At 50.1% G+C, this 271,745-nt stretch overlaps 17 protein-coding genes and 1 pseudogene across 39 annotated transcripts; 12 read left to right on the forward strand and 6 right to left on the reverse strand.

Moving 5' to 3' along the window:
• Positions 1-6,870: 6,870 nt before the first annotated feature.
• RPL7L1 (ribosomal protein L7 like 1) lies at positions 6,871-13,357 on the forward strand. Of its 2 annotated transcripts, XM_081141224.1 has the most exons (7): positions 6,871-7,205; positions 7,819-7,927; positions 8,523-8,686; positions 9,641-9,778; positions 10,470-10,579; positions 10,770-10,984; positions 11,412-13,357. In XM_081141224.1, the coding sequence occupies exons 1-6, from the start codon at positions 7,165-7,167 to the stop codon at positions 10,976-10,978; spliced, it is 771 nt and encodes a 256-aa protein (XP_080997350.1). In that variant the 5' UTR covers positions 6,871-7,164; the 3' UTR covers positions 10,979-10,984; positions 11,412-13,357. The 2 variants fall into 2 exon arrangements, with proteins under 2 accessions (XP_080997350.1, XP_080997351.1); XM_081141225.1 differs by lacking the exon at positions 9,641-9,778 and having other exon boundaries at positions 6,886-7,205.
• A 19,188-nt stretch (positions 13,358-32,545) lies between these two features.
• PTCRA (pre T cell antigen receptor alpha) lies at positions 32,546-37,409 on the forward strand (the record flags this gene model as incomplete). The annotated part of the gene is made up of 5 exons (XM_081140637.1): positions 32,546-32,603; positions 34,423-34,455; positions 34,935-35,255; positions 36,108-36,152; positions 36,786-37,409. 5 exons carry the CDS (start codon positions 32,546-32,548, stop codon positions 37,238-37,240), a joined length of 912 nt encoding a protein of 303 aa, XP_080996763.1. The 3' UTR covers positions 37,241-37,409.
• Positions 37,410-39,377: 1,968 nt separating this feature from the next.
• On the forward strand, positions 39,378-48,595 carry CNPY3 (canopy FGF signaling regulator 3). Of its 5 annotated transcripts, XM_081140281.1 has the most exons (7): positions 39,393-39,628; positions 43,555-43,678; positions 44,160-44,217; positions 44,295-44,417; positions 46,182-46,304; positions 46,770-46,887; positions 47,899-48,595. In XM_081140281.1, the coding sequence occupies exons 1-7, from the start codon at positions 39,484-39,486 to the stop codon at positions 48,114-48,116; spliced, it is 909 nt and encodes a 302-aa protein (XP_080996407.1). In that variant the 5' UTR covers positions 39,393-39,483; the 3' UTR covers positions 48,117-48,595. The 5 variants fall into 5 exon arrangements, with proteins under 5 accessions (XP_080996403.1, XP_080996407.1, XP_080996404.1 ...); XM_081140277.1 differs by lacking the exon at positions 44,160-44,217 and having other exon boundaries at positions 39,378-39,628; positions 44,321-44,417; XM_081140280.1 differs by lacking the exons at positions 39,393-39,628; positions 44,160-44,217 and adding an exon at positions 39,694-39,814 and having other exon boundaries at positions 44,321-44,417.
• A 3,581-nt stretch (positions 48,596-52,176) lies between these two features.
• On the forward strand, positions 52,177-53,950 carry LOC308558519 (peptidyl-prolyl cis-trans isomerase NIMA-interacting 4 pseudogene; annotated as a pseudogene). The gene has a single exon. The product of its transcript is annotated as a peptidyl-prolyl cis-trans isomerase NIMA-interacting 4 pseudogene (transcript).
• LOC308558515 (splicing factor YJU2-like) lies at positions 53,565-55,330 on the reverse strand. The gene has a single exon (XM_081140275.1). The coding sequence runs from the start codon at positions 55,257-55,259 to the stop codon at positions 54,291-54,293; it is 969 nt and encodes a 322-aa protein (XP_080996401.1). The 5' UTR covers positions 55,260-55,330; the 3' UTR covers positions 53,565-54,290.
• A 5,321-nt stretch (positions 55,331-60,651) lies between these two features.
• Positions 60,652-63,577, forward strand: GNMT (glycine N-methyltransferase). The gene is made up of 6 exons (XM_081140276.1): positions 60,652-61,043; positions 61,885-62,012; positions 62,446-62,562; positions 62,773-62,915; positions 63,015-63,136; positions 63,224-63,577. The coding sequence occupies exons 1-6, from the start codon at positions 60,838-60,840 to the stop codon at positions 63,393-63,395; spliced, it is 888 nt and encodes a 295-aa protein (XP_080996402.1). The 5' UTR covers positions 60,652-60,837; the 3' UTR covers positions 63,396-63,577.
• Positions 63,578-63,692: 115 nt separating this feature from the next.
• On the reverse strand, positions 63,693-75,237 carry PEX6 (peroxisomal biogenesis factor 6). 2 transcript variants are annotated; one of them, XM_081141243.1, is made up of 17 exons: positions 74,261-75,237; positions 72,257-72,420; positions 71,680-71,763; positions 68,649-68,751; positions 68,433-68,566; positions 67,698-67,809; positions 67,128-67,336; positions 66,529-66,724; positions 66,277-66,353; positions 66,004-66,136; positions 65,717-65,922; positions 65,566-65,627; positions 65,230-65,338; positions 64,814-64,930; positions 64,611-64,688; positions 64,324-64,463; positions 63,693-64,155 (listed from the first exon to the last, which is right to left on the reverse strand). In XM_081141243.1, exons 1-17 carry the CDS (start codon positions 75,140-75,142, stop codon positions 64,019-64,021), a joined length of 2,943 nt encoding a protein of 980 aa, XP_080997369.1. In that variant the 5' UTR covers positions 75,143-75,237; the 3' UTR covers positions 63,693-64,018. The 2 variants fall into 2 exon arrangements, 1 of the variants encoding a protein (XP_080997369.1); XR_013999086.1 differs by lacking the exon at positions 65,230-65,338.
• A 3,019-nt stretch (positions 75,238-78,256) lies between these two features.
• Positions 78,257-97,465, forward strand: PPP2R5D (protein phosphatase 2 regulatory subunit B'delta). 2 transcript variants are annotated; one of them, XM_081140926.1, is made up of 16 exons: positions 78,257-78,406; positions 83,171-83,248; positions 91,735-91,957; positions 92,196-92,395; positions 92,481-92,591; positions 92,714-92,806; positions 93,211-93,341; positions 93,430-93,489; positions 93,596-93,704; positions 93,911-93,964; positions 94,272-94,442; positions 94,545-94,672; positions 95,345-95,446; positions 95,782-95,854; positions 96,000-96,116; positions 96,268-97,465. In XM_081140926.1, the coding sequence occupies exons 1-16, from the start codon at positions 78,380-78,382 to the stop codon at positions 96,403-96,405; spliced, it is 1,815 nt and encodes a 604-aa protein (XP_080997052.1). In that variant the 5' UTR covers positions 78,257-78,379; the 3' UTR covers positions 96,406-97,465. The 2 variants fall into 2 exon arrangements, with proteins under 2 accessions (XP_080997052.1, XP_080997053.1); XM_081140927.1 differs by lacking the exons at positions 78,257-78,406; positions 83,171-83,248 and adding exons at positions 89,299-89,359; positions 90,298-90,388.
• MEA1 (male-enhanced antigen 1) lies at positions 97,356-99,073 on the reverse strand. 3 transcript variants are annotated; one of them, XM_081140928.1, is made up of 4 exons: positions 98,988-99,073; positions 98,214-98,494; positions 98,023-98,125; positions 97,356-97,727 (listed from the first exon to the last, which is right to left on the reverse strand). In XM_081140928.1, exons 2-4 carry the CDS (start codon positions 98,481-98,483, stop codon positions 97,576-97,578), a joined length of 525 nt encoding a protein of 174 aa, XP_080997054.1. In that variant the 5' UTR covers positions 98,484-98,494; positions 98,988-99,073; the 3' UTR covers positions 97,356-97,575. The 3 variants fall into 3 exon arrangements, with proteins under 3 accessions (XP_080997054.1, XP_080997055.1, XP_080997056.1); XM_081140929.1 differs by having other exon boundaries at positions 98,880-98,993; XM_081140930.1 differs by lacking the exon at positions 98,988-99,073 and adding an exon at positions 98,652-98,674.
• A 135-nt stretch (positions 99,074-99,208) lies between these two features.
• KLHDC3 (kelch domain containing 3) lies at positions 99,209-105,746 on the forward strand. Of its 3 annotated transcripts, XM_081140935.1 has the most exons (12): positions 99,337-99,439; positions 100,501-100,605; positions 101,568-101,780; positions 101,957-102,133; positions 102,270-102,385; positions 102,804-102,875; positions 103,001-103,214; positions 103,295-103,381; positions 103,528-103,636; positions 103,765-103,838; positions 103,962-104,040; positions 105,115-105,746. In XM_081140935.1, exons 3-12 carry the CDS (start codon positions 101,627-101,629, stop codon positions 105,179-105,181), a joined length of 1,149 nt encoding a protein of 382 aa, XP_080997061.1. In that variant the 5' UTR covers positions 99,337-99,439; positions 100,501-100,605; positions 101,568-101,626; the 3' UTR covers positions 105,182-105,746. The 3 variants fall into 3 exon arrangements, with proteins under 3 accessions (XP_080997060.1, XP_080997061.1, XP_080997062.1); XM_081140934.1 differs by lacking the exon at positions 100,501-100,605 and having other exon boundaries at positions 99,209-99,439; XM_081140936.1 differs by lacking the exons at positions 99,337-99,439; positions 100,501-100,605 and adding an exon at positions 99,768-100,060.
• A 306-nt stretch (positions 105,747-106,052) lies between these two features.
• On the forward strand, positions 106,053-110,408 carry RRP36 (ribosomal RNA processing 36). 2 transcript variants are annotated; one of them, XM_081141007.1, is made up of 8 exons: positions 106,267-106,386; positions 106,873-106,893; positions 108,114-108,261; positions 108,391-108,457; positions 108,537-108,641; positions 108,983-109,057; positions 109,156-109,273; positions 109,881-110,408. In XM_081141007.1, exons 2-8 carry the CDS (start codon positions 106,875-106,877, stop codon positions 110,015-110,017), a joined length of 669 nt encoding a protein of 222 aa, XP_080997133.1. In that variant the 5' UTR covers positions 106,267-106,386; positions 106,873-106,874; the 3' UTR covers positions 110,018-110,408. The 2 variants fall into 2 exon arrangements, with proteins under 2 accessions (XP_080997132.1, XP_080997133.1); XM_081141006.1 differs by lacking the exons at positions 106,267-106,386; positions 106,873-106,893 and adding an exon at positions 106,053-106,211.
• Positions 110,409-114,745: 4,337 nt separating this feature from the next.
• Positions 114,746-213,066, reverse strand: CUL7 (cullin 7). 3 transcript variants are annotated; one of them, XM_081139750.1, is made up of 26 exons: positions 213,056-213,066; positions 127,025-127,612; positions 126,438-126,589; positions 125,797-126,297; positions 125,143-125,281; positions 124,846-125,042; positions 124,336-124,567; positions 123,557-123,794; positions 123,371-123,476; positions 122,146-122,373; positions 121,780-121,870; positions 121,507-121,678; positions 121,234-121,339; positions 120,847-120,942; positions 120,524-120,699; positions 120,052-120,185; positions 119,539-119,712; positions 119,177-119,283; positions 118,907-119,089; positions 117,635-117,795; positions 117,245-117,461; positions 116,859-117,135; positions 115,957-116,102; positions 115,662-115,788; positions 115,377-115,582; positions 114,746-115,138 (listed from the first exon to the last, which is right to left on the reverse strand). In XM_081139750.1, the coding sequence occupies exons 2-26, from the start codon at positions 127,602-127,604 to the stop codon at positions 114,815-114,817; spliced, it is 5,070 nt and encodes a 1,689-aa protein (XP_080995876.1). In that variant the 5' UTR covers positions 127,605-127,612; positions 213,056-213,066; the 3' UTR covers positions 114,746-114,814. The 3 variants fall into 3 exon arrangements, with proteins under 3 accessions (XP_080995876.1, XP_080995877.1, XP_080995875.1); XM_081139751.1 differs by lacking the exon at positions 213,056-213,066 and adding an exon at positions 128,433-128,521 and having other exon boundaries at positions 124,336-124,564; XM_081139749.1 differs by lacking the exon at positions 213,056-213,066 and adding an exon at positions 128,433-128,521.
• Positions 128,053-145,803, forward strand: KLC4 (kinesin light chain 4). 4 transcript variants are annotated; one of them, XM_081139755.1, is made up of 16 exons: positions 128,053-128,201; positions 134,772-135,054; positions 136,027-136,257; positions 137,630-137,711; positions 138,558-138,768; positions 139,248-139,335; positions 141,134-141,235; positions 141,454-141,627; positions 141,951-142,050; positions 142,250-142,302; positions 142,518-142,588; positions 142,768-142,876; positions 143,468-143,608; positions 143,890-144,005; positions 144,644-144,707; positions 145,341-145,803. In XM_081139755.1, the coding sequence occupies exons 2-16, from the start codon at positions 134,797-134,799 to the stop codon at positions 145,389-145,391; spliced, it is 1,851 nt and encodes a 616-aa protein (XP_080995881.1). In that variant the 5' UTR covers positions 128,053-128,201; positions 134,772-134,796; the 3' UTR covers positions 145,392-145,803. The 4 variants fall into 4 exon arrangements, with proteins under 4 accessions (XP_080995881.1, XP_080995879.1, XP_080995882.1 ...); XM_081139753.1 differs by lacking the exon at positions 128,053-128,201 and adding an exon at positions 132,841-132,924; XM_081139756.1 differs by lacking the exon at positions 128,053-128,201 and adding an exon at positions 133,079-133,391.
• Positions 129,098-132,700, reverse strand: MRPL2 (mitochondrial ribosomal protein L2). Of its 2 annotated transcripts, XM_081141418.1 has the most exons (8): positions 132,500-132,647; positions 132,300-132,363; positions 131,177-131,345; positions 130,473-130,614; positions 130,245-130,360; positions 130,058-130,168; positions 129,704-129,777; positions 129,098-129,347 (listed from the first exon to the last, which is right to left on the reverse strand). In XM_081141418.1, exons 3-8 carry the CDS (start codon positions 131,304-131,306, stop codon positions 129,135-129,137), a joined length of 786 nt encoding a protein of 261 aa, XP_080997544.1. In that variant the 5' UTR covers positions 131,307-131,345; positions 132,300-132,363; positions 132,500-132,647; the 3' UTR covers positions 129,098-129,134. The 2 variants fall into 2 exon arrangements, with proteins under 2 accessions (XP_080997544.1, XP_080997543.1); XM_081141417.1 differs by lacking the exon at positions 132,300-132,363 and having other exon boundaries at positions 132,500-132,700.
• On the forward strand, positions 146,994-206,491 carry PTK7 (protein tyrosine kinase 7 (inactive)). The gene is made up of 20 exons (XM_081139752.1): positions 146,994-147,251; positions 181,929-182,216; positions 182,681-182,783; positions 183,164-183,354; positions 183,450-183,600; positions 184,577-184,725; positions 184,977-185,243; positions 189,099-189,232; positions 189,379-189,514; positions 189,669-189,788; positions 191,076-191,225; positions 191,344-191,494; positions 191,590-191,717; positions 192,849-193,052; positions 193,876-194,031; positions 194,671-194,903; positions 195,785-195,865; positions 203,721-203,872; positions 204,661-204,839; positions 205,527-206,491. The coding sequence occupies exons 1-20, from the start codon at positions 147,173-147,175 to the stop codon at positions 205,685-205,687; spliced, it is 3,213 nt and encodes a 1,070-aa protein (XP_080995878.1). The 5' UTR covers positions 146,994-147,172; the 3' UTR covers positions 205,688-206,491.
• Positions 211,965-219,397, forward strand: SRF (serum response factor). Its single transcript, XM_081139757.1, has 7 exons — positions 211,965-212,581; positions 214,130-214,396; positions 215,934-216,195; positions 216,761-216,880; positions 217,677-217,868; positions 218,234-218,310; positions 218,531-219,397. The coding sequence occupies exons 1-7, from the start codon at positions 212,051-212,053 to the stop codon at positions 218,624-218,626; spliced, it is 1,545 nt and encodes a 514-aa protein (XP_080995883.1). The 5' UTR covers positions 211,965-212,050; the 3' UTR covers positions 218,627-219,397.
• A 2,162-nt stretch (positions 219,398-221,559) lies between these two features.
• CUL9 (cullin 9) lies at positions 221,560-256,442 on the forward strand. Of its 3 annotated transcripts, none has more exons than XM_081140983.1 (41): positions 221,560-221,627; positions 223,329-223,929; positions 224,447-224,601; positions 224,931-225,443; positions 225,958-226,093; positions 226,243-226,436; positions 226,724-227,129; positions 227,541-227,733; positions 230,574-230,781; positions 231,687-231,883; positions 232,237-232,454; positions 233,278-233,527; positions 233,614-233,719; positions 234,419-234,646; positions 234,939-235,029; positions 235,159-235,330; positions 237,068-237,173; positions 237,443-237,538; positions 237,790-237,965; positions 238,231-238,364; positions 238,720-238,899; positions 239,082-239,191; positions 239,552-239,734; positions 239,880-240,040; positions 240,315-240,543; positions 240,622-240,811; positions 246,092-246,231; positions 246,350-246,479; positions 246,616-246,815; positions 247,251-247,501; positions 248,469-248,814; positions 252,354-252,494; positions 252,641-252,805; positions 253,036-253,199; positions 253,566-253,659; positions 254,185-254,259; positions 254,377-254,487; positions 254,644-254,761; positions 255,167-255,300; positions 255,968-256,041; positions 256,110-256,442. In XM_081140983.1, exons 2-41 carry the CDS (start codon positions 223,335-223,337, stop codon positions 256,300-256,302), a joined length of 7,563 nt encoding a protein of 2,520 aa, XP_080997109.1. In that variant the 5' UTR covers positions 221,560-221,627; positions 223,329-223,334; the 3' UTR covers positions 256,303-256,442. The 3 variants fall into 3 exon arrangements, with proteins under 3 accessions (XP_080997109.1, XP_080997108.1, XP_080997110.1); XM_081140984.1 differs by having other exon boundaries at positions 221,565-221,627; positions 224,482-224,601; XM_081140982.1 differs by having other exon boundaries at positions 240,315-240,811.
• On the reverse strand, positions 228,994-262,641 carry DNPH1 (2'-deoxynucleoside 5'-phosphate N-hydrolase 1). Of its 2 annotated transcripts, XM_081140985.1 has the most exons (6): positions 262,424-262,641; positions 257,536-257,604; positions 257,262-257,372; positions 256,846-257,080; positions 236,668-236,824; positions 228,994-229,068 (listed from the first exon to the last, which is right to left on the reverse strand). In XM_081140985.1, the coding sequence occupies exons 1-4, from the start codon at positions 262,617-262,619 to the stop codon at positions 256,932-256,934; spliced, it is 525 nt and encodes a 174-aa protein (XP_080997111.1). In that variant the 5' UTR covers positions 262,620-262,641; the 3' UTR covers positions 228,994-229,068; positions 236,668-236,824; positions 256,846-256,931. The 2 variants fall into 2 exon arrangements, with proteins under 2 accessions (XP_080997111.1, XP_080997112.1); XM_081140986.1 differs by lacking the exons at positions 228,994-229,068; positions 236,668-236,824 and adding an exon at positions 246,792-246,812.
• Positions 262,642-271,745: the final 9,104 nt, after the last annotated feature.

Consider the following 271,745-nt stretch of genomic DNA (forward strand, 5'->3'; position numbering starts at 1 on the left):
CAGGAAGATGCCCAACCAACTGAGCCACACTGGCCAGGGCTTCCATATATTCTTTAATATGGTTTTTTTGTGTGTGTGTTTTTGTGTTTTATTTCAGAGAGAGGAAGGGAGAGGGAGAGACAGAAACATCAATGATGAGAGTCATTGATCAGCTGCCTCCTGCACACCCCCTACTGGGGATCGAACCCACAACCCGGGCATGTGCCCTGGCTGGGAACTGAACCGTGACCTCCTGGTTCATAGGTCAATGCTCAACCACTGAGCCAAACCGGCTGGGCTCTGTATAGTCTTATATTTATTTTGTTTCTGCGAGGACAAGAAGGCTAAAAGAAAAACGAAAAGGCAGCGGCAGCTAAGGGGTAAGTAAAGAAAACTATTTTATATAAGACTTGTTCCAGCCCTGGCCAGGTTGCTCAGTGGTTAGGGTGTCGTCCCAACACAACAAGGTTGCGTTTTCCATCCCTGGTCAGGGCACATACAAGAATTAACCAATGATGCATAAATGAGTGGAACAACAAATTGATGGCTCCTCCCGCCCCTCTCTCTCTCTCCTTCTTTCTCTCTAAAATCAATAAGAATTTAGCCCTGCCAGTGTGGCTTGGCTGGAGCGTCGTCCCATACACACCAGAAAGTTGCAGTTTCAATCCTGGGAGCTTGTGAGAGGCAACCAATGTTTCTCTCTCTCTCTCTCTCTCAAATCAATTTTAAAAATTAAAAAAAATAAATTTAAAAAAGAAAACTTGTTCCAGAATTAACATGTTTCTCGCTGGAGTCATAGCTTTGACCAAACTGTATTGAGAAATACCTCTATAACCTCATCTGTAAAATCAGCCCCACGAGGCCCTTCTGGGTTCTTGTCCTCATGAGTGTGACTCTACCCAGATTGTTAGGGAAACTACCAGGGGATGAAATGTATTTCTGGGGTGCGAGTATAGGACTTAAATTGGGGGGGAGGCTAGAACTTATATTTACACCCTTACTTTATGGTTTCATTGCTTACCCCCTGCCCTTAAGGCAGTAGCAGTTGTGAATACAAGATTCAGCAACAATCAATATATAAATAGGAAGTTGTCCTCATAAAACTAATAGAAATTAGAATAATTACTGTTTGAATCGTCCCCTAATGTCTTTTGCAGTGTTGCCCTGATGTTGAGCTGCTGTCCTTGCTAAGGATTAATGTGTGACCATCGTGACATTCTGTCCCTCTCTGGCCCTTTGCAGTGGGGGTGCACCCTGAATGAAGAGTTAGAAGGAGGGATCATCTGGCTGCTTAGTTAGGATCAGAGTTTGTTCCCAGAGGCAGGCCCAGAGCAAAGACCAGGCATCTTTTCTGAGGATGGTGGAAGCCCCCAGCCGGGAGTGGGAGGCCTTGCTTCAGGAGGGGCCCTAGTACTCCCTGATGTGGAGAAAGCCAGTGGATTCTTGGGGGGAGAAAGGGAAGGGAAAAGAAACAAAGAAACCCCACCATCTGGGGATCACAGGACTAGCTATGCTGTCCTCTAGGGACTAAGCTCTGAGTCCAGCCTCTGGCTCTGCTCCAGGCCTGTGTGTCTCCAAGACAGGACTCCTGGGGATCCAGCTGAAGGTGGAGAGCATTAACCAGCAAAGCTTTGAGCAGTTTCCAGGCACTGTGCTAGACACTAGGGACGTGTGTAATTCAGGATGATTTCTCTTTCCAAGGAACTCACAACCTAGAGAGAAAAGCAGATAACTACATTATATTTGGAAACTGACTGGAGTTCTGGAGAAAAGAAAGGAGGGCTAAAATTCTTCAGGAGTGCCACTTGGTAGAGAGCTACAAACTATTTCCATGCCCTGGTTCTTAGTACAGATTCCTGAGTTATGTTTGAGAAAAAAATATACTTTCTGCAGGGATGAAGGAAAAGGAATTTTGTAATTATAGTGTTAAGTATGTGGAGAAATCTGGTTCAGCATACACACAAATGGTAGAGGCACATTTGTAGTATAAAGTAGACTCTGTTATATGAACAGCCTGGGTCTGCATTGTTTCTAGGTCAGAGGCCTTATAAGAGACCTTAATCTGTATTCCTCGCATGCATGAGCTGTAGCCCGGCCTTTGGCAACACTTGCAAAGGCAAGAAGAGCCTTCTGGGAAAATATCATTTCTGTGAAGGTCAAGGGAAGCGGTGCAGGGGGTGGGTACAAAGTGCCTTTGGCAGCAGAATCTGGAAACAAGTGCCAGTACTTCTATCTAACACGCAATCAGATACCTTCCTGCGAGTTACTCTCAGCCTCAGCTTCCTCCCGATAAATGAGGAGGACTCGTCCTGACCCTCCATTTCTTGGTGTAAAATGAGGTGGTGTTGAAGAAGTATGGAAGGTAGGAAAAGCTAATACTCCATTACCCGTGAAATAATTCAGGAGAGGGTTGGGTTTTCCGGTTTTGTTTTTGGTCTTACCTACTGCACGCTGTCTCCTTCCTACCCAGCTTCCTGGGTCTCTCCTCGACCCTCAAAAGGCTGCTGCCTGCCCTTCACCTGTTCTCTCCTTTTTCCTTCCCACTTTTGCTCCCTTATGCTTGTTTTTCAAGGTCAAAAGCTGTTGTCCGTGTTGCTTTCTCCAACTCTAGACTCACCTGGCTGCCCTCACACTACAGTAAGTTCTTACTGAAGGTCATTGATAGGTTCTTGGAACTGTGGTGAAACTATACGAAACCAATTTTACCATAAGCTAATTGATATAAACAAGAGTTAAGTTCCTATGGCATCTCATCAACATGATAACAAAACGGTATTATTCCAGGACCTGCTGTAATCCCTCTCCCACGTTTCTTGGTAACCTGTGTCAGCAAGGAAAGCTCAAAACAAAACAAAGTAGGCTGCAAGAAGGATCATAATCCAAGAAAGAGGTGTGGGGCAGAAGGGAAAGGACAGATGGAGCCCCTTTCGGGTGTGCTGGGTGTGGTGCTTTTGCCTTACTGCGCGATTCAGTGAGAGAGAGTAGCGTTCCAAATAATCCCAAAGTGCAGAGTAAACTGACATAACTTACTGTGGGATGTGTTAGCAAAGGGGTCCTGGGGTCAGTTCAGAGAACCACAAGATGTTGGTCCTGAAAGGAGTCTTAAAAAACATACAGTTAACTAGTTTCTAAAACAGGCAAATCACAAGACCTTAATGACCTAGAGAGCTTTTTATTAAACTAATAAAGACGTGATAAAGGGCATACCACAAAACGTAAGTCTTGCTCCCATTCCAGGCCCCACTCACATTTTCCAAAAATAACACCCATCTACACTTTCTTGTATATCCTTCCAAAATTGTTACATACAAGTGCATCTATAGCCAAAAAAACAAAAACAACTAGGACCACTCTCTTAACATCCTATTCTGTATCTTGCTTTTTCAACTACAATACAGTATGGACATTTTCCAAATGTCTGGGGATATTATAGTCAGGATTCTTTGGTCACAAGCAACAGAAACCAATCTGGTTAGTGTGAAGGAGTTTTATAGGAAGGATAAGGGTTGAAGGGAAGTTTGAAAAAACACCAGACTTGAGAAGCACAGGAACAAGGAAATTCCAGGTTTCACTCAGTAGGCTGAAATCCTTAAAAGTTTTACCCCAAACCTACATTTCTTCCATCATCGCTGCTCAGGACTCAGAACCAAAGAAGAGAAGTTTAGGTTCTCATGCCCCTCCGACTGGGCAGGTGAGAGGACTGGGAAGATCTCCCAGAGACCCTTTTAACTTGTGTGTGGAGGGCAAACACGTGGATTTAGGACTTCGTTCCCACAGAACGGACACGATGAGGGAGAGACCAGTCCACAGGAGAAACAGGATACTGTTAGGAAATGGGAATGCATGGCAGCAGGCCAAAAAATGAAAAACACATACCACTGAGATTTTGGGACTTGAAGGTCTACCTCACTGCATATAATTGTATTGTCTTCCATAATTTATGTATTTTTTTTCTTTTATTGATTTTAGAGAGAGAAAGGAAGGAGGGGGAGAGATAGAAACATTGATTTGCTGTTCCACTTATTTATGCACTCACTGGTTGGTTCTTGGATGTGTTATATGTGCCCTGACTGGGGATTGAACCCGCAACCTTGGTGTATCAGGATGATGCTCTAACCAACTGAGCTACCTGGCCAGGGCCTTCCATAATTTATATAATCATTCCCTAATGATGGACCATTGAAGTGATCAAGAAAAAAGTGCCCTAGCTGATTTGGCTCAGTGGTTAGATCGTTGGCCCGTGGATTGAAGGGTCCTGGGTTCGATTCCAGTGAAGGGCACATTCCTCTGTTGCAGGCTGATCCCTGGCCCTGGTCGGGGTGCGTGCAAGAGGCAGCCAGTTGATGTTTCTCTCTCTCCCTTCCACTCTCTCTGTAAAGCAATGGAAAAAATATCCTCGGGCAAGGATTAAAAAAAAAGAGAAGAGAGCAGAGGCCTCTGAAGACAAGCTAAAAAGAACAGGATTCTTAATGCTGTAAACGGCAATGCCACGTTCTCATTCAGTAACTTCACTTCGGAAAAACCCTGTATCTCACCTCGTGTTAGAGCACGTGGTCGAAGCTCAGTAAATATGTTCAGCTAGTGAACATCTTGGGACTCCATCCCTTGTTCTCCGACCAGTCTGATGGAACGACGGCTTTGGCACTGAGCATAAGTACTCTCCTAGCACCATCTGCTGGCATTGGAAACCTTTTCCTTAGTCCTGGCCTCCAAAGTCTTCAGCCAGGAGTATTAATACCCCTGAAATTCCTCCTCAGTGTGTCTGTACCAGAGAACCTACCTCGTATCTGTAGACAGGGGAAGTTACAAAATATGGACTTATTTTTGTTCCTTGTTAGATATCTAATGGATGTCTTACGCTTTGGTGATCCTTCTGTTTTCGGCTCTTAACAAAGTAAGATACATGGTGAGGTGATGAGTGAGAATGAGCCTCACACCATAGTCTGTGACCCTGAAGAGTATACTGTCCTTTGATATTTTAATTTTTTTTTAGAGGTAACTTACCACCATGTATTTCTGATGGATCTTAACTTATATATATCTACACACACACACATATACATACACAGATTATATATAGATATAAACCTTATCTATATGACCTTTTAGGAAAATAACTGCATACTGTTAGTATACACATACTAATTTGTTGGTTAAAAATAGGTATAGTTGAATAGGTATGACTATTACTTTAATACTGGCTGTTTCATGAAGGTATCACCATCATTTTAGCCACCAGTTAATCATGTTTTCTAAATGGATGATAGTTTAAAGATGTTTCCAAAAAATAAATTGATTATAAAAAAAAATGAACTCAAGAAAACTTTTTTTACTCTCTATAATACATATGTTTTTAATTTTTAACTTAGATGGTATCAGAATAGTGCCTGAATCACATTATACTTCAAGAGTCCAAAAATTTTTAAATTCATGGAGCTGATATAGTTTACACATAACAGTAACTTAAGAATAATGAAAGAAAACATTTTACAGATTTAAATACTATAATTAAGTAAAGATTTAAACATCCATTGCTATCACATACACGTTAAGAAATTCTGTATAAGTTCCTATAGAGACTTAAATACATAATTAATATATATTATCAGTTATTTTGCCTCAAGTTGTCCTTTAATATTTATTCATCAGGGAGTGAGCTCTGTGCACTGCACTATCTTTGTGGTTGGACTAGTTCCATAACATACAACAGTATGATGCCCTGAACTTAGTTAACAAGCCCCTGCAGGTGTCCAGGGTTGTGACAGGTGCTGTAGAAGGTTCAGAGAAGTTCCCGGCCTTCAGAGCACCCAATCTAATTAGGGAAACAATAAGCCAAACAGTGCAGGATAAAGTCTGTGGTGATCCCTGTAAGTGCTGACTGTCAAATAACAACACTGCCCTAGACCCTTAGGATAAACAAATACACTGTGGTAGGTACTTGGCAATTGCCTGGACACATTTTTGTCACATCTCGCGTGGCGCAGCTACTGACAGTGGGTGAAGTTTGGGACGCTGCTAAACATTACAATACACAGGACAGCCCCCCACAGCAAACACTTACCTGGCCCCCAGTGCCAATGGTGGCAAGATTAAGACACCTGTGCTAGACCCTTAGGATCAGGGATGAGCAACGCCTTGCCCTCCTAGTATCATGGGGAAGAAACATAAAAAATACAGTGCTGCGCTGGCGGAATTGAGAGAAAGGAAGACGACTGCTGAGCCCTGCTGGCCAAATGTTAGTCCAGAGACCTGAAGCAACCGCATCCCTTTGAAGCACATTAAAAATGCCATTATCGACCAGAATCCCCCACCCCCTCCTGAGTAAAAATCTACATCTTAAGATCCTCGGGTGGCTCCTATGCCTGAGACGTTAATGCTTGAGACGCGACGCTCTGAAGGTTTTCAGAAAATGCAGGAGTCGGGTTATTCCCCATTGTTTTATGAAGGCCAGGAGAGAAGGAAGCATATTCCAGGTGGTAAGAGGGAATGTCCTGAGATGACGAGGAGGAATGTCTAGCTTTCGGTCCGGCACTAATAACACAGTGTTGACCGCTTCCTGTCCGTCCTCGTGCCACGCGCTTTATATCGAGTGGCTCAGAGAAGCCTCGAGAGGCTATTGGGTAAGGTCATTATACTCATTTTATGGTAAAGGAAACTAAGGTACAGATCAAGGGCCCGCCGACGGAGCTGGGCAGACGGAATCAGTGCTGCGTTTTTACCATCCGACGTCGACCACGACACCTCCGCCCACACGTGAGAGCCGAAGCCGCCGCGCCGCCCCGCTCGCTCGGTGGGGAGCTTGAAACGCTGTCCCGCAATTGCCCGTCGTCACTTCCGGAGTCGCGCAGCCCAGCGGAAGCCGGAGCAGCTGCTCCCGCCCCTGGCCGGAAGTCGTAGGTGCATTCTAGGAAGCGTTTCATTTATAAGCCCAGCCACTAGCATTACGAAAATATAGCTTAAGTGAAAAGGGATGGATCTTGAATATTACAGAGCTCTAAACCATTGAGAAGCAGTGTAAATAAAGTTTTGTGCGGCTTTTAGCAGGAATCGGGGTTAGCACGATCTCGGCGGTTCCCCGATGCTAAGAGGACCCTTACTCTCCGGGTCGTGAGCTATAGAAAAGCCGACTCTATGGTCAAGTAAGCATAGAGCGGTTTCTCTCTTCCCCACGTGGTAGGACTGCGCATGAGCAGTAGCCGCTGCCTTGGGAAGATGGCAGAAGACGAGTGAGTATTTGGGGCTTGAATCTGTGGAGAGGATCCTTGAGCATCCGGTGCCAGCCACGGTGTTTATTTCCCGGTCGCGGGAATTAAGGATACTTGCGGACTGGAGGGAGATACTAGAAAAGTCTCCAGATTACAGAGGGTGGGGGTGAAGAGTGAGGAGCCGTAGGGTGCGGGCGGGTGGAGGCGGCCGTTCAAGTTCGGGTTACCTGGAGGGGCGAGGATTGACTTCCAGGCCGCGAGCTGGAGAGTGCCGGAATTGTGTTCACGCAGCCTGACTTAGGTATTCCCGCTACAGATGGGTCTGCACCCGCCCCGACCCTACAGGGTTTTACTAGGATGTCGTCGCTTCTAGTGTTTATAAAAGGCTGTGTCAGTAAAAGCTACATTGACATTACGAAGAACGGTAGCCAAAGGATTCATGGTTTTTTAACGCTTCGGGCCGAGGGAATGTTAAGGGTCCACTTTGAGGACTGGAGTCAGAAATCACAGGTTTCAGGAGCGTCTCGGTTTTTAGGAATTTGAAGACTAATGTTTCCCGAAGCCTAGGAAATGGTTTGGAAATCCATTCAAGTATTTCTTAAGTATTGTCTCTGATCTCAATTTTCTGTATCAGGCAAAGAAAAAAGATCCCTTTGGTTCCAGAAAATCTCCTGAAAAAGAGGAAGGCTTATCAGGCCCTCAAAGCCACCGAGGCAAAGCGGGCACTTTTGGAAAAGAAGGAGGTAATGGCAAGGAACCGGGAGGATGGGATTAGAATTTGTATTTGGTGGTTTTTATCCCGCACGGATTAAACTAGATTTGGTATTAACCCCCCCCCCCCAATCGGTTCAGCTGTACCAGGTATATGGTTCATGTCTTCATTTAGCAAATATTTATCAAACACTTTGAGCGGGCAAAATACTGGAGTAGTTTGTTAAGGAAAACGTGTTTTTTTTAATGTACCAATTTTGCTGCTTGCTAAATGTTTTGGGGTAAATACATATTTTGGAGGCAGGGAACAAAACAAACTTATCCTTGTTTTGTACTTTGTGATGCTTAAATGTTAGGTTCCATAAACGCTTGTCCGGAAACAATGGCTAACAGCATGTGAACGAATTTATTTATCAGGGACTTTTCCCAGTATTTCCCACGTTTTCTCAACTACACCTTTCCTTGTGTATCTCACTTTTTCCTTTATATAAAAATAAAGGCATTTGTTTGCTCCCCTGTGCAGAACATAGGGGGAAATAAGCTCTGTTAGTAGTGACTGACCCATTACTGTTGTGGAAGTAAAGGTGACGGGACACAAAATGGTGATGGTGGTCTCCCTCTTTGTAGCGGAGGAAAGGAAAAGATTTCAAGTTTAAGCGACTGGAATGGTTCCTACACGATGCCTGGCGGCAACAACGTGACACAGTGCGCCTCAGACGACTAGAAGTGAAACCTCATGGTTTGGAAGTGCCAGATGAACATTCCCTGGCCTTTGTTGTACGCATCCAAAGGTAGGTAACTTGCCAGGTTACATGAGGTTGGGGCAAGCCACTAAGGCAAGTAGTGCTAGGAATTTAGGGTTGAGCATAGCACAGGTTTTGTCTTCAAGGTTAAGGAAACTGATCCTAGGCAAACAGACATGAAAATACAGTGTTATGAGAGTCGGGTGCTGGATTGGTGGGGGTGCAGTGTGTGTACTGGTTGAGGATACTCTTCTAAAGCAGGAGCTTGAAGCTGAGGCTTGCAGACATGTAAGGAGTTCTTCACCAATGTTAGGGAAAGGCTGTCCAACATAGATGCAGAAAGTCCTGAAGTGGGGAAATCTTTCTAGGAACTGAACCAAGGTCAAGTGGATGGAGCATAGTCAGTGCTAGGGAGAGTGAATTGAAAAGCTTTTTACACATCTAGTGGTATATTCCTTACCCGTTCCTACCTGCCTATATAACTGCCTCTCCCTATTTCCCCTACCCAATCACCCAAATCAGAAACCTATGGGTTTTAAGTATTTATGAGCCCTGCTTAGTAGCCCTCCTACCACTGCCAATAGTCTCTTTCCTGGACTATCAGATTAGCTTTCTAACTTAGTTTCTTTGCCTCTGGTGTCACACTCTCAGATCTGACCTCTGTACCAAAAAAGAAACCTGTCTTTGTCTTCTTTACTTAACGTTTTCCATACTTTTTACTGCCCACAGAAGCAAGTCCAGTTTCCTTAGCTAGATGTACATTGCCTTACACCCTCACACAGACACACCACAAATTCAGGGGCCACCCCTTTTCCCATAGCACCTCAAGCATTGCTCCACATTGTGTGGAAATGATCTGCTTTTGTAGCTGCCTCCTCCACTGAACTCTGTAAGGCACTGTCTGTGTGTTCCTCTGGGTGTCCAGTAGCGGCACACATCTCAGAGGTGCTTGCTGGGCTCACAAACAGAATGGAGGCTGACTTCCTCTGCTGTTCATTTCAGGATTAATGGGGTGAGTTTAATGGTACAAAGGACCATTGCAAGGCTTCGCCTGAAGAAGATTTTCAGTGGTGTCTTTGTCAAAGTGACCCCCCAGACCATAAAAATGCTACGTGTAGTGGAACCTTACGTGACCTGGGGGTAAGTATGGCTTTTGTGTTTGTGTGGATCCACATTAGATTGTATTTGACCACGTTGAGAATGTTAGGGTGCAGAGGGTACTGTTCTCCAAGGCTCCTGTTTTGTGTTAAAAGAGCATTTTGTTGTGACAAGCAGTGGCCAGCCATAAGAACCTTGGACTGGAGAGCAGGAGACATCAGTGCTGCTGGGAATGTTCCGTGAACAGTACCTTGGCAGGACTTATTCCTCTGTAGGCCACGGCTGAGCAAGATGGGTAGAGAGAAACTAAGTCTTGGATTCTTGAAGGACAACTAGGAGCAGTGCTTGTGTAAGAGTAGTATTCCTTCAAATGTTAAAACCCAGCAGAGCCTTGGATTTGATTTCAAACTCTTGCACCATCCTGAGTAGAGGGTCACCTAAGGCCAAAGTCCTAGACTGTAAGCCAGGACTTATTTTAGTTTTGCCTGGGAAATAAGTTTTTTGCCTGGTAACATTCATATCCATAAATTTCAATTTCTTATTGTGTGGTCAGCCCACTCTGGTTTTTTACCCCTCCTTCACTGTGCATTCCCTAGCATCCTAGCTGCGGTGATTGCAGGACGCAGTGGTGAGGGGAAGAGTAGTTGGGAGAACCTGTCCTTAGCCAGGCCGCAGAACTGAGTGGCAGTGTGCCAGCGGGGAGCTAAGGCTGTACTTCATTCTGCTCACATAGATTTCCAAATCTTAAATCTGTCCGGGAACTCATCTTGAAACGTGGACAAGCCAAGGTCAAGAATAAAATCATCCCTTTGACAGACAACACAGTGATCGAAGAGCACCTGGGTGAGTATTGCATCTTAGGAATCAGTTTGGGCAAAAAGCAAGGACCTTTGGTGTTCCTGGTGTGGGGTCTAGGTTATATTCTTCTTGAGATCCCAGGAATCTTCCAGAGTCCCCAGCTCTGGCATATGAGAGCCTCTCAGTATGTGCTGGCGAAATGTTGAATAAAGGGAACTGCCCTTGTGTTTCTTAGGGAAGTTTGGTGTCATTTGCTTGGAAGACCTCATTCATGAAATCGCCTTTCCGGGGAAGAATTTCCAGGGGATCTCAGAATTCTTGTGCCCTTTCCATCTCTCGGTGGCCCGCCACGCTCCCAAGAATAGAGTAGGCTTCCTCAAGGAGGTGGGTTCACCTGGCTATCGAGGTGACCGCATCAATCAGCTCATCCGGCAGCTGAACTAAACCCAGGTGAGAGGGCTGCAAACTGCCCGTGGGCTGACTTTACATGGGCTACACCTTGCCACTTAAAAAATTATTTTTGCATTTACCACTATTTGAAAGGAACTTTGGCCAGGGGGTGGGGGGCTGGTATTTACAAGTCTAGTGGGTGGAGACATGCTTGGAAGGGTGAATGCCTGGTTAGGACATGGGACTGTGTATTCTAAGAGTTACAGGCTGGAAAAGGTTGAGCAATTAAAAAATCTCTGTATTGGTGTGGTTATTGAGCTGGATGTGGGGAGAGAATAGTATTAACCAGAAAGGATTCGAAGATTAAATTATTTTGTTGAAGGAATCTTAACTCTGAAATTGCTCTTTATTGTGGTTACTACAGTGCTCTTAGGTGCCAAGTCACAATTAATTTGTATTAACAAAATTGTGTTTTCCTTCCTCCCAGAATATCTGAAAGGACAATCCATTGGAAGCGTGTGTTTTTGTTTTTTGGAATTATCCAGTATCTTCAAAGATTTTTTTTTTCTGCTATATCTTCAGAAACTGGAGGGGAAGGGTCGGGGACAAGATGATGATGTTCCTAGCAGATACTTCTCACCACAGCCCACTTCCAAAGGAAAAGTCCAGTGTGTTTTCCACATTGGCCACTGCTGCCACCGCTGAAATCAGCAGAGGACTCATGCCATGGAGGAGGGATCCTGCTTCATCACATCTTCTATCCAGGGGTTCAGTATTGATGAATGGGTGCCAAGCATGAATGCAAGACGTCAGTGGGCCAAGTCCAGAGTCATACTTGAACCTGGGGGTTCCTAAGGCCTTGTTTTAGAAAGAACTTGAAATACATTTTCAAGAGCACAACAGTGCTCAGTTGTCTGTGTTGTGAGCCCATGTTCCAACTTTTCAGTGACAGCTTTGCCAAGCTCTCAGGCTTGGCTGGCTCCAAATGTATCTGGTGGCTTCCTTACCCTAGCTCAGGATTCAAACCTATTCTTGAACCTGTGAGAAGGGAAGGACCATTTCTCCAGGAAAGCATGCATGCACTCCAGTTTTTGCTTGGGAGTTTAGGGCGTTCATGTTCTTAGAGACCCATACACCTTATGTGAGAGAGTCCTGCCTATCAGGATTGGTTACCCAGGCCCTGGCCTTGCTAATCTGGTTCCGTGTCCCGTGGAAGACCAGAGCTTACCAAGACAGCTTCTCCCCTTCAAAGCTAATGGGTGTTTCATATTAACATAGTGGTAGAGCCCTAGCTGGCTTGGCTCAGTGGTTAGAGCATTGGCCCATGACTGAAGGTTCTCAGGTTTGATTCTGGTAGAGGGATTGTACTTCGGTTGCAGGCTCCATCCTGGCCCGGTTGGGGCACATGTGGGAGGCAACCAATTGATGTCTCTCTCATCAGTGTTTCTCTCCCACTCTGAAGAGCAATGGAAAAAATATCCAGGAGCACGTACCTCGGCTGCAGGCTTGGCCCCGGTCGGGGTGTGAGCGGGAGGCAACCAGGTGATATGTCTCTCACATCGATGTTTCTCCCCCTTCCACTCTGAAAAATGGAAAAAACATCCCTGGGTGAAGATAAGAGCACAGTGGTTGAGTGTGAGCCCGTCTTTCACTAGGAGTTACCCACTGCTTATTTCTGCTGTGCTTTAGGATGGAATCTTTTTGTTTCCCTGATGATCAGTCCTCTGCTTTAAGAACCCAAGTCAGGAAAGAACCATTTTCTTGGCTTGGCATGGATGAAATTGGCACTATTTGGTCTTTTAGGCCCTGAGCAAGCTTAGACCTTCCCTTGCCTATTGTAGACTGCTGGCTGCTCCCGAAATCCTGCTCTCAGTCCTGCTGGTAATGCTGTAATAGACCAACACTGGGGCTCCTGGGACATGACACTTGAAAGGGGTCTGATCCTGCTTGTGTTGACAGTGTCTAGCCCTAAGTAAGTCATCTCTCTATTTTGTCACTCGGTTGCCTCAACCTGCCATCTAGGCAGTTGGGGGCGGGGGTGCCAGGCCCAGGTTGATACTTGAAAATATGCTTAGCCGTTGTGTTGCCTGGTCCCTTAAGCTCAGCTTTGCTGCAGTTTTGGCTCATGGGGCCCTCAAACATAGCTGTGAGTTGAGTTAGCAGTATAGCGATGCCTTAAAATGTGCCAGGTTATGAGGTAATTAATTAGGTTGGTTGTCTCAGTAGTTAACCTGCCAAGAATAGATGTTCCTCTTACCCTGTACAGCATTGTGCAATCACAATGATTAAAGTGATTTGCCAAAAAGTCATGGGTATATGCACAACCCAAGGACACAGACAGTGGTGGGGAGGGGGATGGGACAGGGTGGAATGGGTCATTGGGGAGAAAAAGGGACATCTGTAATATTTTTAAAATAAAATTTTTTTAAAATATCATGGGTTAAGAGCCATTGTGTGGAAGCCCAGGATTTATCCCGGATCTGTCAACTAAATAGGGGAGTAATGTTCCCACTCTTGCCTATAAAATGAGGCTAGTGTGGTCTAGCCTGTCTGCCTCACATGGTGGTTAACAGGATTAAGCAAAATAAGTTTTTGACTTAGAATTCTATATAAATAAGAGGTTATGAAAATTACGCATTTCTGTATCGCCAGCTATGGTTTACCAGTAATTCCCTGAACAAGTGGGACTGCCCTTATTTCAGGGTAGGTGCGAGAGCCGCCTGGCCTGTTTAGCCCCTTGCCAGATGCAGCTGTTCTCAGAGCCAAGGGTTCTGGGGGTGGTTAGATTAGCTATTCTTCAATGCTTTGGGAGTTCACTTGTTTAGTGTATTTTTTCAGTCATTCTGAGGCCAGGTTTGATCATCAAACCTTTTATTAACTACCTGTCTGGAGAATGGCTGTCTAAAGTCAATGCCACTTAGATCCCAAATACACTTCCACAGCCATCAGAATTAAGCTGAAGAAGGAGTTAAACTGAGGTCCTCGGCATTTCTAAGTTGTCCCCAGGGGGCCTAAGTTGCATTTTTAAAGTGAAAACACATCTATGCATCGCAGATAGTATGAGATTTGTTTCAATTACATTTAAGTGCTTTTTAAAAATTTTAATGAGTATCATGGTACGGAGATACGGGCGCAAAACCCCGGTGGTGCTCCCAGGAGGCTTAAGTCCAGCTGAGGCAGGTGAGGGCGAAAGCACAGAGATGAGGGGCTGGTCAGTACTCAGTTTTCAGCCCGAGTTTGTCCGGAACAGTCACGTCCTTCGGGTCGCAGCTGCTAAGGATCTCGAGCCCCAGGAAGACTCAGCCACTGCGTCTGCCGAGCCGGCCGGGCTCCTCCAGGAGCTTCCTCTTTCCTCACCGGAGTCCGTGTGTCCGGCCAGGGGCTAGGGCGGCGGGGCGGGGGCCTGGGCCGGGCTCGCGGCCTCCCAGGGCTTGGGCCTCCGCGGCAGCCTGGACGCCGTGGGTTCCCCGTGGGTCGCGGCGATCTGGCGCCTTTCCAGGCCCGGGAGCTCCCGGCCCTGCTGGACCAGCTGCAGGAGCTGCGCCAAGGTCACCGAGGCCGGGGCTGGCTCCGCGGGCGCGGGGGGGCGCGGGGGCTCCGCCCGGCGGGTCCATGGCGGGGAGCGGAGGGCGTGGCGGCCCCACGGCCAGAGGGAGGCAAACGTTTCCGGGAAGTGCGGGCGCAACCACCGTCGGAGGGGCCACAGGCCGTACCAAGCCGCTGGTAGGGGGAGCACTTGAGGACCGCGACCGGCTCTGCAGAGACGCCTGACACACACGCAACAACGCAGCCCCGAGCCTCCAGTGTGCAAGGCCGTGGAGGAGACTGGGAGGAACTGAACGCGCGTGTGGACACGCTGGTGCGCGTACCTCCTTTCAGGCACCCCCGGAATGCACACGTACACGGGGGACACATGCATTGACACATGGCAGGGGGGACATCTCCGTCCTGGGCTCCACAGCACCGGACAGAGAGTGGCAGTGGAGCCATCTCCAGGGGCCTCAGACCTGGGGACGTGGTGCCACTGCGGAGCCTGGCCACTCTTCCCATTTCCTGCCGGCAGGACTCCCTGGTGTCCCCTAAGAGGATGAAGCTGGGCCGGGTGTGCTGCGGTCTCTCCGGCTGCTTGGAAAGCCAGTGCCTATAATTCTCAGGTTTCTAAGTTTATCCAAAGCTAGCCTGATCTGGGAAACACCACCTTAATAATGTAATCAAAGTTTCATTACTATTAACAAGACAGACTAAACCATGTCTGTCCTGATGTGATGTGCTGACGACACTACAAACATGGGCATACTACCTCTATTCTGTTGTATTCCTGCCAAAGATGTTCACTCTGAATCTGATCTTGAGGAAATAAACAGACAAACCAAAGTGAGCGTCATCCTGCAAAATGACTGGCCTGGACACTTCATAAATGCTAATGTCCTGGGAGATAACTCTGGATCGTCTGGGTGGGCCAAATACCATGGCAAGGGTCCCTAGAAGGAGGAAGGAGGGTCTGAGACAGAAGGAGATGCAGTGAGTAAGCCGGATTGAAGATACATGCTGCCAGCTTTTTGTTGTTGTTAATCCTTACAGAGGATATTTTTTCCCCATCGATTTGATTTTTTGGAGTGGAAGGGAGGGGGAGAGACACAGAGAGAGAGAAACATTCATTGGTTGCCTCCTGCACACAACTGAGGTATGTGCCCTTGTCTGGAGTGGAACCTGAGACCCTTGGGGGGGGGGGGGGCCGACGCTCTAACCACTGAGCAAACCAGCCAGGGTGATGCTGCCAGCTTTGAAAATGGAGGCAGGAGCCACGAACCCAGGAATATAAGAGGCCTCTGGCAGCTGGGAAAGGCAAGGAAACAGAAGGATGCAGCCCTGCCACAACTTGATTCTAGCCCAGTGAAACCGTTTCAGACTTCTGACCTCCATATTGTGAGATTACAAATTTGTGTTGTTTTAAATTTTTTTTAAAATATATCTTTATTGATTTCAGAGAAAGGAAAGGAGAGGGAGAGAGAGATAGAAACATCAATGATGAGAGAGTGATTGATCAAGCCCACAACCCCAGGCATGTGCCCTGACCGGGAATCGAACCCTCATCGCCTGGATCCTAGGTCGACACTCAACCGCTGAGCCCCGCCCGGCCGGGCTAAATTTTTTTTGAATGTCATACAAAAGAAAGAAAAAGAAAAGACTGAGGCCCTACCCAGTTTTGCTCAATGGTAAGAGCATCAGCCGGAGGACTAAGGGGTCCCAGGTTCAATTTTGGCCAAGGGCACCTACCTGGGTTGCAGGCTCTATCCTGGCCCCTGTCCAGGAACATGTGGGAGGCAACCAATCTGTGTGTCTCTTTCACATCAATGTTTCTCTCTCTCTCTCTCTCTCTCTCTCTCTCTCCCCCCTCCCCCTTCCACTCTCTCTGAAAAGCAATGGAAAAAATATCCTCAGGTGATGATTTTAAAAAGTAATTTTAAAAAAGGCTGAGGAGATATGAAAAATGCCAAGTGTGATCCTGGATTGGATCCAAGATGGGGGAAAAGTCAGTCATAAAGGACATTTTACCCGTGGGAAAGTTTGAATATTATCTCTATATTAGATGATAGTGTTACAGTGGCCCCCTTATCTTCAGGGCATACATTCCAAGACCTTTGGTGGATGCCTGAAACCACGGATAGTACTGAACCCTATACATGCTGTTTTATCCCAGAGATCCATACATACCTATGATAAAGTTTAATTTGTAAATTAGTCACAGTAAGAGATGAACAATAATAAAATAATAATAAAATAGAACAATTATCACAACATACTGTAATAAGAGTTATGTTAATGTGACCTCCCTCCATCTGATAGCCCGTCTGTCACCTGAGATGGCTACTGAGTGACTAACAGGCAGGTAGCAGACACAGTGTGGATACACTGGAAAAGGGATGGTTCACATCCTGGGTGGGATGGCGCAAGACAACTCGAGGTTTTATCACAGCTACGGCTGATGATTTAAAACTTGTGAATTGTTTATTTCTGAAATTTTTCATTTAATATTTTCAAACCCTGGTTGGCATCCAGTAACTGAAACCACAGAAAACAAAGAAAGGGGGACTACTGTATATTGATGCTAAATTTCTTGAGTGCAATAATTGTGCTTTGGTTATGTGGGAGAATGACCTTGTTCATATGAGATACATGCTGAAGTATTTAGGGGTGAACTGTCATGATGAGAGAGAGGGAGGGAGGGAGGGAGGGAGGGAGGGAGGGAGGGAGGGAGGGAGGGAAGTAAAATTGCTAAGAATTGGTGAATCTAAATGGTTTGAAACTTGTCAAAATAAAAAGCTGGATGGGGAGGGACTTGAGAACTTGAGAAGCCAGTCTGGAGGAAACTGACCACACTAACTGTTGAATAATAAAAAATTTGGCTGGCTTTTGTCCCTCGTTTCTGGGAGGGAGGCTAAATCCTTGGAATTTCCCAAGTATTAGGAATGATATTTATGGTGGGTCAGGACTGAGTTTCAGGACTGAGGCTGACCGTGCCAGGAAAACCAACCATGTGATCAGAGGGTTGGGGCTTTGAGCCCTGTGAGGTTTAGGGAGAAGAGGGAGCCTGGAGGTTGAGTTCAATCGCCAGCCAATAATTTAATCAACGGCACCTATGTCATGAAACCCCAATAAAAACTCTGGACACAAAACTCAGTAGAGCTTTCTAATTGGTGAACACACTAAGGTGTCAGGAAGGTGACATATCCTGATTCCATGAGGGGAGGCACAGAAGCTGTGAGTTCAGGACCCTCCCAGACCTTGCCCTACGTGCCTCTTCCTTTGGCTGGTCCTGCTGATTTATGTCCTCTCTAGTAAAATTAATCATAAGAATGGCACTTTCCTGAGTTCTCTGAGTTGTTCTAGTGAATTATTGAAACTGAAGGGCATTGTGGGAATCCCCAAAATTTTTACTTAGTCAGTCAGAAGTGCTTGTGGCCTTGGGACCCTTCTGAACTTGAAGTTGGCATCTGAAGTAAGAGCAGTCTTGTTGGGGACCATGCCCTTTAATATGTGGGGTCTGTTCTAACTCTAGGTGGTTGGCAATAGAATTCAGTTGCAGTACACCAGTTGGGTTTGGGGGGTTTTTTTGGTGTGTTTTTTAAAATATATCTTTATTGATTTCAGAGAGAGAAAGGGAGAGGGAGAGAGAGAGAGACAGAAACATCAATGATGAGAGAGTCATTGATCGGCTGCCTCCTGCACACCCCCGACTGGGATCAAGCCCACAACCCGGGCATGTGCCCTGATCGGGAATCGAACCGTGATCTCCTGGATCCTAGGGCAACGCTCAACCCCTGAGCCACGCCCGGCCAGGCCAGTTGGGGTTTTTAACAGAACTCTGAATGAAGAACTCATCCTTCTCTCTGTGGCCTGTGCCAGTTTCCCGGACAATCTCCTGTAGTTCTTGCCCTAAGTCTTCCCTCCAGCTCACCAGGTTCACTTTCTTTCTCAGATGTTCCTGACCCGTTCTTCTCCCAGCATCCTAGCTGGAGGGGCGGGGATCTGGTGTTCTGTGCCACCACTGTCTTCTTTCCTACCAGCCAAGTACAAGCTGAAAACATTTCTGAGTTCAGAACCAACCTTGGAGACTGATGGTTGCCAGAGGGGAGGGGGTTGGGGGACTGGGTGAAAAAAGTGAAGGGATTAATTACAAATTAGTGGCCCTGGCTGGCTCGCTCAGTTGGTTAGAGTGTCATCCTTATATGCCAAGGTTGCAGGTTCTACCCCTGGTCAGGGCACTTACAAGAATCAACCAATGAATGCGTAAGTAAGTGGGACAACAGATAGATGCCTCTCTCTCTTACTCTCCCTTCTCTCTCTAAAATAAATAAATACATAAATAAATAAAGTACAAAGTGATACTTAGAAAGTAGTCATGGGGGCGTAATGTACAGCATAAGGAATATAGTCAATAATATTGTAATAACTATGTATGGTGCCAGGTGGGTACTAGAAATATTGGGGGAACACTTTGTAAAGTATATGATTGTCTAATCAACATTTTGTACACCTGAAACTAATACAAAATAATATTGAATGTAAACTGTAATTGAAAAATAAAATTTAAAAACGAAACAAAAAAACAACCTTGGGTGTCCTCCCAGGCACAATAAGGACCCAGTTGTCTCAGAATTAGGGAGAGTGATGACTGTGTGTTTGGGACGTAGGGAGTTTCCTGGCATCATTTTTTATTTTCTCACATTCTTTTTTAAAAAATATGTTTTTATTTATTTCAGAGAGAGGAAGGGAGAGAGAGAAACATCAATGATAAGACAGAATCATTGATCGGCTGCCTCCTGGATGCCCCCTGGGGGGATCGAGCCTGCACCCCGGGCATGTACCCTGACCAGGAATTGAACTGTGACCTCCAGGTTCATGGGTCAACATTCAACCACTGAGCCACACCAGCCAAGCTTCTCTCACATTCTTCCATCTTATCCTCAGCACAACTTCACATGGGCAGGAAGAGCCTAGGGATTAGGGATTGTCAGAAGGGACCTCGAACACCACTGAGCTCAACCTTCTTATACACAGAGCAGCAAACCAAGCCCACGAAAGGGAGTAACAGCTGGCGCTGGAACCTGGGCGTCCTGACCCATCCAGTGCTCGCTCCCTACCCGGGCTGCCTCCCCTTGGTGGGGCGCAGAGGCCCCCGGCCGGGGGCAGCCATCCTGAGCCTGAGCACTGCCGCGGGTGTACACGCAGAAGGCAAGGAGGCAAAAGAAAACTGAATAAGCCCACAGACGGGCGCAAAGGTATCTCCGGTCCAGGCACATCCACAGCCTCTCTCCGCATGAGCTAGGACCCTGGAGGCCAGAGGACCTTTCCGCAGGGGGTGGCCAGGCCAGGTGTCGCCTCTAATTTTAGAGATAGGCTCTAAACGCACCGAGCTCATTTATAACTCACTAGACATCTTTCATTCATGATTTTTTTTTTAAATCCTCACTTGAGGATATTTTTTCCATTGCTTTTCAGACAGAGTGGAAGAAAGAAAGAGAGAGAGAGAGAGAGAGAGAGAGAGACATCAATGAGAGAGACACATCGATTGGTTGCAGGGCCGGAAAACGAACCTGCAACCGAGGTACGTGCCCTGGGCCAGGACTGAACCCGGGGCCCTTCAGTCCACGGGCTGAAGCTCTGATCGCTGAGCCAAACCAGCTAGGGCTCATCCACGGTTTTTAAGTCTTATCTAAGCAGGAAATGCCCTTCCCTCTCCCTCGCTTGTTGACATCCAATTCATCCTTCAAAGTCTTCCCCTCAGTGGCTCTGCCCCTCCGTGCTGCCATCAGAATCCACTGATCCTTTCTCTGCACTCCCTCGACCCCCGCCCACCTCACCGTCCGCACCTTGTGTCTGGATGGGACCCATCAGACAGCGAGCCTTGCTCAGCCGGTATCCCTGTGCGCTAGGCTAGAGCCTGTAGGGCCTAGTGGCCCTCAGCAAATGTTAGCTAAGTGACTGAATGACTGTATTGTTATCAGCTTAAGCGGGAAAGACTGAATTCAACTCCATGCCAGCACCGATTTGGAGCCCCCCTAGACTGTGCGCAGTGCCAAATGCTTGGGCACAGATCCCTGTCCTCAAAGAGCTCACAGCCAGTCCAGGGAAACCGTCACAGAAGTAAGTTATGATGATAATTATGACATAGATAATCATAGATAAGTCATAAAATTTATTATATAAATAATATAGTGTGGCACTTGGTGTGGTTATGTGCCAACTGAAATAAGCAGCTTATACATTATACTGATTTTTATTTTATTTTATTTCATTTTTATTATTTTTTACACTGTACAGCCCCCATCAGTGCTCACAGCCCACAGGGAAGGAGGCTGGGCAATGGTTCGAGGCTGCAGTTTACTCGCGTGGGTACACTATGAGAGGCTCACAGAGAAGGGCCCACCAGAGACCCATTACCATGTTCTATACTGGGGTTTTTTTTGTATTTTTAAAAAAATATATCCTTATTGATTTCAGAGAGAGGAAAGGAGAGGGAGAGATAGAAACACCAATGATGAGAGAGTCATTGATCGGCTGCCTCCTGCAAGACCGGGGATCGAGCCCGCAACCTGGGCGCTTACCCTGACCGGGAATCGAACCCCGATCGCCTGAATCCTAGGTCGATGCTCAACCGCTGAGCCACACCCGGCCGGGTTCTGTACTGGTTCTGAAATGTATTTGATCTTAGTGCACACATGTGTGAACTGCTCCCGTGGTCAACCTGCAGCCTGGAGGGCTGGCCCAAGCCTGACTCTGGAGCCCAGGTCCTAATCCCACCTGTGGTGCTTATGAGCCGGGGGACTCTGGAGTGAGTTACTTCCCTTATCTACACTCAACTTCTTGCCTGTAAAACGAGGGTGGTGAGTGCCCACCTCTCAGGATTGTCCAACAGATTAAATGGGAAAAGAAGCGCTGCCCATAAGGCAGTTCTTACTACTCTTACAGATGCGTGGGCCCCTCCAGGTCCTCTCTCTACCCTTGTCCACCAGCCTCCTGGACAGTGACATCTACAGACACCTTCAATAGGCTCCCTTACCCTCTGACTTTGGGGTTTGGACAGCGGGAGGCCCAGCAGCTCCCTCCCTACAGAATCACCGCTAGCTGCAGGGTCCTCCTCACAGCTCCCTGCCAGGGCCCCTCCCCTCACTCCCCAGGCCTGGCCTGCTACAGGTCCCAGCTACGGCATGTCCCTTGGGATTTCCCTTCATGCTGCCACATTTCTGGAAATAGCCCTTCTCTGAAATTCTCCAATTACCCAATATAAGTGTGCCCCCTATTGCCTGCCTGTGCTCACCAATACAGAAATTGGTTCCAGGAGCAGCCTCATACAGGACACTGAGATTGGACTGATCGTAAATTCGAGGAGTGCAGGGGAAGCCTCTTTGCAGAGGGAGAAATGTTTCCAGTAATCCGCCGCACACGGAGACATCACCATTACTCAAGCTATCATTGAGGGTGGCGTGGGGTGGGTGTAGGTACCGCATTTCTGGAGCAGGGGGATGGGAGGTGGGTACTGGGACACTTCACTCCAGCAAGGAATCATCTGGCTTTTGATGCCACAAGGAAAAGAGAATGTTATCCAGGTCTGATGGGACATGTGGGTGAGCAATCAGGACATCTTGATGGCACCTTGAAGGAGTCCCTAGTCCATGCAGGCAGAGAGGGCTCACATGGCTGAGGGCTAGCCCCAGGATGTCACTGTAAGGGTTGCCAAGTTGCAGAGCTAATGAAATGCTCAGCCCTCTAGGTCTCTAATGCTAAGATAAGGGCACTGATGGGGAATGGATGGGACACTGAGATGGGATGGGGACCTTTGTGCAGACATGGATGATGCTGAGAACTTTGAGTCCCCAAAATCTCTTGAAATGGTCTTGTCTGTGGGGACAACATCCTCTCTAGGGCTCCTGTCTCCCAGGACATTAGCCTCAGAACCCTTCCTGCCACCATTCCTCCTTGGCCCCAGGCCCTTCGTGAGTTAGATCCCAGCACAGCCTGCACAGGGCCCACGCTAAGAGGAGAATGCCCAGACAGAAAGAGTTACAGGCCTTGCCAAACTGCCTTGGCAGGAGCCACGGGAACGAGTGTGGGAAATAGACCCAGGAGGGTGGAATGTAAGGCTCAGCTTGGCCAAACTCATGGCCATGGATGCTCGTCCAGGATCTAGGATTTAACGTATTGGCTCGAGCACCTGGGAGAGGCATTAATAGTCTGCTGGGTTGGTTAATTAAAGCCTGAACTTAATGGTAGCCTATAGTTAATAAACTTGAAGTGCCAGAATTTCCTTGGCATACTATAGAGGAAGGAGTCTGAAATCTCAAAGAGATGGGAACACTGGATTGAATTTGTTACTGCAATCTGATTAGCCACCTCTAGCCACATGGTTTAAGGGGATCAGGAAAACACTCCCTTTGCCAAAGCATTAAGAAATGCATTGATGAGCCCAGCTGGCGTGGCTCGGTAGTTGAGCATTGACCTATGATCCAGGAGATCACGTTTTGATTCCCAGTCAGGGCACGTGCCCGAGTTGCAGGCTCGATCCCCAGCAGGGGGCGTGCAGGAGGCAGCCGATCAGTGACTCTCATCATTGATGTTTCTATCTCTTCCTTTCTGAAATCAATAAAAATATATTTTTTAGAAAGAAATGCTTTGGTGAGGGACACCAGCATCCCTACTTGCTCTGATGGCTGTCCTCTGTAGTCTGGAAATGCTAGTGGGGGATGCCAGGAGGATCACTGGAACTGGATTCCCCGATCTCAGTGAGAATAATGGTATCCTGGGGATGTAAAGGCCAGGAGGTGATGTAAAGGCCAGGTGGCAATGTGAAGGCTAGGAGGTGATATAAAGGCCAGGTGGCAATGTAAAGGCCAGGTGGTGATGTTTAATCGTCAAAGGCAAGGTAACTACAATGACCCACAATAAAGTGTGGAAAGGAATAGTCCTCAGGTGGACAAGATGACAGTTGTGTTGACCATGACCAGCCGCTTTGTCAGGCACTCCAGGACTTGTTCTGTCTACCATGGTGGCAGGGATGGAAGCTATGCTTTGTCTCAGTAGCATGGTCCTCCCCTCTCTGGCTGTGGCCAGTGCTGAGCGCCCTTCCTACTTACAGCCCAGTGCTGAGTCCCTGACTGGGCACCATTCTCGCCTGGTTGTAGATTGACTTGATTGGGCCCTGCTATCACTGTAGGGTTGTGCTTTATCTTTGCAAGAACAGACACATTCCAGGTATGCATTCATCTCTGCCTCTTGCTTCTGTGAGCACCACCATTCATGGACCTACAGAATACCTCATCCATCACCACGGCAGGCCACACAACATCTCCTCCAACCAGGGAATACGTTTTATAGCCAAACAAGCTCATGCCCAAAGAATTTACTGGCCTTGCCCAGCCTGGCATGGCTCAGCGGTTGAGCGTCAACCTAGGATCCAGGCGACCGGGGTTTGATTCCCGGTGAGGGCACATGCCCGGGTTGCGGGCTCAATCAATGACTCTCATCATTGATGTTTCTATCTCTCTCTCTCCCTCTCCTTTCCTCTCTCTGAAATCAATAAAGATATATTAAAAAAGAAAAAGAAAAAGAATTTACTGGTCTTACCATGTGCCCCATGACCCAGAAGCAGCTGGCTTCATAGGACAGTGAACTGGCCAGGTGAAGGTTCAGGGAGAGCAGAGCTAAGAAACTACCCCCTGAAGGGGAAGGTGTGATCCTACAGGATTCTTTCAGCCGAAATCAGAACCAAAGTCATAGGGGCAGCAGCAGCCTGCTCACTGTTAAACCGAAAGTCTATAATTTTTCCTACCCATTTCCATATCCTTGACCTCAGGAAGTTTGGGGAAAATATTTGCACCACAGAAGGAACAGTCGTAGTACTGCTGACTTGGAAGCTGAGATGGCCCCCGGCCACTTCATTTCTCATACTACTGAGCCGACAGGCAGAGAAAGGTGTCACCATAATGTCTGGGTGGATGACCCCAAGTGCCAGTGAAATTAGGTTCTACTGCACAACAGAGGCCGGCACTAGCTCCGGAACCCAGGGGATTCCCTGGAGGGCCTCTTAACAATCCTCTGCCCAGCAGTCCGGTTAACAGAGAACTTCAGCAGCCCGACGAAGCCCAGGCCGCCAAGGACTCAGGCCCTACAGGAATAAAGGCTTGAGTCACCCTCCGAGTAAAGAACGCTGCCCAGCCAAGGTGCTGGCGAAGAGTGAGGTGACTATGTCCTTGGGGGTGAAAGATAAATCTGGGTGGCTGTGGTGATAAATCCGGGCCTCACAACCCCCAGGCCCCCCCCTAACTTCCGTGAAGAACTCTGGCGGTAGCTGGGCCTCCGTAGGAGTATTGCCCAGTTGACATCCCCTCCCAATGATATAGTTGCTGAGGAGACACTGTGTGTCCTCTGTGCTGGGGACAGGGATTTTTTTATCTGGGTCAAGGATAAGAGGAGCTTCCCTGTGACCCCCCCACCCCCAGATTCACCCTCCTCCGCCCTGACCCCACCAGCCCCGGTGAGCTGAGCGCTTCAGAGGACTCACACCCTCCACTCGGATTCAGCCCGTGGGGACTCGCCAGGCATCAGCAGTCGGGAGGAAGATGACATCAGGAAATTTACTCTCCCTCTGCCCTCCCTGCAGGGTCAGCACTGACTGTGGCCCTGACTGAAGGTCACAGCTACTGTGAGGCACCATCTCCCACAGCTCTCTGGCTCTGGGCTCCTGAAACTGCCCCCCCACCCCCTTCGGGCCACAGGCGCTGCCCCCCACTATTACTAGCCATGGGCGGATTCATGTGGGAAGAACGGGAAAGTCAACAGGACACCGGGACACACAAGATAAAAGCTTGTCTTTCTTTTCTTTTTTTAACCCTCACCCGAGGGTACTTTTTCCATCGCTTTTCAGAGAGAGTGGAAGGGGGGGAGAGGGAGAGAAACAGTGATGTGAGAGAGACACATCGAATGGTCACCTCCCGCATGCGATCCAGCCCGCACCTGAGATACGTGCCCTACCTGCACCGGAATCGAACCCGAGACCCTTCAGTCCGCAGCCTGACGCTCTAACCACTGAGCCACGCTGGCCAAGGCAAAGCTTGTCTTTCTTATGTAAGTTAAATTTGGTGTTAAGAAACCCAGAGCTGGTGTGCTGGCTCCATGAACATACCACGTGTACTTTTTCATCCTTTTGAAATTAACGTCATAAACCTTTCCCCTCGTCATTACAAACGCTTCAGAAAGAATCAAAACTTGGCCCTGGCCAGTGCGGCTCAGTGGTAGAGCATCGGCCCCTGCCCTCAAGGGTCTCGGGTTCGATTCCCAGTCAAGGGCACGTACCTGGATTGCAGGTTTGTTCCTGCCTCGGTCGGGGCACCTGTGGGAGTCAGCCAATCGATGTGTCTCTCTCACACTGACCTTTCTCCCTCCCCCGGCCCCCTCCCTCCCTCTCCCTCCCTCCTACCCTCTCTCACCCTCTCTACCTCCCTTCCTCCCTCTCCCTCCTTCCCTCCCTCCCTTCCACTCTCCTTGAAGGAAAAAAGAAAAAGAATAAGGCATTTTTCCTGCTGCTTACTCCAGCTCTACAAGAGTAATCTCCTCCCCGGACCCCACTCTGTTCCCCGACACACACACCCCTCAGCCCTGGCATCGCTTCCAGTCAAAGTCCCTTACCTGTTTAGGAGCCTATCTCCTTCCTTGACTGTGGGGAGCCACCTCTTTTGTCTTATCCCAGCCCCAATTCCAGGCACAAAACAGAGACCAATGAATGGGTTTGCATGAAAGCACATTTTAAGGCCCACATTTTTTTAACTTGATTTTTTTTAGAGAGAGAGAGGAAGGGAGAGAGGAACATCGATTTGTTGTTCCACTTATTTATGCATTCATTGGTTGATTTTTAAAAAATATATCTTTATTGATTTCAGGGAGAGGAAGGGAGAGGGAGAGAGAGAGATGGAAACACCAATGCTGAGAGAGTCGTCATTGATCGGCTGCCTCCTGCACGCCCCAGACTGGGGATCGAGCCCACACCCGGGCATGTGCCCTGACCGGGAATTGAACCCTGATCTCCTAGATCCCAGGTCGATGCTCAACTGCTGAGCCACACCTGGCCAGGCTGGTTGATTTTTTAAAAATATGTATTTATTGATTTGAGAGAGAGAGGAAGGAAGAGGGAGCTAAATAGAAACATTGATGAGAGAGAAACTTCAACGTCAATTGGCTGCCTCCTGCACACCCTTCACTGGGGATCAAGCCCACAACCCAACCCATGCATGTGCCCTGACCGGGGATCGAACCAGTGACCTCTGGGTGCATAGGTCAGCGCTCCACCACTGAGCCACGCCAGCTGGGTTATTGGTTGATTCTTGTATGTGCCCTGACAGGGGACCGAACCCACAACCTTGGCATATCAGGACGATGCTCTAACCAACTGAGCTACCTGGCCAGGCTAGGCTTGCATATTTCATCATGAAGATGCACCTAGTTTATTTGGCTATTTCTTTACTGAACAGTTAGGTGATTTTTATTTTAAATATTATTGTTGGGTTTTTATTTGACCAATGAATAGGTGCCCCTGTCTGTGTTACTGGAAGAGACTTCTTCATAATTTAGCACACACATGCCGACCCCCGTTTGCCCCTCTGGTTACAATGTTCTAATTGGATGTGTCGGATGCACACTCAGGAACTATCTGGTAATATCCACAATCTTCTCTAGTGAGCACTTTTCCTTAATGTCCTTTTTCACATCCTATATGGCTCATCTCAGTTTAACAAGGGCTCTCAGTTTTCTACCCGTGTAGATTAAAGGGGAGGAGTGATAATTTGCCGGGCACTCAGATGAGTATTCGTATTTAATTTAATTCTCCCAAAACCCACATGAAAGGAGCTTGGAGAGAGACAGACCTGTAAGCACATCCCAGCTCCACCTCTGGCCTGCTAGCGCATCTTCAGCGATGTAACCTAGTTTTTCGGAGTCTCAGTTCCTCTCTCTTTGACTGTAAAACAGGAATGAGAATGCCCTGATGATGGGCTGGCTGTGAGCATTCATGAGAAGTCTGTGAACAGGCCTCTGGCTCTTAGTAGCCGATGGCAAGTGGCAGGTTGAGTCCCAAGTGAGGAGCTCAGCAAAGGGATTCAGCTCGGGGATCTCAGGCCAGCGTATAATGACATCCTCAGGGCCTGGGCAAGGGCATGTTGGACCAGCTGGGGTCCTGGCAGGAGGGAACCCGTGTGAGAGCAGACGAGGAAAGCTTCCAGCCGACCTGGGCCAGGGAGCTGGAGCGGCCCCGGGAAGAGTAGCTGCAGCACCAGGTGCCCCCAGAGAGCGGTGGGGTCTCCACCTTCCTCTCCCAGGGAAGGTGTTGAAACCCAAAAGAGGTCAGAGGGCTCTTCCCCATCTGTAATGTGGTAGCTGAGCCTGGGCCAGCACCTCCCAGGCTGGAGCGCGGGAGAGTCGTTAGGGACACCTGCCTCCCTCCCTCCCCCTCTGGGCGGGAACCGGCGGTGGCGGCGACAGTGTGCACCTGGCCGGCCGTGCCTGGGAAGTGGAGGCGCCTGAGGCTTCCAGGCCGCCCTGCGGTAACGGGGCCCGAGCCATGCCGGGCTGGGGGGGGTTCCCTCAGGACCTCCGAGGGGGTAAGCGACACGATTATTATAAAGAATCATGGGGGATTAATAAAATAGTCAAAGGGAAATGTGGGGAAGCTGGCACCAGAATAAAGAAATAGGAGCCAGAAGGACATAAACCTGCCAATGTAAAAGACATTATTAATATATAATAAAAAACGTTTCCCAAATAATGGGGACAGGAAGGATTATTCAATTAATAATCCTGGGATAATTGATTAGCTCTTTGGGGGGGGAAATAGATGCACATCTTCTCTCATACACCGAAAGGAATTCCTGATGGAGTTAAATTGAAGGTGAGGGGCTGGAATTAAACTAGATGGCACAGAAAGACAGCAGAAGCGAGACTATGCCCTGGCTGGGGGCTCGGTTGATTAGTGTCGTCCTGACGCCCCAGGATCCCTGGGCAGAGCACATACAAGAATCGACCAGCGGGTGCGCCGATGGGTGAAACAACGGCCGATGATTCTCTCCCTTCCTCTCGCTCTCAAATCAATTTTTTTTAAAGTGAGACTATATGGTTCTCTAGAGGGAGGAGGGCTTCCTAGGCTTAAAAGGCATGAGCTGAATCATACAAAACAAAAAACTGCAGGTCTGGGTCTTTTTTTTTTTTTTAAAGTGAGATTAACAGTAGTTAGTGAATTGGAAAATGGCTCCAGCCAAGTGTTGGTCTCTTCAATACGTGAAAGCTCTTACAAAGACAGGGATACCGGAGGACAATGAACAGTGAAGGAGGCAACTAAGTGGGGAAGTCATGTGATCAGAGAAGTGCTATACTATTTTTAAATGATTAAATTAAGGATTGTGTGTGTGTTTTCCAAGAAATGCCAACTGCTGCTGGGGATGAAGTGGGCCTTTTGTACGTGGTGGTGGAATGTAAATTAGTATAGCAGGCGTGTATCGGGGAGCTTTAAAACACGGGGGCTTTAGGTGCTCCGTTAATCAATCGGGAAATGCAAATTGAAACCTTAGTGAGATACCGCTTCACACCCATTAGGATGGCCACTATCAAATTAAAATTAAAATTATCAGATGATCCCGCAATTCCACTTCTGGGTAGATACACAAAAGAATGGGAAGCAGGGTCCTGAAGAGATATTTGTGCAGCCGAGTCCACAGTGGTATTATTCACAGCAGCTAAAAAGTGGAAGCAACCGTTGAGGAATGTCCTTTGAGAGATGAATGGGTAAGAAGCAAAATGTAGTATACACATACAGTGGAGTATTATTCAGCACTGAACAAGGAAGGAGCCCTAGCTGGGGTGGCTCAGTTGGTTGAGAGCAGTCCCCTGCACCGAGAGGTCACGGGTTCGATTCCCAGTCAGGGCACCTGCCGGGGTTGCTGGTTTGATCCCCAGTATGGGGCATGAAGGAGGCAGCCACTTGATGTTTCTCTCTCCGTCTCTCTAAAACATATTTTTTTAAACAGGAAGGAAATTCTGACATGCTACAACATGGATAATGAGCCTTGAGGACATTGTGCTAAGTGAAATAAGCCAGGCACAAAGAGACAAATTCTGTATAATTCCTCCTTCATGAGGTAGTTAAATTTACAGAGACAGAAAGAATGTTGGTTGCCAGGGACTGTGGGGGAGAAGGAATGGAGAGTTAGAGTGTTTAATGAGTAGTTTCAGTTTTGCAAGATGAAAAGGCTTCTGGAGAAGGGTGGTGGTGATGGTTGTACATTAAAGTGAATGTACTTAATGCCAGTGAACTGTGCACTTTAAAATGGTTAACAAAGCCCGGCCAGACGTGGCTCAGCGGTTGAGCATCGACCTAGGATCCAGGAGATCGGGGTTCGATTCCTGGTCAGGGCAGATGCCCTGGTTTGGGGCTCCGTCCCCAGTCGGGGGCATGCAGGAGGCAACCAAATCAATGACGACTCTCTCATCACTGATGTTTCTCTCTCTCTCTCTTCCTCTCTCTGAAATCAATAAAGATATACTTAAAAAAACAAAAAATTTTTAAAAACCCGAAATGGTTAACATGGTGAATTTTATGTTATGTGTACTTTACTACAGCTTAAAATGTTTAAGTTAATCAAAAAATTAAAGACCTTTAAGCCAATAATTTTAAGGAAATCAGTATGAATCTGGAAAACTCTTTATGAACAAAGATATCCATTGCTCCTGCCCTGGCCGGTTTGGCTCAGTGGTTAGAGCGCTGGCCTTCGCACTGAAGGGTCTGGGGTTTGATTCCGGTCAAGGGCACGTACCTCAGTCACAGGCTCGATCCCCAGGGCAACATGCGGGAGGCAACCAATTGATGTGTCTCTCTCACATTGATGTTTCCCTCTCTCTCTCTCCCCTCCACCCCCGTCCACTCTGAAAAGCAATGGAAAAAATATCCTCAGGTCAGGATAAAAAATTAAAAGAAGATATCTGATACCCCAAACTGGAAAACTCAAATGTCTAACGATTTAAAGGAAAGGCTAAATAAACTGTAGTACATCTGTAGTTTTATTTTTAATACTGTTTATTTCCTGATTTTTAAAATAATACAGATTCATTGTAGAAAATTTGAGAAATAAACAATTATAAAAATGAAAATAAAAAACTACCCAAAATCCTAACGTGCAGAGATAACATTGTTAACATTTGATGGGCTTCCTTTTAGGAATAGTTACACATTTCTCATACAAAACTGGGTACAGTATATGGTTTCTACTTAGATTTGTAACCTGTTTAAACTTTCTGTGTATGTAACTACGTATACACACATATAAAGATAGAGAGAACATTTATGACTTCTTACTATGAACTGTCTTCAACGTCAATAGGTTCTTGGAAACTGTGACTTGAAGCAAAATGATGCAGAAGGAAACTAATCTTTACCATAAGCTAATTGATATAAACGAGAGTTATGTTTCTACAGCATATCTCTGGTCACAAGAACATCATGAAACTTCTGAGACCCAAAGCACTTCTAATATTAAAGGTTGAAATAAATGTGAACCATACATACATTTTTCAAAGGTCGATAAAAACAAATAAGATAATTATTTTCCAACCCAGTTAATCCAGTTCAGGGTCACAGGTGGCCGATGCCATCCCAGCAGCCCAGGGCGCCAGGGGGACAGGACACCCGCCCTGGATTGGACGCCCTTCCGTCGCTGGGGGAACCACCCGCAGCCACACTCACTCGGACTGGGACAGTGCAGATGCTCAGTTCGCCTCCCCTTTGGGATGTGGGAGGAAACCCAGGTCCCCGGAGAAAACCCAGGCAGACGTGGGGACAACGTGGGAACCCACACAGAGAGGCCCCGCCGGGGATCGGTTTCATTCCCTCGTCAATGTCCCAGGGAAACACCAGCGAAACCCTTACTCGAGGACTTGCTGTGTAAAGAGGATGCTGAGCCGCTTCGTGGCTTGTCTTGTTTAAATATCACAGGACCCCTTCGAGGGGGTATTATCCTCATGGTACGTGAAGAAATTGAGAATTAAGAAAGCAAGTAATTCGGTGAAGGTCAGACCATTCCAGAATGGCCCGGGCAGGGCTGGGAGCCAGGTGTTCGGCCTCCGCAGCCCACACTCCGAACCGAACCCTAGTCAAAGAGCGTCACTAAACGTTCCTTGAAAACATGATTTGAAAAGCTGCTGTATAATATTCACTAACATAAATACACCAAACGTGAATTCATTTAACCCTCCCTAGCACTGAACAGTGAGGTTCTTTGCGATTGCTCTTGTGTTTTAGGTGTAATACTTCAAAGAACATTTTGTGCATAAGTCTTTCTCTTATAATGACCGACTCTCATTTCATTAGGGTATATACCTAGATGGGAAGTTTTAGGGTCAAAATGACATCTAGCTAAAATTTAGTGGGGTCATTGAAAATGATGTTTATTAAAAGTTTATTTATTTATTTTAAAAGGGTGGGGTATGTGACAGGGCAGGGAATATATGGGAAATCTTTGAACGTTCTGCTTAATTTTGCTGTGAACTTGAAACTGCTCTGAAAAAGACATTCTATTTAAAAGGGGCAGGTGTAACAACATGGGCATAAGTTTATTGGGCTTTTTGGCTGTAGTAAGGCCAGCCGTCAGGAAACAGTTCCAGCCCTGGCTCTGCTACCCGCCAGCTGTACGGCCTGGGGCAGGTCACTCAATCCCTCTGAGCCTGGGTGGCCCCACCTGTGACGCGGAGCTCACAGTGGCTGGGCGGGGGGAATGCAGTGCTGTGTATTAAGCCCTTGTCTGTAGATGGCAGGGCCAGGGACTGTAAGGGGCTCTTCAGATGCGAGGGAGTGCGGGCACCCAGCTCCTGCCGTGGGAGTGGCACCCTGTTCCCTGGCTGCTTGGGAGAGGATCGGGTTTGGGGGCCGGGTGCAGTGGGAGGGGCCCCTCACCAGGGAAACGGCTCGGTGGTGGAGCAGCTGAGGCGCAGCTGGGCCTGTGGCCTGGGAGGCAGTCTTGTGGGTGCCTGCTCCCCCAGCCCACACCTCAGGTCTGCAGCTGTGTCCTGTCTCCTCTCAGGTGGGCCATGGCCTGGACGTGGCTGCTGCTTCTGCTGGCCCTCGGGTGTCCAGCCCTGCCCACAGGTGAGTCCCCTCCCTGCTTCCCTCTCTGTGCCCTGTGCGCCTGGCCCAAACCACTCTTTGCCTCTGGGCCTCCGGTGTGGGTGAGGTGCAGGAGGCAGAACAGGCATCTGGGGCCTCCTGGGGAGGGTCTCACCAGAAGCCCATCTTCCCCTTCCCCATGGTACTCTACCTCCCAGCTACCTTGCTCTGGGGCCCCAAGTCCTGCTCCCCTGGAGTCCGCAGTGTTGGTAGGGAGAGCAGTCGTCTCTTGGAGGTATCGAGAAACAAGGGCAAGCTGGATGGGTGTCCACGGGGGTCGGGGTTGGGTAGCCAGGGCTGTATTATGTGATATGAGGCGATGGGACATGGGCAACATTGTGAGGTACTCTCCTGTCCAGGTCTCCTGCCCTCAGGGAGCCCTATTCCAACAGGGCTCAGAGTCTCGTGCTCACTCCCAGCTCCCCCTTACCAGTGGGCTCTCGGGAGAAGTCCCAAGGCCTCAGTTACTTCCCAGGTGTATTTACACCCAGTCCCCCAAAGGTCAAGGCTGGAGCCAAAGGACTGGAATTTGAGAATTCCAGCTTCATCTAGAAGCAGGTGCGGTGGGGGCGGAAGATGCTTAACTTCACTTGGGGAGTGTCTCCATCTGTACAGGAGGCTCAGGGGATTGTGGCCCCTGCAGCTCACTCCCAGCATTCTCTACTCCCTTTGTGTGCAATACCTAATTAATATTAGTATTGATAATAATACTAATACTCATCTGCAATAATGTTTTACATCCATCAACTTTATTCTTCACAACAATTTTGTGGGACTGATGTTATTAACCCCATTATATTGATGGGATAACTGAGACTCGGCATATTAAGTGAATGAGACAAACAAACTCTATCCGAGGTCACATCCCAGGTTTGGTCACGTAGCAAAAGCTCAGTCATCCTTCCAAGTGGTGTGAACTGTGGGATTTGGAACCACAGAGATCTGAGTTCAAATCCTGAGTTCTACTAGGTCAGTTATTTGACCTTCAAGAAATCTTACATGAACACCCCTAATCCCTACATCCCCAAAAGATACCCTGGCATCCTTCCTTGCACCCTGGGCATTGCTTTGGCCTGGCTGCACTTAACTCACAGTTTTAATTTGTTTGGAGGTTTTAACCTTTGAGATCTCATTTATATGACAAATATCCAACTATTCAAAAAAAAAAACAAAAAACCCAAAACATTTTGTTATATATTAAATGAGTCATCTCTACTGAAAAGAATAAGTTTGTGGAAAATTAGGATTATTCTGGAAAATACAGGACAGATGTTTGCAGTGCCCATATGACTTGTTTTTGTTTTTTAATTATGAAGTAAAACAGACATACACTTTAAATAGATTATTTGTATGGCACATGAATTATATATAAACAAAGCTGTTTTAAAAAAACAACAACACTACAGCCCAGCAGTTGTGGCTCAGGTAGTTGAGCGTTGTCCCAGGCACTAAAAGGTTTTGGGTTCAATCCCCAGTCAGCGCACATGCTGGAGGCAACCAATCGATGTTTCTCTCTCACATTGATGTTTCTCTCCCTCTCGGTCTCCATTCCTCTCTCTAACCATTCTTGAATCCTTGGGTGAGGATTGAAAAAAAAAATACACAAAAAAACCACTACAGACTTACAGAAAACAATCTAAAATAATACAACAAACACGGTGCATATTCCACTCACATTAACAAATGGTTATGTAACCTTGCCATATTTGAATTCGATTTTTCTTAAAGAAACAAAGTTACAGATACATTTGAAGCCCCTTTGGTCTCATTCCAGATCACATTTCCTTCCTTTCCTCCCCAGAGGCAACCACTCTCCTGAGGCTGGCACAACAAGGTATTATATATAAGTGTTTGTTTACATATCTGCTGTCTTGCCCATGAGACTGAGTTCTTTGAAAGAAGGGACAATATCTTAATTAATGTTGTATCCTCAGTGCCTTGCATGGAAAGGTTCAGATATGATAAATAGGAGAGGGAGGGAGGGGAGAAGGAGGGAGGGAGGGAGGGAGGGAGGGAGGGAGGGAGGGAGGGAGGGAGGGAGGGAGGGAGGGAGGGAGGTCAAGATGGAAAGTAGAGAGAGTGGATGTAGGAAACACGGGTGATGGAAGAAGGGGTAGGTGAGTAGATGGGTGAATAAGGGATGGAGAGGGAAGGAAGGGCATCTAGATGGGTAAACGCAAAGAGAGAGGAGGCGTGAGAGGGTGGAAGGACAGGTGGATGGTGAATGGACAGGTATAAACATAGAAACCTACAATGAGATGCGGCCCAGGAGGGCACAGATCTAGTCCCCCACAGGTGCATGCTCTCTTACAGGTGTGGGTGACACGCCCTTCCCCTCGCTGGCCCCACCAATCACGCTGCTGGTGGACGGGAAGCAGCAGATGCTGGTGGTCTGCCTGGTCCTCGATGTTGCACCCCCTGGCCTTGAGAGCCCCATCTGGTTCTCAGCTGGCAATGGCAGTGCACTGGACGCCTTCATCTATGGCCCTTCCCCAGCTGCAGACGGCACCTGGACTAGCTTGGCCCAGCTATCCCTGCCCTCTGAGGAGCTGGCATCCTGGGAAACCTTGGTCTGCCACACCGGGCCTGGGGCTGGGGACCACAGCCAGAGCACACAGCCCCTACAGCTCTCAGGTGGGGATGGAGCCTGGGGCCTTGTGTATGCCCCCCTACCCCTTTCGCACACCCTGGAACCAGGATATGGTGGGAGGGAAGGCAGGCCCAGACCGTGGGGGAATGAAGGGTGTCCAGTGCAGACCATCTAGGTGAGGTGATGCCTGGGCTCACAGCAGGGTCACCTCAGGGCCCTGAGGCCTGGGATTTACAACCGTGACACTTTATTCAATTCAGGCTCTGCTGCGTCATTCCAATAATGCCTCCTCCTTCCTAGGATTGAGATATATACCAAGGTATATATTTGAACCCTATTACCTAGGGCTAGCATCTCTCTCTATATACCTAGGATTAATATCTAGATATCACCCTACGTAGGACACCCTACCTATTAGAACCAAAACAATAATTAAACAATAAATTGCTATCACTTACTTATTCAGTGTTTACTCTATGCCAGGAACTATTGTAAACACTTTACATTTATGAAGTAGGTCATATAATTTTCCTCTTTTACAGGCACAGAGAAGTTAAGTAATGTGTCCAAAGCGAGCTATTATTACTACTTCATTAATAACCAGATGACTTCCTTCCTCTTTTTGGATTATGTTAGTTTTGTCACCTTCCAAATGGGAATGTGTGTTGAACAAATGCTCTGCCTTCCAAAGAAGGCCTCCAGGGGACACAGAACAGGGGACAGCAGGGAGTGAGGGAGATCTGGGCCCCTCAGAGGACTTGAGGCAAATGGGCTCAGCGTTCCCACTGCTGGTTCATTTGTCCATTTATCCAACATGCCTGTGTCAGGGCCTGGGCGTAGCACTGGGGTGGAGGGCACAGCATCCCAAATCTCACTCCCTTCTCCTTGGCTGTCAGGAGAGACTTCTTCAGCTAGGACCTGTCTCTGGGAACCGCTCAGGGGTGAGTACTGGGGACCAGCAGCTTAGACTCCCTTGGGCTCTGGCCCGATGGGTCCTACTGGGGGTTGGGAGGTGTTTGAGGAGGAGGCTGACTTGCTGGGTTGGTGCACTGGCCAGCCTGGGCCTCTGTCTACCAGTGGGCAAGGTCGTCTGGCCCCAGTCCAGTTCCTGGACACCGGTTGAGAAGCACAGGTGAGAGCGAACAGAAGGGTCCATGAAGCGCTCCGTGGGCAGCCCAGGGGCACGGGCTCAGCATCAGAGCTTTGGGAGTCTCCCAAGACTGTCTGGGGGGTGGAAAGTCCCACCACCCGCTGGGCACAGTCACCAGTCGGGTTCTCCTCCTGGCCAGATGGAGACTTTTGAGCTGGCTCCTCTCTGCCTCGGATGCTCGCTCCTGCGGGGCCTCCATGCCCCTGGTTTGGGGGGAATAGAATAAAATGAAGGCCAGGCAGGTATCTGTTATTATTACCAGTAAGAGTTGAGGTTAGACGCCAGGAAGGCCTTTCCCTGCATTAGGGGGACAGCGTGGAGGAGGACCGGCGAGGGCGGAGGACTGGCCCCTCTCCTCGGGCACGCTCGGGGCGGGGCGGGAGGAGGCGCCCCCGGGCCCCACCCGCTCCCTCTCCCGCCGCAGGCACGCGGGGCCCCGCGCTGCGCCTGGGGGCGCTGCGGCTGCTGCTCTTCAAGCTGCTGCTGTTTGACCTGCTCCTGACCTGCAGCCGCCTCCGCGCCACGCCCGCCCGGACGCGCCAGCCCGAGCCCCGGCTCCCCGCGCCCGCCACGCGCCCGCAGCCCCGGCCGCCGGGAGAGCCCTGCAGCGGTCGCCGCAGCGGGAGGCCGAGCGCTCAGACCGTCCGCCCCGCAGGCTCCGCAGCCCCCGGCCGGCCGCGGGGCTCACGCCCGCCCTGCGGGTCCCGATCCCCGCGGGAGCCGCTCCGCAGAGGAGGGGACGCTCGCTGCGCACCCTGCCTGGGCCGGTGGCTCAGGACCCGCCCTCCGCATCCCGGCTCCAGCCCTGGAGGGTTTGTGGGCGACCCGCCTCCTCCTGGGGGCCCGGCTCTGCCCCCGCTCAGACTGAGGCCTTTCTGAGGGGAAAGAAATGCTGCGTCTCGCCCGTCAGACTCGGAGCCCCTTGAGGGTGGTGACTGGTGCACTGGCCAGACGGGTCCTCTGTCTACCAGTGGGTAAGGTCCTCTGACCCCAGGCACTGGGACATTTGGGGTGCAGAAAACTGAGGACAATTAAAGAACTTAAATGACACAAGCAGATGAAAACTGTTTCAATTCATGTCTCCTTGGAGGAGGGAATTGGGCAGATTTAGAGGAGGCAGAAATCTGGGAGGGCTGCCTGAGGAAGAGGGCTTCCTGAGGGCCAGACCCTGGGAATTGCAGAGTGGGGCTGGGGGTTGGGGAGGACACTGTCCCACCTTTGTCTCCCTGACCCACAGCTAGGCATGGGGTAAGGCTCCTCCTCTGTCTCCTCACCCTGGCCCAGGCACTGTGAGAGGTCAGGGCCAGAGGCCTAGGAACCCAGGAAGGCGGGGTGCTGGCCTGATGTGCAGTCTTGTACAGACTGGACAGAAGTGAGCAGGGCTAGTATCCCAGAATAACGGGAGTAGTCCAATGCCAAGAGCACTGGTGGTAATTCCGAACTTACACTTATTAATCAATTAAGGGTCATTATTCATTTCACAAACATTCATTGAGCATCAGCTCTGAGTCAGGCACTAAAGAGGTTTTTTGTTTTGTTTTGTTTTGTAAAGAGTCCTTGAGCTGAGAATATGAGGCTCCCAGGATGGAGTGTAGCCTGTGTGTCCCCTGTTCCTCCAGCACTGCCCTGCCCAGGCATTCCTCTCAGTAAATCAGCCCAAGAATCTCTGGGTGCTTCCATGTGAATCTAGATGTCCCCTGGGCAGCACAGGACAGTCTATTGGATCAGTGGTGCTACCTTGGTCTTCCCCCAGGTATAGGTGGGGAACGATGCTCTAACACCCCCGCCCCCCAGCTTCCTCAAGCCTCTGTGCCCTCTTAGCTGCTAGTCCATGAAAACCCTCACTGTCTCCTCCACTGGCCACCTCTCACCAGCCTGTAAGAAGATTCTCCCACCTCTTTTCGGATTATTGGGGGTAAGGGTGTCCCACAACCTCTAGGGATGAATCTGTCCACCATCCCCACAGGGCCTGCTCCTTCCCCAACACACAGACTGAGAGGGGGTAGGCTGGGTCAGGGTCGGGGCATGTCCAGCCATAGCCTCAGACTTTATGCAGTCATCCCTTCCCAGCTCTCAGCCCGATGCTGAGCTCGGGGCTCCTGCCACACTAATCCTTGCCTCTCTAAATGCCTTCTCATTCTGGAATTGAGAAGGGCTCCCCTTAGCTTCAACAGCCCTCCCCATTGTGCCCCAATTCCCCCAATCCTGCCCTGCCCCAGACTCTAAATCTGCACTGAAACTGGTTTAACGTTACTTTTCAGGAGGGCTCCTGGGCCCAGATAAAACAAGTCCCTGCCTTCTGGGAGCTCAGAATGCAAAGAAATAAATACCAGGGCATGAAAGGGCTGGTGTTACAGAAAAATTAATGCGTGAGCTTTTCACAGTCTGCTCGATGAGCTTTCACTCCAATATGCTATTTGAACTTCCCAGCAACAGGCCAGCCTCGAAGAGCTGCTGGAAGGATCACGAAGTCGTCGGATAGCTAGAAACCGAGGCTCAGATAGGAAGCGACGTGTTCTAGTTCTCACTGGGACAAATCTAGGGTCGCTGGGCACGAAGCAAGCTGGGGAGAGCCGGGGACTGTTCGGAGTCGTCCCGGTCTCACCCACAGCTCCTACTAGAGCGACTGGCAGTAACAACAACAACAACAACAATAATCATAAAACTTAAAAACTGGTGCTCCATAGGAGCTCGCAGCATTAGGACCCCAGGGGGGAAGTGACGTGAAGGGGGCGGAGAAGGCAGGGAAGACAGCCATCCCCCCCCCCCCCCCCATCTTCTAGGACCTGCGCGCCGCGCCCCCCGGCTCGGCCCCGCCGCCCGCCCCTCCCGAGCCCGGGTCCTCCAGCCCCGCCCATAGCCTCCAGGAGGCGGGAACGGTGTTGCCATTGGTCACTGGGGACACCATCCTCTCTCTCATTGGCCCCAACCGGAAAAAGATCATCCTTCCATTTGCTAGACAGCGAACCCCGAAAAGCCCATTGGGCGATCCCAGGCTCTGGGGCAGGTCGAGGCGGCGGGAGAGGGAGCGGGCCCGGCGCTCGCCGCTGCCGGGGACCGAGGCGCGGGTGCAGCGCGCGCCCCCGCGGGAAGCGCGGCGCGCGGGCCGGTCGGGCTGGGCCATGGAGCCTCCGCCTGGGGCCCGCTGGCTGCTGCTGCTCCCGCTGCTGCTGCTGCTGCTGCTGCTCCCGCCCGGCCCGGAGCTGGGCCCGGGCCAGGCCCACGCCGAGGAGACCGACTGGGTCCGCCTGCCCAGCAAATGCGAAGGTGAGGGGGCGGGCCCGCGGGACGGTCCTGCCGGAGGGGCCGGGCTTGCGGGGAACGCTGGGGGGCGGGGGGCGCGGAAGGTCCTGGCTCCCGAGCCCGACGCTGGGGATGCAGGGGCGGGCGAGAGATCGGGTCTCGGTGCACCTGGAGCTCACGGATCCGTAGAAACGAGCAGTTTCCGTCGGGGTAGGAGATGCCGTGATGGGCGAGGCGCGGCGCTTGGGGAGGTGCGGGGCCTGGGGAGGTGCGGGGCTTGGGGCCGGGTGGGGAGCAGCTAGGCCCGCCTCGCAGGGATGGGGGCACAGGCTGGGTGCAGAGAGAAGTCGGCCTGCGGCTTCGTGTAGCAAGCACGAGAGAGTAAGTAGGACTTGGCCGGGTGGAGAGAAGTGAAAAGAGAGAGGGTCCCGCTCAGGAAACCACAGATGCAGAGGCCAAGTTTGGGGAACTGAAAAGATCCCTGTGACTGGTCCGGGGGAGGAACCTGAGGCTCCTCGCTCTGCCCCGGCCGCAGCCTGATTTGCGTAACTGGCTGTCTCCCTGGCTGGCTGGGAGCTCCTTGGGGGCAGAGACCTTCTCTCTGATATTTTTGGAATAAATATAAATAAACGGGGGCTGGGGTGGGTGTGTGGAGGGAGGGGGAGGGTCTGGGGCTTAAGGGGTCACTTTGGGAAAAGAGTAGAACCTGGGGGAACTTCTCAAGGAAGGGAGATTTTAGGAAAATGGAGAAGGGGAGCATCCCAAAGACATAAGGGTGTAGGCGTGGAATTTAGAGGGAGAGGGAAGGGGGGGAGGGGAGAGGAGTGCTGGCACACCAAGCATCCATCCAGGACTGTGACCGGCCGGTTTTCTTCCCTCCATTTCTCCTCAGGCCTTCACAGCCACTCCTTCCTTCCCTCCTCTCTAACCCCAGGCCATCCAAAAAGTTGGCTATAAATCAGTTTCATCCCAATCCAAAGCCTGCAGCAGGCCAGATGTTCCCTAAACCCTGGGAAGGGGGGGCGGTTTAGGATGCATAATCCTTCCACCTGAGAGATTAAGGGTGAGCTGTTTCAGAGATGGGCGGCTTCACTGGTGGGTCTCCCAGTAGGCGGCCCAGCCTGTCCCCCTCTCCCTCGCCCCCTTGAGTAGAGTCAGAGGGTTATGATGCTTTCCTTTCCCTCTTCTTCTAGTCCTAACCCACGTCCTTTGGGGGTTTCACTTCCTCTTCTCTGTTTTCTATTTTATTCTGATCCCAAAGAGCCCCTTCTGTTTCTCTTATTGTTCTCACAGCCTCAGGAGCTCACATTTCTTTTCCTTAGAGGCATCCACAGGCTCACAGAAGTGTAGGGCTGGCAAGGACCTGAGATCGTTCTAGGCCAACCTTATTTTGTAGGTAACCAAGAAAGATTACTTTAAGGGGGATTTTCAGTCACAGGCTTGGAAAACTCCAACCCTTAGCTTCCTTTAATAGTATATTTACTTTTATTTGTTACTGTTACACCTTTGTCATTAAATGCTGACTGTGTCTGGCCCACAAAGCCTGCCTCCTGGCTCAGTAGCCTGAGTGGAACAGGCCTTGGCACAGAGGAAGCAGAACTTGCCCAGAAAAAGAGTAGGTGCATATCCATGAGGGTCTGGGGTCTGTGCCATGAGTCTCCTCCAACCCTGGCTCTGGGTGGGATCCCCAGAGCGGGTCTTGAAGAGGTAAGGTTTGGAAGAGGTGAGAATCGAGGTTTTGGCTGATGATGGGTTCCAACCTCCTGGGACTGGAATACATGTTGAGGGTGTGGGAGAAGGGGGCAGAGGAGCCAGAAAAATGATTACCTTGCACAGAGTACAGGACAGAAGAGGGGAGGGAGCCCAGGTGGGCCTCGCTGCAGAGCCAGGGAGTTGTTTGGAATGTCATCTCGTACACCAAAAGGTGGCGAGTTCGATTTATTTGTCAGTGCACATACCTAGTTTGCAGGTTCAGGGTGTGTACAGGAGGAACTAATCGATGTTTCTCTCCCACATCAATGTTTCTCTCTCTCTCTCTCTATCTCTCTCTCTCTTCCCCCTTTCCTCTCTGGGCCCTTTGTGTGTTCCAAGTTCTCCAAGCCATCTAGTAATGTATAGGTTCTAAAATTTTACCAAGCAAGCCTCCAGGGGATGTATTTGTTTTGGTGCTAATCAGATTTCTACCAAACTCTGCCGTCAGTGTTACAATAACGCTGATGGCACTAGCCTGCAGACTATATTCTATTCAGAGGCATCAGAAGCTGCTCAACCACAGTCTCCCTCAGCAGTATTTATCGTGTATCCAGCACAGTCCCGGACTAGAGGAGTACAGAAAAAAATCCAGGACATGAACTCGCTTTGGGTACTCTTGTAGCCAAAGAGACACATATTTAGGGCTTGGGAGAAGGGGGCAGAGGAGCCAGAAAAATGATTACCTTGCACAGAGACACATGAAATGACCCAAGGCCCTTAGTGAGAACATGGATTCTGCACAGCCCCAAGATGGAACCAGGTAGGATTAGCACTATCCCCGGGGCTCAGTTGTTTGGAATGTCATCTCATACACCAAAAGGTGGCGAATTCGATTTATTTGTCAGTGCACATGCCTAGGTTGCGGGTTCAATCGCCAGTCAGGGTGTGTACAGGAGGCAACTAATCGATGTTTCTCTCCCACATCAATGTTTCTCCCTCCCTCCCTCTCTCTCTCTCTCTCTCTCTCTCTCTCTCTCTCTCTTCCCCCTTTCCTCTCCGGGTGAGGATTTAAAAAAAAAAGAGTAGGCAGGATTAGTCCGGAAAGGCTTCCTGGGGGAGGAGGCTTTTATGTAGAGATTGGGAGAAAATCCCCAAAGCCCCTCGAGGGCAATAAGCACTTTCCTAAGGCCTGAGGTACTTCACACCTCGGTGTTAGCACTCCTTATGCAGTGAGAATTACTTGTTTATACTTCCTTCTGCTCCATTAGACTGAGTCTCTGGAAGGGAGGAACCTTGTTTTTATTTCTGTATCACCAGGCAGTACCTGACACGTATGAGTTGCTTAATAACTATTTGAGGAAAAGAGTAAGAGGAAATGAGGAAATAAATGTACAGAAGCAGTAGAAACGGCCTCTGGAGGGGATCGATCAAATTAACTTTGCAGGAATTGAGAGCTGGTGCTGGCACAACATAAGAAATCCAGTGATAAAACAGTCATATAAGACATTAGAGGACAGTTGGGGAAATTTGAATATGGACTAAGTATTAGATGACCTTGGAATTATTGTTAATTTTCCGAGTATCAGAGTTGTTTTGCGGTTAGGCAGGAGAAGGTCCTTGTTCTCAGGAGATATGTGATGACATATTTAGAGATGAATGATCATGATGTCTGCAACTTAACTTTCAAAACGGCTTAGCAAAAACAATGTATACCAAAAAAACACAAAAAACAGTGTATACGGGAGGGCCAAAAGTAGGTTTACAGTTGTGAGTATGCAAAACGGTTTATTCTTGTATTATTTATTAATTATTGTGTTATTTATTTGTAAAAGCTGTAAACCTACTTTGGCCCACTCCGTAAATTGTCACATTGTTTTATGTTATATGGCGGAGAGAGCTGTTGATAAATCATTAACCACTGTTGAATATGAATGGAAGGTATATATTCATTGTACTCTTTCAGCTTTTCTATAGGTTTGCAAATTTTAAAAGCAAAATGATTGTTGGGGGCAGAGGGAAAGGACAGGAAGTTGCTGAGAGAAATGAAGTCAGTGGGATAAAGGCCAAGAGTGGACCTGGGGCGGTGGATCTCGGAGCCAGGTTCACCCAGAGGACTCCATTGGGTGCTCCGGCGCCTCCTCTGCCCTGAGCACTGACTCACCCAGTGTGGGAGAGGCACTGACTTGAGTCTGTTTTGCTGGGAGCTGGCTCCCGACAGACGTGTGCACTCAGTAGGCTGTGCTGTCTCCCTCCCCCAGTGTGTAAATACGTCGCCGTGGAGCTGAAGTCAGCCTTTGAGGAAACTGGCAAGACCAAGGAGGTCATCGACACGGGCTATGGCATCCTGGACCGGAAGGCCTCTGGAGTCAAGTACACCAAGTCGTAAGTGAATGGGGACCCACCGGCCTGGCCTGCAGCAGCCTGGAGTTCCCTTCTCCCTCCTAGCCGGGCAAACCCACCCAGACCGAAATTTGCCCACTGGTTCTAATCCCAACTAATTGGGTGGTCTTCCTAAGTCCCTTAACTGCTCTGGCTTCAGATTCCTCATCTGTAGAAGCTAGACTGTTGGACCTTCTCAGTGATTCCCAGACTCTTGGATTTCATGGACCAATGCAATTTTTAAAATATCGGTAACACAGGATTACCAGCTTTTAATTTTGCCAGGTATAAATATTAAAAACAAACCAAACAAACAATGAACAAAACACTTCCTTCAGTGACGATCGTTTCAAAAGGAAATATTTCAACATCAAAATTTGATACATTTTGCTTTATTAAAAAAATCTACTGAAACATTGAGCTTTATTAAAAAATTCCTTCTTGTAGAGCTGTTAAAATTTTGTCTCTCTGGTCTGTGTTCCAGCATTTCAGAGCACCCAGACCAGATGACCTATCTTCCTTCCAGCTCTGACTTCCCGTTGGTGAGACGCGCAGGTGTTGGGGTAGCAGGGCCGGAGGGACCGACCACTCACCCGCTGGGGCCGGGTGGGGAACTCAGCACCTCTTGTGCGGCTGTCTTGGCAGGGACTTACGGTTAATCGAAGTCACTGAGACCATTTGCAAGAGGCTCCTGGACTATAGCCTGCACAAGGAGAGGACTGGTAGCAACCGGTTTGCCAAGGTGGGATTGGGCTTGTCCTTCCTCCCTGCTGGGGCCTGCTGCTTGTGGCTAAGTGTGTCTGCTGGTGTGGGTGCGATTTAAAGATCCTGCCCTGGGAGCTTCCCTCCTTGGCTTCTTTCCATTCTTCATGGATTGCCATTTGCACTCCTCTCCTGGGTGTCCTGACTTTTCCATGGCAATAGGCACATTCGTAATGGCTGGGCCTGCTCTTCAGGGTCCTGCCTCAGTCTCCCACAGGCAAACGTGCTCCAGGGCACGGCCCCCAGGGGGCCTCAAGCACTTGTGCAGGAGAAGTCAGGATGTGGGGTTTAGAGGAGATGTCAGAGACCCTTAGGGGATGGTGGTTACCCTGTCCCTCCTCTGTGCCCACAGGGCACCTACCTCAACCTCCATCAGAGTGCCCCTGTGACATTTAAGGCACTTACTCTGCAGGAATGCTTCTCTCACTGGAGAATGAGCTTTTTACAAAAAGGCCTGTATTTCTTTGTCTCTACATCTTCAGTGCCTGGCACGTTGCTCCACTGAAGCCCCCTCCTCGCAAAGGAGATCAGTCAGAACCCCTGGGGAACCTTGAGGGCTAGTGTCAGGCAGCAGAAGTCTTGGGTTTTAGCTTTTAAATTTGTGTTAATTTTGCCCTGACCAGTGTGGCTCAGTTGGTTGGGCGGCGTCCCGTGCACCAAAGGGTCGCCCGGTTTGATTCCCCGTCAGGGCACTTGCTGAGGTTTCGGGTTCGATCCCCAGTGGGGGGCCATGCAGAAGGCAGCCTGTCGATGTTGTGCTCTCACATCGATGTTTCTCTGCCTTCCTCTCTCTCAAAATCAATCAACTATTCTTTAAAAATAAAATAAAATTTGTATGGATTTTGTACTCTAGTTGGTAATGAATTCATGTTTGCTTAACGTAAATATGTTAAAAGTTATTTTCCATAACAAGAAGATTAGAAACAACCTAACCATTCACTAGTAGGAGCAGGGCCAAATAAATTCATTGGCCGTTCAGCGGACTCTTACATAACTGAAAAACAATGAGGTAGCTCTTCAAGGACTGAACTAAATGATCTCCAAGGTGCGTTACTAAATAAAAAAGGTCAGGTGCAGAATAGTGTGTGTGATATATTACTGCTTGTGTAAAAAAGGGGGGTGTGGAGGCAAGGAGGGTATGTTCTTACGTCTGTTGGCTTGTATTTGTTTACATTACCTTTCGAAAGATAGATAGAATGTTGTCCCCGGGGAGAAACCTAGGTAGCTGGCAGAAAGGTATTTTATGGAACAAAGTCTTTCCTGCCTTACCTATACCCTCTTCCCTCCCAGGAAAGATAGAAGCCCTAGAAAGAACCCGTAGCAGGGAGTGGGCCTGGATGTGGAGGAGTGAGTGTGCCCAGCCACAGTGCAGGGGAAGAGCCAGGACAGACTTATTTCCCGGGAAAGGAGTATACATTCAGACAGACTTATTTCCCGGGAGAGGAGTATACGTTCAGACAGACTTATTTCTTGGGAGAGGAATACACGTTCAGAGGGCCTGAGGGCAACAGCAGACCCTCTGGAAAGGCTGAGGTGTGGGGAGGCAGGACAGGTTTTGGGGGGGGATGTGGGGGTTAAGGGAGGTTGGCCTAAAAGAGTGAAGAGGAGTGTGGGGCCAAGTGTGAGAAGCCTTAGAGGATCTTGGCTTCTCAGAGTTAGGTCCTTGGGCCTCCTGTACCCCCTGGAGAGGAGGGCAGGAGGTAGAGAAGGGACTCTCCCTCTTATGTCTTATCGCCTCTTCCAGGGCATGTCAGAGACTTTTGAGACGCTACACAACCTGGTACACAAAGGGGTCAAGGTGGTGATGGACATCCCCTACGAGCTATGGAACGAGACCTCTGCAGAGGTGGCTGACCTCAAGAAGCAGGTAGGGCCCTTCCGCCCTCTGAGGCTCCTGTGCCCCACAGGGGTGGTGGGGCTGGTTCTGCTGCTGAGGAAGGCCACCAAGAGTTGAGGGAGTCCGGCCGGTGTGGCTCAGTGGTTGAACATTGACCCATGAACCAGGAGGTCAGGGTTCGATTCTCAGTCAAGGCAGATGCCTGGGTTTTGGGCTCAATCCCCAGTGGGGGGGGTGCAGGAGGCAGCCGATCAGTGACTCACTCTCATCAGTGATGTTTCTATCTCTCCCTTCCTCTCTCTGAAATTAATAAAAACATTTTTAAAAAAAGAGAGAGGGTTGAGGGACTTTGGTCCTCTCACCTGCCTGGCTTCAGTTTGCTCAGGAGAACCCCAGTCACCTGCTTGTCTTGCGGTGGGCTGTGGGGCTCTGCTGAGCTCCTCTGAAGCGAGCCAGCGCTGGGGCTTTGCCAACACGAGGCGTTGTGATTAACAGTGCGACGTGCTGGTGGAAGAGTTTGAGGAGGTGATCGAGGACTGGTACAGAAACCACCAAGAGGAGGACCTGACTCAGTTCCTCTGCGCCAACCACGTGTTGAAGGGCAAGGACGCCAGTGAGTTTGAGGGAGGGAGGAGGCAGGGGGGTTGGCCCTTGATTTTATTGTTTGCTCCCCCTCAGGGGAGGTAGGTAGGAAGAGAATGGAAAAGAAATACGAAATAGAGGGTGTTGCCCTGGCTGGGTGGCTCAGCTGGTTGGGCATTGCCCTGTACACCGAAAGGTGATGGGTTCAATTCCTGGCCACGGCACATACCCAGGTTGCAGGTTGTAGACCCCAGGATGTGTACAGGAGGCAGCCAGTCGATGTCTGTCTGTCGGTCTATCTGTCTATCTCCCCCTTCCTCTCTCTAAAATCAGTTTAAAAAATTAAAATAGCCCGGCCGGTGTGGCTTAGCCATTGAGCACCGACCTAGGATCCAGGAGATCGAGGTTTGGTTCCTGGTCAGGGCACATGCCCAGTTGCAGGCTCGATCCCCAGTAGGGGGCGTGCAGCAGGCAGCCGATCAATGACTCATCATTGATGTTTCTACCTCTCTCTCCCTTGCCCTTCCTCTCTCTGAAATCAATAAAGATATATATATTTAATTAAAATAAAGAAATAGAGCCCAGCCAGTGTTACTCAGTGGTTGAATGCCAACCCAGGAACCAGGAGGTCACCGGTTCAAATCCCAGTCTGGGCACATGCCTGGGTTGTGGGCTCGATCCCTATTAGGGGGCATGCAGAAGGCAGCTGATCAATGGTGTTTCTCTCTCATCGATGTTTCTATCTCTCCCTCTCCCTTCCTCTCTCTCTAAAAATCAATAAAAACTTATTTTTTTAAAAAAATAGAATATCTGCCCTCAGGGAGCTTGATGTGACAGGGTGGGGTGAGAGCACCAAAACCAGGTGCAGAACAACACGCAGAGAACTCAGACGCCCCCCGAGGGGCCTGGGGGCCACAGTGAGATGGGAGATAGGGACTCGGACGTCAGGCACCAATTCCAGCTGCTATTCCCAGTGGCTCCCCAAGCAGCGCTCCTCACCCAGCAAACCAGTGTGTTGAGGTGTCTCTCCTCCTCACTCCAGGTTGCCTAGCAGAGAAGTGGTCCGGCAAGAAAGGGGACACAGCCGCCCTGGGAGGGAAGAAGTCCAAGAAGAAGAGCAGCCGGGCCAAGGCATCTGGTGGCGGCAGCAGCAAACAGAGGAAGGAGCTGGGTGGCCTCGAGGGAGACCCCAGCCCCGAGGAGGATGAGGGCATCCAGAAGGCATCTCCCCTCACACACAGCCCCCCTGATGAGCTTTGAGCCTAACCCAGCATCCCCTGAACCCAGACCCCTGACGTGGAAGTTGAAGAATCTGGAGCACGACTGTGGCAGGCAAAGATAGCCGTCCCGGCCTCGGTCCTCCTGCCTCGGCTGTGCCCTCTTCCTGTCGGGGACAGACACAGCTCTGGGAAGAACTCAGAGAGCTGCGGTCAGCCCGCACTGGCCTTTTCCCTCCGCCAAGCATTTCTCTCCTGGCAAGGCTTCAGGCAGGCCATGCGATTTCAGGACTGCCGAGAACTTCAGTGTGAACTCGGGAGCAGCAGGTGTCGCTGGGCCCCGGGACTGGAGCCCTCTGGACCCTGTGGGGAGGGCACATCTGGCCTTCATCTCCCCTCACTCCTGCCCCCACAGGAAAGCAAGACTACAGGCCCCAGCTCCTCTCTCCCCCTCCTGTGGACACCTTGTGCTCTGCCTGGCCCTCCCCAGGGTTCACAGAGTAAAAACCTTTTGGCCTTTTTTGTTCTGATTTCTGAGTCACCTTCAGCCCCTCAAAGGGGCCTGGAGCCCCTTGTTGCTCTTCCCTGCCCCTCACCTTCCAGCCTTGGGGGCTGAGGATGGGGAGGGCCCAGGCTGTTTGGGGGGCAAGGGTGGGTGAGGGCATGGGGTGAGGCGCAGGGCAGTGCTCTGGCCCTTCCCCTCTGCTGCCCTTGGTCTCCCTGGGCTCCCCAGGCCAGGAGGGGCCTCCCTGTGCCCTGAGCACCTGGCTGCCCTCATCCCCGTTCTCCCGCCTCCCCTCTCCCGCAAGGCCTTCCCATTTGCTGTGGAGTTCCCGGTGACTCTGCTGGCCCCTGCCTCGCATTCCCACCTCCATCTGGCCTGCCTGTTGGCCTCGACCCTTGTTCCCTGATTGATCACTCTGCTCCCGCTGTTGTCCCTGGAGCCCCAGTCCCCCAACGACAGCTGGTTACACCGTGTTCTCTGGGAGCAGGGGAGGAACGGGAAGGCTGGCCTCTTGGAGGGGTGGGGTTCAGGCATCTGCCCAGCCTGTCCTGAGGTCAGGGATTGGGGCGGCCAGTAGCAGTAGTGATGACAACTGCGCTATGCAGGGGGCTTTGCGTTACCCCTACCCTGCACTTGTGGACTGGGTACTGTTAACCCCGTTTTGTAGAAAAGGAATCTGAGGCTCAAGTCAAGGGGCATTCCCAAGGCCCTACTGTCAAGGGCACAGTGGGCACTGAGACGCTGGTTTTCCGACTGCGGGCCCAGCCATTGTATTTCCACTACGCCACAGCTGCCAGGGCACCATCCCCCCACGCCTGGCACTGGCAGTGTGATTCTTACTGAACTGGTTTGCTTTGGTTTCTTGGCCTTAACCCACCTCCACCAACACACCTTTTAAAAGGAAAATAGGAAGCAGCTGTTGCTTCTTAGGAGCGAACGATGGGAGGTCCCTCCAGCACTGCACCCCCACCGGTCCTCCTGGAAGCACCCACACTGAGACTCCCTCACTCTTCCTGGGCTGGGCTCAGTGGGCAGGAGGGGATGCAATGCCCCAGATTCTTCAGCTGGTGAAGAGGCTCTGGGGTCTGCACTCCTGGCCGTGAGGGGCCCCTTCGTAGCCTGGGCTCAGCCCCTCTTCCCTTTTCCCAGGTTGGGGCAGCCAAGAACAAACTGGGAGAGTAGAACAAACTGGGATTTTATTCCCTCTGCCAGTGAGGCTTAGAACAGGTCCTTGAAGGGTGATACTTTTTTAGTCTGTCCCCCACTGCCCCATTTCTAGGACTGACCCCTGTTAAAAGGGCTGTGGGATTCCAGCCTAGACTCAAGTTCCATCCTCAACTTTGTTCTGAGCATAGGAAATGACGGGTTGGGTAGGGGCTGGAACCCAGAGCTGGAAAACCATTTGCAAACCCCTGGCTTTCTAGGGTTTCGTGACCAGTCTCTGATTCCCCCATTCTGTCACTAACCCGAACCCACAACACTTCAGTGCCTGGCTTATGTCTGTCCCCAAAGCTTTATTGATCCTTAGGGCAGGATGAGGTAAAGATCTATCTCCTTACCGGGGTGTTGGCCCAGTGGCCCAATCCCAGGCCAGGTCCAGACCAGAGGCTGTGACTGCTTTGCTCTTTGGCCTGTGGCTGCCCCACGGTGAGAGCCCTCTCCTCCTCCCTGCCCCCACAGGGCAGGCACGTTGCACACTCACCAGCTCTCCAGCAGGCAGCTTCTCCACAGGCCCAGCCTGGAATAGGCAAAAGGTTGCCCTGGCTGGGTAGCTCAGATATGCCAAGGTTGCAGGTTTGATCTCTGGTCAGGGCCCATACAAGAAGCAACCAATAAATGCAACAACAACAAAAAACACAACAAATTGATGTTTTTCTCTAAAATAAATTTTTTTTAAAAGGCAGAAAGTAAGTTCCAGCTTCCCAGGTTTTTCTTTTCCTCCCCCCACCACACATACAAGCCTTTTTGAACTTGAATATTGCCTCCCACTTTCTCACACACTTTCCCTCCATAAGGTGAAGGGACTGCCTGAGCTCATTAACCTGATTTCTACCCCCTATTAGAAACTTACTCAAATAGGGTTTCCTACACTCACCTGGGCATGACAGTCACCTGGAATGCTTGTTAAACATATAGATGCCCGGACCTACCTCAGATTCGCTGGGTTGGAGACCTAGGAGCCTGCATGCTTAACAAACATCTTACCTTTCTTAAGATGAGGCCAGCTAGAACACACTTCACCAGGAGAAACCGGAGAAACTCGGGGTGTCATGCTAAGAGGGAGCAGGGGTTCAATGAAGTCACACTGTCAGGGTCTTATTCTCAGAAACACTTGGCAGAACCCCAGAGAGGCTCTGTCTCGAAGGCTTCCATCATCCAGAATCACAGGCTGACCGACAAAGCATAAGGCCAGTTTGTTCCAATTCAAAGATTAAAGAACCATAGGCGCAGATAGTGGAGTCTCGCGTTGGGCCGTGTATGTTCATTTTAAAGGGCAGCTCCTAGAAGGCAGACTCCTCTACTTCCAAGTTCCTGGGTGGTATTTCTATGTAGCATCCTTTTGCAAATTAGAAAATGGTGCCCTTCACACCTTTGACTTGTCAGAAAGTTGTTTTAATACAAATTTTGTTAGATACTTGATCACCAGGATTTCTGCCAGAAAATTATACGAACCCATGAGGTTTGTGATATGAATGGAAGTCCTTAAATATGGAGCCCTTGCACAGTGCACAACCTAGTCAAATGTTGACAGCAGCTCTACATCACTTAGTTTGCAAGTGCTAACAAAATTCCTCTTATCTTTTTATCTTAAAAAGAGAAAGCACATTTCTCATGACAGATGCGTGAGCCATGCCTGACCCGTTTATGGAAGAGCTCTGTGAACTAATCCCAGTGGCACAGCCAGCTGAATCTCTTTTGGAACATCCCCTGTTGGCCTAGTTTGCTTTATTAAGGAGTTTCACTGGATTAATAGGAGTAGCTACTTTCTTTGAGTGCTATGTGGCAAGCACACAGCTCTGCTTGCTTTACTTAACTAATTTCATAAAGCTGTTATCACAAGGCCATAAATTTTTTAAAATACTGAGAATGCACATACAGAAAAGTACACCTAGGTGTATGTGGCTCAATGAATGTTTCAAACACCACTCGAGTCACCAGCACCCAGATCCCAAAACATTATTACCATGACCCCAGAAACATCACCCCCCACACACTCCACAAAAAGGATTTTTGTCTATTTTGTTCCCTGTTGTATCCCAGCACTTAGTACAGCGCCTGGCACAGAGTAGCTGCTTAATAAATATTGGTTGAATGAATAAAGCGTAGAAAGGTTAACTTGCCCAAGGTCAAACATTTAGTAAGTGACCCAACCAGGTTGAGCCCAGGTGAAATGGCTTCAGTGTCCCGGGGCATGGCCATTACGCCATAGTGCCCTGCAGCTTCAGCTTGTTCGGACACCATCCTCCCAGTACATAGCTTTCTTCTACAGTCTTTCTCCTTATCGAAGTTCACACTTTTGGTCAGTTGGGGGTTCAACGTTAAGTTTCCTAGATGCCTCCCAAAGGAAAAAGCGGTCCTGGAAAACGGGGAGCAGCATCTGGGAGCGACAGTTCTGACCAGAAGTCTCGGAGTCGCAAAGGTGGTGGCAATGCAGTAAAGGTCCGCCACATTTTGTGTGAAAAACAGTAAAAAGTCATGGAAGCCTTGGAAAAGTTAAAGTCTAGAATGAGATTCAATGAAGTGGCCACACAATATAGTGAAGATAAAGCCAGGCAAGGGGGTGACTTGGGTTGGATGACAGGAGGGTCTGTGATGGGACCATTTCAAGCAGCAGCATTTGTTTTGCCTGTAAGTGGGCTGGACAAACCTGTGTTTACAGATCCTTCAGTTAAGAGAAAATTTTGGTATATTATTATGGTTGAAGGCAGAAAATAAAATTGTATGAAACACTGAAAAAAAAGTTTCCATTTGTGTATAGCTTAAAGCCAGCTTGATCCTTAAGCTGCCCTTAAGGGGTGACTTTCCTCTCTTTCCAATTTAAGAGGAATCCAACTTTATTCATTCGTTCTCTAAAATTGCACCCTCTACCTATTAAGGTTGTACAGGCCAATAGAACTTAAAATGATTGTGATTGCGTATAGAGAGGTGTTGCTGTACATTGGGAGAAGCAGGCTGACCCCATCACCAGTTTAGTAGGGGCAACATCTATCACTGCCACCCCACCACCCACCACCAAATACAAAAGGTTCTGGCTGGGTAGCTCAGTTGGTTAGAGCATCCCAATATGCCAAGGTTATGGGTTCAATCCCCGGTCAGGGAACATACAAGAATCAACCAATGATGCATAAACAAGAGGAACTAATTGATACTTCTTTCTCCCTTCCTCTCCCTCTAAAAATCAATTTAAAAACAACACAGCCTAGCCAGGCGTGGCTCAGCGGTTGAGCGTCGACCTAGGATCCAGGCGATCGGGGTTCAATTCCCAGTCAGGGCACATGCCCGGGTTGCGGGCTAGATCAATGACTCTCTCATCATTGATGTTTCTGTCTCTCTCTCTCCCTGTCCTTTCCTCTCTCTGAAATCAATAAAGATATATTTTTTAAAAAACCAAAAAACAAAACAACAACACAGATGTTATTTTGTTAGGAATTACCAACTGGTCTTGGTATTTTACTCTCCAACTTATCTAGATGTGATGGCATATGCTAAGTTACCTGTTTCAAGAGTAACGCTTAGCCTGTGACCAAGGCTCAAACAGTGGGTCATTTTTATGTGGAAAAATAGCTCAGAGAGCACATTGGCATATACCAAAGAGAAATTACTGGAGGTTAGCACACCTTAAAACTGCTTTTAACAAAGTGTGACATGGTCACAGCAAGCCTCTCTTCGTATACATTGGTGGAATTCTCAGATGCACAAAGCTTTATAGAATAGACACCATTAATTAATGTTACAACCCAAGGATATAGAGACCAACTTTACACTCACTTAATGAGACTTTATTAAAGCAGATTGAGCCTTATTTAGTATACAAAAAAGTCCAAAAAAGGATCCATTGTGATAAATCTGCTAGCAGAGTCCATGGGGGTGAATGGCTTCCCACCCCTCCCACAGCATCCCAGTGTTTAAGATGGGTAGGCAGTCAGCAGAAAAGTTTTTTTCAGCAGGTTGGACTGGAATTCAGAGTCTATCATCTGAAAAATGAATTTCTACCTGTTGTGAATTAAAAACAGCCAGGATGTCCTCCATTTGTAGTTACTGTATATACACAATTCACAATTCTAGGATTTTAATGTGTCCTCAAATAGGAATAGACTTGAATTATGTCCAGTGGCAGCAATACTCCCAAAATAAAGTCTGTGTGTGTGTTCCTTTTATTAGTTCCAGACCATTTTGTGGTGGGAAGGGATGGAGCCAACCAGAAGTGGGTGGGTTCACTCACATGTCCAAACATGGCTCACATCTCAAAGACTGTCCAAGAGAGAATTCATCCCTCCAGGGATGTCACAGTCCAAAACTTGGTGCCAGGTTGGGGACAGCATGAGCTTTGGACCTAGAGGTCAAGGGCTGGTGGTTGCGGGGAGAGGAGAGAAACACAGTCCCTCAGCTGGAACCCTGGCTGGTCCCACCAGCCTCGAGGACATTAACTTTTGTCCCGTTGTGCTCTGGCACCTGGAGTTGGACACATGACCCTTGACCTGGATAAGGGCCTCAGTTGCTGCTGCTGCTGTCCTCACTATCTGAATAGGCACCCAGCTGGCTCAGGGAGGAGGTGCCCGGCATCCTCGGTGCAGGGTCTGCCACCTCCCCGTTCTTCAAAGCACCCAGGGTGGGTGCCGGCTGGCCCTGTGGGGTGCTGCGACCCAGGTCTGTTTTCTTGACCACAACGAGGCCTGACAGTTGGGACCTGCTGCCAAGGGTGCCTACACTCCTCTCCCAGCTCTCCACCTTCCTCTTCGCCTTAGGGGCCTCGTCCAGGATGGCGGTGGGGTTGGGCGGGAGGGCCGGCTGGGGTGGGGCGGGAGCAGCAGCATCCTCTTCGGAATCGGAGTCCTCCAGCAGTCTTCGTTTCCTGGATTCTTCCACCAAGGCTGCCGTCTCCCTCTCATCCTCCTCCAGCTCCCGCTTCAGTCGCTCCTCCTCGGACAGGCGGTGCTGCCGCAGCATGGCCTCGAAGTCCACGTGGGCCTGCCGCTGGTTCAGGTCCTTGAGCTCCTGCAGGTTCTCCAGTACCTCCATCTCCAGCTTGGAGTCCTTGGTTCGGTTCTCCAGCACCTTCATGGGGTTGTTCAGTTCTTCATCCTCCCGCTCCTTCTGCACTCTCTTCTCCTCCTCCTCCAGGAGCTTCTCGGCCTGGAAGTTCCGCGTGGCTCCGTGCTCCATAGTGTAGTCTGTGTTTTCGGGGTCTGTCTTGAAGGTGATCTCTGCCAGGCAGCGCGTGCACTTGATATAGAAACGGAAGATGGGCAGGCCCAGGTACACCTCGTTCTGCACCGTCTCTTTGCGCGCGTTGAACTTCTTACCCTTGTAGATGTACTCTCCGCACGTCTTACACCGCATGTTGAAGGGGGCCATCAACCGCACCACGTACTGCCGGTCTTTGGGGAGCTTGAGCTTGGGGATCTTTGACGGGTCAAAGTCGGGGGGATAGTATTTGTTTAAAACTTTTCGCTCCGACATTTTCGCCTCTTATTCTCGCTAGCACAGGAGAACTGTTTGGGATCGGTGTTTACTGAACTTCCGCGACCGTCCCTCGTACTTCCGTTGACGTCACTTCTTTCTGCCTCCCTTATTGGCTGCAGCATTCACATCTTGCCTTTTTCATTAGCTCCAATACCCGCCTGTCAAAGTTCGAATCCTTCTGTCTTTCCTCCCGAGTGGCAACCTCGGTAGCGCAACAAAGGTTCCGGGGACAGTCTGGTTTGGGGGAAGTTACGAGGAGACTGCGCCAGTTAAAATTTTGTCGTGATACGACGTAGCTGCTGGTCGCGACACTCCCTGTTGTTTATTATTTTATTCAACAAATAGAGCGCTCAGCGTTGAGCGCTTATCCCGTGTGCAGGCCTCTGGGAACCCACCCGTTCCATGTCCCTGCGCTCAGGTGGGGACTGGGGGCAGTTCCCACGGGCTACACATGTAGCGACGAAGAGCACCCAGGACACCCCGCCCCAAGTTTATCCTGCCGCCCCAAGTTTGTCTAAAGTCACCCGCAGACTCAAAGACCAGGTTCCAAACCTGCCTCTCCCATACAAGCACACTAGCGGCCAAATATCCCCCCACTGTCCTTCTGCGTTTTCTGTTTAAAGAGAACGTCCCACCCTATTCCTTCCCAGGCCTCCCTCCCCCCTCCCAGCTCCCCCTTCCCCCTCCCCCCTCCTTCTCCCCTCCTCCCCCTCCCCCTCCTCCTATTGAGGTGACATTAGCTTTTAACATTGTGTAGGTTTCAGATGTACAACTTTATAGTTCAACATGGTTATATACTACAAGGTGATCACCACCAAAAGTCTAGTTTGCACCCATCACCATAGGATTGACCCCCTTTACCCATTTGGCCCACCCCTCACTAACCCCCTTTTCCTCTAGTAACCATCAATCTGTTCTCCATATTTATAAGTGGTTTTTGTTTTGTTTGTTCTTTTTTTTATATTTCATATATGAGTAAAATCATGTTATTTTTCTCTATCTGACTTATTTTACTTAATAGCCTCAAGGCCCATCCATGTAGTCCCAAATGGCAAGGTTTCATTCTTTTTTTAATGGCTGAGTAGTATTCCATTGTGTATATATCACATCTTTTCTATCCATTCATCTAACAATGGACACTTAGGTTGTTTCCATATCTTGGATATTGTAAGTAGTGCTGCAGTGAACACAGGAGTTCATATATCTTTTTGAATAAATGTTTTTGTTTTCTTTGAATAAATACCCAGAAGTGGAATGTCTGGAACATATAGTAGAGTAGTTCAAGCCATTTTTGTAAACATTTGGGGATGAAGAATTTAGTCTTTTCAGCCAATTCCAAATAATAAGCATTGTATGTGTAAAATATTACCTATTATTTTTCTTTTTAATTGATTTGAGAGAGAGAGAGAGAAAGAGAGAGAGGAAGGGGAGAGAGAGAGAAACATCAATGTGTTGCTCCACTTATTTATGCATCCATTGGTTGCTTCTTGCATGTGCCCCAATGGGGATTGAACCCAAAACCTTGGCATATTGGGCCAATGCTCTAACCAACTGAGCTACCCAGCCAGAGCTTAAAATGTTACCTTTTCTTATTTTCTGTGAAGTCAAACTGTAAATCGATTTCTATTCTGACATTTTGTTTCATGGCCCGGGGCCTCAGATTTGGGTTACCTAAAATTCACAGAGACTAACCAAGTAAAACAAAAGACAGCTTCAGAGCTGTCATGGACATGGGCATGTCCTCTGACCAACTGCAGTCTTTTAGAGATAAAAGACTGCAATTATTTGGTATATTTGGTAGTAATTAAAGAAGATTAAAAACAATTAGGCCCAGCCAAGTGTGGCTCAGCATTTGAGCATTGACCTAGGATCCAGGTAATCGGGGTTCGATTCCCAGTCAGGGCACATGTGTGGGTTGTGGGCTCGATCAATGACTCTCTCATCATTGATGTTTCTATCTCTCTCTCTCCTTCTCCCTTCCTCTCTCTGAAATCAACAAAGATATATTTTTAAAATAATAATAAAAAAAAAAAAATGGAAAAAATATCCTCATGTGAGGATTAACAAAACACAATTAGATTCAATTTTCTATCTAATGAAATATCAAAAAAAAGCATCTTCATATAGAGAAGAGTTGAAACAAACATTTGTTTTGGGTGACAGTATCAATTAATAGAAAAATTCCATTTGGAAATTTTTCACTCTCTTGAAAAATTGTGGGAGCATTTTCAATATTCAGAGCTTGGGAAATGATCAACAAGTCTCAGCATATCCTATCAGTGTAGCCATTTAAAAGATGCTTAAGGACAAGTATGACCAAGAGAAGAAAATATACTTCTGATAGTTAAAAGTAAACAAAGAAAGAAAAAAAGAAGTCCATGAAATTTCATGTGCACTATATCTTGACATTTTAAAAATTGTGAAAGAAATCAAGTAATTTTTAATTTGAGAACAAAAATCTTGGTCTTTGAAAAGAAAAGTATATTTTAAGGCTACCCAAAATCTATACTTTTTAATCCAAATTTACCACCAGCATTCTTATTATTTTTAAAAAAACATCCCCAGCCCGGTTTCTCAGTGGTTAGAGTGTCAGCCCTTGGACTGAAGGGTCCCGGGTTCGATTCTGGCCAAGGGCACACGTACCTCGGTTGCAGGCTCAATCCCCAGGCCTGGTCAGGGCGAGTGCAGGAGGCAACCAATCGATGTGTCTCTTTCACATCGATGTTTCTCTCTCTCTCTCTCTCTTCCTTCCACTCTCTCTGAAAAGCAATGGAAAAAATATCCTCGGGGTGGGGGGAGGATTTAAAACACACACACACACGTTATGGTTATGTGGGTAAAATTTTATATTTCTCAAAAATCATAAGCATTAATATTTAAATAAAAATAAAATATTTAAATAAAATTCCTTATCAGTATGGAGAGTATGGTCTTTTAGCCTTTAAAGGCTGCAAACCAATCACAAAAATGCTATCCAAACATTCAGAGGTGTGCATTACAGCAAAAATTCAAACAACTTTGTTTTAAAACAGAAAAGGGAAAAAAAGAAATAGTTTCTGAACAAGAAAATTTTTTTTCTGGGGCGGGTGTGGGTAATCATGTGACACCAAATCAAAAGCAAGATACTTAAATAGTTGTTTTTTGTAAGTTGTTTCCTTTTGTTCCAAGATAATTTTATGAAAGAGCTCCAGAGTCTAATCTTTGCATGGCAATTTGTAAAAGAAAGGACGGGCAGAGATGTCTAAATTTACAAATCAATGCTCTCCTCCCAGGCTTCACTATTATATATATAAATATCAGGAGAAGAAAGTGTTCAAAATCACAGGAGTACTTATCCTTAAACATTGGGGACCAAAGAGTCTGGAACCCATTGACTTGATTATCCTGGTCTTTTAAAGGTGACATTTCCCAGCAGCATTTGGAGCCCTGAGGAAATCCCAGGTTCACCTCAGGTCCACTCAGAGAGGGTTAAGAGGTAAAAGTAAGTGGAAAAGGAAGCAATGTAAGGGGAAAAAGAATAAATTGCCCCTAGGCCACTTAACTTTTCCAATATCTTATAGCCAATCAATCCACTTATAAATAATGGCCAATAAATTATTTTGCTACCATTTTGGTTGTTATTCCAATTTAACATCATTCTTCATTTTCCCTCAAACTTCTTAAGTGCATTTTAGCACTCCACTATGCCAAAGTAAATAATTAAGTAGGTCCATTTTCCCTTACAATTTTATTTCTGATGGCCAAATTGTAAATTAACAGATATCACTCTCAGTTCATCAATTTATAGCCAAACAATTAATTGCTTTCCTCCTGATTTGGGGGTAAAATAAATATCAAGTTTACTTTAAGTAAAGACTGCATTTTCCTTTACAATATATATAACAGTTAAAAACAAACAAACAAACAAAAACCCAGACTTCATTTTCCTACCCAAGGAAAGAACTACTTTTCTTGGGAAGGTCTTATATTTAAAAAAAAAAAAAAAAAAAAAAAGCCACCCCATAGAGAGAGGTGGTTATATACACAGATTGCTGCCCACAACTGAGAGGATAATTCTTTTAACCTGCGATTTTTCTCAAAGTTTAGGAGCGGTGGAGTAGATTTCCCCCAGAATATTCTGACAAAAGAAAACTCTGGGTTCACTTGCAACGCCCCAGTACAGTGCCTTTGTAAGCCCGCTGCCAAAGGCCTGTGTGCAGGGTCAGCATAAACACAAGGCTCCATTACTGGGGCACGGACAGGCCCATCTGAGGCAGTCTGTGTACTAAAGTTTAAGAACGATCACACGGGCCTGGCCCCATGGCTCAGTTGGTCAGAGTGTTGTCCCCATATGCCAAGGTTTCAGGTTTGATCCCAGGTCAGAGCACTTACAAGAATCAACCAGCGAATGCATAAATAAGTGGAACAACAAATCAATGTTTCTCTCTCTCCCTTGCCCCCTCTCTAAAATCAAATTTTAAAAAATTATTACATGATCTTTGGAGTTCCTCCACTTCCCAGATTCTATAGACAATAAAGGATGGGGGAGGAGAGGCTCCTTTGTTCTAGTCTGTACCTCTATACCTCACTCTTTCTGCAGCCAGGAAAGCAAAGATAGGCGGGGAAGGCTGTCGCTGTTTTGGGCTTCCCTGGATGGAATCATCTTACTGAATCCACCTCAGTGCAGAGTCTCGTCCTAGGTTAAGACCTGCTTTGGGGGAGAAGGGTGGATGTGCACACTACCCAAACCAAGACATTTATGAAGTGACAATGGGCAGTATAATACCAAGAGCACCAAGCGCTCTCACCCCTGGCCCTGGGCTTCCCACCCTGCGGGCACCTCGGTGGAAAGCAGATGGTCTTTAGAAGCATGCTTGGGTGGCGAGGACGTCTAAGGAAGGACCAGACTCCTTAAGTGGCTCAGGGAAAAGCTTGATGTATCACCTGCAGGGCAGAGGAGCACCTGCCTCCAGGCCGGCCGCAGGATCCCTTCCTTCATCCAGAACCGCTCCTGGACTTGGGTGGCAAGATCAGCACCATCCCCAGAGACTCCTCATTCCTTCCTCCCCTGGCTGACCAGGCCCTCCTTCCCCTGGACGCTCCTTTTTCAGATGTGCTAATACCTTCATTCACTAGGGATGGTCCAGTCCTGGTGCTCGGCTCTGTGCGGACTGAAGACCGAATAGGCACGGCCCCCTTGCCCCTGCCTGAAGCTCAGGGCACCAGAGTGGGCACCGGCTGGCGCTGAAGAAAATTATTTTCTTTCTTTCCAGTTTGGGGGTGGAGCGGGCAATATCACTGCTCCCCCCCCCCCCCCGCCCTTCCCGGGTCCTCCGGCCAGCTGGATTAAGTGGGCAGGGGGCTGGGCGTGTCCTTTCCTGCCATGAGGTTTCCAGAGGGCTGGATCCTCAGGCGGCCGAGGAGGGTTCGTCCAGGATTCTGAGGCAGCGCCCTCCCCGCGGGTGCCGGGCCCGGACCCAGCAGGGGCGTGTCCCCACGCTCACCTGCCATTGGGCAGGTGGGACCGCCGGGCCTCCCGCAGGGGCCAGACTATAAATGCGGGGCCGGTGGCCGCAGAGCCAGATGCTGTTGCAGGATGGTGGACAGCGTGTACCGAACCCGCTCCCTGGGGGTGGCGGCAGAAGGGCTCCCGGACCAGTACGCAGATGGAGAGGCGGCGCGCGTGTGGCAGCTCTACATCGGGGACACCCGCAGCCGCACGGCCGAGTACAAGGCCTGGCTGCTCGGGCTGCTGCGCCAGCACGGCTGCCAGCGGGTGCTCGACGTGGCCTGCGGCACCGGGTGAGCCTGGCCGGGGGATGGGGGCCCGGGGGAGAGGGGCCTCGGGACTGCAGGACCCTGGCCTGCCACGTCGGGGCAGCCTCCGCGGCCGGGCCGGGAACCGTGTCTGTCGGCGGGTGCAGCGGGCAGGGCGAGCGCACCGGCCGGGCGGGGGGGGGAGGGGGGGGCTCCGAGACCGGCCCGGAGAGTGAGCACAGCGGGTGGGGAAGGCTTTGCGCCCGGGCAGCGCCAGAGCTGGGCTTTGGGCCAGAGGGACAAGAGATCTGAGCCTGCTCCAGCATTATTCCTCGGGTGATGGCAGTTAACAATGAACATTTGCTCAGTATTTGGCTGTGCCAAGCGCTGTGCCAGGAGCTTTTGAAACATGTTTTTAAAATCCTCACAAAACCCAAGGAGGTAAGTACGAAGTGGTATCCCATTTACAGCTGTGGAAATTCGGCCGCAGACAAGTAAAGATCCCCCCTCCGGTGGGGAGGAGAAACAGACCCGGTCGGTTAGGGTCTAGCCTGTGCTCTAAACCACCGCGTATATATATACGGTCGTCTGTGCGCAAGTTACTTAAGTTCCAGGAGCCTCAGTTTGCCCCGGCTCTCAAATGGGGCACCTCACAGGATTGCTATGAGGATTAATGAACATTTGTAGGATGTCTGACTCTGAATAGGTGCTAAAAATCAAAATGCAGTGTTGCTGCCCGGTGATAAGAAACAGATTTGCCAGGTCATTTGAGGTCAGTGGAGAGGACCTGGGGAGAGGAAGCAGAGGAATGGAGTGCGATAGGTCTCCTCCCCTTCCCAGGCCCCCTGATTGCCCCTCTTTGCCTCTCATCCTTGGTCCTACCCAGGGTGGACTCCATCATGCTGGTGGAAGAGGGCTTCATCGTGACAAGTGTGGATGCCAGTGACAAGATGCTGAAGTATGCGCTTAAAGAGCGCTGGAACCGGCGGCATGAGCCCACCTTCGACAAGTGGGGTACGCAGGTCCAGCCAGGCAGGCCCTCCCAGCCCAACCACCAAGGACATGGTTCTCTCTGCTCTGGGCTCCTTGGGTGGGGTGTTTTGTTTTCCTCAAGGGCACAGGAAAATTACTGTGATTTCCCTGAAGAGGGAGGCTTAGGTACCAGAATGAGATATCAGGTATGAGGAGCTAGTTTTAATTACGTTTATGTCTTATCCCTCCCCCCAAATAAAAACCCATAAGCACAGTCTTCCTTCCAAACCATGGCTTCCTTCTCTCTTGACCCGTCTTCCCCTTCACCCTCCATATCCACAATGTTCCCCTCCCTCTAACTGGATGTGGAGTCCCTGTGTGTCTCTTGAGGGGAAACTGAGGCAGAACTGCACTTGGTGGAGATGGGTACTGGTGGCCCATGGTGCTAGCCTGATCTCCCCTTCCTGGCCTCCAGTCATTGAGGAAGCCAACTGGATGACTCTGGACAAAGATGTGCCCCAGCAACCAGAGGGTGGCTTTGATGCTGTCATCTGCCTTGGAAACAGTTTTGCCCACTTGCCAGACTGTAAAGGTGAGAGAGGGTGTGGCCTTGGGCATAGCCCTTGCTTTGAGCTATACCCTCTTTCCACAGACCCCTGGGCACCTGCTCTCCTGTCAGAGCAGACTATGCTTTTTGCCCCTCTGCCTTGGCACTGGCATCCCTGGGGAGTATTAAGATGGGAGGGAGACTGGTGCTGGGAGCCCTGAGCAGACAGTCTCTCTGTCCCTCCCGGGAGCTCAGGGGACCAAAGTGAGCACCGTCTGGCACTGAAGAACATTGCGAACATGGTGCGGCCAGGGGGCTTGCTGGTCATCGATCATCGTAACTACGACCACATCCTCAGCACAGGCTGTGCACCCCCAGGAAAGAACATCTATTATAAGGTGGGCCCCTGAGGGAGGCCCAGAGTGGGAGGTGTGATCCTGGGGTCCAGGCCCCACAGTGGTGGCAGAGACTAATGCAGCCTGCACCACCATTTACAGAGTGATTTGACCAAGGACATCACAACATCAGTGCTGACAGTGAACAACAAGGCCCACATGGTGACCCTGGACTACACGGTGCAGGTGCCGGGGGCTGGTCAGGACGGTTCTCCTGGCTTGAGGTATCCACTTGGCTAAGTGGGGGATGAGTTGGGGGGGGTGTTGCTGAGGCCACCAGTCCTCATGGTTGGTCAGGGTCTCTGTTGCAGTAAGTTCCGGCTCTCCTACTACCCTCACTGTCTAGCGTCCTTCACGGAGTTACTCCAAGCAGCCTTTGGGGGCAAGTGCCAGCACAGCATCCTGGGTGACTTCAAGCCTTACAAGCCAGGCCAGGCCTACATTCCCTGCTATTTCATCCATGTGCTCAAGAGGACGGACTGAGTGTGGCCTCAGCTCCTACAACCCTCTGCCCAGGTGCTGCCAGGCTCTGTCTGGGGAGCCCCACACCAGCAGCTCCATGTGCAGATCCTGACAGTGTGGGGAGAAGCCCAACTGCAGCTGGGGTGCAGGGATCTGGGTTCAGGCTAATGGAAAAGTGAACAATACAGTCCGTGCCTTTTTCAGTTCCTCCATGTCTTGTTTTTATGTCAGAGGACCACGCTCCAGTGGAGCCCACTCTGCCCTGCACTGGGGCTTACTCCTCTCAGTCTTGCTCTTCCCCACACCACCACACCAATCTTTCAGACCACACCACCAGCAGAGGGCAGCATACACTTTATTTTCAGCCACAGGCTCCCTCAGGGACAAGTTTCCAGAACTCCACCCCTTTTCCTGAGCAGATGGGCCTTAGTCTTGGGGATGGCCTGGAAAAATGGACAGGGATACCTCTTGAACTCTCTCAGGCCTCCCCTACTTGGCATCCAGGGGATCTCCTGGGGGTAAGCAGCCTTCACGTGGGTCCATGACAGCCTGAGAAAGAGCCCTTTGCTCTCTCAGGTCTGTGGGGATATCTAGGTAGCTTTAGCCACTGTGGTCAGAGTTGGGTCCCAGACTTCAGGAGGCTCCTAGCAGGCGGCAAACTTGCGCTGGATGCGCTTGTACCGGAGCAGTTCCTGCTCACTGACTGAGGGCTCCAGCCGGGCAGCGGCCTGCAGCAGGTCCTCCATGGTGAGCAGCAGTGCTGAGCTCCGGGGCTCCAGCCCTAGGAGGAAGGTTCCCATTCCAGCTGAGGAACTCTGGCTATGCCCAAGCAGGGGAGAGCCCTGCGGGAGCACCTTCTTGCCCAGAATCGCCTCCTCTGAAATCCAGAACAGGGCCTGGTTTTCCCACTAGCTTTTTGGTTGACCTCTAGGGCTGGCGAGTGGCTCACCTTCCTCCAGGTCCTGAACCTTGCGTTTGAGGGCAGCTGTCATGGCATCAGAGCAGAGGGAGTAGAGGTCTGCACCCGTCAGCTGGGGAGGACAGTGATCCAGCACGTCCACCAGGCTTACAGAGGGCTCCAACTTGAATCTGTTGTGGGGATACAGGAAAGAAAGTTTTACTCAGCATGCCCTACTCCCTCAAAAAGGCATCCCTGACCAGCGCACTCTGCATATTGCACTTGTTCCCTAACCAGACCAAGGCCCAAGCCCTCTGGGAGTCTCCAACAGGGCATACTTGCGTGTGATGGCGCTCAGAACTCGGAGCTGGGAGGCACGGTCCTCGCTCACCCCCACAAACACCAGCTTGTCAAATCTTTAGGGAGACAGGCGGGCATACATGTCAGGGAACCCAGCATAAAGGTGAATGAAGAACACACAGGATGGAGTGAAGGGACAAGCCTAAATGGGCCTGGTGCGGAAGAGGTACAGGGTGCGTACCTGCCAGGCCGCAGAAGGGCAGGGTCCAGGAGGTCTGGTCTATTGGTGGCTCCAATCACAAACACATCCTGAGTGCTATGAAGCCCATCCAGCTCAGCCAGGAGCTGAGAAACCACCCTGCAAAGGAGGAGTGAAGGTGAGAGAGTCCTTGGCCCATCCTCAGCTCTGCCCTACCTCTGGTGCCTCTCCTTGCAAGCCTGCTCCACAGGGCCCCTCCTTATTTGTGCCCTGTGTACCCCTCCATGCAGGTGCCCATTCTCCTCAGTGTCTCACACCCAAAGCCACAGCACCTTTTGGCTTCCATTATACTGTCTCAGAACTGGAAAGGCAAGAACTCTGGGTTCTGAAGACTGCTGCAACCTACCTCCCATCCCTCTGTCCTGGACCCCAGACTCCATTCTGGCTCAGACCCCCACCTGTCCATCACACCTCCAGAGTCTCCACTTCGCCCCCGGCTTGGGGCCAAGGAGTCCAGTTCATCAAAGAAGATTATGCATGGAGCCGCGGCCCTGGCCCTGGCAAACACTGCAGAGAGGGGCCCACGGGAGGAGGCTCAGAGGGGTTTGAAGTCAGGATATGAGGGAAGAAAACCCAGGCTGGACAATTCATTACTAGCATTCCAGGTAATAGGCCCCACTGGCAGGAACATGACTTGTGGGGAAGAAGAGTAGGAATAACCATGAGTACCCTGAGGGTCGGGGGAGGCACAGGGGCCATCGTTTTGGGAAGGACTGGAAGCCCTGTCCACTCACCTTCCCGTACATTCTCCTCACTTTGGCCCACGTACATGTTGATGAGCTCTGGCCCCTTCACGCTGAGGGAGAGGATGTGGGAGGGTAACACTCCTTAGATGCATAAATAATTAGCTCAATCCACCCCCATCCCTCCAGGCCCCCTCACCACCTGAGGAAGGTAAGGCTGCATTCAGTGGCTACTGCCTTGGCCAGGAGGGTCTTGCCAGTACCAGGGGGCCCATGGAGCAGGAGGCCCGAGCGCCTCAGGCCCAGGCTCAGCAGCTCAGGGTGCTCTAGAGGGAGCTGGATGGTCTCTAGAATCTCCTTCTTGACCTCCTGCAGCCCGCCCACATCATGCCAGGACACGGAGGGGATCTAGGAGATGGAAAGTACAAGGCTGGGGATATGTGGGAGGAGGGAGCTCTGGTCCCACCTCCAAGGGCCTGGAGTCTCTACCTTGGGGGCTCCAACGGCCTGGGAGTGAGCTGACTGCAGCTGCTCCAGGGCCTGCGCGAAGTCCTCTGCCAGGAGAGGAAAGCCAGCAGTACACAGCTCCCCCTCTTCCTCCTCGCTCAAGCCGCCTGCCGGGCTGCAGAACCCAGGGAGGTGTCTGAAGGACCTGACAGGGCCTCCTCCCCTCAGGGTCCTGTTCCCTCCTCCCTCCCTCACCAGCCCCCACCAGCCCATACTTCCTCTTGTCACCTTTGCCCATTTGTGCTGTTTTCTTACCCAGAGTTCCTGATCCTGGTGCAGGCTGCCCGGCTGCTGTGGGTCAAAAGGGCATAGAGATCTCCTACCACAAAGCCCTGGGAACCACAGGAAAGGACACATGAGCAGGGCGCAGTAGGCAGAGCTGGTCTTCCAGCCAGAGCTGAGGCCCAATGTTGCTGCCTCAGGGTTCTCTACCCTCACTTGCAGGGCAGCAGGTCTGAGTTCCCATGACAAAGAACATGGGAGGACCAACCCTGCCTTGGTACTCACTGCACACCGCCGAGCCAGCTGTGCCAGGTTCACCTCTTGGCCCAGGGGCAGGCGGGCAGTGAGGGCCCGCAGGATGCTGAGCCGCTGCCCCTCCGACAGCACAGGCACCTCCAGCTCATGCGGAAACGCTGTCTGCACGTCAGCAGGCAGGTCCTGGGCCCGGCTTGTGGTGGCCACAACCATCAGTGGAGGGCAGCTGTGGACAGGGCGTGGGGATGGAGGATAAGAATGTGGCTGGCAGCCTGAGTACTGCCTTATCCTGAGGCAGGTGCAGGAGGGCGGGGGGGTTTTAAGATCGGAAAAGGAGATGAGCGCCCCAAGGCTTCCTGGATGGGGCTCCAAGGGAATACCCTGAAGGGGACATGTGTCCCCTTTACACAGAGAGCTGAGGGCAGAGGTTGTGCTTTTTCTTCAGCCTAGTGCTCCCCAAGAAAAACTAGGGACCACAGCCTTCTCCCTGTGGGTAACACAAATCTCCTCGGGCTGTCGGGGGGCAGCCAAACTGGTGACAGACATTGGAAAAGCCGCTGAGGAGGTGAGGACTACAGGATGAAAGGCTGAACAGAGGGAGCAGGGCTGGGCCCAGCTCTGCACATTACCTGGTGAGGGGGTCCTCATCCAGGAGGAGGCGACGCAGTGTGGCCACCACACGGGCGTCCTCACCTAGCCCATCACGGTCCCGGCCCAGAAGGTCCAAGGCTGTCAGCAACAGAACCACAGGCCGGCAGCGCCGGGCGCGGGAGAAGGTGGCCTGCAGTTTTGTCTCCACGGCCCCACTGCTGTCTGCACAGAGGCTGGAGCAGGGCACCTGGGGAGAGGGTCCCGATGGGCCTGTGAGCAAGGCGCAGGTGTGACTGGGGCAGGAGAATGGGAGGAAGAGTCAGACGAAGGTGCATGCCACCTCTCTTTGAAGGGCAGGGATGGGGGAAGAAGGTAATGCTGGCTAAGTCCTACCTCTACTTTACCCTAACCTCAGTCCCTGCACTATCCATCAAAATCTTGAAACCTCTCCTTGGAAGCATCTCTCAGGAGCTGAGCATCACGGGAACATGGCTGACCCACTGGGCTGAGGTGTTAGGGCCAGGCTAGTAGCCAGAAGGAAGAGGGGAGAGGGAGGATCTGGCTGGGGAGGGGAAACAGTTAGGGTTCTACCCTCCAGGTACCCTCACCTTCAGCAAGTGGAGCCCAAGGCGGCTGCAGGCAGCAGCCACTGCTGTGGTCTTCCCACTGCCCGGGGGCCCCCGTAGAAGGACACTGCCAGTTCCTGTCAGCAGGGCACCCCTGCAACCAGAGGACAGACACGTCTCCTCCACTCTGCCCAAACTTTAGAGTCCCCAGTAACAGGGAACCCTTGGATGTAGAGCGCAGACACCCGGTTTTTCTTTCCTTGAGGCGTCCCTCCCCCTGGACAGTGAGGCTGTATTTCCCACACCACCTGTGGTGCTCTGACAGGGCATGGAGCATATCCAGCAGCCAAGACTAGCTCCCTTTGTCACCACTGGATCTTCCAAAGCCTTGACTGTGTGTGTCTGGTCTGGACTGGATTGGAATTAGGACAGGGTCTGTGTCTACACTTGGGTCAGTGGTACGGGGAGCTGTGTCATTTAGGGTCAGGGTGGTGAGGACCGGGATGGCTAGTGGGCTCCCCAAGGGGAAGGGTAGTCTCAGAGACAGCTGTCCCTGGTGGAGGTTCTTTCTCTACAGCCAACCTTGGAGGATGGATGTTATCCCAGGAAAGGAGTGTGGGAACCTGCATGCAGAAAGCAGGCGGGCTAGTGGCCTTGGCATACTGGTCTGGGGGACGTCCAGCCAGTAGCATGAGGAACTACTTATCTGGCCTGCTGCCCCCCCAGGGATGTTGTGAGCAGGCTTTCCTCATTCCCTGAGGCTGCAGCTTCACTCACCCTGGCTGGAGGCGAGGTTTCAGGGAAGCACACAGCTCAGTCACCAAGGCCTCCAGGCCCGGAGGAGATAAGCTGTTCCAGAGACTAGATTCTCCTGAAGGGACCCTTGGAACAGGGCTCAGGGTAGAACCCACCTGCGAAAGGTGGGAGGAAGCTTTAGTTTCTAAGTTGTTTCTGCTTCTTTCCTCAGGTCTACTCCTACCCCCAAGGCCTCACCAAGTATAAGGAGGTATGGGTGGTGTCAGCCAAGTAGGCGCTGGTTGGCCCATCTGGAGCTTCCCCAACTGTTTTCTTCACTTTAAAGAACATCTCCTGCCACCTGCAGGAAGGAGGCCCAATGAACCCCAGATCCAGACCCACGTATCCCCTCCCCAAGGACAAGGTGGCTATCTCACTCAGAGATCCACTGTAGGAACAGACTCAAGCGCAGCACAAGTAAGTGCCCCAGACATGGAAGGAACTGGGGTTGGGGAGGTTGGGAAAGCAAGTGGTCTTTCTTATCCCCCTGACTGGATCATACACATCTTGAGGCCAGGAGCTATGCAGTCCTCCGCATCCCTCATGACAACCATTAGAGAGCCTTGGGGGGGAGGGTGTCTCCAGGCAAATAGCCTATCCACCTACTCCAATGGGGGAAGCCACTGCTGCACTAACCAGTGATCACCTGGCCATTGTCAGTGGCTTCACAACGGTCGCTCCCTCGAACACATACCCACCAAGGTTCCCCAAACCTCAGAGGAGAGAGTCCCTTCATTCTTATTCCATAACCCACAAAACCTTCTTGCAGGCAGATTCCTCAACGACATCTAATGATTAATGATTCTCTATTTGGACTGCACATTAGCATTATCTGCAAAACTTTTAAAATCAACCTCTCTCACATACTGTATGATTCCATTCAGCAGATCAGTGGTTGCCAGGGGCTGAAAAAAGGAGTAAGGAGTGACTGCTAATGGGTAGGGGTCTCTATTAGGGGTCACAAAAATGCCCTGGAATTAGGCTACATAACCTTGTGAGTATACCAAAAACCACTGAGTTGTATATTCTAAAAGCATGAATTTTATGGTATATGAATTATATCTCAATTTAAAAATTAACATTTTCTCTTCTTTTGGAAAAAAAAAAGATTGCAGTTCTGTTCCGATAGGTCTGGGGTGGGGCTCAGGAATCTGTATTTTTCAAAAGTGCCTCAGTCATAAACAAGGCAATGCAGGCACTGGCTAGTGTCAGAGAATTAGGGTTACTCAACCTGCTGCTACTACTACTGCGGGTAGCAGTTACTAGCCCAGTTTCCCAGATAAGGAAATGAACTAGTCCTCTCTTTAGTCCTCAGGCAGCAAGGCAGTGACAGAGTCAGTCTATAACCTTGGCCTCATTTAGGTCCAATCAAGGTGTAAATTCCTTTGCTCACAGTGTCCCACAGTCACAAAGCTGCTCTCTCTGGTGGCAAAAGGGGGGTGGTGGGAATGTCTCCAGGTGGCAGGAGGAAGCGTATCACATTAGTATTATGAAACTCTTGTAACTATTAAGGTAGGCAGTGGTTATGCTAAAAGCTAGAACATAAGGAAAACTGTGTCTTACTGTTAATCATTCATTATAAATAAACAATGGGTGGGTCTATAACCTAGGATCTGAATCAAGCCCAACATCCTGCGTCAGAGTGCATATGGCCAGCACTGGGATCCAAGGAAGAACAGCTCCAGTAGATGGTTAGGGAGAGACTCCTCTCTTCCTTGGGGCACGGTTGGACCACTTCACTGAATACAATGGCTAGGACTTTGGAACATATCTGGACTCTGCTGGGGAACAATGGGTTGTGTCCCCAAGAGCCAGACAGGAAACAGTGGAGCTGGCTCCCAGCAGCCTGATTAGGGAAGTGGAATGCAGGGCAGAATCTGAAGAGGTTACACTAGTGCAGGAGGCTCCCTGCAGGGCTCCCCTTACCAAGTCCAGGGGAGAGGGCTAAAGCACTCATCCTATCTGTCCTGGGACCCAACTGCCCTCCCCCCCAACCCTGCTTTCCAGAACCTGCTCAGGGGAAAGAAGTATGTGCTCAGCACTCAGAAGAGGGAGAGAGATCTCTATAGGGTTAGAATGGCAGACATCCAAGGCTAGGATTGGCTTACTGGTATGTCTCAGGAGGGCCTAGTGCCTGTTTTCCCTTTGAAAGTACAAAGGGTAGTTTTGTAGTTTTCTTACAGAGAGCTTCCATCCTATATTGAGGATAGAAGACAGACAGAGGTGGGAAGTGACTGATACGTGCCCGTCTGGCATTTTCTACCCAGCCCCAGGTGCAGATTTGATCTGGGAAAGCTCAAAGAGGTGCCATGGGTTACACAGGACACAACCACAGCCCTGAGACTGAGCAATGGCCAGAACCAAGCTCTGAATGTTGGTCAAGAATAAATCAGGTACTCCAGGCAAGGCATCTCTCTCTGGGGAGAGGACTCAGGCTGGCTTGGTTCTGATGGCACTTGTACCCAAGTTCCCTGCAAGCTGGTCCCACCGTCTCACTGAGATTTACCTGAGGGTTGGGCTTGTGTGCCTGTCAGTTGTGTTTTCCTAGTAAATCGCTACAGGAAATCAGTCCTGAATAGAGGGACCGGCTGGGGTATAGGTGCTACACACTCTCCCCCCTTCACATGAGGCCAAAGCAGGCTCTGAATTCCTTGCCTTGCCATTTTAAAAGGAGACAACAGGAGGAGAAAGGCTGGATGCCCTGTTTTAAGGTTCTTAGCTCAGTCATGCTCTTTCTCATTTTCTGTTGAGGATAAGGAAAGAGAGGAGGCCTCTCAAGGATAGCAGCGATCCCTCTCTCCCCATTTTGGTACATAAGAGCAAAAAGCAGCATGTGCACACTCCGTCAGCTAGGGCAGAAGTCAGAGCCTGGCTCCTTATGCGGAGTATGTGGGATGCCTGGCCCAAACAACATTGTGGTTGAGAACAGAAAACAAGGAATTCCACCTGAGTCTAGGCCATTAAGTTATATCCAATGCTTTACTTAACCTGGGACCACCATTTAGTTTGAGGATAAACCCCTCCCAAAGCTAGCAGGCAGTGATTCTTTATCTTTTTTCAGTCAAGTGCCTATTGAGAACCTGAAGATTGGGTACCTTCTCTCCAGAAAAATGTAGAACAAAATGTTCTTACGCACAAAGTCATTCCATACCGCTTGGGAGGAAGGGGCTGTAGAACTCCTGCACCCAGATTAAGAATCCCAGCTGTGAGATAGGAGGCAGCTGCATACCTGGGCAGTTTCTCTGGGCTTCCTTCCAGGATCTCTATTTGCCCAACTGTTGGCACACACAGAACATCCCCTTCCTGGACTGCCCTGTAACACAGCAGTGGTACTGGTCAGCTCACATTGGGAGTCAAGAGCATGTGCCTGTCATGTTCCCCCCCATTCCCACCATCAACGTGAAGACTACTTCCTTAGGGGCCTACTGCCCACCCAGAGACCCCAAACAGTTGTCCAGAGAGCAAATCTGACCTAGAATGAGCTGGAGGAAATGGCAGGGAGGCTAGAAAGGGGAATTAGAAGCCAGGGTGTGTGGGTGGTGTGTGTGTGTGTAGCAGGATCCTGGTTCTCTTGGAGTCCTCTCAAGTCAAAGCAGTTTCTCAGTTTAGAATGTCCAGATTCACCTCAAGGTCCAGACTTCTCTTCTGTTGTCTGCCTGACACACCAAGAGGCTTCTAGCCACAATATTGCTTAAAAAGTGGCTTTTTAAAAATCAGAGGCTCTATGGTACCTAGATCTAGGTAGGATGGGATAGGAGAGCAATGAGGGTAAGGTGCTATCCTCCTAAAAGGGGTAGCGAGCTAACCTGGGTGTCTGAAAGTGCTGGTAAAGAATGTGGTCATAATTCCCGTTAGTGCTGTAGTGGGGAGAAGACACAATTTCGATGTGTAACTCTTTGGCAAACGGAGGCCCGGGCAGCACTGAACAGCTTCCTTTGTCTTCAGGGGCGCTGGAGCCTTCCAAGTATCTCTATGAGAGAAATAACCACTACCTTATAATCTTCTCCCAAAGAGTCAGGCTGTGCCCTCTCTCTTAGCAGCCAACACTTCTACTTTCATCCCCATAACCGCAAGGCTTGTGGGAGGGGAGGCCTAAGGTAACAGAGCTGAATATCTATATCTTCCCTAGAAAACAGAAACCTTTCCTTCTAATGAGCACAAAGAAAACATTTCTGACTCTTGACTTTTCTAATGTTAGCTCCAAAAAGTTCCCCAGTAAAGATAACCCTTCAGTGATACCTTTAAGTTGAGCCAGAGCCACTAAAATGGCAATTAATTCCCACAGTCCTTTGAATGGCACCAGGCAGCCACTGGGATTGCTATTAAGTGGCCATTAGTGGGGATACTCTGAATTTAGGCTGTGGGAAGAGAATATGATCTCACTTAAGCATAAAGGGTTGGTTTAGCTGAATGAGCTCCCGTCTGAGTACACCAGTAGTTTTTCCTCCATTCAGAAGGAGACCCACTCCTGGCTCCCATTCATGCATATCTTATCTCTCTTCTTGACATGCCATAGCCCTAATTGGCTATGCCAGCATCACCTAATAGAACTTTCTACAGTGATAGAAATGTTCTATATCTACATGTATCTATTGAGCACTTGATATGTGACTAAAACAACAGAAGAACTGGATTTTTAACTTTATTTAGTTTTAATTATAGAGTCACAAAGTGGTTAGTGGCTTCCATATTGCATAGTGCATATATCTAGGTGTATCTAGATGTATATAACCATACATCTAGGTGCTTAAACATTAACTATATTTGTCCCCCCAAATACAATTATTTTCTTGAAGTAAACTCCTTAAAAGCAGAAACCAAAAACTTCACTTGCATATACATGTATGTGTGTGTGTATATATATATACACACACATATATATATACATATATATGTATATGTACATATATGTACAATTAATCTTTAGCTGAGGGTATTTTTTCCATTGATTTTTCAAGAGAGAGGGAAGGAGGGAGAGAGAAACATTGATGTGTGAGAGACACATGGATTGGTTGCCTCTTGCACGCCTCCTGACAGGAGCAAGGGATCAACTTGCAACCCAGGTATGTGCCCTCAACGGGGAATTGAACCTGAGACCCTTTGGTGTGCTGGCAGATGTTCTAACCACTGAGTAACACCAGCCAGAGCTTCACTTGGATATATTTAATAAAATATTTAAATTAAACACCAGGCACCAAAGATAATAAAGAACCCTCCCTTCAAGAAATTTACAATATATAATTGGGAATTAGACACATTACATGAACATAACAAGGCAGACTAAAATAAATGCTGTGAAAAAGGCACAAAATGCTATAGAAGGATGTCATGTTAAATTTTTTATGGTGAGATTATGAAAGGCTTTGTGAGGATGGTGGCATCTTTAGATGGGCCTTGAAGGAAAGGATGGTAGGATTTTAACAGATAAAGGCAAGAATAGGAAAGAATCTGAAGCCAAGGATAAGCATGAGCAAAAGAATTGAAGTATCATCCTCCATACTGCCCAGAACAATACTGAATACACTGTAGCACTTCAACAAACACCTGAGTAGATTGAGCAGATTAATGTATACCCCTGGTAACTTGACTGTGCATCTCACATTTCACCTGAATAGAAGAAAGCCCTTATCATGCACCAGCACACTATGGAGGATCATGATACTTTGATCGTAGAGAATGAATAAATAAGGCGGAGACACTGAGCGAAAAGTCCAAGATCTAAGGAGCAAGGGACCTTAATTTTACAATTCGGTTAAAACAAAGAAGAGACAAGGAGCATAAGCATTCCTGACCTCAGTCCTATATCCTACCTGAATTCTGAGCTCTCCCACTTCTAGGAGATCACAGCCGAGATTAAAAGCCAGAGTGGCAGGCATGAGGGCCAGTCCATCAGCGAGGGGCTCTCCCACTTGCCCAGAACCGGGTCCCAGCCTTTCAGAGAGGTCCCAGCGAGGCTCTACGACCTGCACCGTGGCCAAGTGTGGCTGGGAAGTGTTCGATGACTCTCCAGCCACGGTCACCCACACCCATTCGCCCTGGAAGAGGCCGAGGCTACGGAGACAACTCCGGCTCACCCTCAGGGAATCTCCAGCCCCTCCTAGAACTCCCCGGAGTCGCCGGACTGTACCGGAAACCGCGAAGGAGGACACCAAGGGCGGGGGTGGGGGCCGGCTGCTTTCCCCAGTCTCCGGGCCCAGTTTGGCCCGCCCACGGAGCTCAGTCACAGCTAGCCGCGTCCCTGGGCCCAGCAGCCCTTGCAACGCCGGCCGCGTCTCCAGAACCCGCGGTCCGGGCACCGGCAGAGCCTCTCCGCGCCTCACCAGCAGCGGCCCGATTCGCGGTCCGAGCCCGGTCCCGGGCGATGTGCCGAGCAACGCCCAGCCCAGCGCCGGGGGCCGCCGCACAGGCCGCGCCCGCACCCACGCCCCGGAGCCCAGGGCCAGAAGCCGCAACAGCGTGCGGCTAACCAGCAGCTGCGGAGGCCCGGGACCCTGCTCTTCGGTGCCTGCGCCCGTTCCCTCCAGGGCCGCCACAAGCAGCGCCGGCCCTGCGGGGCTCTCCCCTGCAGGCCGCAGGGCCAGCACCAGGCCATGCCCCGCCACAGGCCACGGGCCCCCGGGCGGCAGCAACACCGCCAACGGGGGTGTCTCGTTCGGGAAGGGCTCCAGGACCCTCAAGACTGCCAGCGCCATGGTGACGAGACACTGAGGAGGAAAGTGAAGGAGGGCGCCTTCCCGAGCGGAGAGCCGCAGGGCTCGCCGCGGCGCGCACGCCGTTTCCGCTTCCGTCAGGGGAGGGGCGAGGCGAGTGGGTGGGGCGTCGGGTGCGGCGCGCTGGCTCTGAGACTGCGAGCTGCGCCTCGGCGCTGTCCGGATGGTGCCTAGAAGGCAGTAACACAATTACCGCGATTGCATAGTCTTTACACAGGCGTCCTTTGAAACTGTTTCCAGGGATTTACCTTCCTCGCCTGCTAGGGAGTAACATCCTCTCAACTACCTTGTCCCATAGCACGTACTTAACAGTGTATTGAATGAGCAATGAGCAGCTTGCAGCGGGTCTACTCAGCCCGGGGCTGGGAGCCGTGGGTGGAGTGTTTAGGAAGGAGTCCATTCCTCTGCGGAAATCCTACCGTTCCTACTCTAGGATTGGGGGTTTGGGGGTTGTGGGAAGGTTGAAGGAGGGAGTGGTAGGATTATAAAACTCTCAGACATGCTTAGGGATATGTAGCGCCTGCCGGCTGAATTATTGCATGTGATTCACGTAGCTCTGGAGTGCTGAGTGCTGCCACACCTGTTCTAACACATCCTACACAAAACCCACGTTCCAGTGTTTCTTGTCCTGTTTCTTCTACTCCCACCAAACCTGAAGCAAAGACAAAGCAGCTTCGGTTTTTCATCCTTCCAAAACCAGTTGTTTTTCCTCAGCCAATCCTTACAAACTGGAGATCCATTTCCCGTTTCTACCCTAGGGGTGGGTGGAGGTGGGGAGCAGCAGAGCAGGCAGAAGAGAGGGGTTCAAGGCTTCAATGAGCACCAAACCAACAGCTTGGTTCCCACCTGTATTATTACTTAGATTCCATACTTGTTTCCTTCTCCCTGCTTTGTACAAGACACTAGACACTGGTAGGCCACACTTCCAGTTATTAACAATATATTTGTACTTAGAATCAACGTATTGGTTTGGTGGCAATCTACTCTTTCTGGACCTGTTGCCCTATTTCCAGCTATTGCCCAACTTTCTCCTTTCCTTCACAGCGAGCATCTTGAGTCAGTCTTCTACTTTGTACATTATGCATTCCTAAAAATGCTAAAGTTGAATTTTAGATTTACATGTTATAAGGCATTTCCATGCCTAAAGCAATAAGAAGATACTTTTATTTTTTTAAAAATATATCTCTATTGATTACAGAGAGAGGAAAGGAGAGAGAGAGAGAGAGAAATAGAAACATCAATGATGAGAGTCACTGATCAGCCGCCTCCTGCACGTCCCCAACTGGGGATCAAGCCCGAAACCCAGGCATGTGCCCTGACCAGGAATCGAACCCCGATCGCTTGTATCCTAGGTCGACGCTCAACCACTGAGCCACGCCCGGCCGGGCAGGAAGATATTTTTTAAATGTCTGATTATAGTTCCTGGAGGTACCTCTAGTCCTAAACCTGAAATTGCCCAGTTCCACATCTTTACAACAGCATGCAAGAATGGAGGAGGTAGCTGGATGAAAACTCCTATTTGGTAGTTCTAAACTATTTTGCCTCTATCCCCTGCCTCCCAGAGGTGCCAAGGACTGGAAGGATGGTGGGGTGGGTCCAAAGAAGATAAGCCTGCTTTACACAGTAGCAGGCAAGCTCTAGGCCTTAGGACTAAGGTGCTCCTCGAGGCCTTAGGAATGGGTAAATACATCCCATATCCTGTCTCAGTCAGCATCCATACAGATACAAATATCAATCCACAAATAAATGTCATTTCCTCCCAGGCTTTCCCCCCAGCAAATAATAGCTGGCATGCAGTCCACTCTGCATTACCTTGAAATCATCATTAGTCACTAGGAGCCAAATACTACTTCTGTAAAACTTCCACTATAAGCTTCCTTCTACTCCTCTGAAACCTTCCTGCAAAGATCACCTGTAACCTCTCAACTGCAGAATCAAAGTGCTGCTGTTTGATCTTTATCTTACTAGGTCTTTCTCTGGAATCTGACACTATTGACCATTTCTTTTACTTCCTTTGCCATTATGACACTAGTTTTCCTCCTACATGTCTGATAGCTTCCTGAAGTCAGCCTCAACTCCTCCCTTTGCTTTACCATCCTCCCCAAAATCCAGTGAATCACCAAATCCTGTTGACTTACACATTTCCCAATTCTGTCCTTTCTTCTCCATGCCCATGGCCATTGTCTTATAACATTGCTCTCCTGGGCAAGGACTACAGGCTCATTCTTGAGCCTTCTCCAGTTTCTTCATGTAGTCAATCTGCTACTGGAGTCAACTTTCTGAAACATATTCCTCCGGCCGCTTCTAGGTTTGTGTAATTTTTTACACTGTATCTTAATCATCTGTTTATACATGTCTGTGAACTTCAGATCACTGGAACTCCTTGAGGGCAGGAACTGATCTTATCCATTAGGACCTTGGCTTGGGCAGGGTGGGGAGTAAAAGATGTAGTTCCCGAGACACTAAACACTGCAACAAGTGAGCAAATCTAGCTGGTTCTCCAATGCCATGAAACTTGCAGTAGGAACAGGGACCCTCTTCCCAAAGTAGCAACAAACCCGGGATTCTCATCTCATCTCACCCATACCCCAGCTTGCCAGGCTTCCCCTTTGATTCTCTGCAAACCCTGTCTAGGAAACGGATGCCCTCGAGTACTCTTGGGAGCTCTCTCCACCAATTTTGCGTATGCAATTAGTGCTACGGTACCCTGAGAAAGAAAACTACCCTTCATTTTAGGGCTCCTTTCCTTCAATTCGGACTGGGCGGAGTAGGAGCGTGGAGAAAGAGTGAGAGCCACTTGAGAAGGGAACGGGTTGCTAAGAAAGGCCGAGGCCGACGTGCCACAGACGCCGGAGTGCGGCACTGGGTCCTAAGCTTGGGCTTCCCCTTACCCCCGCCCCCTTCGCTAAGCTCGACCCACTTTAGGGCGGGACCTCCCAGTTCAGCCAATTCTTGGAGCCGAACCCTGGCGGTTTGTACTCTTCCTTTCCAATGAGAAAAAAAGGAAGCAGCTCGGCGCCAATGACCAATCCGAAGAGGCGGCGCCTGGTTGTCAGGCAGGTTTGTGAGAGTTCGGGCCAATTGGAGGCAGAGACGCCGATCAACCCGGGCGCAGCGCGCAGGCGGTGGCGAGGAGACGCCGAGCGGGCCGAGTGCGGCCGAGCAAAGCCGGAGCCGGAGCGGGGCCGCAGGAGCCGGGCCGGGGCCGGACGGGCCGAAATGCCCTATAAACTGAAGAAGGAGAAGGTGAGCGTGGCCCTTTTCCTTGCGCCTCCGCCTTGGGGCCTGCGCGGAGCTCTGGGAGGGGCTCGAGCCAGGCCCGGGACAGCCCCAGACTGACCCTCCCGTCCGGCCCCCGCAGGACTCCCTGGGCCAGCTCTCAGTCCCCGCTGCTGGTCGCACCCCCAGCCTGTGCCGCAGCTGGGAAAGCGCCCTCACCTTGCGCGAGATAGAGTCCCTCGACTTGCACCTCCCGACCTACCCCGGGCCGAGGGTAACTCCCTCCCTCCAGATCTGCCCCACTCCTAGGTCACTCCCCTGCTTTCTTTCCCCCGACCACTCACTCCCCCATCCCCCACCCGTTTTCTCGTTTGGGACAGCCCTTCATCTGAGGTGGTCCCTCCAGAACTACCCACCCTCCCAGCCCCTTCCCTCCTTTTCCGACCTGCCTGGGCCTGCACCGGCCTTCCCCACCGTTCCCTACAGCCCCTTCTCCCGCCCTGCCAAGCTCCCTGACCTAGAACAGCTCTGCTTTCTCTGCTCCACCAAATCTGGCCTAGGCCCCTCCCTCTAGTTCTTTCTTCACACACAAACTTGTGAGCCAGGACTGAGCCTTTCCTTCTGTCCGTGGAACCTCAGAATGTCAGTGCTGGACAGGACCTCTGAGTGCATTCGGTGCAATCCGGAGTGGTACAGATGAGGGGACTGAGGCCCAGACAGGGGAAGGGACTTGGCCAAGGTCACATAACCTGCTGGAGGCCCAGCTGCAATATCGGGGCTCCTGACTTAAAGGCCTCTTCTGTACCAAAGTCCCCTTTAACAGGTATCAACCGACTCCCAGGTTCATTCTAAACCAGTCATCTTTCTTAATATGAGCAGGTTCCTTCCCTTAATCCTAGGATAATCTTTGCATTTTTTCCCTTTTTGCACCAGTGCTGGACTTCTGTCTTTCCTGGGCCATACTGTCTGCAAATCTGGAATCTGCCTTCACTATCAGATTAGTTTTCCTTCTTACCCCACAGACTAGCCACCCCTGAACACCCTTGCCTTTGTCATGGTGACTTGATACAGGCTGTTTCTTTTTCTTAAAAAAATTGTTTCTTTATTGATTGAGAGAGAGAGAGAGAGAGAGAGAAAGAGAGAAAGAGAATTCAATTTGTTGTTCCACTTATTTATGCATTCCCTGGTTGACTTTTGTATGTGTCCTAACCGGGGATCTAACCCGAAACCTTGGTGTATCAGGATGATGCTCTAACCAACTGAGCTACCTGGCCAGGGCCAGGCTGTTTTTTGATAATGCCTTCTTTCACCTTCCTTGTCTACCTCCATACCGCCTTCCCCTGTTCTTCATCCCTGCCTTTCTCTGCCCTCTATTTCCTGCTGTTGCTGAGATCTGACTCAGAGGTATGGTTCCTTTGAGGTACAGATTCACACAGAGGATGCTAGAATACCAGTTCCAGCCTCCCCCAGCTTCTCCTCTCCTGGGCTGGTTCCTTGTGAGGGACAGCTCTGGCCTGGTGTTCTGCACCAACATAGAGCAACCCACTTTACGATCCCAAAGGTGTCATGCTTTCATTTGCCCTCTTATCAGCTGGATTGCTGGGCTGCCATCTCTGACCTTATCAATTAAACTCTTTATCCTGGGGCTGTTGGAGATCTGCCAGGGTTGTCCTCATAACCTCTCAGGTACTGATGTTCTGAGTGTAGGGTTGGTGATGGTGTATTAGGCACTGAACCTCGTGCTGAGCTGGTCAGGGTTGTGTGCCCCACCCAGGCCCTGTCTTTGGGGAGTGGGCATGCTGTGGTGGTTTGGGCAGCTTAGCTTTAGATGATACATACACAGTCAGCCATACCAGGGGCTAAAGGGCTCCTTCAAAGAGTGTGGAGGGCATGGAATTCAGGGGAAGTTGGTGAGGTCTCTACCTACCGGTAGTTTTAAGTCCAATGAAACAGATACTATCCCATCCACAGAAAGCCTTCCTCTACTAGATGATTGAGACAGGTATAAGTATTTGGCTGGAAAAGAGTATTAGAAGGATCAGGGTACATGGGGCCAGGCATCTCTGATCCCCTTCAGGGTTTAATATTCTGCTTTTGATTCCCAATTGCCTTTGGCCTTCTTCAATGGTTGGCAAGTCCTGAGGAGAAATGAGGTGACATGTGACTGAGGTTTGCCTGGATGGAGTAGGGACAGAAAGGAGGGGTGGGTAGAGGATCTTTGTTGCTCATCCATCACTTCTTCCCTTTCTCCTTCATCTCTGTGTTCTCTTGGACTGGAATTAATTATGTACAAGTCTTTTGTTCCCCTTGAGATAATAACTAAGTTCCATTTTGGTTTGACATCTCCCTTGCACACAGTAGGTGCTCAGTGGATGGGTGCTGAGTCAATCCCTTGGGGGGATTTATGTCTCTCCTCTACCCTCATGTTCTGATTTGGGGCTTACATCTTTTAGGTTCCTGAGTGGGGTGCCCCTGCTCTCTCCCGCTTTCTTCTTGTTCATAATGATAGTAATAACATTGACTACCATTAAGGTTTTCATGTATACTGTGCTAATGGCATTAGGAACCATGCTTGTCATCACTTAGTAGATAAGGAAACTGAGGCTCAGAGAGGCTAGTTAACTTGCATATGATTATGTAGTTAGTAAGAGTTGGGCCTGGAACACAGGGCTGGCTCCCCAATGCCATGCAGCACTGGACTGCTGGGCTAGGCTGAAGTGTGTGCCCTTCACCTGCTCTGCAGGAAGAAGCCAGGGAGCAAGAGTGGGGGGCCTGGTTTTCCCATGCCCACACACACCCGGGCAGCTGGGATCTCTCTTAGGCTCATTCCCGGAGAGATATGACTGAGTGCTGTAGGGTAGGTGGTGGGGTACAAAAAAGAACCAGGAGCTTATGATCAAGTAGAGAGATGAGACATGTACAAAGAAGAGTCACCTTTGTCCAAGGAACCCACATCTGGGGTCTGTACAGACATTCACCTCAGTGTTGTGTCCCGCCTGCACCCCCTCATCTTTTTCCTCTTCACCCCATGATCTGAGCTACTCCCTGGCCCCTTGATGAGGGGTCAGTGTGTCCAGCGTGGTCAGTAGGCAGTGGGAGAGTACTCAACCCAAAGAAGGAGCTCCTGCCTGCTGGTGTGACTGCTTAGAGCTGCTCCACACCTGGGAATGGCTTCCTTTCTCCCCGCCCCCATGATGCCTTCCCCCTATTCCAGCCCACACAGAGCTTTCATCTCCCTGAAATCCTTTTGCCCCCATAGTCACAATCACTTGATTTAACACTTCTCACTGAAGGGCCTTGGATGCAATTGAGTCGCAGAATCTCAGAGCTGGAAGTGATTTCCAAGGTCCTCCAATCCAGTCTTCATTTAAGGCTCAAAACCCCTTCTGCAACATGCCTTGGAGGAGGCATGAATGCTCCCCTGCTTGAATGCTCTTGGGGTTGGGGAGCGTGCAGCCTCTCTAGGCAGCTGGTTTCTGTGCAGCTGCTCCAGGAGAAAATTCTTCCTTGTTTGGAGGCTCATCCTGTCTTCCTGCCACTTCAGCCCATGGCTCTTGAGCCTCTGGATCCAAATAGGACAAATTGCATCTTTTGTCCACAGGGCAGCACTTCAGTTATTTGTCAAGATCCCTCATGCTCCCCCCCTCCTGCCTTGACTCCTCCCTTCCATTGTTACCTCTCCCAGTTCCTGCAGCTGTTGCTCTCAGGACATGCTTTTGAATCCACTCCCAGTATGGGTTGTATTTCCCCCAAAGAAAACCTAGAATTTGTCTTTGTCCTCCCAAAGTCTGTTGCTCACAGCTGAATCAGATCCTCCAGAACAGCCTCATCAGTGCCAAGGACAGGTGCTGCTGTGTCCCCCAGAGCCAAGCACTGCACACAGGTCTGTTAACTGGATGGAAGGTCAAGTGAGCTGCCGGGGCACCCATGGCACACAGATGATTTGTTTTGAGCTTGCAGTCAGACCTAAATCCCCAAGTGTTTTTCACATTTTCCCCATCTTGTCCCTGTGCAGTTGCTTTTTTTGGCCTAAAGCATAGGAAGAGATGCCGGACAGGCCAGGGCTCTGAGCCAGTGGCCAGGTTCCCAAGGGAGACCTGGGACTAGTGCTCACTCTTTGTAGCAATTCAGGGCATGGAATTCAGGGGAAGTTGGTGAGGTCTCTACCAACTCTACCAGTTAGTGAGGCCTTACCTCTGCCTTGTCCACTGAGACATTCTTGGGACAATTCCTATACCTGTTAGCATTTCTGGGCCCCACTGATTATGCCAGTATCACCCTCTGGTCTGGGTGCTATTTGTGACAGGGAAAAAAAAAAAAAGCCTCCAACTCTTTCCAGGTGGCTTTGGGAGGATAGTGGTGACGCCTTTCCCTCCAGCAGGAGAGCCTCAGGCACCCTCTGCCCACTTTAGCCAGAGCAAGTATGAGCAGCTTGTTCGTCATGCTTCTCCCTTCAGACTTTTCACCCTGGTTGTTGACAGAGGCACTCCCAGGCCCTACTCATGCACCAGACTTGGGAGGAAAGAGCATTACCGTGCTTCATTATTGTGTGTTGGAGATGTCTTCCCAACCAGATTCTAAACTCCTTGGAGGAACCGAATTTCCCTTAGTATACCCTAGCTCCACCTCCTCCCCTGGGCTAGGTGCAAGGTAGGTGCTCAGTGGTTCTGACTGATTGGTTGACTGATTCAGCTGGACAGAGGATAATTACAGCAAAGACCTAAGGGGTCCAGACAAGGCCTCTTCCTTCCCCTGGCATGTACTAACTCTCTCTCCATCTTCTTCCTTCAGGAGCCCCCCAAGCTTGCCAAAGGCACAGCCAAGCCCAGCAGCTCGGGCAAGGATGGTGGAGGCGAGAGTGCTGAGGAGGTAATGAACATGGCACAGCGCTGGTTATGCTGTAGGCACTAGCTCCAACTGCTGGCTGGCTAGTGGTATGAGGGATCCCAGGGGGCCAGAAGTTATCTGGGCAGGAGGGAAGGAGGCTCCACAGCCTGGGAGGGACCTGGCCAGCCCATCTCAGACTGTCCTCAGGCAGGTTTCCCTCTGGCTGGTATAGATCAAATAAACTCTCCTATTCTTCAGACTCCCCAGAGATTCCTGTGAAAGTTGTTTCTCCGCCTACCAACTTTGAGTATTGAGAGTTCCTTTTTCCTTAGGGCAAAAAGCTAGGGGCACCAGGTCCTAGGGAGAAGGGAAGAAGTACATGGGTGCTCAATGGGGTGGTGAGTGACTTCAGCATGGCTCTGGGTAGGGTAGGGGGTGGGGAATGGCCAGTGTTCGTGATTTGGGCCGGGCTGGGCCCCCTGCTCTTGGTGCCTGTCTACTGAAGGGTAGCTATGAGCAGAGGTCAGTGCAGCCCAGCAATCTAGGGCTGTAAAGCAATAAATGGCAAGCGGAGAAGCACTGGAGGGTGGAGGGCCTTAAGGAAGTCCAGAGTATGTCATGAAGGTTTGTGAGTGTGCTCAGTGGGATGCTCTGGAGGGTGAATGATCCTATGAAATCATTGAGCAAGTGCCTGTATTACCCAGGAGCTGGTGATCTTTCATTTCTCTGCTTCCTGCCTCCTGTTCCAAACTGTACAGAGGGATGGAAGAGAACAGGAAACAGGGGCAGGTCTTGTGTGTTTTGGGGAGAAGAGATCAATTAAGAAGTGTTTGGGGTTAACTCTGGACTTAGATTTTTCTGGGTATTCTGGTCCCTGTCTCTTTAAAGAGATCCAAGCACTTTTCACACCTGTGACCATTGTTTTAGGCCTCACTTGAGTAATCTGAAGAAGTAGGGTGAGTTTCCCCCATTTTACAGACATGAGAGTTGACCACGAAGATAAATTCCCCTTCCTTCTACACTGACCCAGTAATCTGGTCAGCTCTCTAGAATAGTCCTTATCATTGAGTGTTGTAACTGTTTGTTATCACATATGTTTTCCCCACCAGACTGAGCTCTGAGGGAAGGAGCTGTCTTCTTCCCCATACCTGCGTGCTCGTGTGCGTGGTTCACAGTAGATCAGTAAATACTTCTGCGGAGCACTCCCTCTAGGCTCAGTCTCCCCTTTAGGAATGATGACATCTGTGGAACCCACAGGGAAGGTAAAATTGGGAACTGGCAACTGATATTCAAAGCAGCAAGAGAGACTTAGAAGCAGGATAGAAAAGAATAGTTAGGGGGCTACTCCCACCTTTTGCCTAACTATTTCCTACTTGTTCAGTTATTAGTTTGATGTCATTTCCTGAAAGTGGCCTTCTTTGATTCCCCCCCTGCCCCCCCATGCCCAGGACAAGGTCAGGGCTCCTGCCGTTTGCTCTTCTGCTACCCAGGACCATCCATGGCAGCACTTAACCATAGCTGTAATGAAACATTCCATGTGAATTCATTGTTTATGAGTTGGCTCCTTTGTTTGTGTGTCAGCTCCGTGAGGCGCTCGTTCACTCTTGAGGAGCCTAGCACACCGGAGGCTCCAACATTTGAATGCATTAGTGAGTGAAGACTGAGTGAGCAAACAAACCAATTTCAGATTAAAGTTGGAAGGAACCTTAGAGTCTAACCCTCTCTTTTCATAGGTGGGAAAATGAAGTCTCCAATAGGTTAAGAAATATGCCAAGACCAGCTGATTTCTCCACTGCCTTTCTGGACATATCTGATAAAGGCAGTAGGTCAATATCAAACCCTCTGGGAAAGGAGTGTTGAGTTCACCTTTTGCTATGTTTTGTGAAACGCTCCTCAGGGCTTACCTGTAAGGCAGCTACAGGAATTCTGCTCCCTGCTTTCCTAGAAATGATCCCATGTGGCCCCAGGCAGAGGGACAGTGGAAAAGTCGATAGCCAGGCTGTGAGGCCCAGGTCATCAAAAGCTCTTTGGCATAGTCTTTTCCTTGCCCTTCTTCTAGTCCAGAATTTGGGGTTCTTACAGCCAAATTTACCCTGTGTTAAGCATTTGCCATTCTTTCCAGTTGATCCTAATAATTATAGCAGCCAACATTGATTTTATTGAACAGTGACTTGTATATTAGGGCAGCTATAACAAATTACCATACACTGCCTGGATTATAATAACAGGGGTATAGTTTTTCACAGTTCTGGAGGTCAGAAGTCTGAAATCAAGGTTTCAGCAGGCATTTCCCCCTGAAGTTCTAGGGAGGAGTCTGTGCTGCGTCTCTCCTAGCTTCTGGTGGCTTTCAACAATCCTGGTATTCCGTGGCTTGTAGATGCCTCACTCCAGTCTCTACCCCCATCTACACATGGCCTTTTCCCCTGTGTTGTGTGTCTGTGTCTGTGTGTCCAAATTTCCCTCTTCTTATAAGGACACCAGTCCTATGGGATTTAGGGCCCACCCTAATCCAATATGACCTCATTTTAACTTGATTACACCTACAAAGAGCCTATTTCCAAATAAGGTCACATTCACAGATGTTGGGTTGATGTGAATTTGGGGGACACTGTCCTACTTACTACACTCTGTACCAAGCACTGTGCTGAGTATGCATTTAATGTTATAACCTCCTCATTTCATCTTCACAACACTGCCATGAGGTCATTCCGTTATCATTGTCCCCGTTTTACGGATGAAACTGAGGCTTAACAATATTAAGTAGCTTTTACTTGGCAGTAAAACAGCAGAGCTGGAATTCAACCTAGGTCTGTGTGACTTGGGAGCCAGTTCTCCTGTGTTATTTTTTTGTTTGTTTTTATTAATCCTCACCCAAGGACATTGTTTCCATTGATTTTTAGAGAGAGTGGAAGGGAGAGGGAGAGGGAGGTTGAGGGAGAGAAAGAGAGGATGGGAGGGAGGGAGAGAGAAAGAGAGAGAGAGAAGCATTGATGTGAGAGAGAGACATCCCGGGGAATGAACGTGTAACCCAGGTACATGCCCTTGACCGGAAATCAAGCCCTTGACCCTTCAGGCCGATGCCCTAAGCACTGAGCACGCCAGCCAGGGCCAGTTCCCCTGTGTTCTTGATGACATGATACACTGGCTCTAAGATTCTAGAAGACAGTCTTAGAGTGGAAAGGAGCCCTAAGAGATTAGGTCAGACTTACTCTGCCCTGCCCGGCAGGCAGGGGTCTTTCTTGGTCTGTCTGTGGAGAAAGCGGTTCAGTGCTGTGGACTTTTCTATGTGCTGTGCCCTGTCCTCTGGGAGTAGGGACAGAGGGAGGAGGAAATTATCCTGTTCTCCCCCACTTCAGCCTGACCTCCCTGTAGCCAGAGTTGTTACCCTAAAAACATTTTTGGTCTTATCAGTCCTCTACTTGAAAACCTCTGTTGGAGCCCCGACTTGGTGGCTCGGTTGGTTGGAGCATCATCCCATACACCAAAAAGGTGGCGGGTTCAGTCCCCAGTCAGGGCACATACCCAGGTTGCAGGTTGGTTCTCCGTCCAGTGTCTGGTGCGTGAAGGAGGCAGCCTATCAATATTTCTCTCTCTCTCCCCCTTCCTCTTTCTTTCTTTTTTTTTTTAAATATGTCTTTATTGATTTCAGAGAGAGGAAGGGAGAGGGAGAGAGAGAGTTGAAACATCAATGATGAGAGAGTCATTGATCGGCTGCCTCCTGCATGCCCCCAACTGGGGATCGAGCCCGCAACCCAGGCATGTGCCCTGACCGGGAATCGAACCCCGATCGCCTGGATCCTAGGTCGATGCTTAACCGCTGAGCCACAGCCGGCCGGGCTCCCCCTTCCTCTTTCTAAAAACCAATAAACATATCCTCAGTGAGGGTTAAAAAAAAAACCCACACACAAAAAAAAACCTAAAGGAAACCGTCCGTTGGCACCTCATCGTTGGCACCTCATCGGTCACGCCCTGAGCCCTGCTGAGCGGCCCCACCCATTCTTTTAGCTCCCATCCTGGCTTCGCATCACCGTGAGCCCTCTCACGACGCAGGGCCTGACTGATGTGATTCCCTTGACCTGGACCGCTTTCCTTCTTTCCTTTTTCCCTTTGCCTAAGCTCATGTTCACCCTTAAGAGCCGAACTAAAAGTCGCCTCTCTCAGGGACCTCTTCCCTAGCCCTTCAGGCAGAGTGTAGCTCAGCCCTCTGGGTTCCCACAGCCTTTGTTGCCGCCTCTGCCTTTGCATTTCCCTTGTACGAATAGCTGCTCTGTCTGTCTCCCCACTGGACTGTGAGCTCTCTGAAGGCAATGGCCACGTCTTACCTTTTAATCTCTAATGCTCAGCTTGATGTTTATTGAATAAATGAAGGAAAGAATTAAGCACAGCTAGGTAGAACTCTAGATGTCAGGATAGGAGAGAATGCCTCTTATTTTGAGGATTTTAAACTAAAATGATCTTTATGTGGCTAGTTAATTCATTATATAAAACTGTAACATTAGTGTGCATTTTTCACTGTTTATCTTTCCTCTTTCTGTTAGCAGTACTTTCTGTAGTGTTAAATAATGTTTCTATCTCCTACTTTATGTATGTTTAAATATGTGGGTTGAATTATCAATAGTGGTGTGTTAGGATCCGGTTGGACCAGCATTGGTTCAGAATGGGCAAGTATAGTTGCCATATCCTGAGTGTGAGAGTGGTGTGTAAATCAAACTGCCACTTGACTGCCGGAGACCTGAATCTAGGAAGGCTTCTTGGAGTTTGGATCCTGTTGAGAGTTTAGAAGGTACTTCAGGCAGGGGAGATGGCCACTACAGAGTCTCAGAAGTGGGACCAGGCAGGACATGGGAGGGGGTGAAGAGCAGGTTGGCCATGCTGCCTTTGGTCAGCATCCAGTCATGCTCTGATAGGTGCAGAAGGTTCTCCAGGGGACTCACCCACCTCCCGCTTCCAGCCCAGGTCAGTGGAGAAGTCAGAAGCTGGAGCTTTTGGGAGAAAGTGTGCAACATGAAGTGGGTCGCTGGCATATGCCCTTGCCTCCCTTCTGGCAAGTACGTTTCCTAGCGAAGGGCGAACAGAACAGACCAGGAGACGCCTCATTGAGGCTTGGCAGCCAGGGGCTTTGCTGGCTGGACCAGCTGTCTCTCAGATGCTTTTTGTGTCTGAGGCCTGGGAGCCAGTGGTACTTATAAAAACGGGGTGGTTTTTAAACTTGGGTTTTTAGCCATGCAGCCCTCTCTTCTCTAGAAACCTACGTGGAGAATGGTTGGGAAACCACTGATCTAGCCCAGCCCCCTCCTCATTAGCAGACAACATTGAGACCTTGCTTTCCCTTTCTGGGAGGACTGCCTCTTTCTCCGGATGTCCCCATGGTACAAGGGTCATGGAGGTGCAGGGTGTCTGCATCTTATCTGAGAGGATGGAGAGAGAAGTGTTTTTCCTGAGTTTTGTTCCTTTGCTGCCACGAAGTCCCTCACCCTACTATCACTAATGTTTCTCCCACCCATTCTGTTTCTGCTGCTGTCCAGGGCCCTGTTCTGGGTGTTCCCCTGTCGGGACAGGAAGGGCCCATGGGGAGGGGTCGGGGCTTGGCCCCCAGTCAACCAACCAACCAACCAGACATTTCCTTAATGCCTATTAGTTGCCAGTGCTGAGGGGACCCAGAGTGGTGCAAAGTGGGGTCCAGGCTTTTGAGGGACTTGCCATCCAGTAGGGAAATGACACTTGAACAGACCAAGCAAGAGGTGTCACTGGGGATGATCATAGAGCCAGTGGAACAGACAAGTAGTGTCAGGAGGTTGGGGACGGGGGTGAATACCCAAGGCCTGGGGTCATCTGAGAAGGTTGATATTTCTCTCCCTGTCCCTGTCCCTGTCCCTCTCCTTCTCCCTCTCCCTCTCCCTCTCCCTCCTCTCTCTCCTCTCTCTTTTCTCTCTCCTCTCTCTTCTCTCTCCCCCTCCCTCTCCCTTCCTCTCTCTCTAAAATCAATAAATAAAAATTTTAAAAAATAATAATAGGTACTGTTGTCATCCCCATTTTACAGATGAGGAAACTGAGGCAACGAGAGACTGACTGTATGACTTTCAGCTAATTAATGCAGAGTCAGGAGTCAAACCCAGGCAGTCAGGCTCAAGTCTACTGGTCATGGCAGGAGAGGTGTGTGATGGCTGCTTTTGCCCTACTTCCTTACGTTCCCCTTTTCCAGTTGGTGTCTGGGGCTGTCATTTCAGGCAAAGGAGAGGGCCATAAGGGCAAAGCTACACTGGACCAAGGACCGCCCTGGGCTGGACCCCTGTCCCCTCCTGTTCTCTGATCACCAGAGATGTCACAAGCTTGACATAATTGTTTCTATAAAAAATTCAGAGCCTATGCCCTGGCCGGGTAGCTCAGTTGGTTAGAGCACCGTCCCAACACACCAAGGTTGTGGGTTCAATTCCCCGGTCAGGGCACATATAAGAAGCAACCAATGAATGCATAAATAAGTGGAACAACAAATTGGTGTTTCTTTCTCTCTCTCCCTTTCTCTCAAAATAAATAAATAAAAAATCTTTTTAAATTCAGAGCTTACAAAGCATAACATTTCGGTTTTCCTCCCTTCCCCTACCCCAGAAGATTTCAGATTTCCCTGTCTTTACTGTATGAAGTAAGAGTTTGTAGAGGGGGTGGGGATGGCAGGTCTGAGGACAGGAGGACATCCTTGCTGTGGTCTGGGTACCCAGCTGGACATGGCCTCACCCCTCTGGTCCTACTGCAATCTCTGGTTGGTCAGCCTCTCTCCTCTCCCAACAGGGGGTACCTGGACAGTACCTGTGGGTGGACAGCCCTGTAAATGTCTGTGTGTAGGCTTCTGAAAATGGGCTTCGTGTTCACTTCAGCAGCACATATACTAAAATCGGAATGATACAGAGAAGATTAGCATGGCCCCTGCACGAGGATGACACGCAAAGAGTTCCATATTTAAGAAAAGAAAATGTGCTTGCTGGGGCTCTGACACCTATGTCTGGGAGGAAGTAAAGAGATCATTTTTAAAAATTAGCTGTATTTACAAAATATAGAAAAGTAGAAAAAAATCACCTGTTATTCTGCTCCCACAGGAGATAGGCATGACCGCAGTGGTGGACTTGCTCCTGTCCTTTCCTTCTTCCCTGGGTTAGGTTCCGTATGTTGCAGTGTGGGGGAGCTCATGTATGTACAGTTCTGTATTACCCTTATTTTACTTAGCATAGCAAGCAGTTTTCTGTCATTACATAGTTTTAGGCTTTTTGTTTTATCTTAAATTTTTATCACCGTGATAAGCACAAACATGTACATTGTTCAGAAATCAGATAGTACTTGGGCTGCAATGCAAAGGGCAACCCTGCCCAGGCTCCTCTCCTATTGCTCTGTGGCAGCCACTTTCAACTCCTAACTCTTTCCTTGGAGAGTGACTTCTGTACTTCCAAATAAAATTCTTTCACCACTTTTTTTTTTTTTAATTTTTGAGATTTTGATAATATCTATTGACTGTACTGTGGAAAATTAAAGCCTCAGTGTCTTATACCCCTGCACAGACATTTCCCCTCCTCTCAAAATACTCATCACCAATTTTGGGTAAACGACTGTGACTGAGTAAATATTTTTTACAGCTGAACCATGTATGATTGTTTAGTACATAGTTTTCATAAACATGATTTTAACTCCATGACATTCCCATTTATTTGCTATTATAAATAAGGCTGTAAAAAGTATAAAAAGGCCAAGGCCTTTATTTTATTTTATTTTTTTGAGGGAGAGAGAGGAAGGGAGAGGGAGAGAGAAACATCAATGTGAGAGCTGAACATCAATTGGCTGCCTCCTGCACCCCCCTCTTCCCCCCACGGGATCAAGCCCAAGCCCACGACCCAGGCAGGGAGTTGAGCTGGCAGCCTTTTAGGACACAGGATGATGTCCAGCCAACTGAGCCACACCAGCCAGGGCCAAAGCCTTTTTTTATATTTAGGATTTTTCTTAAGCTATATTTCCAGTAGTTAAACTATTGAGACATGGGAATGAATGTCTTTTAACTTTTAATGGAACAATGTCACGCATTCAGTAAAGTCGTACAGTACAGTCATCTTAGGTGTCCACTCAACGTGTATGCTATGAACTGCCTTCCAGATACAGTCAAGATATAAAATGTTTCCATTACTCAGAAGGTTCCTCATGCCCTTTCTCAGTCAGTACTTACACCCCACCCCTCGCCACCCCAGCCAGGCCCTGGACAGGAAGCCACTTTTCTGACTTCTGTTACCATCAATCCATGAATTCGTTTTTCCTGCTCCTGAAGTGGAGTGAGCATTTTGAAGGCTCTTGATGCACAGGCAGTGGGCATCATTTTGGGAGACTTGACTTTGTGACCACTCCCTTCCAGGTCTAACCTATAGTTGTCCCTGACCCTGGCCTTCGCTCCTTTAGGGCAGGGGACATAAATGGACTGGAGTTGGGGTGGCCCAGGCCTGGGGTGGCAAAGGTAGCTTTGGGAGTGGACCTCAACAATTCATTTGTTTGACCAGGCTCAGCCCCAGCCCCAGCCCCAGTCCCAGCCCCAGCCGCAGCCCCAGTCTCAGCCATCGTCATCCAACAAGCGTCCCAGCAACAGCACGCCACCCCCCACACAGCTCAGCAAAATCAAGTACTCAGGGGGCCCCCAGATTGTCAAGAAGGAGAGACGGCAAAGCTCCTCCCGCTTCAATCTCAGCAAGAACCGGGAGTTGCAGAAGCTTCCTGCCCTGAAAGGTACTTGGAAAAGGTCAAGGGGGCTGGTGCACCAGGCCTAGGGGGTACTGGGCAGTTTGGGGTATTTTGGGGGAGGGGGATGGGAGTTCGAGCAAATGTGAAGGGAGTTCCTCAGTTCTAAATGTGGGGCTGAGGGTGCCAGGGGAGCAGGGCGGGGCAGGGGAAAGCCCTTTAAGGCAAGTAGGATGTGGCAGTTAAGGACTGGGGAAGGGAACCTGACAGTTGGGTCCCCCTCTAGATTCGCCAACCCAAGAACGGGAGGAGCTGTTTATCCAGAAGCTACGCCAGTGCTGCGTCCTCTTTGACTTTGTGTCAGACCCACTAAGTGACCTCAAATTCAAGGAGGTGAAGCGGGCCGGACTCAACGAAATGGTGGAGTACATCACCCATAGCCGGGATGTTGTCACCGAGGCCATTTACCCTGAGGCTGTCACCATGGTGGGCACAGGGAAAGGGGAAAGCGGGCAGGGTGGCAGTCCTGGAGCAGCCCAGACAGAGCTCTCACCTGGGCCCTACCCCTCAGTTTTCAGTGAACCTCTTCCGGACACTGCCACCTTCATCAAATCCCACTGGGGCCGAGTTTGACCCAGAGGAAGATGAGCCCACCCTGGAAGCTGCCTGGCCACATCTCCAGGTACCAGGGCAAGGGCAGGTTGGCCCTAGCTGCAGGGACTGGGGCACTCTGAGGCCTCTAGCCAGGGGTGTCTCCCACTCCTTGGGGAATAACCTTTAGTGGATGTTCCTTTCCCTCCACAGCTCGTGTACGAGTTTTTCTTACGTTTCCTTGAGTCTCCTGATTTCCAGCCAAACATAGCCAAGAAGTACATTGACCAGAAGTTTGTCCTTGCTGTGAGTCCGTGAAGTTCCCATCTTCCTCCTTCCAGTGCATGGACTCTGGCCCCATATCCCTCACTCCAGTCCCAGCTGCTCTTTCTCCTGCGAATATGCTGGGTTTCAGCTGTGTCTCTATAGGAGACTATGGGGGTTAAACAAACCTCTTCTGCCCTTAGGAGCTTTCAGCATAATGGAAAGAAACAAAAAAGCAACACAGTTACCTGCTCCGTGTGCAGAAATGCATGTTCAGGTGTCATCTTAGGAAGCAGTGTAACAGAATCACTCCTTCCAGAGATTTGTCCCCAAGCTCCCTCTCCAGAGAACCCTTGGGCTTCTCCCAGCCAGGACCCAATGTCACCTCAGCCCCTCCTTCCTCGGCTCCTGCCTCACTCGCAGCCTTTCCTCCTGCCTGCTCCCAGCTCCTAGACCTGTTTGACAGTGAGGATCCTCGAGAGCGGGACTTCCTCAAGACCATCTTGCATCGAATCTATGGCAAGTTTTTGGGGCTCCGAGCTTATATCCGTAGGCAGATCAACCACATCTTCTACAGGTGAGGCCAGGAGCCCAGGCCCAGAAGGGAGGTAGAGGGGACTTCAGAAGGGCGTCAGGTTGTCAAGAGACCCTTTTTCTTCCCTCAGGTTCATCTATGAGACAGAGCATCACAATGGGATTGCCGAGCTCCTGGAGATCTTGGGCAGGTAAGAGGTCAGGTGGGGGTACACATGTCTAAAAAAGGTTGGGAGGGTTGGTGCATTGAGCTTGGACCAGGCCCTTTGGCCCTAACAAACCTCCCTTAACTCCTAGCATCATCAACGGCTTTGCCTTGCCCCTTAAGGAAGAGCACAAGATGTTCCTTATCCGTGTCCTGCTTCCCCTTCACAAGGTCAAGTCCCTAAGTGTCTACCACCCTCAGGTAAGCTGCCTTCCTCTTGATCCCTGATCCTGACAGCAGAGAAGACAGGGAGGGAAGGTATTCTAGCTGGATGGGGAGGCAGAAGGAGTGGGTGGAATAATTCCTGTCTATGCCGCCTCTTCCATTTTGGGGTCTTGCCTCTGTCACTGACCTCCGTGAGACCTGGGCCCTGCACCTCACCTCCTTTCTACCTCAACCTTTTGCAGCTGGCATACTGTGTGGTACAATTCCTGGAGAAGGAGAGCACTCTCACTGAGCCGGTAATTCCCTTTCTAAGCCCCAGCGTCTACCTACTTCTGTGAGCAGCATTTGCCAATCTCTATCTGCCGAGCAGTGCTGTAAGCAGGTGCTCAAGAGGGATGTAGCCCAACAGGTGACATGGCTTCCTCTGTGAAGGAGAAGGAAAACCTGTGTACACCTAGGAAACAGATCCAAGCCAGAGAAACACGAGCAGTTAGCCGAGGCCACCCAAGCTATACCCACCATGGGTTGGGGGAGGAAGACTTCCTGGAGAACCAGGCAGGTGTTGAGAGAGAATTTTATCCCCATGTCCTCCTCATCTCACAGGTGATTGTGGGACTTCTCAAGTTCTGGCCGAAGACTCACAGCCCCAAGGAAGTGATGTTCCTGAATGAGCTGGAGGAGATTCTGGATGTCATTGAACCTTCAGAGTTCAGCAAAGTGATGGACCCCCTCTTCCGCCAGCTTGCCAAGTGTGTCTCCAGCCCCCATTTCCAGGTGAGATCCAGACCAGCATATCCCAGCCCATCTCCCAGAAACTGAGGGAGGTCTTGAGCAAAGCAAGTCGTATCCTCACTGAGTCCTGCCTGTCCCCACCAGGTGGCAGAGCGTGCCCTCTATTACTGGAACAATGAGTACATCATGAGCCTGATAAGTGACAATGCTGCCCGAGTCCTCCCCATCATGTTCCCCGCACTCTACAGGAACTCCAAGAGCCACTGGAACAAGTAGGGGCTGCAGTGGGGCTGGACAGTGGGGCTCTGGTTTTGGAACCTGTGAGGGTGTGGAAGACCTAAAGAGCCAATGGTCTCATCTGGTGGCTTTGCAAGTGGGTGTGGTGCCCATTGTATGTTGATAGGACCTCGAGGGAGCGACTGGGGGAAAAAGATACCTGTGTGAGAGATTTCTGTGATACCAAACAGCAGAGCAGTGGCCTGTATTACACCTTTTCTTGCAGCTAGACATTCTGCAGCTTTGGAGACTTAATTCCATGCTCTAAGAAGCTAACATGATCTTCTTAGCATGTGTTGAATCTCAGTGTTGGAAAAGGCTTTCCTGCTAAAAGCAGGCATGCTGTGGTACAGATGCACAGCATGCTGCTGGGAGGCTGTTCGTGTGGGCTAGAGCACAGGAAGTAGTGGCAAGGAGGTAGGTCTTGGAGCATGGGGTGAGGGGAAGGATGGACAGGCAGACCAATATTTGTAAAGACCCTGAAATGCCAATCTCAAGTCACATGATTTGACCAGAGAGATGAGCTTACACTGTATAGAGGCTTGTGAAATGGGAGTAGTAAATGAGAAAGCTCTTAGCAGAGACACCTCGTAGGAGAGAGCAGATTGGGGCCTGGCACTAGAGGGCAGACTCCAGCTTCTTATACCTCATCTTTTCTCTGGTTGCAGGACAATCCATGGACTGATCTACAACGCCCTGAAGCTGTTTATGGAGATGAATCAGAAGCTGTTTGATGACTGCACACAACAATACAAGGCAGAGAAGCAGAAGTGAGTGTCTCTACTTGGGGGAGCTTTGATCGTCCACCATCTGCCCCTCTGCTTCTCTTTGCTTCTCTTTTTTTTTAAAAAAATAAGTTTTTATTGATTTCAGAGAGAAGTAGGGAGAGGGAGAAAGAGAAACATCCGTGATGAGAGTCATTGACCAGCTGCCTCCTGCACGCCCCCTGCTGGGGATCAAGTCCGAAACCTGGGCATATGCCCTGACCCGGAATGAAACGGCAACCTCCGGGTTCATAGGTTGATGCTCAATGCTGAGCCACGCCGCCGGCTGGGCATCTTTCCTTCCCTTTCAAACTCAACCCCAATCCTCTTTGCTCCCTCAGGGGCCGGTTCCGAATGAAGGAAAGAGAAGAGATGTGGCAAAAGATTGAAGAGCTGGCCCGACTCAATCCCCAGGTGAGGTTTTTCTGCCACTGCCCTGAACTGAGGGGCCCATCTTCGGCGGGGGGGGGAGGGTTTGTTTGGGGAGGAATAGAGGCAGACAGGTTCGCAGACTTCCGAAGTGGCCCTCCTCACTTGTCCATGCCTCCTTTCCTCTCAGTATCCCATGTTCCGAGCTCCACCACCACTGCCCCCTGTGTACTCGATGGAGACAGAGACCCCCACAGCAGAGGACATACAGCTTCTGAAGAGGACAGTGGAGACAGAAGCTGTGCAGGTGGCAGGGCACAGAGGGAGGGGGAAGCAGAAATAAAGACAGCTCTGGAAGGGGGTGGAGACAGGAGCAGCAGAGCCAAGGCATGAGGGGAAACAATAGAATATACTGGGAATTGGTCACCATTCCTCACCTTCTCTGTATCCACACACAGATGCTAAAGGACATGAAGAAGGAGAAAGTGCTGCTTCGGAGGAAGTCAGAGCTGCCCCAGGATGTGTACACCATTAAGGCGCTAGAGGCTCACAAGCGGGCAGAAGAGTTCTTAACTGCCAGCCAGGAGGCTCTCTGACGCCCTCACCTTTCCTCCACAGGGCCACAGCCCACTCAGCCCTGGGACGCTGCCCTAGCCCTCCACCCTCTGCTCCCTACTGGCTGACTTGGGGCAAGGCAGTGCCTCTCTAGCTACTCTAGGGAGGGTGATGCAGCACTCGAAGCAGGGATGCCCACAGAGTGGTCCCTCTTCTCCCCAAAATGTGTTCATGCCTCCCAGGGGCTAGTACAGACAGGCTGAGCACTGAGATGCTTAGTGCTCAGACAACTGGGGATGCCTGTCCCCCTCTTGCTCCTAACCCCACAGCTACCTGAGGCTGCTCTGAAATTCACAGAGGAATACATATGCTCCTTTCCTCTTCCCTTTATCCTCATTTGAACTCCAGGGGTCTCTCCTCTCCCTCCCCTGCAGAGGCACACAGGGAGCAGCAGGAGAATATTCTCACCAAAGTTATGTCAAGCCCCATTGGCCCCTGAAGTCAGTAGCTGGAGGGGCACCAACCCCCAACAGCACAAAGAGGCCCCCAGCCCCAGCAGAGTGCAGGCTGGGGGGCCTGTATTCTTTCCTCTCACCCCCTGCCTGACCAGGATCATGTGGGAGGTCAAAAGGAGAACTGCATAGGCTATGGACAACAGGTAATGCATAAAGGGCCCAGATGGATCAGGAGATAAGGGATGAACAAACACCCCACCTTGTGCCCCCTTTGGTGAGCAGCAGCCCCGGGATCACAGACACAGAAGGGACCACCTGGGGCTGACTGCTTTCCTGTGCTATTGGTTTCCAAAGCTAAGAAGGAAGGAAGCAGGGAGCAGTGTCCTAAGCATGGCTCCCCCCAACACCTATTTATTTCCTTGTTTGTGCTAATGCTGGGCAGGCCCTTACTTGTCCCTTTCAGGCACCACGGAGGAGCAAGGGGCTTAGGAGAGCCAGACCCGGGTTCCAGGGGCACAGGCAGTGCAGCTTCTGGCTGTGTACATAGGGTGCTTTATTCTCCAGAGTGATACATGCTACAATGGGTTGGGCTTGGGCCAATGTCCCCATATGTACAGAACTGAATAAAGTGGGTCTCTGAGAAGAAGTCTGATTTGCCTTGATGTGGAAAGGGAGATGGGCATTACAACCAGGAATGTGTTCAGTCCTGTGCTGGTTCCAGTGGGATGCAGGGAGATAAGGCAGCTCTCAAAGTGGTCACTTCCAGGCAGGGGATGCCTGCCGGGCTTGGAGAGCCTTCTGTACCACGTCTTCCCACTGGGCATCTGATATCTCCCGAGCCCAGGCAGGAACCCCTGGTGCAGGCAGGCTTACTCCAGCCATCGTCCTTTTCACCAGCTCTACGTGTTCTGAAATTAGAGACCAATTAGAGGATAGGAACAATGGGACCAGTTCCCCTTCCCATTCCTTGAATTAACCCAGAGCCACTGGGCCAGTAAAATCACTAAATCTATCAGTTATTTCTAGGCAAGCCGTCCATTCCCAAGTCTAGCAGAATAGCATTTCACCTGGATTCTGAAGTCTGCAAAAAATTAGATCACAAACTGTCATTTTAGGAACAGGGTGTTGCTCTATGACTTCTATTGGCTCTGGCCAAACCCTTTCCTCCATAATTATTCCACAATGAAAAAAATTCTCTCTTACCTGGGTCCATGGGAATAGAGCTGTGGTTGCTCAATGCTGTAGCTCCCTCCTCGTCTTCATCCTCACTCTCTAGTGGTGGGTCTGGCAAATGAAGCCCCAGGGCCTGAACAGCCAGAGAGAAGACAGTTCAGGGCCAGCCGTTCAAGGATCCCAACTTCACCTGCTCAGGAACAATGCCTTCTCCACCGTACCTGGATCCGATCCTGGATATCAGCAACTACATCTTCTCCATCTCCCACTGGTGCCAGCTCCACCTCCTCTGGTTCAGGATCTTGGTTCAGGGGCTGGTAGGAGTAGCCAGCTGGGCCTGCTCCGGTTTCCTCCTGCTCTTCCTCAGGCTCCTCACTGCTCCAATCCCCAGTGCCTTCTGTAGGGCCCTGGTGAGGCCCTAGTTCTTCAGTCTGATTGGGGAAGATACGCTCAGGGCCCATGGTGTCTCCCCCTAGAACTACTGCTGCCATCCGGGCAGGGGCTGCAAGAACAGGGAGGTAGGAAAGGGATCTTATGAAATCAAATGTACATTCAGCCTCTCATCCAGTTCCTTGTGATCTCCTTCATTGTCCACAAAACATTTAAACGCCCCAACCTTCTGCATCCCGCCTCATTCCAGCATCTCCTGGGCCCTTTACCTTTTAAGTCAGCTCTTATTTCGAACCGCGGCCCACCCGCCTTCCTCTGCCATTTCTTAAATAACAGCCCAACTGGAGGCTAAGCTATCTCCCAAAACACACCCCTTCCAGAACCCCGCCTTCCCGTCCCCACTCCTGACTTGTGAACTCAGGCTCGCCAAACAAGCTCCCCCAGACAGGGCGTACCCTTTCCCTTCTTCCCTCTCAATGGGGTTCCCCCTGTACCACCTGACAAACGCCCTTCAGGCCCAAGGGGATGCCCTCAAATGGCCCCAGCTGCGGCGTTCCCCACCCAACCCCACCGATTGTCCGCGCCGGTGTTCCCGCGCGCCTCACCCGCTCAGAGCCCGCTGCCGAACCCGCACCTTCACTTCCGGCGGGGCAGGACGTGCTTGGGAGCCCAGTCCTCCAGCCCCGCCCAGTGCTCTTGAATGACAGGAGAGAGGACAACGACTCCGCCCCTTACCCCGCCTCCGGCCTAGACAACAAAGAACTACATTACCCAGTGACCCCCACGGCGTTGTGTGTGTGTTTTTTAACATCTCTGCACATGCGTAGAATCTCTTTGCGCGCCAGTCCACTGCTCAGCACCTCGCGTCCCTGCCGAAACCGGTGGACTACAAGTCCCGGTAGGCCGCCGGAACTTAACTCTGATTGCACATGCGCACACAGCTGCCCGCCGGAAGAATCGAGTCTGGCTGTGTTTATCACGTTGGGGACTGAGTCGTCGGTTGGCGCTCAACGGGTTCCAGGCTGCCCGCGGCCCCGCCCCGGCCCGGCCTGGCAAGGTAGCCCAGGATGGGGTGATGTTACAAGGAAAAGTGGAGGGGCTGGGGACGTCCTTGCCTGGAGCTGGAGTCGTGAGGGAGGGGCCTGAGAGTGATGAGGTGGGGGTGGGGAGGGAACTAAGGGGATGCTGGGAAGGGAGAGTGTTACTGGGGAAGGGCCGCGGGCGTGGGGTGGGGGGATGGTGAGGTGACGGGTGAGAGAGACCTGGTGGCTGGAGGAGGCATTGAGGGAACTGGAAAGAAGACTGGGTTATGAAGAGAACGGGGATACGGGGGGGGGGGGGGCGGGGGGAGGTGTCTGACGCTGTGGGGGAGGGGAGGTTGGGCTGACTGGAAGAATCCAGAGATACCCTCATATACAGGGAGGACTATCTCTAGCCGAAAGGGGTCAGTGACTGTTAGCTTTTTCACCCTTTGTGGAAGAGGGAAAATGGAGAGCTGTCAGGTGGCGCTGGGAGTGGTGGGAAAAGGAAAAAGGAGAAAACCTCAAAGCTCTCAGATCAAAAAGGGCCAGAAATGGGGAGTGAAAATTGCAAGGTACCAGGGTGAGGGGGTAGGCGCATGAAGGGAATTGAAGAAGTGGAGAACGCGGCAATGATGGAGTATGGGGGAAACTCCAAGGTAACACAGCCCCTGAGACTTTGAGGGCTTCTTTTCTTTCAGCTTGAGTTGTCCCTATGGAAGGGAAGCTAAGATTCTCTCTCTGCCTTTGCACAGAATTGCTTCTCTCTACCCCTATGAATTCTTTACCTTGATGTAGTCGAAGGGGAGTAGAAGCTATGAGGGAAAACAAAGGACTCCCATTCTTAAGTCCTTCAACCTCCCTATCTCCCAAGCCCAGATCCAAGATATTTTGGATTGAGGACAGGAGTGATAAAGTGAGACTAGTTTCCTGCTGGGGCTCTTTCAGGCTTGGCATGCTGGCTATTTAAAGCCTGGGGTGGGGATTGAGGGAGGTTGGTTGGGGGTAAGAGGCTTGCAAGCCAGCCAAAAGCCATGTCTCCTTTTGTTGAGGGGCCTCTCTTGAGTTTTCTCTGTGCCTAAAGTTCTGCCTTGAACAGGGAGAAGATGATCAGCCCAAACTCAGCAGCTGTCTACCAGCGAAGGCAGTGCCAGTTGCTGGAGGCTTTACCTGGCAGAGCCTTTAAATGTACCCATATCACTAGGTTAGCAGGTTGCCTTAAAGAGATTATGACCTCTTGTACCTGGTCTTTTTCTTTTCCTGCCCAAGGGTATTTTTGCTTCCCTTTTCCTTGCCAATGCACACTCCCACCATCACCCCCCTTTCAGGGACATTTGTGGGAGAACAGTCGCTGGAAACCGCTTGTCTCTACCACAATAGCAGGGTTGGGGAAGTAGCAGGAGGAGAAAACCCCTCCTCCCCACCCCCTCTCCCTCAATCTACAGCAGACACATACCTTTCTGGCTTAATTCCTAGTTTTGGCAGCGTACCAGGCCCAGCTGTCAAAGGAACTCCTCATGCCTGTAAGGGGCCCTTGGTGACCCCAATGACAAAGCTAAGCTTGACAAGAGCTTCCTATGAGGGGCTAACCATCCATGATAACATGGAGGTCCCTGTCCAGGATCCCACCCTGTCTTGAATACGGGGATTAAGCCACTCTAAAGGCCTAAAAGCTTTTCTGCTTGGAAGTACCCATGCCAGCTTTCAATGGACTATCTGGGACTGGCTGGGCTATTAATAGCTCTGAGTATTTTGAGATCCCTCTCCCCATCTTAAAGAGCACAGAGATTCTTAGAGAGGTGGCAGTAAGCAGAGCAGAGCCAGAGATACAAGAGAACCCATCAGCCTGGGAAGGGGGCTTAGAGCTTGTGCCAGGCCACGAATAGAGTGGAGCCTCCATGGGTACGGGATGATCATGCTGAGCCCTTGATCAGCAGATTCTGAGCTGGCAATCACATCCAAGTGGCCCCACCCTTTGCTCTGGAGAACACAGGGCCAGGGCTGGCTTCTTGACCTCAGCAGCTCCTCTGGTGCTGGGCCAGCCACCTGAGCTGTAGAGGAGTGGTGGAGGAGGAGCACTAGGGTAACACTTAGAGACAAGGGCTGCTCCTGGGCAGAGTACTGGTGAGCCAGGCAAAGGACTTTGTGGCTTTAATTTGTGTGCAGGTAGCAGAGGTAGCAGGCCGTGCCGGGGGGGCATGTTGCAGTAACCAGTGGCCCAGGGGATGTTACGGTGGACAGTGCACCTGGAGGGCGGGCCCCGCAGGGTGAACCATGCTGCAGTGGCTGTTGGGCACCGGGTATTCTCCTTCGGGGGTTACTGCTCTGGTGAAGACTATGAAACACTGCGTCAGATTGATGTACACATTTTCAATGCAGGTAAGCTAATGCTGGGAACATCCCTGGGTGCCCGCATTAGGGAGGGGAACGGGTGGTTGAATGAGTTTTGGTGGTGGGCCCCGTGGTTAAAGGGGATAAAGGAGTGAACATGTGGTTTGGGAAAAGTGGACAGCCTGGAAGGAGGTTCCCAGGGCTGAGCCTAGCTGTGCCCACAGTGTCCTTGCGCTGGACAAAGCTGCCCCCGGTGAGACCCGCCATCCGTGGGCAGCCTCCTGTGGTACCATACATGCGGTATGGACATTCAACCGTCCTCATCGATGACACAGTCTTCCTTTGGGGAGGGCGGAATGACACAGAAGGGGCTTGCAATGTGCTCTACGCCTTTGATGTCAGTGAGTATGGGCTATGTTCTTCCAAATGGTGCCTTACGGGACTGGGAAGGTGTCGGCTGGATTGGGAATAGGGCACCCCAGAGTCTAGGAGCAATGTCAGAGGTGCTTACCTGATCCATCCTCTCATCTCCTTCAGATACTCACAAGTGGTCCACACCCCGAGTGTTAGGAACAATTCCTGGGGCCCGGGACGGACATTCGGCTTGTGTCTTGGGCAAGACCATGTACATTTTCGGGGGCTACGAGCAGCTGGTAGGTCTGGCAAGAAAGAAGAGGTTTAGGGTGGGAATGAAAAAGAGGAAGGGGAATTGAGGTTGGTGGAATGGGAGGCTTGGGCTTGTTTTACAGGTTTTTGAGGGCAGGGATAGAGGTCAGAGAGTGACAACTGACTCATTTTTTTTTTTTAAATATATCTTTATTGATTTCAGAGAGAGGAAGGGAGAGGGAGAGAGAGGGATAGAAACAACAATGATTAGAGAGTCCTCATTGATTGGCTGCCTCCTGCACCCCGCCCCCCGACTGGGGATCAAGCCCGCAACCCGGGTATGTGCCCTGACCGGGAATCAAACCGCGATCTGGATCATAGGTCAATACTCAACTGCTGAGCCACGGATGGGCCAGCTACTGACCCCATCTTATATTCCTTCACTTCCTTTCTCTTCCCACTCAGGCGGACTGCTTCTCCAATGACATTCACAAGCTGGATACCAGCACCATGACATGGACCCTTATCTGTACAAAGGTCTGCCCTTTCTTCTTTCTCCCAGATTCCCACACTCAATTGAATAAACTATAGGAAGCTCAAATAGTGAGAGCAGATCCTCTCCCAGCCTTTGTGCTCACCCTCCTCTCTCTGCTCCTGCCCAGGGCAATCCTGCGCGCTGGAGGGACTTCCACTCAGCCACAATGCTGGGAAGCCACATGTATGTCTTTGGGGGCCGTGCTGACCGATTTGGGCCATTCCATTCCAACAATGAGATTTACTGCAACCGCATCCGAGTCTTTGACACCAGGACTGAGGCCTGGCTGGACTGTCCAGCCACTCCGGTGCTGCCCGAGGGGCGCCGGAGCCACTCAGCCTGTGAGTATCTGTTATGTCCCTGCAGAGTTCCCCTTCCCAACCATTGTCCTCGCACTTTTGACATACCTCTCTCCTTCCAGTTGGCTACAATGGGGAGTTGTACATCTTTGGTGGCTATAATGCAAGGCTGAACCGGCATTTTCATGACCTGTGGAAGTTTAACCCTGGTAAAGAACACTACCTTTAAGGGAAAAACAAGGAGCAATTGAAGGGGGAGGAAAAGAAAAAAATAATCCTGAGTAGATGAGAGGTTGTGGTTGGAGAGGATATCTGGACTGGCAGGTATTAAATCTCTATATAAACTTCTCTTTAGTGTCCTTTACCTGGAAAAAGATTGAACCGAAGGGAAAGGGGCCATGTCCACGCCGGCGCCAGTGTTGCTGTATTGTTGGTGACAAAATTGTCCTCTTTGGGGGTACCAGGTTAGTAGGAGAGAGGGGAGGACTCAGGGAAGGGCCTAAGTCTATGACTAACCTGGGAGGCGTTTGAGCAAGAAGGGTCTCATGAGTATCCTTTCCTCCTTCCTTCATCTCTCTTTTGATCCCTACAGTCCATCTCCTGAGGAAGGCCTGGGGGATGAGTTTGACCTCATAGATCATTCTGACTTACACATTTTGGACTTTAGTAAGTATACTTATTTCCAAAGTGCTCCTGCTATCAGGGTCTCTCTGTCTGTAGATGGTGACATCCAGGACCGAATCCTTTCCCAGGTTTTGACCATCTTCCTGTCCCATTCTTCCTCTAAAGGCCCTAGTCTGAAGACTCTGTGCAAACTGGCTGTAATTCAGTATAACCTGGACCAGTCCTGTTTGCCCCATGACATCAGGTACAGTGAGTGGTTGAAAAGGAGGGATTGGTTGAGGGTAAGTGGCAGCACAAGCATGACCTCATTATGGAGGAGATAGAGTTCTTGTGGAGAGTGAGATAGAAGGAGATACAGGCTGTCCACTGGGTAAATTACATGAAAAAAATTGTTTTTCAAACCTGAGACCTGAGCCTATGCAGTTGTTTTTGTCAACATGGTGAGAAAGTTTGATTAAATCTTAGAACCTAGCTGCAAGATAAAGACAAGTTTAGAGCCTCTGGATCACCTTAGTTATTCCAGAATTAAGGGAGGTTCTTCCTAGCTACTTACCTTTTAATTTCACTCTTAGGTCCAACTCAAACACCAAAAGTACTTTGTGTATAATTGTGCCCTTCTGGGTTATTCTGCGACACACCCCTTTCCTTCTCTCAGTTCAGTTTAACTTTTACTTGCTGAGAGTCTGTGTGTTCAGTATTTGGTGACATGGTATGTACAAGGCTGATCTGGTGGCTTATAGGCTGCCCAGGACTGACATATATGCAAGTACGTAATACTAAGCAGACTGTATAGTAAGGGTCTTGGCATAAGGAGGTTCTTGGTAAATCTTTGTAGAATGACAGAATTTTAAAAAAAAAAAAAAAAGGAGGAATTTAATTTTAATATGATGGGATGGGAAGGCCGTAGTGGGGACAGGAGAGCCAAATAAGGCTCCCTGAAAAGGGATAGTAGTTGAGAGCAAAAATGGGCATTCCTGATGTGAGGAGGCACAGCTGCCTGGTTAGATCTGAGCAGAAGAAAAGTAGTTTGGGAAATTTACTAAGATGTGTACACCCATGCTTTTCTCCAGGTGTTGGGCACAAAAATATAAACAGGAAGTCACATGAGCTTACAGGTGGATTTGTGGGTGTATTGGATTTGGTGGTGGGTGGGGCCTAATTGTTAAACTTAGTAGGGCTGTAAGGAAGAGGTGGCTGTGGGTAGTTAAGCTTTAAGGAAGTTGAAGGCACTGTATTCATAGTTTTGTTAGCAATTCTGGGCTTGGGGGGTGGAGGCTCCCCCTTCTGTCCTTTATACCTGTCACTGTTGGTCTTCCAGGTGGGAGCTGAATGCCATGACCACCAACAGCAATATCAGTCGCCCCATCGTCTCCTCCCATGGGTAGAAGAAAGTATTTGCCACCACCCCTCCTGAGCCTGCTGTTGTCTTCAGTGTCCCTGCCTGTCTCTCACCCGCCTGCCCCTTTGGACCCTGGTATACCTCCACATGGAGTTGTTGGACTAGAGGTGTTTTCTGTGCTGTGAACTAAGTGGGGAGCTGTGGGGGGAGGGCTAGGTTCCCTCCCTCCTTGGGCCGAGGGCCCCTTCCCTTGGTGCTCTGTCCCATCCACCTTCTTCCAACTGCTCCTGGGCCTCTGCTCTGCCCCAGGCCAGCCAGGCTCTGCTGAAAAGTGAAGGGAATGGGGAGAAGGGAGAAGCAAGCAGTGTCTGGTCCTCAGAAGCTTCCCTCCAGCTCTATTTTCACCCCCTGCCCCTGCTTGAGCCATGAGCATTGATTTTTGGAAGCAGAGAGGTTGCAGCTGTTGCCATGAAACCTCCTTCTCCCTGACCTGGGGAAGGTGAGGACCAGCAGATAATCCTACCCCCTTTCCTTGAGCTGTTGCTGTAACCCTGACGCTCACAGCCAGCTCAGATTTTATAAAAATGAATTAAAAACTTCCAAACCTATAATATGTCTTTGTGGAATAAATGGGGATGACAGGAGTTTGCCACGGGGGCGGGGTGCTGGGGTTTTGGCTTCTCAGCCAGGCGCATTCGCAAATCAAGGACCACGGCGGCCTGGCCCTAGTTTCTCCTCGGCGCGGAGCCCAGGACCACGCGACAAACGGGTGGCCACGTTATCTCGAGTTGCGGTTCCTTTCGGCCTAGGGCTCCCGGCCCTCCTTTCCCCACAGCAGCCCCACACTCCGCTTGTTGGGCTCTCGCGTCACCAGCGGCGCGGACTCCGCCTCCCGAGCTGCGGGAAGAGGCGAGCGGGAGCCGCGGGAGCGGAAGTAACGCCATTTAGCCGCGCCGCGCCGCGCGGGACCATGCCGAGACCTAGCTCCCGGGCCGGGGCGGCCGCCGGCGCTCCCCGCGGGGCCCGGGGCGGCGGGGAGGACGGCGGGGGCCTGGGGCCCGGGGACCTGCGGAAGGGTGAGGCCGCGGGGCGGGGCGGGGCGGGGCGGGGCGGGGGGGCCGGATCCGGGGCTCCCCTTCTGGTGCGGTCTCCGAGCCTGCAGCGCAGTTGCCGGGAGCCAGCCCGATTCTCTGAAAGGCCCACGCGAGGAGTGACCCCGGCGCAGTGGGCAGTGGGCGGAGGCGCTCCCGAGTTAGAACACCCTGAGCAGTTTGCGAAAGGGAGGAGGGCGGCTTCCGCGGGGGAGACGCCCGGCGCGGGTGGCCGGGTGGCCGGGTGGCCGGGTGGCGGGGTGGCGGGGTGGCCGGGAACGGTTCGTCGGTCAGGATGAAGAAGTTCAGCAGACACGTAACTGAGCATCCGCGGGCGGGCACAGCTCTAGGTGCTGGAGACGCAGTAGGGAATAAAGCAGTCGGGAACTGTCCTCACGGAACTTATTTTTTAGAAGGGGCAGTTTCAAAAAAAGACACAAGCCCTCCCAGGTGTACTTAGTGGTTAGACCCTCGCACTGCCCACCGGAGGGTCTCGGGTTTGATTTCCGGTCAAGGGCACGAACCTGGATGGCCGGTTTGCTCCCCGCCCCCAGTCGGGCGTGTGGGGGAGGCAATCAGTCTCTGTGTCTCACCTGTTGTTTCTCCCTCCCTCCCTCCTTCCCTCCCTCCCACTGCCTCTGAAAAGCAATGGAAAAAATATTCTCAGGTGAGGATTAACAAAATGAAAATTTTAAAAAGGACACGTAAATTAATCTATTAAAAGGCAGTGAAGCCCTGCCCGGGGTGGATCGGCGGTTGAGCATAGACCTAGGATCCAGACAATAGGGGTTCGATTCCGGTCAGGGCACATGCTCGGGTTACGGGCTAAGCAGCTGATCAATGACTCATCATTGATGTTTCTCTCTCTCTCCCCCTTTTTTCCTCTCTCTGAAATCAATAAAGATATTTAAAAAAACAAAAGGCAGTGAAGCACAGAACTGTATATTGTAAGAGGGTGAATTTTATGGCATGTGAATTATATCAATTTTCCAAAAAGGGAATAAGGGTTATGGAGAGAAAGCAGGGGAGGAGTTGCAATTATAAGTAATCAGAGGAAGCGTAGGTGACATTTGAGCAATGGTTGAAGGGAGTGAGGGAACAAGTAATAAATGTACCTGAAGGAAGTGCTACAAGCAGAGGCAACATCATGTGCAAAGGAACTGAGGTGGGAGCATACCTTCCAGCTCAGGAACTGCTAGGAGGCCAGTTGATGAGAGGAGTGGGAAGGAAGAGATTAGTAGGAGACGAGATGAGATACAAAATGCAGCTAGGTCTTCTGGAGCTTCCAGGCCATTGTAAGGCCTATAACTTTTACATTGAGCAAGATGGAAGGCATTGGCGAGTTTTGAGTTCTGGAGTGACATGATCTGAAGTATATTTGTGTGGGAATGGGTGATGAGGTGAGAGTGATAAGATCAGATTTGCATTTTAGATGTTTCTCAAACTGCAGGGAGCATAGCTTTGAGAGGAGTGAGGCTGGAGGTTGGGAGACCAGATAGGCTAGAGCACTGATTGAAGTGAGGTATGAACCAAAACATTGGCAACAGTAACGGGGCAGGGGAGACAGAGGCCTTTCTGGGGAAACCTGTGAAGGAATAATTTAAAAGAGAGGGTGAAAAACAAGGGACTGTGGCTTGGTCCACCACTGGCCTTACATATACACCTTCTTTAGCAAGGTGAGGCCCCAAGGTAGCTGGAATAGTTGGGAAGTTAGGTATCAGTGTAGCGCCATGACAACCTGTGGTGCCCAGGACCTGTAGTGATTGATTGGATGGGAATATTGGAAAGGATCAGTTACCTAAGGAATGAGGGTGGGCTCATGTCTTTCCAGCAGCAGGAGATACTAATCTGAGTTGTGTGTCCCCCTAACTTCACCCCCTTCCACAGACACATCTAACATGTCATTCGAGGAGCTGTTGGAATTGCAGAGCCAATTGGGGACTAAGACATACAAACAACTGGTAGCTGGAAACAGCACTAAGAAGCAAGGTTCTAGACCACTTGTCCAAAATGCATGTGTTGCAGATAAGCACAGGTGAGGAGCAAGGCCTGCCCCAGGAGTTGGAGGATACCTGACCTTGAGTAGGTGTCTACTTAGGTGGCAGGTGGGAGGCCTTTGACTAATACTGGAGTCCCCTTGACCTGCCCTTTAATTTCTCCATAGACCTCTGGAAATGTCAGCCAAGGTCCGGGTGCCATTTTTGCGTCAAGTTGTCCCCATCTGTAAGAAGGTGAGAAAGAGACAGGAAGTGCTTTCTTGTGAAAGGAGACTGAACTGTTTTTTTAATATTCTCTCTGCTCTCTCCAAAGGTGGCCCGGGATCCCCGCTTTGACGATTTGTCAGGGGAATATAATCCTGAAGTGTTCGACAAAACGTATCAATTCCTGGATGGCATCCGAGCCAAAGAGAAAGAGGTGTGCTGTATGAGGCTGGTTCACCGGTTTCCGGGGGGTGGGACACTAGGGCACAGGTTAGAGAGTCAGGCAGAGGGAACCGGGAATGTGGTGGTAGGCAGGTTAATTCTCCCTAATTTGTTGGTTATATTCAAATCCTGGCTCATCAGTTTACTAACTCACCATTGGCAAGTTACTTAACCTGGCTTTGCTTCAGTTTTCTAATCATAAAAAGATATAATGATAATTTCTGTCTCATAGTGTTACTGAGTTAACACACGCGAGCCTCTTAGAGTAGGGCCTGGCACAGAGTTCGGCTAACATTTACAGAACACTAACCACGCTCATTTCCCACTGCGCAGCTTGTGAAAAAGCAGCTGAAGAAGCACCGTTCAGGGGAGGAGCATGAGAAACTGCAGCAGCTGCTTCAGCGAATGGTAAGTGAGTCAGAATTGTGGGTGGGTGGTAAAAGTAGTTCAAGGCAGGAGGTGATTCACAGTCCCTTCTATACACCCATTTCATCTTTGCTCCTCAGGAGCAGCAAGAAATGGCACAGCAGGAACGAAAGCGGCAGCAGGAGCTGCGCCTGGCTCTGAAGCAGGAGCGGCGGGCTCAGGCCCAGCAGGGCCATCGTCCATATTTCCTGAAGAAATGTGAGTGGGGCACAACTGTTACAAGCTAGTTACAAGGACGGAGTCGGAGGCCATAGCAGGGGGTCCATGAGCTCCCTAAAGAAGGCATGAAGGCTGGATCCCATGGTAAATTGGAGGAAAGTAGAAGTACCATAGGGAGGAGTTACATGTAACCATTCTTATTTCCCTAGTTAGATTATGAGCAGGGGTGGCACTTTTTTTTCTTTTTTTAAGAGAGAGAGGAATGGGAGGGGAGAAAGAGAAACATTGATTTGTTCCACTTATTTATGCATTCATTGCTTGTTTCTTGTATGTACCCTGACCAGGGATTGAACCCACAACCTTAGCATATCTGGAAGAACATCTTAACCAACTGAGCTACCCAGCCAGGACAAGGTGTCACTTTCTTTTCTGTCCTACCCCCCACATATGCTGGGCTGGGCACATAGGAGCTCACAGTTGGTTGAACTGAGAAAGAATGGAATCAGAAAAAGTCAGCTTGCTTACACACACCAGTGAACTCTAAACGTCATGTATCCCAGCATAGTGGTTGAGAATTATTGGATGGGGAGAAGGGAAAGAGTGGTGCTCCTGCCTTGGCTTACAGCGTGCTTTCTCCATCCTCTAGCTGAACAGCGCCAGTTGGTCCTAGCAGAGAAGTACAAGGAGTTGAAACGCAGCAAGAAGCTAGACAGCTTCTTGAGTCGAAAAAGGCGCCGAAACGCAGGCAAGGACAGGCGACATCTCCCTTTGAACAAAGACTAATAAGGAACTGACCTCAGCTCTCCCACTGCCCCAGTGAGAAATGGATCTGTGGGGACAGATTTGGGCTTGGCCAGTTCTGGATCTTTCCTATTCAAGGACAAGGATCACAGCTGCCCTTGAACTAGATTGGCTCAGAGATGACTAGAGGGTTCTTGGACGGGCCCAGGGCTGGACAAAAAGAACAGCTCAGCCTTCTGCCACGCCATACTTTCTGCTCAGATCTGGTTCATCATGTCCTCATGTCCTCCCATCCTTGCCTTAAACCAATAATTCTGATATAGAAGGAAAAGGGTCAGTGACCTTAAGGCTGGTGAAGGCCATGGAGTCTGTTGATGGCTTCCAGGACTGGAACTTTATGTAGGAGCCAGTTAATAAACATTCTTGTCACTCATCTTATTCTGCTTTTATATATATATATTTTTTTATTGATTTCAGAGAGAGAGAGAAACATCAATGATGAGAGTCATTGATCGGCTGCCTCCTACACGCCCCCTACTGGAGGTTGAGCCTGCAACCCAGGCATGTGCCCTGACAGGAATCGAACCTCAATCTCCTGGATCCTAGGTTCATGCTCAACTGCTGAGCCACGCCCGGCTGCGCTTATTCTGCTTTTTGTGTGAGGTTTGTGGGTTGGCCTTGAACTACTGTCTTAGTGGGCCAAACCCTAAGGCTCCTACAAAGTGAGAAGTTAGATCAGAGACCTCCTATTTAAACCCCCAAAATGGCATGATCATTTCAAGAGTGAACCAATCCCAAAACTCACCTACTTAGCTTTCGTTTTGGATGCAAGGGGAGGTAGGAGATAGGGACAGAAAGCTTCCCCAATAATGTCAGCACAACTGGCTCTCAATACTGTTTGGGTCTAGAATTCATATTACCCACGTGGACTGGAAAATCCTCAAGCGATAGTTCAGTTAAAAGTGGTTGACAGTGCCTCCAGGCACCCAGCAGAAGCAAAATGCAGTTCTCCCTTGAGGACTGTACTTTAAACCCAGACCTCAAGGAATTCCTGCAGATAAAATTTCAAGGACTATGAGTTTACAATGAAACACCAAGCACACAAGGAAAGAAACCACCATGAGCAAGAGTCATTAGCAATAGTAGGTAACAGAACCAGACCAGCAAGGACAGATGCTGCAAGTAAAAAATACAGAATATGAAATGCGTTATGTTTAAAGAAAAAGTATGACTAATGAAAATGTAAAAAAGGACCAGATTGGTTTGATTAAACTAAAACTTACAAATGAAGAACGTGCTCTATGAATTTAGAAACTTGATGGTTAAGCAACAAGCTGGATATACCCAAAAGAATGAACCAGAAGTAGATCTGCAGAAGTTACACACATGGAGCCCAGGGATACAAAGAAATGGAAACTCAGGAAAAGATGTTGAAAAAACACTGGAGGTAGAGTGAGAAGGTGTGACATAATCAGAGTTCCAGAAGGAGTGAATATTTATTTTAAAGAGGCTGAGAGTTTTCTAGAACTGAAATTTATAAACTGAGAATCAGGTAGCTCAGGAAATTCCAAGCAGGACTGAAAAAAATATTAGGTAAATCATGAGAAATTAACAGGACATTAGGAAGACTAACATCTAAAAAACAGCTATAAAGAAAAAGAAGAGGCAGAATTGGAAACTACCATGAGGATGTCTATTGCTTGATGCACCTGGGATGGGGTAAAAGGTGTTCTCATGACAGAAATGTGAGATAAAGCATACAATGCCCTTCTCCCAGTGGTTGTAAGCAGAGGGCTGTAGCTACCAGGATAGTTTACCCTGCCCAGAGGGTAAGAGGGATCTAGTGCTATAGGGCATGTCAATACTGTTTTTTTTATAGAAAAGTGAAGGAGGGAAAAAGGAACCTCCCCCCCAGGAAGTTCTTGCGGGAGATTGGCCGGGGGCGAGGGAAGCCCAGGGCTGGCCAATCTAGCGGGCCTGAGTTCAGCACCGGGCATGTACCCTGACCAGGAATCAACCCCGATCTGGATCCTAGGTCGATGCTCAACCGCTGAGCCACGCCCGGCTGGGCAATTTTGTAACATTTTTGACACCCCCAAAAAGAAACCCCATACCCTCCAGCAGTCACTTCCCATTTCTTCCCAGTCTCCCTAGCTCTACACAACCACTAAACCACTTTGTCTCTATTTTGGGACATTTCATACACGTCAAACCTTGGTTCTTGAACGTCTCCTATCTCGAACAGTTCCATTCTGGACCAAGTTGTTCACAGAAAAAATGTCCAGGTTGTTGAACCAAACTTAACCGGACAACCCTTTCATACCTCAGCATGACAAAAAGTGTCTCTCAGGCAACAAAGGAAAGAATGCTTTTGTTGCTGGCAAAATTGATAATTAGCACAATTTTAAAACAAAGAGGCCATCAAGAGTGCTAATGTTGCTAAGGATGTGAAAGAAACAAGGACCACAGGCAATTGAAGAGGTAGAAAAACTTGATTTGGATAAATGAAAAGCAGTTAGCCAGTGACACAGCATTTCCAAAGCAGTGATGAGTGAAAATCGAAGATGCTGCACCCCTGGAAGAGTGCTGAAAGTGATTCTTTAAGGCTAGTAGGGGGTGGTTCGTTAAATTTAAGAAAAGAATTGTTTATTTATAAACAGTAATTCAGACATGTACTGTATATAAGAAAGGTTAAAATGGAGTCATTTGTGGGTCTGGAATGCATTAATTAAATTTACATTATTTCTAATGGGAAAAAGTGATGTGGTTTTTGAACAAATCGCTCTTCGAACAGCCTTCTGGGACAAATTAAGTTTGAGAACCGAGGTTTACTGTAAATGGAATCAATATGTGGTCCTTAGTGCAAACCACCTGTAGGAATATAAGGAACTGACACTGTGGGATGACCTCACAGGGGGTCAGGGTAGCAAACTTCTGTCCAGAGTCATCCAAGGTTTGCCCTCTAGGGATGGAAAGTCCTGAGGGCAGACAAATAGGCTCAGGTCTTCACTGGTGCTAGTGAGAGAAGGGTAAAGTCAGGACTGCTCACTGGATGGCTGAATTTGGGCAAACTGACCAGGCCAGAGTTGGGGTGGGGTTAGATTGTGTGTTAAGGACAGTGGGCAACACAGGAGCTGGACTGCAGACAGGAACATGCCAAGTTTTGGGGCCACAGCTGGTGTGTTCTTACCTTAAGAATTGTTGAGACTCAACCACTACAGATGAGCAGGTAGGTCCCCTCTGGGAGACTGTGGGGCAGGGTGACAGGATGAATGAGGGGTTGAGGGAGTGAAGAGAAGAAGACTAGAGGTGTGGAGCTCAGCCCACGCAGGAGCCCAGAGGGCAGCAGAGGACAGGGTGGATAGGGAGAAAGACCCATCTTGTCCCCTACACGTGGCGCATGCCGGCCTGGCTACTAGAGCCCAGGGGCTCTGGGTTTCTAATGGGCAAGGATAGGCTCATAAAGGGCATGAGAAGGGCAAAAAGCTTTGATCCCTAAAGGCTACCTCAAGAATAGGCATGGCCTGGACCAACAAAAGTGAGTAGGCCGTGATCTCTGGCACGAGGGTGGCCTACTGTAGCCCAAGCCTGCTGCTGCCTGCCTGTCTTCTCCCTCATGGAACAGTTCAGACCAACAGGATGGTTCTGCTGTGAGAACCACCAACAGCACCATAGGGCCATCTTAATGCAGAACAAAGCAAGTCCAGGCCCGCTGTGTACACCCTGTTGGCCCTCTGGTTTGGTCACCTTGATTCTCTCAAGCCCTGACCTCTTTTTCCCTTACAGATCCTATTCCAAATCTCAGTCCTGGGTGGCACCCAATTCTCCCTGTCTGACCTCTGTGCCCTCTCTCACCACCCGACTCACCCCTCCACTCCACCCCTTGACTTGCCTCTTTTCTTCTGTAGCTTTCTCCTAGTCACTTCTCAGCTCCAAGAACCATGGACTCAAGATGCCTGGGTCACTCCTTCCCTTCTCCCCTAATGGCCCCTGCCAAGAGGCAAGAAGCAGAGCTCCACTCCTGGCACCAGGTCACCTCGCCTGACCCACCCTGCCTCAGTATGGGTGGTGCCAGGAGAGTGAATCATAGCAGCACAGGCCTGCCTATGGGGCTAGCTGGGCTCTGGCTTCGGTGACAGTGGGCAGCTCTGCACAGCCAGAAGAGGGGCAATGAGGAGGAGCTCATGGGAGTTGCAGTTCCATCTAGGTCTGCTTCCAACCCAGATCCTAAAGATTCTGGACAGGGCACACATTCAGATTTCTGGATGCCTGCAAGAGTCTTTTATCTCAGCTTCCCTTTGTCAGCCTTACCTAAGGAAGGTGCACTCACTGCTGGGTGTGGTGGCCACTGGCAAAATCTTCCCCATGTCAAGTGCTCCCACACCCACTGCTCTCAGAATCCCACAGTGACTGGTCCAATTCCACAAAGAAGGAAAATGGAGCCCTGCTTGATAATCTGCCCAAGTTACATTCTGTCCAGCATGTAGCAAGATGGGCTTGAGCCTCTAGCCTGCCAGGTGAAAGCACTTCGGCCTATATACCCTCTGAGAAGGGGTGGGGATCCATCCCTGTCCACTTAATCCCCTGCTGAGAGGGGGATATTAAGTCCTTCCCAACTCCGTCCACCTTTCTCCCGTGGTGTCATCCTCACCCTAGGAGCAGATGGCATGAGACAGCCTCTGAGCCAGAGGACTTTTCTTCCCTTCTAGACAGCAAGCCCCCTCTCCCACCCCGCCTGTCAGATCCCTAGCAGTCACCACACAGGCCACATACTCCAACTCCTGCATTTTATTTCTGTAGAAAGCCCCAGCCCTGCCTAGCCTGATCCCATCTCCAGGACTACCGAAAAGTAGAAAAGCTCTGGGTGACGGTGCATGAGGCATAGGGTACACCCCGAGATCGAATCTGCAGGGTGTGGAAGGTAAGGGGTGGGTTGGGGCCTGAGGAGCCCGGATTCAGGGACTCAGTGTGAGGCTCCATCACAGTCACAGGGACTGCATAGGACAGCATCTGGGGCCGATCATCATGGCGTCTCACCGTGCCCTTGCCCAGGAGGTGCAGGATGCAGGACAGGACATCGGTACTGCTGCAGGCAGATCCCCTACCAAGGCCACTGACCAAACCCCTGGGGGGACATGGGCCCTTCTGCCAAGCCTCCAGCACCTTATATGGAGAAGGAAGGGGGAACAACAGGTCAGAGACACCCAGCTCACCCCACATCTAGCTTCCACTCCAAGCACATGCTGCCAGGGCAATGAACTCTAAGGACACCAGGTGCACGCCAACCTCAACCCTCACAGGCACCATAGTGAACCAGAGGCTTCAAATGTGGACCCACCTCCCTCTGTGGACTGCACCCCCGACCCCAAAGCTCCCTCACCCACTGCCCACCCTGGCCTACCAGACAGACAAGCTGGTCAATGTGCAGCCCCTTGTCCCCATGGGCCTTGAGGATTCGGACAATGAGGCAGTTCAGAAGGTTCCGTCTCTTCTCCAGGTTCCGGCCCTCTTCATCCTCAGCTTTCAGGTACGTCTGAGGTGGGATGAGCCACTCGGTGCCCCACCTTGGCCTGGGCTCCTGGCTGTCATCTCGAATCTTGAGCACACCTGCAATAAGCACGTCACTCGGTCGGGCGGCCCACAATCAGGCTGGCCTGGCTCAGGCCCCTTTGCCCTAAGTACATACCTCCTGGGACATCCTTTTGCTCATGAAGGTCCAGGGGGCCTCTTGAAGAGGTGAGAAGTCCAATCGCCTGATTCAGCATGTCTGCAGAGAGCCCCGAGAGTGCCAGCAGACTCTCCACAGAGACCGCCTTAGAGATGAGGAGGGAACATTCAGGGCTTTCCCAAGACGGTCTGACATGTAGTGCCCAAGGGGTGGGGTGGAGAGGGTGGGGGGAAGGAGGACAGGAGTCCAACAAAGTTTAGGAAGAAAGGTGAGAGGAGGTGGGAGAGAGCAGGGAGGAAGACAGCTGCGCCACCTTCCGGTCGTTGAGATACAGCAGCAGCCACATCTGCACGGTAGACACATGCAGGGTCAGGTCCCCAAACTGCACCACAGCCCGGCCCAGCCATGTCCACTGCAGCCGCCTCTGCGGGCCCTGCTCTAGGGCAGGGTAGCTCTGACCTGAGAAGGATTAGGAAAGAGGAGGGAGGGAGACAAAGAGCAGGAAAAGGAGGAAATCGGAGCTGGTGAGGGCGCACCACTGGTTGGGCTTTGGCCCCGCTCGTCAAGGAGCCTGCGGCCCAGCATTTGTGGACACTGGTTCCTGGCCCCAGCGTTTCAGAGCTCAGCCTTCTCTGCTGCCTCCCAGATGAGCTTCAGGCATCTGGGAGCCCACTGGTGCCTAGCCCTGTACCAGGCAGGCTCTGATCAGTGCCTTCAAGGAATTCCCCATTTTTTTTAGGGAGACAAAACTGTGAAGTAAGGAAGGCAGGGGCTCTCATGGACTGGAATATCCCTGAGAGAGAGGACAATGTCTCTCCTGTTAGTCTGGGACTCCCTGAGGGTAGGTCTGATTTCCCTTCCCCCTCCTTTATCGCTTGCCCAGCCCAGGATCAGTCACCATCGGGGAGCTCAGGTTACAGTGACCAACCAGGAGCCAGGCACCTGCCACTGAGAGGGAGACAGAACCCTTTCTGGTGGCCTCAGGTGCCTCCTGCCTCTATCGTCCTCACCACCCACAAAGAGTCCAGGGTCTTATTTTAAGGACAGAAAAGGCAATAGGCTGGGGATCTGGTGCCTGATACCCCCACCCACACCCCAAACCTAAGCTCCTGCCCTTTCTTCTCAAATCTACCCCATTGAGGCTTCCAACCCCAGGTTCTTCCCCAGGTTCCCAACCTCTTCCCAGCCCCCCATTCTCTTTGCCCCGCTCCTCACTCTTGTTGTAGAAGTTGGAGTATCGGTTCAAAGTGCCCCTCAGGTAGGAGGGCAGGCAGGTTCTGGGGTTCAGTGTGTGGCGAATGGAGGCAATGGGCCAGCAGCGTGGTGACAAGACTAGCACAGACACTTTTGGCATTGCCCCTTCATAGTAGAGGCCCTCCTCCTCCTCCTCCTCCTCTTCCTCCGTCACATCTGCGGCTGCTGCCGCCCCAGCATCCTCGGCCTCCTCTTTGCACGCTCTCTCATGCTCCTTGCCACTGGCCTCATGGCCCACCTGAAGAAGGAGCACAGGGGTCCCAAAAGCCAGCAGGCCTCCTCTGGTCTGCTCCGTGCCACTCTTCTTCCCCAGCCTCCCATTTGCTAATCTCTTCCCTGGCACCCACCTGTATTTTCTTCTCTATGTCCTCCAGCTTTAGGAGCTCCTGATCAAGCCGCTGGAGCTGGTAGACGTGGAACTGGCGCTGCAGCTCCTCAGAGGTGCTCAGGCTCCGCAGCATCTGCTGGGGCAGGCGGTTGGGGAAACAGGGACCGATCTGCTCCAGCACGGCCCCCTCCAGCCAGCTCGAACCCAGGCTCAGGAGACGGTCTGACATGTAGTGCCTGCAGCACACACAGCCCAGGCCTAACCTTGGTGTGGGCACTCGGCATGGCCCAGCCGCCTCCTGCTCTAGGCCTCGAGCTTGCCTGGACCCCAGACTCCCAGGACCGGCAAGCTGGCCCTGCCCCTGTCATCCTGCCTGCCCCCACCTCCCACTCCCTAAGTTCATACTCACTGGTAGTAATGCTCAAAGGTGGTGGCTATTTCCAGGCCAGAGAAAATCAGGACAGTTTCCAGGCATCGCTGCAATTGCGCCAGCATTTCCATTTCCCGGGCCCCACCAATCCGGCTGCCCTGGATCCCCTGGTCAATGTGCCGGGCAAACTGTTCACTCACCTGGGCAGTGGGAACAGCACAGGAAAACACTGAATGGGTGAGTGGAGGTGAGTGGGAGCAGTGAGGAAGGTCTGACACAGCAGATATGAATGCTCAAAGCTTCAAAAACTGGTCAACACCTTCATAAAACTCTTTCACAAAGTCATTAACAATTGTGCAAATCCACAATATTTACAATTACGAAGTGTTTTTTCATGTTGAGCATGTCTAAAAGTCAAACTAATAATAATTTACTTTTTATTTTTAAAATATTTTTTTGTGATTTTTAGAGAGAGAGAGGGAGAGAGAAAAACATTGATGTGAGAGTGAAACATGGATGGGCTGCCTCCTGCATGCCCCCCCACTTGGGAATGAGCTGGAAACCCAAGTATGTGCCCTTAACAGGAATCAAACTGGAAACCTTTCTGTGTACAGGAAGACGCCTAACTGAGCCACACCGGCCAGGGCTAACAATAAGACTTTAACATGAGGAAATAAGTTATGTGCATAAAGATGGTAACTCTGCAGCAACACTGATGAAACAGAATTACCGGAAGCAACTCAGGTAGCTGCTGCCTCACCTTCCCACTGAACTGTTCTCTGCTTACCAGTGAGCTAGTTACATTTTAGTTTATTTATCATTTGCTAAACTCTGTGTCTTCCCTAGAAGGCTGTAAATTGTTGAGGGGAGGGGCTTCGTCTATCGTCAGCTCTTATCACAGTGCCTGACACATTTTAAGCGCTTGTTAAATATTTATGGGATGACAGGAATGAAGGAGTAAATCATAGTTCATCCATTAGATGGAATTTATGCACAAAGAAAAAATGAGGGCAAATAGCAACACTGGAAAAGGCTTTTAATGTAATGATCAAGGAAAACAGGGTAAAGCATCTTAGCTACTTGTGAGTAAATTGTTAAATCATACATTCAAATAGGAGAAAGTATATCAAGATATATTAGGATGGCATGCTGCAGGTCACTGTTTTTTTCTTTGAATTTTTGATAACATGGTTATATACCAATACCTGTTGCTTGCTAAATGGGAATGGAACGGTGGGCCATTTTGTGAAGGTGGGGAAAGGAGGGTCTGTGGGAAGAGGCCCAGGGCTGAGGTGAGGGTGGGAGGCTTACGTGGGCAGCTTTGAGAAAAGGGAGCTTCAGAAAGGCCCCAGCACAGCCATTCTGCAGCGCCAGCAAGAAGGCGGCCCGTGGCCCAAACAGCTCCGAGCTCGATGTCTGCAGATTATTAAAGTGCTCACAGTAGCTTGGCACAAAGTCATCATCCTGCCAGTGTGAGGTCAGAAAGCTGTTCACCTGGGGGAGGGGGCAGCGGCGTGAGGAGGCGACCCAACAGGCTACCACTGCAGTTTCGCCCTCCCCCCCGCCCCTGCGCCTGCCCACCTGCTCCTCCACCGCCGCCTGCCAACAGCGGGTCAGGTTTTTCATGATGCTGCTGGGAAGCCCCTGGGTAGCCAGGGAGCTCCAGTCGTGGCTTCTGTTTCTGCCCTCTGTGGAGACAGAGAGGGGCAGAGGCAAGGGCGGGGCAGCCCTTCGGCTCCTGGGTTCCCATTCAAGGCTGAGCCCATTCCTGATATGTTGCCCTCCCAAATGATGCTCCTGGGTGGGTGTGACATACACTTGGAAGATGAATAGGCTGAGCACATAGGGAGGGGTAGGGTGAGGAGGGGCAGAAACTAGTATGTGAGTGGGGGCACACAGGCAATGCCCCTGCCAAGCTCTTGTCTGAATCCCCAGGTACTCACTGGGCCGAGGAGTGGCCACCGCCGCAGTGGGCACCTCACAGGGCTCTACGTGCACCAGCAGGTGGGTGAGGCGGCGCACCCTCGAGGAGAAAGCTGCCGCACGGCTCTGAGGGTTGTCCCGACACTCGAGGTACTGGTCCAGCAGCCAGCCCAGGGGACTAATACCGTCTTCATCTAGAGGTCAAGAAAAACAAGCCAAGGCAGGGCATGTCTCCAGGGCAGAGGGAGAGGCTGGCTGGACTGGAGCATGGAGAAAGCAACTAGACAGGACGACATGGGGAAGGGAGATAGCAAGGCCCCTCCTGATCTCTATAGTATCGGCTGGCACCTGAGAGACATGGGAAAGGAGGTGGCCCCTGGGTTGTGAGAAGAGGGGCACTGGGGTACCAAACAAATGCGCAGGTCCCAAAAGGGTCAAGAGAATAACCCAGGTGGCTCCAGGATAGAGCAAGAAGAGGCCGGTTACTGAGGCCAACAACGGGATGGTAAAGGGGCCAGGGGTCGGACAGTTACCGGGGGAGGTGATGTTCTGCACCAGGGGGCTGACCAGGGCCTCCCAGCAGGTCTTGCCCAGCGCCTGGGCAGCTTCGTTGTCAGGGAGGAAGTGATCAGCAAAATTCTGCTCCTGGCGCAGAGCCCCATTGAGTCTGGGGGTGAGAATGAAGCAGGACAGTGTCAGGGGCTCGAGGTGTAAGTGACCCCAGTGTCCACCCAGACTCAGACTGCCGGCTCATCCCTAGCAACCAGACCAAATCTCCACTCGGTACTTGAGAGCTCACCAAATGTTAACTGGCACATTCCATTACCAGCCCACCAGAGAAATCTCATCTTTATTTTTTCCTTCCCTCCCCAGACTGCAGAACACTCCAGCCCCTCCCCAAGCATGTTAACTTTCTCTTATGCCCCCCGTAGAACCTGCCCAGCAGCCTCTGTAATAGTCCCACCTTTCGCACATACTCAGGCATGCACACATGCTCGCACACACCTAGAACTCAGGTGCAGGAGACTCCTGCGGTCCTCTGCGATGTCCTGGCTCCAGGCCTGCGCCCGAACCATGTAAAAGAGGCGTGTGTGACGACAGAGCTGCTCCCGGAACACTGGCCAGAAGGTGGGCTTGGGGCCCAGGACCTCCAACCCTCGAATGCGCGTGTCAATGCCGCCCTGCAAGGCACACAAGCCTGTTTTCGCCTGGTCCACAGTCTCTTCAGGATGGACTGGAGTCAGCCACACCCTCATGCCTCACCCCTGGAGCTGCCCACAACCCAGGCTGGAGCTCTGGCCCAAGATCTACAAGTTACAGGGCCCTACCTGCTGGCAGCGCTTTATGCGGATCTGGATGACGGGCCAGAAGCGGTTCAGGTTCTCCAGGAGGATCACCCGGCTGGCGGAGGGCATCACATTGACCTTGCGGGGGGCAGAAAAGGCTGTCACTTCCATATGTGTGGATGAGTGCTGAGAGCACAAAGTCTGTTCCTGTCCCCTTGCTATATCCTTCCCTTCCCCAGAGCAGGGATGTGTGGGATCCTGAAGAAAGGGTGCTAATGCCACCCTCACTGTTCAGGGCCTGATGCCCTAACATAAGCACAAGGATAAAGGACTCTACTTTCTATGGGGTGCAAGACAGGGAGGAATGTAGGAGTCTAGGCAGGAAGGTTGATTCTGTGAGAGGTGGTCTAATAGTACAGGGGTCCCTACCGAGTTGAGTTCTGTGTTAAGAGAGCTGGTGCTGTCGCCCCCAAACACCACCACCCTGGCTGGCATGTAACTCGAGTCTTCACCAGCCACCAGCAGAGTCAGCTGCCTGGGAACAGAGAAGAGGAACCAATTGGAACTGGAACCAGTCATATCCTTGTAGACAGAGCGAAGGGGATTCTGGTCATGTTCACGAAGGTGGTGCTTCCCCCAAGACAAACACAGGAATTGTGAGCAAGTGGAGGTGTGGCCACGCATGTGCATGGAGTCTGTTACCTGATGAGGATGCCCTGGTGCATGTGCAAGGTGATGTAGTGGGAGCCAGTGCTGCCGTTGGACTCCCAGTAGGTCTTAGGGTTGCGGTCCGTGAGCTTGCCGGCCCGGTGCGGGTTGGAGGACACCTCCACCTTCTCCCAGCACTTGTCCTCCTTCACTTCCACACTGGAGCCTGGGGGCAGTGGGAAAGGGTGGTGGTCAGAGCCTGGCAGGTGTGGAGGGAAAACAGACATAGGTATGGGGACACGGAGTAATGTGGGGACAGACACGAACCCTGGCACAGATATCTGAGAAACACGTCAAAGAAGGGGATGTTGATGGGTCGGTGGGTTCTCCTGTGGTCTTCGATCTGACCCAGCACCATCTGCAGTCAGAACATCAGAGAGAAGGGGCACAAAGAGGAAGGAGGAACACGAAGAAACACAGAACCACGCTGGAGAAAGACCCAGCAGCAATGGGATTCCTCCATAACACTGACAGAGGGCACATGGGGCAGAGGTGCAGAGAACAAACGACCCCAGCTTTACTAGACTCACCTGCCTTTTCCAACTTCAGAAACACAGCCCTCTCCCCTCCACTGCTCAGGTTTCCTATCCTTACCCGGCTGTGAACCCACAGCTTCCCGTCCTTCCTCCTGACCTGAATACAGCCTCCCAGGATGTTGGTGGTGAGTTTCCGGTAGAGATGGGCATGCTTCTCACACTTGAACACCATATCCCGCAGTTCCTGGGCCATATCCAGCTTTCCCAGGTGCTTTTCCAGGGCCTTGGAGATGGCATCTCGGGCTCCCAGCTGATTCAGCACCACGGCATAGTCCCTGCTCACTGAGGCCAGGTGGTGCAGGAAGAAGATCAGTTCCTGGAGCACCTGGGGTGGGGGCAGGGGAGGTGAATCAAGGGGACAAGGCACAGGCCACAAGGTCATCTGCAGTAGTGTTTACTATATACCCACTGGGTACTGGGTACTGGGGCCACTAGAGTGAAGAAGAGAGTGAGGAAGTAAAAGGACAGGGATGGGGGAGTCACGAGGGCTGGGTGGAGTGAGAGAACCAAAGACAAACTGAAATGGAAAAGCCAGGAGATGCCCTGCCCCCCTGGGGTTCTAGACTTCTGATTGTTTTCAATAGGTGCAGAGAGCACCCCAGCTTGTTTTTTTCAGGTCCAGCTGTCCCAAGAGCCAGCTGTGGGGCTGCATTTTGAGATCCTTGGGCACTAAACAAACACCTGTTAGCAGGGAGAGGGCTGAGAGGGACTAGATGTGTGTGTGCACATTCAGTGAGTCCACCTCGGAAACTAAAACCTGGGTAACAGCCACAGGTGAATACTGCAGACAGCCACTGACACCACGCTGACTCCTCCTTCCCAAGCCTTCTGTGCCCAGGGTGTCTTTGTGGCAGGGGGCCCTGGATGTGACAGTCCCCGCTGCCTCCATTATCCCCAACAGGCCCAACCAAATGGGAGCCACTGAGGCTCTTAATGTGATATGGACATAACCTTTGGTGTAAAAAAAGAGATGGCAAATAAGATCATACATTTGGGTTTGTTTACATCTGTGTAAGGTAACGTAGGAAGGATATATAAATTAATAAAGCGGTTACCACTGAGGGGTGTGTGGGGGGCACTGGGAAAACAGATTTAGGTGGGAGTGAGAATTCTCAGTGTATACTTTGCTACATCGTTTTGACTTGTGAACTGTGTGAATGTATTACCTATTTAAAGAAATAAAATTCAATTTTAAAAACAAAACCCATACCAAGGGCACAAAGCTCCACTGTGCCCTTCAGAGCCCACCCAGGAGGTCTGCCTTATCAGAGGCTGCCTTGCATCCTCTGCCTTCAGCATCCCCCCAGAGCAGGCAGGGGTACCTCTCGGTCAGTGTCTGGGGACCGCAGGCAGGCCATGCAGGCATCCATGGCCTCGTGCCAGGGGAGCAGCAGCGCCTCAGGGAAGTCCACCAGCCGTATCAGGATTCTGGGGAGCAGGGGTGGGAGGAGAGGTGTGCAGCAAGCCTCGGGGACCCCTTTGCCCACCCCACCTCACTGCCCCATCACCTCAGAATAGCCAGGTGCAGGGCCTTGTTGGCGGCTGGAGTGTCGAGGCTCTGCATCAGCACCAGGAAGGGCTGGGGCTGCCGCTGCAGCAGCAGCAGCAGTGACCTGACCTCGCTCTCCTGGGTTCCCTCTGACCTGAGGGCTTGCTCCAGGTCCAGGATGATTTTCCCAGCTGGCCCGTAACCCTCTACCAGATGACGCAGGGGGCTGCTGGGACACGGTGTCAGCGGTTCTTTTGCTACAGGACAAGGGAAGTCACAGGATTGGCCACTGTTAGTGATATCAAGGATCAGAAAAGGACATTCATAACTTTCAATCTGGTCTCCTAATTTCTCCTAAAAATGTTTTTGACTTGCTTTGTTTACCTAAAAGTTAGGTTTTGGGATCTCATAACATCTCATAATATACTTATAAGACAGGTTCATGACAAATTTTATATTCTATATCCTTAAATTTGCAAAGGAGCTTCCTGTCTACAAAATGCAGAGCATTTTCCTATATCTAAAAGCATGCAAGAATTTGTTTTTCTCTACACTAGGAAAAATTAAATGTGGAGGGTGGGCTTTTGAAGGCTTTAAACTCTCTCAGTTTTCTAACTTTACATCCGCCTTCATTATTTGGAGGGAGCCCAATGTCTGCTTCTCTCATTCATTGCTCATCTCTAAGTTTCAGTTTCTCCCTAAGGTGCCATCTCTGGCAGACAGGATTGCACACAGATCAGCACAGACATCTCTCCTCGACTCATGCCCTCCTAGAGGCCACTCTGTTTGGTGCCCCACCTTCCACTCTGGCTGCATCTGCTGATTCCTGAGGCTTGGCCTGGGCTTCCAGCAGGGATGGGTAAGCTGGCTGCCCTGCCAGGGCCTCGGGCGCATATTTCCTGTAGACACGGCAGTTGAGCAGGTCCCTGAGAGCGCTGTCATCGAGTCGCTGTGGCAAAGCGAGCAGCAGCTCTTGGGCCAACTCCATGGGCACCGCCAGCTCGGCTAGGATCTCATCGTCCAGAATCTGCTATTGGGAGAAGCTCTCACTGCAGGCAGCCCTGGGGACTCCAGGGCACTTGGTGGGTTGGGGACTTGCATATACTTTCTCCATCCTGAACCTCCCATGGCTGACAGCTAGCTCCTCCCAAACAGCTTGCCAATACCACCAAATATTTTAGACCCCTTCCCTGCAGCCCCTACGCTATTAACCTCCACGTCCCATTCTGAGCCTTCCAAATGCTCTATCACAGTCCAGCCCTCGCAGTGGAGCCCTCCAACTTCTGTGTGTCTCCAGGCCAGCTCTACCTCCCCGTCCAGGTTCTCCTGGAGGATCTGGAGAACCTCCTGATGGTCAGGTCCCTCCAGCTTCTTGATGAAGAAGAGGAGCTCCCACCACTCGGCTTGGGTCAGGTGTTCGCTCTCCTCAGTGTCCTCGTCTTCAGGCAGCACGTAGGGCATGGCATAGAGCTCTGACATGGGCTTCCATCGCCAGGAGGGCAGGGCTGTGGAAATGGATCATAAGGCACAATGGTGGCACTGCCTACCCAGCCAGACCACTGCTCCTGTGCTCAAAGCTTACTCCAGCTTCCTCTCTGGGCTCACCTACACCCTGGCCTCCACTGACCACTGCCCCCTGGTACTCCTCAGCCTCAACCATGTCCTCAGTGTCTTCCTCAAAACCCAGAATCTCCAGCATGTGCCAGTGTACCCAGTAGGTGCGGCCAGTCGATTCCCACAGCACCTGGAAGACATGGGAAAGAAAGAGGAAAGGGGAATAGAGCTCACTTAACAACTGGCTGTGGCCGAGAGGACACAGAGACTTCAGGTGACCCTTGGCCAGGTTTGGAAAAACCCCTAGATAGCAAAACACTGGGATATGGAGAACATGGACACACACACAGGATGCCTTCCTCTACTGGCACTGGCTCTGCCTCTCCTCTCACCTGCCCTTGATGACTTATGCCCTTGTACTTCCTCCTGACCTCAAACATCTGTCTCCCTGACCCCATCTCTGGGAAAGTCTTGCTGTATCAGTTCCTCCTGGGAGTCTTCTTGACCTCATAGCCTTCTAAACTCAGGTTTTCTCAGCCCTTCAAATAGCCTCCCTTCTCAATAGACCCCCCTTTGACGATTTCAATTCTCTTGGGGGTTTTCTTCCTGGGTGGCCGGCCAGGGCCCTCTGCATGAAAGCCCCAGTTATGCGCCACCCAAAAAGATCCCTAACAGTGTCCCACCAACCACCATGCACTCGCTCACCTGCACAGGGGGTACACCATTGTTGCTCTGCCGGAACTCGCCCTCATCCCCAGCACTGATCTCCTCAAAATCATCCAGCATCCGCACTCGCATCCCTGGTTGCAGCGTATCCCGCACATACAAGGCATAGGTATTGCCACTTGCAAACTCAGAGCGAGGGCGAAACCGCCTTGACCTCCGGAGGGAGGGCTGGGCCTGAGTGGGTGGCAGCCCTTGGCCTGCATCTGCCAGCTGGGGCTGGAAGATGGAACAGGAAGATGGGGCCGAGGGCCCCTCTCTGCTCGAGGCCCAGTCCCAGCGCATGGCCTGCACCAGCTCTGAGATCAGGGTGCCCATGGCCATGCTGAATTCCAGCTCCAGCCGACCCCTCTCCCCACTCAACTCCTCGGGAGCAGAGCTGCTTTGGGCTCCAGGTTCTGCAGCACTGTCATTCAGCTGGTCCAGGAGGGAGGTGACATGCAAATAGCGCTTCACCAGGGAGAAGAGCAGCCTTCCTGGGACCTGTAGGACACAACTTTTGGCCTATGTCCACTTTGTCCAGCTTTAGCCCCTCTCTCCACACCGTCCTCTATAATAGATAGGTGTAATGGCCTGGTCCATAGACCTTCATAACTTCACCCCCAACGCCCCTGACAGAATACCTGTGGCAGCTGAATGCCCTCGAAAGAGATGGGGTGTTCAGAGAGCGTGGCCTGTGCAAACAGAGCCAGCAGAGCACAGCGGCTGTCAAAATCCAGGTGTTTCTCAATGGCCTCTTGCTGGCTCAGTGACAGAAGGATCTGGGTCCTGGTCCCTGTAACCCACAACCCAATCAGTAACTGCTCCCTAACCTCAACCTTCCCAGGCCTCTCTCCCAGACCCCCCTACTCCCTCAGTCCAATCGTTTTTCCACCACACACTAGCAATGACATGATTTACTTCAAAGGCCAAAACTTGCTTTTTCATATATATGAATAAGCACATATATACATATATCCTACAAGAGTCTAAAGTCTAAATTCTTCCTTTGCATAAAAAGTAAAGTAACATGAGGTTCCTGGGGACTCAGTTTTTCCTTTCTGCAGAGGTTCATACACCTATCTCCTCACCTTTTCTTCCAACTCTGAGAGAAGGGCAACAGATCATTTATGTACTGATGAGGTCAGAGGCTCCTGCTACAACATCCTGTGAGGCCCTAAGCTGACCCAGCCCCTCTCCTGCTCTCCCTTCCTCCCACACTGCTCCTCACCAGCATCATGGGAGGCCAGGGCTTGTATCATCCGGCCCGCGCTCCAGCGAATCTGATAATCGGGACTACTCAACATGTGCATGAGCAAGTCCAGGACCCTTGGGTCTTTGAAGACCCCAGTGAGGGGCTCAATGCTGGCATAGGCACTAAGCACGTGGACAGTGTGAAGCAGAGGAGCAGGAGGGATGGTGCCCACACACTCCTCCAGCTGCCGAAGGGCCCTCTGAATCAGAGACTTCACATCGGTTTCCATCTCCCCCAGCACAGACTTGTCCAGAGTCCCAGCTTCCCCTGCAGTCTCCTGGGAAGGCCAGATAACTTGGCCATTCTCGCCCAGCATCTTGTGGCAGTTGGCATAGATCTCATCATTGGACATCCATAGCAGGATGTGCTCGGCCTTGCAGTCCACTTGGCTAGAGCTCCCTTCCCCATCCTCCCCACGCCTGAGGATGAGCCAGCGGATCTGGTACTCAGGATGCCCATCGTGGCCCACTCGCTGGCGAATCAGCTCATCAGGATAGGCATGCAAGCCAGGCCCCAGGGGCACTCTGAATTCCCTGTATTGGAGTTCCTCCACCATCCTGGCACCTGGGACAAACAAGGAAAAGAGAACAGGCAAGCGAGAGTGAGAGGGTAGGTCAGAAAATCAAGCACATCCAGGAGAGGGAAAGCAAATGTGGCACCAGCTGTTGGGCTGGGTGGGGCCAGGACTAAGCAGAGAAACACTGGGGGTTTGTTCTGAGCAAACACAAAATTTGGGGGCTAAAAGGGGGCTCTAAGGCCCTGCAGCCTGGAGTGGGTTGGTTTGTAGTAGTAGGAAAGGGGGGGTGGGGGTGGGAAGCCTTAGAGTTACAAGGGCATCCCAAGGCCCTAGCTAGGTGGAGGCAGCCCCCGGAAAGGGGTATGCGCAGCCAGAGCGGGTGTGCTGGGAGTGGTGGCTGGAGAGCGACACCGGTGTGTGTTTGGGAAGCTGTATGGGAAGCGGTGCTAGCTCCAACGCTTGAAGCACAGAGTGAGTCGCAGAGGAAAGAGAACTGGTGGAGTAGGGCGCAAGGCGCGATGGGCTGGGAGGGGGGGCTGGTGGGCTGCGGGAGCCCAAGACTGGAGGCACTGGAGCCACTGGAGCAGCAAGACCGGTGGGGGCAACGCGAGGCGCGGGACAAAGTGCGGAGCCCCGGTGCGTGACGGGCGAGGCTTGGTGGACCGGGGTCTGAGGCCTGAGGAGCTGGGGAGGGGGGAAAGGGGGGCGCGTGCAACAAGGTGGGGGTAGGTGGCTGGGCAAGATAAACCAGAATCCCGAGGCATAGTGGAATGGGGAATGCGAGGTCGGGTACGGAGCGAGGCTCGGTGGGCTAGAGGGAGGAAAACCCAGGGTAGGGGCAGGGGGCCGCGGCGGGGCTCTGGCCACCTCAGAAGTAGATGGGGGTCCTGGCGCGAGGCCTGTCCTTCGCTGAGATAGGAGCGCGGCGACGTTGGGGGCGACGCTGGCTGATGGAGATTTGGGCCCCGCCGGAGCCCGGGGTGGAAGGGGGCGTGCCTCCGCGGGGCGTTCAGGCAGGGGGCGTGGCGAGCAGGGACCCGGGGCCAGGCCCTGTCGCCGAGCGCAGGCAGGTCTGCAGCGGCTGGGGAGGGGCAGGTCCCAGCCGGTGGTGCCACCCGCCCAGCTCTGGGGGCTCTGCCACCCGCCCACAGCCTGGGCTCATTTCCGCTGTACCCAGCGGAAAACTAGGGGCCCTGGGAGAGCGCTGGGGCGGAGCCGCGGGTTGCCACCTCGGCGACGCGGCACCTCCTCCTCCCGGCGCCCTTTCCTCTTCCTTTTTGTCCTCCCTCCTGCCACCGGAAGTACCTTCTGCATTTCCCCAGTCAGAACTAAGATCTTGGAGGTCGTTTATTACCCCCCTCCATTACCCATGAAGGAAGAACTGAGAGAAGGGGGAAGGCTGGAAATGAGGGTTTTGCAGCCGCAGTCTTTGCCCCATATTGTCCGTCCCTTTCTCTCCACACGCTTGTTTGCTCCTTTCTTTCTCCCGGTCCAGTATGTACCATCTCCCCTCCCAAAACACCAGTAACAGATAAAAATGGGGGTCATTTTATTAAGAGTCCAGGGATATCAGCTTTGGGCAGCAGCTGAAGGCAGCTTCACATAACTCTTCATTGGGGGCAGGGGCCGAATCTTTCGGCCAGCCCAGCCCCCCTTTCGGTGCCATAGCCCGCTGGAAGGCCTCTTGCCCAGCCAGCGGTTCCGCCCAGCCTTGCCAATGACCCTTTTGTTATGATCAACGTTGGATACTCGGCCTACTGTTGCTATGCACGTTTCCAGCACCTGAGAGAGAAAGATGGAAGAGAATGCACCCTGGGAGGAAAGAGCCTGACAATGTTGAGAGCAGGACTCTTGGGAAGGTTCTTACACTCAATGAGAGAAGGGGAGAGGACAAGGGAAAAGTGCAACATAACTGAACCTGAGTGCAGGTCCTACAGGAATTGAAAACAAAAGACACTGTTCTCCATTCCATTATGGTGCCAGTCTGAGTAAGCATTCCTAGTCACACAGCGCAAAAGGACAAACCCAGCTCGGGGCAGTTCCTAACATAAAACACCTGGGAGATATGTGGGCTGGGAAAGGCACATTCCAAAAATTCCTCCCTTGCTGATCCCTCCCACCTGTACCCACACACACACCTGCATCTGCCTCTTAGAGGGCAGCTGGATGATGGCTGTCCCATTCACCTTCCGCAGCAGCACACCACACGTCCCTGGGGAAGGGAGAAGCAGCTTTGCCACCCTCCACAGAGGAGGTGGGGGGCAGATGGGGGCCGCACCCCACATACTGCCCTTGCTTTGTCCTTCAGGGGCACATACACTGGAGCAGATGCATGCAGTGTTTCAGGTCAAAACATTAGTACTTCATCCTTATCTTCCTCTGCCAATGGACCAGACCACATATGGCCCATGGGTTCAGAGAATTGTGACCTTGGGTACCACCTGGCCTTCCAAATTGTAAGCCCCCCGCCCAAGCAGCTCCTTACTTCATACCTGCAGCTCGGATATACTGGCCCCCCCGGCCTGGCTCACTCTCCACATTGTTGATGAGGGTCCCCACAGGCAAGGCCCCAAGAGGATGTGCATCCCCTTCCCGAGGAGCAACTAAAAGACAGAATTTCATCAGTACCAAAGCCCTTGCAGCCTCCCAGCCCACACACATCCGGTGGCTATCTCTCACCTGCCATTCGGCCTATGTGGTCGGAATTTAGGATTATATCTCCAGCCTGCATATTTTCTGTGGCAATGATCCAGCGTTTCCGGCTGCCCCCAGCAACCAGAGCTATGTCTGCTGACCTGTTCAGGGTGAGCGACAGGTGAGCAGACCATCTAGGCAGCCCCATATCTTCTGAAAAGCCACAGAGCAGTCATTCAGTCACACCATCATCACCCCACATCCTGAACTTGCCTACAGGGATCATAACGGACAAGGATGACCTTCTCCTCAAATGGTCCTGGCTTGGTTTCCTGCTCTGGCCGGAACCGAAGAAAGTCAATCATGCGATAACGTTGCTTGTGGCCCCCACCAATACCATGCACTCGGATTCGGCCTGTGGTCAGGACAGTGAGGGGACATAACCCAGGTCAGATGAACAGGCCTGTCCTGGGCAGACAGCAGTGTTTCTAAACATTATGACTCAAGCAGAAAATGATAAAAATTTTCATAGCACAATGGGGTAAATGGGGATGGGGAAACACACAGACATTGGTAAAAGCATAATTATATGATTATTAAAACTATAAGATAAATTCTTCAAGAATTTATAAAACTTCAAGATAAATTCTCTACAAATTACTGAATTCAGTAAGTTTACTGAGGGCCATGTAAATAGTGCTCAATTTCAACTGTTATCAATTTTTTTAAGGATGTGAAGAAAGCTTTCATGAAACTTGCTGTGTATGCCCAGTGCTCAATGATCTAGCTTGTCTTTAGGAGCACAGACCACCTGTCTATTTGCTTTGTATTCTACTCTTGTTCTTATATACATACTATATGTAGGAGTCCAATAAGTGTGCTTTAATTATATTCCTCTGCCTGTATCAGTATACAGAACTAGGGTCCTACCATGTTTTTTCCCTTTACCATTTAAATCCTCTTGCCCTTGCTCCCACCTGTGTGGTCTCGGCCTCCAGACTTCCTCTTCTTCAATGGTGTAGTGGTGTATGTGGTACGACTTTTCCAGGACACAAACTTGGCACTAAGGGCCACAGAGGTAAGGATTGGGCGGCAGGGGAGCAACATCGAGGTAGAGGGCAGCTGGCAGAGGGCATTGTTTGTCACCTAGAGATAAACATAAATCTCTTTCACTTGAAAGCTAACTGAAGGAGAAACATCATAGAACAGAGCAAGGGCAGAGACCAAGTTTAGCTTGTAGCTCACTTCCTCCTGGAAGCATCCCAGACCAGCTGTCCAAAAACTCTATCCTTCACAGCTTGCACAAATACCAGTGTGGAATGTTTATTCAAGTGTTTGTGTGTATTGATTACCTGTCCTCATTTGATCCTTTTACCTCTTAAGTATTTCTGTAATGGAATGTTCTCCTTTGGTGTGTCTACTAAATCTGGCTCAGTTCTCCATCTCCAAGAAACTTTTCCTTCCCTAAACAATTCTCTTCTCCAGAGCTGGTAACTTCCACATATCCATGCATCACCATCAGCATTAATGCCTTTTGCTCATTTGCATTATGTTTCTGGGAGTTTTTCAGATATGGAGGGTCAGGATTATTCTGTCTTGTTCCCTGTTGTATTCCCAGGATTTCACAGAGTAGGTTTTGAATTTTAAGTATGCATCTGCAAAACTCTACCATCAGCCGGAGAGGTTCACAGCAAGACTTTTAATTTCTCTTTACTGTGATTCATTAATCACCCACTAGGGACCATGTGATACCTTCACCTTAGGCTCCTATTCTTGGTATCTCGCCCTGCATTCTCTAATCTCATCCTTAATGGTTGTTATAACGGTTACGATGTCATAACCATTATGATATAATCTCAGGCTTTGAAGCCAGACTGCCTAGCTCAAATATTTGGTGTATGACCTTAATTAAGCTGCTTATCAGTTTTCGCATATGAAAAATGGGAATAATAATATAAGGTATAACTAACTTACAGAATGGTTGAAAAGAATTCGCTTATTTAAAACCTCTTTTACTTGTGCCTGGCTTATGACAGACACCCAGTAAATGTCAATTATTACTGAAACCCGTACAACCGGTTATCTGTAAAGCACTTGTACCTCCAATATCTCGTCTGAGGAATCCAGCGGCCCTGTGAGACAGCAACAATTATACAGGAGAAAGCTGAGGATTAGAGAGACTTATCCAAGGTCACGGGCCTGCGTGACTAATGAGCAGACTCGCATCCCCGCCTATCCCCGGTGTCCCTTCTCGGGCAGCCCGAACAGAAACAGCCACGTTCCCGGGTAAAGTGGATTACCTGGGCGGCCGGGAGCATACTCGGGCTGGGAGCCGCAGCACCCAGGGGCGTCAGACTCAGAGAGCCTAGAGCACGGGTCAGGACTCGTAGAGCCATGAGGGTAGCCAAGCTCCGCTGAGTTCAGCGCACCACCATTACCTTTAGCCAGGGAGCCTGGCGCTCCGGGATGACGCTAAAGGCTCTGTGTGCCGTCCCTCACTCATGACGTAAAAGAGGCGGAAGGAAAACCAAAGAGCAAGCTGTATACACACCTCCTTTCGTGCCCGCCTGTGGTTAGAGCCAATCCTCGGGCGGCTCTTAGGTCGCGTGACTAGGGAGCAGGCCCCGCCTCCCGGAGCCGTCAAAACAATTGCCTCGAGCGGCAGCCATGATGGATTTAAAGGGGCAGTACCGAACAGGGAGGCAGCCAGACTGACACACTGCAGGTGAGTCTTTGAGAGTAACTCTGGGGCTGTGGGTTAAGGTCCCGCTACCTCTTATTTCCGCTCTCTCGGACAGATAACCCCCCGCTGACTGACCTCACACAACTCCAGACACACTAAAAAAACTCCGCCCCCTGCGATTCTTCCCGCCCCTCAGACAGACAGACAGAAAGTCGGCCTGCCCCGCCCCCTGCGCTACCAACTGACTAAGTGACCTCGGGATTGTGGGGCTGCTGAGTCCCCACCCGCGACGTGGACCTCGGTCGTCCATCTGCACCTCCCCCGGGCGCCCTTGCCCATCGCACTGTATCCCCACCCCGGGCCCCAGGGCAGGCCGGCAGCCTGCGGCCCTCCGCAACCGCATTCCAAAGCCGAGGAGACCACCTCCCAGCACTCAGCAGACCTGCCATTCCACCTGCACCCTCAGGCATCTGGGAGGCACCTTAAGGTGACTCAGAGCCTGTTAGCAGGTGATCATAACGGAGACAAAGCCATGGAAGTGACTGAGCCGGGGGTGACCTGGTCTCCCTCCTTACTCTCAGCCAGACACGCCCCTTCCCGCAAGTCCCAGATTAGTCTCACTCCCTTCTTGGGAGAAAATAGCTCCCCAGGCTTGGGGTGAGAGATTGGCCTGGGGAAGGAGGAGGGACACTAGTCCTCTTTGAAGACCTGTAGGCAGGGGGAGGGAGGATGTTTGTCCTGGGTGGGGCTCTGCGCCAGGTCCTCTGGGTGGCTGTGAAGTGGCGAGGAAAGGGGTGAAAACTCTGGACTTCTGGACTTTGGGCAGGGATCCTTCTGAGTCTCTGGCTGCTGAACAGTTTCTTCCGGGCTCTGGCCTGAATGCCACAGCCACGGGCCTTGCTGGGTAAACAGGTAAGAGGACTTTAAAGATGAGAAACAAGGCCCTTTTGAGGAAGTAGGACGACAGCCTGAGACCTGGAGGGTGAGAAATATGGGCTGAAAGCTAGTGGGGAAAGAGGGCTGACCAGGGAGGGAGATGCTGGTCTCCCCGCAGCTCCGTGGGTGACACAGCCTGAAGCCCTTGAGTCCTTTGGGGCCTTCTCATCTGGGTCCGGCGAGAAGGCTCCTGTTTTCTTCTTTTCTCTCTTTTCCGTGATTTAACTTTGAAACTTACCCTTCCCTTTTCCCCATACCTCTGCACTATTTTCTGCATATTCTTCTGTCTTCTTTACCCCTATACCCTTTGCAGTTCTCCCCAAACACCCTCTGTGTTTCTTGTAGTGCCGTCTCTTATCTCCTCATTCCTTTTCCTAACCCAAGCTCTCTCTCCAGTTCCTTTTCTGTTTTGGTCCTAAATTCTAAATCCCTCTGCTAGTTCTCAGGACCTTTGTTCCTTCTCTGTTCTTTTTTCATTTAAGTCACTTCCTCTGCCTCTCTCTTTCCCACAACTTTAAGCTGTGTGCTTTCAGTGTTGTAGGCTCCCTCCCCACTGGTCACTCTCTCTCTCCAATTAAAACACAGCATTGCCCTAGCTGGTTTGGCTCAATGGCTAGAGAGTCGGCCTGCAGACTGAAGGGTCTTGGGTTTGATTCCAGCCAAGGGCACGCACCTTGGTTGCAGGCTCAATCCCCAGCCCTGGTTGGGGCGTATGCAGGAGGCACCAATTGATGTGTCTCTCTCACATTGATGCTTCTCTCTCTCCTACTCCCTTCCACTCTCTCTGAAAAGCAACAGAAAAGATATCCTCAGGTGAGGATTAAAAAACAAACAAAAACACAGGATCACCCATACTCTCTCATCTCTTAACTTAGATCCCCACCACCATGTAACCAAGGCGCTGAGCCTCTCTTTCTTATTTTTACCTCACTTGAGTTCTGTTGTTTTCCTAGCCCAGGCAAAGTCCTCCAGGCCAGGATGTCGGGCCTGGTGTTGGGGCAGCGGGATGAATCTGCAGGGCACCGGCTCAGCCAGGAGGAGATCCTGGGAAGCACTCGGCTGGTGACCCAAGGGCTGGAGGCCCTGCACAGTGAACACCAGGCTGTACTGCAAGGCCTGTCCCATACCATCGAGTGTCTGCAACAGGGAGGCCATGAAGAAGGACTGGTGCATGAGAAGGCTCGGCAGCTACGCCGTTCCATGGAAAACATTGAGCTGGGGTTGAGTGAGGCCCAGGTGAGAGGGAGGACATGGTGCCAAGTGGCCCATGGAGGAGCAGTTGTCTGATTGGAGGTTTGGGGTCGCTTGGAATCCCTTTGTCCTAGATCCTTGCATTCATTCATTCAGTAAAAATGTGTTAAGCTTCTACTATGTGGCAGGCACTCATCTTCTGTGCACTGGAGACACATCGCTGAACACAACACTCAAAAATCCTTGCCATCCTAGAACTTACATTCTAGCTGGGGGAGGCAGACAATACACAAATAAATAAGTAAATGATTCAGTATGCCAGAGTGATAATTGCTAAGGATAAAAGAATAAAAATAAAGCAGGGAAGGGGATTAGGAAGTATGGAGAGAGTATATGATTTTAGACAGGGTTTTCAAAAAAAGGCTTCACTGAAATGGTGACATTTGAGCAAAGGTTTGAAGATGAGGGAATGAGTCATGCAGTAAATGGGGGGAAAGCATCCTACGTAGAGTGGACAGCAAGTGCAAGGGCCCTGAACCAGAGCCTTCCCAGTGACTTCAGTAAGGGGCCAGCGTGGCTGCAGTAGAGTGAATGAGGGGAAGTAAAATAGAAAATGAAGTTCAAGAGGTAATGGGGTTGAAGAGAGGGAGTCAGATCATGTGGAACATGTAGGTTATCATAATGACAAGGAGATGAGTGATGTGTTCTAACTTAACATTTGAAAAAGATCATTTGACTGCTGGGTTGAGAGGAGACTCTAAGGGAACAAGGGCAGAAACAGGGAGGCCAGTGAGGAGGCTATTTAATCCAGGTAGGAACTGATGGTGGCTTGGCCCAGGGTGGTGACTATGGAGGTGGTGAGAAATTGGATTCAGGGTGTATTTCAGGTAGAGCTGTTGCTCCCCAACCCCGCTTCCTGGCTCCTGCTAGTCTTGCCGCCTCCCAGTAGGCTCCTTTCCTGCCTATCCCTGAACACTTCTAGCCAGCATCTGGTGCTCACAGGATGTGCCCACCTAGGTGATGCTGGCTTTGGCCAGCCACCTGAGCACAGTGGAGTCTGAGAAACAGAAGCTGCGGGCTCAGGTACGGCGGCTGTGCCAGGAGAACCAGTGGCTTCGGGACGAGCTGGCGGGTACCCAGCAGCGGCTACAGCGCAGCGAGCAGGCTGTGGCTCAGCTGGAGGAGGAAAAGAAGCACCTGGAGTTCCTGGGGCAGCTACGGCAATATGACGAGGATGGACACACCACGGTAAGTGTGTGCAGGCAAGGCTGGGGGGGTGGAAGGGGTGGGGATGTGGATAGCTGGGAGTCACCACAAACATGGGGCAATTGCTCCATCATCTGCAGGGGACAGCAGTGCTGCCCCATCTGCCTGATTCACATCCTGACCCCATCTACAGATGACAGTAAAGGGGAAAGAATACTCACTCATTCAGTCAACATTAAACTAAATGACTATCACACATGCCAGGCACTGTGCACTCCACTGGGGATGAAACAGTGAACAAGGCAGACAGAGTTCCTGCTCTCAAAATTATATATTTGTGCAGGTGAAACAGATAATCACCTGGACAATTCCAATCCAGAATCCTAAGTGCTACAATTAGGGAAAGCATAGCCCAGGTTAGCAAGAACCTCCTAAAGTTTTCTCTCAAAATGTATGAAATTTAACCTTCACTCAGCAGGCATTTGTATATCTCTATGCCTTATGCAGTTCAAGAAGATGTATATAGGAGACGTATAGAGAACTAGAAAAGAGAGTTTCTGTTTTTTCAGGCTTATAGTGTAGCTGTAGGGACAAAACTTCCACCTGAGAACACATGTGCAACCACACAAAGCAGCAAGTGCTCAGTGCTGAATGAGATAGGTTCCTGGGGCTGGAACAGTCTGAGAAAGAGTCACAGAGGAGGCAAGGTACAGGGATGGTAAGATTTAGGTTGGATTTTTACATTTAAATGGTTAGGAGTTCGGATGGAGTTTGAGTGATGATGAGGAAGAAGGAGCAGCTTTCTAAACTGGGGCGTGGGGGTGTCATAGATAAGGCTCCAGGGCTGGAAGGCTGGTCTGTTCCAGGGAAAGAGGGGTGACGTTCATGGGACACATTGGCGAAGCTGGGCAGGAGGGTTAGAGGTGTTTGTATGGGGCTGCAGTGCCGTGTGGGCACAGCGAATTTCCCCATTGTGGAAGTAGGTTATACAATGAGGGTTGGGCACTAAGTCCAGCATGAACAGTGGCAGATGTTGGGCACCAAGCTGAGGTAGACACCGAGTATGTGTCAATAAGATCAGACACACTCCCTGCCCTCAGGACAGACAGGACAGACATATAATCAATGCAAACACATAGGGCTATAATTACAAGAGTTGAGCGGGCAAGAGGTGGGGGCTGGAGAATGAGGGCGCCTAGGAAGGAAGCTCTGAATGTGAAGGAAGGGAAAGTCGTGAGATTCATGAAGGAGAGGTCTGAGCTTGGTGAGACAAATGCTGGCCTTCCCCAAGGGCAGGGACATAAACAAGATTCTTCTCCTGGGCGCCACCTGTCATGTATTTCATGGTTCAGAGGGGCCCTGAAGACATTACTGGGGATATCTTCACCCAGATATGCTGCTGCTTTCTTTCTAGGAGGAGAAGGAGGGTGATGCCACCAAGGATTCCCTGGATGACCTCTTCCCCAATGAGGAGGAAGAAGACTCAAGCAATGGCTGTGAGTCTGTCTTTGGAGTGGGAGGGTGGAGAAAGGGCAGCAGGAGCCTGGTCTAGCTGTGCCCCCTCCCCAGCCCCCATATACAGGATGCTCGCCATCCAGAAATAGGTTCTCTACTTCCTCTGGAGATGGGGCAGAGACTTGGCTAGTACTTTGATTTCCTCAGCCTTCCCATCATTTCTTATTCATCAATATTTATTAAACACTTAATATGTGCCAGGTATTGTGCTAGGCACTAGGAATACCAAGATGAGAATGACAGGGGTCTGGCCAGTAAGAAGGTCACAGTTGGGTGGGAGAATGAGCCTGAGTGGAAGAATGTGAACTCCTTAAGGGAAAGAAGCAGGTCTTATTTATTTTTTTAAATATCTTTATTTATTTCAGAGAAAGGAAGGGAGAGAGTTTCAGAGAGAATTAGAAACATCAATGATGAGAGAGTCGTCATTGATTGGCTGCCTCCTGCATGTGGGCATGTGCCCTGACCGGGAATCAAACCGTGATCTCCTGGATCCTAGGCCGATGCTCAAGCGCTGAGCTGCGCCTGGCTGGGTGAAGTAGGTCTTTCTTAGCCTTGTATCTCTGGTACAGCCCCTGGCTCATATTTATGAGGTATATGTTTGCTGAGTGAATGAATTACTGGGTGAACAAATGGGACTGTCATAGGCACAGGTTCAAGGGAGTGGGCAAAAGAATAGCAGCTGAGACAGGTCTCCAGAGAGAGAGCCTGGTGGGGGGCAGGTGCAGGCATGGAATAAGACATGGCGTGGGGTTGGAGAGGGCAGGCAGCAAAGGAGAGAGGAAGAGTTCCCTGAGGAAGTTTCCTGTTCATTTTCTGGGATGGTTTAGTGTCACGTGGCCAGGGCACCCAACATAGTGGATATGAGATCCCAGCGAGATTACGGACTCTGCACAACTTGGTGATCCAGTATGCAGCCCAGGGTCGCTATGAGGTGGCCGTGCCACTTTGTAAGCAGGCACTGGAGGACCTGGAGCGCACATCTGGCCGTGGCCACCCAGATGTTGCAACCATGCTCAACATCCTTGCTTTGGTGTATCGGTGAGTACTGCCTTCCTTTTGGCCACAAATCTGCCTCCAGATTCCCACCTTGATCCACCTTTGGCTCTCATTCCTTCTCTCCACTGGGTACCTCTTCTCCCTGCTGGGCCTCCCAGGTATTATGCCACTTGGAGTTCTCCTGTACCAGAGCTCTCATTCTTTCCATACCTGAGCCCTTGATCCCAGAGAACACTTTCCCTCAGGCTGTTTATTTTCCCAGTCTTCTGGGGAGGGTCTCTGTCTCTGTTTCTCTCTGTCTCTTGTGTCCAGTAACTTTGGCCTCTTCTTGACATGGCAGACATTAGCATGCAGTAGGGGTGTGTTGGTGAACCCCTCTCACTGCTCACACTGGACTTCATGTCTTCTGATGGTGGGCCCAGTCCCTGAGTGTATCTCAGTCACCCCAGAAGAGGGGAGGGAAGGAGATGGCTTGGGGGCAAAGGTCAGGGTAACCCCTTGAGACTTTAATCCTCTTCCAGGGATCAGAATAAGTATAAGGAAGCCGCTCATCTGCTGAATGATGCCCTCAGCATAAGGGAGAGCACCCTAGGCCGGGACCACCCTGCGGTCAGTATTCCTTCCCTTCTTCCCCAGGCTCTTTTGGCCTCTCAGCTTGTCTATCTGCTGCCCTCAGCCCAGTCACTGGGGATGCTCAGGAAGGAAATGTGAGGACTCCTTTCTTCTGGGCACTGTCTGCTGATCCCAGAGGTTCTCAACCCAAATGACTCCCCTTTGTTAAATTTATTTTTTATTTTTAAATTTTTTTAATCCTCATGGGAAGATATTTTTTCCATTGCTTTTTCAAGAGAGTAGGCGGTAGGGGGGAAACATTGATATGAGAGCAAAACATTGATGGGTGCCTCCTGCATGCTCCCAACCGTGGCCGAGCCTGCAACCGAGGTATGTGCCCTTCGCTGGAATTGAACCCAGGACCATTCTATCCATGGGCCAACGTTCTAACCACTGAGCAAAACCAGCTAGGGTGACTCTCCTTTAAAAAAAAAAGTTTTGAGAGAGAGAGACAGAGGAAGAGGGAGAGCGAGAGAGAGAAACATTGATGTGAGAGAGAAACATCCATCTGCTGCCTCCTGCACACACCCTACTGGGGATTGAGCCCACAACCTGGGCATGTGTCCTGACCTGGAATAGAACTGGTGACCTTTTGGTGTACTGGATGACGCTCAACCAACTGATCCACACCAGCCAGGACCAAATGACTCCTCCTCATAATGACTATTTTCCAGAAACTTAATTCAAAGATTATGTAATCTACCTACATGTATAATTTCCAAAACATTGAATGATACCCTATTAATATAAAAGTGAAACAAATAATTTATAATAAAATGATATACATAATACATTACAATGAAATAAAAATACAATATAACAGTTGTAGTATCGAATACAACTATGCTAAAAGATATAGTAGTCTGATATATAATGAGTAACTTTAGATTTAGAAGGGGTAAGAATAGGAAACCATTTTATATAAGAAATATTATAAATGACAGAGCCCAGCCAGGTGTGGCTCAGGGGTTGAGCATCGGCCTAGGATCCAAGAGATCGAGGTTTGATTCCCGGTCAGGGCACATGCCCAGGTTATGGGCTCTATCCCCAGTTGGGGGCATGCAGGAGGCAGCCAATCGATGATTCTCTCATCATTGATGATTCTCTCTCTCTCTCTCCCTTCCTCTCTCTGAAATCAATAAAGATATATTTTTTTAAAAAAGTGACAGAGCTGAAGGATTTGTGGATATGAGATTAAAATCCAGTGTTAAAATAAACAGACCAGATTTATTTGTATATGATAACGGAGAGAGAAATAAGTAGGGGTAACATGCTAAGATAAATGATAGGTTGTCAAAGTGGAGAAAATAAGAAATAAGATATTTCTGAAAATGAACTAACTCTGTGAAAATAATTCCCTATATTATGGCATGTGATAGGCAGAGATGATGTATCTCAGAAAACATAGCTCCTGTCTTGATATCCCACCAAGTATCAAAGCTTACATTGAGTGTTTGAATATCAGGCAGGACATTCAATATTTGGCTGAGCTATCCCACACATGCAGAACATCTGTAGCTTCCTTGCCTCTCCAAAGGTAATAGTGCCCCCAATTTTTGTGGTGACCAACCGCCCCACCAAACCCCACCTTTGGAAATGTCAAAAAATGCCCCTAGGGGGCGATACTGTCCCCATGGAGAATGCAGAGCCACCCTGTTCAGCAATTCCTCCTCCCCTGACTCTGGTTAGGGTGGCAGAGTCTGTTTCTCTTGGGTTGTGCAGCGTGGGGGAAGATCTCCAATTCTCAAGGTCCTTGAAAGCACCAGCGTCTGAGGGGACAGGCCTGTCTTCCTAGGTGGCTGCCACACTCAACAATCTGGCTGTGCTCTATGGCAAAAGGGGCAAATACAAGGAGGCGGAGCCACTGTGCCAACGGGCACTGGAGATTCGAGAAAAGGTGCCCACATCCTCTCCCCATTCTCCCCTCCTGCTGTGAGCCCTTTGCCACCATCTCCCTTCTGGTCTACCCTCTCAACTCACTTCTTTGTTTCTCACCTCCCTATCTCTGCCTTGTTTTCTCTTCTGTCATTCCCTTTCCCTTGTTCCCTGCAGGCACATGTGCACACATGAACACACATAACTATAGCCACCTATCAGTCTTTTGCTCCCCTTTAGGTCCTGGGCACCAACCACCCAGATGTGGCAAAGCAGCTGAACAACCTGGCCCTGTTGTGCCAAAACCAGGGCAAGTATGCGGCTGTGGAACGCTATTACCAGCGGGCACTGGCCATCTATGAGGAGCAGCTGGGGCCAGACAACCCTAATGTAGCCCGGACCAAGAACAACTTGGTAAGGGGGGAGGGGGAAAGTAGGTGGAAGGAGCGGAGGGGAGGGGACAGCATTATAGTCTGGTACACTAACACCATCGCCTTTGTGCCATCTCTAGGGCTGCCTTTGGGGCTGAGGGATCTGCTTCATTTCAGTGGGAAGGCAGAAGTTCCATAGCCTCTTGGGAGTGGAGTGGGAACACTCTTGACCCTGTAGCTAGAAAAGGAGATGTGAGGAGGAACTCTGGGGAAAGTCATAAGGAGACCAAGAAGTGGAAGTCCCCGAGCCTGGTTGAGATCTTGTCTTCATCTCTTGCTCCTATGTTTTTGCCTTCCTACCCCCAGGCTTCCTGTTACCTGAAACAGGGCAAGTATGCTGAGGCTGAAACACTCTACAAAGAGATCCTGACCTGTGCCCATGTGCAGGAGTTTGGGTCTGTGGATGGTGAGTGGTGAGGGCCTGGGGAGGGAACTGCAAGGAGGAAAACAAATGTAGACCAAAGGTTGGGGGTTTGGCCACAGTGGTTCCCAGGGGGAGCCAGACCCCTTTAGTCCAGCCATGTGGGCCTCTGGGTCCTGGCTCCCCACATACTGTTCAGCTCAGTTCTCTAACCTTGCCATGCCATCCCATGTATCACCCCCAGATAACCACAAGCCCATCTGGATGCATGCAGAGGAGCGGGAGGAAATGAGCAAAGTGAGTGGGGGGAGTCCAGCCTGGAGAGCCTGAGGCTACCAGGGCCTTTCTCTTACTCCTTGCACTAACCCAGTTCTTCACTTCCCAACCAAGCCCCAGCCCCAGATGCACTGTGCCTTCCCCAGCCCAGCCTGCACCCTAGCCCAGCTCCAGCTGCAACCCAGCATTTCTGTACCCACATCTCTGGCTTCCTCTTCCCCTCTGTCCTCCTGCAGACCCGGCACCGTGAGGGCAGCACACCCTACGCTGAGTACGGAGGCTGGTACAAGGCCTGCAAAGTGAGCAGGTAAGCTGCAGTGAGGAGGTGGCTTGACCTCTGGTGTCTTCCATTCAAGCCCTGATCCTGGCCTCCTGGACCTTTCCCCTTCTTCTCTTTACTCTTCCTTGTTCTTAGCTCTGCTCCCTCCCTCTCCTCTTTCTTTTAAGAACCCATCCTCACTTCCTTCCCTGGTCTCACCCCCACAGCCCCACAGTGAACACCACTCTGAGAAACCTGGGAGCTCTGTACAGGCGCCAGGGAAAGTTGGAGGCGGCTGAGACCCTGGAGGAATGTGCCCTGCGTTCCCGGAAACAGGTCAGAGACCGAGAGGGGAAGGGTGTCCAAAAGGTAGGGCCCTAGAAACAGGACCACTGAGGCTTCTTCTGAGTCTCCAAAGAATAAGAGGAGGGACTGAGGAGGAAGACCTAGAGAGGAAGGTGAGACACCCTTGTGGTTGTGGTTGTTTTTAAGTGTGTTCTTACCCCAATTTGCCCTTTGTGGTTAGGACTCCAAGTTCAAGGTTCACTTCTCTAAATGGCATTGATTAGTAAAAGGGAAGCCCTGCCCTTTCACAATTTGAAGAATCTATTAAAGAGGGGCATGGCTGGTGTGGATTAAAGAGCTGAGGTTGAGGGGAGCCCAATGTCAGAGTTTCTCAAGGTGTGGGTGTTAGCTCATTAGTGGGTCATGAAATCAATTCAGTGTGGGCCCTGGCTAAAAATATATATGCATCTATATGTAGGAATGCATTGCAAATAGAAAAGGTGGGGGGTGTTCCAGTATGTGTATACTGGGACATCAGAAGGAAAAGTGTCTTCCTTCCTGTGGCTGATGGTGGAAAAGGTTTGAATGCCCATTTTGAGGAGTAAGGAATGGGAAGTCCCAGCTTCTTCCTTTTTCTTCCAGGGCACTGACCCTATCAGCCAGACCAAGGTGGCTGAGCTGCTTGGAGAGGGTGACAGTGGAAGGACCTCCCAGGAGGGTTCTGGGAGCAGTGTGAAATATGAGGGAGGTGAAGATGCCTCTGTGGCTGTGGAGTGGTCAGGGGTAAGTCTGATTATTGCCCCTTGATCTCTCAGACCCCTCCTGCTGGTGGTATTGAGAGGCTCTGAACCTGTCCATGAAGGATATGAGAACATGTCCCCACTCCAGTTCAGTCAGTCCCTTCCTCTCAGAGGTATCTCTATTAGCCAGCTAGTGACAGGGTTCTGATCTTCGGTCACTGGGCTTTTGAGGGAGGGGAAATGTGTGCAGAATAAATGGCAGGGGTAGACTCAGAAGTCTGCATGGGGTTCCCTTAGCTTCTGGTCCCCATCCCTCTCCACCAGGATGGCAGTGGGGCCCTGCAGAGGAGTGGCTCTCTGGGCAAGATCCGGGATGTGCTTCGTAGAAGCAGCGAACTCCTGGTGAGGAAGCTCCAGGGAACTGAACCTCGGTCCTCCAGGTAACAGTGAGACTGAGATATGGCAAAGCAGTCAAGTAAGCCCTGGCCTTCAAATCCTTTTGGCCCCTCACCTCTGAAGGAGAAGTGTCTTGGAGAGAATCATGGAGGAGGTCAATGGGTTGTCCATGGAGAGTTCAGGAAAAATGGGTGCCCTAGTGGGGGAAAAGACACCTGAGGAGATGCTATTTATAGACGAAGATAAGAGAGAGAGAGAGAGTGTGTGTGTGTGTGTGTGTGTGTGTGTGTGTGTGTGTGTATGGGGGGGGGATGGTGTGGAGGCAGTGACTTGATTTTGTGTAGCAGGCCCACAGCTTTAGTAGCACTCAAAGGTGAAGCACCATAGCTGGTGTGGCCAAGTGGTTAGAGCGTTGACCTGTGCACCAAAGGGTCGCAGGTTCGATTCCCAGTCAGGGGCACATACCTGGGTGGTTCGGGTCTGGTGCATGTGGGAGGCAACCAATCGATGTGTCTTTCTCACATCGATGTTTCTCTCTCTCTTCCTTTCTCTCTCCCCCTCCCTCCCTTCCGTGCTCTCTAAAATAAAAAATCAATGGAAAATATATCCTTGAGTAAGGATTAACCAAAAAACAAACAAACAAGGAAGAGGCGAGACCTCAATTCTTTCTTTTCCGTTGTAGCAGCAACATGAAGCGGGCAGCCTCCTTAAACTATCTGAACCAACCCAGTGCAGCACCCCTGCAGGTGAGAGCAGTGCTGGTGAGCTTATTGGTGGGTGACAAAGAAAGGACAGCCATAGAGCAAGCCCAGTTAAGAGTTAGGGAAGAGTCATCTGGGATGAGGACTGGCTAGGGAACTGGAGCTGGCAGACAGAATCAGGCAGACAGCTTATTGTTGGTGGTGGCAACTAGGAAAGGGCAGTTTCAGGCCAGAGATAGTAGCAAATAAATTAATCAGGATGGGAACTTTGGAATTAGTAATACTTCAAGAAAGACTTGGGGATTCTAATTGTTCTTCGTCCTGTAGCCACTGTACAGCTTACCTTGGGGACTCAGTAGTCAGTAGTCAAGAAGAAGGGAAAAAGAAAAAAGTACTCAGTCATTTGAAAAAACAGTAATGGCATTTTAAGGGGAAATTACCACTTGTATCAACACATTCAAAGTATATGCCAATATTCATGTAGCTCTTCCAGGTATTTTTCCCACCGAACTGTGGCCTTCTGGAAAATCCTAGCAAAGCCTCAGAGCTTGGGATTGAGGTTACAGGCTCCATCCTGGGTCGAGAGATAAGACTACAGCCACAAGATAGACAGACTCCAGGGGACAGTCTTCAGGAGGCTGAGGTCCCTGGGCTGATGGCATATGTTGTCTGTTTCAGGTCTCCCGAGGCCTCAGTGCCAGCAGTATGGACCTCTCTTCAAGAAGCTGACATTCAACCCACCCCTCAGGCCTGCGGGATCCCCCCACAGCTCTCACAGCATTCCCTATTGCTCCTGGCTCTTCCAACCCCATGGTGGGACAGTGAAGGGGGAGCAGTTAACCAGAAGATTGCTGCTGCCCTTAGGGTCTTGGCTCCCTCCTCAGGAATCCTTTCAAGAAGGACCCTCAGGACATCCTCTCCCCACCTGTGGTCCTCTAGAGTAGCTAGCTCTGAGGCTCCCAGGGTGGGTAAGGAGCAGGTATGCACCTCAGTGATGCAGCTGGCTGCTGGCTTTTCTGTCAGAGGGTTTGGGCTGGCCAAGCAAGATGCCTTGCCCTGGCCTCTCTTGTTCCCTCTGCTGCCTCACTTCAGGTCCATGTATTTCACTTTTCTTAAATAAAAGAATCAGGTAAGCATTCTGCCACTTGAGTCTTGATTGAAGAGGGTAGGAAGTAAGGGTTGTGTTCGGGCCTTTCACGGAAGGGTGAGGGGCAGTGATGGATGGGGCAACAGGAGGAGTGTTGATTCTTGGATCTCTCCTCTCTTCCTTCCCCTGTTTGTATCCTCTCCAGCAGGGCCTGCAGGAAGGCATCTGGGGGATGGGGGAGGAGGCCCACAACCCAAGGAGAAGGTGCTGTGGACTGGGTTGTCAGGGACATGTGGTGGCCATGTGGCAGGACCCTGGAGTCCTGGCGCCACTGCTCCCAGGCTGTGAGGCCCTCTGTGGCTGCCCCTCCTCCTCCCAGCTGCTTGGGGGAAGGGAGGTCTAAGCAGGCCTGGGGGGCCCTCCGGAGCTAGAGGGGAAGGAGGCACTCACTATCCATCCCCTCTCAGCATATCCTGGAGGCCTGAGCAGCAGCTGGGGCCCATCTTCTAAAGCTTGACTCCTCCTGACCCGCCTCCTACACCCCTTGCTGCTTTCACAACAAAGAAAGAATGTGGGGGTGGTGGCGCTGGGGTGGGGGGTGCCTGGAACAAGGGCTGTGCTGGGCCTCCCCACAGCTGGAGACTTGGCCATGCCCTGACACAGCCCAGACTGCCTGGAGATGGACTTGGGATGAATTTGTCAGTTTAACAGCCTTCAGCCTGGCCTCTGAGCCCAGTCAGTTTCTACCTTTGGGTTCGTGTTGGTCCAGAGCCAAATCGGACCCCAGCCATGCACTGGTCCCTCACTTCTCCAAGCTACATTTCTCATGTGGCTACACAGTATCTCCAGGTTACCTTGCTTGGGCGACACCAAAGACAGCCTTCTGTTCTAGGTCTTCCTAAGGACTTCAGGTTGCAAAGTCTCCTCCCACTTTTGGGGGGAATTATTGGTCAGAGTCCCCAAGAAGGCCCAGAACTGAATATCCTCCCGGGGGTCAGGGAATCACAAAAGTCACTGGTTTCCCTGAGTCCCCTGCAGATTAGGCGGTAGGCACAGCCTACTTCCCCTTGCCTCGCTCAGGTCCCCGGCAACTCCGGGGGCCTCCTTCTGTCCTGGATCCATCTCCAGACCCCTCCCCCAACTGCGAGCTCCTCCCAGCCACGGCGGGGAAGGGGCGTCGAGGGGCGGGGCGCCGCGCGGCGGCCGGCGGGGAGGGGGCGTCGTGGGGCGGGGCTTGGCGGCGGCGGCGGCGGCGCGCGGGGACTCGGAGGTACCGGGCGCGCGCGGCTCCGGCTGGGGACGCCTCAGGCTCCGGCTGCTGCAGCGGCGCCCGCGCTTCGGTGCGCTCGGCCTCCTGGGCCCGCCGCGGAGCGCAGTCCGCGCGTCCGCCGTGCGCCCGCCTGCCTTTCCCGAGCCCGCAGTGATGGGAGTTGCGCGGGGAGCCTGGAGCAGCCCCCGCCGGCTGCCTTTGCTCAGCGTCCTGCTGCTGCCGCTGCTGGGCGGTGAGTCCCGGCGAGCTGGGGGAGCGGGGCTCGGGGAGCGCGGGAGCCCTGCTGGCACACCCGGGAAGTGGGTTTGGGCGACTGGAGCGGAGAAGACACCCTGGAGTGGAGAAGCGGGCTGGGGGTGCGAGGTCCCGGCGGCTGGGAGGTGGCTAAGCCCTCAGCGGACTTGGTCGGTTGGGGACCCTTTGCCACCCACGCCCGCGAGGTCGCGTTTCCAGCCTCCACAGTTTTCCCGGCCTGAGCCGAGAGTTTTACTCGGGAGCTGTGGAGTTGCTGGCGTCCGGGCCTTAGTGGGGAGTTTATTTTCGGGGGAAAAACGACTATCTTCTACTTGGGGTGGGTTGCGGTGAGGTGGCTGGCGGTGGGGGAGGCAGGGTGGCCCTGGCGGGCTCAGCCCAGGTGAGGGAGGCCGGCCTGGGGCCAGATGCGGGACCGACCTGCGGCGCGCTGTAGCTTTGTTACCTACGCCGGCCCGAAGCTCCCCGCTTCCCTTCTCGAAGTCCCAGGGCCAAGCTGGGACCCCCGATGGCCCTGCTGGCGAGGGCGGAGGAAGGGAAGAATCAGGGGCCGCCCCATCTCCTCTAGCTCCTGGGCCCGAGCCCACTCCCAGTCAGGGTTGAATCTGGGGAGCGGAGTCCCAGGCTGTCGCTGTGACTAATGTGTGAAGGCCTCTGCCAAAATCGGGCATGGCCGGCCTGCAAAGGTGCGGACGGGGTTGGTTCTGCTCCTTCCTGGATTTCCATCCCGTGCCTCCTCACCGAGGGAAGCAGATTTCACTTTCTACGGGCCAGTAAGGCTTAAAAAGAGTTTAATGTGTCTTTTCTTCAAGCGCTTCAGCATTTTGATGAGGGTGTGGCCCCTATCTCCAGGATACACAGGACCCGGATCCCCCTTCCCGCTTTATTTCCTGTCTTGGTCACACCTGAGAGTCACCATTGAGGTATTGAAGTGCCTTACAGGAAAGCACCAAACTTCCTGCACAGCCTGGACTGGAAATATCCCCCCATCTATCTCCCTTCCAAAAATCACAAAAATCTTTGGTGATGATTGTGGCAGCAACCCTCTCCTGGGAACTCTGCTCAGGGAACCTGGTCCTAGCTTATCACTTTCCTCCTTTGAAGAATGACTATAGGGAGAGTGGGGGTAGAGAATTGCCTTTTCTGACATCTTCCTGGCCTGCCAGCTGTTGAGGGATTTTGGTGCTGATGGAATCAACATCTTCCCCACCCCTAGTTGTAAAAGGAGAGGTAATTGTAACCCAGGACCCAGAGGTAAGAACAGGCTCCAGGGATTTGTAGGAGGTGTTTCTGGAGCTGCCCTGTGTTCCTTGTGATGTGTGGAGTGGTTATTGCTCATGGCAGAACCCACATCTGCTCCCAGAGGAAGTATGGAAGTTTTTTTGCACAGCCAGGATCGGGGGCCCAGCCATATGGGCGAGCTCACAGGCTTCCTAGGTCAGCCAGCTGTTTGGGTTTTGGTGTGCGGGTCTCCCGATATGGCTGCTTTCACTGCTGATGTTAGAGTTCTGGAGTCAAGGAGAGATTCTGGTGGAGACAGGCCTCTTGTTCAACAAATGCTAAATTCCTTCCTTGAGAAGACGACTCTGATGTTAATTGATGTTAATTTGGTGACTGGTGTTTAGTGGAGGGGGCTTCTGTGGGGGAAGTTAGGGCAGGCAGAGGGCTTGGGACTGGAGGTCTGGAATCTCCTCTGGGGGCTGGGGAGATGTCCTGTGCTCAACAAAGGAACATTTTAATGAGAGCCTGAAATCAGTTCCACCAAATGTGCCTTGGTGTGGAACCTGTCCATGTGCTGTAAACAATTTCAGTCAAGGCTGAGGCTCCTGCTGTCTTATAGTGAAATTGGGGGACCCCAATCCACCCCCTGGCCGGCATGACTTCAGGGGCCAATGATTTTTAAATAGATTACAGTAGATTTTTCCATCTCAATTGTTTGTGTAGTTAACGAGTTGTAGTGAGACCCCGTGGTTAATAAGGTTAAGTTTGGAATAAGGGATCTAGGGTGGCTAGGTTTGTGGATTAGAGCATTTTGAAGTTTGGGTAATTAAACGCTGTAAATGGCTGAGTAACTTTCCAAACTTTGAGATCCCTGTTGTGATTAATATGGTGGAGGAGGAGGAGAGGGCTTGACGTTTGAAACCTGGGATTCTGAGCCCCAACTGCTTGGTCAGTTGTGGTCATTCCCACCCTCCACCCTCGGATTCTTTCCTCCAGGCTCTTGTTTCTTTGGGGAAATAAAATTGTCACGTTCTGAGAGAGGCTGTTCTGCAGACTCCTCGAGGCTCTGCAGCCTGTAATTCAGGCTTAGGAGTTGGTTTTTATCAGTGATGGGCTTTCTTAGATGTTGGAAAGTACAGTGGGAGGGTACGGGTAATCTGCACATCGCTTGCCAAAGGATCTAGTCAGACTCCTGGCCTTAAGATCAGGACTGAGTGGTGGAGAGAGCTCAGGCTGTGGCGATGAAGTGTTTGGTAAAACAGCAACTCCAACCCTGACAAGCCCTGTGTCCCTGGGCAAATTTCTTGACCTCACAGTTGGCCTGCTCTGTAAAGGGACTTACTTCTTGGAGCTGTGCTGAGGATTAAATGTAATGAAGTATATAAAGAGCCCCTGTCTTCTTCCTCTCCTGTGGTGTGCTTCCAACATACCTTTCCAGCTTTGCAGTCATCCCCAACAATAAACATTTTCCACCTACTGGAACCCTCCATTCCAGCCCAACTAGTCTCATTCCCATCACCTAAAACACACGTGGCTTCTCAGACCTTTCCTTCCTCTCTGGCCAGTCCCCAGTCATGGACTGCCTCCCCATTTTTCTTGCCCAGCTCCACCTCCGCTTCCTCCCCCAAACTGTCCTATCTCTCCTGCCAGAAAGTGGATGCCTATAGAACTTCTGGACTCTTAGGACACCTTCCATATATTTGCCCCAGTTGGGTTTTAATTTACTGAAGAGCTCTCCTTTCAGAATTCAGTACAGTGTCTTATTTATAATGGGTCCTTGTGTAGGTTTATTAAAAAGGTTGATGAACCTTTTGGGTAGAGGGCAGGGTAACCAAGGGCAAAGGTAAACAGCCCCTTTGCCTCCTAGGCATTGGGGTCTTCTGTGCCCTTTTCCGCTTCTCTGGGATGGGGTAGCCTGTTGTTCCTTCCTGTGCCTGCTCTACCGTGACCCAGTCAAGGGGCCGGCTCTTCCTTCTCTGTTTCTGGGCTGACTGTTCTTTATGGTGCTCTCTGAGTTTTGATGTGGCTACTGGCTTTCTCTAAGAGTTCCTGGGTGTGGGCAACCATCTCTACATATGAAGCTGACCTGCCTGGAAAGGCCACAGATTATAAACCATGAACTGGGTAGGGGCCTCAATTATCTACCACTTTGCCACTCAAAATAAGGTCCAAAGACAAGTGGCATCAGCATTCCCTGGGAGCATGAATCAGAATCTTAAACTGCATTTTAACATTCTCCCCAGCTGACTGCTCTGCAAAGTTCCAGAAGTCATGCTCTAGGCATCTCTCCTTACACAGAAACTCTTGTTGCAACAGGACAAATTAGGTGCCCTAGATCTTGCACAGTATTTGGAGACTGACCTTAAATAACTTTCAGTTCACTGTTCCATGTGATATGTACATTTAAAAATGACCTCACTTTGGGTTGAATTTGAATTAGATCGTCAGGAAGCTTGTCCATTAAATGTGTGACTCTAGCCCTGGCTGGGTAGCTTGGTTGGCTGGAATGTCATCCATACACCAAAGGGTGTTGGGTTCGATTTCAGGTCAGGGTGCATACCTAGGTTGTGGGTTCAATCCCTGGTCAGGGTGTGCAGGCGGTGGCTGATCGATGTTTCTCTCTCACATCAGTGTTTCTCCCTCTCTTTTTCTTTAAAAACCAATGAACATATCCTCAGGTGAGGATTTAAAAAAAAAGTGATTCTAGAAGATTCGCAATGTCAGTGTGATGTTCTGTTCCTCTTGGAGTCTCAGCTTTTCTCAGAGGAGCGTGTGTCTCATTTTATAATGAAAGCTAGTGGAAAAATTGGATTTGTTAGGCAGAAATTTGGTCATTGTATGACTTTTCAGGAATACATTTGGTTCCTAAAGGGAGGTGACGTCTTCACTGGGCTTTGACAGTTGTGTTGTTAGAGTATTTCATATTTTGGAGTGAAGGGATTTGTGTGAGTTTGTGCTTAAGCCAGTGCAGCTTCTGTGAGATTCGTCTGGGATGGGGATTGGCCGGTTCAGACTCTTAATTTTTGAGCCAACAGGAGTTTGGGGCCAGGGATGCAGCCTTTGGTGTTTTCCTAATGGAAGAAAGGGTCATTAAACAGAGTTGGGTATCCTTGGCCCGAGTCCCTTGGGCTCCCTCTGCTCTCTCTAACCTCAGTATTATGCCTCTCTGCTGCTGTGCCCCGGGCAGAGCCACATGGTGGGGTTACAGGCTCGGGGCCATGGCTGCTGGCACAGGCTCTAGCCTTGCCCTCCAGCTGCCAGCATGCCTCTTTACTCACTTCCTGCTCTGGCCCCCCACCACCTGGTCCTTTTATTGAGGGTTCTGCCATGGTGGCTGGATTAGAGTCCTGTCTTGGGGTTCTTTCAGTTCACCACCAAGCGCACACTTGGCCCTGCCGAGCCCCCTGGCGCTTTGGTGGAGCTGGCGCAGGAGCTGCTACAGCTAATCAGTGGTTTGAGGAAGCCCTCTGTAGTATGTCACTTTTTCCACCCTCTTTTCTTCTCTGGATTTGGCTGTTTTCCTCCCAGCAGCAGTGGGGCAGGGAGGAAGCTTTGTTGAAGGGCAGGCATACGCAGGCGCCTTTCCCCTCTTTCTGCTTGTTTGGATTCTCCAGGCTCTTGTGTCCCTGGGCACGTGAATGAATGCACAGGTGAGTGGAGTGTAGTCTTCCTGAGGTCTTGCAGATCCCAAGTTCCTGCCAGAAGCTTGACCCATCGCGATGAACAGGATATGCACTTGCTGGTTTTGGTGTGTGTGTAACTTCTGAAAACTGAGTCCTGAGTCCTGGGGTAGGGATTATGAGTCACATGTAAGGAAGGTGTAGATTCGTTGTTTCTCAAAAATTCCCAAAGACCTCCTGGGAATATAGCGGAGGGCAGGTAACCAACCATAGGTACTGGTTAACATTTGGGTTGCCTGGGCCTTAACCACAGACCTCCCTATCAGGACCATTTAGGGCAGGAGCCAGAAAATGTATTTTGGTTTCTTTAGTTTAGATTATATTGTTGTTGTTTTAAATAGCCAATCTAGTTACATATTTCAGATCTCAAAAGGAAACTGCATTTTAAAAGAACTTCCCAGGAGATTCTTACCTTGACTGAAGTTTGAGAACCACTGGGTGGGCCTAAGGAGAATTTGTCAGTCTAAAGTGGAGGTGTGGTGACGAGAAAGGAGCGAGTCAGTTGAAAGTGTTGGAGGACTTCTGTGGGTGATGCCGTCTTGGGCGGGGTAGGAGGCAGGAAGGAGACAAGATGGAGAGGTGTGAATCAGATTTAAGTATAATGAAAGACACCACTTGGAAAAGCGCTAAATAAAATAGAAGAACATTCCAGAACGTGTAAGATGGTAAATCCATGACACAGGAGTAAATGGGAAGGGGAAGGGCTTCAGAGAGGAGAGAGGATTGACATTGCCAGCTAGTAGCTATGGGCTGTGTAAAGGCATTAGACCAGGAGTCTGAAAACTTGGGTGGTTCTTTTCTAAATTACAAACATCAGTGCATGAAAAAAGAAGAGTAGTGACATCTATAATCCTTTGACAGCTGCTTTTCTCTGTTCTGGTCCTGGCTCCGTTGCTGCCTAGCCGCACAACCCTGAACTGCTTCATTAACCTTTCCCAGCCTCAGTATTCTCATCTGCAAAATGCAGGTGATGCTGATCCCTGCCCCTGCCGCCTGGTACCTCCCGGCTGTGGAGATGATTGCCCCAGGGAAGCAGCCCCTCTGGCCAGTGCTGATATGTCTTCCCAGAGACTGTCCTGACCCTTTGTATCCCTTTACGGTGTCAGCTTTTTCCCCCAGTCCTCAGTTTCTAGAGTGGTTTGCAGGGGCTCAACAAAGTCGTTCTTGACTGGCAACTTTAGAAATGGTTTCCTCATTCTAAAGCACAGATTTTCTCAATGGGTCTCAGTATTCTAACAGCAGCTCAGAAATGTGGGCACAGCCACTGTGCATTTCCTGGTGGGAATTCTTCCGCCATCTATCCCAACAGCAGCTTATCCCCAGGGTGGTCAGTGCTGGCTCAGGGCCACCATCTCCTGCGGCATGCTGACGTTCTTCCAGGGAGTGGGTAGTAAACTGTGCTTCTTGCAGCCTAGCAGACTTTTATATTACCTGAGGGAGGGGCTTCCGTCATCACGGATGACTGTGGGGGTTCCCCAGTCAGCCACTCTGTGTGACTTGTGGGAACTTCTGTCAGCGCCATGGGAGGTTCCTGAGGTGCTGTGTGGTCTCCCTATGGGTGGTTAAGGTGGTCAGAGTGGGCACTAGCATACACTGGCTCTCTTTTGTTCACTTCTTGGGGTGGTGGGGCAGTGAGGAGAATGCTTGTCTGCTTTTGGGACTGCTTAGGTGTCCCGTCGGCTTGCTCATACAGTGCCTTTGTGCAAATGAGAAGTAGGCACCCTTCCTCCAAGTGAACGTAGCCCTGCACCAGGACAGGGCTTTGGCTGGTGGAGCACAGGCGGTATTGCGATTGGCCAGGCATCTTGAGTGGTGCACAACCTGTACAGTCAGTCAGTCATATGTGGCTGTCCCTTTGCAATGAGAGCCTTGCAGCGGGTGGCTCTTTGCTTCCAGTTGATGGCCGAGGTGATTTTGGTGACTCCTAATAATATGTTTCAGGTGCACCCTTTTTACTAATGTTCTGCCTCCTGTGGTGGTGGGGTGGGGCACTCTGGCTCATAACAATAGGAGAAGCTTGGGCGGCTGGGGCCCTGGCTGCGCCCACTCTGCAGTCTGTGTCTATGGCTGCTGAGGTCTCAGCCTGTTCCTGGGCTTCTCTCCCCACCAGAGGATTTTGCTGCCCTGCAGATGCAGGCTTTTAGCCTCTGTGATAATTGATAGAGGAGAATGGCTGTGTCTTCAGGGAAGAGGGGCCCGGCCTCTCAGCATTTACTTCACACTTAAAAAGGAGTTTCAGTTGCCTCTCTGCCTGGGCACACTGGGACGTCCCATGACCCCATGTAAAGCATGTGGGCATTCCTGATTTAGAGGAAGTCCTGTAGTGGAAGTGTTATCACTTCAGTCACAAAGACGGGGCCTTGGTCTTAATGGGCTCTTCTTCTTGGTACCCTGGAGTCCCTCTTCGCCTGAGGGGACACTGAAGGAACCATGACCAGGCTGGGAGTTGGGAGACATGGACCCTGCTCCCACATTTGCCCCAGATTGCTTGTATGACATTGGGCAAGTCCCACCCGCCACTTGGGCTCAACTTGAGGGCAGAAGACCTTGGAGGACCCTTTACTCTGGTGACCTTTGAGACTGACTTGACCCTGGTTTGCCATGTACACTCTCCAGCTGTGTTTCTGCCACACTGACAGGCTCCCTTCCTTGCCATTGGTTTTGGGGAGAGCACTTAATCTGAAGGCTGCATTTTATTCTGGAATGTCTAGTGCGTGGGCACGGGTGCAATTCTCTGGGTACAAAGGGGAATGGAAAGGTTTAAGTAAATTTGGGGGAGGTTTGGGAGGGAGTTCTTATGAGAGAGAGAGAAAAAGAGAGTTTTTATCTGAGTAAGAGAAGGCAGACATAGTTAACTGGTTAGTCCTTAGGTATTTGAGAGACTGGTGCCTGGGTGGAGAACTCGTTTGTTTCTTTTGCACAGACAGGAGACAACTGAAGGGAGGCTTAACATTGGGAAGAAAGGATTGGATGTGCTTTGGGAGAGCCTCCTCTGTAATAACCAACAGCTGTACCCAGCTTTGCATTTTACAAAATGTTTTCACTCACACTGACATTTGATCCTATCAACAAGGCTCAGAAGGCAGCAAGATGAGGATGCTGGGGTTTTTTGGGGCAGGGAAGAGGTGGGAGGCATTTGACAGGCACAGAAACTGAGGCACAGAGTATGATCTGCTTACTGACTGCAGAGCTGATAATAGAGCTGATTTAGTGTTCTCATATGTCTTTGTATGCATGTCCTCACTAGAAGCTGTGAAATGTCGCACACACATGCCTACATGCCTTGGAACCGAATTACCTTGGGGAAGTGGATTTTGCAGATGAGAGAACTCTCTGGGTAGGTTTAGGAGCAGTCCTGCTGGAGTCAGGGTGGAGGAACCTTTGTTCTTTCTACATAAGGAGTGTATCAATAACTTATATTTGGAGAGATCTTTAGGGCCACAGCCAATTTTTGTCCCCCTGTTTTTGTTATAAAATAGGTTAAGGTTTTCAACGGCCCATTCTGAGGCTTGTATACATCTTAACATTTTTAGAGTTATGGTCAGGCTATGTGTAATACAGAAGTCCAGAACACTGTGCTTGAATCCTCAAGTTTTGAGATTTTCTCATGAACCCATGGGTTCTTAGGCTCTTTGCCTGGTGCTTCTAGAAGGTCACGGGCAGTTACAGGCCCCAGCTTGCAGGTGTGCTGCCACATTCCAGACCAGCGTGCCTGCCGGGAGCTGTACACTGGGTGAAGCTTGGTGCAGACCACGTAGGTGGTTGATGGAGTCATCCCTGCTGTGGTTAATAGTTTGCCATCTCTAACCGCTTTTGTATGGATAGGGGTGCCAGTGTTGGTGGTACAGACCCTGGCACATAAGGTGAATGTAGGTTTCCCTTTCATTTCTGACTTTGGAGGTGGAGTCTTAATTTTCAAGAGGTTTCAGAAGAGGTTGGACAATGACCTCTGAAATTCTGGGAGATGTAAGCTTTTTTGTGCCAGGTCTGTCTCCATTAGCTGAGCTGTTGACTGCTCTTGGCAATCCTGCTGAGTTTGTTCTTCTGCCCCTGAAGTTCTCAGATTCCAAGATGAGAACTTATGTTCTGTCATGGAAGGGTGCAAAGTGACACTTCAATGTTCTGATTCTGTGTAGCTCATCTATTAAAAAAACAAAGCTGAGCTGTTTCCTGGCTGGGAGAAGAGTGAGAGGGACCCTTGAGGCCAGCAGGTCCTTAGAAAGGTGATGTGCTAGGATGGCATTTGAGATCCCAAGTTCATTTCCAGCCACCTGAAAAATCACAAAGAAAACGGTTGTCTTGCAGCCTTGCGGGGGAAAAATATAAGGAAATGCTGCTGGTCTTGGAGCTTCAGCTACAAAGAGCAAATCATTCTGTCTGGTTGGTTATTTTAGCAGGTTAAAGTAATTGTTAAACTGACTGATTTAAAATATGCCCAACTTGCCAGCAGGTTTGCTGCCTATGATCTGGTCTCCTCCACTCCAGGGATCTCGGCCTTTTTCAGGAGGAGCTTTGAGGGGAGAGGGGAGATGCTGGGTCCTGGAACAGCCCTGGGGAGCCTGCAGGAGGATCTCTTTCTTCTATGCCCCCTCCCCAGTTTCTGAAAACTCTTTAACACAGAAGGCTTTTATTTAGTAAACATGTGCCCCCTGCCTTGATAAAGTATTCTGAGTTGCTGGGTATAGGGTGTGTGTGTGTGTGTGTGTGGGGGGGGGTGATATTTGTTCCTTTATGTCTTTTTTAAAAAATTTTTTATTTATTAATTTTTTTGGGGGGGGCACACCTATTTGTTGTTCCACCTATTTCTGCATTCATTGGTTGCTTCTTGTATGTGCCCTGACTGGGGATTGAACCCAGAACCTTGGTGTATCAGGACAATGCTGTAACCAACTGAACTACCTGACCAGGGCTTATTGTCCCTTTATTGCTGTGTAAGAGGCTGAGATGCTGTCTCTACCTTTGTTTCAGGGGCTTTTTGAAGATGGTCTGAAAGGTCCTGTCGAGCTGGCCTGCTGTCTCTGGCAGCAATTTTAGGCGAGTCTCTACTTGAACCTCCCCATGAGGCTCACTTTCCCAGGCCCCCTGAAGCTGCCACCGGAGACCCAGGAAGGAGGCCAAGAGCCTGGGCCCAGCCTAGCCTGGGCTTGGGTGGCACCTCTCTCTGTCCCCTTCCCACCAGTCCGGATCAAAGGAGCCTCCTCAGGGAGCAGGGAAATACCTCTCCCAATAGCCCTACCAGTGAGTAAACAGCCAGGGCCTCGTGCAGCTTTTGAAGTGCGGTGCTTCAGGCCTGGAGGAATGCAGAACATTTCATTTTAGGAGTGGACTTAAGTTTCCACTGCTTTGGGTATTTGCAAATTTGAAACAAATGCCCTCATTTAGCAGCAGGCAGGCTGGGCAGTAAATGGGGGCTGTTTAAGGGCATTTATGGCAGTCACAGGTATTTGTGGGAAGAGAGACCCCAGCAGGTTTGGGGAAGGACAGAGGGTTTATGGTTAGGTAGATTGTACAAAGATCCCAGCCAGGTCTCTGGTGGAGAGTTGTTGTTAGGTGGGCTTTGTCGTAAAAAAGTATTGCTGCCTCCTGCCCCCCAGGAAGTATCTCCTTCTGTCAGACAAAGGGGTTTGGGATGGTGTTTATCCCTCAGGGCTGATGCAAAGGGCCTTGTCCCTCTCGCTTGGCTGCCAAAGTATCAGATTTCCAATGAACCCTTCCTTCTCCCACTCCCAGAGCTTGAAAGGCTCGTTAAATGTGCTTTATATGTAACAAGTTGGCTGAGAGGTTCCCCCCTCACTTCCAGCCAGTTTTGTGAGGAGGGAGCTAGGGAAACCTGTTTTCCTTTTGTTGTTTCTGGAAGTAGGATCTGTGAAGGTGCAATTGCAAAAAGACCATGATTTTAGGAATCAGCCAAGCAAGTGTTTTGTGCCTTTGATGGGGCGGCTTCACCAAGGAGGGTCTGTCTGAGGCCTGGCCCCCCCCCCCTACACCCCAGGGAAATTCAGAGATCTGTTTGCGAACTGAACTCTGGCCTCACAGTTTGTTCCCCGAGAGACCTTCGTTCACTTCACCTCTCTGAGCTTCCCTTTTCCCTTTTGTAAGATGGAGATGATAATACCAATCCCATTAGAGAGTGTGTGAGAATTAAGTGAGATAGTACTATATTTCATTTACTCTGTAACAGCGATTTTCAACCTGTGTTCCCAAGAATTTTTAAAACATGCGATACCTGACTATTTAGTCAAGGGCACTGACCTCTTTTCCCTTAGACTGTCAAATACAACAAATGATAGCAGCCAGCACAACAGCTGTCTGGTGTGAATGAATCAAAATTATACCTTTTCTTTTTTGTCAGATTGGCAAAAAAAAGACATTTTTTGGTGTGCCACAGAATTTTATTTATTTATTTATTTATTTATTTATTTAGCAGAATTTGCTTCCTTTATTTAGGTTTATTTTATCAGGGGGTAGGGTACTCAATGCAGGGAAGGAATATTCAGGGTCTTCCCAGGAAAGGGGTAGAGACTTCCCTCCCACAGATTTTTAGTAATTAGTTAATGTGCCATGAGATGCACATTAATGGCTGCTCTATAAGATGTTCTTTTTTTACTCTAGTAAAAAAAACCTACCTGTAGTGTTGTTTTTAGTTTACTGGTACCATTCCTTTTAGTGGAACATAAATAATGGCGTATCTTAAAATCAGCGACATCTTTGAAATTTAGTGTATGTGAAGGACTTAGTGATTTCGTGAAGGGTCCATAAAAGATAGTTACAATGTGATGAGGGCGATTTATTTACAGGCATGTTTTTGTTTCCCATTCACCAGTAACTTTGAATAGAAATTGTTTTCCTGCCCTAGCTGGTTTGGCTCAGTGTTTAGAACATTGGCCCATGGACTGAAGGGTCCCGGGTTCGAGTGTGGTCAAGGGCACGTACCTCGATTGCAGGCTCCATCCTCGGCTCGTGCGGGAGGCATCCAATCGATGTGTCTCTCTCATATCGATGTTTCTGTCTCTCTCTCTCTCCCTCCCCCTCCCCCTCCCCCCCTTCTACTCTCTGAAAAGCAATGGAAAAAATATCCTTGAATGAGGATTAAAAAAACAAACAGTTTTCCTTTTAGTCTGGCACATAAATGACTAATGATGCTTAAGGCATAAAGCATGGTGGGTGTGTGTGTGTGTGTGTGTGTGTGTGTGTGTGTGTCTCTCTCTCTCTCTCTCTCTCTCTCTCTCTGTCTGTCTGTCTCAGGGCAGGGGCAAACGAGGGGGCGGGGGACTATTAAGTCCTTACAAGGCAAGAGATGTCCAGAAAAGGAGGTAGATGTCCCTAAGAGGGTAAAGAGTCTGTTATGAAAAGGAAATTCCTCTGTTATGGTAGTCTCCACTTAAAAAGGCTGGGCTATTCCTCGGGGACACTGGAGACTCACTCCAAGAGTGGATTGTCTGGTAGGCAAATTAAGACAGAACCAGAAGAGAGTAATTAACAAGGATGCAGAGAAGCACCAAGGAGGCGGGCACTGTGCATGCCAGACGATGGAGACCTGAGTAGGCAGGCAGGAGACAGACAGAGATGGTAGCATTTTCCTCCCCTCCCAGGCCGCACAGTTGGGCGGGGTTGATCCACGCTCTGTGGAGACGACTGGTGCTGTCCATTCTGCTTTGTGCTGTTGTCCAAGCATTTGCTGCTGAATGGCACCTTTTCCTCTTTAGGAGGCAGGTGGCCCAAAGGCCAGGGAGTTCTTCCTTTGGTTGAGTTCTGGTTCATGTGAGGATGGGATGGATTGGTGTGGGGCTGGGGTTTAGATGTTAGCTGTATGTGTTAGTGAATGTCAAGAGAGCAAGGTTTTTTCTTTCTATTGTAATAGATTTGTTTCAAACCTTCCAGGTGTTTGCTTTTGTAGGCTTAGTTTAGGCACTACTTGGCCTTTATAGGGGCTTCAGAATGCAGGGTTCTTTCTGTATTCTTGCCCAGAATTGTAACCCTCAGTACCCAGCTAGGGAAGGGGCTGGTTAATGGATTACTTGGAAGGCAGGGACTCAGGTCCAAGGTCTAGGAGACCATCCCTTCTGTGGAGCATGCGCCCCTCTTGGCTTCCTTAGCAGTGTTCTGAAGAAGAATAAGGTGCTGGAGGTGATGGGCCTTGAACTCGCAGGAAGAACGGGATTGAAGTGTTAAGATCATTCCAGAGCTCTTTTCCCGAAAGCCTTTGATGTACTGGTAAGAGCATTTTTGGTGATATAAAACTTATTTTTGGAGGCCTTCTGAAATTCAATGTGAAATTTTCTTCTGGGGTTCCCGACCTTACCATCTTCTCTGTCCTGTGAGGGTTGAAAGAGCCACCTGGCCAGGTGGCTCAGTTGGTTGGAGCATCATCCCATACACCAAAAAAGATTGCGAGTTTGATTCCTGGTCAGGGCACATACCGAGATTGTGGGTTCCATCCCCGGTTGGGACGTGTACGGGAGGCAACCGATTGCTGTTTCTCTCTCACACTGATGTTTCTCTCTCTCTCTAAAAATCAATAAAAACATATCCTCTGGTGAATATTTTAAAAAAAAAAAAAGGCAGTGGTTCTTTTCAAACCAGATCAGCAAATACTTTTTTTTTTTTTTTTAAATATATCTTTTTTCATTTTAGAGAGAGGAAAGGAGAGGCAGAGAGAGAGAGAAAGAAACCTCAATGATGAGAGTCATTGATCAGCTGCAGCCCGCAACCTGGGCATGTGCCCTGACCGGGAATCGAAGCCCGATCTCCTGGATCCCAGGTCGATGCTCAACTGCTGAGCCATGCCCAGCTGGGCAGCAAATACTTTTTTAAAGCCTTTTTTATGTCTCAGGTGCCCCCCCAAAGTGATACCTATGGGCCCTTAGTTGTCCTCAGGTTAGCCAGTTGCCCAGTTTGGGTCTAAGCTCCTCAATGCCTTGTTTACATCCATGACCAGAAAAGCCTAGCGAGGACTTGCAAGGACCTCCGTGGGTCTCCTGCCAGCTGCTGGCCCTGGGGTGACTGTGGCAGCTGAGTTAACAGCTGCCTGTTCTGGGCCAGGCTGCGGCCTCAGCCCTGGGGAGAGGTGTTGATCAGGCTGACGGGCAACAAATCCCCCCTGAGCCCTAGGTTGGAAGTGAATTTGTTAAAAGTTGCTCTTAGACTCCTGACAAATTGCTTTCAGTTTTTGCTGCCAAAGAGAACTCTGAAAACAGGGTGTAAATTGGGTTATTTATACGGTCTCTGTTTTTGCTGCTTCCATGAAGTTAGTGAAGGAGGGCGCCAGTCCAAGGAAGCTTTTCAGGTTCTGGTTGCTCAGCTCCTCAGGTACCTGGCACCATGTGAAGAGGAGGTGGGGTGGGCTTGTTGGGGTGAGGTGCTCTTGAATGCGGGAAGTATGGTGACCTGACAGGCCTTTTGAGGTGCCTGGGACCAGCCCCTTTCATTAGATCAAAGAAAATAACCTTTTGTTTCCCTCTCACACTTTCCTCTGCCCTGAAGCCAGAGTCGTAAAGAGGTGGAGTTGTGAGGGTCTGCATCTGGGGGATGGGGTGTTGGGTGGGGTGCAGGGTGGGAGGGGGGGAGGGGGTCTTCTCTGGTGCTCAGCACTTCCTGTAGTCTGCTCCTGCTGCCCAGGGGTCTGCCTGGGCTAGCCTGGGCACCTCGGGCTCTGCTGGGCCACCCGCCCAGTAGGGCCCTGACTGAGTTAGGCTGTACAAGCTGGTGAAACCAGCCACACAAAGACGGATTTCACTCCGGGCTAAGTGTTTTGTTGCTGAATCATTTGCATTCATTAAAAGTAGTGAAGGGTGAGTGATATTTAAGGCAACAAGACGGGTTTGCTGGAGGCCGCTGCCTTAGAACCTCATTAAGAATTCTTGGGGCTGGGGAGAGTATGGGCGCAGCTCATTCAGAGCTTACTTAACTTCTGACTGCCTTGGGCATAGGCCAGCTACTAAAATATGAAAAATGTTTGCCCAGCAGCCCCCAGAGCTTGGTCAGGATGCCCTGGCCAAAGAAAACACACACTTACAATTCATTATTTAGCCGCCTCCTGTGTGCTTGCTCCTGTCTCTTCCTCCCCTGGGACATGCTGAGTTGGGGGGAGTGGGGAGCAGGAAGGCCCCTTCATATTTTAAAAGGAACTTTGGCCTAAAACAAGTGCTGTCTGCATTCACCCCACCTCACCCCCACCTCTCTTCCCGGGTTCTTTCACACGATCCTTGCTGATAGGCTTTAGGGTGTTTTTGAGGTTTTGCTATTTTAAACAGAACCGCCACAAATATCCTTGCACCTAGCTTTGCCCTTGTACTCCTATATCTATAGGATAAATTCCCAGAAGTGGAGCTGCTCTGTCAAAGGTTATGAGCAAAACCCTGTTCAAAAATTTATATTTACATCATAATTTTTCTGGGGAGGGAATTTGTAGCTTTCATCAAATTTCTGAATCAGTGCTGTATAGTGGGCCTGTGAAAATCACACTCCGGGATGATGTGTGAAAACTGTTAAGCGTGGCTCAAGTGTGGGACATTGCATGGGGGACCAGAATATGTGCCATTTGGATGGGGATACTGTTAATAATTATGCCAGCACGACCAGCGCAGGCCAGGGCTGTTCCAGGTAACTTGGGGTATGGTGCCCAGGGCCCACCAAGGATCTAATTCCATGATCTTTGGGATCATGTATGTTTTCCCTTCCACAACATGGAGCTGAGTTACCTGCTCCTTTTTATTTTCCATTCTGTCAGATGTGTTCTTTTTGTTGCCACCCCTACCCCCGCCCCTTGATGATGAGCTTGGGAGGGTGGGTTGAGTTCCGATCCCCTTTTCTCACAAAGCCTAACCTGGTCCCAGATGCTCAGTGGTTGCTCAGAAAGTTCTCGGATTCCTAAGACCATAATTCAAGTCCTGGAAATAGTTTAACTTTTCTGAATTCCATTTCTTCATGAAAACGATAGTGATAAAGATAAAAATGATAATATCCACCTCATATGGCTGTGGTGATGGTCTAATCAAGTAAAGCTTGGGCCAGAGGTGGTGTTGATGTTGCCATGTTCCAGGGAGGTGAGCTTCACGGACAGTCACATGGTTATATATTGTCACTCTTCATTGATATATCCTTGGGAGCCCTTAAGGCACTGCCAGCTGTCCGTTTGTTACTGTCTCTCAATTGCTCTTGTATCTGTTCCTTCCCCTTATATCTCCGTTATTGTGGCATCGTTCAGGTCTTCACATTTCTCTCTTGGAATACTGCCGGGAAAACAAAGTGAGTTTTTGAAGGCATTATCCCCACCCCCGCCACCAAAAATGTCAACAAGACATGTACTTTATGAAATCTGAGATTTTAGGAAAATCAGATGAGAAACAACAGACTAAGATGAAAAGGAAGCTGACTGAGAAGGAGAAGACAGGCTGAGAAAAGGAACGGATATCAGGAGACCAAAAATGCAGAATTAAGTTTCCAGCATAATCTTTAAAGGGCCGAATCGGCACCTCAATTAATCTAATCAGTGTCATGTAGCAGTTACAGAGGTCTCGGAATCCAGAAGAAAGTATACAGTGAGAAGAAGATGATGGGAAAAAATGTGATAATTAGAAAAATAGATTCAGGATTTTTAAAAGTAATAAAGGGTGTATTAGTAGAATTAAAAAGCAAGACGTCTACCGTGCAGATACTAAAAGGCAATGAAAGCAAGTGAGACACGCCTTGGCCAGGTAGCTCTGTTGGTTGGAGCACGGTCCCCATACACCAAGGCTGCGGGTTTGATCCCCGGTCAGCGCGCATACAGAACACAAATAGTGAATGCATGAATGAGTTACACAACAGGTTGGTGTTTTTCTCTCTCTAAAAATCAGCAACAACAACAAAAAAAGCAAATGAAAACACAATACATAAAACAAAGGAAGAAGCATTGTCATATTAAAACATAAAATAGACAAAAGCAAAGAAAGGAAACAGTTGTGATTTTAAATTTCAGTGGAATAAGCCTCCCTCTGAGTTAAGATAAAATTAAGATTGAGTAAAAAAGTTTCATGCTCTTTACATGAGACAGACCTAAAGTAGTTACAAAGTCTGTTGTTCATCTAATTTTAGGCCAGTGGCCTAATTTATTTCACTTATTACTTAGGAAGTAATTTAAGATGATTTTCTTCTGTAAACAGCTTTGAAGTGAATAAACTTGAAATGAAAAATATAGAATTGATAAATTCCATTGCTTAAAAAAAAACACACAAAAAACTTTGGCAAATCCAATCAAGAAAAAGAGAGAAAAGGTTAATAACAAAATAAGAAAGGAGAAAGAGGCTTTAACCTCATTTCTGGCACCACAACAATTTCTTGAGTACATGCTAGGCACCTGGAGGATACTGGGGACATATAGCAGGGAATGAGATGGAGCCTACTCTTTAATGGGTAGGGCTTAGGAAAATGTATACTAGTAATTACAATTGTGATAATTGTGATGGAAAAGACTTTTAAAATTATCAAGGGTATGTTCAATGCTATGCTACCAAATCTGTGCTGGGAAAACATATTACTGAAATTTATTCAAGAGCCATTCGATTGACTAAATAGACCAGTAACTATTAAAAATAATTACAAGGTAGTTTTTAAAACAAACAAACAAACAAACAAACAAACAGTTGTATCAGAGGGCTTTGAGGGGGAATTTTGAAAAATGTTGAGGCCTTGTAATAACTTATAGACTGTCACAGAGCTAAAGAATAGGACAGCCACCTTGTGCATGTCACAGAGTTGATATAACTTTGCTCCTAAATGCTGGCTGACAGTGCAGAAAAGAAAAATACACTTCATAGAAATATTGGTGTAAAAATCTAATATAAAATATTGGTAAATTAAATCTAATACTATGTTAGAGATAATGTACTATAGCCAATTAAAGGATTTATTTAAAAAATGCATGGATGGTTTAATCTCATAATTTATCAAAATAATTCAGAGTCTTACAGTTATTTCAATAGATGCAAAAAAATGACAGGAACAAATTAACATCTTGATTTTTTAAAAAAAATCTCAAACCCCAGCTAACATTATATTTAAATATGAAAATATACTGTTCTCATTAGAATAATCAAGTCATGTCCAGCCAATGTGCCTCAGTGGTTGAGTGACACAGAAACCAAGAGGTCACAGGTTCGATTTCCAGTCAGGGCACTTCCCTGGGTTGCTGGCTTGATCCCCATTGGGGGCATGCAGGAGGCAGCCAATAATAATGTTTTTCTCTCATCAGTGTTTATATCTCTTTATTCCTCTCCCTTCTGTATAAAAATAAATAAAAACATATTTAAAAAAATAATAAGTCATGCCCTGGCCAGTGTGGCTCAGTTGGCTGAGTGTCATACTGTGTACCGAAAAGTCACCAGTTCAATTCCTGGCCAGATTGCAGGTTCAGTCCCTGTAGAGGTGCATATGGGAGGCAACCAATCGATGTTTCTCTCTCACATCGATGTTTCTCTCTCTCTCCCTTCTCTCTCTAAAAATCAGTAAAAACATTTAAAAAAAATAAGTCACTACTATTCAGCATTCTGGAAATTGTAGCTGAAATAATACTATAAGAAACAAAAGTCAAAGTAAAGTTACTGTTTTTTGCTGATGGTATTATTTTTTACATGTGAAGCCTAAGTATCAACTGAAAACACTAGAGTCAATAAGACAGTGGAGTCATTTGGCCAAGTGCAAAACTGCACAAAACCCAGAAGGATCAAATTCTATCAGCAATTAATACCTTTTAGAAAATACAGTGAAAACATTTATCCTCTCACAAAATCAACAAAACCCCATAAAATACTCAGGCATAACGCAATAAAATGGAAACTATATGTTCAAGAAACCAGTAAATGTCACCCTTCTCCACTCAATTTGAAACAAATGGAGGGAGAGAGGAAAGAAAGACACTAGAATTGGACAGATGGAGCTCAATGTCTCACCTTTATTATTAATAAAGGCTAAGTGGAGGAACAGAGTTTTAATCTTAAGAGGATAAGTTGGTCTGATCCATCCCTGTGTGTGTGTGTATGTGTAGACTACCTGTATAAAATGTGTTCTGTCTGCATCCTAAGTAGTTGGGGGAAGAAGGGTCAGCCAAAAATGTCCAATCAGACATCACCCCTCCCTGGGGCTTGTGGGAGGAGGTGGAGTGAGGCTCCAATGGTACCCCCTCTACTGCAATGGGAAGGAGTTAATCCTGCTTAAAACTTCCTTTGCTCTCTGAACTCAAGGGGCTTAACCATTGAAGGCCCTGGACACCTGGGGCTGTGGCTCTTCCCTTCAGGGAAAGGAAGCAGCTGCCTGTCAGCTATTCCTGCTTCCATTTTCACTAACCACACTGCTCCTTTGTAGATGCTTCCAGGACAGCTGGAAAATAGAGTAGATTTTCCCCCAGAAGACTCTCAAGTGGATCAAAACAGGACAGTATTTAAATTAATTTCAAGGCACTTCTGCACTTAAGGAGGAAATTTGCTTCCTATCTATTGCCCAGCCCAAATCATGTGCAAACATTTTCTTGAGAGAAGTTAAATAACAGGTGAGAACAGGAGCCTTCACTGCCTCTTTCACTGCTGCAGTTAGAACAATGCCTGGCACACAGTAGGCAATCAGTAACTTAATGACCATTCTCTGGGGAAAGTGTAATGCAGAAAAGGCTTTATATTTCTGGTCTTGTTGATTACAAATTAATAAGATAAACAAAAAATAAACAAGAAAATAATAGGCAAGGAAGTTGAATAGAAAACAGGCAATGAGGAATTCAGCTAACCAGTAAAAATATGAAAGATTGCTATTTCTTGTTAAAGGACAGATAAAATGTCTCAAACAAATTGCACATTAAAACAAAAGTATTATGTCTTTCAGATTGACAAAGGTTAGTAAATATCAGTGTTGGTAAGGAAGCATAAATTGGCACAACCTTTATAAAGAGCGTTTATCATTTATCAAAACCTTGAAATTGTATTCTCTTTCATCCAGGGGGATTTCTGTTTCTAGGAAGTCGTCTTACAGAAAGACTCTTGTTACCAGTGTGCATAAGTTCCTGTACAGAGAGGTTCCGTTGGAGCATTGCTTGTAATGGAAAATATTTAAAACCATCTGAATATCCATTAGGGTGTTTGACAAATAGTTATAGGTCACTGATACAGTGAAATAATATACAGCTGTTGAAATGAATGTGCTAGAACCATGTGAACAGTCATGAGAAGATAGATTCAGTTAACTGTATTGTGAAAAAAGCAAGTTACAGAATGGCAGGTGTTATGGGTTGAATGGCGAATGGTGTCCCCCCAAATGATATGTTTAATCCCCAAGTCCTGATACCAGTGATAACATCTACAAGCCAAGGAACACCAAGGATTGCCAGCAACCACCAAGGATTGCTGGAGAGAGCATGGAACAGACTCCCTGAGAGCCTCCATAGGAACCAAGCTTGCTGACACCTTGATTTCTGGCTTCCAGCCTCCAGATTGGTGAGAGAATCAATTTCTGGTGTTTTAATTTGTTAGAGTAGCTCTAGGAAACTAATAGAACAGGTATGTCAATATCCCATAATAATGCCCGAGTGACTGCGCCTGCTGCTCTCTGCATGACAAAGAGCTTCTTCAGTCCATTTTCTACCCTAACAACCACCCCCTGGGAAACGGACTCACTGTGGTGGTCATTTTTTTGTTGGGACAGCCTGAGCAGGGTAAATTTGTATCTCACTTCCTTTGTCTCCCCTACAAACCTGCATTCTAGTGGCCCTCTTCCTGTGTTCCCCTGATCACCCCTTAAGCTCTGAGCATCCTGAATTACCCGGCATTTTCTGACCTTGCTTTGTCTTTGAGTACCTGTCTTGTTCTGTTTGGAAGTCCTATTTCTTCTTTTTTTGTTTTTCTTAATCCTTACCCGAGGACATGTTTAGAAAGAGAGAGAGAAACATCGATGTGCGAGAGAACCATCGATTGGCTTCTCCCTGTATGTTCCCCGACTGGGGATTGAGCCCTCAACCCACGCATGTGCCCTGACTGGAAATTGAACCCACAATCTTACAGTTCACAAGACAACGCTCAACTAACTGAGCAACTCTGGCTGGACAAGCCCCATTCCTTCCTAAACCCTCCTTTTGAAGTGCTTTCTTCCTTGCCCCTCCCCCTCTCACTCTAAGCTTGTCTTGGGCACCCACCACCATGCTCCGGAAAGCTTAGTGATAGCGACAGCTTTCTCCTGGAGGCAGGTGACCTGAGGTCTGAATCTTGCTTTTGTGACGTACTAGCTGTGTGACCTTGAGCAAGTAGCTTTATCTCTCTGTGTCTCAATTTCCTCATCTGCATACTGGGAATCATAGTACCTACCTTAATGAGTGATTATATGCATCGACAAGCTAATATGGTTAAAGCTCTTGGAATAGTGCCTGGCGTAAAGTAAGTGGTCAGTAAGTGTTAATTATTATTGTAATTATATGTTTATTTATCTAACTCCCCCACTAAACTAAGATACTTAAAGTTAGTAATTGTGTGTTTCTCTCTCTCCATCCCCAGTGTCCTGCAGAGTACTTGGCGGCAGTAGGCTCTAAATAAATGCTTGTTGAATTAATAATGATAATTAATGTAATTGCCTACTGGGATCCCATATTGGGCTTTGACCCTCTGCTGGTTCCATATCTTGCACGGTAATGGGGCCAAAGATCTGGCTCAGTAAAACCACTGCAGGCCCGCTGGTGTTTCCTGAGTACCTGCAGGGGGTGGATGAGTGTGAGACCAGCCCTGTCCTCAGGGAGCTTAGAATCTAGTCGAGAAGACCGGTTGTAAGTTACCTGAAATGTTAAATAACAGGTTTTAATAACTGTGGGAGCAATAGAGTTCACAGAACGTGAATTCAGTTGTTTTAGTTGGTGGCCCGTTATCTAACTTCTTCCGTGTTTTCCAAATTGGTCCTGGGAAGCTTTTAAAACTTTTTAATAATGAAACTTAGCTCTAGAGACTTCATGAGGTTCAGAGTTGATTCTCACCCCACCCCATCCCCCATGTGTACGCCCCTCAGTAGACACAACATCTGGTTCTCTGTGGAATTAGCTATCAACAAGCATTACTAGATCCATTATTTCATTAGTGGTTGTAAAATGGTGATGTTCTGTTTCTCCACAGGAGACTTCTGTAAAGACAAGCCTCCCCTCATGAACTGTTTGGTTACCATGAGGTACAGCTGTGCAAGAAAAGGAAAATAAGTGCTTGATTCTTTATCTGTTTTTAAAATAATGAGTTTGGTTTTCTAGCATCCTTCCAAGGTGACCAATGAAAGGCTTTGGGCCTGTTTTTTTGTGTGTTTTTTTAAACATCATTGCCCTGGCTGGGTGGCTCGGTTGGTTGGAGTGTCATCCCATACACCAAAAGGTTGTGGGTTCGATCTGCATTTGGGGCGCACATGGGAGTCAGCCAGTCGATGTTTCTCTTTCTCTATCCCTCTTCCTTATATATCCTCTGGTGAGGATTAAAAACCACACAAAACACATCATTATGAACTCATGGATTTTCAACTTACTTGATGTGTTTAAGTCGGTGTAGATATTATCCTCATGGATGCTTATGTGGCCCTGTCTTTGGACCATGGGGCCTCTTCATGCTGGCCCTGAACCTTTGACATGACCCTGCTCGTCTTTGCTTGTTTCCTTGTAGAATACAATGTCCCAGGCTCATTTCACACATTTCCTGCCGCAGATCTGGAATCAGGCACTTCTCCAAGGAGGCAGGGCATGCATGTTTAAAGATATTGGTACAGTTTTACCAAACCACTTTCCAGAAGGGAATTATTAGAATTTACACTCCCATCAGCAAAGCCTGAGGACCATTCCTCCATAGACTTGCCAGTGTTGAGTTATTTTTAAATTCCTGGCGTTCATCTGACAGGCAGAATAACTTGTTCTAATTTGCATTTCTTGTGTTACTAATGCATTAGAACATTTTCTTATATTTATTAATCATTTACATTTGTTTCGAGAACTCGTCATGTTGTTTTGATTGTGTTACTATTAGAATTTTGTAGTTATTATGATTGATTTGTAACTAGATATCAAGGCCAGCAAACCCAATTCTGTCAGTTGCTGGAAATAATTTTCCTAATTTGTCGTTTGCCGTTGAGAGTTGTTTACAACTTCTATTTTATGCAGTCAGGTATTTCCCTTTACAAAGCATAGAACTTTTCAGTCCTTTCTTGTTGAGGCCTTATGAGATCAGAAAGCTGAAGTCTAATGGTTCTCTCCAGATGTGAGTTGGTACATAAACATCCACTGTACTCTCCTCACCTCCCTACAGTTGTGTTCCATGAGGTCAGAGGCATTCCTCATACCAGGATGGTCTGGATCCATTGTTACCCAGTCAGTCTCGCTCTGACTCTTGTTCACTGAAGGTGCCTCTGATTTGAGAAGCTTTTGGAAGGGAGTGTATGGAACTGTGAGCAACTAATAATCTGGTCACTGCCTGGGGGCCCCTGGGGCAGCAGGCAACAGCATGCAAAGCTCCCAGCCATCTGCAGCTACCCTGTAGAGCTTCACCAACACAGGGCAGCAACCCTTGAACCACAGAGCCCCCTACATTAGGTACATCCAGTGACTGGGGGCTCCAAGGCTCAGTCGGGCGGCAGTGGGGACGAAGTTTCAGACCTCGGGGTCTGTTCAGAGAGAATCACTACACTCAGATGGCAGAGATTGGGTGAGTGGCAGATCAAACAGGGCTCTTTGCAGCTCTGAATGGCCTGCATGAGAAGAACGCCAGCAAAAGCCTTCACTGGATAAGAGGTGGTTGTGATGGGATGTAGTTCATAAAAGATTTAAAAAAAAATCCCCACCATAGCAATGACAATAAATAACGGCTAAGAGCCCAAACTCACATAGTCCTTAATACGTGCCAGGCCCTGTTCCAAACATGCTTCATTTGTTAACTTGTGTATTTACTTTTCACAAGCCTACGTGGCGGACACTGTTATTAGCACTGTTTTATAGATACAGAAATGGAGGAGGCACGGCAAGGATAAACAACTTGCCCAAGTTCACACACTTGGTAAGTGGAGGAGAGTAGACTCCGTGTGCAGGACGCCTGACTGGACTCTGAGCCCTTGTTCCATCTCCATCCTGCCTGGATGCTGTAGGCCAGGGTCTTAAGGTTGTGTAGCTCTTCAGACTTCCCAGAGGGCATCTGATGTTTGTCAAAGCCCCACAGGATGAAGAGCAGCCTGCCGATTCTACTTGTGGGGAAAGGAAGGCCTGAAGAACAGTGACTTGTGCAGAGCCAGGTTTAGGATGCAGTTCTTCCTACTTTTCATAACTGCCACTCATTTGGCATCAAAGTCAAACTCTTTGAACCTTCTAGGAACAGAATTGCCTTTAGACAGAGTGGTTGCCTTTTCTCATTGAGGGGGCCAGAATCTCTGGGATTTGGTGCCCATGGGCGTTTTGCTCAGGATTTTTCTGGGTGCAGCTCTGACCTGGCACTGGGCTCTTGATGGCTTTGTGGGGGCCTGCTTGAGGATCTCAAGGTCTGAGCCCAGATCTGGCCCTTTCTGGAAGGTGAGTGCTTTGCCCTTGAGTGAGGAGCAGCAGATTGAATTCCAAAAGTAGGAGGACTGCTGGGTCAGGGTTTCTGGAAGTTGGGTAGAAATTGCCCTGCTGTCTTCTTGCTCCTGGCCTAATGGCTCAGACCATTTTTAGATGTCAGGAAGTATAACAGTATGGTACATTTATCTTGGTGAATAATGGATGAGCCCAGGGAAGGTACTGTACTGTTGGTGAATTATTTACCAGGAGCCTCTAATTTGAGGGTTCTCCATTACGGATTGTCTGAATCTGGTATCTATAGAGCCCCCTGGCCTGTGGCCAGGGGCTGTCTGAATTTTGAGCCCATGTAGCTGCTGGAGAGGGTGATGGAAGGAGCTCCTTACTGGAGATACAGAGACAGACCTGCCGGGGAAACTGGAACCAGTGTGAGCCTGGGGCCGCCTGTTCTACAGGCATGAGGAGCCCTGTGTGTACTTACTTGTGCACATACTCTTGTGCTCTTTGTCATTGTCTCTCAACCCTTTCTCTGAGTCTTTCTATGACTCTACGTTTCTATCTCTGTCTCTCAGTTGGTCTCTGTGTCTACCTGTTGATCTCTTACCTTCTCTCTCTGTCACCAGTATCTCTTTTTCTTAGTCTCTTGATCTCCCTCTGTCTCTGTTGGTTGTTATCCTTCCTGTGTCTAGTATGGCCTCTCTGTCTCTGTTGGTCATGCAAACAGTCAGTCAGTCTGTCTCTCTGTCTCCCTCGGGCTCCCTTTATCTCATCTTCCTGTCTCCCTCTGTCTCTCTCCATCAGTGTCTGCTTGTCTGTGTCGTTCCCCCCCCCCCCCCCCAAGACTTTAAAAGGCCTGTAAGAAGCACCTCTTGGAATGGAGGGACAGCCAGTTCCACACTCAAGTGAAGTCAGAGCTTGGTGCCTTCCAGATCCTGACTTAAAGATTGCAGAGTAGGCATGAAATAAACTTCAGGTCTTTTTTTTTTTCTTTTCTATTTAATTCAATATTGCATCAGCCACTCTTAGGGGCCTTTTCCCCTGCAGCTATTTGTGTGTGCTTTATGTTTCATGACGTTTAACCCCCAGAGTCAGGTATCCCTAGGCTTTAAGCATCTGGCGATGAGTTGCAAGTTTTTGGTGCTTTAAAAAACTTACAAGAAATTGTTTCTGTCATTCATCAGTTTGTATTTTTTTCATCTGTTGTTATCGATTTGGAGGTTGAAATACTTATTTTGCCATCTTTAGTCAGAGTGTTTTTTCTAAACAGCTGATTTAAAAAAAAAAGACTTTTTCAGTTATTTTCCTTACAAAAATAAAGGAACAAATCATTAGTAATGCAATTAAGAGGTTAAACAAAAGAACAAAATTAGTTTTGCCTTACTAGGAAGTTTATATTTTAAGCAGTAAAATGAGATTTATAAGGATCTAGGAAATGTCTGCTGATTTGACTCTGGCCTGCCTTCCACCTCCCCCTCTGTCCACTGGTGCCCCCCTCACCCAGTGACACTGGGCCAGACTCCATTACATCTGCGTAATGTCTGAGCAGTGATCATGGTTGAAGTAGTGGGTGTCCACCACATGGTATCTTTCCTCTCTTACATCCCACACCCCAGCAGACTAGAGTCCAGGAGGGCACCCTTGTCTCTTTAAGCCAGTTGCTCTTCCAAGCCTCCTCCCTCAGTGTGGATTCTTATCTTTGTGTCTCAGGTTGAGGCCTAAAAGCCTGGAGCATCCCTTTCTAAGACTCCTCCCTGGAGAGCAGGGTTGGTTTCCAGAAGCAGCTGTTGGTCAGACAGGTGGAAAAGGAAAGAAAGGAAGGCTGGGGGCGGGGCACTTGGAAGATGGTGTCTAGTTCAGACTCCTGGGCCCTGCCTTGTTTCTGGCCCTGACAGGAGGACAGCCAGGCTGTTGAGCATGTTGTCTGAGGGGGGCCTCCTCCAGGCTGCCAAGGGGCGCATTGGTCTCCTGGACATGTGTTAAGCATCGCTGCGTGTCACTGGGTACGTGGCTGCCATAGGCCCTGAGTGGCTCATGCTTCCCACATCACACATAGCAAAGTGATTTCCTCACATTCCCCACTCTTGTCTGCTCCAGGAAGTGGTTTGCAGAGCACTTCTAAATATAAAAGCATAAGACTGACTTTTTCTCTTGTCCCTTTGAAACCAGCTGAGGTCCAGCCTTTTCAGTGACTTTTTGGGTTTGCGGAGAGGAGTAAGGGGAACAGGAGAAGCTGGTGTATGTGTGTGTTTGCATGTGTGTTTTGCCAAGCTCTGACGATCCCCAGATGAGTGCGGGAAACAGTGTGGGGCTAGGTGCTGTGATAGAGGCCAGGGCAGGGTGCTGGGGGCTCACAGAGAGGAGGGTGGAGGCTCAAAGACTGATTTTCAAACTGCGTATGTTCAGCTGCATCCTTGTTTTAAAAAGATTTATTTGCTCCTTCCCCCACCTGTTCAAACCCAACAGTACGATCATCTTTTGAGGAGAGCAGCGGGATGTAGGTGACGGCCACAGGGAAGGATCTTCACAATATAGTGCTAAATGGGTAAAAGTAAGAAGCAGAGGGAGAGATAATACAAGATCATTTACACAAGTCAAAATACCTGCAGATGAAACAACAATCACATTTTGCCAGAGCACATACAAAGAAAAGGCTTTACATTAAAAAGACTAGAATAAGTGAAAGCAATGAAAAGCAGCCAGTGTGGCATCACAGACCCAGGGACAGTTCCTGGCCCTGTTGTTTACTGGGATTGCCTTGACTCCAGTGTCCTTTGAAAGTAAGGCTGATCGCATTGAGGGTTCTTTGGATGAGAAATCACGTGCCTGTGCACAAAGCCTCAAGAAGTGGTCAGATGAGTGAAGGCAGCCTGTCCAGTAGGACTTTTTGCAGAGGTGGAAATTGTTCCGTATCTGTGCTGTTCAGTACAGTGGCCAGTAGCTACATGCAGCTCCTGAGTACTTGACATGTGACTAGTGTGATGAAGGAGATGAATTTTCAATTTTGTTTCATTTTAGTTAAGTTACATTTAAATAGCCCCCTGTAGCTAGTGGCTACCATATTGGACAGATCAGGTCTAAGGGAGGACTTTCCTCATTAAATGTAGTTGAGGCCACTCCACCTAAAGGGCAGGAAGTTATATTCTCCCTTCCACAGGGAATTTGGGGTGAACTACTCTGACCATTCTGGTTAGATCTAGGGTCTGTGCTCACTACCTTATCAGTCTACCAGGGGTGATGCAAAGATGGGTAAAAAGAGCTCGGAAAACGGAGTCTCACAGAGTTTTCTGAGCCTGTCTTGAAAATTCATAAACTAAGACTTGGTCCAGCCAGTAGTGGACCAAGGTAGTGGTCCTCAGGCTGTCATTTAGTTTGCCCCCTGCCTCCACAGGAAGACCATGGGAAGCTCACTCCCAGCCCAAGCCTGCTGCTGTTCTTGCTGTGGTCTCCCAGAGCCCTCACCACGGCACGCGGGAGTCAGACCTGGTTGGGCCTCGGCTCTGGACCCTCATACTGAAAGGCAGTGGAGCCTACAGGGAATCCCTTTCCATCTTCTCCGGATGAGGAAGGGCTAGCGTCTTTGTGCCCTCTGGAATCCCTGAGCTCACCCACTGAGTGTCCCTGAGGTCTTCCTGGGGTTGGGCTGCTGGCTCATTTCCCAGTCTCTTAGCCCAGCAGCCCTATCGCTTTCTCTGCGCAGGAGACAGCTGACTGCTGTCTGTCCCTCCCTCTCTCCTTCTTGGGGCTGAGAACTGGTTCTCCCTGACTGTTCTCTTCCAGAGCTACTGCCCCACACCCCCTTTACCAGGCCTTTGGAAACCTCAGGGACCACCCTATCAAAGGACATTTTAATCTGGGGTCCACTGTTCCTTAGAATTTATGGGGATTTTTACTTCCCTGAAAAATACACAGACTTTTATTGGTCTGTACCAAATGTGCATTTTATTTTTTCCTAGGGGCCTGAGAAAGAATAACTAAAACCAGTTTCAAGGCTGCCATTTGCCAGGTGAGGAAACTGAGACCCAGAGAGGAAAATTAAGTTGGCTAAGATCGGATAAAGGACATAGAACAACATTTCAGGTCACGTAGACTCTTAAGTGACTTTATTCCCCCATAAAGGCTGGTGGGGTATTTACTGTGTGGCCCAAGCACTCTGAAGAGCACAGCCATCTCTTGTTGGGCACGAATGCCTGTTCTCCCCACAAGCTGACAGTCACAGTCTAGCTTGGGGGATACAGCGCTCAGTCACAGCACAGGTAGGAATATTCTGGGTATCACAGGCAGTGAGCTGTCAGTGTAAGTGTGCGGCCAAGGCAGAGGCAGGATCTCCTAGGGAGGCAGGATGCAGGCTGAGCCACAGGAATGGGAGCAGCTTGTCAGAAGTGGTGCTGGGTCCCTGTCTGCAACCCCCAGCTGCCTCCAACCCGAACACCTGCCATTTATAGCATCACACTTAATCCCTTCCAGTGCTGTCCTTGTGGTGGCTGGCTGCGTGGGCTCTTGGGACGGGCTCTGCAGTTTGGGGACGGGGGGTGGGGGGACGACGACTAGGGAGGGAGTAAACCCTTTGTTTCTGTAACTGCCTCTGAGGGTCATTGCAGTGAACCCAGTGTTAGGTCTTGGTGACTGTCCTCTAATTTCTCTAATTTTACAGATAATAAAACTGCCTGGCTGGCGGGGGCATTGGGGGTGCTGGTGATTGCCAGGGTCACTCCGTTTGTTACTGGTTGTATCGAGACTGGAATCCAGTCTCCTTGCCCCATGTTCCTACTGCATGATCGCACAGCCTCACCCTGGCTGGCAGGGTTTTTATAATTCATTACTGCTTCCTTGGAGACACAGCATCCATGGGAGGGTTCCTGAGGGTGAGAGGTGTGTCCCAAGTATGGCCCCCTTGTCCCAGTGGAAGATAGGCTGCCTCTAGCTGGGGTGGGATAGTGTGGCTGCTGAAGCCACATCTCCAGCTGGCATATGTGTCCCTGTGGGTTCGGGTGCCACGTGATGCTGGACACAAGGTCGTGCTCCTGCCTTAGAGGTTGATCTCCGCCTCCAAGGCCTCCCAGGAGTGAGCAGGGCAGCTCTGAGTTGTGGTTTTCATCTAAGGTAGAAGAGCTGGCCTGCTAGCTTGTTTCTGCCCTAATCCCTGGTGGTTTTGTTTTCTTCCTCTAACCCGGATGTGGGAACCTCTCCAGATATTTACAGTTAAATCTCAGGACAGGAAAACTCAGCTGGGCCCCTGGCTCTGGTCCCTCCTGCATCACACAGAGCCAGGGCTGTATGGCGTGTGGAAGGCTGCAGGGCTCCTATCAGCAGACCTGGGACCTTTTGTAGACACTGGGGAGACAGAAGAGGGGGAACTTCGTGCTTTGCATTTGGATCTCGTGCCAGCTGTGGTCAGTTTTCAGCGACCCTCTGAACTGGGTGTTCTGGGCTTCTCAGTTCAGTTGCGGGTGCCTAAGCCACAGGCTGCATATTGGCGGTATTCTAGTGGTCAGGGAGAAGGTGTCCTAGGTCCCCAAACCCACCAATCCCATTCAGCATTTTGTGTTTCTGCCTACCTGGGTCAACTTGAGGGGTGACTGGGCTTGTTGTCCATCCAAGCGACTTGTTCCTGGAGCAATTGAGATTTATTCTTCCAAAAACTTCAAATGTCTATGGGCCATGGACCTTGAATGGCTCCAGAGCAGCTGGGAACATGCCGGTTAAATCCCTGAAGGCCAGGGACTGTGCTACCTTGCATCGGTCCCTGGGGGAAGAGGAGTAGGGCAGGTACCCTGGTGCCCCTAGAGTTTCCAGATGGAGGGGACTTGTGAGGAGGACTGTCCTTGTGTGGGTGAGGGTCCTGGGGGCCGCACTCTTTACTGGAGCATTTGTGCCTCTCTGGTTCAGGGCAGCCTCTCCTGGCCTGTGTCCTGATGCTTTGCCCCAGATAGGGCACAGGAAGTTGGCCAACCTGTCCCTCAGGGGGTCTGTGTGCCCCAACAGGAGCCACCTAGGCCTGGGCTGTCAGGGTCAGCTGGGCGTCAGGATGGTTCCTCACGGCCTTGGGCCCTGCAGCCAGGACTGAGTCGTAGGCATGGAGGAGGCAGCCACTTTCCTGTGGCTGGTTGGTCTCGTTTGTGGGAGAGGTCACAGTCACTCACTTGATCACACAGAATCTGCAAAATGCCCATTCTGGGGTCAACCAGGGTCATTTTGGTATCTCAGTCTGGTCCTAAGGCATCTGTTCAAAGCACAAAATTTCTTAAGAGGGAAAGAGGGTAGATAAAATCATCTGGTCAAGTTGGCAGGTCCTGGGCCTATACAGTGTCCCGGGAGTGGTTTTTTCAGACTAGGAGGACTGGCCCCTGAGATACAGGTCATTGAGTGGCCCAGATGGATACTTGGACTGAAGCAGCTAAAATTACTTCAGAGCAGAAAAACTTCCTCCTGCTCTCTGCTCTCTATAAAATCATGTTTATACATATGTGTGTGCGCACATGCATACGTATACACACATGGGTGGACTGGGCCTGGAGCCCAGAGAGCAGCAAGGAGGGCAGGCACCAGACCAGATGCGTGCTGGGGAGCGGGAGCACGAGTTGGGCTGCTGCCCACACAGCCCTTTCTCAGGGGCTGGGGCCAGGGCCCAGGCAGAGTGAGTGTCTGCATATAGATGGCTGTTGGGGAGCAGAGAAAACGGCTTGGAAAATGTCCTTATTGGGTATTTGCTGCTCCAGCTTTGTTGAGGTCAGTGCCATGTGTGGGCAGATAGCTCTGCCTGTCATTGTGGAGGGGTTTCTTGAGCCCACTGTGCCCAGCGGGGCAGCCCCGTCCTCTGTGTGCTCCGTGCTGTGGGCTTTGGCTCTGTAAATCCACTTAACCTCACACAGCCTGAGTGGTAGGGTCCCCATTTCATGGCAAGGGCAGAGGCCAGACTAAGTTGGCATTGTTAGGGAGTGGCAGGGCTGTTGGGCAGCATCGAAGCTGCTACCCTGAGCAAGCTGCCTCAAGGAGCACATCGGCTGTGTGTTCTGTGAGGTCCCATGTATAGAAGGCAAGGTGTATAGATAGTGTGGCCAGACTGTTAAAGGGGCAGCTTTGGGAAGCCCAGGACAGCATTCCACCAAAGAAGTTCTTCCCTAGGCCACAGCCCTGGGGACATCCTCAAGGAAGAGGAATTACAGGGATAGGAATGTGCTGGTTACTGTACCACCTTGAGGCAGGTACCACTTCAGCCCCCCAAAGCCTTCCTCCTCCAGTGTCATTGCTGCCCTTCACTTTTTGGTGGTTGTATCAGCCGAAGCATCTGAAGAGTTCCTCACTTCCCAGTCCTGCTTTTTATGGAGTCTGTTTCTGCTGGAGGCTCCTTGGTTTGTCTCTAAGTCTCCTGCCTGTTTTCCCTAGCAAAACATGCAGGTGGCCAGACCGGCAAACCTCACACTGTCTTCTCAGCAAATGTGAATGCCACAGCACTGGGCTGGCCTCCTGCATGAGGAGCCTCATGGCCCAGCTGTGGGCTTGGAGCAAGCCCTGGGGGCTTGGAGAAGGCCTGGCGGCTGCTCTCCCTGCCTTTTGTAACATCTAAAGTCTGCCCCAGCCAAGCACTAACCAGGACCTTCTGTGAGCTGACGTCAGGACAGAGGGCCCCGCAGGGCCTGCTTTGATGTTTCCCAGGCCCTATCGTGGGGGCGCAGGGGGCTCTGAGTGGCAGTCTGGGAATGCAGCATCTCTCACCACAGCCACGGGGCAGCCCCAGACCCAGGAGGGGATGTTGGAGGCCAAGCTGGGTCCCCTCTGAGTCATACCATTTCTTCTCCCAGCTCAGGTTTTTGTGGCCACTGGTCTGTGGTTCCTGCAACCCCATAGCCCCTTTCCCTCCATCCCACCCATCAGACTTCTATGCTGTGGTGACTCCAGCCCATCCAGGGTCTGGGAGTGGTTCTGGGCTTGTAAGGGAGTTTTCTAATGTTCTTAAAATGTGGATCCTTGGGCAGGAAGGGTGATGATGGTATTAATGATAGCTGCCATTTACCAGGTTCGCTCTGTCCGAGGCACTTCTGCTCAAGGTCAGACACATCAAGTGTGAGGGTCGGGATTTGAGCAACACCTGTCTGATTCCAAACTTTAACTAATGCTCCTCTACTCCTCTGTGTGGTGAGACTCGGCTCCCCACTGTGTCTGGAGTAGCAGAGTGGGGCTGTGGGGGTTCGCCTATATTTTGAGGCAGGTCATCTCTCTTTAGCCTTTGATGAGCATCTTGGAGTTCTGGGTCTGTGATCCCAGATTTTGGTGAGTCACACTTAAAGAGGCCCACTGGGCCTCAGCTCAGGGCTGCCCATTGTGTAATGAGAGGTGTTCAGGAGAGGTTCCAGGCGCCTCCATGTTTGCCACTCTTCCTTTGAGGTTACCTCAGTTCAGCCAGTAGTCAGCTGAGCGCCTTTGTGTGCCTGGCATTTGTCTGCCAGAGGTGTGTCTACCTCTCCCTGGCTGCGGGGAGTGAGACCCGTTGTGGGATCAGATACTTCCAGGGTTGGTTTTGAGTTCCTGGGCAGGGCTGGGAAAAGCGTGGGGCCATGGTCGTGGTCCTGGCTCTGCCACAAATTATATTTGATCTTGGGTAAATGCCTTCATCTCTCTTGACCTCAGTTTACCCATCAGTACTACAAATGGATTATACCAAGCAGGGGAGGGCCACACTCCTATGCGATGTTTGGAAGTGAGTGGAGGTATTTGGATTGTCAAGGTGATTGGGGGTGCTTAGCAGTGCCAAGGGGGCTGATTTGTTAACTTCCACAGTAGGTGAGTTAGCCAGCCTAGCATGGTGGAGGATTCTCCCATCTAGAGAGCCAACAGTACCCCACTGAGATGTTATGGGGATGCTCTGAGCCATTTCTAGCTTCATGTATTGTGTGGGCTGGCCCCTCTGAGAATGTTGGGAGAAAGACCAGCATTAGGGGCAGCCCCTCACCTGGGCCCAGCCCTGTGGGATCCTGAGATCAGTTTCCAGTGGTTTGGGAGGAAATAGGCAGGACCTGTTAGCCTCTTCATTCCTGCCCTAGCTGGGCCCACTTTGGTCGGAGGCAGAGCCTGTTGTCTCATGTAGCAGCCCCAGGTGGTCCGTTTCTTCCTCCTGGAGGGGTGGCCCCCCTCTGTGCTGTCACCCACCCCTGGCTGGTCTTCCAGGAGGCTTGTCTTCCAGGCTCAGCAGCTTTGGGTCTTTGCAGAGTACTCACGTGGGCCAGAAACAAAGCCCAGTGTGTTATTCCTGCTGCTGTAACCATGCCACCTGCCTGGCCCTGCCCTCCGCCTCCCCGACCCATCTGCTGCTCAGCACAGGCTTCTCACTCTTCCCTTTGTTCTTACTGGCTGTGGTTCCACCTTTGGTAGCAGGGCCCCCCTTCTCTGAGGGGGCCCCTTGGCCAGAGCTGAACTGTAGCCCTGCAGGAGGGGGAATGGATTCAGGTGAAAACCTGGAACCACTTGGCTCTCCTCTCAACTTAGCCCAGAAAAGCCAGCCTTGGCCACACATGAATTCTTAGGGATAGAGAATGGGAATGTGGGTGGCCTTGGCATGCCTTTGGGAATAGGCCTAGTTCTAGAGAATATTGGTTTCTCCTGTAAAGGGGTGGGTTCTCCCAGAGAAGCCCCTGGGGAACACTGGGCTGCAGTTTCTGTGAGTGAGATTCAGAGTTCCCTTCCTGACCTGTGGACCCTCAGTGGGTGTGTGAGTGCCAATAATCCTTGAAAGATGCTTGTTGGATCATGATTTAATTTAAATTTTGCTTAGCATCCTGGCTTCTGAAGAAGGTGGGGAGGGTTACCTGCTAATGTCCCCTGCTTCCCAGCCTAGCATCAAGACCTCCTTTCATCTAGTCCCACAGTTCCGAAGCCCTCTTCCTCTGGGTAGCCCCCTGTTTGCCATCAGCATCGCTCGCCCCAACCCTTGGGGCTTCCTCCCTCATCTGTGCTCTAGAGGCACTGACTGTCCACACCAATCATTTGTCGTGAATTTCCCCATGGCCTGTATATTTGTCCTCTGTCTCCCTCTAGACTGGCATCCTGTGAACCACCCAGCACACTTTAAAAGTTCCTCATCGGACACTTGGCAATTGTGGTCTCATGAATCTTGCCACCTGTACCTATTGGATGTTGGACACCTCCTGTGTACATAGCCCCTTTTCTCCTCCTGTCTATAGGGTGACCTGTGTTAGGACAGTGGCTGCATCTCCTCTTGACCCTGTCTGTCCCTTGTCCCCATCTGCAGGTACCCAGGCAGCCATTGTCTTCATAAAGGAGCCGTCCTCCCAGGATGCTCTGCAGGGGCGCCGGGCTCTGCTCCGCTGTGAGGTCGAGGCCTCAGGCTCAGTACACGTGTACTGGCTGCTGGATGGCGCCCCTGTCCAGGACACCGAGCGGCGTTTCGCCCAGGGTAGCAGCCTCAGCTTTGCAGCTGTGGACCGGCTGCAGGACTCAGGAGCCTTCCAGTGCGTGGCTCGGGATAAGGCTACTGGAGAGGAGGTCCGCAGTACCAATGCCTCCTTCAACATCAAATGTGAGAGCTGGGGCTTTCCTTGTTGCCCGCCAGATCCTTACCTCCTGAGCCCTGCAGGACCCTTCCTTTCCCTTAGCTTCTCCCATTTCCAGTTGAATGGGGCAGGCAGGGTGCAGTGTGGTCAGCTCTTTCACCTGTGTGGATCAGAGGAAGTTGTAAGTTTTAATGTTTCTAAGCCCTCCCCAAGTCTTGGACCATTAATGTGGTGGATGCTTTTGCAAATGGCAAGAGCAGTGAGGCATTGTAGCCAAATGTCAGGCTTGATCCGCCAGGGACTAGGCAGGCACTCGGTCTCTGGTGGCCGGTCTGCAGCCCCAGCCTTAGCGTCACAGGGTTTCCCTGCGCTGTCTTGTTTGGCTCAGAGCCTCCAGGTTCCATTGTTTCCTGCTTGTCCTCCTTCCCCTCTGCCCTCCCAGACTTGCTTTGTTCTGCCCCTCACTGTGTAACCATGGCCTCTGCTGCAGGGATTGAGACTGGTCCTGTGCTCCTGAAGCATCCAGCCTTGGAAGCTGAGATCCAGCCACAGACCCAGGTCACTCTGCGTTGTCACATTGATGGGCACCCTCGGTAAGGAGTCTACTTTGAGGATGGAGGTGGAGAAGGTTATTCTAGACAGGCAAAGATGTTCCCCCAAATCCTGGACTCTTATTCAGATGTGTTTCACTTCATTCTGGAACAATCCCTGCCCCTATGCTGCTCCACATCGGCCCCTGGTGACCTGAAGGGCAACATGGTGTGCGGAGTGATCCTGGATTCTGGGAACTGAGAGATCTAGAATCTCAACCTGATTCTGCCCTTGAATTGCCGTGTGCCCTTGTGCAAGTCAGTTCCCCTCCCCCCCCATTTGTAAACTGAGAGGTCTAGTCCTGACACTCTGATTCTATATCCCATTTCACTGGCCACCTGAGTACCCCTGCCTTCCTGTGGCTGACACCCTTGCCCTGCAGGCCCACCTACCAGTGGTTCCGAGATGGGAGCCCCCTCTCCGAGGGTCAGAGCAACCACACGGTCAGCAGCAAGGAGCGGAACCTTATCCTCCGACCAGCCAGCCCTGAGCATAGTGGCGTCTACTCCTGCTGTGCCCACAATGCCTTTGGCCAGACCTGTAGCAGCCAGAACTTTACCCTGAGCATTGCTGGTGAGCCTGGGATGGCGATGGAGAAGGTATAGGGCAGGGATGGGAGGGGCCTACTCACTTTTCTTGTTCATGTGCCTTTGCCTCTCCCTCCCAAGATGAGAGCTTTGCCAGGGTGGTGCTGGCACCCCAGGATGTGGTAGTGGCAAGGAACGAAGAGGCAATGTTCCACTGTCAGTTCTCAGCTCAGCCACCCCCGAGCCTGCAGTGGGTCTTTGAGGATGGCACTCCCATCACTAACCGCAGCCGGTAAGGCATCTGGCAGGGGGCCTTCAAGAACTATGGTACAGGTTGTGTGCTACACAGTGCATTCTCTAAAAGGGAATGGGAATCATCACAGACGTCATAGACCTGTGCATGTATTGCTTTAGATTTCCGGTAGATGGCAGTACAATGTTTTGTAGTTACTAAATGAGTCCAACGAAGGGACGTCTCCAGGAAGGACATTTTTCTCTAGTTCCCACAAAGGCAGTGTATGAGCTGAGCTAGCAGTGGCTGTACTTCTTTCCCCATTCCTTCCTGCCCATGTGGGCCTTCTGACATCGGGGGGTAGAGACCCAGGGGTGGAGGGACACAGGGGACCTGGGTGATTACAGTGTGGATAGGATGGCAAAGACACTTTTACATACACACATACAGGCACATACATGCATGTGTTCTGGTGGAAGTAAGCACTTATAGAAGGTGCTGGGAGATGCCAGCTCCTCTATAGGGACTTCTGTCCTCACCCAGGCCCTGTGAAAGCAGAAAGCATCTTTGTGGTGTCAGATGTGGCCGTGGTCCTTGGGGTGTGGCTCCCTAGGTTAGGGGCATGGATCCCACCTGGCTTCAGCCCTGAGGGCATCATCAGTAGTTTATCTGGTGTGGCTGAGGGGCTTCTGACTGCTGGAGTTGGGTACCTTACCAGCACTCTTATCTTGACCCCGCTGTTCCCACAGTTGCATGCGGCTGATTACTTGCTGTCTCTCAAACACTGCTGCTCGCATTGTCACTCCAAAAGCTAAGTCTCTTGTAGTTGGAACACATGCCTGCATATGCACTTGAATGAGTGCACACATGCACATGTACACATACACATGCATACACACACACTAACGGCGTGTCGGCTTCCTTCTCTCTGCCCTGTTCCTGGCTGATACCTTCCTACATCTCCGACCATCACATTCCCCTCCAGAAGGAGGCCTGTGGGCCACTTCTTCCAATTAGCACTCTCTCCCCTCTGCAGTCCCCCACACCTCCGCAGAGCCACTGTGTTTGCCAATGGGTCCCTGCTGCTGACCCAGGTCCGGCCGCGCAATGCTGGCGTCTACCGCTGCATAGGCCAGGGCCAGAGGGGCCCTCCCGTCGTCCTGGAGGCCACACTTCACTTGGCAGGTGGGTCTCGGTCTGGGGTGCCAAGGTTGGGGCTGCCTTCAACATTGTTGGCATATAGAGATTTGGGTTCCTGTTTCCACTTAGAGAACAGCTTGGAGGACAGAGGGAGGACAAGGTTGCTGAGGCAGGAAGAGATGCTGAGGGTTATAGGGAGAGTTTGTGCGGGACGGGCCAAAGCTTGCGGTGAGAGAACATCAAGTCCCGAGACCCATAGTAATCAGGCTGTTTCCCTCATGCTCATGTCCCTGCAGAGATTGAAGACATGCCGCCACTGGAGCCCCAGGTGTTCACAGCTGGCAGCGAGGAGCGTGTGGCCTGCCTGCCCCCCCAGGGTCTGCCAGAGCCCAGCATGTGGTGGGAGCAAGCAGGAGTCCGGCTGCCCACCCACGGCAGAGTCTACCAGAAGGGCCATGAGCTGGTGTTCGCCAGTATTGCTGAGAGTGATGCCGGTGTCTACACTTGCTACGCAGCTAACCTGGCCGGTCAACGGCGACAGGATGTCAACGTCACTGTGGCCAGTGAGCACCCATGTCTTGAAGGTTGAGGGGAGCTGGAGGGGAGCCCAGGCCACAGGAGGTCTTGGGCTCTGGCTGTGATGGACAGAGGCTTCCTTGGAGCCTACCTGAGACCCTCTCAGCTCTGGGCCCTGTAGGCTTGGAAATCATTCAGCTGCTGGGTGTTGATGTTGCAGCTAGGCATGGAGGGAGGTTGGGTTGACAGCCCTCACAGGAAAATTTTCCTCTGACTTCAGAGGAAAGAGCGATAGAATGGAGTCTAGAGATCCAGGTCCCACTCTGTCCCAGTCACCCACCTTGCTAGGTCTGTCTCCTCATCCATAAAATGGGACTGATAACTCACCTACCCTACAAGATGGTCAGAGAGAGGAGTGAAATAGATAAAAAAAGAATTTTTTGGGGAAGGTGATTGTGAACAAACTTATGTGATAATTATTTTACCTATTTGTTATACTTTCTAAATTTCTACAATGAACATACTACTTGTGCACTAAGGGGAGGAAGCATTAAATATTACAGTGAACAGCCCGGCCAGTGTGGCTCAGTAGTTGAGCATAGACCCATGAACCGAGATCACAGTTCGATTCCCAGTCAGAGCACGTGCCCAGGTTGCAGGCTCCATCCCCAGGAGGGGGCATGCAAGGAGTGTGCAGGAGGCAGCCAGTCAGTGACTCCCATCATTGATGTATCTCTCCCTCTCCCTTCCTCTCTCTGAAATCAATAAGAAGCATTAAAAATTAAAAAAATATATAATGAACATACTGAAAGTGCATATGATAAAGACCTGTATACCCTTGCTACAGGCATAGAGATTTATTTACATTTTTCTTTTTACCATGCCTGTTTCAAATCTTTATGACAGTACAGAAGAGTACACAAGGCAAACTCTTATACACAAAATTTTGCAACCTGCTTCTTCCACTTATCTCTACATCTTCTTACGTGAATAAATTTCAAAAATTTGAGAAGATTTTCAGTATGGAAAGGGCTTTGTTCATTTGAAGTTATGACAACACTACTCCAGTTTAGATACTGAAACTTCAGAGACCTGCTCTCCCATGCTCAGGTACCTGGTTCGAGGGGGAGGCCACAGCACACAGGTAATGTGTGCAACACATAGGCTGCTCGGGACACTTTCCCAGCCACATGTAGACACATGCAAGCAACTACAATCAGCCTTTCTCCAGTCTGGGTCTGTGGGTCACCATTTTCTTTGGGAGCACTTTGAAAAATGCAGCCCTGGCCAGTGTGGCTCAGTTGGTTGAGTGTTGTCTCATGTATCAAAAGGCACTGGTTCGAATTCGGGGTTGCAGACTTGATCCCCAGTAGGGGGCATGAAGGAGGTAGCTGACTGATGTTTCTCACATTGATGTTTCTCTCTCTCCCTCTCCCCTTCTTTGTCTCTAAAATCAATAAAAACATATTTAAAAGAAATAAAAATGTGGAATCTGGGACCCCACTCCAGATCTGCTGTCCCAGACTCTCTGGGGATGGGGCCCGGTGAAGAGTGTTGAACTAGTGCTCCAGGTGATGCTTCTGCATGCTGAAAGTGGAGAGGCTGGCTCAGTCACTTGGCGGGCACTGCCTGAGCCATGTCTTGCACCCTGCACTGCGCTCTGAGAAGGAGGCCTGTGAAATTAGTGCATGATGCACGCCGGGCTGGATGAGGTGGGGGGGGTGATAGAGTTGGGAGGAGGGAGAGCTCCGTGACTGCATTCCGTCAACAGATTTATTGAGTGAGTTCATTGTGCTAGGCACTGTTCCCAGTCCTGGGAATGCAGCAATGAACAAAGCAGACACAATTCCCTCTCCTTATGGAGCTCATAGTTTAGTAGGAGCAACAGAGCAGACAAAACAAGTTGAATGAATAAATACGTAATTTTAGGTGGCAATAGGGCCATGAAGAAAAATAAAAAAGGGTAAGTGACAGAGACATGAGGACCAGGGGTAGTTTATGGAAAATTTCTCCAGAGGGTGGCATTTGAACTGATACTTCAGTTAAGGAGGGAGCCATGTGGATAGACCTTGAGACAGAAATGGGCTTGTATGTTGGAGGGACAGCAGTAGCCTGAGTGGCTGAAGTTGAATAAGTGGTGGTGAGTGTGCTTGAGGTTGGGAGATAGAGACTAGGTCATGTGGGGTCCTGCAAAAATATAGGCTTGTGTTCCAAGTCTGTCAGTTGTCTGTTGCTGTACAACAGATGACTCTATAACAAGTGGCTTGAAACAATAGTCATTGTTTCTCTTAGATTCTCTGGGTAGGGTTCAAGTGGGACAGCTCATTAGCCCCACATGCTGTTGGCTGGGCTCCTGTGCATATGCAGTCAGCTGATAGGTCAGCTGATGGCTGGCTCTTCCCTGATGGCCTTGCTCACATGTCTGGCAGTTGGTATTGTGCAGGGTATCTCTGTTTCCCTTGGCTGCTCCAGCAGGCTAGCTCAGGCTTCCTTACAGGGAGCCTCGGTTCAGAAGCTGCATGGCTTCTCAAGGCATTGGCTTAGAAGTTGCACAGTGTCACTTCTGTTGGACAAGGCAAGCCACCCAGATTCCAGGCAGTAGGGAAACAGACTGCACCTCTTGATGGAAAAGTGGCAACATCACGTTACAGAGACCAAGGGATGGGAGGGCTGTTTACAACCATCTTTGTAAACAGTCACACCAAGTTAGAGGATGGGAAATCCTTGCAGGGTGTTGAGTTGGAGAGACATTTTCAAAAGATCACTCTGGCTATTTTGAGAAGACTAGAATGTTAGGGACAAGAGTCAAAACAGGGAGACCAGTTAGATGACTGTAATCATCTAGGGGATGCATTGAAGGGGCTAGAACAGAGGTGGTGGAGGTGAGAGGTGGTAAATTTAGGATCTGTTTTGGAGCTAAGGTAGAATGGGTTTGTGTAAAATAAGTGTGAGGGGGTGGGAGTATAAAGTCAAGGCTAGGTTTTTTACTTCTGCAATTGCTGGAAAAGGGGCTATATTTACTGAGATGGGAAAATGGGTGAGCAGGTTTGCGGGGTGGGGTGGGGGATCAGGTATTCTTTGCATATCTCAAGTTTGAGATGCCTGCTAGGTAGCCGGTTGGAGATGTCAGTAGGCAGTTGGCTTTGCAAGTCTGAGGCTCATGGGGGAGGTCAGGATACACGTTTAAGAATCATCTCATATGGTGTTGAAGGCCGTGGACTGGATGAGATCATTTAGGGAGTGAGTATGGCTGAAACGGAACAGAGATCTGAGGCCTGAGCCTTGGAGTGTTATGGTGTAATAAAAAGAGCAAGGGCTTTGGAACCGTACAGACAAGAGTTTTCAGTCCTGTCTCTATCATGTTTCAGCATATCACCATTACTGCCCTGAACCTCTGTTTTCTTTAAAAAAATTTTTTTTTAAATCCTCACCTGAGGATACTTCTTCCATTGCTTTTTCAGAGAGAGTGGAAGGGGGTGGAGAGAGAGAGAGAGAGAGAGAAACATTGATGTGAAAGAGACATCGACTGGTTGGCTCCCACAAGAGCCTCGTGGGGATCGAACCTGCAACCAAGGTATGTGCCCTTGGCCAGAATCAAAGCCGGGACGCTTCAGTCCACAGGCCAACTCTAACCACTGAGCAAACCAGCTAGGGCCAAACCTCTGTCTTAGCTGTAAATGGGTACAGAAATGCATACCTTGGGCCTTTATTGTGACCATGAACTAAGACAATGTTCGAAAGGTGCTGGCTATCACTAAGGGATAACTGCTTTAGTTATTACCGAACTTCAGACAGGGCCCTGACCTCAGGACCTAATGGGGTATTAGAATTTCTTGGGGTTGGATCCTTTGATTTTGCAGACGTGATAATCAGCCTTCACTGTTTCCTCCCTGTCCCTCTAGCTGTGCCCACGTGGCTGAAGAAGCCTGAAGACAGCCAGCTGGAGGAGGGCAAGCCGGGCTATTTGCATTGCCTGACTCAGGCCACACCGAAGCCCACAGTCATCTGGTACAGAAACCAGATGCTCATCTCGGAGGTGAGAGTGAGGATTGCTGTGGGTGGGTGGGGTGGTATCCCCTCTCGCTGCTCCCATCTGTGCTCCCCTCCATAGTGCTCTTTCCCAAGGCTGTCCTCAGGGTGATATTGGTGGGGGTTCAGGCCAAGACCTTTTGTGTGCCGCAGGACTCACGGTTTGAGGTCTCCAAGAATGGGACCTTGCGCATCAACAGTGTGGAGGTGTACGATGGGACATGGTACCGCTGTGTGAGCAGCACCCCAGCTGGCAGCATTGAGGCCCAGGCCCGAGTGCAAGTGCTGGGTGAGCTGGCATGCATGGGGAGAGCACCTTGCCCGGTGGGCAGGAGAGGAAAGGGGAAGGAGCAGCAGGGTCCAGGATCTTCAGGCCTGCCCCGGCCTGTCTAGCTGCCTCAATTCCTCCTTTCCACCCACCTGCCCTCCCTCTACTGAAACAGAAAAGCTCAAGTTCACACCACCACCCCGGCCGCAGCAGTGCATGGAGTTTGACAAGGAGGCCACGGTGCCCTGCTCAGCCACAGGCCGAGAGAAGCCCACTATTAAGTGGGTACGAGCAGGTTGGTACCATGTAAGCCTAGGGAGGGGAGCAGGCAGGACCATCCACTGGTTAGATGTGTGCATGTCTGAGGACCAACTGAGTGCCCAGCACCCTATCAGGAGCTGTGGGGACAAACGAAATGTAGGGCAAATTTTTGTAGTCCACTTAGGAAGAAAAAAGCCAGACACAAAAGAGGTCAGATTATAGTGTTAGACAACATATGAGAGGACTTGAGACAATAAGTGATTGGATTGGGTCCTCTCTTGTCCCTTTTCAAAATAGGCATCCTTTTTGACAAAAAAGTAACCTGGGCTCCTTTAGAAAATTTCAGGAGGAAAAAATGCATAAACCCCCATCCATTATCTCTAGGTGTGCCCTTTTCCTATGCTTATCTTTTTGCTTTAAAAAAGTGATTTTATTGTACATTTTCACTTATTATAATAACTTACACGAGTAAGTCCCGCTTACTATAAAAATAGAAGATGCACATAACTATGTGATTTTATATTCCTTTTTGCCTAACATTACTAAGCATTACCCCATGTTTTTATACATAAACATTGGCTTTGATGATTGAGATAATATTCCAATAATTAAATTCACTATAATTTACTTAAATATTCTCTAAATGTTGGAGATTTTGGTTGCTAATCATCATTGCTCCACCCCACCCCCTCTCTCCCTCTCTTTCTCTTTCTCTTTTTATTGCTGCAATAAACATCTTTAAGCCAAAGTTTTTTCTGGATTTGGGTTTATTTCCTTTGGGAAAGATTCCCAGAAATGGAATAATTATGTATAAAAGGGTATGCACATTTTTACAACCCTTGATGCGGGTTGCCAAATTGTTTTTTAAAGGGCTGGACCAGATTTTACATTCCCGTGAACAGTGAGAGTTAGAGAGGAGATTGTGGGTTTTGAGGAAGAAGTGGGGTCTCTGCTCAGGTGGTCTGGGGGAGTTTTCTGTGGGATGTGTGGCTCATAATGGATTTGAAGTCTGGGGTGGTGGCAGAGAGCAGGAATGGGTTCTAGGTAGTGAGGTGAGAACAAGGCAAATTTGAGGCCCAGTCAGAAGTGCAGTTTGATGGAAGTGGAGTGTTGTACAGGGCAGTAGAAGGAGGTGAGACTGAAAAACTGGGAAAGGAGTAAATAACGGGGATTCTTAATACCTGGCTCAAGAGTTTGGGCTTTGTGGGTACGCAGGAGTGATGACATGTTTTTGAGTAGGTACGAGTGACTGAGGGCATTGCCAGCCAGCTACCCATGTAACTCTGGTCAATCCCATAATTTCCCTTTGTTGCCCCTGCAGATGGGAGCAGCCTCCCAGAGTGGGTGACAGATAACGCCGGGACGTTGCACTTCTCCAGGGTGACCCGCGATGATGCCGGCAACTACACTTGCATCGCCTCCAATGGGCTACAGGGCCAGATCCGTGCCCACGTCCAGCTTACTGTGGCAGGTGTGACTGTGGTAGGGCCCTGGGGCTGGGGCTGGCAGGCCCTGTGTGGCAGCAGCCTGCATCCTGTCAGCCCCATTGCTCACTGTTCCCTGCCCCTCGCTGGGCTCTTCCCATCCAGTTTTCATCACCTTCAAGGTAGAGCCAGAGCGCACAACAGTGTACCAGGGCCACACAGCTCTGCTGCGGTGCGAGGCCCAGGGGGACCCCAAGCCACTCATTCAGTGGAAAGGCAAAGACCGCATCCTGGACCCCACCAAGCTGGGACCTAGGTAGGGCCATTTCCCTCCCACACTTATCCCACTTCTGCAGCCTGGTCTCCCAGGAGCTGGTGAGGTGGCCAATGCTGTGGCTTCTCCCCTGGCAGGATGCAGATCTTCCAGAATGGCTCCCTGGTGATCCATGATGTGGCCCCCGAGGACTCAGGGCGCTACACCTGCATTGCGGGCAACAGCTGCAACATCAAGCACACGGAGGCCCCCCTCTTCGTCGTGGGTATGGGCTGGGGACAGGAAGTGGTGCCGCCAGACTTCATTCTCATCTTTACACTCATCGGCCCCTTGTACACAGAAGGCACTTAAACCATTTTTGTGGTGGGGTGGGAGTCAGCTGTGTCCCCTCTCCTGTGCCATGGCACAGTCTGTTTCCTTGCTTAGAGCTGGTGTCCTTTACTTAACATTCCAGAGCTGGGGGGTAGGGTGCATGTTGTGGGGGCACGCTTGTCCTGTAATGCTTTTTCTCAGGTCTCCTGTAGCAGCCACACGTCTCCCTGGGTGGGCGGGGAGGGGATCAGGTCAGGATGCATCAAGAGAAGGTTCCTTTGTCCTGGAGGCCCAGAGAGGAGGATGTGTCAGGTAAAAGGCCCTGACTAAGGTCAGGGACTTGGGTTTTGGGTCTGGCCTCTCCTGCTGCTAATCAGTTGTATGTCCTTAGAGGTAGGTGTTATTTCCTCTTCAGGGCTTGTTTCTGCATCTGTAAAATGGGAATGGCTTAAATGAGAAGTTCTCAAGCTTTTTTGGTTTAGCAGCTGAATTGTTTTTCTAGACAAAGTATAAAATGGGATTTGAACTGGATAACAGTGAAGTTACAGGCTCCTTGGTTGGATGTGGGAGTTGGGGGATTCTGCATCATGTCCCGTTGGGTCTCTCTCTCTCTCAGTTTCCCTAACTTTCGACATGTGACCCTAGGCCATTGAACACCCTTGGGCCAGAAGAGCCCCTCTACACATAAATTTCTTGAAGAACCGGCTCTGTGCTGGGCATTATCTGGGATTCTAAACCAGAAGTTCTCAGATGCTGCTCTTCAGGGCCTGACTCCGTGTCAAGTCACTGAAGGAGCTTGTTAACACAGTGTGGGTTTGTGGTGCCCCTGGCCTGGTGTTTGGATGCACAGCCAGCCAGGGAATCTGCTTCAACTTCTTCAGAGTGCCCTGCGACCTGGGCGGGGCCCGAGGACCTGGCCCTTGTTAAATCCAGTGACGGTGGTAACCCTCCCCAGGTCTCTCTGGTGACCAGGCCATCGCCTATCTGGGACGTTGTCATATGTATGGGGTATGGAGGGGCTGGTAGAGAAGTAGGGCTGGGTTTGCTTTAGCAGCCCCTGCCCATACCTCTCTGTGTGTCTCAGACAAGCCTGTACTGGAGGAGTCAGAGGGCCCGGGCAGCCCGCCCCCCTACAAAATGATCCAGACCATTGGGCTGTCCGTGGGTGCCGCAGTGGCCTACATTATTGCTGTCCTGGGCCTCATGTTCTACTGCAAGAAGCGCTGTAAGGCGAAGCGACTTCAGAAGCAGCCAGAGGGCGAGGAGCCAGAGATGGAGTGCCTCAACGGTGAGGGGCCCCCTGGAGGAGCGAGGTGGTGCCATGTGCAGGTGCTGAGCGCCCTCTCGCGGTGGTCAGAGCTACTGCACTGGAGGAAGCAGGCAGCCGTGGGGCTGGGGCCTGCGCTTGCGCCTGCAGCCAGAGCAGAGCTTCCCACCCCAGATGGAAGCCTGGTATTGGCTGATTCCCAGTGCCTTGGCTTTTGAGTAACCTGGCTTAAGACTTCCTCATTGGAGCCTCTTGTGCCACCTTCCCATGTTTCCCACCTTCTCCCTGTGGCACTAAGCCACAGATATGATTAGTGTATATATTCATGTTTCTGGTACACATCTTGTCTGCCCCCATTAGTCTTTGAGTTCCCCCAAGGGCAGTCAGTTTCCCTCCTCCTACCCTCCCTCCTCCATCTGGGAGCTCCCTAGTGGTATTTTTGGGTCTCCCCTATAAGCTGAGGTGATCAGGCACAGGGACTGGTTCTCCCTTGTGATTTCCCCTTTGTGCTTGTTTAGTGCTTTACATGTAGAGGGCCCTGTGGAAGCAAAACCCTTATGTCTATGTGGTATCCAGGGACCAGTGATTTAGATGAGACTTGTACAATTGGTTCCATTTCAGAGGTGGTAATCAGCTGCATCAATAAGTGGTCACGCCCTATGGAATGCCTGTCACCCTTGCCTCAGCCCCATCAGTTCATCAGCTGTATTGGCCCTTTTGTGTGGAACACTGGGATTGGATCCATTTGGTAGAAGTTAGGTGGTTGGTAGAGAAAACTGAGGTCCCCATGGTGACCTGGGTGACTGGTCTCAGATTGACACTCTCCTGTGCCCCTTCTTCCCAGGTGGGCCTTTACAGAATGGACAGCCCTCAGCGGAGATTCAAGAGGAAGTGGCCTTGACCAGCTTGGGCTCCGGCCCTGCAGCCACCAACAAACGCCACAGTACGAGTGATAAGATGCACTTCCCGAGGGCCAGTCTGCAGCCCATCACCACACTGGGTATGTGGCCTTGGCCACAATTCCCCTGCTTAACTGTAGGTCACTGATTCTGTCCTGAGGGTGTCATAGCAGTGGCTCTGAAACCCAGAACCTTAGAGATTGAGGGGAGCATAGGGGAGATCTAGTCCAGTGTATCCCCATTGCCTGTTGTTCACACCCCACCTCCACAACTTTTGTCATTCCTGTATGTTACTGACTTGATGTTTTCTTTAGATTGATTCCTTTTAAAAAAAACACCTAAAATTAGCTTTGTTCTAGGGAAAAAAGTGAGAAATTAGGGATTTGTGCCAATTAAGTTTTTCCTTAGCATACATTAAACATATAACTATTAAGACGTTTACCATGAGCCAAGATGTTTATCATGAGCCATCTAAAATTCTCATACAAATCATCTTTTGGAGAGCCCTGAATATTAATCCCACCCTTTTATTTTACTGTTGGGGACTTGAAGCCCAGGGTGGGAGGGGGAAGGGTTTGATCAGGGTCACACAGCTGAACAAGGCCACTGCCCAGTCCAGGTAGGTGGAGAGTGGCAAAGATTCCTCACCGTGTGACAGAGAGAGGCCAGGCACCTTCCCAAGTCAGTGGCTTCTCCTGCTTGGGTGCAGGCAGCTGGCTGACTCAGATCTATACCCACAGGGAAAAGCGAGTTTGGAGAGGTGTTCTTGGCGAAGGCCCAGGGCTTGGAGGAGGGTGTGGCAGAGACCCTGGTACTTGTGAAGAGCCTGCAGAGCCGGGATGAGCAGCAGCAGCTGGACTTCCGAAGGGAGTTCGAGATGTTCGGGAAGCTGAACCATGCCAATGTGGTGCGGCTACTGGGGCTGTGTCGAGAGGCCGAGCCCCACTACATGGTGCTGGAGTATGTGGACCTGGTATGCTGCTGGCAGGGGACCAGGGTATCTTGGGCAGGGCAGTGTCCTAATGGAGGGAACCATGGGAACCTCATGTGGTCTTAGTTGAGACCTCGGCTTGCTCCTTGCCTGCTGTTGCCACCTTGAGATGCTCCACCTCTGCGCCACCCGCCCCTTTCGCCCCCTGTACCCCCTTGACACCTGCCCTCCTTTGACAAGCATCCCCTCTGCCAGCCCTGTGTCCTAAGTTCTTCCCGGCCTCTCACTCTGCACACGGCCTGGATACTTTCCAGAGCTTGTTCCTCGACTCTGGTTTTCTGTGGTTATTTTTCTTTTTCCCTGGGGCTTGTCACCCTGCTTTCCTTCCTTCCCATCCTCCCTGTGTGAGGCACCAGTGTTGGCCCAGTCACCAGCCTTTTCTTTCCACCCCAGTTGTCATGCCCAGATCTGCCCCTTGCTTTCATTCCTCAGCTGACCTATGCCTAACATCCTCCAGTCCTCAAAACGCTGCTGTCTAACCCCCAGCTCTGGACAGGAAGGGGAGGAATAATCCTTCATGTTCCCATTGGAGGTGTTTATGAGTGCTTTGTGTATGTTTCTGATGCTGGTGTCCCCCCTGTTTGTTTATGTCTATTAGGTAATAAATCCCTGGAGAACAGGGGTCAGTAGGGACTGCTGTTTTTCTTCTTGGCTCCTTGAGGGCAGGGGCTTTGACATCTTCTGTCTGGGGGCTCCTCTGAGGGTGGATATGACAGTCCTTCCTTTCTGACTGACAGCTTCCAGAGGCTGCGGGTGCAGGCTGGAGTGGGAATTCAGGTCAGGGCTTCTCAGCATCTGCCAGTCAGGCACCCTGTGAGCACCTGCTTGCTCTGACATGACACAAACTTTTGCTTTTCCCTCAGGGAGACCTCAAACAGTTCCTGAGGATTTCTAAGACCAAGGATGAAAAATTGAAGTCACAGCCCCTCAGCACTAAGCAGAAGGTGAGGAGAGAGGTTCCCAGGGTGGGCCAGGAGCAAGGGCAGTTCTTGTAGGAGGTACTGCTAGTTGAGTGCTCCTTGAGGGCCAGGCCCTATGGTACGTACTTTGCATGTGTTATCTCAGTGATTACAATAGTCATTTTAACGTGTCACCGTCTACATTTTGTGGATGAGAAAACTGAGGTTTAAGAGGTTAAGTGACTTGTCCAATCACATAGCCTAAAAGTGGCTTTGAATTGCTGTGTTGTCTTCATATAGAAGAGCTGCCTTTTGTTTTTGCCGCTGGAGCAGGACATTAGTCCTGTGTAGAGAGCGTTTACCTGGAGGTAGAGGAGCAGCAGGGAGTGTTTAACTGGAGGAGCAGCTGGGAGCAGTGAGGTAGAGGTGCAAGCAGGTAGTGCTGTGGTGGAGGAGCAGCAGGGAGCCCTGAGGTGGAAAAGCAGCAGGGAGGTGGAGGAGCAGAGGGGAGCAGGGAGCTGGAGCAGCAGGGAGCAGGGAGGTGGAGGAGCAGCAGCGAGCAGCCTGAGTTTTGGGCTCCTGCTTTGCTGGGCATGTCCCTGAGTATGTTTCTCAGGCTCCGAGTATGGAAACTTCTGTGAGTGGGTTGCCAGTGTTTCACCCACTGTGGTTTTCACGCTTTCACTCTCAATTTGGCTGTTGCTGTATAGCCTTTCCTTCCTGTTCTACTACCTTCAGGGCAGAGGGTTGTTCTGGGCACCAAGCCCTGGCTGGAGCCCCATGGGGGAGCAGACCTTGACTGAGACAGTGAAGGGAAAGCTTGCCTGCTCCCCTGCCCACAGCAGATGAGCCCTTCTGCAGCCCAGCTCTTCCTGTCCACAGCCTTCTCCCTTTCCTCTGAAATGGAGCCACCAAGCTGACAGTGAAGTCACCTTATTAATCCCAATCAAAGCTCAGGGCAGGTAGATAGACATTGACTGCTACCGCCCTTCCAGGTGACTGTTCCCTGCCTTATAGGCTGACTCAGGTAACAGACTCAAGGCAGTTCAGAAAGGTGTGGCTGGTTGATTAGTGAGGTGAGTGGGACCCTGGCTGCCCTTGATCTCTCTAGGGAAGTGGCTCAGTGCTCTTCAGGCTGACCTTCCATCACAAGTGAATTTAGTAAGGCCCAGACAGAGCAGGTGATCTGGCCCCAGGTCAGCCAGAGCTAGCTTCTTGACACCTCACCCCTGCCTTCATTCTGAGAAGCCATAAGACAGGACATGCTGCTCCAGCTCGGTGGGACATCAGGACCCCAGAGCTCACAAATCAGGACATGCATGGAGCCAGTGAGTCTTTACTGAGCCACCCATTGCCCCGAGGGCCCTTGGGGGTGTAAAATGGAAACTGCCAGGCATCGTTGGGACACTTAGGCTTTAGTGGGGGTGCTTTGGTAAATGAGGATGCATATGCCGTACAGACCTCAGGTATGACACAGAAAGTTAGTGAGAGGCATAAACTAAGATGTTGAAGACGTCCACTTCCTTCAGGTGGACAGACACTCGTGGTCAACAAAGAAGGTTTCCTGGTAGAGAAAGCCATTTGAGTTCAGTTCTCAAGGTTGGGAAGTAGCTGAATGGCAGGAAGGGGATGGATTCGGGGGAGAGGGGACTCAAGGTAGGTTTCTGTGGCTGGGACAGGGACATAGGCTGGTAGGAAGTTGGTTGCCTCTGGCACATGACCTGAGGGACTGTATTTGACTGAAAGTCATCACCACCTTCTCCCACATGTTTTTGACAGAGCATATTAAATTTGATGGCGGAACTTCAATAAGTTGGATTCCATACTCTCTAAGGACAGTAGTCTGTATCTGGTGGGGGTGGGATTGCTAAAAAAAAAAAAAAAAAGATTTCTGGACCATACCTCACTACTCAGACTGAGGGAATCAGAAAATCTGAAAGTGGGGTCTGAGGACCTGCATTTTTCAAACAACCTTTTCAGCTGATTCGTAAGCTCATTAAAGTTCAGGGAGTCCTTGTCAGTGGTTTTGAAATGTTAACCCACAAAACTGGTTTTGAGACCTATGTGGGTCTCAGTCAGTAGTTTATTTTTTATTTTTTTAAAATATCTTTATTGATTTCAGAGAGAGGAAAGGAGAGGGAGAGAGAGAGAGAGAGAGAAACATCCATGATGAGAGAGTCATTGATCGAGCCTGCAACCCAGACATGTGCCCTGACCGGGAATCGAACCCCGATCGCCTGGATCCTAGGTCAATGCTCAACCGCTGAGCCACGCCCGGCCGGGCATCAGTCAGTAGTTTAAAAAATGGTGCTTTTGGGGGATTCCATGAAAGCGACAATTCCTAGGAAATATATACTAAGACTTGTAGATACTTTCTTGTGCTAATATTTAGTGAGCTGCTGTGTTATTTTATATACCTAAAGGTCCTGGGGGAATGGAAGGAGGAAGAGTTAAGTTTTTAATGGGAGGTGGAGTGGTAGGCAGGGTGCTCCCTGGCCAGCTAGAGCTGGAACCAGGGTGCCATATGTGGTGTGGGTGGGTTGGGGGGGAGCCCCAGGAGGACTTCAGGATAGCAATGGGATAGTGATAGAAATCAGACACCATCCCTGGATGGTGGCATAATTGTAGGTAATGCTTGTTAGAGTAGCTGATAAGATGATGGAGATTTTAAAGCCAGAGAACTGTAACCTGTGATTTCTCAGTGGATCACCTACAAGCTAATGACAGGGCGAGAAGCAGGGTCAGCGTAGCACACCTGGTGGACAGTGCTTTATGCAGTCAGATGCCGGGACGTGTGGAAGGACACAGGAAGCCTATTGTGAGACGAACACAGTAGTGTCACAGTGGGTTAGCTAGAGCCTGAGCAAGCCTGTAGAGTGTTCAAGTTGGAAAGGAAGGGGTGGGCCTGGTCTTTATAACAGTATTTGAAAATTAATCCTGTGGCCATCTGATGGCGGCTTGCCCAGCAGTAAGGAAACACTTAATTGGCTTGGGTCTGACAGAATTCCCTTTTGCTGTCCTCACATAGCCAGTATTTCCGGAAGCACTGCCTCTCTGGAACGATAGCAAGTTAGTCACCATGCCAAGTCCACTCTCTTCTGTTTCTTTGACTAGTAGCAGATTGAGAGGAGGCTGAGGGGAAGGACAAGTGTGATGAGGGCACATTACAGAAGCCTTTGTCTGCAATTTACAGATAACCAGGCAGGGCTGAACAATGCTCTGGGGTTTTGAAGCCTGAAGTAGAGTCTTTTCACTTATGATGCCTCCTTCAGTGGTCATCTGGCCCTTTTACTACCAGTGGCACTTGGGGCATTCTGTGGATGGCAATCTGGGGACTGTTTTGGGAGTGTGGCCTCTGCTTTTCCTTGGAGACAGTAGTGCAGGGCTCTGTACCCAGGGAGAGCTCAGTAATCCTGGTAGACCTGTTCACCTGACTTCTTTAAATCTCCTCTCTGGTTACACACATTTGGTTGGAAGCTATCTGGAGATTTTGTCTTACTATTTTTTAATCCTAACCTTAGGATATTTTTTATTTCTTTTTAATGTTTTTATTGATTTCAGAGAGAGAGGAAGGGAGAGGGAGAGAGAGAGAGAAATATAAATGATGAGTCATTGATCGGCTGCCTCCTGCACGCCCCCTACTGGGGATTGAGCCCAAAACCCGGGCATGTGCTCTGACCAGGAATCCAACTGTGACCTGCAGGTTCGTAGGTTTACACTCAGCCATTGAGGCACGCCAGCTGGGCCTGAGGATATTTTTTCAATTGCTTTTCAGAGAGAATGGAAAGGAGAGAGGGGGGAGAAGAGAGAGAGAGAGAGAAACATTGATGTGAGAGAGACACATTGACTGGTTGCCTCACGCATGTGTCTGGACTGGGGGTGGGAAGTGAACCCAAAACTCAGGTAATGTGCCCTTGACCGGAAATTGAACCCGCGACCCTTTGGTGCGTGGGCTGACGCTCTAACCACTGTGCAATACCAGCCAGGGCTGTATCTTCACTTTTGATAAAGAAAATGCACCAAGAAGATGAGATTTTCCCCAACACTTGATTGTGTCCTTTGTTTAGCGAGTGCCTCTGCAAAGGCAGTGTCTGTCAATATGTTGGCTGTGTAGGTGGGTCTAGTTTGGTGGTGGTGGTTGTGTCAGTGCTTCTAATAGAACTTACTGCAATGATGGAAATGTTCCATATCTACTGCTGTCCAATGGGGTAGTCACTAGCCCCATGTGGCTCTGAGCACTTAGAATGTGGCTAGGACCACTGAGAAATGGAATTTTAATTTTATTAAGTTTTAGTTAACTTAAATAGCCACATGGGGCTAGGAACTACTGTTTTGGACAGCACAGGTTTAGACCATTGTTCTTTAAACTTTTTTTGACTGAGACCCACAGTAGCAAAAAAGAACATTTTGCATCACAACCCAACAACATTGGCATGGTTATATATTTTAAAAACAAAAAATGTTATGAATGATATCCTTACTAAGTAATGCAGTCTGATATTCTCTGTTCTATTTTTTTTTTTTTAAACATATCTTTATTGATTTCAGAGAGAGGAAAGGAGGGGGAGAGAGAGAGATAGAAACATCAATGATGAGTCATTGATCGGCTGCCTAGCCCACAACCAAGGCATGTGCCCTGACTGGGAATCAAACCCCGATCTCCTGGATCCTAGGTTGATGCTCAACCGCTGAGCCACGCCCGGCCGGGCTCTGTTCTATTTTTTTTAAATACGTTTTTATTGGTTTTTAGAGAGAAGGGGAAGGGAGAGGGAGAAAGAGGGATAGGAACACGGATTAGTTGCCTTTTGTGTCCTGACCAGGGACTGAACCAGCAACCTTGGGCATGTGCCCTGACCAGGAATTGAACCGGTGTGACCGGTCATTTTGGTGCATGTGACGACACTCAACTGACTGAGCCACACCAACCAGGGCAATGTTCCATTTTTTTAATGCTGGTTTAGATTCACTAAATTTGTTTCATGACATACTAATAGGTTGTGACCACAGTTAGCTAACAACCATTGGAGGCAGTGGCGCCAGCAGGGATGTCACTGGCCAGTACACATAGGCTGAGAAGATCTGTCTTTGGAGTGACCCCTCTCCCAGTGTCTGGCTTGGCTCCTCTGCTGGTCTTCCTGTGACCCCAGGAGTCAGGCTGGTGAAGCTGCTCAGAGCCAGCCAGCGATGCTTAACGACCATGCTGAGGCCAATACCCCACCTCCGGGTTCACTGCCGAGCAGATAGCCCTTCCTGTGCCCCCTACATCAGTGATGTGGCCCAGGAGAGGCAGCTGTGGTATTAAGGAAAGAGCCAGGCTTTGGTTATCAGGCTCGGTATAAAGCCTTGGATGGGATCATGGTCAGGGCTGAAAATGAGCCCCACCTCACAGTGCAAATAGGAGAGACAGCTGCCTCGCTCAGGGGTCAGCACACAGTAGGTACTCAACAAGTGTTCCTGTTCCAGTCTCAGATGGGATGATTTCCTTGCACTAGGTAACTTGGCAGCAGCCCCTCCACCACACCCTTTCACTTTATTCCTCTTTGAACTTTAGGAACATAGAGTCATATTAACCATAACCTTTGGATAATCCACAGCCTACTCATTATTGGTTCACATATGGGCTGCTTTTACTTACTTAGTTATTTTTTATTATTTATTCATTTACTTATTTATTTGTTTATTTTTAAATATATCTTTACTGATTTCAGAGAGAGGAAGGGAGAGGGAGAGAGAGAGAGACAGAAACATCAGTGACGGCTGCAGCCCGCAACCCGGGCATGTGCCCTGACCAGGAATCGAACCCCGATCTCTTGGATCCTAGGTCGATGCTCAACCGCTGAGCCACGCCCGGCTGCGCACTTAGTTATTTTTTAATGTACGTATGGGTCATGTGTGTTTGTGTGTGTGTTTGGTAAGTTTTTATTTTGATACTTCAAACTTAAAAGAGTGTAAGGAAAGCTCAGGGAGTTCCTACAAACCCTTTACCCAGATTCAGTTTTCATGCTGGCTTTCTCATTCTCTTAATACGTATGTGTATTATATTTTATGTATTTTCTTGACCACTAGAGATAAGGTGGAGGCAGACTTTTGACCTTTTGCCATCAGACGTGTAAAATGGTATCTCATTGAGTCTTGGCTTATGTTTCCTTGGTGATCAGTGACACTGGTTTTTGGCCCTTTTCTTACCTTCATCTCTCTATGACTGCATTTATGTGATGGATGACTTCCCCCTTATGGATCCTGAGATGAGTCTGTATGTCCTATAACTTGTTAAGTAATCTTCCACAGGCCACGGGGATCTCTTTGCATTGCTTTGTTTTTATGTGCAAAGAAACACTACAGGTCTCCTGTGTCCCTCAGTGGTTGTTGCTCCCAAGGTTTGGATAAGGTGACAGAGGCCTAGGGGCCTTGGGTCTTTACACATGCTCTCCTGATGCTCCAATTTTACCTCTGCTTAGCATGGAGCACCTTCTCCCTGGTGGTGGCAGCCTTCTGCAGGTATAATTCTTGTCTTCCTTTTAGACTGTCCTCTCACTGGGAGCCCTGTCTTACCAGTCTGCTATATTTCACCAGCACCCAGCTGTGTATGATGTATAGTAGATGCTCAATTAATATTTGTTCATTGTATTGATATATACTTTAAAAATGTCAATATAACTTAATTATAATTACATTCAATATGTTCTATAAGGTATTTTCTATAACGTATTCACATGGCTCAAAAATTTAAAATGGGAATCAGTGAAGTAAATTTTTAACTCCTACACTTTGGAAAAGTGTTTGTTATTATTTTATAGAGCTAGAGATACTCATAGACCATGACCCCACACCTAGGAATCTTAAAGAAATTCATACATGTGTACACCCATAAGAATGATCATAGCAGCACTGTTCCAAAGCTGGAAAAAAAAAATCCAAATATCCATTGGCATGAAAATGAATAAATTATAGTGTATTCAGGATGAAAACTCAGTACAATGGTACACCCCCCCCCCCAAAAAAAGATTAATCTCAATGCTGAATGAAAGAATCGGTACAAAAGAGTACACATTTTTTATGCTTCCAGCTTTATCTGGTTCCAAAATGGGCAAAACTGAATTACATTGTTGAGGAACATAAGTGTAATGGTAAAACCAGAAAGAAAAGCCAAGGAATTATTACCATAAAGTCAGGATAGTGGTTACTTCTGGATGGGAGGGAGAATGTATGATGAAGGGGTCCTGAGGGGTTTCTGGGGTGCTTGGTTTTATTTTTTTTAACTTAGTTATTGTTACCTGGGTGTGAGCTTCATGATTATTTGTGAAAGTGCACATATATTTGATGAGCTTTCCTACATGTAGTTTACCACTTAAAAGGTATAAAGCAAAAGTTGTCCTACTTTCTCTCTAGCTCCCAGCTCCTTTCTTTGGAGGCGGCCAGTAATGCGTGTGTTTTGTGTGCGTGTGTTCGTATGCATTCATACACACAAAACACACACATTTTACATATTTTGTTTGTTTTGTTTTTTATATACAATTAATAGAAAATATGTAATTTTGAAGTAAAAAGGAAAAGGAACAACCCATAAAGATATAAGCTATGATTACTGCCCAGTTATTTCTCACAAGTGGTTACTATGTGTTCTCCCCACCCATGTGCCACTCACCCATCTAGCACCTGCTGTGTGTCCAAGTGGTTCCAAGAGCTTTATTTATTTTAATTCCATTCTTCCAACAGCCCAGTGAGGCATGCACTGTCATTCCCATTTTACAGAGAAGGAAACTGAAGCTATTGTGGCTTTGCTTTTGGGCTTCCTAAGCATCACACTGATGGCCTTGAGACCCTGCCAAGGGTTGTGTTGGGGGTGGTCACTTTGCTCCCCTAGACCTGGGTGCTCTGACCAGCCCCTTTCTTGCTTCAGGTGGCCCTGTGCACGCAGGTGGCCCTGGGCATGGAGCACCTATCCAACAACCGTTTTGTGCACAAGGACCTGGCTGCTCGCAACTGCCTGGTCAGCGCCCAGAGACAGGTGAAGGTGTCGGCCCTGGGACTCAGCAAGGACGTGTACAACAGGTAGAACGATATGGGGCGTGGTGGTGAGGAGTGGAGGGCAGATGTGGGAGGCTTAGTATCTGCTTAGTTTAAAGCTGAAGAGCCCGGAAAGGAGCAGAGATTTCTTTCCTCTCTCCAGAGGTGCAGCAGGTGTCCCAGCCATTGGGGCATAGGTCCTTGCTGCTCATAAGTTTTCTCCAGTGATAAAAAATTGTAAACCTTTTAAAAATAACTAGTTACATTTTATAACAGTTTATATATAACAACTATTTGTATGGTTCCCTCTGTAACTTCCTAGATTCACTAATTGTTATTTTGAAGCCTAAGACTTGAAGCTCAGCACCGCAGCCAGAGATGATCTGGAATGCCCATCCCTATATAGCACCTGGGAACTTCCCCTTGAGTCACCCCAGTTCATCTGATTATTGCTTTAGTCATGATTGAATTATCACTAAAGATTTTTAGATTTTCTTGCCATTTAACGTGTTCTCCTTTTTCACACTTTTTAAACCAATACTGAAAGTATGTGTGATTATTAGCTTTTTGTTTTCATATTAAAATTTAGGCAAAGTTTGATTCTTAACAGAATTTTTAACCACGAGACCTCATGTTGGTGCCTCCAAATTTCATCCAGTATACGTGTGTTACCAATTTCTCTGAGTGCCTTGAGGTAGAAAAGTTGGGTTCTAGCTCAGGTATGAGGCACAGGCCTGGGATGAAGGATGTGTCCCTCACCCAGATCCACCCTACCCTACCCCATGAGCCGCAGAGGCCCCACCTTCACCCCCACGTGTGGTTTTCTTCTGCAGTGAGTACTACCACTTCCGCCAGGCTTGGGTGCCTCTGCGCTGGATGTCCCCTGAGGCCATCCTGGAGGGTGACTTCTCCACCAAGTCTGATGTCTGGGCCTTCGGAGTGCTGATGTGGGAAGTGTTTACCCATGGAGAGATGCCCCATGGTGGGCAGGCCGATGATGAGGTGCTGGCAGGTAGGTAGCTTTGTTTCCAAGGGATCATTCCACGTGTTTTCCAGGTGGAGAGTTTGCTCAAGGTCCCAGGGCCAGCTCAGCCTGCCTCCCTCAGGGCTGGTTATAGCAGGTACACAGATATGGCCACCCCAGTTGAAATACTGAAACACTTTTTTTTTTTTTTTAATATATCTTTATTGATTTCAAAGAGAGGAAAGACGAGGGAGAGAGAGAGATAGAAACATCAATGATGAGAGAGTCATTGATCGAGCCCACAACCCGGGCATGTGCCCTGACCGGGAATCGAACCCTGATCGCCGGGATCCTAGGTCAACGCTCAAGCGCTGAGCCATGCCCGGCTGGGCTGAAACACTTTCATACTGGTTGGTAAAGAGCCCTTGCCCGTAGTGTCCACTCTAGCCACTGATAGCTGCCTGTTGACCCCACTTCAGCCCCCATGCATTGGTTGCCTCCTGTGCTGTGTGGACCTTGCCCCCACTAGCCTGACGGAGCTGGGGCCAGGGGAGTTACCCCTTTGGTTGCAAGATACTTCCAGTGTACTCCCTGAGTCGGTGCCCACCCACCCCTGGCCAGTGACCCCCACCCCAGGTTGCCCTCCAATGGCTGCTTATGGGAACTGCAGGCTCCACACATTGTTGAACAGGTGGTTAAAAGTTTGACTAATACTCCTCCCACCATTTTCTGCAGACTTGCAGGCTGGGAAGGCCAGACTCCCACAGCCTGAGGGCTGCCCTTCCAAGCTCTACCGGCTGATGCAACGCTGCTGGGCCCTCAGCCCCAAGGACAGGCCCTCCTTCAGTGAGATTGCCAACACCCTGGGAGACAGCCCTGCAGACAGCAAGCCATGAGGAGGGAGCCCAGGCAGGCTGTGCCTCAGGATGGCATGGGCAGGGGAGGACCTCTTGACGGGTGCCTGCAGCATGATGGGCAAGATCCCTGTCCTCCTTGGCCTACGGGCCCCGCCCTGGCACCATAGGCACTGCTGAGGTTTGGGCAGGGCCTGGGATCTCCTCCTCTTTCTCACCCTCAGCCCTTGGGGAGGCTGATTCGGACCCAGACTGGTGACTAGGGCCTTGGGCTGGGCAGCTTTTTCTGCCACCCCTCCTCCCATCAGGGACAGTGTGGGTGCCTCAGGTAACCCCAATTTCTGGCCTGGGTCTCTGCCCCTTGACCAGGTCTAGTTCTGCCACTCACCTGCTAACTTTGCGCGGGGAGGGCTAGGCTGCAGATGAGCTGGGTTTGAGGGGCGTTCCCTAATATACTCAAATTCCTGGGTAGTTCTGGCCTACGGGGCTCACCTCGGGGTCCGTGCCAGACACAGCCAGTGCATCCTCTCCGCATGGACTTGTGCACGCTGACCCAGACCCAGGCCTCCTCCCCACCCTTCTCTCCTTTCCTCATCCTAAGTGCCTGGCAGATGAAGGAGTTTCAGGAGCTTTTGACACTATATAACCCGCCCTTTTTGTATGCACCATGGGCGGCTTTTGTATGTACTTGCAGCGTGGGGTGGGTGGGCATGGAAGGGAGGGGTGTGCCCTGGAGGAGATGGGGACAGGGGGGCCACCCCTGCCTCACACCTTTATTGTTGTTTGTTTGTTTTGTTTTTTTTTACACTCGCTGCTCTCAATAAAGAAGCCTTTTTTACAACCTGCTTCTGATGCTCATTTTCTGCCGTTGCCCATGAATCATGTCCCATCTTCCCTCACTTATCAGAAGGGGCCCATGTGCCTTCATGGAGTCTGGTGAGGCTTGGACAGGAATAACTGGCAGACACTGGTTCTTCTCTCTGGTTTGTGGAGCAGTTGAGAACGTGGGCTCAGAAGGCAAGGCCACCTCTTGTCCATGGGACCCTGTGTTGCTCTCTGACTGCCAACTACTTACTCTGCTGGTTGTCCTAGTCCTCATGCTCAGGTGGGGAGGGTGGAAGTGTGAGGGCGGACAAGTTAGAGTAGGGTTGGAGGAGTAAGTAATGACAGATTCAGGTCTTTGAATCCCTTTACGACTCTAGGAGGGAGATGGAGTGGATAGCAGTGAGCAAAGGGGATGCTCGATTTCTCATTACTCCAGGGCCCTCAGCTGATTTGATTCCTGCCTCGTCTTTACATAGACCTGTGTCATCAGTTATATTGTTCCTTACTTCCAGTCAGTAACTTCAGCCCAGTTCCCCATCCTAAAGAAACAAGTCCTTAACTCTGAAATTGTTCTAGTTCATTCTGTTCCTCACCACACTCCTCAGTAATGAAAATGCCAGTCACTTCGCTACGTACTTAACATGCATCATCTCATTTAATTTGCAACTGCTGATAGCCAGATGTTATTGTTCACATTTCACAGATCAGGAAACAGGCTCAGGGAGGCCAGACAGTTTCCCCAAGGTCTCACAGCTAGTAATTGAGCCACTTGTTTGTTGATGTACAGTGTGTTACATCCCACAGGTGTGTTGGAGTGAAAAAAAAAAACCCAAGAACAATTTCTCTAGAGCAGTGTTTTTTGGGGGGTGTTTTTTTGGTAAGGCCCATGTTCCTTTTAAAAAAATAGTTTCTGTTGATTTTAAAGAGAGAGGAAGGAAGAGGGAGAGAGAGAAAAACATCCATCAGCTGCCTCCTGCACGCCCCCTACTGGGGATTGAGCCCATACATCCCCAGGCATGTGCTCTGACCGGGACTTAACTGGTGACCTCTTGGTGCATGGGACGACACTCAACCAAGTGGGCCCTAGAGCAGTGTTTTTCAAGCTGTGTGTTACAACTAGCATTTTAAAAATATGAAACATGATAGAAACTATCTTTTACAAATTTTTTTGGTAATATTTGATACGTTTGTGTATACTGGGTTATGTTGTTAGTCCTCTATTGGATGGTGATCCTGCTTAATAACCCCCCAAATCTCAGTCACTTACAACAACAATTCATTTTTCTCCCTCATGGATCTGAAGGTTGTTAAGGTTCAGTTGATCTTGGTTGGACCTAGCGGAGTTCAGCTGGGCTTGGCTCTAGGCTGTAGGACTGGTTTGGGTCTACCCTGCTGGTCCCAGAGCATGTTCTCATGTAGTAGCAGGAGCACAAGAGATCAAGCCAGGTCATGTAAGCACATTTAAAGCCACAAGTCCATTAACATTTTATTGGCCAAAGCACATCACATGCCGAAACCCAGAAGCAGTAGTAGGTTCTGCAAAGTGACATGGCAAAGGATGTGGATGTCTAATTCCAACACAGGGTGTGAAGAATTGGGAGCAAAAACCTAAATCCCCACTGATTGCCATGTAAAAATGCACTCAGAAGTATTGAGAAGGCCATTGATCACTAATCCTTTTCTCACTCCTGGTCTTTCTTGACCATTCAGCAGTGGCTAACATTGCTGGCCACATCTGCCTTTCCAGACTTTCCTCTCTTGACTTTGGTGGTGGTATGCCATGTCTACCTTCTCTGACTAGGCCTTCTCCAACCCTGGCTGAGGCTTCCTCCTTCTGCCTGCCCCAGTGAAGGCTATTTTCCGATTTCTGACCCTGGCCTTCCTCTCTCTACATTCTCCCCTCATCTCACATCATGTAACTTTAATTGGCCCTTAGTGTGGACAGTTCTCAAAGCATTAGCTGCAGTTCCAGTGTCTACCTCACACACTCCCCGTTTCTTACAAGACATTGTCCTCTGCTTGTTTCCCTGGACCCAAACGGAATTTCTCTCCCAAACTTGTTCCTCCAGCCAAGTTCTCTCTTTCCATTAATGGTACCACTGTTTGGAGAATAGTCACCCTTATTTAAAATCTCGATCCCTCATGAGTCCTCCTCTCTTTGTACCTCCTCCCTATGCAGCCTGTCACCAAAATCCACTTATTCTACCTTTCCCGTTTCTATCTTTGCTTAGTTTTAAGAGAAAAAAATTGTATAAAAGTAATTCTGATCATGGAAGAAGTCAGGTGGTACAGACTTGTCTAATGCAAGGGACACACTCTGCTAGTCCCTCTTGTCCTCTCCAGTGGTAAACATTAGTGTCTGGGGCATGGCTTTCCAGACTTTTCCTAGGCACACTGACTGACGACCTCTTTTCCTTTCCATTCCCTCTAATGCTGCCATCACAATTGACACCTCTTTTCTTCTGTGTGAAGAATACAAGTGTTAAGGTTAACTCTAAGTGAAAAGCTCTAGAGTGGCAGTAATTTTTCATGACATTTTTTAAAGCACTCTTAATTTTTGTTCTGAGTGATAAAAATCAGAGCGGGGTGTTCCAGTGTGGTATGAAGGGATCTGGCTGGAATTCTGGTGCCCTTCTGGAGGTGCTTCATGGTCTGGGGTGGATGTGAGCTCCTATCCTCCAGGGGACTACTGTGATTTTGGCCTTATCAGAGAAGCACCAAACTCACATTCCGGAGAGGCCAGACAGGGGACTTATCTGAGCTCAGTGGGCTGTGTGGTCTATAGTGAGCCTGAGAGCAGATGCCTCTTTCATGGCTACCATTCAGCTCAGCTCTAGGCTGTAATGCTCCTGTGGGCACGTCGACCTGGAGTTGCTAAAACTTCAAATTATTTGAGACAGGCTGGATATTCAGATTTTTATGTAAAATCTGATATTAAAATATTATATAATCCAAACAAAACACATCTATTTGGGAGGACCATGATGTAAAGTATATGATTGTCTAACCACTATGCTGTACACCTGAAACGAAAAATAATATTGAATGTAAACTGTAATTGAAAAATAAAACACATCTATGAACGTTTTTGATTTTGACTTTCTCCACATCAACCAACAGTTTTAGTGTAGGTATAGGTCCCCACTGCCCAGTGGTGACAAAGGGCTATGAAGATGAAGCCATCCCAAGCAGGTGAAGGGCCTGTGGTACTAACATTGGTGTGCAATGGCCCAGGGGTTGGGTGAAATCAGGGAGAGGGCAGCCTATTTGAAAGAAAGCTGAGAACTGTTGCTACCCAGTGGATGTGGCAGGCAGCAGTTGTCTTCTGGGTTGCCACTGTGGAGGGTGTCTAAACTAGGGGTCTTGCACAGAAAAGTCTTTAGAAGCCAGGCAGGAATGGACCGCAGGGCTCTGGTTGTAAAACTGCGGCTCAGACAGTTTGCAGTCCCAAGCACCATCTGTGGCCCCCAAAGCCCTTCTGGAATCTATTTATCTATTTGACCTGTTCTTCCTCTTGAACTGACACATTCCATATGTTTAACTACCTGTTGTATAGACTAAATTAGGAAAAGAGACTTTAAAACTATTGGGAAATGGGGAACAGGAGGGCTCTTAATTCCTTTATTTAGGGGTCTGGTGAATGAGTCCATGTTTTTAATATTTATATGTATGTGTATGCATACATACACACATATCACAAAAACACAAACATACTTTATTTCAGTATTTCTCAGTTTTGGGACTAAGATACACAGTTGACATTATCACCTAGTACACACACTTTGAACCATATGAATGACACTATCCCACCTTCTTGACCTATAAAAGGCAATTTTATATGGTTCAACCCCAAAATAATTCAAACACAAGTTTTATGCAACAATATTTTACCCTTGCTTCTTGCGATATTTATTTTAAATGCTGGTTGCAGTACACTAAATTGATTTCACTACCGCTTAATACAACTTTTTAAGGTAGGAATCATCACTCTCTCCCATCCTATTAAACACAAGAGGATGTTTATCCCAGGGATGCAGTGATTGCCCCAGGTAGTTCCTATTAATTACCACTTACTTACTCTGTGCTTTAATCTTTATCTCATTTAATCTGCATTAAGAACCGCACGGGATGGGTACCAGCAATGAGGAATATGAAGTTTGGAGAAGCCAGACACTTGTTTTGGCACACGGCTAGGAAGAGAGAGATTCCAGATTTGAATAATTTCTATTTTCACTGCCTTGGAGCTAAGGTGCAGAACCAGACCCTGAACCTGGCCTTTGCAGCACCCTAGTTCTAATCTTTTCGTCTCCTGTGGACTTTCCAGAGAAGGGCGTGTGTGTGCGCTTGCTTGCCTAAACTTTCTACCCGGCTACACTTTTTCCCAGGCCTCTGCACTGGCTGAGGGGTGGCCTTTATCCCTGAGACCACCCCCTCCCCCATCCCAGCCCGCAGCTGGAAGTCTTCACGGATCTCCATCTCTCGTCCCTGCCCCCATCTGGGACGGGGAGGCAGACGGTCTCTCGAGTCTTTTCCAGATGTACGTCTGCCAAAGACTTCCCCCAGTACAGAAGATGAAGAATGAGGACCGGAGAGCAGGCCTGGTGGGAAAGTGTCTCTCCTTGTAAAGAGAAAGAGAAAGGAAGTCGGGGGAGGGGAAAGGTTGGAGCGGAGTGAGAGGGGGGCGACCAGTCTGGACATCAGGGATCCACTACTCGGCCAGTAAGTTTGCCTCCCTCAGGAAGCCGTGGGTAAATGCTCCAATCCGTGCACTGCCGTTGGAATTTGGGCTATATTATATCATTTACTGCAACCCGCACAGTACACTCAGGCACTACCCCAGTGCTTGCTACCAGCCCTTCCAGCGCGGAGCGCTCCCAGGGCTCTCCCTCTCCGCTGCAAGACTGCGCTCCAGTCCCCTCCAAGGTTTCATCTCCGCCGGTCCCTCCCAATTCTTTCCACCACTCTCCGATCAGGGGGGTGGAGTCGTACCTTCACTTCAGTTTCTTTAAGAGACGTCGGCCCCTCCCCTTTCGGAGTCGCGGTCTGACGCCGGATGACTGCAGCGAGTTCGAGATGTTTATGCAAATAGGCGCCCCCTGTGGGCCAATGGGGAGCGGAGGTGCCGGAACGGTGGACCAATGGGGCGGGGGCGCAGGGGCTCACCATATAAGGAGCGGCCTCGCCATAAAAGGAAACATTGTATCTCTTTATATGGGGGGGAAGGGTCGGGGGATCCCTCGCCGCCTGCGCGTGGCCCCGGCCCCCTCCACTCGCGGTCCCCGCGGCGGCCAGCAGCTTCTGCCCCCGGGAGGACGCTGACGGCCGCCGGGCGCGCCGCCGTAGCGTACGGATAGGGGGCGCTCCGCGCGGCCTGGGGCAACCCGGGCCACAGGGGCAAGAAAGTGAGGGCCCAGGTCGGCCCGGGCGTGCAGGGGCCCCGGGTTCGCAGCGGCGGCGGCGGCAGCGATAGCGGCACTAGCAACAGCGGGAGCGCCGGATTGAGCCGGGAAGCCGATGGCGGCGGCGGCGGCGGCTCCAATTCCTCGCTGACTGCCTGTCCGTCCCTCTGCATTGAGCGCCATGTTACCGACCCAAGCTGGGGCCGCGGCGGCGCTGGGCCGGGGCTCGGCCCTGGGGGGCAGCCTGAACCGGACCCCGACGGGGCGGCCGGGCGGTGGAGGTGGAGGTGTCGGCGGCGGCGGGACTCGCGGGGCTAACGGGGGCCGGGTCCCCGGGAACGGCGCGGGGCTCGGGCCGGGTCGCCTCGAGAGGGAGGCTGCAGCAGCAGCGACAACCACCCCGGCGCCCACCGCGGGGGCCCTCTACAGCGGCAGCGAGGGAGACTCGGAATCGGGCGAGGAGGAGGAGCTGGGCGCGGAGCGGCGCGGCCTGAAGCGAAGCCTAAGTGAGATGGAGATCGGCATGGTGGTCGGTGGGCCCGAGGCGACGGCGGCGGCCACCGGGGGCTACGGGCCGGTGAGCGGCGCGGTGAGCGGGGCCAAGCCGGGTAAGAAGACTCGGGGCCGCGTGAAGATCAAGATGGAGTTCATCGACAACAAGCTGCGGCGCTATACGACCTTCAGCAAGAGGAAGACGGGCATCATGAAGAAGGTACCGGATCGGGAGGCTGGCCGGCCACGGGGAACAGGGAGGGTGGGGACGCGCTGGGACAGCCCGGGAGGAAGGCAGAACCAAGACGGAGGTGAGAGGCGGCGAGTCCGAGTCCGAAGGAGGTGTGTAGGAGGGGATGGCTATTACCCCGGCAGGGTATAAGGGGAGGGGCCGCCAGGGAAATGTGGGTCGAGGGGAGTAGCGGCGACCGTCCGGAGGAGAGGGGAAAGGCGCCAAGGTGGGAGTGACGGACGCGAGAGAGGAACAGGGCCCTCGAGGAGTGAAGGGGTGAGGAGTGGTAATGGGAGGCTGCTGGGAGGTGTTTAAGGAAACCCAGGGATCAGTAGGTCCAGTGCGCTGGTGTTTGGGGAAGGGCGACCAAAAATTAGGGAGCAGAAGAGAAGGTATGTAGGTGAGGAAGCTGGGGCGGTATAACAACAATGAGGGAGGCATGTGTAGGAGGAAGGTGGGCACCTCAGAAGTAGTACTAGCTGGAAGGACAGGCAGCACTGATGATGGAATGGGGCTCAGGAGCTCCAGGTAAGGGAGCAAGGCAGGAGAACTGATGCTGCCCTGAACTGCAGGGACCAAACCAAGTCCTTCGATGGCCATGTGTCTTCCATGCATCCACTGGAAGCCTGCACACTCCCTGTAGGACAGGTTTCAGAATCATGTGTCTTTCAGAAAAGTGGGATTTCCAGCCCTCGGGAGAATCTGTGTGTGGAGTTTGGTGGGAAGGCAGGGAGGTTTGCAGATGTACCTAGAAAATCCTTTTCTTCTATCGGATTATCCAGTGAAAAGGGGTGAGGAAAGGAGTTGTCTTGGAGTGTAGAAGATATGGGACAGGATGGAAGCAGAGGAACTGGGAAACAAGAAGCTAGAATCCTGGAAACATTGGCTGGGGTTTATATCTGTCCCATATAAAAGTCGGAGCTGCTTCTAAGGTGGGTTTGTGGAACTTTGCTGGAAATTAAGATACCACCTATGGGGCCATCCTTGAAGGGCCCCTTCCTGGGCTCATGGCAGGGTAGTAGCTGTTAATCTAGCCCCCATCTCCCATCACTCCAGACACTGTTGTATCAAGACAAGGGAAGAAAGAAAAAAAAAGGTAGCACAGTATTACAGGGCAGAGGACAAATGGCAACTCTGAACATTATCCCTAATGTCTTATGTGACTTCTAGTACAGTTACGAGCTCATCCTCATCCTTGTGACAGTGAGGAGGCACCAAGCTGCAGTGAGGAACAGCTACCTGGGCCCCTCTTTGTCCACTGAGGTTATATGTTCTGTCATGAGGGGTTTGTAACTGTTTGCTTGGGGTATCTGCAGGTCAGTAGGGCTGCTCCTCAGAGAAGGGGCATGGGGTTTTTCTACTCTCTGGCTCACCTTCAGATATTCTGATAGGACCTCCCCTTAGAGTCACTGGAGAGGAAGGTCATTATGGGAGTGGGGGCTTGAGATCACTGTATACTACCTTTTTCCTACTTCCCAAGGCAGGTAGAGATAAAAAGTTTTGCTGACTTACCCATCTCCTCCCCCTTATCCCCAGGCCTATGAGCTGTCCACGCTGACAGGGACACAGGTGCTGTTGCTGGTGGCCAGTGAGACAGGCCATGTGTATACCTTTGCCACTCGAAAACTGCAGCCCATGATCACCAGTGAGACTGGCAAGGCACTGATTCAGACCTGCCTCAACTCACCAGACTCTCCACCCCGCTCAGACCCCACCACAGACCAGAGAATGAGTGCCACTGGCTTTGAAGAGACAGACCTCACCTACCAGGTGTCTGAGTCCGACAGCAGTGGGGAGACCAAGGTGTGTTTGGGTCCCCTATCTGAGGGAAAGGAAGGGGAGGGACTTGACCGGCAGAGAGGGGAGGGGGTCCCTCTCACTGCCTCACCAAGGACTGGTGGTAGGTACCCACTGATGTGGAGTGGGGCCGGGTTAGTGACCCTCATCCTAGGGGACAGGTGTCCATCCTCGCTACCCTGACAGGAGGCCGGCCCACTAGATAAGCGGGCGGCCTCCGTGCCCATATAAGGCCCGCTCCGGCTCCACGCCGGCCTCCCGCCTGAAGCCCGCCTGCCTGGCAGGGCCCTTGCATTCCTCCCGCCAGCTGTCTCCCGCTAGGGGTGGGGGCGTAGCTTAGCCCTGCCCTCCCGGCAGGCCCGGTCACTGGGGAGTAGGAAGTGAGCTCTCTTGGGTTCCAGGGTCCTGGGAACCCAGCACGGTCTGCAGGTGGGCTGGCTGACTAGGCTGCAGACTACCTTACTAGCCAGCCACCTACCTCTTCAGGATGTCCGGACCTGGGAACGTTAGGGAGTGTATTCCCGGCTGCTAGGGATGCCGGCCCTAGTTACACCTCCCCCTTCCTTTTCCCGGTAAGGAGAAGGGGCGGGGCTTCCTTCCTAGTTCCTCTGGGGAACTCCACCTTCCGGGTGGCCCTTCACTAACTGACCAATTGGAAGAAGCGGCACTGTTTGCCTTAGCAACGCCTCCACCAATCAGGGGCTTTGAGCTCGTCTGATTAGCAAACATCCCGCGCTGACCAACCCCCGGTATTTGAGCCCCCTCAGTTCTCTGGTCTTGGCTCTCAGCTCCTGGCTTCCTCTTTCCCCTTCTAAAAACAAAGGCTCCCTGAGGGCAATGTCAATGTTCTAGACACCCCCCCCCCCCACTTAGTAGCATCTTTAATAATTTTCAAACTCTTAGCTTGCTTATCCCAGAAAATTTTGCTGGATGAATAAATTCTTTTGGTAATTTAAATCTTAAGTATTTGTCATAAAGTGCCAACCCCCTAAGATCTCTCTCAAACCCCAAGTTACCTGAAAAACTCTCGGTCCCATCTCAGAAGCCTGGCAAGTCTGAGCTGGCAGGACCCTTTTAAAGAGGGCACGGTAGCCCAGCCCCCGCATATTACAGAAGAGGAAAACTGAGGTTCAGAAAGAATAAGTAATTTTCCAAGGGTCATACAAATGGTCATTGGCAAACCTGGGGACAGACGCTGTGTGTCCGATTCTCCAGCCAATGTGATGGTCACGGTCCACTGGTGCAGAGAACTCAGGGAATTATGATAGTCACATTATCACCAGGCACTGTTCTAAGTTCTTCATGTATGTTAACCTATTTATTCTTCACAACACCTATGGGGTAGGTATTATCCTCCTTTTACAGACAGAAAACTGGAGCTTAGCAGCTCAGTAACTTGCCAAGGGCAAGGCAGCAGGTAAATAGAGAGCTGGGATTTGAACCCAAGCACACTGGTTCTAGTCTGGGCTGTCAGTCTACATTAAACTTCTGCAGGGGCAGGGTCTGATAGAGGCTCACTGCTCCATCTCTACTCTGGGTGTAGGACTCATTGAAACCGGTGTTCACAGTCACCAACCTGCCGGGTACCACCTCCACCATCCAAACAGCACCCAGCACCTCTACCACCATGCAAGTCAGCAGCGGCCCCTCCTTCCCCATCACCAACTACCTGGCACCAGTGTCTGCTAGTGTCAGCCCCAGTGCTGTCAGCAGTGCCAATGGGACTGTGCTGAAGAGTACAGGCAGTGGCCCTGTCTCCTCTGGGGGCCTCATGCAGCTGCCTACCAGCTTCACCCTCATGCCTGGTGAGTCACAAGGGGCAAATTGAGTGTGGGAAGAGTGGGTTTAGGGCTGGCACAAGGAGAACCTCGTTCCCTGCTCAGAATGAGGGTGAACAGGGGACCAGGGTCTGAGAGAAGCCTATTATGTCCCATTGGCAAGCATACTCCTCCCCACTGCTGGAACCCCTATTGTCCTTGTCAGTAAGTTTCAACCATATGCTCTGGCCTTGTCTAGCCAGTCCAGCTCTGTGCACCTCCCCCCCCCAATTGCCACAGGGATAATAGACATTCTGTCATTTCCCTACCTTGACTGGAGGGCAGATCATGTCTTTGATGGGCCAGTGCCAGCTCCCTGAAGAGGACGGAGGCAAGGCCTGGGATGGGAGGAGGAGGGAAGGGCAATAGCAGAGTATAGAAGCCCCTGGAGACCAAGATTCAGGACAGGAAGGGCCTTTTTAGCTCCCAGGAAAAATAGCGATGGGAATTGGGGAGCAGTGTGCCAGACCCTGGGCATATGGGTGTTTGAGGGTGCTTGGTGCAGGTGGTGGCTGGGTAAGACAGAGCACGAGTAAGTCTCTGTGTCTCATAGGTGGGGCAGTGGCCCAGCAAGTTCCAGTGCAGGCCATTCAGGTGCACCAGGCCCCACAGCAAGCGTCTCCCTCTCGCGACAGCAGCACAGACCTCACGCAGACCTCCTCCAGCGGGACAGGTATAGCTTGAAGCTCTGTTACCTCTTAATGTGGATACTGAGGCTTTTGGCTTAACCCTTATCTTAATCCTTAAGAAAAGATCAGGTGGGAGTGGCTGGGTTTTTTATTTTGCCCTGCAATAGGGCTGTGTATATAAGGAAGAAATTAGGGACCATAAAAGCCACCCTCCTCTTCATTCACATGAGAAGCCTGAGGCCCAGAAAGAAGTTATTTGCCCAAAGACTCACATTTGCTTAATTACCAGGAAGGATTTATAGAGCAGTTATCTCCTTGTGGGAGGGTATCCTAGGTTTAGAGTAGCCATAATTCTCCTCAGTGTCTCTAGTCATTTCAGAAATGAGACACTTTCAAAATAAAGTTACTTTTAAGTCCTTGTTATACAAAGTGTGATCTGTGGAGGACCAGCATCATCCTGGAAGAGGGAGGAGGAGTGAGAATAAAAATGGGATAATGGAGCTTCCTAAAAGGGGAGGAGTATCTGAATTTCCTTAGGTTTGGTCAGTCACTGTAATCTTTGTTTTTCCCAGGGCCTTAGGGTGTTGGAATAGAGAGCTCAGCAGATAGACAATTGAATAGTATAATGTGATAGGATACAATTAAAGGCTGGTGCTGTTGTGTTCAAGAAAAAATAAGGCTTTTCTTAGTTGATGACAGGGAGCAGAGGAATGGATCTTGTCTAGCTTCTGACCTGGGAATGGCAAGAGGGTTCTGGCAGCTTGGAATTCCTGGGGGTGGGATGGGAGATATCAGTAGGGACCAATATCAGCCTCACTGACATGTGTCTGTATTTGCCAGTGACATTGCCCGCCACCATCATGACGTCATCTGTGCCCACAACTGTGGGTGGCCACATGATGTACCCTAGCCCCCATGCGGTGATGTATGCACCCACCTCGGGCCTGGCTGATGGCGGCCTCACCGTGCTCAATGCCTTCTCCCAGGCGCCATCCACCATGCAGGTGTCCCATAGCCAGGTCCAGGAGCAAGGTGAGTTGGGGGACAGGGCTGAGAAAACTAGGACCATTACCTCCCTTACACACATACACACACACACACACATTCACACACTAAATGCAGGCTCCCTCCCACCCAATATATATGCCCACACATACACAAACTAGAATGCCCACGTTTCTACACATATATACACACTGATATTTGTACACACACCCTGGCACCCAGGCCTGTCCACTTGGACAGTCATGCACACTTGAACACTCACACCCACACTTGGACACAGTTGGACACTCACCCTAGGGCACTCACCCAGTCATTTGTGCATTTATCAGCACTGCTCCAATAACTGGAAGTTTCTCTTGAGCAATTTGAGTATCTCCTGTTTTTCAATGCAGGTGGTGTCCCCCAGGTGTTCCTGACAGCGCCATCTGGGACAGTGCAGATCCCTGTTTCTGCAGTTCAGCTTCACCAGGTAGGTGGGAACCCCTTTCACCCCACCCCAGACAGCCAGCTACTTTATCTTGACCTTGGGGATTCCATTACCAGATGGTCACAACTAAGATCCCTAGCCAGGAGGCCTATCTGTTTTCCTGGTCAGACCTGTGGTGGGCAGGCAGGCAGGCAAACAGGAGAGGCCTGCGCTGGCTGATCAGTTCCTGCCCCCATTTCCTTACACACCCACTTCCCTCCAGATGGCTGTGATAGGGCAGCAGGCCGGGAGCAGCAGCAACCTCACCGAGTTACAGGTGGTGAACCTGGACGCCGCCCACAGCACCAAGAGTGACTGATCCGCCCTGCCGCCCTGGACAGATGGCCCAAGGGACGGCACCACTTATTTATTGTTGCCTTTTCACGTTTTCTTTACACACATGTTGACGGGCCGCAGGAGGGAGGCGGGGAGGAGCAGTGGGCAGCCACAGGACTGAGCCCTCTCACTCCAGCCAAAGAAATGGGCCAGCCTACCCTCCACCCTATCCTCCCTCACTCTCCCCTCCTTCTGGTTCCACCTCTTATTTCTGTTGATGGTGGGGCTGCCCTCCCTCAGACTTCCCTTGCCAGCTTGGCTCCATGTTTGCCATGAGTATTAGCTTTCCCAATGGGACCGTGCCCCACCTTCCCACAACAGATCTCTGTGGGACGAGGCACCATGTCCCCCCACCCCCAACCCCACCCAGAGGAAGCAGTTGGGGTCCTCTGCCCAGCCTCCATGCTGACCCCACGTCAGCACTGTGTCTGCCACAGGCTGGGTCAATAGAGCCCTCCCTCTGCCCCTCAGGGAGCCAGCTGGGGTGATGGGGCTTCTTCCCTCATGCTGCCCGCCTACAGCCCCTACAGCTCGGAGTAGCTGGGCCTGTGCAGGGAGCAGGTTCCTGGGACCGCCTGCCCTGCCTTGCCGCTCCTTTGGGAACTCCAGGGGCTCCTGGGTTGGAGGGAACCATCATTGTTCCCTCTCCCCATCTCCCCCCACCCCCCTTCTCCCAGCTGCTTTACTTAAAGTTGATTTTGAACTTTTTATTTGAGGAGACGAAGTGAAAACAAATCTATAAATATATATTTTTAAAATATTTAACTTTTTTTTATGGCGTTTTTCTCATCCCCCTCCCTGCCCAAGCTCCCCTTCCCTGGGGAGCCCTGGGGCTCCCCAGAACTGGCTGGGCCTCTGGGGACAGAGCCACCCCCTGAGCTTGGGGCCCACCAGTGTGTGGGGGAGATTCTGGGATTGCCGGGTCCTGGGTTGTTTCCAGGAGAAAACCGGGGGAGGGGCCCTCAGGCCATGCCACAATGGGATGGGGAGGGTGACCCACAGCTCTGGGCCTCTTTTTGCCCTTAGGGCTGTTGCTAGGGAGAGGGAAGAGGGAGACCAAATGTGGGGGGTCAGGTAGAGGAAACTGACTTCATTTGTGCCACACACATGGGCATTGCAGCCTTGTGCTCCCCAGGCCTGCAGTTGCCTGGGGCCCAAGTTGCAGTGAGCAGGGTGGGATCTGGGAGGGGGTAAGAGGCAGGAAAGGGGGTCAGAAAAAATGGGAGCAGCTCTTGGGCTGAGTGCAGTGATAGGGGAGCCAGAAGTGGGCAGCTCTCCCAGGGAGTGAGCAGCTACTGTAACTTTTTAAAATTAAGACAAAAAGCCTTGAAGAAAATGACTTTATTTTTCTAAGTGTAACCTCAGTATTTATGTAATTTGTACAGGGGCCGTGCCCCACCCCCCTGTACCCCCTTTGGGGTAGACCTTCAGGGTGGGCCAGCACAGGGAGGGTCTTTTACCCTGTGTCAGAGCCCACCTTCACCACCAATATCCAGAAAGGAAGCTTTTTCAGAACAGGGCAGTAGTTAGGGTGGAGTTTTATTAACCCTATGACTGCCTTCAGTAGGAACAAGCTTGCTTCTGTGATTAGGTGAAGGGGTGGGGGGAGATTTTACGCACAGCCTAGTTATCAAGGGGATGATTTGCCGACATTTTTTGAGTACCCCCTAACCTCTAACCCCCATTGCTGTCTTGCCCCAATTTTGGGTGCCAAGATGGAAGTCACCTTTCTGGGCTTTCTCCTGGAGAGAGCTGGGGCTTATGGGTGGCTTACAAGGCTGGGGCATGGCAAATCAGGGGCCAGAGAGTGGGGGGGCTTGGGACTCAGGTCTGTAACTGCCCAGCCCTTTTCTCTGCTCTTGTTTCACTCCACCCTCACTCACTCACTCCCCAACTCCCCCACCCAGGGGAGGAGACCTTGATGAATTCCTCCTCTCCTTCCCATAAAAGACAGACCCAGTGAGTGAATCAGGCAAAGTGCTTATAATGTGTGTTGTGTGAGCATGGCCTTGGGAGAACATGTGTGCATCAGGGATAAGGTGGCATTTATATGTGCAGCAACCCTTGGTGTTTCCCTTCCTTGGTGGCTCTGGGGTGTGTACGTGTGTGTGTGTGCCCTTGAGTGAATGTGTGTGTGTGTGAATGTGGGGTGTGTATGTCAGTGGTTTCTACTTCCCCTGGGATGCTGACCCAGGAATAGTGGACATGGTCACAGTCCTATGTACAGAGCTTTCTTTTGTATTAAAAAAAAAATACTCTTTCAATAAATGTATCATTTTTGTGCACAGACTGTGGGGTCTTTGCCTCTGTTTTTCCATCTAGGGAGGGACGGGGATATGAACACAAATTAAACCCCAAAAGTTGCTGCTCTGAGAAGGAAGCTTGGCTGCTTGATGAAAACAACGGCAATACTAAGGGGTGCTTTGTGCTTTTAAACTCTGTACTATTTAACTTAAGGAACATTTCACGGGGCTGAGGACTTTACGTGCATCGCTTTGCTAGGTGCTTAGGGCAACAGAGAGAGAAGCAATTTTAATTAATAGAAACTGACTCAACCAATCCCAAGCATTGCTGAGAGGTTTGGGAAACTGGGCCTCGTGACCTAGTGAACCTCAAAGGACAGCCCTACCCTGGAGGGTGGGTTTCAGGGGGACGAGAAAGGCAGATCCAGTGAAGGGGAAGGGGAGGGTCCTCAAAGTTGATTGTGGATGGAAAGGGCTGTCTACTGCTGCAAAGACATGGAACAACGTGACCGCCATCGCGGGCTCAACCTACCGCGCTCCCCGCTGCAGCGGCGCCTAGGTACCACGCATGCTCCACTTGCGCGGGGTTCTGCGGCGCAGGACTGTGGGCCGCGAAGGGACCCGTAGACGCCCAGCAGGGCGTGCACTCGCCGTGTGACCCGGAAGCGAGCTGCTGAGGGGGCGGGGCCAGACGGCGGACGGCCGCGGGGTTCCAGCGAGGGCCGAGCCGGGCAGTGGGAGGTGAGAGGAGAGTTCTGCGTGGACCTGATCCTTGCCCTGTCCTCCCCCGTCCCTTACCCACTTTTTGTGGGGCTGACGACGGGAGCCAGGTCTTGCTCCCTGAGATTCACTTGGTCCTGTCAACCTCCTCGGACCGCATCCCTCCCCCAACCCCTCGCTCACCCCACCCCCCAAACCTGTTCCCACCGGGGTTCTGGCCTCCTGCACCGCCCCTGCGGGTCTGCAAGCTTGGGCCTCACCTCGCTACCGGCTGTCTCATCCCCGCGTCTAGACCTCACCTTCACACCTCAGTTTATTGCTCCTCAGTTTATTACCCCATCCTCCCAAATTTAGGCTTATCCAATTGTTTCACTTCTCCACCTTGCTCCTCAGTTGTTCATCACCACGTCACTGGTTACCTCCCAGTCTTGCCCCGCCCCCTGGTAACTAGACCCCTGCTTCCAGGGAGGGCCACATCCTGTATTTCCTCTCCTCTTCACACTTTGTTTCTACTCTCATTTTCTATCCCTGTACCCTAACGTGACCACTGTCCTGATTACCATTTCTTCATCTGGGTTTACCTTCCATTCCTATTCTTGCCATTCCCCGCTGCCCCCACACTACTTTATATCACACCTATCTTTTCCTGATTGCTAGCATAGCCATCACCCTGCTCCCCGTTATAATCTGTTCCATTTATCTGAGGACTGCCCCTACTTTTCCATCTAAGAATAATAATATTAGATCATGTTTACTGAGCAACCTCCTGTGCTAGAGGCTGTTCTAAGTGATTTTCAGTTTTTCCTTCGTGAGTTGGGTATGAATATTATTACCATCTTGCAGAGGAGGAAACTGAGGCTCAGAGGTTAAGTACCTTGTCCAGAACTACACACATAGTAAGTTAATGAGCCAGAATTCAGAGTCACTGAATTCTGGAAATCTGCATTATATTGCCTCTGTAATACCTCCACCACCTCCTGACCTCATGCCCTACCCTTCAACTCCATGATTACCACCTCCAGCTATACCTGATTTAGACCCTCACCATCCATGTATGATAGATGGGAGATGGGGTCTGGTCTTTTCCTCCCATTATTTTATCTGGTTCCCTAAACCCCTCCTCCTTTCACAATACTCTCATACTTTTCCCATCCAGCCATCTGGATTCGGGGGTCCGCAGCCCAGCCTCCTTTCATCTCTCTTCTCTGTATCTCCCATGGCCCATAGCCCACTCCTTTATATCCACATTCCAGCTTTACTCTGTCATTTATACCCCCTGGCTTGTCCCTCCCCCACCCTGACTTTCCTTACTTGTTCTGGCTCCACTGACTCCCATGCTGCTGTCCTTCCTGCTCATTTGTGTCATTCTTCTGAGTCCTGATCTGTATCCCTCAGACACCCTGCTGTTCTGCCCAGGCTGTCCTGCTTACCAGTCAACTCTTTTTGTTGACATGCCTGCTCTCATCTCATAACCTCTTCCATTTCTTAGACCACTTCGTTTCATCCTCAGCTGTTTTCACTCTATTCTCCATCTCTTATAAATCCTAAAGTATGTTCAAGTTATTTATTTCATCCTATTCTTGGCCCTTCTACTTGGCCCCTAAATTCCATCATGCACCCTACCAGTCACCACCCACCCTATGTGTGTCTCAAGATCCCACCCCCTCCATGTAGTCTTTTCCCTATCTATATTGCCTTTATCTTTCTGTTTGTGTGTCCCAGGTCAGGATGGTGGGGGAACGGCGCACTGGGGACCTCATGGTGCCCTTGGGGCCCCTGCTGCAGGCGTTTCCTGAAGAACTTATTCGACAGCGTCCTGGGCACGATGGGCGTCCTGAATACCTGATTCGATGGCGTGTCCTGAAGTGTGGGGAAGTGGGTAAAGTGGGTGTAGAAGAGGGCAAGGCAGAGCACATCCTCATGTGGCTGTCAGCCCCTGAGGTCTACGCCAACTGCCCCATGCTGTTAGGTGAATGGGCGCTATCTAAGGGACCTCAGCACGAGCCAGCTGGGGGTTCAGGAAGCTTTTCCCGAGATCCAGGAAGCCTGGATGAAGTGGCAATGGGAGAAATGGAGGCTGATGTACGGGCGCTAGTGCGGAGGGCTGCCAGGCAGTTGGCAGAAGGTGGGACCTCGAGCCTCACAGCTGCTGTGCTGCCCACCATCCACGTGCTCAGTGCCTACGCCAGCATTGGGCCCCTCACTGGGGTCTTCAGGGAGACGGGAGCCCTGGACCTGCTCATGCACATGTTGTGCAACCCTGAGCCTCAGATCCGTCGGAGTGCGGGCAAGTTGCTGCAGGCTCTGGCAGCCCACGATGCTGGTAAGAGACAGCCGGGGAGGAAGGCAAGCACTGGAGAGAATGGGGCCATAAGGAGTAAGAACAGAAAGAGGAAGGATTTTCCAACTCTGTAATACCAATTCAGTGCAAAGGAAAAATATAGATTAATAGGCTATTACTTATTAATCTATACAGGATAAAATAATAGGATCTGTTTTGTCTGTCCATTCTCAGTGCAGTAAGAGAGAATAGGGTAGGTTTATATTTTTAAACTGTGGGTTGAGATTCATCAGTTGGTTGTAAAACCAGTTTGGTGAGTTATAACCAACATTTTTAAAAAATATAAAATATTAGTATTAGTACTTAAGTTTTATAGCATGAAATACATGTTTCAATTATATATGTATACATCTACATCAGGCTGCCATGTAAAATGTATATCTTACTGTGAGTCTTAGTCACGAAGTAAAAGCCTTGGGTAGGGGATGGAGAGTCTAGGACAGGCAGAGGGAAAGTATTGGGGATTGAGGAGAAGATACGGATTGGGTGTGGATTACAGGGAGTCGGGCTCACGTCCTTCTGTCACTGAGCCAGCAAGATGGCATCGAGCAGCACATGGATTTTGACAGCCGCTATACTTTGCTGGAGCTGTTTGCAGAGACCACGTCCTCTGAGGAGCACTGCATGGCCTTTGAGGGCATCCATCTGCCTCAGGTACTCTGGTGGCTGTGGGGCAAATGCTGTTCTAGGCCTTGGGCATCATTTCTGAAAATGTAGTTCAGGACTGCCTCAGCACCACAGCCACCTGGGGAGGTTGTTAAAATGAAGGTTCATGCCCCCCTCCCCACTCAGAACTTCTGAGATTAGAACCCAGGAATCTGCGTTTTAAGACATTCCTTGTGTGTTTCTTATATAAATCACAGTTTGAGAACTACAGGTATGTGGATGAGACCTTTATATTTTTCTGTAGAGGATAATTTTGAGGGGAAAGGAGAGGGGCTAAAGCTGGGAGATGAACCTACACCACAGACTGTGTCCTACAGATCCCAGGAAAGCTGCTCTTCTCCCTGGTGAAACGCTACCTATGTGTCACTTCCTTGCTGGATCAGCTGAATAACAATCCAGAGCCAGGGGCTGGAGACCGAGGCTCCCTATCCCCAAGGAAGGAGTTCGCCTGGGAGAAAAGCCGGGGGCAGCGGGAGCTGGAATTCAGTATGGCTGTGGGCAGCCTCATCTCAGAGCTGGTGCGGAGCATGGGCTGGGCCCAGAACCTCGGCGAAAGGGGCATGTCGCCTTCCCGGCCATCCCGGTCCATCTTTCAGCCCTGCGTTTCAGGCCCCAGCCGTTTACTCCCCACCATTGTTGCCACCCCCAGAAAGCAAGAGCGGGCCTTCCGCCAGCGTTACGAATTCTCTAGCCGTAGTGGCTATGGTGAATACGTGCAGCAGACACTGGTGCCAGGGATGCGAGTGCGGATGCTGGATGATTACCAGGAGGTCAGCGCTGGGGATGAGGGCGAGTTCCGGCAGAGCAACAATGGTGTGCCCCCTGTGCAGGTGAGCGAGCGCATGGTGGTTGGTGGGACACTGTTGGGGATCTTTTTGGGTGGCGCATAGCTGGGGCTTCCATGCAGGGGACTCTGGCCGGCCACCCAAGGAGAAAACTCCCAAGGGAACTAGACTGGTTAAAGGGGAATCAGCAGTTGAAGGGGGCGTATTTGGGAGGCTGAGAAAATCTGGCGGGAGTAGGTGGGCTGCGAAGTCAAGGAGAAACTCACACTCAGAAAGCAGAACCCGATATATAGAGATACTCCTGCCCCCTGTTGGTGGAGTTGGCTGGGAGGGAGTGTAGAAGCAGAAGCCATCAGGGTTAGGAAGAGATGAGAGGCAGGGCCTTCCCTGACTTGGGAGGGGAGCCTTTGCTATATGGAAGTTTTCCCAGGCCTGGCCAGGTGTGCATCTGAGGGCTGTGTGCCCTAGGTCTTGGCCCAGCCTGGTCTCTCAAGCCTGCACAACCTGAGCTCAGATGGTGCACCCTCTCTATTCTTCCCTCTGTCTTCCTCCACACTAGGTCTTCTGGCAGTCGACGGGTCGCACCTACTGGGTGCATTGGCACATGCTAGAGATCCTGGGCCCTGAGGAAGCTGCTGAGGATAAAGCTTCAGCAGCTGTGGAGAATGGGGCAGGGGCCGCTATGTTGGGCACAGGTGAGCCTTGGAGGGGACATTGACAGCATGTTTCTGAACAAAGGAGTAGTGGCAGGGATGAAGCCACTCCTGACCAGGAGCTGCCCCAGAGATTCAGAAATCCACTCTATTCCTGGTGGATGCTGAGAGCCCTGTGCCTGTGTTCTCAGCACTTCCCTCCTGGGACTGGAAGCCTGTGGATGGGCTCTACTCTTTGCCATATCTCCAGCCTGAGCCTCGGAAGAATGAGAAATTGGGACACCTGACCCAGGCTGAGTGGTGGGAGCTGCTCTTCTTCATCAAGAAGTTGGACACATGTGAGCAGCAGCCAGTTTTTCAGAACCTTCGGGAGAACCTGGATGAGGTATCGCGTGGTGGGGAGGGAAGTGGTCTGAGACACCTAGGGGGTTTCAGTGCGGTTAGAGGTGGGATTGTCCAAGGGAATTCTAAGTACAGGAGTGCTTAGGAGGAGGCTGGGGCTATAGGTTAGAGATTATGAGGGATCCTGCTGGGGGAGGAGACAAATGCTGTGAAGGCCTGGTATGTAGAAGGTGTGCAGAGCATGGCAAGAGGTAGCCACCCTTTCATTTACTGTCCCTGGGACCTTTGTGTCTGATTGTTCCTGAAATGCATACTCCCTTCTGTTGATAGACCCTGGATGAAAAGGCCCTAGGTGAAATCTCCATGCCCATAGAGGTGGCTGAGGGTCTGCTGCAAATTCTCAGGAATCGGTTTGAGGGGAGCACCCTCAGTGACCTGCTCAACTCCCAGATCTACACCAAGTACGGTTTGCGACCTGATGAACTAAGTGGCTCATCGTCTTCACGAAGTCGCTCCTGTACCCCAGATCCAGAAGAGGAGTCCAAGTCAGATGCCAGGTTCTCAGAGGAAGAGACTGAGTCCACTAGAGCAAAGGCTGAGCCCCATAAAGCAGAGGCAGAGCCTGCCAAGGGAAAAACTGAGCCCCCCATGGCACAGAGTGATTCGCAGCTGTTTAACCAGCTTCTGGTGTCTGAGGGGATGGCTCTGCCCCCTGAGATAAAGGAGGCAGCCAGTGGTGAGTTAGGTGCTGGGAGGGGAGGGCAAAGAAGTTGGAAAAAGTCCTGGGTGGTCCCCAGAGAAGTGGGTAGTCAGGGTAGAGGGAAAGCTGTGGAGTAAGGTCATGTTTGCACAGGAAAATGCTTTGGAAGCATATATCCATCTTCCTTCCTTTGGCCTTGATTATATCTAATCAATCACGGCTCCCTTCAGTATCCCGGGAAAAGGCGGGACCATTTTCCAGAGTATCTTCGTCTTTGTTGTTTGACTATTAAATGCTTTTCACAGAATTGGATAAGTCCTGAATGCAAGCTACAGTAATGAATAATATATTAAAATGTCAGTAGGATAAGTGGACTTGACCTTTAAGGACTTCTAATTTGGGGTGCCATATTTTTTTAAGCCACTACCTTTCCCTCATCAATTTCAGAAATGGCTAGAGCCTTGCGAAGTCCAGGTCCTCGCAGCTCCCTGGATCAGCAGGTGGCGGCTGTTGTGGCTACTGTGCAGATATCCAGCTTGGACCCAAACTTGCAGCTTTCAGGGCTCTATGCCCTCTCTCAGGCTGTGGAGGAGGTCACTGAGAGGGACCACCCTCTGGTCCGTCCTGACAGATCCGTGAGGTTGGAATGGTGGAGAGGGAAGTGGTTTTGGTTTAAGCTGTGGGGGTAGGGGGTGGGAAGCAGTAGGGTGGGAAGGAACTATGAGATCTGAGGAGCAGCAGAGCAGGAGGCTGGAATATAATCATGGTTGGAGGATTTATTCTCTGCTAGGCTCTGTGCTTAAAGTTTTACTTGCATTCTCTCATTAAGTCCTATCACCTGAGAAAGATTCACTCCTATTCTTATGCCATTGTATGGGCAAGAAGACTGAGGCTTAGAGAATTTAACTTGCCCAGAGTTTGACAGAAAGCAAAGATGTGATTCAAACCTAGGTCCTTTTGGCTCTAGAACTTTAGGTGTTTTTTTTTCTTTTCCCTTCTTTTTCCCTCCCTCCCTACTTTCTGTTTTAAAAGGTGTTTGTTTTTTTTTTTACTACTCCTTAATTATATAAATAATACACAAATACATTCTCATTTTAAAAGAACATAGGGTGAAAAGCTAAAGTTTCTTTTCACCACTGTCATTCCAGCATGTATCCTTCAGACCCTCTTTAGATTTACATTTATTGGTGTGTTTAGATATAGAACATTTCCTGAGTTTGTGTTTTAATATATGTAATCACACTCTATGTGTTTCTGCAACTTTTCCTCCACACTCAGTATGCTGAAGGGGCTCTCCATGTCAGTGCACATAGAGCTGCCTGATTATTTTCACTCTGCAATATGATTATGTCCAAGTTCAAGTACAGTGTTCTAATGGATCTGTTTTCCTCACGTCTGCCAACACTGGATATTAGCATATTTTGAGAATCTGTCAGATTGGCAAAATTTTAAATGATTGGTATCTCCTTGTTTTAATTTCTTAGTTCTAATGAAGTTAGGCATATTTGCATGCATTCATTGTGTTTCTTCTGTAAATATTCTGTTTTTACCCTTTGCTCACTTTCTTACTGGGCCTTGTCTTTTTTTTATTGATTTATAGGCATTCTGGATATTAATATGTTATTTATGTTTCAAATATCTTTCCTTTTTTAACAAAATCATATTAACTATTTTCTAAATATAAAATGATTCATGCTCATTGTAAAGAACAGTAGAAAATTATGAAAGTAAAAATCATCTGAAAACCCTTTATACACAGGTAGTCACTGTTAACATTTCGGTAAACATCCTTACTTATATTTCTATTCCTATTCTTAGGTAGTACCTATGTATATTAATTTGTTTGTAAGAAACCATGACTACAGAAGGAGATATATACTTAACCTTTAAAAGATGGCATTTAAAAGACAGCATCATACAAACTCCATATATTTTCCAGGATCAACTGTACAAATAATGGCTTCTTTCCTTTTGCCTGTAAAAAAGAACGTATATGCTTAGGTGTCTGAGTATTTAACCTTTAAAAGACGGCATTTAAATTCCGTCAGCATTTAAATTCGGCCAGCGGGACCCACTCCTTGCCGGGAACTAAAGTTCCCTTTCATCGGATAAAGGTTAATGCGTATTTGACTCACACTGAAGTTTTCATAAAGCACATGAGAAAAGACAGAGAAAAACAGAACTTTCCCAGTATTTTCATTTGCCTTCTTTTCCAGAATTTCTCCTTTTGTGTTCCTTTGCACCATACTTTATAGGCCACCTCCTCAATGTGCATCTCTGTCCCTGTGGAGAAAGATGTCAGCCCTGGTTTATTCCCCTCTTGTGATGCTCACTGTGATCTAGGGATTCTGGAGGTACTTCTTCCTTCCCTTCCGATCAGCATTTCCACTGGACCCTCTCTCTGACTCATGTTGCTTATCTCTTAACTTTGTGGATAGTGCCTTTCATTGTGCTCAAGTTTTAGATTTTCATGTTGTATTTTTCAACTTTTTTATGGCTTCTAGACTTTATGTCCTACTTAAGAGGGTCTATCCTATTCCAGGATTACAAAAATATTTCCCAATATTTTCTAAAAGTATCTCTGATTTTGCATTTGACATTTATTTAAAAATTTTTGCAATTTATTTTTATAAATGAAGTGAAGTGGAGTTCCAGCTTTGTTTTTTTCAGATAGATAGCCAGGTGTCTCCATGTTATGTTTTGCATGGTCCTTTCTGTCTCTTCTGGCTAAGATGCTGCCGTTGCCTCTCTTCTCATCGATTGATCTGTTTGGCCACCCTGTATTATTTCCAGTTTTAAGTATTAAAAGTTTATATTTTGATAACTAGTAGGCAAGTCTGCCATTATCTTTTTTCAAACGTTTTTTACTGTTCTTGCATTTTTTCCCTTCCTGGGCCTGAATATGCCTGTCATCTTTTTTATAAAAGCCTTTTAGCCCTGGCCATGTGTCCAAGTGTTTAGAGCGTCAGCCTGTGGACTGAAGGGTCATGGGTTCAGTTCTGATCAAGGGCATGTACCTTGGTTGTGGCTTTGTTCCCTGGCCCTGGTCGGGGCACATGTGGAAGGCAACCAATCGATGTGTGTCTCTCACATTGATCTTTCTCCCTTTCTCTCTTTCCTCCTCCTCTTCCCTCTCTCCCTTCCATGCTCTCTAAAAAAAAATCAATGGTAAAATATCCTCAGGTGAAGATTAACAAAAAAATGAAAATCTTATAGGCATTTATATTAGAATTACATTGAATTTGTAGACCTATTTGAAGAGATGAGCCAGAGTTTGTAACCATTTTGTTCTGCTGAGTCCTTCATGAAGGGAGGAGCCAGAGACAGACTGCAGAGGAGAGGGGATCAGGAATGAGACTGAGGCAAGAAGAGCAAGTTGGAAAGGGGTGGGGAGTGATAGACTGGAACTTGGTATGTAGCGTTAGGTGGGGAGTCAGGCATGACTCTTGGGGTAGAAAACTCCAGTTTCTCTCCACTCAGAGAGAAACTAGTGAAGACGCTGGTGGAGCTGCTGACCAACCAGGTGGGAGAGAAGATGGTGGTGGTGCTGGCCCTGCGCCTCCTCTACCTGCTCATGACCAAGCATGAGTGGCGCCCACTCTTTGCCAGGGAGGGTGGCATCTACGCTGTGCTGGTTTGCATGCAAGAATACAAGACTTCTGTTTTGGTGCAGCAGGCAGGGCTGGCGGTGAGTGGACTTGGCCTGGTGGGACTGAGCAATGGTCAAGATGGACAGGTTGGGGGACTGCTGACCTTGGGGAGGTACTGTGGTCATTTAGACCAGGGAGGAGACCTTGGGACCAAAGGATGGATTTAAGAGTTTCAGCTGGACATCTTAGAGATTGAGTGCATGTTTGGAGAAAGGGAGAAAGATGTCTTTAAGAGTGATTCCAGCCCGGCTGGCATGGCTTAGTGGTTGAGCATCAACCTAGGATCCAGGAGATTGCAGTTCGATTCCCAGTCAGGGCACATGCCCGGGATGCGGGCTTGATCCCCAGGAGGGGGCGTGCAGGAGGCAGCCGATCAATGACTCTCTCATCACTGATATTTCTCTCTCTCTCTCTCCCTCTCCCTTCCTCTCTCTGAAGTCAATAAAGACTTTAAAAAAAAAAAAAGAGTGATTCCAGGTTTCAAATTGAGCAGCGGGGTGGATGAGGTGGCCATTTACTAGGTGGGAGAATGTTGGAGGAGGAGGTATGGGGAGAAGGTCAGGAGTTGAGTTTTTAGGTATGTTGAATTTTCCATGCCTTTTTAGTTACAGTTAGGGGTCTGGCTAAAGACTTAATATTCTAGATGTGACAAAGTAGTTTTTTACCCTTTGATCTGAGTGGTACCCTTACGTAAAAAATCCTCCCTCCCAGACGTGTGTATAACAAAGCCAATATTTCCATTGTCTTGCCACCCTGGGACCAGAGAATGGGAAAGGGAGGCCCTCATGTAGAGGATCTTAATAGAATTGGCTTCCTGACTTATCCAGACATAAGTGCTGGTTGGTTGTATAAGTTTGAGGTCTAGAATGATGGCCGCGCTCTTCCCTTCCTCTGCATGGTGGCTCTGCCCACTCCTAACTCTGCCTCCACATCCCCTTTGCAGGCACTGAAGATGCTGGCCATTGCCAGTTCCTCAGAGATCCCCACTTTTATTACTGGCCGAGATTCTATCCACCCATTGTTTGATGTGCAGATGACCAGAGAGATCTTCGCCAGCATCGACTCGGCCACCCGCCCGGGCTCTGAGAGCCTGCTCCTGGCTATCCCTGCAGCTGTGATCTTGATGCTGAACACTGAGGGGTCAGGGCATCATCCTCCAAACTTCAGCTCCTGCTAAGCCCCAGTCACCACTGCTCCTCTGCCCAAGTCTCATGCACTCCACAAAATTCCCCTCATGTTGTAACCTCTGGGTGAAACTTTAGTAGTCCTCTCTGACTGTCGTTGGAAGAGAGGCCAAGTGGTTGGGGGTAGGGTGACTCCCAGAGAGCAGAGACACCCTGACTTTCCTTTTTGGGATTGGGAGGAATGACCTGAGGTTGAGGACCCCTGGAGCTCGTTCCTCCCCAGCTGTAGGTCTTCTCCCCTGTATACTTCCTGTTTCCATTGCATTCATTCTCTGTCAATTTCTTCCCGGGTCACCTCCCTCCTCCCAGGTGCTCCTCTGCAGTGAGAAATGGCCTGATCCTGCTCAGCCTGCTTTTGTGCAACCACCACACTCTGGGAGACCAGATTATAACCAGAGAGCTGAGAGACACCTTGTTTAGGCACTCAGGGATAGCAGTGGGGACAGAGCCCATGCCCACCACCCGCACCATCCTCATGATGCTTCTCAGCCGCTACTCAGAGCCAACAGGCAGTCCTGAGCACGCAGGTACCATTGTGCAGGGGGTGGTTCTGCTGAGGAGTCAGTCTGTGCCAGCTTGTGGCCAGGAAGGCTGCTGTTCACATTCTCATACCTTATTAGAAGGACACAGTGAACCTTCAGGAAATGAATGAGGGCTTTGGTGCTCATTCATTTCAGTTCTAAGTAGAACTAAGAGGAGAGGGAGACTTTAGGATAGTTAGAAGGAAATTGCCTTCTCTGAATGGCTTTAGACATGTGAGGATTGCCATCTGTGTGGTCTGGGTTCAGTCCAGTCATACTGGACACCAAAGGTTGGTTGAAGTAACTTATAGAGAGGCTTTCTGTAGAGGAATTGTAATTTACAGTACAGAAAGTTGATAACTAGAAACATGAAATATTGATGTCACGGGGAGGAAACTCTGTGTGTTTAACAAACAAGTGAAAACCCAGAAGTATGGGGGGAAATTGAAATAAGCAGTATGTGGCTTTAGTCTGTGTATCTAAAGCCCCTAGGCTGGTAGTCAGGAATGTTATTATAGCAGCTGACATTTACTTGCGTATGGAACAGCATAGCTCCCATTTAATAATAAAATATAATTGTATGACCACAGGAGATTAAAAATGTGTAAATGTGACAGTGTTTGCCATACTACACATTTCTTTCAGATGTAGCTAGGTATGTATTTGGGGCCAGAAAAGAAAATCCCCTATAGTTTTGTAAAAACTGCAGGCATCCTCCAAATGGGAGAAAAATCTGGGGGTGATTTTCAGGAAGTGCCCATTTCTTGGTTTGATCAATTTGTATGAATCCTCTTCATATGTATTTTCTTCCTCCTGTGTGTCTGGGCAGCAACACTGGAGGCCCCCAGTGCCCAGGGCCAGGATGGATCCCCTGAGCTGCTGATCCGGTCCCTGGTTGGGGGCCCATCTGCAGAACTCCTCCTGGACTTGGAGCGTGTGCTGTGCCGTGAGGGTGGCCCTGGGGGTGCCGTGAGGCCCCTCCTCAAGCGCCTCCAGCAGGAGACCCAGCCCTTCCTCCTGTTGCTGCGAACTCTGGATGCCCCTGGGCCCAACAAAACTCTGCTGCTGACCGCACTGAGGTGAGGGACCTGTCTGGGCACCATGCATGGGCGTGAGGGGAGCTGGCAGACTACAGGGACTTCACATGTTTCCATCCCCTCACCAGGGTCATGACCCGGCTGCTGGATTACTCTGAGACAATGGCCCTCCCCTGGCATGAGGTCTTGGAACCCTGCCTCAACTGCCTGAGTGGCCCCAGTAGTGACTCTGAGGTACCAGAGCCCAGAGGGTGGGAGAGGGAAAGGCAGCCTCTGGGGCCCCGGAGGGCGTAGCGCAGCCTTTCTGGATAGGTCTGGACACTGGGAGAGGTGGGTAAGAAGGAGAAGGCTAATGGCATCTAAAAGTCTCCAGAACTGGACGTTTGAAGTACAGGTGTCCATCTTAGATATTGTGGGTTTGGTGCTAGACTACTGCAATGAAGCAAGTATCACAATAAAGCGAGATGTAATCTTTTTGCTGGTGGAGGGTCTTGCCTTTAATTTGTAAAAACTGTAACATCTGTGAAGCGCCATAAAGCTAAACTCAATAAAATGAGGAGTGCCCATGTAAGCCTTTTGGCTGCACCTGGATTTTAGATTCTGGGTAAGGAGAAGCCCACATTTAGCAATCCAAACATTCCTGCTCTCCACCCTTCAGGGTTTGAGAGGCTCAGGCACCAAGGTTGGCTCTTGAGATAGCTTGGCCCTGGCAGAAAAAAGCCTAGGAAGCTGTACTTGGCTCCTGACAACTTACTCTGGAGTCCCCGCACCCCAGTATTCTATTCCTACCTGTCTTTGGTATTCTCCTTCCCCTGGGCTTCTGAGTTTCTCCAAAATCTCAGCCACGATCTTCCCTTTACTAAACCCACCCCTCAACTCTTACATGGCCTGCCCTTGTTTCCCACGTGTTTCTCTCTGTGGCCCTGGGTTCAGGTTGTTCAGGAGCTGCTCTGCTTCCTGCATCGCCTGGCCTCGGTGCACAAGGACTATGCAGTGGTGCTCTGCTGCCTGGGAGCCAAGGAGGCCCTCTCCAAAGTCCTGGACAAGCACTCGGCTCAGCTGCTGCTGGCCTGCGAGCTTCGGGACCTGGTGACAGACTGTGAAAAGCATGCTCAGCTCTATAGTAGCCTCACCTCTAGCATCCTGGCTGGCTGCATTCAGGTAAGGCGGCTTGTGGGTAACAGAGCTAAGGGAGACATAAGCCAGAGCAGGGGAAGGGGATTCAGCGTGTGTCCCCGTTTGGTATCCCTGTTTGACATGAGTGGTAGCAAATCTGGGGTATTTGTTTCTCAACCTTTACCCCACATGCTCCTGTTCTTCCAAAACTTGAGGAAAAGTAGGTTGAGTATTCTGTTGCCCCTTGACTCTTTCTCCATACATGTCTTTTATTTTGTTTGTTTTTCTGTGTTTTCCCCTCTTCCCCTTTCCTTTCCCTCTCTTGTTCCGGCTGCAGATGGTGCTGGGCCAAATCGAAGACCACAGGCGAACCCACCAGCCCATCAACATCCCATTCTTTGACGTGTTCCTCAGGCATCTCTGCCGGGGTTTGTGCCCACCTGCTTTCTCCTGGCTCCCACCCCAGTATCTCTTCTCTTCCCTTCCAGCTTTCTGGTCCCTTTCCTTTTTTCTCAACTAACCGGGCTGTGATCGCCACCCCTTCCCACTGCCCCCAGGCTCCAGTGTGGAAGTGAAGGAGGACAAGTGTTGGGAGAAGGTGGAGGTGTCCTCCAACCCACACCGGGCTGGGAAGCTGACGGACCGCAACCCCAAGACCTACTGGGAGTCCAACGGCAGCACTGGCTCCCACTACATCACCTTGCACATGCACCGTGGTATTCTTGTTAGGTGCGTACCCCATGCACACCCCATCTGTAATCCCCGAGGGACACACTCAAACACATTTTGTGCAGTGAATAGACAGACACATAAACCTGTGCTAGTATAGACATCCCCTCACCCTGAGCCTGGTGACTCGCTCCCCAACAGGTTCAGATGTCACTCCCTGTGCTTGGTGTTGAAGGAGATCAACAGCTTACTTAGCCACTCTGTGGGCATTCGTCTAATGTATACTCGGTGCCAGGCACTGTGCAATGATATGGAGCTATAAGGACAATACGTATGGGACCTGTCATCAGGGCACTTGTGGTCTAGTTGGGGAACCAGGCTGGAAAATCAGTAAGAGTGTAGAGTAAGGAAAAGCATGGTCGACATGTGCACTGGATCATGAGGCCAACTGAGAGGTTAGAAGGAGAGGTAGGCTGGGCTGAGTTTTAAAGTAGAAAATAGCAAGATAAAGAGGACAGCCCAGCTGGGCGTGGCTCAGCGGCTGAGCGTCGACCTGGGATCCAGGCGATCGGGGTTCGGTTCCCAGTCGGCACATGCCCAGGTTGCGGGCTCGATCGATGACTCTCTCATCATTGATGTTTCTGTCTCTCTCCCTCTCCTTTCCTCTCTCTGAAATCAATAAAGATATATTAAAAAAAAAAGAAAAAAAAAAAAAGAGGACAATGGATATTCTAGGCAGAGGGACAGCATGTGAGCAAAATGAAAGTAAGAAACAGTGGTGTATTTGGGGGAACTTTAAATAAATGTATTTGGTTGGAATGATGGGTATGTGTCGTGAAGCAGGAGATGAACCAGCAATGTAGGCTGAGCCAAATCACGAAGAGTTCTGTGAGCTAAGAGGTGTGAACTTTATTTTGAAATGTGGGAGAGCCACTGAAGGGTTTTAAGAAGGAAAGAGACAAAACTAGATTTTTTATTATAATTTTTTCAAAATATGTTTTTATTGATTTCAGAGAGAGAAAGGGAGAGGAGGGAGAGATAGAAACATCAATGATGAGAGAGTCATTGATTGGCTGCCTTCTGCACGCCCCCTCCTGGGGATGGAGCCCACAACCCGGGCATGTGCTCTGATGGGGAATCGAACTGTGACCTCCTGATCCTAGGCCGCTGCTCAACCACTAAGCAACACCAGCTGGGCAAAACTAGATTTTTTAATTTAGAAAACTCACTCTGGCATTATGGGAGTTGGGTTGGAGGCCAGCAGAAAAAGTGAAAAGTTTATGCAGTATTCTAGTTGAGAAATGATGACTGTCTTCTGTTAGGCCGAGGGAATAGGAAGAGCCAGGAGGTGATAGACTGGGAGATCTTAGGTGGAGTCTACAGGACTTGTCACTGACCTGATGAGGGAAGCCAGGAGAGGGAGACATCACAGGGCAGTGTTCCAGCTGTGGTACTGGATGGATGGCAGTTTTCTTTCCCAGGGAAGAGAAGTAGGAAGAGCAGGTTTCTGCGGACAGATGATCATCCCATTTGGGCACATTGACTTTGAGGTGCCTGTAGGGCATGACATGGAAATGTCTGTGGGACATTCAGTGTGAAAGCTCAGGAGAGGAGTATAGGGTAGAGATATGGATTTGGAGTCATTAGGGTATTAATTTTCATTTGAAAGTATGAGTTTAAGTGAAATCCCTTGGAATATAAATGCAAGAGCAGAGGATCTAAAGAAGTGGTGGGTTGAGGTCGTTTTGAACTAAGCTCAGGGTCCTGATTCTGACTGATTCCTTTCTCCTCTCCCAGGCAGCTGACTCTGCTGGTGGCCAGTGAGGATTCCAGTTACATGCCAGCCAGGGTGGTGGTATATGGGGGTGACAGCACCAGCTGCCTCAACACTGAGCTCAACACGGTGAAGACCCTTGTGATCCCCCTCACCTTATTCCATATCCTGCTGTTTGTCCCAGGGCCTTATCAGAAGGACCCAACCCCTGGGGAATTCCCATATCCCTGCCTCCTTGTAAGCAGTGAGTGGAAATAGAGCTGTGGAGCCGTGTGGATCCATGAGCTCAGTGCTGGAGCAGTGCAGGCACACACCATCACAAACTTGGTTGCTGTCAGCAGTCTTCAGCCCCACCTTTGGAGGTGACAGCTCTTCGTCTTCTCCCTTGCCCCTGCCAGGTGAATGTGGTGCCGTCTGCCAGTCGGGTGATCCTCCTGGAGAACCTGAACCGCTTCTGGCCCGTCATCCAGATCCGCATAAAGCGCTGCCAGCAGGTAGGGCGAGGGCAGAGGTGGGGGCCTGGGCATCAGGAGGAAGCACAGGGTCTTCATAGATTCTGGCTTTCCCAGTATTTGAGGGCCAGGCTCAGGCCAAGATTCCTTCTTGGTCTGGTTGGGGATGGCCCAGGAACCTGTTGAGTCCCAGAGATATAGGACTGTCTCGAGTAGCTCTAGGGAACTTGAGATGTGAGGCCAGGCTTTGGGAGTGGTGGCTTAGGTGACAGATAAGTCTGTGCATGTTACAGGGCGGCATCGACACCCGAGTTCGGGGTGTGGAGGTCCTGGGCCCCAAGCCCACTTTCTGGCCACTATTCCAAGAGCAGCTATGTCGCCGCACATGTCTCTTCTACACAATTCAGGCACAAGCCTGGAGCCGGGACATAGCGGAGGACCGCAAGCGCCTCCTCCAGCTCTGTCCCAGGTGGGTGATGCAGGAAGTGGGCAGGGTTGAAGGCAGGAGGGGAGGTGGTTAAGGGAGCAGGACACTGTAAAGGGGATATGCTCCTGAGGGAGTCTGAAAGGTAAAGCATTGGGCCAGGGCATGAGGGGAGAGTGAACATACAGGTGAGAAGGATGTGCTGCTAGGGAAGAGCTAGGGGAGGGGCCGAGCCTGGGGTGAGTAGGAGTTGACTGCACTCCAGGGAATCTGTGCCTTTGGCCCTGGACCACACACTATTTATCCCCAGACTGAACAAGGTTTTGCGCCACGAGCAGAATTTTGCGGATCGCTTCCTCCCTGATGATGAGGCTGCCCAGGCGCTGGGCAAGACCTGCTGGGAGGCCCTGGTCAGCCCCCTGGTGCAGAATATCACCTCCCCCGGTAACCATCCCGACCCCTGGCCCCACTAACCAGCTCCTTGTCACTATTCCCAGGGACTGTCTGGGTTAATGCTCTTGGTTCTCTTGGTTCCTGTCTTTACCCCTGAAGGCCTGTCACCCCAGTGTTCCTTTCCTTCCTCCAGAAATTCCTCCCTGAGACTCTGGTATTTGAGTCTTCCCTCCACCTCACCCCCAGCCTGTTACCATGTCCCCAGACCGAGCTGAAGCAGGCCTCGGTGGGAGGGGGGCTATGGTTGTGGTGTCCCTCCAAACCTTTTTGTACAATTGCTCCTCTCTCCTCCTGGGCTGTCCGTTCCCCCATTTCCCATGGAGACCTGTTCTGACCTATCTTTTAGACGCGGAAGGCGTGAGCTCCCTGGGATGGCTCCTGGGTCAGTACTTAGAGCAGAGGGAGAGCTCTCGGAACCCCCTGAGTCGAGCAGCATCCTTTGCCTCTCGAGTTCGTCGCCTTTGCCACTTGCTGGTGCATGTGGAGCCTCCTCCTGGGCTTTCTCCTGAGCCGTCTGCTAAGCCCTGTAAGTCCCAGCCGTGGCAGTGGAGCTGAGAATCTGGGCAGTGGTATTATTTGGCTCCTCCCCTCCTGGGTTTTGCTCTTCCTTGCTGCTTTGTTATGGGCATTTCCCAGGGTCAGTATCCAAGACCCCGGGACATACCCGGGGGCTGAGATGAAACTCCTTGCTTTGTCCTGTCTCCACAGTCAGCAAGAACAGTAAGCGTCAGGATCGGAGCCCCGGACCTTCACCAGTTCTTCCAAGCAGTAGCCTGAGGAACATAACTCAGTGCTGGCTAAGTGTGGTGCAGGAACAGGTGCGCAGAAGGAAGCTGAACTCGGAGGAAGGGGTGGTCTGTTAGGCTGGCCGAATACTGGGACTTTCCTTTTTTTTTGTTAATCCTTACCCGAAGATATTTTTTCCATTGATTTTTAGAGAGAGTGGAAGGGGAGGCAAGGCAGGGGGACAGAAACATCCATGTGAGAGAGACATATCTATTGGTTGCCTCCAGCACATGCCCCGAGGGGGGCTGGGGAATTGAACCCTCAACCTAGGTATGTGCCCTTTACCAGGAATCAAACCGCACCCTTTGGTGCACAGGCCGATACTCTAACCACAGAGCTACACCAGCCAGGGCTGGGACTTTCCTTTTATATTTCTTGCTTTTTCTCCTCAGGTCAGCAGGTTCCTGGCTGCAGCCTGGAGGGACCCAGACTTTGTGCCCCGTTACTGTGCACTCTATGAGCACTTGCAGAGAGCAGGCTCAGAGCTCTTTGGGCCTCGGGCAGCCTTCACGCTGGCCCTGCACAGTGGTTTCTCCGGCGCTTTGCTGCAACAGTCCTTCCTCACTGCTGCTCACGTGAGTACCACCAGACTCCCAGTCAGCAGGGCTGTAAGCTCATGCCAAGGCTCATCTCTCTCTCTCTGCCCTTTCATCTCCTTTCACTCCCCACTCTCCTCCACTCCCTTTTCGTGGTTCACCGGTCCCCTTTCCATTGCCCCAGATGAGTGAGCAGTTTGCCAGGCACATCGACCAGCAGATTCAGGGCTGCCTGATTGGCACAGCCCCTGGAGCAGACATGCTGGGACAACTTCAGCGCCACCTGGAGCCCATCATGGTCCTTTCTGGCCTGGAGCTGGCCACTACTTTTGAACACTTCTACCAGTGAGTGAAGGTCTGCAAAGCAGGTGATGGGAGGCCTAGAGTCTAGAGAGGGTGAAGATTTGAGTCTTAGGAAGAGGACACAGGAGGATGCAGTGGGGAGGAGAGATTAAGATCCAGAGATGCCGTGGCATTGGTGGGAAGGGAATGGGAAGGAAGAGGGGAGATAGGGCTGTGACCCAGGTTGGCTGCAACAGAGGGACCTACGTTCTGGAGTGGGAGGCCGGCGCCCTGCCGAGTGCCACACTGAGGCCAGGCCTGGCTGTGTGTGCTGCAGGCACTACATGGCGGACCGTCTCCTGAGCCTGGGCTCCAGTTGGCTGGAGGGGGCCGTGCTGGAGCAGATCGGTTCCTGCTTCCCCAACCGCCTCCCCCAGCAGATGCTGCAGAGCCTGAGCACCTCCGAGCGGCTGCAGCGCCAGTTTCATCTCTTCCAGCTCCAGCGGCTCGACAGGCTGCTCTTGGAGCAGGAGGATGAGGAAGAGCAGGGCCTGGAAGGGGAGGAGGTAAGAGCAGGGGAAAAGAGCAGGGGGAATGGGAGGTGGGAGAAGGGAGGCAAGCGCCCTGAAATCCTTCTGTCTCAGGAGGAAGAGGAGGAAGAGGAGGCTGGGAAAGAACTATTTTTTGAAGACCCAAGTCCGACAGTTTCTATACTGGTCCTGTCACCACGCTGCTGGCCGGTCTCCCCACTCTGCTACCTGCACCATCCTAGAAAGTGCCTGCCCACAGAACTCTGTGATGCCCTTGACCGCTTCTCCAGTTTCTACAGCCAGAGTGAGAGACGGGGACAGGCAGTTGGAGACGGGGGTGAGATCCGGGGTGGCAGGAAAGGAAGAGGAGAGGACCTTTGGACAGGAATGCATAGATATGAAGAAACAGTCTCGAGGGACAGCAGTCTCCTAGGGAAGGGCGAAGAAGGGTGGGTTAGATTTTCATTAATTTCTCATCATTTCCTTCAACTTTGTATGAATTGGTTCTATTTTTCTAACTTCAAGTTGCATGCTTAGTCTTTTCAGACTTCTTTTTAAGTAAAGGTACTTAAGGCTATTTATCTCCTTCTCAATATTGACTTAGCTGCATTCTAAGATTTTGGGGTTTTTAAAATTTTTTATTAAGATATAATTAGTATTCAGTAGAGTGCACACATCTTAATTATGACTTAGTGAATTTTATATCCATATGCATTCCCTTAACCACCCCCCAGATCAAGATGCAGAAAACTTCCAGCACCTAGAAAGCTTCCTCCTTCATGTCTTCTAGTCAGAATCTTCTTCCAAGAAGAACCGTTGTTCTTCCCTTTGTTACCGTAGATTTTTGCCTGTATTTGAACATCATATAATTGGAATCAGAGAGTATATATTCTGCTGAATCTAATTTCCTTCACTCAGCTTAATGTGTGTGGGAGTGATCCAGGTTGTCAGTTGTATCATTACTTTGTTCTTTTGTACCGCTGAGTCCTACTCCTTTGTAGGAAGGCATTTACCCCTTCTGCTGCTGATGGACGTTTGGGATGTGGAACAAGTTTTTATAACGTATTTTTATTGTTTAGGTCATAGAATTTTCTAACTTTCAGTATTATTTTTTCTTTGATTTACTAGTTTTCCAGGAGTAGATTTTAAAAGTTCCAGGCAGAGTTTTGTTTGTTTCGTTTGTTTTGTTTGTGCAGTACTCTTTCTGTTTGCGATTTCAACCTTCGTTCCATTGTGGCCGAAGACCACGGTTTCACTGATGCTGAATCTTTGCCAGTTATTGAAACTTCCTTTATGGCCAGGTAGATGGTCAGATTTTATAAGTGTTCCATGTGTGATTAAGAAGAATGTGTTTTTCAGCTGCTGGCTACAAGATTACACATACTCCACTCAACTGACCTTGTTAATTGTATTGTTCAGATATTCTGTAACCTTACTTATTTTTGTCTACTTGATCTATTACTGAGAGAGGTGTGCTCTAATCTATTATGGTAGTGAATTTTTAAACTAAATATGTAAATTTTGCTTTATGGATTTTGACATACAACTTTAGAATTATTTAACAGTGCCGCTAATAGAACTTTCTGCAGTGATGGAAAAGTTCTGCACTATTCAATATGATAGACATTTGTCGCTGTTGAGTACTTGAAATGTGACTGTGGTTTGGCTGGGGCACTGATTATTTAATTTTATTTACTTTTTAACCAGTTTAAATTTAAGTAGCCACATGTGGCTACTGGCTGTCACAATGGACTGTGCAGGCTTAGAATCTTCATGGTTAATGGAACCTTATTATTATGGAGTGAACTTCTTTCTAGTAAAGTTCTTAAAGTCTGTTTTTATCCAGTACTAATAATGCCAGCTTTTGTTGGTTACTATCTTTCTGGTACATCTTTTTCTATCCTTTTACTTTTTGTTTGGATTGATCATTCTTTTAGGTCTCTTTTATTGTGACAAAATATGCATCACATAAAATTTGTCTTTTTAACCATTTTAAGTGTACATCTTAGTTACCTTTCTACTTAAAAATTTTTTATTTGGAAATAATTTCTAGTTTACAGAAAAATTATAAGATTATTACAGAGAACACCCACATACTGTATTCAAATTTACCCTTTGTTAACATTTTGCCCATTTTGCTTTTATCATTTGCTCTTTGTGTATATATGCGCATATAGAAATGTGTGTATATGTGTGCACATATAACCTTGTATTTATGCATGCGTATACCTGTATGTGCATGCATGCACATATACACACACATACACACACATATATGGGCATACACACACATATATGTATGTATATGCCCATATATGGGTGTGTGTGATATATATGTATATACATATATATATATATGAGAGTAAATTGCACATATGCTGGTCTTTTGCCCATAAATACTTTAATATATATGTCCTAAGAGTATATATTTCCTAAGAATAAAGGTATTCTCTTACATAACCATAATTCACTTATCAATTTCAAAAATTTGACATTGGGATAATACTTTAATCTTCTTTCCATATTCCAATTTTGTCAATGGATTCCATGTGTCTTTTTCTCTCTTTTTTTTTTTAGACTCCTTTAATCTGGAACAATTCCTAAACCTTTCTTTGTCCTTTATGGCAATGATATTTTTGGATAATACAGTCCTTTTAAGTTTTCTAAATAGTTTCTCATTTTAAATTTGTATGATAGTTCCTCATGATTAGATTTAGGTTATGCATCCCTGGCCAGAATACTAAGTAAGTGACATTATATGCTTCTCAGGGTATCACATTTGTAAGCACACAATTTCCACCTGTCCTCCTTTTGGGATGTTAATTTTGATAGCCTGGGCAAGAGATTAGTTGATTTCTTCACTGTATAGTTAATATATTCCCCCCTTGCTACTATTAATAAGCAGTCTGTTGGGGGAGATACTTTAAAACCATGCCAATATTCTACTCTCATCAGAATTTCCTGCAGTATCATTTTACTTTCAACTTTTCTATGCTCTTATATTTTAGACATGTGTTTTGTAAATACCTAGAATTTGTTTTTTATTCGACTCATAATCTCTCTTTTTGAGTTGTTGATTTTAGCCTATTTATAATTACTATGAGTAACCATATATTGGGTTTTATTTCTAACTTCTTTTGTGTTTTAGTTTATCCTTTTTATATTTTAAAATTTTAGTAATTTCATATACACAACAGAATATGGGGGTTGGCAAAAGTAGGTTCACCATTGTAAGTACATGGAACAGTTTATTCTTGTATTAATTATTGTAATACTTATTTGTATTACAATTGTAAGTCTACTTTGCCCAACCCCTGTATATAAAACACATATAGTTAAAAGAATAGATTGAACACCTTTATAGATCTGATTCTATGCTGAGTTTTTTGTGATTTTTTTTTTCCTTTTCGATTGATTTTTTAAAAACTCCTTTTTTTGTTTATATCTGTTCTGGAAGTTGTGCATTCTATTTCTATAGTTGATTACTCTTATATTTTTAACCTATATGTTTGATTTGTTAATATCACTTCCCACATTCTTGAATAATAAAAGGACCATAGAAAAAATCTTAATTCCAGATCTTGCTGTTACTGTTGTTCAGTATTTTAGAATTATCTATTTTTAGGCATTATTATTATTGTTTTATTCAGTTGATGTTTAGATTTGCCAGCATACCAGCTGCTTTAGTCACCATTCCTTTTGCATCCTGATCCTTCTTTTCGAGTTCATTTTTTCCCCTAAAGTCTGTCCTTTAGAAGTTTCCTCGTTGAGGGAGTATTGGTAGAAAACTATAATTTTTTTGTTGGAGAATGGTTTATTTTCAGCCTCATTTAAAAGATCTTTTCATTATGATAAATTTAAGACATACACAAAAGTAGACAGAATAAACTCCAGTGTAGCAACATAAATCAGTTCATGGCCAATCTTGTTTCATGTCTATCCCCACCCACTTACCCAGCCTCGAAATTGAAAAGATAAGGACTCTCCTTTTAAAGGCAAGGACACTACAGTTGTCAAATCTTTAAGTTAACAATTCCTAATATCATCAAATATACATTTAGGGTTCATGTTTCCCTAATTGTCTGGAATTTTTAAAATTAGGCGTTGCCCTAGCCGGTTTGGTTCAGTGGTTAGAGCATTGGCCCGCGGACTGAAGGGTCCTGGGTTCAGTTCCAGCCAAGGGCACCTGCTTTGGTTGCAGGCTCCCTCTCCAGCCCTGGTCGGGGTGTGTGCAGGAGGCAACCAATTGATGTGTCTCTCTCACATCAGTGTTTCTCTGTCTCTCCCCTGCCCCCTTCCACTCTGAAAAAGCAATGGAAAAAATATATTCGGGTGAGGATTAAAAATAATAATAAAATTAGGTGTGTTTTTTTGTTTATTGAGGATCCAAACAAAGCCCATACATTGCATTTGATTTGGTTCTATTTTCCATCTCCCTCAATCTACGGATTCCTGTCTCCCTTTTTTTCCCTTACCCCTTTTGCGATTGTTTGTGGAGGAAACTGGGTTGTTTGCCAAATAGAGTTGTTGACAGGCTGGATTTTGCTGATTGTATCCACGTGGTGACCGCTAGCATGCTCCTTCGCCTCCTTTATTTCCTGAAAACTGATAATCAGCTATAGTAGCTCATTCAGATTTGGATTTGATTTCTTGGGCAGGAACACTCCATAGGTGGTATTGCATGCTTCTCCCTGGCAGCGTGTTAACTCCGGCTGTCTTTCTGTGTTGTTAGGGTGGATCAGTGGGTGTCAGTGTTGTTAGTCTGATGTACACGTTACATACGGTCTCCCACCAGCTTTTCACTGGACAGTCATTCATTATGGCATAGGTCTATCATCTCATTAGGGGTTACGAACTAGTGATATTCTACTCTTATCATTTCTTCTTCATGTATTAGCTGGAATGCTTTTTATAAAGAGAAACTTTTCTCATCAGCTTTTTAGTTGCCTTAAAGTACAGGAAAAGCTCGCTTTTTTCCTCCTCCCCTTTATTTTGAACCAGTTTTCAAAATAATGTGTTGGTTCTCTAGCATCCTCCAAAGATGACCAATGAGGTCTTCTAAAAATATATCATCATTGTGAATTCATGGATTTAAAAAAGGAATTCATGTGTTTCAGTCTATCACAGGTATTATTTTTTTTAATGTTCAAATTGTCCCATCTTTGGCCAGAGAGCACCTCTCAGGTTGGCTCCTTTTGGTACTCTCCCCCTTTCACAGCGGCCTTGCTTTCTAGTATGAGCAAACATCCCAGGCTCACCTTGACTGAGCTGGGACACACGACGAGGAAGAGACCCAGCCTCATGAGTCTGTATAACTTGTCAGCTCCTTATGGGCAAAACCCAGGTCTCTGGTGCTTCTTCTGTGGAGCCTGTCTGACGCAGGGCTGGGCACAGGGTGGGTTCCAGATACCTGTGGCTTGTCAGGGAGGCATCACAGAAGACGCTACGCTTTAGAAGCTGTAAATGCCAGAGCGAGAGACTAGCAGGAGCAATCCTTAACTAATAGCACACCACCTTCACCTCAACGCCTAACTCCTGTTTCCCCCATTCTTTGTCGCCACCCTTCTCCTCGACACTTGTCCAGGTCAGAACCATCCAGTCCGGGGACCACATCGGCGACTGCAGTGGACGTGGCTGGGCCGGGCTGAACTGCAGTGTGGGGACCAGACCCTTCATGTGTCCACCGTGCAGATGTGGCTGCTGTTGAATTTCAATCAGATGGAGGTGTCTCAGCTTCTCAGCCTCTCTGTCTTCGCTTCCTCTCGTCTACCACTGCTCTCCTAAACTCTGTTCCTCCCATTCTTTCCGCCCACTTCTGACCCGCCCTGTTTCTCCTCACCAGGAGGTGTCAGTAGAAACCTTGCTGAAGAATTCTGACCTCACCCCACAGCTACTGCTCCAGGCACTCCTGCCCCTCACCTCTGAGAATGGCCCTTTGACCCTGCATGAGGGACAAGACTTTCCACATGGGGGTAGGTCAGTGGGGCTGGCCCAAGACTCTTCATAGCAGGTGGGGCTCCCAGGGCTGGGTAGTGTAGTAGGGAATGAGAATGGGGTCCCCTTTCTGTCCCTCCCCTTCCTCGGGTACTAACTGGAAGTGAGTTCCAGGTGTGCTGCGGGTTCGTGAGCCTCGGGCCCAGCCCTGTGGGGAGGCCCTGTGGCTGATACCTCCCCAGAAGTACCTGGATGTAGAGAAGGATGAGGGCCGAACCCTGGAACAGAAGAGAAACCTCTTGAGCTGTCTTCTTGTCCGTATTCTCAAAGCCCATGGGGAGAAGGGCCTCCACATTGATCAGCTGGTTTGCCTGGTAGGCAGAGGGGGGTATGTAAAGTGAGGGGAGGGAGGGAGCTATGCCTGGGATTGGAGGTGAGAGCCAGGGGTCACCACAGGGAAGGGACTCTCAGTATGAGACCTTGTAGGGTGACATTTCTGTCTGGGTTTTCTGTTCCTGACAGGGCAGGTAGACTGAAGCTAGAGACAAGACGTGAGTGTTTACCCTGTCCAGGTCCTAAATCTAAGAGTTTGCATTATTAAGTCATTTAATCCACACAACAATTCTGTGCAATAGGTGGTATTATTATTACTATCATTCCCATTTGACAGATTAAAAAAATGAGGCATGAGAGAGTTAGTAACTTATCTGTAGTCACACAGCTAGTAAGTGGCACAGCTGGGCATCGAACCTAGGCAGCTGGCTCCTCTAGGTAACAGTGGCCTGCCTATTTCCTCTCCTCCCGTCCAGGTGCTGGAAGCCTGGCAGAAGGGTCCAAATCCTCCCGGGAGCCTGGGACGCACTGTTGCGGGAGGAGTAGCCTGTACCAGTACAGATGTTTTCTCTTGTATCCTGCACCTCCTGGGACAGGGCTATGTGAAACAGCGTGATGACTGGCCCCACATCCTGATGTATGCCACCCCAGAGCCCATGGGGCCCTGCTGGGGTCAGGCGGAGATCCCCTTCTGCAGCAACCAAACCACCGAGACCTCCAAACCTAGGTAACCACCCACAGCCACAGCCCCCTGCTGCAGGGGCTCCAAACCAGTAGAGAGCGATGGGCTACCCGTGACAGATGGCACCTCAGTAACTTGGGAGGGGCTCGACTTCCTTATGGAAAAGCCCTTCATTTCTTTCTTTGCCTAACCCCATTTTCCCTTTCCTCGAATTTCCCCAATTCGATCATACTCATTCCTCCTCCCAGTGGCGCCACCCCCTTCCTTTCCTTCTAATCAAGGGCCTTGCTGTCCCCATCCTCCTAGAGTTAGCCCTTAGCAAGGGACCCAGACATGTAAGCTCCTTTATGTATGTCTCTCATTCTAAGCAAATACGCAGTATGTATGGAGTGCTAACTGTGTACTCTGCTCAGTGAAATGTACAAACTAGTTTATGGGAAGCCTGTTCTACAGAGGAATTTGCCATAGCTGTCCCCTAATTAGCTAAAACTTTTTACATCTGATCCAGTGCACCAGAAGTTTTTATGGCATCGCTTCGATGCCTGTTACATGCATTAAGTGTAAAGTGAATTTTCTGGAGTAACCTTTCTCCAACTTTCACACGCGTACACATCACTTTGCAATCCTGTTAAAATGCAGATCCGGATTCAGCAGAGCTGCCTCTCACACCTGTGCTGCTGGTCCACAGACCACACTCTTTCTCACCAGACATGCTGGTAGCATTTTGGGCAGGACCTACAGTGAGACTGTAGGTCAGTTAGCATCCTGACGCCTGCCCACTAGATTCCTGTAGTGCCCACAGTTATTGCAACAGCCAGCCCAACCCCTGTACCTACAGATGCTTCTGTGGAGGACCCTGCTGTGACTTTGGTTTGTGGGGTTATTCTCAGGCTAGTTAAACAAGCATGAGCAGGGGTATGCAAGCGGGGAGCCGGGGAACAGGTGGGGTTGAGTTAGTAGCTTGCGTAAGCAGGGCCAGGAGACTGACCACTGACTCTTCTCTGCCCCCAAGCCCAGAAGCTGTGGCCGCCCTGGCATCTCTTCAGCTTCCTGCAGGCCGCACCATGAGCCCTCAGGAGGTAGAAGGGTTGATGGAGCAGACCGTGCGGCAGGTGCAGGAGATGCTGAACCTGGAGCCAGATGTGGCTCAGCACCTGTTGGCTTATTCCCATTGGGGTGCTGAACAGCTGCTGCAGAGCTACAGTGATAACCCCCAGCCACTGCTGCTGGCAGCTGGGCTGTGGGTCCCCCAGGCCGAGGCTGTCCCTACACGCCCTGACCACTGCCCTGTGTGTGTCAGCCCCCTGAAGCCCGATGACGACTTGCCCTCTCTCTGCTGTATGCACTACTGCTGCAAGGTGAGCCCCACCAGCTCTCTCCTGCCCTGGCTTTCTACTCGATTGCAGTTCCTTGGCAACTATTGGTTCTAGCCTCAGCACTGCCATTGCCTACGCCGGGAGTGTGGGACAAGTCTCTTAGTCCCTCTTAAACTAGTTTTATCATCTGCCTTGACATTCTGAAGGATGCTTGTTAGGATCCATTGATATGCATCAGTGGCTCTTAAACTTGGCTGCATATTATAATCGCTGGGAGCTTCTAAAGTTCCGGATGCTCATGCTATACCCCAGGGCAATTAAATCAGAATCTCTGCAGGGGAAACCCAGGTATATGGAGCTTTAAATGCTCCTCGGGTGATTCTGAATTTGAGAACAACTACACACACACCTCTCACACATGCAGGTCACACACACAATACACATTAAGGCACTTTGTCAATGAGAAGCGTTATTAAACTGGTGATGGTTTATGGTTTCCTTTTCACCATTCAAGTCTCTCTATCTTAGAATATCATCACTTCTTTTATATGGGTGGGGCAAAAGTAGGTTTACAGTTCATATGGAAAATAATAAATAATAATACAGGAATAAACTGTTTCATGTACTCACAACTATAAACCTGCTTTTGCCCCACCCTGGTATGTACTCTCATTTAATACAAAAATAAAAATAAGTGGTATAAACCAGAAGATAGCATAGAAGTAGAAGGGAATTGGGGGAAGGCAGTTTGCTGCTGTCAGGCTGACGCAGAGAAGGCCAGAGGTTGGGGAGTGGGTACTTAGTCTTCAGAGGCAGGGAGGAGGGGCTGAGGCGCCGGGAACTTCCATGCTGAGGGTCTGATACTCCCTACCTCCCAGCTCTTAGCACGGGGGACCAAGCCCACATACATTAGCTTAACATGATGAGTGCCCTTGTTGCCAGGAATTGTCGCTGCCTCTCTAAACAGCGTCTCCAGTGGTATGTGATCTGGGACAGGTGCATTGCTCGTGTCAGTACCTTTTCTCCTTCCCTTTTCTCGGCTTCAGGTTACTCTTCTCACATAGGTGCCTATGCTCCTTTTTTTCCAGGTTCTTACTGACTTCCTTGGCACTTCCATTTTTTTAATTCAACTAATATTTGTCATGGATTTACTGTGTGCATAGCCCTGGGTGCTGAATGAGGAAGTGGGAAAATCCAAGCAAGAAGTGACCCAAGGGCTGGTAATAACAGCTAATAGTCACGGGACTCACTTAGGGCCTTTGTGCTCACATGCATTCTCTTGCTTGGTTCCCATCCTAGTTTGTGAAGCAGGGATTTGTGATCCCCTTTCACAGACCGCAGATGGAGGCACAGGGAGGAGAAGGAGTTTGCCCAGGGTCAGGATTGGCTTTGGGCAGTCTCATCCAGGTCCCTCCCTCCTCGCTCTTAGGATAAGCACAGGGAAGAGACTACAGTGGGGTCATGCTGTTGGAAGTGACTAGGGTTAGAAGTGGGCTGAGGCCCTTGTCAGAAACTGGACTGGGGAGGTTGGGGAAGGCCAGTCTGAGGAGATGGATCTCTGGGGAAGAGTGTGGCTGACGGAAGTGTGGTGAAGCGATGCGACAGTGGTAGGAAAGGAGGTTTGGCAGGTGCACAGGGCCTGATAGGGTGGGATTGGCACACAGTGGGTTTTACTATAGGGGAAGCCATGGTGGGTTTAAGCGGGGGAATGGTTTGATCTGATTGATATTTTTGAAAGGATCACTTTGTGGAGAAAAAGCTTGGACAAAGCAAGAGTGGAAGCAGAGACCCATTGGGAAACTTGTACAAACAGGCAAGAGAAGGTGGTTGTTTGGCCTAGGGACAGAGGGGAAGAGAGGAGTGGATGGGTTGGGCTGTGTTTGGAGGTAGAACAGGAAGGGCATGGGGAGTGGAAGTGGGGGCTTAGAACAAGGGAATTTAGGAGGAGAAGGATTCCTGGGTTTTTGACCTGAGCATCTAGGTGGATAGGATGTGTCATTTTGCACTGAGTTGGGAGAAATGTCGGGCCTGGGACTGGGGAAAGAGAACAGGTTTTTGAGGGGGAAATGAAGACTTTTGTGTCCATGAAGTTTGAGCTGCTTGTTGGAGACCTGTGTGGGACTGGCAGGTGGACAGTAGGTTTTCAAATTTAGAATTCAGTAGAGAGGCCTGGTTGGTATCACCCAGGGGGAGAGAAGCAGGCCCAGGGCATTGAACTTGGGGCACCCTCACCCCATACCTATGTGGAGACGAGGAGCCTGAAAATGCCACTGAGAACAGGGTGATGAAGTCCCAGCTGAGGAGGAGCCTATGAATAAGTCACAGCAGAATGTCACAAATGAAGTGCAGGAGGACTCAGGGCAGGGAAACCCTGGGGTCTGGAGCAGTTGGAGGTGGCTTCCCAGGGTAAGCCTGGAATGGCAGGTGGGATTGTCAGAGCGCCCAAGACCCAGTTCCAGTTGGGCTGGGCAACAGGGACAGCATGAGCTAAAAGCCAGCCCAGAACAGAGGGGCTCCCAAGGGCAGTGAGACGTCAGCCAGGCTGTCCTCTGTGGCTGCAAGGGATCCTGCTGCCTCTGTGTCTGAAAGTGAGCCGTCTGAATTTGGAGACATTGCCTCTGTTTTATCTTGGAAATACAGAAATTTTGCATTCAGCTCCCTAATTTATCTGGGTTTCTTTCACTATATAAAAAGGAGTTTGTTTTGTTTTTGTTTAGTACTTTCCTCTCAGTAAAATAGTCAGTACACTGCTTCCCATTTATCCTGGAGCTTTGGTACCACAGATACAGGTCCTCTCCTAGGGGTCAGATGCATCGTTTTGGAAAGCTAAGCTGTTGGCAGTGTGAGGGAAGGGGTTGTTAGTGGAGTATTTTAGGAGGCTCAGGCTGCTGATCATGCATAAACCAAGTGGATTTGATGGGGAGAGACAGGGTGGGAAGGTTTATGGGGACCAGCTCCTGCAGCAGTTTAGGAGAGGACATTGGCCTGGTTTAGGGTGAGGCAGTGACATGGGTGCAACACAAGGATTCAAGAGATCTGAGGGTTCTGACCCTGGGACTGGAAGGGAGCCGAGTGCCGTTTATCAGGATTTGGGAGATGCAGTGGGCAAGTCTGTTTTGTGGAGAAGAGCTGAGTCTGGGAGGACAGAGCCTCCAGACGGGCATTGAGGTGAACAAATGGAGCCAGGAGAGGCGACAGCTATGTTTTCAGTGTCTGAGGCCACCCAGTGGGGAAGGGGACCCACCTCTCTGGCCTCCTTCCTCTCTGACCTTTTTGCTCTCTCCAGTTCTTTCTTAGAACTTGAATCTTTTTTAAATTCTCTTTACCCACCCCCTCCATGCTCATCCCAACAGTAATTATAATTAGGCTGTTCTCCTGGCCCACATGTCCTCAGAGACAACTGTAATTTGGGCCAATCCCAGGAAAATCAATGGAAGCCAGAAAGATTAGGGTCAGTTTTGAGGCAGGCTTATCTCTGGCCTTCTGCATCATGGAGGAGAGGTGCTAGATGAGTGACCAGGACACTGGCTCCTTGTGCTGCTCCCACCCTGTTCCTGAGCAACCCCTCCTTTCCCTCCCAGTCTTGCTGGAATGAGTATCTGACAACTCGAATCGAGCAGAACCTTGTGATGAATTGCACCTGCCCCATTGCTGACTGCCCTGCCCAGCCCACGGGAGCCTTCATTCGTGCCATTGTCTCCTCACCAGAGGTCATCTCCAAGGTACACCCTCCTCTGAGAGCGGCTCCGGTGCACAGCCAGAGGGGCAGACCCCAGGGAATGGGCTGACTTGCGGGGTGCTGGGGGTCCTGGAGCTATGGCATCCTGGAGAGCCATGCCCTCACCAGGTGGCACCTGTGTCCCCACAGTATGAGAAGGCCCTCCTGCGTGGCTATGTGGAGAGCTGCTCCAACCTGACCTGGTGCACCAACCCCCAGGGCTGTGACCGCATCCTGTGCCGCCAGGGCCTGGGCTGCGGTACCACCTGCTCTAAGTGTGGCTGGGCCTCCTGCTTCAACTGTAGCTTCCCTGAGGTGGGTGCCCACCCCTGCCCTGATGCTGAGCCAGGACCCACACCCCTCCCTGCTCAGCACTGCCCCCTGCCCCACACACGCAGATTCTGCCTTGTTCTCATCTGCCACGGAATTGAGCTCTGGTCGTCCTCCAAATGGGACCTCCCTCCCTCCTGCTCTCCCTCCCACACCAGCAGGAGGGCTGCCCTCAGTAAGGGCAGGACTGTCCTCACCTTCCTCTCCTGGTCTAGGCACACTACCCTGCCAGCTGTGGCCATATGTCTCAGTGGGTGGATGATGGCGGCTACTACGATGGCATGAGTGTGGAGGCCCAGAGCAAGCACCTGGCCAAGCTCATCTCTAAGCGCTGTCCCAGCTGTCAGACTCCCATCGAGAAGAACGAGGGGTGTCTGCAGTAAGAAGGGGATACTCTGGGCCCTGGGGGAGTCAGCAGGCACAAGAGAGGGTAGGAGGCCTGGTAGTAAGAAGGGGCAATGGTGCTTACCCGGAAGCTGAGCAACAAGGGCAGTTACTCAACCTTACCCTTTCTTGGCACCCTCCAGGGTGATTCCTGGACCTCATGTTCCTTCCCTCACTTTTAAGTCTACACTATATGGGGGATTTAGAAGCAAGGGTGCAGTCAGTAGGAGCTGGTAAGGTTAGGAGATTAAGGCCCTGGAGGGGCCAGGGACATCATCAGAGGTATATTTAGGCCCCTGGCTTTCCTGGTGTGGCCCTGGCCAGAGGCAAGAGCCCTCTGACCAGCTAGCTTCCTCCATAGCATGACCTGTGCCAAATGCAACCATGGATTCTGCTGGCGCTGCCTCAAGTCCTGGAAGCCAAATCACAAAGACTATTACAACTGCTCTGCCATGGTAAGGGGCTGGGCACCAAGAGTTGGGCAGAGGCCCAAGGGCAGTCAGGACAGGCCCGTCTGCTGGGCACTGTGTGCAGAGCAGCCGAAAAGTTGTTGGGACAGTGGCTCAGTGGGGAGAAGACAGAAGCCACTTAGGCCTACAGGTGCTCAGAGGTCTGTCCTGGGAGGTCTATGCACAGGGACCAGAGGCCCCAGAGTGGGACTTCTCACACCCGGGTGGCTACAGAGGCCTGGGGCAGGCTGGACATTCTTGGGGCAGTAGGGCAGAGCACCAAAGAGCAAGAACTCTGAATCAGAGCCTGGTCCCACCACTTAGTGTGTGGCTTTGGGTCAGTTTATTTTGTCCACCCTTCAGCATTCTCACCTGTAAAAGGGGGTAACCATACGACCTATCTCACAGAGTTCTGAGGATTACATGACAAAATCTGGGTAAAGTGTTGAAAGGCCTCTGTGAATGGTAGCTAGTCTGATGAGTGCTGATTATCCCAGCAAAGCACAGTAGCCCCTTAATGTGTCCTTACAGGTGAGCAAGGCAGCTCGTCAAGAGAAGCGGTTTCAGGACTATAATGAGAGGTGTACTTTCCATCACCAGGCCCGGGTGAGGAGGGAGGAGAGGGGGTAGATGCCGGGAGGGGCCAGAGATCAGAACCAGATGGGTGCTGTTCTGATGGGGATGTGTGCGCATGTGCTGGCTGACCTGCCTTCCTCCACACAGGAGTTTGCTGTGAACTTGTGGAACCGAGTATCTGCCATCCACGAAGTACCCCCACCCAAATCCTTCACCTTCCTCAGCGATGCCTGCCGGGGACTTGAGCAGGCTCGAAAGGTTGAGGCGGGTGGGGGTGGGGAGGAATGTGCCAAGGGGGTCTGGTGGGCTGCGCAGCTGTCCTCTAACCTGTTTGGATGGAGGGAACAAGGAGGAAGCATGTGGGAGGCAAGTGCCTCACCTGGGCCAGGAGAAGCCTGACTTGGGCTCTCCTAGGTGCTGGCCTATGCCTGCGTGTACAGCTTCTACAACCAAGACACGGAGCAAATGGACGTGGTGGAGCAGCAGACGGAGAACCTGGAGCTGCACACCAATGCCCTGCAGATCCTCCTCGGTGAGACCCGCCCTCTGCCTGCTAGGTCCTTTCTCCTGTCCCCCTCCCCCCTCTGAGCATCCCATCCCAACAAACAGATTCAGTAGCGCCCCACCCCAGCTTCCCACCTTCACTGTCCTCTTCCTCATTCGTCATAGCCTCAGCACTGTAGGCCGTTTCCAATTCTGCTGGGCAGGTGTCCAGTACAGGCTGAAAGTGCCTAAGGGCACAGGTCTTCACCTTACCTTTTATTTGATTATGATCTGTCCCCACCACTAGAGTGTAAGTCTCTCGAGGATGGGTGTCTAGAGCTGGGCCTGCTAGATGTTGGTAGAACTTGCTAGATGTTCAGTAGGGGTTTGCTGAATGAGGGAATGAAGGGGATGGAAGAAGGGAGGGAGCCCCTGTCCCCTGTCCCCTCTGTAGAGGAGCTCCTGCTGCAGTGCAGAGACCTGGCCTCAGCCCTGCGCCTCCTGCGGGCTGACTGCCTCCACATGGGCCTGGAGCTGCTCCGGCGGATCCAGGAAAGGCTGCTTGCTATCCTGCAGCATTCCACCCAGGTAGGCTGCCCCACCCTGGACCTCCTATATCCAGCACAGCCCTTGCCCTGGGGGCACCCAGAAGGAAAGGCAGCGAGGGTGAAGGGATATTCTGAGACCTGGGTGTGTGTCCCAGCTCCTAGGCCAGCCTGCTGAATTCTGTTGGCCACTTAACTGCCTGGTATTTCCTACAAAATAAAGGACTTAACCCAGATCAAGGGTATTTGGCCAGATCCTTGCTCAGCAGAATCACTTGGGGAACTTCTCAGACATATTTCCCAGATGTGGATTCAGAATCCCAGGAGTGGGGCCAGGGAGTTAGGGTCCACTGGAGTAAAGGATCTGAGATTCTGTTCAGCTGAAATATGCTGACATTGTGTCTGAACTGAGTCCTGCTCTCAGGGAGCTGACAGACTGTCAGTCACTTGGGCAGAGAAGACATGAACATACACTGAGCTCCTGAAGCACAGGCTGGGGTGCCCAACGTCATGTCCTGTCCCTGGGGACCACCTGAGTTAAATCACACAGGCAGTGGTGTGTGAGGTGCTGTGGTGAGGGAGAGCAGGTGGGAGCATTCCTGCGGGGGCATGGCACCTAGGAGGCCCCAGAGAACGCTGCTGGAAGGAACGCGGGGCGCAGAGGCCCCCGCCTCTCCTCGCCTCCTCCCACGTCCTCCCGTCTCTGCCAGGACTTCCGGGTTGGTCTCCAGAGTCCATCGTCAGAGGCCCGGGAGGCGAAAGGGTCCAACGTGCCCAGCAGTCAGTGAGTATGGGCACAGCCACAGGGGGTGGGGCACCAGGCATCCTGGGGCTGAATGGTGCCCTCTCCAGGCCCCAGGGCTCCGCGGGGCGGGAGGCGGAGGAGGAGGAGGCCGAGGAGGAGGATGAGCCCGAGTGGCAGCAGGACGAGTTTGAGGAGGAGCTGGACAGCGACAACTTCACCGACGACGAGGAGTCCGATAACCTGGACCGGGATGCTTTCTTCTTCGGTGACGAGGAGGAGGAGGAGGGGGGCTATGACTGAGGGGCGGGGCGCAGGGAGCGCCTGGAGCTGCCCCGGGGCCAGGGGCCGGAGGTCACCCGACCACTGTCCCAGGCGCTCAGCGGGGGTGGTTCCCAGCACCTGCAGCGCCTTCTGTTTACTGAATAAACTTTTTTCACATACTTCTCTGAAGCAGGCTAGCAGCTTCCCCACAGGCCCGTTTCACCCCCCTTTGGTTAGACCTCCAGACTCTCCCGGCTTCAGGAGGCCCAAAGCTGATCATCTGACCGAAGCTGTGAAGGGCAGTGAAGGTCTGGATGGTTCAGCCCGCACCTGGCCCACTTGCCCCAGCCTCAGCCCAGCATCAGGGGAGCCGGCCGGCCAGCCCCCTGACGGGCCATCCCCCGTGATGGGCCTTCCTCTAAACTCCTGACTGTTCCTGGCAGGGGCCTGCGGGCATTAGAAAGCATCCTTGTCTTGGGGGCCTACAGACTCTTAAAGGGAAGTGGGGCAGGAAGAGGATATTACTGAGGACCTGCCCGGCCCACCACACATACAGGCCTCAAGTTAGAATCGTAATCATACCTTTTAATTTGGTATCGGGGCTTTTAGGCAGGAACGGTATTGGAGCAGAGTCTGGGATCAGAAGAATATAATCAAGTGGGGTTAAGTCAAATGGTTGGGTCCGGGGAGGAAGCCACCTGCTCATGAGGATCAGCTGCAAAGTATCGATCCAGCATGGCCTCCACCTCTCCCTCTTCGTAGTCCCACACCTGGAACCGCGAGCCATCTGCTGCTCCCCGGATCATGGCTGAAAGCACTGGGAAGGCAGAGGAAGGTGACAGTGCCTCCCACACTCCCTTCTCTGTGCTCTCTTCCCCAGCCCTTGTTGGGGGTTGACACTGTACTCAGAGCCCCCCCCTCCAAGGGGGCTGAGGGCTGGGTCCTCAGAAAGCTGGGAGGGAGGGAGGGAGTGGCTATCCAGGGCTTGAAGTGCTCACCTCGACCAGACTGTGGGCGGAACAGGCACAAGATTCGCTTATTGAGAGCCACGGCCCGGCCCAGCTCATAGCCTACACCCAAGGATGGCTGGGTCACTTCTGCCACAACCACTGGGAAGAAACATGAGACAGCCTCAATATCTGGGCTTATAAGAGAAAGATGGCAGTGAGTGTGGTAAGGAGGGAGCTCTAGGGAGTCCTAGGTGGGGAGGCCAGGCATGTTCGGGGAATCTAACACCCCAGAGGAGTTCACAGGTAGGAGAGGGCCACTTACAGTCTGCCTGCTGCAGCCAGGCCAGGTCCCGCTCATGAATGAGCCTGTCACCCCCAGCAGCCTCTTCCCCTGTGATTGAGGGAAAGCTGGTCAAGGCCACACCCCCACCCTGGTCCTCCCCACCCCTGAGCCACCCCACATCCACCCTGCACAGGGAGGGAGGGACATGTACCAGATGACATCCAAGGGTCTGCCCAACATTAAAAGTCCACGAAAAGGAGTGAGGAGATGAAACAGCCACAAGAAAAATTCAGTCTGGGGAAGGTGGGATGTGAGATTAGGGCCAGATGAGTGATAAAAATGAGGTTAAGGGAAGGACTAACTTGCTGCGGGTCAGCGTGATTAGAGGTGGAGAGGAAGAAGAACATCCCGGGTGGGGGAAGAGGCAGGCAGGAGCAAGGACTGGCCCATGCAAGGGAAGGATGGAGGAAGACTAGACCAGAGCCTAGTGGAGTGGCTCTCAAGCTTTGGTAGGTACCAGAATCACCTGAGAACTTGATAAAATGACAACGACCCAGGTGTCAGTGGGCCCAGCCTCTTCATGAGCTCTCCAAGTAATTCTCATGTCCACCAAAGTTTGAGAATCGCTGCCTGAATGCAGAGTGACCGCAGGAGGCAGTGGGAACCAAGGTGGGAGAGGCATCCTGGGGTAAGAGGGTAAGGATCTCAGCATTCCAGCTTGATTAAAAGTTAGTTAGGACTGTAAGGCTCACAGTTACCTGCACAGGAGCAGAATTACTGGAGAACTTGTTAAAAAGAGATTCTAGGGCTTCATACCAGACTACTCTATGAGAATCTGCATTTTAAACAAGCTCGCTTGGGTTATATTTGAGCACACCAAAGTTTAAGAGCCACCAGGCAGAGGTGGACATACTGTGAAACCAATGAACCTTAAGCTTTAGGGTCCCTCACTTGCACAGGGCCTTTCCAATACCCTAGCAATTTTGTGATTTTGTCTTTTTAAAGAGGTCTCCCAGGACTGCATTGGGTCCCACAAATCCTGGATCTGCTCCTGAGTTGGGCATGCAGAACCACTTAGTTTTCTGAGCAGAAATACAACAGTTTTAGGCACAATTTTCAAACTAGAAGAGTTTGATCAAAAACATGTTTTAGAAAGACCCAGTGCACCCTGGCCAGTGTGGCTCGGTTAGGCATCATCCCACGCACCGGGGGGCTGCTGGTCAGGGCACGTGCCCGGGTTGCCAGCTTCATCCCCGATAGAGGGTGTGCCAGAGGCAGCCGACTGATGTTTCCCTCTCACATCGATGTTTCTCTCCCTCCCTTCCTCGCTCTCTAAAAATCAATAAAAACATTTTTTAAAAAAGAAAGGCCCAGCACTAACATGAGTTACCTGAAAAACAAAGAGAGCAATCCTATTTGCAATAGCATAAAAAAAATAAAATACTTCAGAATAAATTTAACCAGAGAGGTGAAAGCTCTGTACACTGAAAACTATAAGACATCGGTAAAAGAAACTGAAGAAGGCACAAATAAATGGAAAGCTATCCCGCACTGATGGACTGGGAGAATTAGTATTGTTAAAATGTCAGAGGTACCCAAAGCCATCTACACAGTCAATGTCATCCCTACTGGATTCCTACAGTATTTCTTAAATAAGTAGAAAAAACAATCGTAAAATTTATGTGAAACCACAAAAGACCCCAAATAGCCAAAGTAAGCCTGAGAAAGAAGAACAAATAGGGAGGCATCACACTTCCTGATTTCAAGCTATATTGTAAAGCTAAAACAATCAAAACAGTAAGGTGCTGGCATAAAACAGACACATCGACCAATGGAACAGAATCAAGAGCCTAAAATAAAGCCATCCATATACAGTCAACGAACATTTGACAAGGGAGCCAAGAATACTCAATAGAGAAAAGACTATTCAATAAATGGTGCTGGGAAAACTGGATATTCACATGTAAAAATGAAATTAGACTCTTATTTTGGGTAAGACTGGAAATGATAAAATTCCTAGATGAAAACACAGGAAAAAGCTCCTTGACTTGGATCTTGGCAATGTTTTTTTGGATATGACACCTAAGGCATAAGCAACAAAATAAAAAATAAACTACATCAAACTAAAAAGCTGCTTTCTGCACAGCAAAAGAAATGATCAACAAAACAAAAAGACAACCTACAGAATGGGGAAGAAATATTTGCAAACCATGTATCTATAAGGGGTTAATATCCAAAATACAGGGTGGGGAAAAAAGTAGGTTTACAGTTGTGAGTACATGAAACCCAGAGCTTATTTTTGTATTATTTATTAATTATTGTATTATGTCCCATATGAACAACTGTAAGCCTACCTTTTCCCCACTTTGTATGTTAAAAAAACAACAGCAAGAAAAATAATCCAATTAAAAATGGGCAAAGGACCTGAGCAGACATTTTACCAAACAAGGTATATGAATGGCCAACATGTACGTGAAAAGGTGCTCAACATCACTAATCATTAGGGAAATGCAAATCAAAACTATGAGCTCTGGCCATATAGCTCCATTGGTTAGAGTGTTGTTCTGATAACGCCAAGGTTGTGGGCAGGTTTGATCCTGTCAGGGCACATACAAGAATCAACCAATGAATGCATAAATAAGTGGAACAACAAATCGATGTTTCTCTCTTTCCCATCCTTTCTCTCAAATCAATAAGTAAAATAAAAAAATAGACAAAATATTTAAAAATCCACAATGATATATCACTTCACATCTGTTAGAATGGCTATCGTAAAAAAGACAAATAAGTGCTGGCAAGGATGTGGAGAAAAGGGAACAGTTGTGATCTGTTGATAGGAATGTAAGTTTCCACTATGGAGAACAGTATGGAGGTTCCTCAAAATATTAAAAATAGAACCACCATATGATCCAGCAATCCCACTTTTGGGAATATAACTGAAGGAAATGAAAATACTGTCAAAGAGATGTCTGCACTCCATGTTCAAAGCTTCATTACCTACACTAGCCAAGATACTGAAATAACCTAAGTGTCTATGGGTGGTGAATAGATGAAGTCATGGCGTATATATACAATGGAATATTATTCAGCCATGAGAAAGAAGGAAAGCACCATTTGGAAAAACATGGAAGGACTTTGAGAGCATTAATGCTAAGTGAAATAAGACAGAGAAAGACAAATAGTGTATGATCTCACTTATATGTGGAATCTAAGAAAACAAACCAGAAAAACCTGAACTGGCAAAAGAGATCAGATCTGTGGTTATGACAGGTGGGTGACAGGAGGTGGGGAAATTGGATGAAGGGGGTCAAAATGTACCAACTTCCAGTTACAAAATAAGTACTAGGGATATAATGTACATGATGACCATTGTATGTGTTAGATGAGCCAGGTATAGGAACCCAGGTATGGAAACTTGGGTACAGAAACTCACCAGGGCAGGAAGCCTGGGATGCCTAGCAAGGGGCAAAACTAGGAAAACAAGAAACCTTAACCCCCCAGGGTAACCTCTCCTCCCCCAGCAATTGCTGGTCATGGAGTTTAGACCCCTGAGCATTTCCTCCCTGAAGATAACATCTAAGCTTCGGTAGTGTTTCAGCTCCAGGCCCAGAAAAGCGGGGAAACCAGACAAGTGAGGCTGTGGCTGCCTCAGGCCCAGTTGCATTGACTAAGAGCCCCTGCCCTGGCACCAACCAGACAAGTGAGGCTGTGGCTGCCTCAGGCCCAGTTGCATTGACTAAGAGCCCCTGCCCTGGCACCAAACAATCAGCGGAGACCATGACCCTGGAAGAGCACCCCCAGAGAGAGACACCTCTGAGAACGCCCCTAAAATTTCCACCAGCAAGAAAGAGATAAATATGCTCAGGACAAAGGACCGGGCCTGCCATGTCCTTCCCCCTTCTTCCCTCCAGGGGACCCAACCAGACTTGCAATCAGGGGAGCAATGGGCAGCAGCAGCTCCTCCCCGGCTTAGCCCCTGAACCTGTCTCCAGGGCCCCCTTCTCTGACTTCTCAGAGAGGCTCTCCTGTTACTTCTATGCCCTTCCTTGTTTCACTGGCCCAAGTATATTTTTGCTGCCATCATGGACCCAATACCCTTTGACTCAGTGCCCTGTAGCCCTTCCCTTTGGATATCCCCACCCCCACCCCCTTTCCTCAAATAAACTAAAATTTTCTTTATCCACCGTCCGAGATGGCTATGCAGCCTGCCCGCAGCACCACCAACCTTAACCTTTCAGTATGGTTATCTGAAAGGTAAGAGAGTAGATACTAAGTTTGTATCGCAAGGAAAAAAATTTTTCATCAGGTGATGATGCATGTTAACACTGTGGTACTCCTTTCACAGTATAGGATAGCCAAGTCATTAAGCTGTATACCTTGAACTTATACAGTGACTGTGTGTTAATTACGGCTCAATGAAACTGGGAAGAAAAAAAAAGACCCAGCGGCCAAGAGCAGAGCACATAAGTAACAGCCTGACCGGGGGCGCCAGAGCGCGGAGGTGGAGAGCCGGACGGCGGGGTCCAGTCGCCCACGGGGAAGGCGCAGGGGGATGAGCGGAACCTCGGCTCCGGGAGAAGAGGCCAGCGCGGACGTGGAGACCCAGCAGCTCCCGGGGCGCCCATTCTGCCCCTCCCTACGAATTTCCCTGGAAAGAGCTGGAGAAAGTTCTCCAAGACGGAGCTAAAGGCCAAGATAGTAACTGAGCGCGGAGACCGGGCTCTCACCGCAGCTGCGCGCAGACGCGCGCGCTGAGTCCCGGCTCCGCTTTCCTCCAGGCGGGGGCGGGGGCGCTGGCTCCGGGCGGACCGCCTGCGCCCCGGAGCAGTGGGCGGCCACCGCCCGCCGGAGGGCAGTTTCGGTGAAGGGGCGGGGCCGGGCCTCGCCCGGTCCCCGCAGCCCGCGCCCCGCACCCCTGCAGCCTCACCCTGCTCGCCCAGCTCGGCGGCTGCCACGTGCTCGGTCAGCACGGCCCCGAAGCGCCGCAGCCGCGACACGATCCGCTCGTACAGCGCCCGGTCCTCGCGGCCGCCGCGGATGCTCCCGCAGAAGTACAGGGCGCGACGGCCCGGCTCTGCCGGCGGGCCTGGCTCCCCGCGCTCCTGCGCGCCGGCCGCCGCCATCCCCGCCGCCGCTCAGCGTCCCGCGCCAGGGGGCGCTAGGCCCCCCCCCGGCCACGTGACCCGAGCCAGCCTACGCCGGGCCCTGGTGCGCAAGTGTCCACACCTGTGAAATGGGGACGAGCTGGGAGGGCGGGTGACGACACCGTGTGTGGGGAACCCGCCGCCTCCTGGACCTCTGAGCTCTAACTGGTCCCGGAGGAACTCTCGGCCCTCCCGCCTCACCCGCGTGGCTCCCCGCTGGCCCCCAGACTTCGCGGTCTCAGCCACAGGCAACTCCATCCTCTTAGCAGCTCAGGCCCCAAACCGCAGTTGTTCGCGACTCTTCTTCAAGCCCTGCATCCGATCCGTCCGCAGCCCCCGCCGGTTGTCCCGCCTGAAGATTTCCAGATTCCGATGCACCCGCCGCCTCCAGCGCGGCCACGCTCGTCCGAACCTCCCGGGGCGTCTCCTCAGGCCCCCACTTCCCTGCCCCACGGTCTGGTCTCCACTCAGCAGCCAGAGGGACCCCGCGCGCACACTGGCGAGGGCACGACCCTCCGCTCGGACCCTCCCGCGGCGCCCTCTCGCCACAGTGGCCCCCGCGAGCTGGTGACTCTCTGACCTCTGTGACCCCGGCGCCAATACTCACTGACTCTCTGCAGCCAGGCTGGCTTCCTGGCTGTTCCTCGAGCACGCTGGCCTTAGAGCCTTTGCATTTGCTGTTCCCTGGAACCCTTTCGTCCCAGATGTCCCTTTTGTCCCTGGATCACTCCCCTACCTCCTCCAAGTCTTTGTTTACGTCACCTTCCCTGACCACCCTCTTCCATAGGACAGTGTCCCGTCCCCAGTCTTCTGTCCCTGCCTTGCCTTTTCTCTTCTCATGTACCATATAATTTATTAATTTTGTTGTATATCTTTCTACACCTGGTAGAATATAGGTCCCCAGGAAGGCAGGATTTTTTATCCGTTTGGTTCCCTGCTACATCCCCAGCTTCTAGATCTGTGCCTCGCGCACAGGAAACATTAATCAAATATTTGTTGGCTGAAATAGAGCGGATTAAATAAGTTGCATCTGACAGCACTTTGTAATCTCCTTAGCCCTAGTAAGCAGATAGAAGCAGGATCTTCAGGGAGACAGGCAAACACACCATTGGTCCCCGGCAATAATAATGGTTCCCCCTCATTTTATTATAAAAGTAACACAAATATAGGACAAAAAACTTAAATGGAACAAGAGGGCATGCAATGGGAAGAGGGTATGCTTTTCCCCAGGGGACAGCACCATTGGAGAATCTTCTGAATGATAACAATTAAAATACCAAAGCACGGGGTTCCAGAGCAGGCATCATAAATAATAATGTTTTAAAATGCAAAGACGCAAAGAGAAGGCAAAGAGATTTCAGGATGTTTCTGTCCACTGATGGGCGCAGCCACAGATACACCAACAATGGGGCAAAGGTGCCCCCCGGCACCCTCACACACGCGCCTACAGGAAGGGAGCCTCGTGGCCACGTGACTCGATGGGTGTGCTCACACCCACCTCCAGTTCTCCCCACAGTGAGGAACACACGCGCACGTGTCCTCACAGACCATCTTGTTTCTGCCTCTGCGTCCTAAAGAAAACAAACCAGCCCCCCACCCTGTCTCCTTGGAGCCACACCCCCACCTTAGGCGGCATCCGCTTCCCCCTCAGACTGAAGGAGAGAGTAGAAGGGATGTTCTGCCTGTTTCTCCAGATGGGACCCAATCCTGCGATTGGTTCTGTACCCACTCCTAGTTGGTGAGGGTGCAGAGCTGGCCGTGGCCTGCAGCCCAGACCTCCCAGCTCGATTCAGAGAGGTCTGCGGTGGGGGCTGGGGCACCAAGGGATGGGCTGGGCAGCCGAGGGCAGTGGGCAGTCCAGCGGGGCAGCACGGTGGGGGAACGTATCTCCAGATGACAGGAGGCCAGAATCGAATCCCAACTCAGTTACTAATTAGCTGTGCGACCTGGGTCAGGTCCCTTAAGCCCTCTGAGTCTCAGTTTCCTCATCTGCAAAATTGGTGAGAAATGTTATCCTGCCTTCATCTGGTTTATGAAAGCACTTTACAAAACACAAAGTGCTGTACACATGTAAGTCATCATTGTGGTCAACAAAATTGTTATGTGTTCTCGGTGGTAAACTTTTATCCTTAAGATGACATCCATTATTTTCCTAGTAAATTCTTTTGGACTTAAATATTTTTATATCTTTAGTTTCAGCCTTTCTGTAGTCCAAGTGTGTCTCTAGTAAGCAGCGTATGATACCTACATTTTTAAGATGCCAATACTCTATTAATCAATGAATTTTATCTGTTTATATTTGTGATTAATTACACCTTTTAATTTTTTCCCTATTAACCTCTTTTGTGCTGTACCTTTACCATGGTTTTTCCTTGCTCCTTTTTTTTGTTTATCATGATTTCTCTTATGTGGATATTTAAAACTTGAGATGTAGTTGACACATAACATTGCATCGGTTTTAGCTGTACAAGATAACGATTGGGTATTTGTGTATATTGCAGAATGATCACCACAGTAAGTCTAGTTAACACCCATCACCACACATAGTTACACATTTTTTTCCTCATGATGAGAATTTTTAAGATCTACTCTCTTAGCAACTTTCAGATATACAACAAACACAGTATTATTAACTATAGTCCCCACACTGTACATTACATCCCCAGGACTTATTTATAACTGGAAGTCTGTGCCTTTTGACCATCTTCACCCATTTCACCTACTCCCACCCCCTGCCTCTGGCAACCGCCAATCTGTTCTCTGTGTCTGTGAGGTTGGTTTTTTAATTATTTAATTAATTAATTGATTAATTAATTAATTAATTTTAATCACCTGAGGATATTTTTTCCATTGCTTTTCAGAGAGGTGGAAGGGAGAGAGAGCAACACTGATGTGAGAGAGACACATCGATTGGTTGCCTCTCCCATGCACCCCAACTCGGTTGGGGCCTGCAACTGAGGTTCGGTGCCCTTGGCCGGAATCGAACCCAGGACCCTTCAGTCTGCCGGCCAAAGCTTTAACCACTGAGCCAAATCCGCTAGGGAGAGTTTGGGTTTTCTAGATTCCACATATAAATGATATGATACAGTATTTATCTTTTTGTGTCTGATTTATTTCTTTTAGCATAATGCCCTCAAGGTCCCTCCACGTTGTCTCAACTGGCAGGATTTTCTTCTTAAACTGGCTGAATTATACACCACAGCTTCTTTATGCACTCACCCATCGATGGCCGCTTAGGTTGTTTCCATGTCTCGGCTATTGTAAATAATGCTGCGGTGAACATGGGGTGCACATATCTTTTCAAGATGGTGGGTTCCATTTCTTTTGAATAAATGCCCAGATGTGGTATTGCTGGGTCATATGGTAGTTCTGTTTTAATTTTTTGAGGAATATCCGTACTGCTTTCCATAGCGGCTGCACCAATTACACTCCTACCAACAGTGCACAAGGGTTCCCTTTTCTATAAATCCTCACTGACACTTGTTATTTCTTCTGTGTTTTTTTGTTTGTTTGTTTGTTTTTAGTATGTTTTTTTTTATTTCAGAGAGAGGAAGGGAGAGTGAGAGAGAGATAGAAACATCAATGATGAGAGTCATTGATTAGCTGCCTCCTGGACACTCCCCACTGGGGATCGACCCACACCCTGGGCCAGAATCAAACTGTGACCTCCTGGTTCATAGGTCGACGCTCAACCGCTGAGCCATGCTGGTTGGGCTATTTCTTCTGTTTTTGATAGCAGCCATTCTAACAGGTGTGACCTATCTCACTGTGGTTGTGATTTGCGTTTCCCTGATGCTTAGTGATGCCGAGCACCTTTTCACGTACCTGTTGGTCCTTTGTATGTCTTCTTTGGAAAAATGTCTATTTCAGATCCTCCGTTCATTTTATTTTAAAATTTTTTTTATCCTCACCTGAGAATATGTTTATTGATTTTAGAGAGCAAGGAGGGGGGTGGAGAGAGAGAGAGAGAGAGAGAAACAGTGTGAGAGAGAAACCTTGATTGGTTGCCTCCCTTATGCACCTCACCCAGAGATTGAACCCACAACCTAGGTATGTGCCCTGACTGGGAATGGAACCTGCAACCTTTTGGTGTGTGGGACGATGCTCCAACCAACTGAGCCACCCAGCCAGGCCTCCTTTGTTCATTTTAAAATCAGATTTTTTTCCTATTGAGTTCTATGAGCTCTTTATAAATATTAGATATTAACTCCTTACCAGATATGTGATTGGAAATACTTTCTCCCATTCCATCGGTTCCCTCTTCATTTTGTTGATGGTTTCCTTTGCTGGGTGCCTTCCCATGTTTAACAACCCAAAACCTGGGCTATGTGAAACAGTGATGTGTGAACATTGGCCATCAGGCAGCACAGGACAGTAACCCTGGATGACTGAAAACAAGGCAGGTGAGCCCTGCTCGGCCCCTGCGTGTTGCCTGCAGGGTGTCCAGGCTGCAGGCAGGAGGAGCCCGGGCTGAGTCTGGCTGTCTCCTTGAGCTGAGGAGGCAGAATGCGGGGTCCAGGGAGGCCAAGGCAGCTAGTTTGTAGGTTAGAGAGAGCTCCAGAATCTTCAGAGGGTTTCCCGTGACAGTCAGTGGAGGACTGAGCAGCACACAGTTGTGAGGAAACTCTTAAAGGTGGGAAAAGAACCATCCAAAAGGAGCAGAGCAAACAACCCTTGGAGCTCACTCAAAGATGGAAATAGTGACTGTTCCCTCCAGCTGACTTGAAACCTCATAATTCATGACATTGGGTAAATTATAGTAAAGGAGTTTGCTTCAGTGATGGGGGAAAATTAGCCTTAGATTAGAGGCTTCTCTGGTCCCACCCAACAAAGACTTAAAAAGTAAGCCTTGGAATTCTGGCCGATTTGGGTCAGTGGTTGGAGTGTTGGCCTACAGACTGAAGGGTCCCGGGTTGGATTCCGGCCAAGGGCAGGTACCTCGGCTGCAGGCTCCATCCCCGGCCCCAACCGGGTTGGGGTGCATGTGGGAGGCAACCAATTGATCTCTCTCTCTCTCTCTTTCTCTCTTTCTCCCTCTCTCCCTTCCACTCTCTCTGAAAAGCAATGGAAAAAATATCCTCAGGTAAGGACTAAAAAAAAAGTAAGCCTTGGAAAGATCAAACTGTAAATAAATTGCACCCCAGAACAGAGCTCAAGAATATTTACTGAAATAGAAAAATATCCAGGATCCAACAAGATAAGATTCACAATATTTGGCATCCAATAAAATTTACAGTATGGGAAGGAACAGAAAAATATGGCTCATGGTGAGAAGAGAAATGAAAAATAATCCATAAATTACTCAGATAATAAAATTAGTAGACAGACAAGGGCATTAAAAGAGTTGTTTTAAGTATTCAAAATGTTGAAGAAGTTAAAAGAAAATTGAACATGGAAGATTTTAAAAGACCCAGATGTAAGCTACAATGAAAACACAGTGGATGGGACTATTACCAGATCAGATACTGCAAAAGAAGAGATTAATAAACTTGACTACCTAGCAGTAGAAACTACCCAAAATGAAACACAGTGAGTAAAAAGATTGGGGGGGGGGGCGTTGAACAAAGCATAAATGGGACGACTTCAAGCAGCCTGATATCCATGGTTATCTGGAGTCCCTGGAGGAAAGCAGTGGGCAGAATAAATATTTGAGAAAATGGCTGAAAATTTTTCAAATGATGAAAACTATAGATCCACAGATAAAAGAAGCTCAACAAACCCCAAGCACATGAAAAATGAGTAAAATTACAGCAAGGCACATCATAATAAAATAGCTTAAAACCAGTGATAAAGAGAAAATCTGAAGAGCAGTAAGGAGAAAAAGATACATTACGTAGAGAAACAAAGATAAGGATAATCGCAGGTTGCTCATCGGAAACAGTGCAAGCTAGAAGACAGTAGAGCAACATTTTTTAAGTACTGAAAAAATTGTGAACCTAGAATTCTAACCCAGTACTCAGATCAGACTGTGTGTTATTTCTGCTCAAGAGTTCGCCAGTGATTCCCTGTCTTAAGGCCTGGTTGCCTCGGGCACTGACCCTGAGACAGAGATGATCATGCAGTAAGCAGGCTCATTGGGAGGTGCTCTGAGGACCAACGTCTATGGAGGAGTGAAGAAAGCGGCATTGGGCAGGGGGAAGCTGAGCTTTGATGCAGTCTCAGTAGAAGCCTCAGCTGACCCTACCAGGAGTTTTGAAAATGGATGTCCCTTCAGAGCTGTCCCTAGTTGGCGGAAGGGGGCGAAAACCTTGGTACCCACAGGTTGATCGTTGATCAGATATGGGATGCCCCAGGAAGGGTGCATGGTCTTGGGTGAGGCATCTCCTTAGGCCAAGGGAAATTCTCAGAGGGAATCAGCCTGGGGGATGACTACCTAGATTCTGAAGGGGCTTCTAGATGACTCACCACACCATCCACTACACTTTCAAAACCGAAGTGGAGAAAATCCAATCTTAGCACAGCACAAAAGGCCCTCCATGAGCTTGCACATGCCTACCCCCAGCTCACCTCAGGCTGTTCTCTCAGCCTGGAAATGTCTCCCACCCTCTCCCCTGGCCCCACTTGTCTCTTGGAAAACTCTTTCTAATCCTTCAAATTACAGTTGAGTACGCCTCCTCTGAGATGCCTCCTCTGACTATTCATGCACACTCAGTGACACTTCCTGCCAGCAGAGGAACATGCACTCTGGAGCCAGGGTTTGAATCCCAGCTCTGCCGCTTGCTAGCTGTGTAACCTAAGGCAAATTACTCAGATCTCCGTATCTTAGTTTCTTCATCTATAAAATGGGTACAACCCATCAGAGGGTTGTTATGAGAATTAAATGAGTTAATATGTGTCAAGTTAGTGACTGGCAGGAGAAAACAGTTGCTATTATCGCTGTTGCTGTTGTTATTGAAGGTGCTCACTATGTATTTATTGAAGGCATGAGGATGGAAGGACCTGAGAGCGACAAATTGCAGGCATGTTCAGTGAGTGTTGAGCAATCCAATCTTCAGAAGGGTAGTAATAGCCTATATGGGCCCATGTGGGGAAGGATGTTTAATGTCACAGTAAAGAGTGTGCATCTTATCTGGTAAGCAGTAAGAGGCAACGGCAAAGTTTATCAACAGGTGAGAGAAAGGGAAAAAAAGAGAGATATATAGACAGGTTGAGCCAGGAGGTAAGGTGTACATGTGGTGAGGTGAGAGTTACAGGTAAGGATGGTGTTAGAGGAAATGGGGGTGGGGACATATGGCAGGTGAGGGGAAGTGAGTTTAGAGGAAAGTAATATGGACATATGGAGGGTGGAGTGGGGGACTCAGCTGGGGCTGATGGGAACAGGCGAGGAGTGATAGAAACGCGCCGGGAGTGGGGAAGATACAGGGTGATGGAGACAGGTGAGGCTTTACGGGGACAGGGAAGGAGTGATGGGGCCGTGCTGGGGGTGGGGTTCGAGTGGGTGGTTGAGACCAGGGAGGACACCCTAAGCGCCCGAGCAGGGCCACGCGCGCGCGAGTCCTAGAGCTGCAGGAGCGGAGAGAGGAGCCGAGGGGAACGTGATGTCAGAGAAAGGGCGGTGATGTAAGAGCCAGGGCGGCGGGGCGGTGATGTCAGGGCTGGTGCTGATGCTGGCGGCGCGGTGCATTGTGGGCAGCTCCCCGCTCTGCCGCGGCCGCCGCCGTCGCCCGAGAGAAGGATCGGGGCCGGGCCGGGCCGGGCCGGGATGGTCCCGGTCGGGAGGCCGCCGCCGCCGCCGCCGCCGGAGGGAGCGGGCCGCCCGTCGCCGCGCTGAGCCGCCCCCGCCCCCGCCCCGCCCCGGCCCCGGGGGATGCGCCGCCCCGAGCCGCCGCCTCCGCCGCCGCTGCAGCCTCCGCCGCAGCGGGCACAGAGCAGGTGAGGCGGGCGGGGCCGGGCGGGGGTCGGGCCGGGCTCCTCCTGTGGGCTCGCGGGCCCCGGGCTGGGCTGCCCTCCGGGCGCAGCCTTCTCGGGCGCCCCTCCCCGCGCCGCCCGGGCTGGGACGCCGGCCTACACAGCCTGGGCCGCACCGAGGCCTGGACCAGCTCCCTGCCCCCGCGCGCACACCGCCCTTTCCCGCCGGCCGCCCGGGCCTTTTGCTCCTCACTTCTCACTTCTCACCCCTGTCCCTGTCCCTATGGCTTCAGTCTCCTGTCACCCCCGACGAGTCGCTTCCAGCTGTCTCCATAACCTCTCTCCCTCGTCCTCAGTCCCTCCATTCCTTCCACTGGCCTCCTGACCAACTCCCTCACCCCTTCAGCTGTGCCCAGAAACCCCTCTCTGGTCCTGGGGCTTCCTCCTGTGCCATCATGATCTCTCACCTGTCTCTGTCTTACCCAACCCCCTCCTCTGACCCTGTCACCCCTGGTCCCTTTCATTCCCCTCTGTCCCCTCCCACACACCGTTTCATCTGTTTCCCTTATCCCTCGCCGGTCTCCTTTGCCTCTCCTTACCTGGGCTCCCAGGTTCCCACACATCCTTGGCTCATCCCTCGCAGTTACACATTAACACCTATATTCACAGACCACGGGGCGCTCCCAACTGCTCAGCTCTGTCTCCATCAGCCCCACACTCTCAGACATGCACTCTCTGGCATAATGTTCATAAAAACCTCCTCCACGAGCCCTCTCTCACTACACACCGAAGCCTCCACACACCAAAGGGTCCTGAGGGGCCAGTAATGGGGCAGCCAGGTTGCTTGCGTTCATGTCATCCATTCCCAGTCTGAGTTGAGCGTAGTCCTCTGAGGCAGAGAGTGGGAAGGGTGGTGAATAGGAGGAATCAGGGAACCCTCACTTATCCTCCTGCACCCACTCTTTTCCCACCTCACCTGCTCCTTCTAGGCTTGCCCATCTAAAAAATGGGAGCAGGACCTAAATTTTTCTCATCAACCTATAGAATCCACCATCCAGGACTGGAAGGCCCACCGGAGGTCACCCTGTTCAACTCCTCAAGGACCCCTCCCTACTGGTTCAGTCGCTTCCTTTATCTTGTCCTCAGCCTGTCTCCTCCACGTGTATTCCAGAAACCCCCATTCCTACCACTCCCTTCATCCTGCCACTGCCCTCTCTGCCCTGCAAATTCCTGCCCCCTATGCCACTTGGCAGAAGG

This window comes from Miniopterus schreibersii (assembly GCF_964146895.1).
Source record: "Miniopterus schreibersii genome assembly, chromosome: 6".
NCBI lineage: Eukaryota > Metazoa > Chordata > Mammalia > Chiroptera > Miniopteridae > Miniopterus > Miniopterus schreibersii.

What these genes read in the sequence shown, in the direction of transcription:
- CUL9 (XM_081140982.1), top strand. Translation starts at nt 223,335, where the DNA reads ATGGTGGGGGAACGGCGCACTGGGGACCTCATGGTGCCCTTGGGGCCC. An exon ending in TGCAGCAGGCAGGGCTGGCG is followed by an intron (nt 230,782 to 231,686) that starts GTGAGTGGACTT and finishes TCCCCTTTGCAG; the next exon opens with GCACTGAAGATGCTGGCCAT. An exon ending in TGCCCTGCAGATCCTCCTCG is followed by an intron (nt 254,762 to 255,166) that starts GTGAGACCCGCC and finishes TCCCCTCTGTAG; the next exon opens with AGGAGCTCCTGCTGCAGTGC.
- RRP36 (XM_081141006.1), top strand. Translation starts at nt 106,106, where the DNA reads ATGCCGAGACCTAGCTCCCGGGCCGGGGCGGCCGCCGGCGCTCCCCGC. An exon ending in TTGTCCCCATCTGTAAGAAG is followed by an intron (nt 108,458 to 108,536) that starts GTGAGAAAGAGA and finishes CTCTCTCCAAAG; the next exon opens with GTGGCCCGGGATCCCCGCTT. An exon ending in TCCATATTTCCTGAAGAAAT is followed by an intron (nt 109,274 to 109,880) that starts GTGAGTGGGGCA and finishes TCCATCCTCTAG; the next exon opens with CTGAACAGCGCCAGTTGGTC.
- KLC4 (XM_081139755.1), top strand. Translation starts at nt 134,797, where the DNA reads ATGTCGGGCCTGGTGTTGGGGCAGCGGGATGAATCTGCAGGGCACCGG. An exon ending in GGAGTTTGGGTCTGTGGATG is followed by an intron (nt 142,051 to 142,249) that starts GTGAGTGGTGAG and finishes TATCACCCCCAG; the next exon opens with ATAACCACAAGCCCATCTGG. An exon ending in AAGGCCTGCAAAGTGAGCAG is followed by an intron (nt 142,589 to 142,767) that starts GTAAGCTGCAGT and finishes TCACCCCCACAG; the next exon opens with CCCCACAGTGAACACCACTC.
- PEX6 (XM_081141243.1), bottom strand. Translation starts at nt 75,142, where the DNA reads ATGGCGCTGGCAGTCTTGAGGGTCCTGGAGCCCTTCCCGAACGAGACA. An exon ending in CAGCACTTTCAGACACCCAG is followed by an intron (nt 71,764 to 72,256) that starts GTTAGCTCGCTA and finishes GCTGTGTTACAG; the next exon opens with GGCAGTCCAGGAAGGGGATG. An exon ending in TCTGGAGGTGTGATGGACAG is followed by an intron (nt 64,931 to 65,229) that starts GTGGGGGTCTGA and finishes CCTCCTTTGCAG; the next exon opens with GGTGGTTTCTCAGCTCCTGG.
- GNMT (XM_081140276.1), top strand. Translation starts at nt 60,838, where the DNA reads ATGGTGGACAGCGTGTACCGAACCCGCTCCCTGGGGGTGGCGGCAGAA. An exon ending in GAAAGAACATCTATTATAAG is followed by an intron (nt 62,916 to 63,014) that starts GTGGGCCCCTGA and finishes CACCATTTACAG; the next exon opens with AGTGATTTGACCAAGGACAT. An exon ending in GACGGTTCTCCTGGCTTGAG is followed by an intron (nt 63,137 to 63,223) that starts GTATCCACTTGG and finishes TCTCTGTTGCAG; the next exon opens with TAAGTTCCGGCTCTCCTACT.
- MRPL2 (XM_081141417.1), bottom strand. Translation starts at nt 132,595, where the DNA reads ATGGCTCTACGAGTCCTGACCCGTGCTCTAGGCTCTCTGAGTCTGACG. An exon ending in GTATGCTCCCGGCCGCCCAG is followed by an intron (nt 131,346 to 132,499) that starts GTAATCCACTTT and finishes GTTTATCTCTAG; the next exon opens with GTGACAAACAATGCCCTCTG. An exon ending in CCACATAGGCCGAATGGCAG is followed by an intron (nt 130,169 to 130,244) that starts GTGAGAGATAGC and finishes TCTGTCTTTTAG; the next exon opens with TTGCTCCTCGGGAAGGGGAT.
- CUL7 (XM_081139750.1), bottom strand. Translation starts at nt 127,604, where the DNA reads ATGGTGGAGGAACTCCAATACAGGGAATTCAGAGTGCCCCTGGGGCCT. An exon ending in TTAACACAGAACTCAACTCG is followed by an intron (nt 120,943 to 121,233) that starts GTAGGGACCCCT and finishes GCCCCCCGCAAG; the next exon opens with GTCAATGTGATGCCCTCCGC. An exon ending in AGGCGGCGGTGGAGGAGCAG is followed by an intron (nt 119,090 to 119,176) that starts GTGGGCAGGCGC and finishes CCCCTCCCCCAG; the next exon opens with GTGAACAGCTTTCTGACCTC.
- PPP2R5D (XM_081140926.1), top strand. Translation starts at nt 78,380, where the DNA reads ATGCCCTATAAACTGAAGAAGGAGAAG. An exon ending in ACCAGAAGTTTGTCCTTGCT is followed by an intron (nt 92,807 to 93,210) that starts GTGAGTCCGTGA and finishes GCCTGCTCCCAG; the next exon opens with CTCCTAGACCTGTTTGACAG. An exon ending in TCTCCAGCCCCCATTTCCAG is followed by an intron (nt 94,443 to 94,544) that starts GTGAGATCCAGA and finishes TGTCCCCACCAG; the next exon opens with GTGGCAGAGCGTGCCCTCTA.
- KLHDC3 (XM_081140934.1), top strand. Translation starts at nt 101,627, where the DNA reads ATGTTACGGTGGACAGTGCACCTGGAGGGCGGGCCCCGCAGGGTGAAC. An exon ending in GCGCCGGAGCCACTCAGCCT is followed by an intron (nt 103,215 to 103,294) that starts GTGAGTATCTGT and finishes CTCTCCTTCCAG; the next exon opens with TTGGCTACAATGGGGAGTTG. An exon ending in TGTTTGCCCCATGACATCAG is followed by an intron (nt 104,041 to 105,114) that starts GTACAGTGAGTG and finishes TTGGTCTTCCAG; the next exon opens with GTGGGAGCTGAATGCCATGA.
- MEA1 (XM_081140928.1), bottom strand. Translation starts at nt 98,483, where the DNA reads ATGGCAGCAGTAGTTCTAGGGGGAGACACCATGGGCCCTGAGCGTATC. An exon ending in ATATCCAGGATCGGATCCAG is followed by an intron (nt 98,126 to 98,213) that starts GTACGGTGGAGA and finishes CTGGCTGTTCAG; the next exon opens with GCCCTGGGGCTTCATTTGCC. An exon ending in CTCTATTCCCATGGACCCAG is followed by an intron (nt 97,728 to 98,022) that starts GTAAGAGAGAAT and finishes CTCTAATTTCAG; the next exon opens with AACACGTAGAGCTGGTGAAA.
- LOC308558515 (XM_081140275.1), bottom strand. Translation starts at nt 55,259, where the DNA reads ATGTCGGAGCGAAAAGTTTTAAACAAATACTATCCCCCCGACTTTGAC.
- RPL7L1 (XM_081141224.1), top strand. Translation starts at nt 7,165, where the DNA reads ATGAGCAGTAGCCGCTGCCTTGGGAAGATGGCAGAAGACGA. An exon ending in TTTGTTGTACGCATCCAAAG is followed by an intron (nt 8,687 to 9,640) that starts GTAGGTAACTTG and finishes TGTTCATTTCAG; the next exon opens with GATTAATGGGGTGAGTTTAA. An exon ending in AGTGATCGAAGAGCACCTGG is followed by an intron (nt 10,580 to 10,769) that starts GTGAGTATTGCA and finishes TGTGTTTCTTAG; the next exon opens with GGAAGTTTGGTGTCATTTGC.
- DNPH1 (XM_081140985.1), bottom strand. Translation starts at nt 262,619, where the DNA reads ATGGCGGCGGCCGGCGCGCAGGAGCGCGGGGAGCCAGGCCCGCCGGCA. An exon ending in CGCCGAGCTGGGCGAGCAGG is followed by an intron (nt 257,605 to 262,423) that starts GTGAGGCTGCAG and finishes CCTCAATCACAG; the next exon opens with GGGAAGAGGCTGCTGGGGGT. An exon ending in CCGCCCACAGTCTGGTCGAG is followed by an intron (nt 257,081 to 257,261) that starts GTGAGCACTTCA and finishes CTGCCTTCCCAG; the next exon opens with TGCTTTCAGCCATGATCCGG.
- PTK7 (XM_081139752.1), top strand. Translation starts at nt 147,173, where the DNA reads ATGGGAGTTGCGCGGGGAGCCTGGAGCAGCCCCCGCCGGCTGCCTTTG. An exon ending in ACCAGATGCTCATCTCGGAG is followed by an intron (nt 189,233 to 189,378) that starts GTGAGAGTGAGG and finishes TGTGTGCCGCAG; the next exon opens with GACTCACGGTTTGAGGTCTC. An exon ending in GGCCCCCCTCTTCGTCGTGG is followed by an intron (nt 191,718 to 192,848) that starts GTATGGGCTGGG and finishes TGTGTGTCTCAG; the next exon opens with ACAAGCCTGTACTGGAGGAG.
- SRF (XM_081139757.1), top strand. Translation starts at nt 212,051, where the DNA reads ATGTTACCGACCCAAGCTGGGGCCGCGGCGGCGCTGGGCCGGGGCTCG. An exon ending in ACAGCAGTGGGGAGACCAAG is followed by an intron (nt 214,397 to 215,933) that starts GTGTGTTTGGGT and finishes CTCTGGGTGTAG; the next exon opens with GACTCATTGAAACCGGTGTT. An exon ending in CAGCTTCACCCTCATGCCTG is followed by an intron (nt 216,196 to 216,760) that starts GTGAGTCACAAG and finishes TGTGTCTCATAG; the next exon opens with GTGGGGCAGTGGCCCAGCAA.
- CNPY3 (XM_081140281.1), top strand. Translation starts at nt 39,484, where the DNA reads ATGGAGCCTCCGCCTGGGGCCCGCTGGCTGCTGCTGCTCCCGCTGCTG. An exon ending in CCTGCCCAGCAAATGCGAAG is followed by an intron (nt 39,629 to 43,554) that starts GTGAGGGGGCGG and finishes TCCCTCCCCCAG; the next exon opens with TGTGTAAATACGTCGCCGTG. An exon ending in GGAGTCAAGTACACCAAGTC is followed by an intron (nt 43,679 to 44,159) that starts GTAAGTGAATGG and finishes TCTGTGTTCCAG; the next exon opens with CATTTCAGAGCACCCAGACC.